General features: G+C 37.6%; 5 protein-coding genes across 11 annotated transcripts; 2 read left to right on the top strand and 3 right to left on the bottom strand.

Moving 5' to 3' along the window:
- The first annotated feature begins 81,720 nt into the window (after positions 1-81,720).
- KRR1 (KRR1 small subunit processome component homolog) lies at positions 81,721-96,208 on the top strand. Its single transcript, XM_059186362.1, has 10 exons — positions 81,721-81,874; positions 84,799-84,971; positions 87,012-87,146; positions 87,323-87,448; positions 87,535-87,618; positions 88,742-88,798; positions 90,359-90,529; positions 92,722-92,799; positions 92,899-92,992; positions 95,092-96,208. The coding sequence occupies exons 1-10, from the start codon at positions 81,790-81,792 to the stop codon at positions 95,232-95,234; spliced, it is 1,146 nt and encodes a 381-aa protein (XP_059042345.1). The 5' UTR covers positions 81,721-81,789; the 3' UTR covers positions 95,235-96,208.
- Positions 96,209-96,220: 12 nt separating this feature from the next.
- Positions 96,221-137,791, bottom strand: GLIPR1 (GLI pathogenesis related 1). 2 transcript variants are annotated; one of them, XM_059186366.1, is made up of 8 exons: positions 137,657-137,784; positions 116,777-116,920; positions 115,084-115,350; positions 113,624-113,866; positions 103,359-103,471; positions 98,731-98,813; positions 96,494-96,520; positions 96,221-96,396 (listed from the first exon to the last, which is right to left on the bottom strand). In XM_059186366.1, exons 3-8 carry the CDS (start codon positions 115,255-115,257, stop codon positions 96,242-96,244), a joined length of 795 nt encoding a protein of 264 aa, XP_059042349.1. In that variant the 5' UTR covers positions 115,258-115,350; positions 116,777-116,920; positions 137,657-137,784; the 3' UTR covers positions 96,221-96,241. The 2 variants fall into 2 exon arrangements, with proteins under 2 accessions (XP_059042349.1, XP_059042348.1); XM_059186365.1 differs by lacking the exon at positions 116,777-116,920 and having other exon boundaries at positions 137,657-137,791.
- A 14,636-nt stretch (positions 137,792-152,427) lies between these two features.
- On the bottom strand, positions 152,428-183,269 carry GLIPR1L2 (GLIPR1 like 2). The gene is made up of 6 exons (XM_059186364.1): positions 183,045-183,269; positions 180,709-180,954; positions 178,444-178,547; positions 162,945-163,030; positions 153,709-153,735; positions 152,428-153,624 (listed from the first exon to the last, which is right to left on the bottom strand). Exons 1-6 carry the CDS (start codon positions 183,258-183,260, stop codon positions 153,227-153,229), a joined length of 1,077 nt encoding a protein of 358 aa, XP_059042347.1. The 5' UTR covers positions 183,261-183,269; the 3' UTR covers positions 152,428-153,226.
- A 12,545-nt stretch (positions 183,270-195,814) lies between these two features.
- On the bottom strand, positions 195,815-228,620 carry GLIPR1L1 (GLIPR1 like 1). The gene is made up of 6 exons (XM_059183633.1): positions 228,296-228,620; positions 212,307-212,552; positions 209,055-209,155; positions 200,238-200,326; positions 196,048-196,074; positions 195,815-195,959 (listed from the first exon to the last, which is right to left on the bottom strand). Exons 1-6 carry the CDS (start codon positions 228,470-228,472, stop codon positions 195,850-195,852), a joined length of 750 nt encoding a protein of 249 aa, XP_059039616.1. The 5' UTR covers positions 228,473-228,620; the 3' UTR covers positions 195,815-195,849.
- A 6,484-nt stretch (positions 228,621-235,104) lies between these two features.
- Positions 235,105-285,082, top strand: CAPS2 (calcyphosine 2). 6 transcript variants are annotated; one of them, XM_059186357.1, is made up of 18 exons: positions 235,105-235,187; positions 239,056-239,153; positions 241,656-241,705; positions 243,654-243,699; positions 243,792-243,917; positions 246,141-246,314; positions 251,648-251,770; positions 254,593-254,660; positions 257,860-257,979; positions 262,059-262,133; positions 262,998-263,093; positions 263,182-263,275; positions 266,948-267,066; positions 268,735-268,811; positions 270,632-270,786; positions 274,023-274,142; positions 276,866-276,962; positions 283,451-285,082. In XM_059186357.1, the coding sequence occupies exons 2-18, from the start codon at positions 239,073-239,075 to the stop codon at positions 283,624-283,626; spliced, it is 1,797 nt and encodes a 598-aa protein (XP_059042340.1). In that variant the 5' UTR covers positions 235,105-235,187; positions 239,056-239,072; the 3' UTR covers positions 283,627-285,082. The 6 variants fall into 6 exon arrangements, with proteins under 6 accessions (XP_059042340.1, XP_059042344.1, XP_059042339.1 ...); XM_059186356.1 differs by lacking the exon at positions 235,105-235,187 and adding an exon at positions 235,196-235,527; XM_059186359.1 differs by lacking the exons at positions 235,105-235,187; positions 243,792-243,917 and adding an exon at positions 235,196-235,527.
- The last annotated feature ends 3,276 nt before the right edge of the window (positions 285,083-288,358 follow it).

Below are 288,358 nucleotides of genomic sequence, written 5' to 3'. Positions count from 1 at the left end.
AAGATTTATTATCATTAAAAGGTTTAGTTTGGGATTTGCTAAGTTTGGAAATTAAAGTACCATATTTGTATTACTCATAGGAAACCATCTCTTAATATTTGAATAAAAATAATTTTATCAATCCTACTTTCATTAGCTTAATTAAAGATGCTGAAATATGACAGCTCAGAAACCAATTATATTTCGTTTAAAATATAGCTATATTAGAAAGCACCAAAACATGTATCTGTAGTGGTAAGAGAGTGTACTACATTACATATTACACTGCTAATTCATAAAGTTTCTTCATAAAACTGCAAGCAAAGCCATCCCAAACATCTTGCTAATGAACCTTACTCTACCTCCTCTGGGAATGCAGGCAGGGTTTTGCTTCCAGCCCTTCTGGAGGCAAATAAAGAAATGGGACTGACTGGGCTATAAATCCAGATGAAACCCTCATATGAAGAGATTCTCATTTGTGCCATCTGTTCAGGCTGAACTGGAGATGAAATATAAGGTGTCATTGGCACAATCCCTGGAGGATAGTCACCAAATGATCTTCCTCCAAATTTGCCTTCAACTAATCACAAGCTGCTTTAATTCCTTTCTACTGTGTTCATCATCCTGTCATCTGCCTTAGGTTTTCCCATCACTGACACAGCTGACCAGCCCTTTCCTTGAAATATGATTCTCTGAGATGCAACTTTCTGGACATACTTTCAGAATTCTGTCTGTCTTCTCAAGATGCCTCTTTTCCATCTCCTATGTGCTGAATGTGAGTATTTTGGAACCTCTTATCCTAAGCCACCTGTTCATTAGTCCCTATATTTTGTCCCGGGAGTTTCCACTGACATCTTTGTGCAAATTCCTGAATCTTCCCTTGAGTTTTATTTCTATTCCTTCATTAGCTAACTGGACACTTCCAACTACACTGGCCCTTCAAATTTAATAAATCAAAAACTTCTCACATCTTTGAGCTCCCAGATGTTTATCCTCCTGACTTTCCTAGTGCTATTAATGCCATTGCTCTATTCATAGTCTCCCAGGCTTAAAAAAGCAAAGCACTTTTGTTCTGTTTTGTTTTGTTCTTTGCCTTTTCTTTCCTTTCCCATTTTAAAAATTGACAAGTCCTGGCTAGCCTTTCTTAGCAATTTTGTCCCCATTTTTTCCCTCCTCCTTATTCTAGTTTTTACCGCCATCCTTTTGGCCCTTGTTAGCTGTATGTAGACTGTGGGGACTGGGAGGGGCTGCTCACTGCCACTGTAGGTTGTGCCTGAGATTTCACCTCCATTGTGGGGGCTCTCAGCTCTGACTTAGCTTCTACAGATGGACCAAGGTTTTCCAAGTCCAAGAAATAAATCTCAGGACCTCTGGACTTGACAAAAACCCACGCTCACTTTACCATAACACATTAGAGGCCAGACTCTACAGAAAAACAGGAGAGACGACTTCTTGGTGTTGATGGTATTCTTCAAGGCAGAGGTTCTACCACCTTCTTGTAATCTGGCCAGATCAGAAGACATGTTTTCCAACTTAGACGGGCACTCCTAAGGAAACTAAGATACCAATTACCTAGTTACCTTCAGAGATACTTCATTTGTGTCCTTTTAGTCTGTTACTCTTAGCTTTCTTGTCTACCTGTGTTTTCTGCTAATACTCATCAGAGAGCTTGTGTGGATGAATAATGATGGTTTATAAGATGAACAGCCCAGAGTAAGGAAACATGTGCACTTTCTTCTGCCTCCCTGATTTGTACTGTCTTTGGAGTAAAAGCAAGTTGTCAGATGGTTCTGAACCTACTGAATAAAATAAGCACTGGCACATATTATGGATAGAAACAGTCAGTTTGGGGACATATTCTTGGGGTATCAGTGTGGCACACGCCTTTCTGAAATCAGACACAATCCATCAATTTCTGGTATTTACTTTGTTTACAGACTTAGTCCTGTAGCTTTCTGTTTCTGTATCTTCTGGCTGATTCTTCAGTTTGTCTGGAAAAAGGAATTATTGAATTAGCTTATGCTTTTTTTAATTAGAATAAAAGCACACTAAGAATATGCTGATTATTTTTTTTTCCATTTCTTTTTTTTTTTTTTAAATTTTTTATTTTTTATAAACATATATTTTTATCCCCAGGGGTACAGGTCTGTGAATCACCAGGTTTACACACTTCACAGCACTCACCAAATCACATACCCTCCCCAATGTCCATAATCCCACCCCCTTCTCCCAAACCCCCTCCCCTCGGCAACCCTCAGTTTGTTTCGTGAGATTAAGAGTCACTTATGGTTTATCTCCCTCCCAATCCCATCTTGTTTCATTTATTCTTCTTCTACCCACTTAAGCCTCCATGTTGCATCACCACTTCCTCATATCAGGGAGATCATATGATAGTTGTCTTTCTCTGCTTGACTTATTTCGCTAAGCATGATACGCTCTAGTTCCATCCATGTTGTCGCAAATGGCAAGATTTCATTTCTCTTGATGGCTGCATAGTATTCCATTGTGTATATATACCACATCTTCTTGATCCATTCATCTGTTGATGGACATCTAGGTTCTTTCCATAGTTTGGCTATTGTGGACATTGCTCCTATAAACATTCGGGTGCATGTGTCCCTTTGGATCACTACATTTGTATCTTTAGGGTAAATACCCAATAGTGCAATTGCTGGGTCATAGGGCAGTTCTATTTTCAACATTTTGAGGAACCTCCATGCTGTTTTCCAGAGTGGCTGCACCAGCTTGCATTCCCACCAACAGTGTAGGAGGGTTCCCCTTTCTCCGCATCCTCGCCAGCATCTGTCATTTCCTGACTTGTTGATTTTAGCCATTCTGACTGGTGTGAGGTGATATCTCATTGTGGTTTTGATTTGTATTTCCCTGATGCCGAGTGATATGGAGCACTTTTTCATGTGTCTGTTGGCCATCTGGATGTCTTCTTTGCAGAAATGTCTGTTCATGTCTTCTGCCCATTTCTTGATTGGATTATTTGTTCTTTGGGTGTTGAGTTTGCTAAGTTCTTTATAGATTCTGGACACTAGTCCTTTATCTGATATGTCGTTTGCAAATATCTTCTCCCATTCTGTCAGTTGTCTTTTGATTTTGTTAACTGTTTCCTTTGCTGTGCAAAAGCTTTTGATCTTGATGAAATCCCAGTAGTTCATTTTTTCCCTTGCTTCCCTGCCTTTTGCGTTGTTCCTAGGAAGATGTTGCTGCGGCAGAGGTCGAAGAGGTTGCTGCCCGTGTTCTCCTCAAGGATTTTGATGGATTCCTTTCGTACATTGAGATCCTTCATCCATTTTGAGTCTATTTTTGTGTGTGGTGTAAGGAAATGGTCCAATTTCATTTTTCTGCATGTGGCTGTCCAATTTTCCCAGCACCATTTATTGAAAAGGCTGTCTTTTTTCCATTGGACATTCTTTCCTGCTTTGTCGAAGATTAGTTGACCATAGATTTGAGGGTCTATTTCTGGGCTCTCTATTCTGTTCCATTGATCTATGTGTGCTGATTATTTATATATACTAATTTGTGTGATAGAAATAGAAGCTTCATTAACTCAGAAATTTTACTATTTCTTTTATGCAAAAGTAAAATTTCTTGTTTTAAAAAAAATTCTGTAAGAGGCACAATTCCCCTGTTCAGATGATGCTGTCTAATCATTTTAATATTCTCAAAGAGTATACTGATCAGAAGTGTAAAACTTAGACTTAAAATCCTAATCATAAGAACTGCTTTTTATGGTAAAATACCTTTTATCACCTTTGATTACATATAAAATCTAGATGCATCTTATAATTAATATCAAATGAAATTTTCAGCCACCAGGGAGAAAGCAAGTTGATAAGTAGTTGTCAGTGACTAGACACATGTATATGAGCTATTGATCAATCAGTTGTCACCTCAATAAGTGTTTTACATTGGTAACATCACAGTCTGGTGAATTTTAAGTTAAACTCAAATCCCTGTCATATAAGATTTCTTTTAAAATTGGTATTATTATGCAGTCTTAAAATGAAAATTATTTTATATCCAGAAGATCATCTGCTTTGCCCCAGGTGATAAATTGAAAGACAATAGAAAGTGCCAAAGTAGGGAGAATAGAGAATAGAGATAGCAAAGACTGGTCTAGCCAATACAAGCATCACGGAAGTCTAGCACCACAGCCTCAAACATTCATCTGTTGAAAAGTCCCAGTGGGCTTATAAAATAAGCTATTTAACTCCCAGTGGTACATAATTTAATTACTAGAAGCAAACTACAAATTTAGCTAAATAGAAAGTTCAAATGAATCCCTGGTACTATTTAGGGTGTCTCAAGATCATGATCAAGACTATGAAAAGCAGTGTGTTATTGGTATGGTAAACATGGATGGTCTACGCGGCTGCTGAGGGCAAGAGTGATTTAGAAAAATCTTTATATTTTAAATGTGAAGAAGAATTAGACCAATCTTTCTAAACGTATGTTGATGGACTACTTGCTTCAGGATTCACTGAGATGCTTATCTAGAATTATCTGTATCCCTGGGCTCTACTGCTTATCCTCGAAGTTATAAAGACACTGGCCAGGAATATACATTTTCATAATCTTCCACAATGATTCTGATGTATTTTCACATTTGAAAACTACTCTTGGATTTATGAGTAGTTTTTATTTATGAGTAGTATTTATTTCTCAGTGCAACCCTGAGAAATAAGGTGGAATGCAAATATATGTACTATTTATGGTTAATTAAGCTGAAAAGATTATGAACATTCAATACAATGTTTTTCAAGCAAAAAGAGAGTTAAGGTGAGTCCTACAATCAATGGTATTTTACAGTGAAAGAGTTATGATATTTTAATGACAGTGAGCTTACAAGTTGTATATGAAAAGGATACATTTGTGTTGCTATATGAAAGTTCTTAATAGAACTATATGGGCATTAAAAAAAAAAAGAACTATGTGGGTATGATCCATATATACACTCTAAGCTAAGTCACTCTTGCCACCAAAGCATGAGGTCTGAGATATAGCCTATGGTTAGGTGTGGAAAAAGTTAGTTCATTTGTTCAAGGAAGTGATCCAAGTCACCGAAGTTGGGACAAAGCATTTGAATGCTGTTTAGAAAAAAGTGTCATGGTGAACATAAGTGTAGCATAGATATAAATCAAGTCCCTGGTGGTTGCTCTCCACCAGATTGCTTTTAGCTCCCAAGAAACATTTTTGGTTGTGACACTGGGGTAGGGAAAAGGAGAGATGCTGGCAACCATAAATGGTGCTAGATTCTTTCAATGCACAAGATCCCAAACAAAGAACTCCCCAGCCCACAATGTCAGTAGTGCTAACATTGAAAAACTCTGTTCTAGTGAATAGTCCTCTGCAACCCCTGGGCTTTTAAGCTGATTCTGGACTTAGAAAAGAAAAACAAGAGTAAAATAACTATTTGGTTTCAATAACAAAACAAAGCCATAATTTTAAAATATGGCAGAGAAGAACCAAAGCCCTGATACTTCTGCCTGAAACATTCTTTTCCCTCATAAAATCAAGGAAATTCTCAAATTGGCTAGTGATATTTATAAAATACCAATATGTAATTCTGAAAATTGTGATTTCCTACAGAAAATGAGATAGGAGAGGGCACCTGGGTGGCTCAGTGGGTTAAGCCTCTGCTTTTGGCTCAGGTCATGATCTCAGGGTCCTGAGATTGAGTCCTGCATGGAGCTCTCTACCCAGCAGGGACCCTGCTTCCTCCTCTCTCTCTGCCTACTTGAGATCTCTTTCTGTCAAATAAAGAAATAAAAAATCTTAAAAAAAAAAAAAAAGAAAAAGAAAATGAGACAGGAGACAGAACAGAAAATAAAGGAGTAAAAAAGTGATAAATTGGCAAAATGGGACAGAATGGAAGCCTGTGATGGACAGCAACAATTAGAATCAGAATAAAGTCACAAGTGGTAACTTTGGTTATCCCAAAGAACAAGTGTCCTGAGGGCTCAATTAGAAATGAAAACAACACAAACAACAGCTATTGTGAGACTCTGTATTATCTAATTTAATCCTGACAGTAGCACTGTGAGATGGTTACCAGTGTACCCAATTTCAAGATGAGAATACTGAGGTGTTAGCATATGGAGTTAGACTTGATCAACTGGATTCCTTGGTCTTTCTTTCTTTCTCCCATTCTTTCTCTCTCTTTCTTTCTTTCTTTCTTTCTTTCTTCCTTTCTTTCTCATATTATTGGTTTCAGACGTACAGGTCTGTGCTTCATCAGTCTTATATAATATCCAATGCTCATCACATCATGTGCCCTCCTTAATGTCCATCAGCCAGTTACCTCATCCCTCCACCCTCTTCCCCACCAGCAACCCTCAGTTTGTTTCCTATGATTTAGAGTCTCATGGTTTGTCTCCCTCTCTTATTTTATACCATTTAAATTTTTTCTCTCTTTCCCCATGATCCTGTTTTGTTTCTTAAATTCCACATATCAGTGAGATCATATGATAATTGTCATTCTCTGATTGACTTATTTTGCTTAGCATAATACCCTCTAGTTCCATCCATGTTGCTGCAAATGGCAAAATTTTGGTTTTTTGATGGCTGAGTAGCATTCCATTGTATACGTACATGTTTGTGTGTGTGTGTGTGTGTGTGTTTGTATGCTACATATTCTTTATCCATTGATCTGTTGATGGACATTTGGGCTCTTCCATAGTTTGACTATTATGGATATTGCTGCTATAAAATTGGGGTGTAGCTGTGCCTTTGGATCACTGCATTTGTATCTTTGGGTTAAATACCCAGTAGTGCTATTGATTCCTTGGAATCTGGAGGGAGGGATGCAAAGACGTAAGGACATTGAGAGATTATTCTTGGGAGCAGTGGTGGTGGAGTGAGTCGGGATCCAGAATCTGGCAGGCAGCAGCCACTGACAGGAGTGACAGAAGTGGGGATCGTGGATAGCAGTGCCCAGCTCTGGGTCCTAAGCAAGTGCTGCTGTCAGGGATTTAGCTATGTGGGTCTGGCTGGGTCCCCTTGTTTCTTGTCAGTTTTTAAAGCTGACTCTTCAGCATTTTGATCAGATGAATGAAATCCCTATTACCTTCTGGTAATCTATTTTCATCTTAAATTAGCCAGGGTCAGTTTCAGGGGTTTACAAGCGAGAAACCTAACTGGCTCAGGGCTGGGAGAAGAACAAAGAGGAGCTCTTTGGAATTATTTAAATAGGAAGTAGGGAAGGAAAGAAAAATAAAAACTTCTGTATCACCTCCCCTGTTTCAAGGACTTGCTCCTCTCATTATGAGATGTTGATTCTGGGGGGAGAAAGGGAGGGAGGCAGGGAAGGAGGATCTCCGTGGAAGCCTAGATGATACCTAATTACTGGTACTTCTTTTTCTTTTTTTATTTTTAAGAATTTATTTATTTACTTCACAGATAGAGATCACAAGTAGGCAGAGAGGCAGGCAGAGAGAGAGAGAGCGGGAAAGCAGGCTCCCCACCGAGCAGAGAGCCCAGCCCGATGCAGGGCTCGATCCCAGGACCCTGGGATCATGACCTGAGCGGAAGGCCAGAGGCTTTAACCCACTGAGCCACCCAGGTGCCCCCTAATTACTGGTACTTCTTGAAGTGAAATGTCTGAACACTGTCTTTTAAAATTTTATATTACCGACCCCAGCACATTCTTCCCCAGTTCTTCATGTTCCCGATTCCTTTTTGGCATCTGTTTCTTAAATGCCCTTTTCTCAGAGGTGCTTCTCAGACCACCTAAAGTTAAGTCATCTCGTGTTCCTATCTCTTACCACAAACTCCATTTTATTTTCTCGATAGTACTTACCCCATCTCCAAATGTTTTGGATTATTTGTTTACATGTTTATCTCCCCTCCCCCACCCCTATAAGATCTTTTCTGTCCTGTTTCCAACTGTATCTCCAATGCCTGGAATGATTCTGGCGTGAAGAGAATATTTGTTGAATGGATGGATTGGTGGATGATGCCCAAGTTCCTTGGCTTGTCATATACTCACTATACATTAAAAAACAAAACAAAACAAAACAAAAAAAAGAACAGAAACTTGTACATTTTTAAAAATTCTTTCTATATTGGAGATTAGTGGCAGGCAGGCTAGAAATGACTTATTTATTTAATTGGATATCAACCCCAAAGTTCTAAAAGCAGAGTTTAAAAACCTAAAGAGATATGTAATCTTACTAACTGTGATTTCTCCTTTTTGAACATCAAGGCACTTTTGAAAGAAGCTATATTATACAGGAAAACCTGATATATGTCTCAGGTGCCCCTTTCTCACAAAACATATTTTAATTGAATTTGATATAGCAAAATATCGACATAAGCACTGTTTACTGAACCTTTACTAGGTATCACGTACTGTGTTAATCCCTGGAGAATTTGTTGTGTACAAGGTAAGTGCAGCCTTTCCCCTTAGGGGGGCTACAATTTTCAGGGGAACCAAATAAAAGAACTGTTCAAAACATACATGATAAGTGTGATCGCAGATCTGCCCAGAGGTCGATAAGGACATTTCATTTGAAGTAATGCTCATCTGAGCCTGGGATGGAGATGGAGAGTAGGTGATGGGCAGTGAAGCTCAAGCTGACATCTGAAAGTGAGTTAACTGAGCAAATCGGGGTGGGGTTGGAGGGAGAATGAGGCAAAGGAAGAGGTAGGTATGTGAAGGAGTCCCACAAAGAGGTCAGGGCAGAGCGACATACGCTGACCATACTACACGGGACGGGGATCAGTTAATGGACTTGGGCCACTGATGTCAGAAGCAGCCCGTTTCCTTTGGCTGAATGCTTCTCACCATCATTCCAGCATGTGTGTAACTAAATCCTTTCCATCACACACAACTTGAACACCTCCTCTTCCAGGATGCCTTTCCTGATCTTCCACGTGCAAGAAACTTCTCTCTCCTTTGCACTCCTATTGTCCATCCCTTTATTTACAGGCTGACTAGATGACCATGCAGGTTTTTCCTCACAACTTACCCAACCATATGTGGCAGGTCTGCCCACACAGATGTATTTATGAACATACCATGTATTTCCTGCTAGTCTTTAAGAAACTAGAGGACACAGTTCTCATTGGCTTTGTCTGTGTATTTCCTTTCATGACAAAAACATTTCACTGGATTAGTAATCCAGTTGTCTGTATCAGTATGAATTTGGAATTTTAATGATCTACTAAGTCAGTGAGGAAACATGACAAAAGCCTGTATATGTTTTAGAAAATGAGAGAAAACTTGTTTAAGGTGTGTTCATAGCAGTGTTCAGATGCAGTGGGAGTGAGCAGTTGATTGTTCCAATTGCCATGAAGCTCCATTCTTTCAACTCATTTTCTTCTTAAAATTTTTAAAATTCATGGGTGCCTCTTGATTTTGGCTCAGGTCATGGTCTCGAGGGCATGGGATGGAGCCCTGAGTCAGACTCTGTGCCCAGCAGGGAGTCTGCTTGAGATTCTTTCCCTCTACCCCTCCCCCAGGACTCACACTCTCTTAAATAGATTAATTAATTAAAAAAAATTTTAATTCACTTTATGTTGTCTGCTATTTCATGACTTCAAAGGATTCATAAGACCCCCATCTGTTGAAATCACCTTTGAACCTATTATTTCTGATAATTTCTCAAGTATGTTGTACCTTGCTATTATGAACTTGTTCTAGAAATGTGTATTTAAGACATTAAATTATCAGTACTATTTACATGGAGAGATTCTATATCACAGGAGGACCTCCATTGTTCTCTTCTCTTTCCCCTTTTCTTTTCAATAGCTTAACAGTCATTTGAATGGTACATCTGTTAACCAGAAGGCCAGCCTGACTTCAACTCTTAACTGCTTTCCTGATGGCTATATTGAAGAACTTCCTCATCTCACCACCATCTGGTGTCATTAACCTCTGCAATCTTTCTAGGTAACATGTGTGTTGGTTGTGTGTATGTTAAAAAACATTTTCAAGGAATGTTTTTCTTGAGATTACTTTTAGTAACTCAGAAAAATTTAATTCACCTCCCCCCATCTTCATTCTATTAAATTTCAGTTAGAATGTCAAGGCTAGAACTGTTTTGGAGGGTGTCTGTATTACATAAAATTCTACTTTATTCCCATGGCTTTTTTTTTTTTTTTAATACACTTATAGCTTGTTTGTCCAAAAAACAAAGCCTCTTCTAGCTCCATTCATCAGTCTTGCCAGATTTGAGAGGCTCCAGGAAACACTTCCCTGCGTGAGTTTTTGTGCTGCTGATTCCCTCTCCTAGTTAATCTTTGAGGTTCCAGTATTGTAGACAACTGTTACAACACAGATGTCATCTAGAAGCAGTATCATGTTAAGCTCTGAGACCTTAAATTATTTCATTAAGGTGTCACATGGCTGAGGAAGTGGGAAACAGCACAATCTGTTGTGATGAAACACAATCACATTCTGCTGCTGAAAAAAAGGAGAGGAAATAAGTGTTGCCTGATGGTCTTAATGAAAGCCCTAGAAAATACAATTAAAATATGTCTAAAAATATACATATATATGATATTGGAATCTTGACAATAGTCTACACTATATATTACACTTTGCAACAGATTACATAACATCTATCAACTTAATTTTTTTTTCCCAAGCAGGTAAATGGACAATTTTTTAAAAGCATATTCTATTGCTCTTTTATATGAAAAATGGATCTGAGATGGGCAAAGCTAGAAATAGGGAGATACGTTTCAGTCATTAATGAAAAGCCTATTTGGATGGTTGAGTTAGGAGTGCTGGTACCTTGAACTAGGAGGGTACCAGAGGAAGTAGAGTGAAGTAGACAAATTTTGGCTGTATTTTGAAGGCAGGTCTGCTAGGACTTGATCATCAAAGACAGGAGGGACAGGAGGGAAATGACTCCTAGGTTTTGGTTTAAGCAATGGAGCCGTGATGGAGAGCACTGGGGATGATGAGCAGATATTAAGAGGAGTCCAGATTTCTTCAAGTGATGGGGAGCCATTTAAGTTTTTAATCTTGTTTTTGAGCAGGAAAATGACGTGAGTAGAGTCATCCTTCAGGGAAACATTAGATATCTTTGACATTGTGTGTGGAAGAATCAGGATGTAGGCTCTCCATCACAGTTCTAACATTAGCCATTCATATGACAGTAAGAAGCACTTCTGCTCTCTTTGGATTTCTGTCATTTATAATTGTTTATTAAGGCTTCCCAAGTACCAGCAACTAAGCCAGAAACTGTGAAAACCAAGATGGGTAAGACACCTTTGCAAGTGGAGGAGCCTGCCTGGTACCTGGGGTCCTAGCAAGAGCACATCTAATTCTAATACTGAGTTTTCATTTTCACAGTGTGTTTCTGGTATAAGACCAAAGTGCTCTGGGAGTTCCAAAACTGGGATGATTATGTCTGCCTGGGTTAATGCAGTGGGCTAGGGAAGTTGTTTGGCGAAGTTCTTAGGCTTTAATGGATTGGTAGGAAAAGAGGTATTTGGTCACTCATTGTTCCAAAGTCATCCCAAAGTCCCTCTGCATACTAATTAGATGTGGTGTATATGTGCCCCACCATTTCTGTGTACATTTTATATTTTTCCATCTTCTTTTTCATAGTGACTGCTAGCTTTCTGTTTGGGGTTTTTTGTTTGTTTTGTTTTTGTTGGATCTTCAGCTGTTATTAGGGGGAATATTGTTAAGCAATAATCAACAGATGACACACTCTTATGTTGAGCCACTTTGTGGACAGAGGAAATATTCCTAATATGGCTATAGGGCCCAATGAGAAACTGAGAGCATCAGATTTGGAAACTGTTTCCAGTAAAGCCAACTTCCTTTATTTCTGTGACTCACCAGTTCTCATTTTAAAAGGCCCGAGGCTTTCCCTTCAAAGATTCTAAGGTATTCTTCTCTAGTCCAAGGTCTAGCACTATAAAGAATGGGCACTTGAGAAAGTTTACTCTTCGTTTTTTGGGTTCGGCCAAAAAACGTTTATTGTTAAATGTTATTCAATCATGCCACTGAAGCTAAGACTACTTGATAGAAAGCAAAAACTGGGGATGGGTGGGGGCAAGCAATCAATCTTGGGCTTTTCTTATATTGGGAACATCTGTTGGGTGGTTTTCTTTACTTTTCCACACTTCAAATTATTGCTCCTTTTGATGGCGATGGATTCCTCAGGGCATAGTCCAAAGTTGGCAGATGTCGATATTCTTTGGATAGATGAGAAGGAGCAAGGAGGAAGGCAGCAGGGCTCATGTTCCAGGCAGAAGAGCTGCTATAAGCAAAGGCAAAGAGATGCCTGTGGGTCATACTGCTCAGCGGAAGATGGCTTTTTTTTTTTTTTTTTAAGATTATTTATTTATTTATTTGACAGAGAGACATCACAAGTAGGCAGAGAGGCAGGCAGAGAGAGAGGGAGGAGGAAGCAGGCTCCCTGCTGAGCAGAGAGCCCGATGCGGGACTCGATTCCAGGACCCTGAGATCACGACCTGAGCCGAAGGCAGTGGCTTAACCCACTGAGCCACCCAGCCGCCTGGAAGATGGCATTTTTAAAGGGACCATTCCCACCTAAGCTAGACAGAAAGCTGTATATTATTCATTATGCGACTCCACTGTCCATCATATTCACTTTCTTCCCCTCCAGAAAACCTTTATTTTCTGCTTAAATGGGAATCACAAATAGGTGAGATATGAGTGTTCACCAGTAGAAAAGAGCACAGGAAATAGGAACTGTACATTTGTGTTGTCTTGCTCGCTCATTGGGTCTCTGTTTTTATAAGTGACCCTGTCGTCTTATCCCTTTTCCTCTCCATTTCTTAAGTTAGCACACTGAAAAAAACATAATTTGTTTTTCCTTTCTATCATTCTTCCCACAAAAAGTATGCCTTTAAAACTCTTAAAATATTTATAAGCAAAGGGATTCCTTGTTCGATGGGGAAAAATTAGACATACAGAAAAACACTAATTATGCAGCACCATTGAACTCATGGATTAGTGTGTTTGTGTGTGGTCTACAGTGAGAACTGTACCATATTGGATAGGAATTGTGTTTTCCTTGTATGCTCAATAAACATGAGCTGTAGTGTAAATATATTAAAGATTCGTTATGATTGCTCAGTGATTTTCCACTTAGTAAAATAAAAAAAAGCAAAGCACCTTTTTAAGATTTTATTTATTTGAGAGAAGGAGAGGGTGAGAGAGAGCATGAGCTGGGGGAAGGGCAGAGGGAGAGGCAGACTCCCCACTGAGCAGGGATCCTGATGTGGGACTCTATCCCAGAATTCTGGGATCATGACCTGAGCCGAAGGCAGACACTTAACCAACTGAGCTACCCAAGCACCCTAAAGCACTTTTTAAAATATTTTATTTTATTTTAATTTATTATTATCAAGATTTCATTTATTTGTCAGAGAGAGAGAGACAAGCAGGGGGAGTGGCAGGCGGGGTGTGGGGAGCAGGTTCCCTGCTGAGCAAGGAACCAATGCAGGACTGGTCCCAGGACCCTGGGATTATGATCTGAGCTGAAGGTAGGTGCTTAACGGACTGAGCCATGCAGGTATTCTGCACTTTTTTTTTTTAAGATTTATTTATTTGAGAACATGCATGCACAGGTGTGGGGGGAGGGGAAAAGGGAGAGGGAGGGAACCTCAAGCAGACTCCTTGCTGAACACAGAGCCTGATGTGGGGCTCCATCTCTCGACCCTGAGATCATGACCTAAGCAGAAATGAAGTCATATGCTTAACCAACTGAGCCACTCAGGCACCCCCAAAGTACTTTTTTCAAAAAAAAAAAAGTACAGGTAGACAAGATAAATACAATCACTGATAACTTCACTTCTTGAAATAACTACAATGAATATATTATAAATTTCTTATACATGCTCATAGAAGCATTAAATTATACATGCTCACTTATAAACTGCTTTTCTATTTTAGCAACCTACCAGTTAATTGTTTTTAAGTGTGATTACAACTGGGTGTTGTACATAAAGAATGAATCTTGGAACACTACATCAAAGACTAATGTAGTTTATAACACTATATATATATATATATATATATATATATATATATCACAATAAAAATATTAAGACTTTTCCATGTAAAGATTATTGCAAAAAAAATTAAAACAAATTCCAATTAGTAACTTAAAAAAAATCTCAAAACAAATTTGTAAGTGTAATTTTTGAGCTTTTCTCAAAATTTCCCAAATAATTCTGAGAGTTTCCTGGAGTATCTTGTGTGAATTCTAAGAATAATCTCGTTGGCCATTTTTTTACCTTTCTTCCAAGCACTGAGCTCTTTTCTCCTTTACTGCTTTCTCTTACTGCTGTTAAGAGCACATGTGTAGCTGTGTTCTCTTCCCCTCCCCTTTCCTAGTGGCAGCATCTTTGGTGCTGTTGGTGGCATCCAATATCTGTGAGAAAGTTCTGGAGGCTTGTTGTCTGACATGCACTAATGGGGTGTGTCCTACCTTAATGAATGTAACTGAAACTAAAGGAGATGTTGATTTTTTTTCTCAGTAAACTCAATTATTTGGTTTTTATTCTTTTTATCGTCCCCCACCCCCTTTTCCCTGATATTCATACATTCTTTGGTTCATTCATTCAACAGGTGCATAAGCTGGGTGGTAGGAAGACTGTGGGAAACAAAACAGGCATGATGCCTGGGCTCGAGAGCCACTGGTCAAGGAGAAGAAACAGGCATTCAGCTGGTAAACACATCAACAAATACATAATTTTACTAGGAAGACTGCAGGTGCTATGGGGAAGACTAGCAGAGGGAACATGGTTGATGTTGTAGACTCAAGGAGGCTGCTCTCAGGAAGTGAGTCCGTGCTGCTAGGACATGATAACTGGAATAGCCAGTACCTTCTTGCCTCAGAATCATTTTACCCTGATGCTCTGGCCCATTTTCCCACATGCCACCTTCTAGACCCTGCCTTTCTTCTTAGCTCTTCCTCCAAGACTCTGCTGTCCTTTGATAAAAAGATTCTGCCAGACTGTCTCCCAGATCTCTAAATTTCTAGATTGCCTGCAATAAATATAGTTTATAAATACAGTTTCAAATCTATCCATTTTCATACCTTCCTATACAATGATGGTTAGAAAAGGCTTCTTAATTAAAGGGATCTGATTACCCAATCTAGATGATTTTTATAATTGAAGCAACTGCTTGATAAAGTATCTATTAGAGTCATGGTACTGCTCAGTGGTATTCTGCAGTACAAGAATCATATAATAGCTTTCACAACTGTAGAAGAACAATAGATTGGAAGAAAAGGGAAGCTTCATTATTTTTCTTCAAACAGGTTTGCTTTTGTCATTTGAATAATAGTTTTCACTTGAGGGATAGAGTCAGACTGAGAGCTGGAGGAATGGGATGGGGGCTGGAGAGGGAAAAGGAAAGGTATAGAAAGACAGAGAGATAACACATGACTGTAGCACTAAAAGTACCATGGTTCTCAGTGCTCCCCAGCTTTTTCTGGCATAATGACCTAATATGAATGAGGTACAGTTATACTCCAAGGACCTTGAATTTGTAGAGCTAGGCTCATGTCTCTTGCTCCACCTTTTTGAACAATTTCATTTCCCTTTAATGTCATTTCTCTGTGCTCTCCATCTCTGTGCATAGACTGGGTGATGGGGGCTGTTAATAGGTAATGGGTTTTTCATAACAGAAGTTTATTATAACTTGGCTTCATAAAGTTCCATACATAGGAGCCATTTATGGAAATATATGAAGAAATCATAGACCTATTATTGTGTCTTAGAACTTTAGCTAGAAGGCTGACATTTTAAAACAGCTTGTGTGCTTCTGAGTATGATTTCTGTGCGGAAATGAAAAGATATCACATACACAGTTCAGTGAGCTGTCAGTGGAAATGTTGTGAATTAAAGCAGAGCTCAAGAGGGTCATAAAAATTAGAGGTCATTTCTCTGCTCATCACTAAACCTGGGATTGTTTTTTACCTTGGCACTTTGCAATCTTAAATCATCAACTTTATCTACCCCCCCCCAAAAAAAAATCTTAAAAAAAATTTTGTCTCAATCTGCTCAAGTTCTAATCCCCTCTTTTTCAAGAGATACCCCATATAGTTTAAGTTGCCTGAAAGCTTATTGTATTATCACTGAATTCTGCTATGCTCTTGGATTTTTCATATGCTTTCCCTAACTTGTAGAAAGGGAAATGTAGATGCATATGCTGACTTTGAAGTACCCCTCCACTCCAGATGCTGTTGGTGGAGGTGCTGTCAGGGTTTATGCCCTTTGCCAGGCAAGACACTGGACATCCTCTTGTCTTAGGAACACTCCCATATCCTCGCAATAATATCTCATTCTTCTTCTTGCTCAGAAAGGATAACTGTTTAAATCTAGGGCAGCAATTCTGTGGACTGTCAGCTTTTCAGCAATGAGAAAGATAATAGTGAGATTTGTTGTGACATCGCAATCCCAGGATATATAAACCTTGTTACAAAGACTATCCACTGCTCAAACAAAAATTTGCCTGTCTTAAAAAAAAAAAAAAAAAAAAAAAAATTCTTGAGATTGTTCAATCAGCCGGTATTGTAGAAACCTGGAACCTCTTTATGAAATGCAGTATACCTAAGTGGATTTAAAATTTGCCAGCCTATTGATATAACTTCAGGTATAATTCACCAGAAATAATAATGGCTATCCCATGTATTGATCAGTTATTGTCTCTCACACACTCTGCTCAGTACCTTCTTTGTGATCTTAATTAATCCTTACAATAATCTTTCGAGTGAGGATGTTGTTATTATTCTTATATCACAGATGGAGAAGCTGATGTTTAAAAGATGTAATAACATGTTCAGTTTTTTGTGGCTAGGAAGTGGTAAAGCCAGAAGGCAAATCACTGTCTTTGCCCTCTCATCATATGACAGATTTAAGAAAATCATGTGGTTGTTTCCAAGAGGAAGATTTTTTTTTTCAAGAGGAAGATATTTTTAAAGAATATTCTAGAATGTGCTTTCTGAAGCATTCTTACTCATTAATTTTCTGCCTGATGTGCCTACATTAAGAAGATAAGTACAGTGTGCAGTTCATGTTATGCCAGTTTTTTGACAAGCAAGGATTGTAGGGTTCTTAAACTAGAAAAATAAACTGGCTTGGGATGAGTAAGAATCCAGGTCACTTTTAAAATACCTCCATGCTTTTTAGCTATTTTTAAGTTAAGATTTTTTTTTTCTTGATGTAAGTAGAACATACTCGATTGTCATAAGATCTAAAGAAAAGTCTCACAGTGCTCTCAGGAGAAAGCTTTCGTTTTTACTCCTATTTGTGTCCTAAGGATAGACATATTAAAATATGTCAGTACTGATTATAAAATAACTGTGAACATTCATTGAACACTTAATATGGTCCAGGCACTCATTTAATTCTCACAGTTATTCTAGGAATTAGATCCCCTAATAATACAGAAGATAAAGCTGAGACACAGTGACATAACTTTCCCAAGGTCACACAGATGAAAGCCAGGCAGCCATCAGTGAACTCCAGATCACTCTGTAGCATGGCTTCTCCTTCTATACATGCCAGTACATCTACATAAGCAACATGCTGTCTGTTGCTATTAGAGTTAAACATTGATTTTCTGGAGTAGCTTTCCATGGTGACCAAAATTCATAACCCTAGCTTAAATTTCTTTAATTATACAATTAGTTTAGTAGCATTTTGGGTTTTTATTTCTTTCGGCATGGAATGATCATGATACTATACTTTTTCAGTCAGTTTGCTCACTCATTTACTCAGTCAATAAATTCAGCAGGTACTGTGCATACCATCTATAACCTTCTCTGCTAGTCATGTGGGTGGGGAGGAGTCACAAGGACGCCATTAGTGCATTCAGGAACCCATAACTTAAGGGAGGGTCAGTGTCATGGAGTAAGGCTAACATGAATACCACAGCTAACTTGACTACAGTTCAGGATAAGGCATTACTGTAAGATAGTTGAGAATTAAACACTGTAGGAATTGAAATAAGGGCTTCCTTTTTTACAGTGATAGAGGTCAGGAAAGATTGGTGAAGGAAATGGAGCTGAAATGGAATTAGGACTGTCATAAAGGATGAATATTTGCTGCCAGCGATGTTACATTCAGAAGGGACCTTAGAGACACTGGACCTAATTCTCTCATCTTAAAGGAGAAAACACTAAAAACCAGAAAGGTTAATTGATTTCCCAAGGTCACACTCTCCCATCTGTAATGCTGGTTCTAATTTCAAACCTGAATGCTTGCTTAGTACTTTTTTCCCAAGTGGTTTTGACATATCGTCCTGAATTCAGTATTGGTTACCTTGCTCACATCTTAGATACTCTCAAGAGGCAAATAGAATCAAACGGACCTTTAGTAATTAGTAAAAATCGTTAAGGCAAAGTAATGCTGACTAGACAAATCTGAGGTAGCGTCTGACAGATTTAGTGCCAAGTCAGGTTGGAAGAGAAGAGGAAGTAGCAGATGGAGTTTTAGGTTGGTATTGACAGTAGGTGGGAAACAGGTAATAGCAAACAGATGGGCCCCATAATGTAGAAAGACCACCAGCACACATTTTCCACAGCTTTGTTCCCAAATGGCAACAAGATTCAATATAGCTCATTTTAAGAAACTTACTAAGCACAAATTCTTAGAAAGGTATAATGGTTGGTATCCTAAGTATAAAGAGTATAAAAATAAGACTGGAAGAGTGTGAAAATAAGACTGTTTCTGTACTCACACTCTCTACTGAAGCTCAAGAAAAGTAGGAAATCCAAAACAAGTACAAAAGAGAGTAATACAATGCAAAAATATAATGCAAAAAAAGGAGGACAAATACATGTGATAAAAGAAATACAAATAAAGCATTCGTGGAGAAGGTGGTACTCTAGTTGAATGTAGTCTGTGGCGGTGTAGGGGCTAGAAAGGCAGAAGGAAGTGTTCAAGATGAATAAAAGCTCAGAGGCAGGTAAATGCCAGAGAGGATTTGTTTAATTGCAAATGGCACAGTTACAGACACGTAAATACATGTCATGAGAGCCATTTAATAAGGTGGTAGAGACCCCAAATTGTCATTATATGGCTGGAAATAAGTTACTTAAACCTCTCTCAACTTCTGTATCTTTATTTCTGCAAATGAGCTAGTTTCTGCAATCCCTTCCAGGTTTAGGACTTAGTGACATCTAATCTAAAATTTTATTAAATGTCTTAGACTAATATTTTCCGAAGTATACGACAGTGTTTGCCACCAGTGGCCTGCGGGTTTTAAGTGGTATATTTATGCTATTTATGTTAATAATCACATCTTTGTAGAGTTTCCTTCTATTTCAAACATGTGATACAGATTTCCATTTTTTTGTAGTGTCAAAAGTTTTCCTTTAAAAATTTTTAAGTGAAAAATATGTACCAAGTTACAAAGAACACTTAAGTATTTTCATTGATATGTTATGCTTTAATTCATGCACACCAAAATATAGCTATGCTTGTTTTGCTACAAAATCCATTCATGGATTCATTCATTCACTGAACAAATATTTACACGACTGCCAACTGTGTGACCTACCCTGGATCCGGTGGTGATAATTTGGTAAATGAAACAAAAATATTTGCCCTTGTGAAGCTGACATTCTTGAGAGGTGAGGCTGACAGTAACAATAAACATGATAAAGAAGTAAATTATATAGGGTGTTATTAGATGTTACATGCTAGAGGAAAACAAGAGAGCAGGATAAATGAAAGGGGAAGAGCAACAGAGTATATGTTACATGAGGCAGCTGGTCAGGACCATTGGAAAGGTGACATTGTATCAAAAATGTTAAAAGGCAGGGCACCTGGGTGGCTCAGTGGGTTAAGCCTCTGCCTTTGGCTCAGGTCGTGACCTCATGGTCCTGGGATCAAGCCCCACATCAGGTTGTCTGCTCAGCGGGGACCCTGCTTCCCTCTCTCTCTGCCTGCCTCTCTGCCTACTTGTGACCTCACTCTCTCTCTCTCTCTGTCAAATAAAATAAATAAAAATTTTTTAAAAATGTTAAAAGGCAAGATAATAAGCCCTCCAAGTATCTAGAGGGAGGAATAATGTTGTGCTTTACTTCCCAGTGGATAAAATTAATGTTCCAAGAAAGTGTGTCCTCATGCTCTCCTGTATTTCTGCACCCTGGGCTTACGTACACTATGGTGACCTGGCCAACACCAGGAAACACAGAAACTTGAGTATCTTTCCAGGGGCAGAGTGGGGCAAAAGGGTGGGGAGAAAGGAGAAGATGGTGGAGGTACCTTTTATTTTGGAACACAGCTTGAAATGCCTGAGAGCTATCCCACGAAGAAACCTAATATTTTGTTGGAAATGCAGGTCTGGAATTTAGAGGTGAATTTGGGTTTGAAAAAGTAGATGTTGAAGTCATTTCTCTAGCTGTAATATTTAAAAATGTAACATTGCCTAGAGATAAAAGGTAAGTAAAACCCTATTACCCCTTTCTGTGAGGGACTGGCAGAAAGGGGGAAGGGGGCAGAAGGGGGAGACAGAGAACTAACACACGAGGGCTCTCATGAGTCAGTCCCCAAGATAACAAGGTGGTTTGCATACATGACATACTGGTTGCAAAGAAGATAAACACTGAATATGAAGTAAACATTTATCTTTCAAGGAGTTTTCTGAAATAAATGACAGGGCATAGCACTGGGTAAATGATAGAGCATAAAAAAGTGAGAAACACTCGAGGTCAAATCTCTATAGTGTGGCTTTAGGCAACCCACTGGGCTCTCTCCCTTGTTTGGAGCAGGAGGCCAGTCACATCCACATAAAGGCGTTGCCATGAGGCTTCAAAGAGACGCTGTAGTCAGAGGAGCCTGCTGCATAGTAAGCCTGCAGTGAAGCTATAGCGTTAGTAAAATAGAGAAAGTAGAATCTTAAAGTAATGACAAACAAATTTTATGGCTGTTATTAAAAATGTGGGAAATCTGAGCATTTTATTAGCAATGAGAGGAGAAAATTCAGCTAAATAACAACTTCTGAGATTACACAGGTTTTCTTATTTTCCCAACTATTGCATAATTTGAATAAGATCAATTACCTTCTGCTCTTTTAGTTCAGTGGTTCTTACTCTCTTTTAAAAAATATTACAAATCCCTCTAATGTAGAAAATGGCTGTTCTCTGCAGAAAAATATATGTAAACATGCAAAAAGATTTGTCCAAAGGTACCAGGATGGTTCCGTCGGTTAATTGTCCAACTCTTGGTTTTTGCTCAGGTCATGAGATCAAGCCCCACCAGCGGCTATGCTCTCAGTGTGGAGTCTGTTTCAGATTCTCTCTCCCTCTCCCCTCTGCTTACTCTCTTTCTCTCATAAATAAATTAATTAAATCTAAAAAAAATGATCCAAAGTGGAAATAAAGCAAAAGGACAACTATGCCACTTCAAAGCTTGCTAGAACAGCATCTTACAAGCTTGTCTCTGGGGGATAGAATTTGTCTGCTTTACTATTTATTATTGATTAGGGCCCACTTGTTTTAAAGTTACATTTTAACTTGTAGAAAATTGATAAGGCACAAATGATTTTTTGTCCAGTTGAAGTGCAGATGGTTTTCCCCAAAAGAAGATGATCCTAAAGGTTATACTCTGATTGTCATGTGTACACTAACCAGTTTTTAATCTAATTAATGAATCATATTCTAGCATTCTTTCTCTTACTGACAATTTCTTGCATCTTTTGTTCGAACAGTCTTTGCCACCTTGCTCTTTTCCTCATCAATAAAGTAAGTAAGTTTGTTATGCTCACAATGTAACTGTATGAGTGTTAAATTTCTAGCTTTTTAAAAATTATTCTTTGGCATACAGTGTATGAGGATTTAAGCAAAACCATATGTATATTTATGTGTACTTCTTAATTACAAATATGTAAATAATCAATAATTAAATTAAATTAAAATTCATTATAGGTATTTGACTTCGCTGTACTGTGGGAGCTGGTTAGGAGGTCTTAGTCAGGGTGAAAAGTTATTTCTTTGTCTAGTGCTGGCACCTGAAGTCCACAGGCAGTTGGGAAAAGAAGATGGATGTGAAGTAGAGCAAGCAAAGACAAGTTGGATAAAAGGGAAGGTGGTGCCTTCCATCACAGAGCTAAATACGCATCTGGTCCAAGAGTCAGGGAAGCTGATCCAGCAGGAGGATCTGGCAGAGGCCCAGCTGCTGCCCCAGGCCCTCAAGGTGAGCCTGCAGATAAGTAATAACATGCCTGAGTTCCAACAGTGCATCTTTCAAGCATTAAAAAGTAAAAAAAAAAAAAAAGTGGCTACAGCTCTGCTTCTGCATTCTCAATCTTGTATAGAATTTCTCTTGAGGCTCATACTATCCTAGAAATCCATAGAGAAGGGAATTCTGGAGAACATCGTTCCAACTTAGCTGAGTTGAGACAATACAAATGCATCATATATTATTTATCATAAAATTTGGTGGGGTGGGGGGCTCACAGACCCCTGAAAGCCTGTGGATGGAGAAGCTATGGGTTGTGAACCCTGGGTTATTACAACTCTCTTACTTAACTGTGCACAATAACAGGAATGGTATCAATGACTCAATTAAGAAAACATGCCTTCTAAATTTAAGCTTATCAGTGTCAGTGAGCTATAACAGCTGGAAGAATCTACATGGTATCTATTGCCTTCCTAATTTTCTCTCACTCCAGAGCAAGCATTTTGAGAAGCTTGTCAGTCTTTTCTAGGTACTAAGGAGTCACCTTCTTGACAATGTTTTATTTCTTTATTTTTTTTTTAGTGTTAAGTTTTATTTTCCAATTTTTCAAGCAAATGCATCCCTTATTAGAGATTTATCATATATGTTACTATGGTCATAACTAATTGAAGAAAATAAATGAATATTTTTTCCTTTGACATCTATTTTTCAGATATACTTAAATCATAAAATTGTGTTGAAGAGATTGCTATTCATTTTGGAGTTTTAGACTTCTTGAACACTGGGTGGCCCTTCATTCCTACCCTGGCTTCTTGGTTTTGAGTCAATAGGAAACGTTTCAATTCGATTGTCTCTTGATCTTTTGACCAATCTTCATCTCCACAGAAAGGAGGCAGCTCCAGCCCATCTGTTCTCTGCCACAGTGGAAAGGCTTTCTCTTATGGAGCTAGATAGTAACAGCCAAGATATTGGGGATTTTTATGCAGTGCTGCTTTATTGCTATGGGAACTTGGACCACTCTCTTTTCTGAGAACTCTTTTCACAAGGAAATTTTTTTTGTGGGATTTCATTGAACATTTTATTTTCTTTTTGTAATGTGGGTCTGAAAATCTTACATCTTACAGCGGACTATGATGATACAGTTTACATGTACATAAATAGAAAAAAAAGAAGTCTTTATCTTTTTAACCCATTTTCAAACTTTTACCTGAGGTTTCTGCACATCCTGATACTATTAAAAAAAAAAAAAAAACTTTCATAGGGGCCAAAAATAGCAAGTGATGGAAATATGACATCAGAGCAAGAGGTTATTTTTTTTTTTAAAGTTAGTTTTTTAAACTTATTTATTCAAAGACTATGTCCATTGAGAAAACTTTTTTTTTTTTTTTTTCCCTTTAAGAGAGAGAGAAAGAGAGGAGAGCCTGTGTGTGAGCAGGGGGAAGGGCAGAGGAAGAGACAAAGAATCTTAAGGGGCTCCATGCCCAGCATGGAATCCAAGGCAGGGCTTGGTCTTACGACCCTGAGATCATGACCTGAACCAAAATCAGGAGTCGGACGCATAACTTACTGAGCCACCAGGTGCCCCAAGAAAATAATTCTTATGCTAGAAATCTAACAAACAAGAGTGCATAGTTCTGGCCTTAATGATATAAACAGCAAGTTCCTTTTATGTACCTTATCTGTAAAATTATACATTACTTGTAATTTCTTTGTTACTATATAAGATGACCCAATTGGGGTTGTTAGTCTTGTAAACTGATTCATAGGATAAGTGTGACCAACAATAGTGGCCACACACTAATACTGAATAAACACTTGCCAAATGAGAAAGGAACAAACCAATGGATGAACACAGACCTTCACAATGCCATATTATCTATTTATCAGCCCCCACATTTCTAACATCTATTAGCACATCTACTCCTAAAGCTCCTTCTCTAAACTGAGAAAGAGCCTTGTTTGTACCCCAAGGCAGCACACAGTGGGGATGCTGAGAGAGGCAAGTCCATCATTCCAGGAGTGATCTCAAGTCCAGAAGCTGTTGTCTATCTTTTTTTTTTTTTTTTAAAGATTTTATCTATCCATTCAACAGAGAAAGAGAGAGATCACAAGTAGGCAGAGAAGCAGGCAGAGAGAGAGGGGGAAGCAGGCTCCCTGCTGTGCAGAGAGCCCGATGTGGGGCTCGATCCCAGGACCCCGAGATCACGACCCGAGCCGAAGGCAGAGGCTTAACCCACCGAGCCACCCAGGCACCCTATCTTTTTTTTTTTTTTTTTTTTTTTTTTTTTAAGATTTTATTTATTTACTTGACAGACAGAGATCACAAGTAGTGAGAGAGGCAGGCAGAGAGAGGAGGAAGCAGGCCCCGTGCTGAACAGAGAGCCCGACTCAGGGCTCGATCCCAAGGACCCTGGGATCATGACCTGAGCGAAGGCCTCTGCCTTAAAGCAGAGGCTTTAACCCACTGAGCCACCCAGAAGCTGTTGTCTATCTTCAAGTGACTTGACTAACTTTGGAAACCTGGAAAACCTATTATTGCCACTGATGATGCCAAGCTCCCATGAGGCCTGCTCCTCATTGCCTCTCCCTGAAGAACTTTTATAAACCTCTGTATTGAGCACCAGTTAGGCCTCTTATCTTAAAAAAACATGAAATGTCTGCTATTCCACTCTTCTGCTTTCCCATATTAAGAGAATTTACCACATTACACTCAAGCCCACATGATTACTCAGCATCAGTTTCTCCTTTAGCTCACTCTGAAATATCCTCATTCATTATGATGATCTGAGGCTTCTATATATGAATATCTAGCAGATACAGACAAAATTAGCCCTATAAAAAAATGGGAAGGAGGCAGCATTTGTCTTGTGTGCATTTAACCCATCCTTCATCTCATTTTTTACCACATCTGACTTTCAAGGTATAAAAACTCACTCTTGGTGCACCTGGTTGGCTCAGTCGATAGAGCATACAACCCTTGATCTCAGGGTTGTGAGTTCGAGCCCCATGTTAGGTATAGAGATTACTTAAAAAATTTTTTTAAAATCTTAGAAAAATAAATTTTAAAAATCGACTCTACCATAAGTGACTCTTAATCTCACAAAACAAACTGAGGGTTGCTGGGGGGAGGGGGTTTGGGAGAAGGGGGTGGTATTATGGACATGGGGGAGGGTATGTGCTTTGGTGAGTGCTGTGAAGTGTGTAAACCTGGTGATTCACAGACCTGTACCCCTGGGGATAAAAATATATGTTTATAAAAAATAAAAAATTATATTAAAAATGTAAAAAAAAAAAAAAAAAACTCAATAAAGGACAAATCCAAAGTAAAAAAAAAAAAAAATCGACTCTATTAGATATATGATTATCTTTTCAGAGTACATATGGGATAACATCCCCCACCACTCCTGAACTTTCAGTGGCTTCCCACTGCTCTTAATATAAAGGCCAAAACTCTAACATGGTCTCTATGCCTTTGCAGCTCTTGTCCCGGCCTAGCTCTCCAGTCTCTGTCTCTCTTCTGCTGCTCCTGCCATTTGCCCACACCGGCTCTGAGTCTCTGTCATCCACCCACACTGCCTTCCACATGTTACCATCTGTCCGCATTGGCCATCTTTTAGTTTCTGGAAGGGAGCATGCTCACCCCTGATAGGAGGGCCTTTGGACAGAATGCTTTTTTCTTTTTTAATTGTGGTAAAATATACATAACCAACAATTTGCTATTTTAACCATGTTAAAGTAGATAACGCAGGGGCATTTTAGTACATCTACAATGTTGTATAACCATCACCGCTACTGAGTTTCAGAACATTTTAATCATCCCAAAAGGAAACTCCGTACCTACTAAACTGTCACTCTGCATTCTCCCCTATCCACAGACCCTGGAAACCACTAATCTGTTTTTATGAATTTGCTTATTAGACAGGGGCACCTGGGTGGCTCAGTCAGTTAAGCATCCAACTTTTGATCTCAGCTCAGGCCTTGATCTCAGGGTCATGGGTTCAAGCCCCAACTTAAGTTCCATGCTTGATACAGACCCTACTTAAGAAAAAAATTCCCTTGCAATCCAGTGAATTTGCCTATTTGGTACATTTCATCTAAATGGAGTCGTACCATATGTAGCCTTTTGTGCTTGTTTTGTTTCACTTCGCATAATGTTTTCAAGGTTCATTCATGTTGGAGGATGTATTGGTCCTCTGTTCTTTTTTTGGCTGAATAATGTTCCTTTTTAATGGATACTGAACATACTGTTATTTTGTCCAGAATGATTTTCCATCTTTCCCATCACCTAGTTGTCTCCTGTTCCATCTTTAGCAGTCAGCTCAGTGATCACTTCCTAGAGAACTTCCCTAAGACTCCAGCTTCGATGAGGTCATATGCATTTTTAGGCCAGCTTTCTCTTCTGCACAGCTCTTATCTCTCGCTGCAACGAAACATTCTTTAGGGACTATTTGATTAATGTCTGTCTCCCCAACTAGACTCTAACTCATGAGACAAGGAATCATATCTGTATTAATTCCATATTGTATCCTCTGTGCCTATGCCAGGGCCTGGTATATAAATAAACTTTTGTGAAATAATGTTGTGAAATAATTTCCCACTGAAAAGTAAATAATTGGCAGCTGCTTAATGTTCTTTCTTTCTGAATGGCATTTTGAATCTGAATAGAAATAGCACTGTCATGGAGAAATTCCAGGGAGGAATTTCCCTGGCAGCGAATAAGGGGCAGAGTTGTTCTGGGAAAGGGTCTCTTTCCTGTTCCTTGATTGCAACACCCTGAGCTTACTCTACCTGCAATTTGGGCTCTCTGAGGCACCATTCCATTCATACTAAAGTTGTCCTGCTTCTATTGCACTGGAACAGAACAACAGGCATTTGGGGTTCCGTTAACATCATTACCTCATCCACTAGAAAAGTAGTGATCTGTTCTCAGTAATTTCCTCTTATCCATCCTTCCTCCCTAATATTTATAAGTCTGATTGAGATTTGATGAGTTTCTGTGATGTCTGCTACTGAAAGATACAGTTCTCTGTAAGTGGAATTGTAATTATATGTTGAAATGTGACCCTCATCAACTCAATGGCACTATCTTTTCCTAATCTTTTCCTGATATTTGTAATGGTTTTAAAAGTAATATTTCCTCTTCCATGCCTTTCCTTTACTTCACACATAAACCATATCCTTTGTGAACGGGTTTGCAGCCTTCATTGTGCTGTCCTGTCTTTGAGTAATTACAACTGGAAAACTGCTAGCCATTAAAGTGATGGCATATTCTTCTCCAGTATTTATAGACAGATGACAATTAAATTGAAGCCCTGAAACAGTCAGAGTACAATTTAACAAATTCACTTGGTGGCAGCATTTTTAATTCTTGTATGACTACTCATGAGAAAATTTTTCTTTAGAATGATAATTTTATGCTACAAATGAGCTGCTTGAAATTTTACTTATTGGGGCATCAGATTAAGGGACAGTTGTGTCAAATAAACCATCATTTACATATAGAATCACTATTATTTTAGTTTTCATTTATTATGTCAATCTAATGACAATTGTATTTTGGTATTTTCTCAGATACAGTTAAGGCCTCCAAAAGGTTCCTTTCTCCCCTAGATGGGAGGTGGAAAGGTAGATTTGGATAAAGTTTGGACTATTCTCTGAAGGTTGTGATGTAAATATATAATGACTAAATATAAATGTCTTTGAAGAAACATTAAAAAGGCGGCTCCTGGGTGGCTCAGTCAGTTGAGCATCTGCATTGGACACAAGTCATAATCCTAGGGTCCTGGGATGAAGTCCTGCATTGGGCTCCCTGCTCAGTGGGGTGTCTGCTTCTCCCTCTGTGTCTCTCTCTACTCCTGCACATGCTCACTTTCTGTTTTTTGCAAATGAATAAACAAATAAAATCTTTTAAAAAACACACACACACAAAACCTTAAAAAGATTGACTCAAGGATTGTCAAGGATTGTCAATGGTCTAATTAATTGTGCTAGTATAGAGATTTAAGGAGGAATTATTTAGCCACAGAGTCACTGGGAAAGGAGAAAACCAGAGGCAAACATTGGCAGCGTAGATCCAAATGGTAAAGACTAACTGAATCTTGGTCCATTAGTCAAAAAACAACTGATTATTCAGCCTAAGTAATGGATTCCTAATTGGTTGGGTGGCTATCAGAGTCTAATGTGGTATATTTTTGAATAATATATAAAATCTTGGTTACCCTGACCATAATTTTTCATCTCATAAAGCTAATCTATGGGAAGAGAATGTGTTGGTCAGTGAATGTGATTGTCCATCCATTCCACTGGGGTGTTATAGTTCTCCTTTTATAAATTTAAAGATTGTTTTGATTTTATACACATCTTTATGATGTTTGAAAGAGTGAAAAGAATATACTTTGGAATATAGACCCTATTAAATTTTAGAGCTTGTAAGACTGAGACCCAGGCCCAGAGTAGTGGTGACTTCACCAAGGGAAAGCCAACCCATGAACCCTTTCTTGCTCCTAATGGTGATCAGCTCACTCTCCCAACATGGCATCCCTTCCTCTTGCTGTAGGTCTTCTTTTAATTTGTTCATCTTCTTTTCGGGCTTTCTTTGACAAGATGGAGAGAACTTATAGGAGGGAAAAATGTCTGTTGAGTTAAAGAATCCCAAGTTGGGATATTCTTCCTACCAGCATTAAATGACATGTATTAGGCAAATGAAAAATTTTAAATTTCAATTTTATCATATGTTTAAACTGGAAATACTATGTCAGGATTTCTTTTGAATATTAAAACTGTTTTAACATGCTATCCCAATGTGGTGCTGACATACAGTAGCCATCGGTAGTTCATCTGAGTGGCTTGTTGCTTACTCTTTGTAAAAAATAAGTTGACAATTACATCCAGTTCTTTGGTTTGGAAAGGTATCTTATAGAATTGCATTCATGGAGTAGCCAATTCCCTCCACTCCCCCCAGAGAAAGGCATTAAATGGGCACATTTACCTGGTCACTAGCTATGCCCTCATATGTAGACTTAGAAAATTAGGGGCTCTTTGATGTGTGTGCCATGGCAGCCTAGATGAGTACAGAAAAAGCCTTGGAGTGTGGGTGTACACCAGGAATTTTTGAGACTCTAAGCATGTTAAAAAAGAGAAAAAAAATACAGAAAAACAAGGATGAGGGCATTCAATCCCAGAATATGGCTTTTGGATAAACTTGTACTATTTCATATCCTGGTCTCTTCTTCTAACATCCAGCTTTTCTCATTTTGTTCCCTATAACCAGTTACCAGTTCAACAGGACCACATCCTCCTAAGATGTCTGTGCTTTGGGACTTGGCCAGCACACTGTGGTTTTTAAGTCTGCTCTTAACATATAACCCCATGACTGGGAAAGAATCACTCATCTTCATCTCCTGTAATAGGATAATCCATGAAAAGATCTATTTAAAGCTTCACATCAGAAAAGACACTTTCATTTACTCAAAGTGTCCTTTCATGAAGGCACTTTTTTTTTTCTTGAAGGTGGGGTGTTCTCTAATTGTCAATGTTGGAAGACTTCGTCACTGAGGTCTGTGGCTTTTATTATTATGAAGGATTTCAGCATAAACCAGTAGGCACTTCCTTAGCTAAATCTGCCTCACAGAAAACTCTCCAGCCAAAAACCCAATGTAAAGGTCAATGTAAATGCTAACATGATTAAGTAACAGGAGTTGAAGTAAGACGTTCGGCTACAATGGAAGACTGTCGGAGGGGAAAACTTGTTTATGTACTGTTCTTCTACTTTTTCCCAGAAAAACTTTCTTGGCCTTCCTCCTTTTCCAGACTAGGATTTTATTGTCTCACAATGTCTGGGGAAGAAAAAAGAAAAAAAAAAAAAAAACACCCAAAACTGGGGTTTTTCAATGTCGACACATCCTGGGAATTGGGGGTTTTAAATTCCATAATTGGGGCTCTAGGGAACTTGCAAGGAAGAACACCAGACTCTCTCATTATCTTAATGGCTTCCCCGAGCTGCTGGGTATGGGCCTCATTATATTGGATTCTCTCTAGGGACTGTGCAGGTGTCTTTTTGAAGTTCAGGTGGACAGTGAGGAAGTGATGTCTAGAAGATGTCCCCAAGGAGAGCACAGGGTGATCCACTGAGCTCCCTCTGCACACACTTATAGAAACTTCCACTAATAAAAGCAAAGGAGTGCATTCATCAGATCAGACCCTGACAGCATGGACTATATGTACTGAATGTGAGGAAATATGGCATCCATTCCCTATGTGATGATGATTCTTTAGCTAACAAATATATTATCTTTCATTCAAACCCTAGCACATGCTTAAGAAGTTTCTAGGATCTCCCCTTCACTTTGTATTGCTACTATTTGGATCTTTAGTTTCAGTACTTCCCCATATCTGTATGATGTGACTGTGTGTATATGTGTGTGTGAGTGTATGTGAGTATGTGCTGCATATCTGATACAGACATATATATCTTCATGTCTTCATATATCTCTTTCAGGCATGTTCTCCTGGATCTCCTAAACCGAACTCAACACTGTTTCCTCTCAAGTCTTCCTTTTCTCTTGCGCTCCAGTTCTCAATGTAGTACACTGTCACTCACCCATCATGTTGGCCTTCATTCCCCACTCACGCTGCGAATCCCTGTTCCGATCACCTTATCTGCTCCCCAAGGCAACATCCCATTGCCCAGTTCATTTTCTAAAGGGAATTTAACATTTATTTATTTACATGATTAAGTAAACTTCTTGTTTACTTGTTTTGTTCTTTTTTTTTTTCCACTAGAGTATACGCCTTAGAAGGCAGAGATCTTTTCCATGTTACTCCCTACTATAAACCTGGAACAATGCCTGAAACATGGTTCACTCCATAAATGTTTATTAAATGAATTAATCAATACTTATGCCACTGCTTCTATCTCCAGAATGTCTTGCAAATCACTTTTTGCATCCCTGCAGCTACTGCGCTGGTTAGTGCCAATATAATTTTGCATGTTGGTGGCTACAAGAGCCTCCTTGCTGCTCGCCTTGCTTCCACTTTCTCTTCTGCCGCCATTCTCTGGTTATCTTCTTGGTGGCCTGGAGTCTTTCTGACTGCCGATTGGCTCCTGTCATTGGTCTGCTTAAAACCCTTTAGTAACTCCTTGAAGTGTGCTTTGCAACCATTTCCACAAGGGCTCCCTAATGGTAGAGAACAGGGTGGGCCTAAACGTACAACCTCAAGTAACCCACCACAAGCAAAATGTCCCAGGAATTCATATTTATCTTAAAACTGTGCACAGATTTTGCATTCTACTCCTTTAGTAACAAGTATTTTAGATTACTCACCACTAATTGGAACCAGTGCTTCAGGAAGACGTTTCTTGTTTATCCTGTGGTTCTGGGATATGGGCCACACCAGGATATCAATGTCTTGAGAAACACAATGGCAGATGAAGGTCAGATAAATTAATTTGGTGTACAAGGCCCTTTAAAATCTGGTGCTGCTTATCTCCCCTACCTTCGCTCTCGCCACCCTCTCATACACTCCTCCCAAAGCCCAGCTCAGCTTAGTGCCACCCTCACATCCAAGGCTGTGTTAGGTCCCCCTTGGACCTTGTGCATCTTCTGCCTGTACACTACCAGTCCTCATTGTTTACTTCTGTGTCTGTAGCTCTAACCTATAAACCATTCGGGAAAGAAGGGTTTATTGCAACCCAAACTTGGCAGATTGCGTACTCTATCTCAGGTACCCACTCAACGTCTACAGAATGTACTGGTAAATGAGTGAATGGATCACCAGTTATTCCAAGCAAATGCTTATATAAAGCTGTATGAGCCCTTATAGATCTAATAAATGATAAGTACATTCCTGGTTGATGTGATTGCCCAAGGGCTGGAAACTACTGTATTGCCCAGGGCCAATGCACCAATCCAAATTTACTGAGAGACCTGTAAGTTTCAAAGAACTAGCCTCTCTCGGGAACTTGAAGGGACTTTTGAAAGACTCCCTACCTTGAAGCAGCAGTCGAAGAATGGGGTTTTGATGACATTGTTTTCCTGGTCTAGAAGGCACCTACCTAGCCATCAGATGTAATCTGCAAAGACTTCAGAAGGAAGTTGAGCCTGTGTTTAGGAAAACACTGGACCTGGCAGTTCCATTGTCACACAGAATCGTAACTTTTCTACCCACCTGTCTCATTCATATCTCATATTCACTATAAAATAGTCAGTGGGATGTAATAAAGTTTGGCAGTTTGAATGATCTGATGAGCTAAACCCTAGGACTCAATGTTTAGTTTAAAAAAAAAAAAACACTTTGTCAGTAAAATACAACCACTGGGGCTCCTACACCTTCAAAGTTTCTCAGAATTATTTGCTGAGAGCCATATATCAACAGCATTTGATGGAGTTTTCAGTCCTGCATGACAGATGCTCAAGAGGAAAGTTCTGCAGATGCAGTCTTTTTACCAAGGGAAGTGCTTTGCTCTTTTAAAAAAATCTGATCCGGTATCGGAAGGAGCACAAGGAGGAACAGGAAGCAACAGAAAAGGATGTAACTCCAAAGTCATCCCTAGGTGCCTAATACATACAGCAGTTGGCCAAGAATTGAAGTCAAGCAGCTGTGAGTCCTATTTTCCGAGAACTCATAGTCCTAGACCAACATTGACTCAAATACATGATTAAACACCACTTGATCAGCTATACAAATATCCAACAACAGCCCAAATAGGTATTTTTTATAGACTGAAATTAAAATACAAGCAAATACATTAAAAGTAGTCCACTCCCACTGCAGTGTAGAATATAAATTGAGATATCTTCTTTGTAAATAGCTAATAATGGATTCTTTCTGAACTACTCTACTTTTCACTGGCTTAGAAGATGTCCTTTTTTTTATGCATGAACTATGATTTGGCAATGTTTAACACATAAGATATATTATTTAGAGTGTTTGCTAATTTTGTTTTCTTAAACAGTGTTTGTAAATAGTGTTTCCAGTCAGTACAGATTAAAAAGGGGGATTGTATATTTTAATTAGTTAATGATAGTGAATTATTTATCTCTGGTTTGGCAAAGGCTGAAGCAGCCTATTTGCTGACTTTTACACAGACAGGTTTGCAGCCATTTCCTCTTGGGATCGCCTGAAGCAGCCACCATGGGATCACAAGCCATTCCTTCAGTCACCACTAACCCTTTTCTAAATACAAGGTGGAGCGGTGGAGGGGTGGAGTGGGGGGTGGAGTGGAGAGGCAGAGCCCGCCTGGCTGTGGGCCTTTCCCCGGCACTTAACAGAGGGCCTTTGTTTTTATGTTACATTTTCAAATGTAACCTTTTTAAAAGACTCTATAGCTGAGAGAGTTTTGAAGACTACTCTTTTTTTTTTTTTTTAAGATTTTATTTATTTATTTGACAGAGAGAGATCACAAGTCGGCAGAGAGGCAGGCAGAGAGAGAGAGGAGGAAGCAGGCTCCCCGCTGAGCAGAGAGCCCGATGCGGGACTCGATCCCAGGACCCTGAGATCATGACCTGAGCGGAAGGCAGTGGCTTAACCCACTGAGCCAACCAGGCGCCCCGAAGACTACTCTTAATAGATAAAAAGATGGGTAGATAAAGAGATATACAGTATAAATAGAACATTGTAGTTCTACATAAAAACTACTGCTTTGAGCCACAGGGCTTTGTGAACTTAAACTCCTTTTGCACCACACCCAGAGATACATTCAAAATTTTGCTTTCTACTAAAGTAAAAACAACGGAAGTGTAATGGCCCCCAAATACTAACTGTCTGTTTCTCTAAATTAGGGGCTGTGATTAAATTTACTATATGTGTATGTGTATTTCAGGTGAATATGTGTTCATTTCAGATGAATTAGGCTGAAAACCTTTGTATCAGTACAAGTGATTTTCACTAATTTATTTTGCGGAGGAAGTTAAACCTGTGACTGTGACATGTAGAAATTAAATGCCAGTGGATCTAGCCTCAACACAGGCTGTTTCAAGACTGAGGTTATTGAGTAACACCCAACTCTGAGAATCCATTTGCCCGACATTCTGACTGACAGGTGAGAAAACAACAGCGGTGAGCTGGCTGGCCGTGTAACAGCAATGCTCCAAACACACATCCAAGTGGATAGAATTGAGCATTCTATTTTTCTGTTTTCTGGAGAGAAGATAATCCCCTGCTTTCTGTTGCAGCATATTTATTTTAAATCACATTGAAAAGAAGTTCTCACCATATAAGATGCCCCCAAACTGCAGTTACTGACAGGGTTATACAGGAATCGAAGTCCGGCTTTCAGAGTGACGTCTGAGGTCCTCTCTGCCTCGTCCCCCAGTGTCCTCCCAGCCACACACAAACCTGCCAGGGATCCTGGAGGCAAGGTCATCTTTTTCGTGTGGAAAAATTCTAGCAAAGGCAATATAATGGTTTATTCCTTTAATTTTAAATGGCAGTTTACATATATACTTATTCTGCAGCATCTCCTTGCTTTTAAAATGAGAGCATCCTTTCCAGGAAATATTTCAAATTACAAATAGGAAATCCTTCATGAATAAGGATTTCATATTTCATTCCCTCAGCTTTCCTTTATTCTGACTTTCTTCCTTCCTCCATTTCTTTTCCTTTTTAGCTAAACCATCAAATGACTCTCTTGGTATTTTACATTTTGCTGATAAGCAGTTCCTGTAATTAATAACCTTATCTTTCTGTGTAGGAGAAAAACAAATTCAATGCATTTTTAATAAGGAGATTGGAAGGACATGGAGGCATTCTACTGACATGATGATTTTGGTAAGACTAGAAATAACCTGGTGGGCTGGTGACTGCCTGTAATAAATGGTATTTGTGCACACATTCTTTGTTACTCTTCGTATTGGTGCTCCAATATTTCTTATAAATATATTTCTGAATAGTCATAGAAGATAGAACTGGGAGCAACTCTCATGGATCATATGATGGTTTTAGAGTCACTTTATCTTTACATCTGATTGTAATCTTGTGTGTCTAGTTCTAGTTTCTAGTTCTCAGTTGACTGACCTATAGGACAGAATCCAGCTTTTTAAAAAATCTGCTCTTGACTCCTTATCTGTAAATTGGGAGGCATGAGTGTATATGCCTAAAAGATCTCTAAAATCTCTTCCAGATCCAGCATTCCACAATTACAGCTAATTCATTGGGGGAGGGGGGGAGCCTATTTAAAAAAAAAAAAAAAAGTCCTGCTTGAAAGCTTTTTAAAGTTGGATCCTTTGAAATGTGAATAATCAGGTCTCCATTTATCTGGAGCTAAATTTTTGTACTTCCAAAATGAAGGCTGAATAAAGCCTGTTCCTTTGAAATTAGTGACGTCTGTGAGATCATGGTGGGTCCCTAACAGAAAGAGCTCTGTCAGGGGCTCAGAGTGGTTTCTGTCCTTATTTCCTGTCCATCCACACACTAAATCCTGTGACGTGGGTGTATTTGCAATTTCATTCCACAAAGACGAAAACTGTGTTGGTGTTGCAGAGACTGGTTTGTTGCCCTGGGCAGAGCCATACAGAGTCTCACGGCTAGTGAGGGTTGAACAAAAATCCTGATCGTCTAGATTACAGTGAGTTTTGTTACTAATCTTGCTTTGTGGGTGTCTGGAACTATTCCCAAGCCAAGTGCAGAAAGTGAATGAAAGTATTTACTGAGTGGATACTCCTCAGACTGAGTTACCCTCTGAGTAGGAAAGTGAAGGGTTAATTGAGGGAGGGGAAGGTACCCTGTTTTATGGAAGGGAAGGAAGAGGGAAAGTACCCTGTTTTATGGAATTGAGATAGGAGCAGTGCCCTCCATTCCCTCATCCTTATGTCTGACTCCTTTCCACTTTCCCAGTATCCCTTGTCTTCCATTTGTATTGATGAGTTTACTTATTTCTCCTTCAAGGCAGGGAAAAGGTTGATAATTTTTATAAACTCTTAACAGTTCCCAGAACTGTGCCAGGTTTTCCAATATTCTCCAATTCTATGACTCTGTAGGCACTCAATAACTCCTTGCTGATTGGTGAATCATCTGGGCTGACTCCAGGAAAAAAGAGAGGTTGGCTTTGGTACATTTGATAAACTACTTTATTCTCTCGATCTATTATTCTTCCCTTTCCCCCACCCCCACAAGCCCCTTTTGAAAAGTAGGCAGTCCTCAATTAATCCCTCAGAGTCCCTGTCATTCTTATGAAAGCAGAGATCAAGCCCTGGGGGATGTGAGCTTTAATTATGGTTTAAGGAAACAATGCCTCCAAGTTGGCAGTGTATCTAATTAGTGACACTCTTACTTTAAGATTTGAGCAGGTAACCAGAAGGGGGTCCTTGGCTAGGTTCAACAGTCTTTAAATCCATCTTCAGATAGCTTTAATCACTGGACTTCAACACTCATCTCTTCCTTCAAAGGGCATAGCTTAACCATTACATAACATTATACATCTTTTGAGCTTGTATTTTGACCCCTACACAATGTGTGGCTATTATACTGGTAAAGGGAAAAAAAGATATTTATTGAAGTAAGTTATTCACAGTAAATTCAATGATCAAACCAAAACAACAGAGATGATTTTTCTGAGCCTGTGGTCAGGGCTTCAACAAATATCCTCTCTTTAAGAATTTATTGTCAAAGGATTTCACCTACACTTATAAGGATGTCTTCTTTGATTTCTGCTTTGGCAATTCGGAATATTACATTTTCCTGGCATTTCTTTTGCTCCCTGCTCAGCAAGTTAAAACAGCATCATCATTGATTTCTGCATCATGTTAGAGCAAACATATTTATTTCTCCTTTTTCCTCCAAAGAAATAAATTCTTTATGTGCTGGGCACGTGGGTTAGGGGAAGTAACAATGAGGGGATTGTTGCAGTCCTCAGTACTGCCCAACCTCGGAGGTAAGGACTATTATTCTTTCAAGCACTGTCCTCTAGTGGAGAAAATAAATTTTTAGAATAAGCATTGAGTCTCTAGCACTGCGAGCCTTTTGGGAAGTGCCTTCTCCTAACCCACTGAGTGCTTTTCCTGGGCAAAATTGACCCTTTTAACAATGTGAATTGAAGAAATTGAAGGAAAGACTCTGATGGGATATCTGTCTTTATCTGACAGCATCAGGTCGTCACACACTGCTGAACAGAAGGGGAAAGAGGCCTTGCCTGTGGAATGGCATAGGTCCCATAAGCACCCAGGTGAAAGGCAAAACAAGAAAAAGGGCGCATAGCCTGTACTCTTGAAAATCAGTACTTTAAAGGAAGGAGTTTCATACTAATAAACTTGTTACTCCGAAATTAACCGCTATGTGGGACAGACATGTAAATTTCTTCAACTTCATATACAACTCAAGTCTAGACGGCTATCTAATGGGATAATTCAGGATTTGCCTTTCTAAACTCCCTTTGGGGTCCAGTGACAATTCACATTTTCCAGATCATTGTGCCTTAATTTTGTTTGGTGTCATGCCTGACTTTGAAATTACGAGTGAGTGTTGAACAAGGTCTGTCAGTTAAGGTTTGGGGACATTCAACGGAATCAGACCTGGGTAAACCATTCTTTGGTTAGTTGGCCCTTCTAAACCTCAGTTCTGTGAGCTGTAAAATGGGGATCCTAAGAAAGCCTTCCTCAAAAAATTTAATCAGGAACCTATGAGATGATGCTTGAAAAATATTTAACATAGTCTCTGGTCCTTCACACACACTTAAGTAAACGTTTGATTTTTTTTTTTTTTTTAAGATTTTATTTATTTATTTGACTGAGATCACAACTAGGCAGAGAGACAGACAGAGAGAGGGAGGAAGCAGGCTCCCCGCTGAGCAGAAAGCCTGATGCAGGGCTCCATCCCAGGACCCTGGGATCATGACCTGAGCTGAAGGAAGAGGCTTTAACCCACTGAGCCACCCAGGTACCCCACATTTGATATTTTTAAAAAATACCTTTAAAAAAATTTTTTTACATGGTCTCCAGAGAGCTCTTTATTCCCTAACCAAGATTCAAACCAATCTCTCAGTAGAACATGTGGGAAACTAAAAATCATGATAGTGCTCACTTTTACCAGTTTCAGTCGTTGCTCGGTGTGATTGCTCAGCTGGACTGTGCTTCTTCTCCTCTGTTGAATTTTTATGTTTGACACCTCCTTAGGGGAACCATTCCGTATCAGGTGTTATTTCACATCAAGAAGCCAAATTTTGTGACTGCTTATATACACTCAAGAGCATGAACACAGCCAAGCTGACTGTTCCTGCTGTCATTTCCCAAAATAGTGATCCGACCTCCATGCCCAAAGGAGTGTAAACCACAGACTCGTACAAGGGGAACTCCTGGGAAGCTAAGCTTGGGAGATAATCTGTGAAATAGTCATACTTTTCATTGCTTCATAGATTATATCTAACACCCTACAAGTTTAGAAAATGATTTGCAGAGGATCTCTACCATAAACTGTTCCATCCTTCCATAAACCAGGTCAGCTGCACAGCTGGGAATGTTTCTGCAACACAACAGTGCCCAATGGGGGCTTCAGCACAGCCAATATAATCCTCACCTCTGCTTTCTGTGAAAGGTGCCCTGGAGTCTTCATTCTTGCTCAGTGTCCTGTGAAAGACGCTGAAGCTGCCACCACCTGATCCCAGTGTTTCATGACCGCCTGACCCTGACCCGTCAGTTGACTCTTGCCAGCTCTTTTGCTCATAAACAAAGCTCAGATCTCCCTTGGGCTAGAGAAGGGGTGATGGGTGAGGTTAGAACAGGGGTCAAAAAATCAATGGAGAATCCAATTACTTCTTTGCAGAGGCAAACCCAATACAAATCTCTAAAAACAAATGTACTGTCTTGTGCCCAAGGTGGGGGAGAATCCTGAATGGAGAACAAAAAGAAGGCCACAATGAGGTAAACAACTCCCAAATTGGTTTCTCATAAATAACATCCTGGCAGAATTTAATTAAATGGCAAAGTGTACACCTGTACTTATTAGAGCCTAGGAACACCAAAGAGAGTAGGAACGTGGAGATTCCCAATACTGAACTATTATTGAATGAATTCTGATGAAAAACTAAGGGCTTCATGTCTTCTGGCTGGGATGCAGCACCTCCATGGACACTGAACTTGTATCATGCTGCTGCATGTGTTTCTATTTTTAAAAACAAGTGAAAATAGTCTTACTACTTCAGGCTTTCCTCAAGCAAATTGTTGGACTAGTTTAGACCATTCCCCAGAGAGTAGTAATTTTCCTCCTTGGGCATACATTTTAGGCATGACAATTATAGCACAAAAATCCACCTTAAGACATGTATTTGGTATTGGTTTCTGTAGAGTAAAAGTAGTTACGAAGATTAGCAAAGAACTAATTATAAAGAATCAAAATGTATCCTTCATTAGAAACCCTTAAAAAGGGAGCACTTGGGTGGCTCAGACGGTTATGCATCTGCTTCTGGCTCAGGTTGTGATTCCAGAATCCTGGGATTGGTCCCTGCATCAGGTCCTTGCTCAGTGGGGAGTCTGCTTCTCTCTCTCCCTCTGCTGCTTGCTGTCCCTCTCTCTGTCAAATAAATTTTTTAAAAAATCTAAAAAAGAAGAGGAAGAAGGAGGAGGAGGAGAAAGAAGAAGAGGAAGAAGAAACACTTAAAAAGGAAGAACAGTAGTAGATAGTAGATGGTTTTCAGAGGGTGACATATTTATTGTGCACTGTGAACTCCATCCCTACTTATTTCCGCATCGGCCTGTTATACCAGCATCATTGTGCTCACGCTGACAGCTGAGAATTAATTACGTGTGAGACAGGTATTTTTTTACAGCTATGTGGAGTGCTGAAAACAAAGCAAGACGTTTTTGTTAGAGTCTATCGATAGGAGCAAGAATTCACCCAAATGTCACTCAGTGCTTCTGGTCTATTCGGAGATATCAGATGTGGAAGAGAACAAAACACCTGTATAGGTGTACATGAAGCCTAAGTTGGACAACTAGCATTTCTCTGCCTCCTGAACTTCCATCATCTCCCTGATGATAAAATGTGGACAGGAGGCAATAAACTGCAAATTTTATGACCGCATTTTGGTGCTTGGAGCCAGCCTTCTCATTAGATCACATCCTGCCTGAGAGAGAGTGTGAGGGATGAGGGCACATGGAGTTAGGCAGCCAGGGAGCCCAGATAAAATATGTGACATGGTTCTTTATTTAGAGCTGAGAGTTCAGGTCCCTTTTCCATATCCTTTTACTCTGGCCTTTGTGATATCACAATAAAGTGAGCATTGAATGTCACCAAATGTAGAGGACTCCTGTGATTTATTTCTCTGACTTCTTCTGAGGCTGCATGAAACTTTGCTTCAAGACGTTCCAACTTAGTGGCTTAGTCAGTTTTCAGAGAGCCACTGCGGTATACAGCTGAAAATGAATCTTGCAGAAGTGAATCAAGGACACGCAATTCCGGAGGCAGCTCCTTGGATGGTTATGTTATCCATCTAGTCAGCAGACACGGATTGAATGCCTACTATGTGCCAGTCACTTCCAAGTTCTGGAGTTTCCACAGTGAATAAAGCAAAATCAAACAAACATCCCTGCCTCCTAGACTCTGAATGAATGAATGAATGGATGAATGGCCTGAAGGTGCAATTTGAGGTGCAAAAGATTTTCAGAAACGATACGGACAATCATTTTGGCTATTTGACTCTTTCTGTTGCTTATTTCAGGGACAATTAATAATACGCCGGAATCTGACCTTAATTGTCAAAGTTAACATGCTTTAAAAAATTCCATTCCCCAGTCACTTATCAAAAAATGGCCAAGCACAGTACTCAGTCAGGGAGATGCGAGGCAAGATAAGATTCCTCTGCTGAAGGAACAAATGATCAGGAAAGAGAAAAAGAAAAGCAGAGTGTTGTTGTATAGGTTAATGAAGTGCGTCACCTAACTGCCTAGGGGAACCACAGTTTTCAAGAAGACTTGGGTATGTGGTTTTTCCATGGTACATGGAGAAGAGGGATGAAAAGAACAAGGAAGAGAGAAGGTGCAGATGGAGGTTTTCAGGAAAAGGGAGCAGCCCCGGGGAAGTCACAAAGTCATCACATTAAGTAAGGCACATTTTGACATGGCCATGTGGCATCAGGAAAAGTTAATGGGTGTTGGAGTCAAGCATACCTGAGTTTGAATCCCAATTCAGGTTCTTCCTGAACACCCCAGTCGTCTCATCTCTAAAATAGGAATAAAAATGCCCCCATGATAGAGAATTTAAAAGATGTAGTGTGCTAATATTTGGACCAACGGAATGGGGAACAGGTGATGTTGTACGAGGAGCTGAGGCCTTAGACAGCATTTCTGGGTTTTGCTTTTCCTCTCTTGGAATCCAGAGATGCTGATCTTCTCTCAGGAGAAGAGTCCCGCCAGCCTGCTGGAGCGCCCACCTAAGAAAGAACTAAGTCCATGTGGAGGAACACTAAGGCACCCCAGCTGAAAGCTCTGGGCAACAGTCATCTGGGGCCTGCCAGTCCCTGGTTTATCTGTCACCTGACACAAACATGTGACATTGCCCCATAAGTACCACAGGGAGAAGGGACAAGCTGTGGAACCCAGAATTGTGAGCAGATATATGGTGGCAGTTTTAAGCTGCTGAGTTTTGGGGTGGTTTGTTATGTAGCAACAGATAACTGAAAGAGATGGCCTACTTTATCCAGGAGATGATGAGGTATCATTGGAAGACTTTAAACAAAGCAAGAACCTCAATAGATTTTTAGTTTGGAAATTTCACCCTAATGCCAACATAGAGGATATTCTGAATAAGATGTTGCTGAAGCAGGCGGGAAGATGGGAGCAACAGTTACCTAACACTTCAGGAGGATTTGTAAAGTAACAGAAGAACAGCAAAGATAAAGTGACTTTCATTAGTGTGCAACTCCAGGAGGATTTAGTTCTTTGCAGAATCCTTCTTGAAATTCTTGATTTTTGAACAAGGAGCCTGCATTTTTACTTTGCTCTGAGTGCTGCAAATTATGTAGCCAGTCCTAGGGAAGGAACCAACAGTGATAGCTCCAGGCCCTCCATATCAGGGTGAAACTGATCTGACACAGTATGTTCTCGATTGTGGCAGCTTTGAATGGTACAAGGGCTGAGGGTCAGTATCCAAGTGAATGTCTGAGTCTCTCACTAGCAGTCAAGCTTTGATTACTCCAGTGCTAACACTGGCGACAGTTCCATACAACGGAAACACTAAGAATAAGAAAAGCAGTTCTATTTTTCTCCTCCTAAAAGCTACCTCAGTGGCCTTAAATGAGTCAAGCTTCTCCAGCTTCCTCATTCATGAAATAAGGCAATAATAGTATCTGTACACAGCTCACAGGATTGTGGCAATTACACAGACATGTGAATGAAGCACTTTAAATTCCCCACAAGGAATGCATTCAACTAAACAGAAGTACTAAAAATAATTCTAGCATCAACAATAACTCTTATGCAGTGTCCTCAACCCTGGTCCTTCTGAGGTGGCATGACTTTGTACTCTTCAGAACACCCAGAATCAAAATGCCTGATGCTTTTCTGAGATAAAGAGAAGACAGTAAGCAGATAAGTACTTGGTCAGGCTGGAAGTGTGTTAAGATGATATAAACTCATTTTTGTTTATTTATATTGTCTCATGACTTAGTTTTTTTTGCATCCATCCATTCATTCACTAAGTATTTATTGAACATACTTTATTATGTACCAGGCACCATGCTAGGTGCTAGGAAAGAGAAACCAGGAAACCAGTAAGAAACCTTAAGAAGCTCCCAACATGTAAACTAGAGATTGATATAAATCAGTCAGTCAATCACACACACAAAACAATAAAATAGAAGATAATGTGCTAATGTTAGAATAGTATCATAAACCAAGTGCTACTGGCAGCACAGAAAGAGACTGTTCATAGTGGACGGAGGAGAGAATGAGGGCTTCTCTGAGGAAGAAACATTGAGTAGCCAGGAATTAATTTTGGCATGTTGAGAGAAAATAGAATCAATATAAGGTTAATTTTCAAGATTGGAAGATAAATCTAAAATCTGAAAATAATGTCACACCGATAAAGCCATATACCTACGGGCCTCATATTTTTTTTACCACCACATTGTTTCTGTTTTCTAAAAAGCCATTTGCTAGCCAAAGGAATGTTGAAAAAGAAAACCAAAGCTGGTGGCATCACAATCCTGGACTTCCAGCTCTATTACAAAGTTGTACTGGCACAAAAACAGATACATGGATCAATGGAACAGAATAGAGAACAGAGAAATGGACCCTCGACTCTATGGTCAACTAATCTTCGACAAAGCAGGAAAGAATATCCAATGGAAAAAAGGCAGTCTCTTCAACAGATGGTGTTGGGAAAATTAGACAGCCACAGGCAGAAGAATGAAACTGGACCATTTCCTTACACCATACACAAAATAGATTCAAAATAGATGAAAGACCTAAATGTGAGACAGGAATCCATTAAAATCCTAGAGGATAACACAGGCAGCAACCTCTGTGACCTCTGTGACCTCTGTGACCTCTGTGACCTTGGCTGCCCCAGTTTCTTGCTAGGTAATTTCTTGCTAGACCTGTCTCCAAAGGCAAGGGAAACAAAGGCCAAATGAACTATTGGGACTTCATCAAAATAAAAAGCTTTTGCACAGCCAAGGAAACAGTCAACAAAACCAAAAGATAACCGACAGAGTGGGAGAAGATATTTGCAAATGTCTTATCAGATAAATGGCTAGTATCCAAAATCTTTAAAAGATTTTATTTATTTATTTGTCAGAAAGAGAGAGAGAGAAAGCACACAAGCAGGCAGAGAGGCAGGCAGAGGCAGAGAGAGAGGCAGGCTCCCCGCTGAGCAAGGAGCCCGGTGCGGGACTCAATCCCAGGACCCCCAGATCACGCTTGGGTGGCTCAGTGGGTTGGGCCGCTGCCTTCGGCTCTGGTCCTGATCCCGGGGTCCTGGGATTGAGTTCCAAAATCTTAAAAGAACTTATCAAACTCAACATCCAAGGAACAAATAATCCAATCAAGAAATGGCCAGAAGACACGAACAGACATTTCTCCAAAGAAGACATCCATCTCACACCAGTCAAAATGGTTAAAATTAACAATCAGGAAATGACAGATATTGGCAAAGATGAGGGGAAAGGGAAACTGTTTTACACTGTTGGTGAGAATGCAAGTTGGTGCAGCCACTCTGGAAAACAGTAAGAGGTCCCTCAAAAATTTGAAAATAGAGCTACCCTATGACCCAGCAATTGCACTACTGCATATTTACCCCAGAGACACAAATATAATGATCCAATAAGGTTATGTGAAATTGTTACCAGAAAATATAAATATCTTCCTTGGAGGGTGAGCATAATTTCATATCTGAGCCAAAAGTCATTTAGAGTTAATGTCAGGTAAACAAAACAAAACAAAACAAACAAAACAACAACAACAACGAAAAACAGAGACTATTTTGGGTCATATATGAGCAGTGATTTTTTTGGGACTGACTTTTTCTTCAATTTGTACACAGGCTCTGAAAGTAGCTCAGTGAGATGACTTTATAGAAAGTATAAACACTTCCTTGTTAGTCTGAAGGGATAGTACCTCAAGATGACTTCTTTTAAACATTACCAATTTAAGACCAACTGTAGGGGTGCCTGGGTGGTACAGTTGGTTAAGTGTCTGACTCTTGGTTTCAGCTCAGGTCCTATCTCAGGGTTGTGAGATCAAGCCCTGGGGAGGGGTGTGTGCTCAGCGCAGAGGCAGCTTAAGAATCTCTCCCCCCGTCCCTACCCCTCGGGCTTGTGTGTTTGCTCTCTCTCTGTGTGTGTAAAATTAGTATGTAAATCTTTAATTAAGAAGATAATAAAATTTTCTTTAAAAATAAAAAATAAAAACAACTATAGTACCAATACTAGAGTCGTGCCTTACAGAGTGTGTTTTCTACATGATTTCTAAATAGGACTGATGATGGTTAGTGCTGTAACTCATTTTTACAAAGAAGCAAGCACAATGATCATTGTAATGGATTTTAGCATTTAAAAATGCTTTGCGTAAATGATCTCATTTGAGCCTAACAACACTGCAAGGGATATTTTAATTTTATTCTCAGTTTACAGATAAGGAAATTGAGGATTATCTGTAAAATGATACCAGGCCAGTTGTTAACCTTCAGGAGCCTTAAATTAGTCACAGGGCAGAGTTTCAGTCCCACAAGTCCCAAATCTGAAGTCCTCCCATGTTCACACGCATATTTAGACTACTAGACATCTTCATTGCACTGATGAACTTATTAAAGCTATGTCAAGCTTGTCTGGGTGTCTGGAACTTTCTGAACAGCCGTGTTTTCTTGTCCCCTTGAGATGCCAATGATCTGGTTTCACGACATGTTTTAATTCACTGGGAAGGGTCTGCTTCCTATCCTAAAGCACACCTGGTGGCTGTGTGGCATATTGACTAATGGATCCTTTTGGGGTCTCTATGGCACGGCTAGAAACAGAGGTCCAACTTGCCAATTCCTAACCTTTTTCTTCAATTGTGCTAAGCTCTGGCCTTGAAACTAGGCACCCATCGTTAATGCTCACACCACATACTGAAAAAGTCAGTGAGGCGGAGTTCCTAACGGACTTCCGGGCCCCAGCTGCTCTTCATCCTTCTCTGGTCTGCTAGCTTCACCTATAAACCCTTGTCTTCCATTCCACTCTCATTCACTTCCTCCTTTTGTCACACACTCTAAGTGTTCACAGATGTCAAGTGTAGAAAAAGACACGTGGTGTTAATGCTTTAGTGCTGGCACGAAGGTACTTCCTGAAGAAGATACGGCCCCTCGCAGAGCTGTTTTGTAGGCTGCCCATCTATATTTATCACTGCCCGGTGCTGATTCTTGATTCAAATAGCCTCACAACTTTGGATCTGGCACGATGCCGCCCAGGATATCAGTCAACGGGCCATCTAGCCGTATCAAGTGCGGCTGTTAAGGGCAGGAATCCTAGCCAGGAATTTCTAAACTGCTGTCTGTGAAGAGGTTCTATGCATTTTGGCTGGGGAAAACTTCCAAAAATAAAAACTAGATACCGTGGCCATTTGTTTCGACTTTGTGGAAGAATTATTAGTCATCAGGGAAAGGGACAGGACGGCGGAGAAGACAGCATGAAATTAAATCTAATTAATCACTCTGACAGGCAGACATGAACTGAGCCCACTCTTTGCAGAGTAGTCAGAAATCTAGCAAATTGGGGCGGGGTGGGGGACATTTAGCCTTACCAAATTGCATTTATTTCTTTGGGAATTGGAAAGCCCCAGAGAAAATCAGTGCATGGAAAAGAAAGAACATAGTAATCGGGGGAGTGTGTACACTCTTAGAATGTAGATGGAAGAGTGAAATTTGTTTCAATCTTTGTAATTTATTTATTCCACATGATGTTTACTAATTAAGGCCCTCCTGACAGAGGAGCAAATTCACTACTCCTTTAAGTTGGAGTTTTGAGTGGCTTAGCAGGTTGTAATCCTTGGAGGGTCTCTCATGAGGTTGGGGAGGGAGGGCTCTTTTTTAAGAGCAGGAGCATTTGAGCTAAACAAAACTGGAGTTAATCCCGACTTTCCTAATGGAAAGGTTTTCACTCTCTATGCCTGCTTCTCATCTGTTAAAAAGTGATGCCAGTAATATCACTTTGGAAGATTATTGTGAAGAATAAATAAAAAATTAAACATAAAGAGCTGCCTGGCTGTTTGTAAATTCTCAGTAAATACTAATGAAAATCTAATTGACCCACTCTACATAGGACTCTCACAGGTTAGGAGTTGTTGATTTTGCCTAGATAAATACTCTTGTGACATTTCATGCCTGCTTTCTTTTTCTTGGTCTTCCATTGGTGTGGTAAAGCCAATTTGTACTAGCTCACAAGAGCCAATTAAATTTTTAGGAATTTTGAGATCTGGTTGTCAAATGCTGCCAATATTAAAAAATGGATTAAAAAATGACTAAAATTTATATTTAAAAAACAAAGTTGATAAATACTCAAAACTCATCGCTTACTCATTATTTTACGTATTTTACTATTACCTGTATTCTGGATGGCATTTATGTGTATTTTATCTGCATGGGAAAAAGATGGCATTATGGGGAGCTACTGTGCATCTCTTCCCTACTTATATTCAATGACATCCTTCTAGTGGCTTGAAAAGGGCCAAGTGGCTAGAAAAATCAACATCCCTCTTGTGGCTTCTGTAGGCCACGGCCTACAGAAATAGGCAAATACTATAATTCAAGACTTTGTTTCCAAAGAGCCAATCATAAAACACTTACCAGCACATAACTGTCTCTGGTCATCCAAATATGCAAGCCAGTTTAAAAAAAAATATTAACCACTGTCTTCAAAGGTTACTTTGAAATTTAGTTTTTTCAAAGGAGGAGGTGTTTATATACATATAATCTAAATTGAATCACTTCCTAATGTATTATATAAAGTCTGTTTCATTTCTTTTTCTTACTTGTCTGAGTCCTAGATGAATTTGAGGGGTTATATTTTTGGTTGCTGTCTGTCAAACCATCTCCAAATTCGTAAAATCTGTTTTTTCTCAGAGCCCAGTACCACATCTGTCTTTCACATATTAGGCATTTCATAAATATTTGTTGAAAGAATCAGATATATCCCTTAATTTTATCTGTATTAATGCTACACATTCAAAACTTGGATTAATGTGAGGACATATAAGAACTGATTGTGAAAAAGATTATGCTCTGTAGGATCCACCTCTTAAGAATGAGTCAAATGTACTACCTATTCTAACCTAATTCTTTCATGAAGTAAAAAATTGTTTCAAACAATAAAACTTCCATTTTTAATGAAAATTTATTTTTATAAACATGCCAGTTAATAAACTTTTAAATAGGTATTTATTTATCAAACATTTGATTTCTTACTGGCTGTTTCTTAAGTATCTGAAAGTCTGCCTACTTTTGATTTGAGAGAATTACTAAAAATCCTAAAATTATTACATGTTTGTCTCCAATTATGCAGAGCTAAGTTTTTAAATAAAAACATTAGCATATATGGTGCATCACTGATGCTTTGTTTTTTATGTAAATATTAAACTCAGTGCCTGAAATAAAACAGCAGAAAGAGAATGAGATTTAGATTTGCAAGACTTGAGTTCAAGTTCTGCTCATCACTTAAGTTCTGTGACCTTGGACCAGCAGTAAGTTAACCATCTGTAAAGTTAACACACAGGTGTATATTAACATACCATGACATATTGTGAGGATGATTTAAGGGAGTCTGGCATACAGTCGATTTTTTTCAACACATACTAATATACCATGAAACCTCCTTTACATTTATTTATTTATTTATAAAGATTTTATTTATTTATTTGACAGGGAGAGAGATCATAGGTAGGCAGAGAGGCAGGCAGAGAGAGAGGGAGGGAAGCAGGCTCCCCACCTAGCAGAAAGCCTACTGCAGGGCTTGATCCCAGGCCCCTGAGATCACAATCCGAGCCGAAGGCAGAGGCTTAACCCACTGAGCCATGCAGGCACCCCTCATTATTTATTAAGTAAATCCACATCAGCTGATTCTTAAAGAGCCTTAGTATATGCAAGTGAAGAAATCCAGAAGACCAGATTTCTTTGGAATAATTCACTTCCTTAATTTTGTCTGACTAAAATCATTTGTCCCTTAATTCAGTAATCTGGTATCTCCATGCTGCTTTTTTTTTTTTTCTTCTCAGCAATTGCCCACTACCTACAAAAACAAATTTTAGATTCTATTCTGCCTCAACTCCTTCTCATGACCTCCAGTCCTCCCAAATCCCTCCTCACTCTTTTGTCTACTCTGGAGATCCAGCCCAAATGCTCTACTCTGGCCAACTCTGGTCCTTATTACTCTTTGATTCAGCCATGATCTTGATTTTCTCTTTTCTGTACCCCAAATGTCATCCTGTCTACTCTTCCAGATAGGAAAATAATGATAATCATTTCAAGAACATTCATTCTGGGCGCCTGGGTGGCTCAGTGGGTTAAGCCGCTGCCTTCGGCTCAGGTCATGATCTCAGGGTCCTGGGATCAAGTCCCACATCGGGCTTTCTGCTCAGCGGGGAGCCTGCTTCCCTCTCTCTCTCTCTGCCTGCCTCTCTGTCTACTTGTGATTTCTTTCTGTCAAATAAATAAATAAAATCTTTAAAAAAAAAAAAAAAAAAAAAAAAAAAAAAAAGAACATTCATTCTTCCTTTGTTTTCAAGATTTCTTGATCGTCTTTTTATACCCATCAGGGTTCAATCTTGATTTCCTCAACCTTTGAATTCTAAAGTTCTACTTAACAACACATCTCGTTGGTGCAATTTTCCACCCAACTGATCTGAGTATATATATATATATATTTTTTTTTAATATCTTTTTTTTTTAACTTTTTATTTATTTATTTGACAGTCAGAGATCAGAAGTAGGCAGAGAAGCAGGCAGAGAGAGACAGGAAGGAGGAAGGAAGGAAGGAAGCAGGCTCCCTCCTGAGCAGAGAGCCCGATTCGGGGCTCGATCCCAGGATCCCGAGATCATGACCTGAGCTGAAGGCAGAGGCTTAACCCACTGAGCCACCCAGGTGCCCCTGATCTGAGTATATTGATCTCATCACCTAGACAGTGAATTTAATAGTCTTAGTTTTTAGTAGCTCCCTCCTTATCACACAGTATCTAACACTGTGTTAGCAAACAATGTACATGAAATGTTTACTGGTGTCCGAAAGTAGTGTTTATTGGGGGTTTTTTTCTCCCCAACTATTTTTTTCCCCCAATCCTTAGCTTTTTATAGAGTTGGGAAGAAAACTGTAGGCTGAGAATCAAATATTCCAGAAATACAACAAACCTCTGGCTGTTTACTAGATAAAAATGATATAAGGTCCCTAAATACTTGATGAAAGTACATGAAGCAAGGTATTTTTCCTACTAATGAGTAAAGGGTATTTTTTGCTTATACAAAGTTTTCAGACAGAATGAATCTAAGACCAAGATTGGTAAGTCAACTGTAATTTTTTATCTACAGAATTGACACTCTTTATAAATAATTGGACATATTTTTAATTTACTCAAAAACTTTTTGTTTTGTTTTCTTTCTTTTTTTTTTTTTTTTTAAAGTTTGCTCCATGCCCAGCGTGGAGCCTGACACAAGCCCCCAACTCATGACCCCATCAGAAACTTTGAAATTGAGGCTTGCCTCAGTTTTCATTTAAATGAATAAAGGAATAGATCTTTAGAAGCAGAGGAAACTCTAAATTCCAGATTTTTTTCCGACTCAGTTCCTCATAATAAATTACAGAGTTCTAGGATAGAATTGTTAGAGCTAATTAATGCACATTGACTTATATTTCATTATCTCTATTCTCTATATATATCTATCTATATCTCTATTACTGTTCAAGCCCCACAGATTCTTTTCAGTTTAGGCTGCTTAGAATTCTTTCCCCTTTCATTCCATCCCCTCCCCACAATCCAAAGAGAGCCAGGAGTAAGAGTTAGAAAAAAGGAAAACAAAGAAATATAATTAGCGGGGCAGCTGGATGGCATAATCAGTTAAGCATCTGACTCTTGATTTCCACTCAGGTCATGATCACAGGGTCCTGGGATCAAGCACTAGGTCAGGCTCCACGCTCAGCATGGAATCTGCTTGAGATTCTCTCTATCTCCCTCTGCCCCTCACACTCATTGTTTCTCTCTCTCAAATAAATAAATATTTTTTAAAAATTTAGAACAAAGAAATAACTAACCATCTGTTTCTACCTGACCTCTTATTTCTTTCTTCTCTTTCTACTAAGCCTAAAATAATTCTTACAGAAGTGCTATGACTACCTTTTTTGAAGTATAGCTTGCATATTCAAAAGCAGTGCAATTAAAGGATAAAAGCAATAGAGCTAAAGTAGACACAAAGTCATACAGATACAAGTGGGCTTAAAAAAGTGTAAAAAGATGGGGGAAAAACTGGCCTTTAGTGTCGTACAACTCTGTTGTGATAACAGGAGATGAATATCATATGGGTTCAACTACATCCTTTTTTGCTCCAAGGACTATGGTTTACTTATAACTTCATGAACCAAGATGTGTATCATGTTCAAAGAAGTTTATCCAAGACTGAGAAACAGTTTGTAGAAGAGAGTGTTAGGAAACAGGGAGTTTGGAATAATAAAAATTCAGCAGGCTTCCAACATGTGAATGTTTTCATAGCAGATGGAGAGGGCATCTTTAATTGATAATCCCCCTGGTGTTTACAGAATTAGAGCAGGGATAACCACTTGCACTTTGCACACATTAATTATTCTGTCTTGATCCGATCAGAGAATCATAAGCTTGTCCATTTATAAACATGAGGATTACACAGAAGCCAGTAAGTAGTCTCATTGGGGATGTCCAGTGAAACTTAACAGAATGAAGAGTTCTGTTATTATCATTTCTGCTTGTTGTTAACTCAAGTCTCATATTTGTATTTTTTGCTTTGCCCTAAAAATAAGCAAAGTCAAATTGCTTCAAACCAGTCAGTTATTCTAAGCATATACATGAAATAACAAGGATGTCTGGGTGGCTTAGTTGCTTAAGCGTCTGCTGGAGGGCTCAAGGTCATGATCTTGGTTTCCAGGGACTGAGCCCCGCATCCAACGCCCTGCTTATGGGGAGCCTGATTTGCCATCTCTCTCTGCCCCTCCCCTCCACTAATGTTCTATCTCCCAAATAAATAAATAAAATCTTTAAAATAACGAAAGTATCCCACTATTAAAAGTTCTCCTCTGTCTTATTCTTAATTTTGTTTTACCACTTTCCTCTTTAAAAAAAAAAAAAATCAAATGCTCTTCTCCTTTTTAAATTGCTCTGGCTTCATTCCTATTTCCTACCATTTCTCCTCTATTTTAAAATGAAGTTTCTGGCCCATTTAGAAGTAAATTTGGCTTACTGACTATTTCTATGCCTGCACATGTAAATTTAGTACAGCAACTCAGATGGAGGCGCTCAATGTTTTCGAAGAAAATTAGAACAGGAAGAGCCCTTTAAAGTCATCTAGAGCCCCTTCATTTTCTTGTAAATAGAAAATGAATCAAATTTCATTCCTCTCCCATCAGATAAAGACAGATAAGGAGAAAGATCCTTGGCTGCACATTTAGTCAGATTTTTGCAACTGATCCCCTAAAAGCTTGAGCTGGGTCTCTGTGTGGGTGTTAGAGTGGCCATAAGAAAACTGTGGTCAGACTCAGGTTGCTTGGTTTCCAGTCTCCTGCTTCTGGCTTGCTCTCTTTGGTCCTCAGAATCTGTTTTATTTTGTTCAGAAAGGATTACTCATACGTAAGAAGCACTTAGAAAACTACCTTAAAACATCCTTCTTTGTTTTCTTTTTTGGCCAAAAGGAACATGTCAGGGGCATCTGGGTGGCTCAGTTGGGTAAGTGCCTGCCTTCAGGTCAGGTCATATTTGTGCTTTCTCTCTCCAGCTCTCTCTCTGATAAATCAATCAGTCAGTCAATCAAGCAAGCAAGCAAATGTGTCAGTCAGAAAAAAAAGATTTGTTTTTGTGTCCTTCTTTTTAATAATTCAATACATGTTTCAGGTAAAAAAAAAAGTTTAATTTATAAGACATTTGTGTTTTACAAGGGATTAAGTTGACCTTTGGTGAGTAGCTAAATTCCATACATGATAGTTTCTAATAAGTGGAAGCTGGGGATATATTTTACAAAGGAGTATATACCAAAGGCATCCTGAACACAGAAAAACATGAGCTGTCCCTTTGACAGTATCTTTGATCTGCTTAAGAAAACAAAGTTTCAATTCTGCTACTGCTGTCTCCTGACAGTTGGAATAGGAATTCTGTTAGAATCTGCTAATATTTTATAGATTTTTTTTTTTTTTTTGCTTATCCGGTATATTTTTCTTGAGAAAACATTTTTTCCTTCTGTTATTAAATCATACTAATCAAGTCTGTTTTAATCTCCATGAGTATATAGCAGGGCAAGGTCACCTTCACCCAAGCTCTGAGCAGCCTGTTCTACTATGCGTCCTTTTCTAATGAGGCATCACTTTTTCTTCTGTTAATGGGGGTCAACAATTTGCTAAAGTCTTTATCATAATGTGAGTTGATGGTCTAAACAACTGTAGTTCATTTCATTGCATTCTCTGACTTTTCTGTTTTCCACTAAGTAGAACAGAATGTCTTACTAGACACAAAAATGCTGGCCAAGTTAGTAAACAAAACAAGCCAACAAACAGCTTTGATTAGCCCCTGGACTCAGAGGTATTTTGCATTGATGAGGGAGATTGCTAATATTTCTAAGGACACAATCTTTTAAGAAACACCAGAAATACTGCATCAAATTCATCCTTGATACACTCATTCGTGTTTCCCAACCGCACTTCCTGTTATGTTTAATATGTTCTGAGATGTTCTTACAGTGTTCAATGAGCAGATCAGGAAATGCATGTAAATGTTTTAGTCTTTCAGAAGATGGAGACACTTTTAAGGTCTTAGGAATCTTTTTCTTACTTAAAGAAACAAAACTACTTTAAACAATGGTCCATCAAATCTTAGTGTGGTTCTCCTAAAAAACATTCATATTAAAGACTCCTTTAACAGTTACTGCATATCACATGGGTGCTAATAAAATGGACCTTGCCTAATGAACAGCTGTTATTATTGGTAAAGCTGATTGAAATAAGAGAGAATTACAGCCAGCTGCAAAACACATTCATGAGTGGTGAGAGAAACTAGCAGCTGGTATTCCATTGCTATAAATATTTTTAATTAAAATTTGCCTCCTGGTTTTCAATTTACGTAATAGTAGGGATTTTTAGTTACTTACTTTACTGGTATAGTGATGGCTTTCTCCTCAAGAGAGCTTTCTAACTTTTCTATTAACAATAACTATTAACAATAATGGTGGCATCCTGCTGGCTGATGGGAAAATGAGATCCATGATGAAATTCTCATTCTTTGCTGAAACTATCTGCCTAAGAATTTCAAATTTTTGTTTGTTTGCTGTTAATGTCTATTTCTAGCAGAGTCCCAGCTACCCATCAGCCCTTACGAAGAGTGAAGATAGCGAACTGATATATCTAAGTATTCAAGTGGGGCCTGCATTACCACTGCGCGCGCGCGCACACACACACACACACACACACACACACACACACCCTTATTGAAATTCTGTGTTCTGACTTCTAGGACTCTCCTCTTAATACTTCCCTTTTATCTCATCATTTGTTCTCAAACACTGATGCTTTCTAGGTTCTAGATCCCAGGTCACTTCTACACTGCATGCTGTCCTCAGATATACTTGGCTCCCCTGTGGTTTGACATATCTATATATTAATGATGCAAAAATCACATTCTCTAGCCCTTCTCCTGGGCATTAAGGTTGTACATATGGATTCTCTAGGCATTTAAAACTCATTAGTTTCCCCACATCTGCTCTCCTCCTAATCCCAATTAATAATACCACTATCCCAAAGATGTGGAATAGATATATGCCACATAATATTATTCAGCCATAAAAAAGAATGAAATCTTGCCATTTGCAATGACCTGGATAGTGCTAGAGAGTACAGTGCTGAGAGAAATAAGGCTGTTAGAGAAAGGCAAATACTGTATGACTTTCACTCATATGTGGAATTTAAGAAACAAACAAGCAGAGAGAAAATAATGAGAGCGCATAAGAAAGGCAAACCATGAAACAGACTCTTAACTATAGAGAACAAACTGATGGTTACCAGAAGGGAGGTGGTTGGGTGGGGTGGGTTAAAGAAGTGATGGGGCTTAAGCAGTGCACTTGTGATGAGCATTAGGTGATGTATGGAGTGCTGCATTACTATATGGTACTCCTGAAACTGTTAACACTGTATGTTAACTAACTGGAATTAGAAGAAAACTTAAACAAAATAAAATACAAATAATAATAATAATAATAATAATAATAACAACAACAACACTGTCCCCTACATCACTGAAGCCAAAAGCCTTGGAGTCACTTAAGAATTCTTTAACCTCAAGTTCTTGACTACATATTATCAATCTCCAAGCTCTGAAGATTTTACTTCCTAAATGTTTCTCAGCTCTTTTGCTTCTACCTTCATCCACATTGCTATAGTCCTTTATCTGGACTGGGAATATTCTTGCCTAGAATGGTAGAATAGCTTCCTAATTTATCTTTTTCTTAGATTTGACCCTTCAAATTCATCATTTATCTAAAATGAAATCTGACCACATCACTCCCCTGCCTAATATTTTCCAATGGCTTTCCACCATCTCCAGGATAAATTTTGAAGTTTTTAGCATCGCATTCAAGGTCTTCCCTGATCTGGCCATTCCTCACTTCTGGTTTCAGCTCAGACTGCGATCTCAGGACCAGGAGATTAAGCCCCCCATCAGGCTCCACACTCAGTGAGGAATCCAGATGAGATTCTCTTTCTCTCCCTCTGGCTCTCCCCCTACTCATGTGCTCACTCTCTCTCAAATAAATAAATAAAATTTAAAAAAAGAATGGATTTTAAATAATGACATTAGATCAATATTCTTCAGGGTCTCTACATTAAGTAGACAAGTTTGGAAATTTGAATTTTTTAAAAATACCCATTACTTTTATTTTAATAAGGTGGGCACTTTAGGGGCACGTGGGTGACTCAGTGGGTTAATAAGCCTGTGCCTTCAGCTCAGGTCATGGTCTCAGGGTCCTGGAATCAAGCCCCATATCAGGCTTTGCTCAGCAAGGAGCCTGCTTCCCCCACCCCGCCACTGCCTGACTCTCTGCCTACTTATAATCTCTCTGTCAAATGAATAAATAAAATCTTTTAAAAAAAGGTATTTAAGATGGGCACTTTATTGGTAAAAGCAGGATATCTTATCTGTCTCTTATTTACAAATGATATTCAATCAGAGGCATCTGGGTGGCTCAGTGGGTTAAGCCTCTGCCTTCAGTTCAGGTCATGATCTTAGGGTCCTGGGAAAGAGCCCTGCATCGGGCTCTCTGTTCAGTGGGGATCCTGCTTCCCTCTCTCTCTCTGCCTGCTTTATTGGCTACTTGTGATCTCTCTCTTTCTGTCAAATAAATAAATAAAATATTTAGCCACCCCCCAAAAAAAACAAACAAATGATATTCAACCAAAACCATTCATTCTCCTGGAAAATAATGATATGTTTCAAGAACTCCTTATTGATGTACTTAATTTGCCTCCAGTGACCCAAGACTTATGATTCAAATATCTTCAGAAGAGGAATAGCTTTTCAGAGTCCATAGTCTCTCATGATAAACAATCTGAGGGGTTTGAAGTGGCAGGGGGCGGTGGGAGGTTGGAGTACCAGGTGGTGGGTATTATAGAGGGCACGGATTGCATGGAGTACTGGGTGTGGTGAAAACATAATAAATACTGTTATGCTGAAAATAAATTAATTAAAAAAAGAAGAAGAATAGCTATTATAATGTATGAGCAATGAATCTACAACTATAGTATAAACTTTTGAACATTTATTTATGAAAAACTTCATTTGAGCCCTTTTTTTTAGCTAAGAAATCAGGATTTAGAAATGCATCTGTGGGTCTAAACAGTCATTAGTAAGCACATGGCTGAGAACCTTGCTTATTTGTCTTAGCACTGGGGGCTAAATGCAACAAGTTGCATGAAAAAGAATGTTTTGTATAATCTAAGTTTCTCTGTATTCAAGAAGTAATCAAACCTCCCAGTTTCTGTCAATAATGCAGACCAACCTAGTGAAAAATAGTTGGAAATGCTAGAAAAAATACAACACAATATACAGACAAGTCTGTGCACATGCACACACACAAACACAAATGTATGGCTGATTTTTTTTTTTTTTTAATTGGAAGGGAATCCTAAATCAGTGGAAAGAAAGAGAAAACTTACAGTCATTCTGACAGTTTTATAATCTGATATCTTAAAGGATCCTAGCTGGCAGGGGCTGCCTGGGTGGCTCAGTGGGTTAAGCCTCTGCCTTCAGCTCAAGTCATGATCTCAGAGTCCTGGGATCAAGTCCTGCATCGGGCTCTCTACTGGACAGGGAGCCTGCTTCCTCCTCTCTCAATCTCTCTCTCTGCTTGCCTCTCTGCCTACTTGTGATCTCTCTCTGTCAAATAAATAAAATCTTAAAAAAAAAAAAAAAGGATCCTTGCTGGCAGCATAGTATTATTGATGTCCCTGTTAGGACAGCAAATTTGGTCTTTGATTTTGAGTTCAGATACTGCATTACTGAGATGACTTTACATGTATATGGTATCTAGATGAGTGACATAGTCTGTCTTGGCCTAAAGCTGAGTGGAAACAAAGTTCTACCAGAAAATCTAAACACCTCTGTCATATATTGGTGGGAAATCCAGTTGTATATTGCTAGCTATGTGCAGGATTCTTTAGGTTGAAAATAATAACAAGGTAACTCTGAATAAATGAACACCTTGAGGCAACTAGCAGAAGCTTTGTACAAATAGTTCAAAACACAGAATGTTCAGAAATCTTACAGCAGAAAAAAAAAATCCTCAGTTGAAAATGAGATCACAGTAGGAAAAATTACTATACAGATAATTTGTATATCTGTATGCAATTATGTGGGAGAGATACAATTAACAGATACAATTATTAGGAGAATTAACACTCTATAAGAACTCGAGCTAGTAGAACAGTCTAAAAAAGAATGTAAAATAAATGCTAAATGCATTCACAAGATAAAAGGACTAGAAACTAGGACACCTGGGTGGCTCAGGTGGTTAAGCATCTGCCTTCAGCTCAGGTCATGATCCCAAGGTCCTGGAATCAAGCTCCTGCATCAGGCTCCTTGCTCAACAGGGAGTCTGCTTCTCCCTCTCCTTCTGTTCCCTTCTCCCTCCCCCATCCCCTGCTCATGCACACTCTTTCTCAAATAAATAAATAAGTAAAATCTTAAAAAAAAAAAAGGTCTAGAAACCAAGAATAAAGGATACTTAGAAGGAAAAAAAAAACAAATAAAATGTACAGAAATTATATAGCTACCAGAGAAACAATGAATTGGAAGGCAATTCTAAGGAAATAGATTAGAATGAAGCACAGAGATGTACAGAGATACCAATTATCAAAGAATGGTTAAGAGGGGAAAAAAAGGGGGGTACCTGGGTGGCTCAGACAGATAAGTGTCCACCTCTTCATTTTGGCTCAGGTCATGATCTCAGCATTGTTAGATTGAGCCCTCGTGCTTGACTGGGCTCATGCTCAGCATGGAGTCTGCTTGAAATTGTCTCTCTCCCTCTCTCTGCCCTTCCCCACTCCCTGTGACGTGCAAATATGCACACCCACACATGCTCTCTAAAAAATGTTTTTAATTAACAAAAAGAGAGAAAAGAAAGACAGTGAGATCAACAAAGCTTTAAGTGGAGTTGCAAAAATGAAAAGAAAGACTGGGGAATACTTAGGGAGAAAACAGATTAAGATGTTCAGTGTTAATGAAAACACGAATTTATAGACAGAAAACATTTGGATTTGAAAGAAAATCCATTGATAGATACTTTGATAATTGTTGTAAACTACAAAATTCCAAAGACACTAAGAAAAAATGTTCATAGCAACAAGAGGGAAAAGCACAGATTACCTACAGAGGAATAATTATTAAATTGATAGTAGTATTGCTATCAGCAACAGTAAAGGCAGAAAGACAATTAAATGATATTCATAAGATGCTGATAAAATGTGAACCTAGAATTCTATATCCAAGGGAATTTCTTCACGAGTAAGAATGAAATAAAGATATTACATAAAGAAGGCTAGGGGATTTAGCACTCACACACCCACACTGAAAAAATTATTCAAAGATATATTTCAGTGAGAAAGGAATTCAATCCATAGAGTGAGAGGGGCAGTGTGAGCAAAGAAATGTAGAAACATATAATTCAATCTAAATAGGTATTGACTTAATATAAACAAATATATATGTATGCATGTGTGTTATATTTGATTAATTGAAAGATATTTAAAAACAATGTGCAATACTTCTATGCAACATTATATTGAATGTCCAAACCATCATGGGAAGAAAAAGAAATAAAATCTTAGGATTAAAAAGAAAGAAACAAAACCACCATTATACAGAGACTACATTTTGATTATGCTAAAATCCCATGAGAATCCACAACTAAAATTATAAATTAATGAGTATCCTGAATGCTTGCTACATACAATATTAACATATAACAGTCAATTATAATTTTAATTATAATACAGAAAATGTAATTTTAAAATATATCATTTTTTTAAAAGGAACACAATTGCTAGGTACTTCAGAATACCTATACAAATGTTCAAAAATGGGTGGTCACAAAGTGCATGCACTTTACCACCTTGGCCATCGCCTGGCCTATGGACTTTGTACACATGGTCTAAATTTATTGGTTCACTGGCTTCTCAGTCTATGACAGATGAGAATGAACTGTCTCAAAGAGCAGGAAGGAACTGTGGGGAGTTTGAATGCCCCTGAGAACCTGCCTTAGTGCTGGGAATTCTCTTGTGTAAGAGAAAAATGAGGTTAGTACTTTCAGTTTCTATTTTACAGAGGTTAGACTATAGTGTTAGGGAACAGCCAAAAAAGAATAAGAGAAGTGACAGCCAGATGTTAAGAGGAGCCAGAGAATCATAAAAGCAGGCATAGATCTGTCACCTCTTTATAACATGATGGATGCTATCACAACCCTGGATCAAAAAGATTAAGTTTGGTTGGGGTGCCTGGGTGGCTCAGTGGGTTAAAGCCTCTGCCTTTGGCTCAGGTCATGATCCCAGGGTCCTGGGATTGAGTCCCGCATCAGGCCTCTGCTCGGCAGGGAGCCTGCTTCCTCCTCTCTCTATGCCTGCCTCTCTGCCTACTTGTGATCTCTGTCTGTCAAATAAATAAATAAAATCTTAAAAAAAAGATTAAATTTGGTTTATAATGTTTAATTAATGTTTTTAATGCTAAGAGAGCAGGATGGTGGGTAAATAAAAATTTCAATGCCTAAAAGAAGTTCAGACATGTAAGCAATGTTATGGAAAGTCATCAAATAAGACAAATGAATGGGGGAGATTATACCATGTTTAAGGATAGAAAAACTCAATGTCCTATAGATGTCAGTTCCTGCCAGATTAATTTTAAATCAGATCCCAATCCCAATAGCTGTGTGTTTGTGTATGTATGAGAATGTGTATAATTAGACAACAGATTTTAAACATTTAATTAACACAGGGACAAGAGTAACCCAAACAATTTTTTAAAAGGACAAGATGCACAACATCTCCTACTGGATTACTAACTATAAAAAAAAGCATGGTGTTAGTACAGGGATAGGCTAAAAACAACAACAACAACAACAACAACAACAACAACAAAAACCCGATGAAACAGACTAGAAAGCCCATGTATGCAAAGTTTAAAAGTCAATTTCTGTTTACATTTTGTTTAATCATGACACATTTTTAGGGTGCCTGGGTGGCTCAGTGGGTTAAAGCCTCTGCCTTCAGCTCCGGTCATGATCCCAGGCTCCTGGGATTGAGCCCTGCATCAGGCTCTCTGTTCAGCAAGAAGCCTGCTTCCCCCTCTCTCTTTGCCTGCCTCTCTGCCTACTTGTGATCTCTGTCAAATAAATAAATAAAATATTTTTTAAAAATTATGACACATTTTAGTCATACAAAAAGATACAGAATAAATGTAATAGTCACCTAGGACCCACTAACTAATATATGATAGCAGCAGCATTACAGAGCCACCAGAAAGAACAGTTTAGTCAGTATTCCTGGGACAACTGGTTTTCTACTTAGAAATAATACAATTTGATTCCCACCTTATAACACACATGAAAAACAATTGAGGGGAATTAAGGCAAAAATGTAAAAATAAAACCCTGAAAGCCTTTGGGGAAAAAAAATGAGAATATTTTATAATCACATTTTATGAAGAAGGAAAAAAAATTGAAACAAGACATAAAAATCATAAATCATAAAGAGTTCTACAACTTATATTAAAAATTAAAAAGTTAAAGGACACCATTTAAAAAGCAAAAAGAAAATCTATATACAGCAAAAAGTTATTTGTAACACAACATGATACCATTTTGTGACTATTCTATTGATAAAATTTAAAGGATGAGCGTCAGTTTTGGTGAGGATGTGAAGAAACGGGAGTTTTTATGCATGGCAATTTGGTAGTATTTATGAAAGTTGAAATTGAACTTTCATCTATGACTTTATGCTTCATTTCTAAGTATTATTTCCAGAGAAATTCCTGTACATTGAGAAAGACGATATTATATAGGAAAGTCCATTGTTTCAATTATAGTGGCAATAATAACAGCTAGAAATGTCTATTGAGTGAAAAAAATATATCAGAGTATGTTCATATAGTGTTAGAAGTTAAACTAAATGAATGACAGGTGTACATACCAACATGGATAAGTTGCAGAAACAATAAAGATATTAAGTAAAAAGGGGGTGTTGTAAAATATGTTCCATATAATACTTACATAAATTAAACTCATACAAAACTATACTGTATGGTATTATGTGTGTTTGTGTATGTTATAAAAATATAGATATATATGAGAAAGACAAGCACCAACCTTAGAACAGTGATACTCATTGGATGTGAAGGGTGAGGAATTTTGAAAACCAACATGGCAAACTGTTCTTTAGGTAATGGGTACTAGGTGACTATTATATTTATTCTATACCTTTTATTCAGGCTCTCTAGGTTCCCTCCTCTGCAGCCCTCATCTTTCTCACAGTATTTGGCAAAGAAAGCTGTAAACCCCTCTGGATTCGCCTACTCACAGCCCTATGTCTCCTTCTGGGATAGCTCTTACCACTTGGAACATAGTGTGTGCTTTTGGCATTTTCTGTGGATTTAGGGCCTCCTTAGGGCAAGAATGACTTCTTAAGAATATGCAAATGACTTGTTCATTGTAGATCCTACAATGTTTTGGGAAAATATACCTGTTAAATGGATACTATCAAAAAGAAATTAGAGGGGCACCTGGGTAGCTCAGGTGGTTTAAAGTCTACCTCTTGCTTTTGGCTCAGGTTGTGATCTCAGGGTCATGAGATGGAGCCCTGTGTCGGGCTCTGTGCTAGGCCTGGGGCCTGCTTAAGATTCTCTCTCTCCCTCTGCCTCTACCTCCATGCTCATGGGCTCTCTCTCTCAAAAAAAAAAAAAAAAAAAAAGGTAAAGAACCTTAAAAAAGAGAAATTACAGGAAATTAGAGAAATTAGAGGATTATATATGAAAAGTTTTTATCTATTCAAATTTAGTGATCCTGGGAGATACACATGCACAAACATACACGCAGTGTGTGTTGGACATATTTTGAAAATGTTCTTTTATACTGATGTCTCTGTTACGTTCTTTCCTAAATCAATTCCAGATTTCTTTTTTAATATATTCTAAATTGTGACAAGGCTTTGTTATTTAAGGGTGAAAGTGAACTTTGGAATTAGCTGAGAGCCACATAGTTTATTTTAATCAAAACATAAAAGAGAAATCACATAGTTGATCAAAACATAGCATAGATAAAATGCTATGAAAAAAACGAAATTTTTTTTTTTTTTTTTTTTTTTTAAGTAGGCTCCACACCCAACATGGGGCTTGAACTCACAACCTTGAGATTTCGAGTTGTGTGCTTTACCAACTGAGCCAGGCAGGTGCCCCAAATACAAGGCAACTCTAAAGTTTCTATGTATGAAACTTTTATATATGATCAGCATTATTATTAGAAGTTGAGCAGTAGGATGACATTCAACTCTGAGAAACAAAAACCCAATAAAGATTTAAAATACCAAGTTTACTGTAGATGGCGCAAGGCTGAGGCAGCATCTCTAGGATGCCACCAAAGAATTAATTTTGTTTTTTTCTCCTGCTCCTTCAATTTTAGTGATAACTTTCGTGCTCATTATGAGGGAGCAAAAAATAAGCTGAGGGCAAAGCTAACACGTAGTGACACCCCCCACCCACCCCGCACCCCCAGGTAGGATATGTGTGATCATTCCTCAGGCACCCCTGGCTGCTCAAGAACAAGGGAAGGGGAATAAATGGTTAACTGATAGAGGTCACAGTCACGCAGGACAGGAGTCTCCATCAGTTTGCAACTGTCTTAATGATTTACAAGAAAAAAGCAATCTCCAGAAACCAGTAGACTCAATTTCCTGGAGCCCTAACAATACTCTCCACTCCATAGGATAGAAAATCTTATATAATCAGCCACTCCTCACAACCCCACTGCAGCATCTTATGCCCACAGGTCTTAGCCCTGTGCTTTAATCAAAACACCCTTTATGCACCAAAAATTTCTCAGGAATTCTTTCTTGGTGGTTGGCTCTGAATCTTACTTCAAACGACATCAGTTTCATGAAAGCTGCTGTACTTCAAGTCATCAAAGGCATGTTCCAAGCAGCAAGAAGCCCTTAGTCTCAAGGGCCTTCCATCTACATGTGATAGGCCAGAATTGAGCTATACAGCTAATCTGAGAGGAGAGAAAGGCTGGGAGTTGAACATATTCATTGCCTAGCCTCAATAGTATAAGAGAGAAGGGTTAGAAGCGGTATTGAAAGAGACATACTACAGCATCAACTATGGAAATCTTTTGCATATTTACCTTGGAAACTATGGAAAGGATAAGGATGTTTCTACATGTCTAATTACACACACACACACACATACACACACACTCATCCCTCATTTTGGCTCTGAAGCTTCTAAGAAGAATAATTCGGGATTCATGCTAATGCACTTGGCTAGCTGAGATGGCACGTTTGGGACATGTGACAGCTTGCTGTGAACCAGAAGATAGTAGTATTCACCCAGCTTGGTGCACACACAAGAAAGGGGGTCTTTGGGAAACTCAAAGGAAGACCATGTGCTGTACCACAGGGACCTAATTACAGGGTATTTCCCATAGAGATGAGTGAGCGTCTCAGGATTCTGAACTAGAGCTTCATGGCTGCCACTTTAGCAACAGCCAAAGATGTAATCATTGTTTGCACTTAGATCCCAAGGAATCCTCAAATTATTCTTTCTGAGAAAGTTATTGAAAATGCCATTTGGGATTAGGGAGGTTTGAGTAAAATTTTAGCACCTTACTAATGGAAGGTGTGGTGACTTCCCAATCAGATGGAGATGGGCAATGACTGGAAGGGAGCCGGGTGCTGCAGGTGTGTGTGCGTGTGTATATGTGTGTGAGAGAAAGGATTCACTTGAGGCAGAACAAAGGAGGCAGAAGTTTCCGGCAGGACAGCAGAGGTGAGAGGAGTATGGGGACATATGGAATTCTCCTTTTTTTGGTAACTAACTGTGCTTGGTTGTAAGTAGCTCATTGGTCACTGAGGGCCTCTGGATATTCTGAGGTGGGTCATCTGATGGACCTGTCTGTATTCAGTCAGGGGGCACTGTGGGCCCCTTTCTATATTCCACCACTCATGCCTGTTTGCCTAAAAGCAGCCTTCAGAAGGGATCTTTAGAATTAATTTAGCCTAAGCTTTCTTATCTCATCTGTGGAGACTGAAGACCAGGAAATCAGGTCCTATGTACTAGGACATCCAGATGAGGACTGCTTTGGTATCCTTTACTATTTTACTAGTTGGAAGAATTAGCAACACTCCTACTGTGTACTCCCATACAACTGTGTTTCCCATACTTTACCGTAAGCGTTTGTTTAGTGTCTTTCATGCCTACACTGTAAGCTCTCAAGCAGGTAGGGACTATGTCTCCTTCAGTGCATATTTCTAGGGCTCTGTACAATTTTGGGGCTAGTATAGGTACTCTGTGTATTTTTATGGAATTATTAAAAAAAAATGACAAACTCCAAATGGAGTTATTGTGGCCACCCTATCTCAGTAAATCAAGATGTGATTATAGTTTCAACCTATCCCAGGAATGTGACCTTTATTTTATTTTTTTTAAGATTTTATCTATTTATTTGACAGAGATCACAAGTAGGCGGAGAGGCAGGCAGAGAGAGAGAGAGAGAGAGGAAGGGAAGCAGGCTCCTTGCTAAGCAGAGAGCCTGATGCGAGGCTCCATCCCAGGACCTGGACACCATGACCTGAGCCAAAGGCAGAGGCTTTAACCCACTGAGCCACTGGGGGAACCCCACGGAGTGTGACCTTTAAACAATCAATCTGGAATTTTCTGATCAGACTAGTGAGGTAATCTGCATGATAAAAACCCTGTTATTCCCTTCCCAGCAATGCTTTGGCCTGAAAGGATTCTTTCTTTTCTTTTGCTGGTACTTCCTTGCCTCACCCTCCTTCCATTTTTGTACAATCCCTTGGAGTATCTCTGTCCTTAGTAGATCTGAGGTACCCAATCCGTGAATTGCTTTAACAAGTCAATTAGATCTTAAAACTTGCTCGGTTTAATTTTTTTTGTAAGATTTTGTTAGGGTAAGAGAGCAGAAGTCTCCACGCTGAGCAAGGAGCCTGATGGGGGACTCGATCCCAGGAAGCTGGGATCATGACCTGAGCTGAAGGCAGATGTCCAACCAACTGAGCCACGTAGGTGTCCCTGAATTTTTTTTTTTTTTTTTTTTAACAGAATGGATAAACTAAAGCCTAGATGGTCTAAAAGATGCTAGGTGACACTTGACAGAGATTGTGATTTTTTCCCTGGTCACCAGCATTTTCAAGGCCCTTGTGATTCTGGTCATCAGCAGAAACTGAGTAAAGGGCCAATACAGTATTAGACTGAGGAAGATTTTACTACCTATTCTGTTCCTGACCCTCTCATAACCCACTTTTCTGGAACCAAGGAGAATTTAAGTCCCTCCTATTTGTGAATCTGTGAACGAATGGAAACAGAGATGTATTTTCAGTCAATTGTTCCACTCTGAGATGTTGTTTACCTGACAACAATACAGACCCAGAAATTCTTTTTTTTTTTTTTTTTAAGATTTTATTTATTCACATGACAGAGATCACAAGTAGGCAGAGGCAGGCAGAGAGAGAGGGGAAAGCAGGCTCCCCGCTGAGCAGAAAGCCCAATGCGGGGCTCAATCCCAGGACCTGGAGACCATGACCCGAGCTGAAGGCAGAGGCTCAACCCACTGAGCCAACCAGGTGCCCCAAGACCCAGAAATTCTGGGTGGACATTTAAAAGCAGAGCTAATAAGATGACACTGGTATCTGTCATGGTAAGTCCTGAGGACTCTTCATTGAGCCATCTGGGGTGGTATATGGTATGATTTGAAATGGGGTCTGTGAGCCAATGGTCGAAGAATTCTTGAGACTTTTTCTTGGTGCATAAAGGGTGGTTTTATTAAAGCACAGGGACAGGACCCATGGGCAGAAAGAGCTGCACTGGGATTGTGAGCAGTGATTGATTATATACTTTAAAGTTGGGAAGGCGGTGAGAAAGTAAGTTTCCAAAAGGATTTTGATATAGTAAAGAAGACTTTAGGGATGCTGGAGGCCTGGCTATTATCAAGCTAAGGATGTTTTGTCCTTTACAAAGGCATTAACATGGAGACAGTCAGGAGTTCATGGAAGAATGTCATCATTCTCTGCCTGTCTCAAGTATTTGCCAATGGGATGCAGGTTATAAGGACATTTAATTCTATGTACACTCCTTTTGTCTTTGTTCTCCACCATCAGTAAGGAATGTATAGCCAGTTTACATAGTCTCCTACCTTATTGCTTATACCCAGCTAGTGCCCGGTGATAAAAACACCTTTGTGACTTTGGCCATATCCTTGGGGGTCTGCTGGTTACCTGGTTTTTAATGGCTTACTCTTGGGAGATGGTCTCAGTGTTTTAAAAGTTACAGAGAAAATTGTTCTGCTCGATTTTATTCCATACAGAGATGCTGTCTGGTGTGGAGAACAAAGGGCGCCTGCGTGGCTCAGTCGTTAGGTGTCTGCCTTCAGCTCAGGTTGTGATCCTGGGGTCCTGGGTTCGACATCGGGCTCCCTGCTCAGTAGGGAACCTGCTTTTCTTTCTCCTACTTCCCCTGCTTGTGTTCCCACTCTCACGGTGTCTCTCTCTGTCAAATAAATCAATAAAATTTTAAGAAGAAAAAAGGAAGGAAGGAAGGGAGGAAGGAAGATAAAATAAAATTTCCTTATAACCTGCCCTCCATTGACAAATACTCAGGCAGGCGGAGTAGGACATTCCGCTAAGGACTCCCGACTATCTCAGTGTTAATGCCTTCCTAGAAGAAAAAAAAAAACACTATTAGCTTGACAATAGCCAGGATCCCAAGAATCTTCTGTAGCATATGAAAATCCTTTTGGAAAATTTCTTTGTCTTCATCTCCAATCCGGTGCAGCTCTTTCTGTCCACATGTCCTGAAAACAAAACAAAATGAAAACAAAAAAGCCTTTTTGCACTGAAGACGTCTCAAGAATTCTATTACTGTTGGCTCCAAACCCCAACATTTCCACATCACTGTCTAGATTGCTGGGGACTAGAGAACATCTCAGACTGCAGACTGGCTGGTCAGCCAAGTGTGTGAGTTGGGAATCTGTCCTTTGTTATCCAAGGTAAGAATACAGTCCAGAAAGAGTTATCACTTGTTGTTTCTATTTTTTGTTGTTGCTATTTCTAAATCTTTTTATAAACCCTTATGTTTACTGCAGAATGAGGCACCATAGAATTAGAAATGATATAGATTTTGAAAGCTCAGAAAGGTTATTTCAGCAACTCCTGGCCCAGATAAAGCTCTCCCTAGTGGTTAGAGAAGAAAAGGTTTGAATCCTCTTAAAGGCTCTGTTTTCTAACCACTTACAGAGATTATCCTTTATTGAATATTATTTCCTGTTAAGTTATTGTCTAAAACAAGTGGCTCTCAGTGTTAAAGTGACTCTTCTAACCATAATTTTATTTCACTATCAATTGTTCAAAATACTAGTAAATGAGCCATTATGGGTTCTCATCTTAAGAAATAAAGCTCATGGGACGCCTGGGTGGCTCAGTTGGTTAAGCAGCTGCCTTCGGCTCAGATCATGATCCCAGCATCCTGGGATCGAGTCCCACATCCGGCTCCTTGCTCCGCAGGAGCTTCTTCCTCTGCCTCTGCCTGCCTCTCTGTCTGCCTGTGCTCGCTCGCTCTCTCTCCCTCTGTCTCTGACAAATAAATAAATAAAATCTTAAAAAAAAAAAAAAAAAGAAAAGAAAGAAAGCTCATGCTCTAAAAATTGTAATTCTCTTATTCGAGTTTTTCAAAGCTCTGTATCAGTAGTTAGTCACGCACTTATTCCACAGATACATACTAAACATAAAAAGACAAAAAAAATTGTCATATTTTTTCTCTCTACGATTACCTTTCATTGACAATATATATATTTTTTCAGTTTCCAACTGGGCCCCTTTTAAGCAAGTGTTGCAGGATTTTTGCAACATCAGTGCCCTTGATTCTTAGGCCACTCCGAAGAAGGCAGAGGTAGACCAGACGTAGTGGGCAGCAAAGCAACGCCTTCCTTTGGGGTCCTCAGCTGGTGACACTGCTTCAGAGATAGAAGAGGTGGACCAGATGAGGAGGTGGACGGCAAAACAAAGTTTAATAAGCAACAGTACAAATGTCCCATAGAGGGAGAGTACCTGGGTTGCTACCAGAGTGTTTACGTTGGGGGGTTTTATAGGCTTGTTGATGAATGCACCTGTCACCCAATCAGATCTTTGTCACCTATCTAACACATGGGAAAGGATGGAGGGCTCCTTCCTGGGTGTAGTAAAATCCTTTTAGGGTGGTTTCCTCTTGGTGGGGGGAGCGGGGAATCGTTGTCCCTGCCTGCCTGCCTGCCTTCCAAATATCCTTCATCACAAAGCTGTATCACTTACCCCTCAACCACATGGGACTTATTTTATTTTATTCTTTATTTGAGAGAGAGAGACAGAGATATCAAAGAGCAGGAGTTGGGAGGAGAGGGAGAAGCAGGCTCCCCACTGAGCAGGGAGCTTGATGCAGGGCTGGATCCCAAGACCCCTGGATCAGGACCTGAGCCGAAGGTAGACGCCTAACCAGCTGAGCCACCCAGGCACCATTACCTTGCAGGACTTCATAATGAGTTTCCACAGCATGACCACAGGCCCAAGGGTGCAAGAGCACCTGGCCCTGGGGGTCCCAAACAGCGGAGCTTCTGCCTGTTGTCACTGACAAAATCCAGAGGCAGAGAGGCAAGTGGTGGTGAAACAGGAGAGGGATTTATTTCAGTGAGACCAGCACCAGGAAGACAGCAGACTAACATCCCCAAGACTGTCTCTAGCGCACTGAAAATTCTTCTAGGTTATGTAAAGAAAATGGACAAAGATGGTGGGTAGGTACAGGTAGGCAGTAAAAGGCAGGCTGATCTTTGTCTGGAGTCAGTCACTTAGGGTCTTGCTGGCCTCATGGCATTCCTTATTGCTTGAGGGGATAGTTTCAGTTCCCATCACGGGATGCTTTGCCTGCCTGGATTTTTGCTTTGGTTAAAAGATAAGCTGGAGGGGCGCCTGGGTGGCCCAGTGGGTAAAAACCTCTGCCTTCAGCTCAGGTCATGACCCCGGGGTCCTGGGATCGAGCCCCACATCGGGCTCTCTGCTCAGCAGGGAGCCTGCTTCCCCATCCTCCTCCGCCAAGCCCACACCCCGCCTCCCCTGCCTCTCTGCCTACTTGTGATCTCTCTCTTTTAAATAAATAAATAAATCTTAAAAAAAAAAAAAAAAAGATAAGCTGGAAAGAACTTAGAAAGCATAGACAGAGGTCAAAATGGAAGTAGGTCGTTGAAGTCCTCTTTCAGACATTTTGAGATTAGCCATTCTGGCATCAGACCTATATTTTGTAAAAGGAGTCGAGTTTGTTGCACCTTTTCTGTCCCTCTGACTGTTTTGCTCCAGCAAATTTTCATCACTACATCATCAACCCACAAATAATAAGTTTCCAAAATAGTGACTCTTGAAAAATGATAATAGATACTCAGCTGTTACCAGTTAATACTGGTCAAATAAGAAATTTATCTTAGATGAAAGCAGAGTTTGAAAAGTCACAATTTAAATAAAAAGTACATTTAAATGGAATTATAGCAATAGTGATTATTATAGTCTGTTCAGACTTCTATAATAATACCAAAGACTGGGTAGTTTATGAACAACAGTAATTGATTTCTCACAATTCTGGATTCTGGAGGTTGGGAAGTCCAATATCAAAGCACCTGTAAATTCAGTGTCTGGTGAGGGTCACTTTTCTGATTCATAGGCAGCTATCTTTACCCTGTGTCCTCACCAGATGGAAGGGGGCAGGGAAGCTTTCTCTGGCCTTTTCTGGAAGGGTGCTAATCCCATTCACCTGGGTAGTTCTAATCATCTCCCCAAAGCTTCACCTTCTAATATCATCCCCATCTAATAATATCTAATATCTAATTTCACCTTCGAATATCATCTAATATTATCACCTGTTGTTAGGATTCAACATAAGATTTTGGGGTGGGTGGTGGGAGGGATGGGAGATACAAACATTCAGGTTATAGTGATCCTCACAATTCTATCTAAAGGCAAATAACTACTTTGGGAAAGAACTACATTTAATTAACTTCAAACACATGTAGGCTCTGTGTTAATTGCACTGTGTATTCATGTGTGTGTGTGTGTGTGTATGTATGTATGTGTGTGTGTGTATATATAGTAAGAATTTATGTATGTGTGTTGTTGTTTAATTTTTTAACAAACAACCATGTAAAATGTTGTTTTTCCTAATGTACAATTGAGAGCCATGGAAATGCAGAAAAATTAAGTAACTTGACCAGAGACTCATTGCCAGTAGGTAGCTGGGCTGGGATTCAAATCCAGATCCTTGTCTTTTAATCCAATATCTGCTCATTCAACAAATATTTATGAAGCATGTACTAGGGGCAGAATTTTAGGTGAGAGGATGAAGAAGCAAAAAAAAAAAAAAAAAAGTCAGAGTCCCTACCTTCAAAAGAAGTCACCACTAATTTTAAAAGAATATGCTAGTACCTCAGCAGTAGACTCATAGCATAGCACAGAGAACCATGCTATTTATGAAAGAAGAGTGGTTTTCCATTTAGAATGTTCTTATGAAAAATGCCCTTTCTTCAAAAGAAAAACGGTAACTGAAACTTCCAGATACTTTGGACTATAAAATATACATTTCCTTGTTTCTTTCCTAATTAAAACATTTTCTTTGAGTGGGGCAATGGTCCTGTCTCAGGGACTGTGTCTGTAGGCAGCGCGCAGAACAGCACGACTTGTCCTCCAATGCTAGTACCTCCCGTCTTTACCTTCCCTGAAGCTAATAAAGTAGGAGGAAGAACACCTCTCTTATTAGATTTGTTTCAGGGTTAGAAAAGCTACAGACATTAAGTCCCAAATGGTGAGGTGCTCCCCAAATCATGAATTGTGAGTATATACTAACAATTAGTATAGTAGTATAGTATATACTCCTATCAAGAAGCCGCTCATTAAGTTGCAGATAATTAAACTGAATTTCAAGCAGCTCAGGGGCAACATTTTCTTTCTTCCTCTCTCTTTTGTTTGCCTCATCCTTTTCCTTGTTGTCTATTAGTTTATTGCTGATGCATCAGAAAAGCAACCTTAGAAAAACAATGATGATGCTATCCACATTACCCACCTCCCAATTATATTATCATTAGCTGCAATAATCTTTTTGTTACGGTTGCTGTTATTTGTCTTCTCTAGTTTGGATGTAAGCACCATGAGATCAGGGACATTATTACTGTGTAACAAACATCCCGAAAACATAGTGACTTAACACCACCAGATATTTTTATTACCTTTTCTGTTTCTGTAATTGGGAGGGACAGTTCTTTTGCTCCAAATGGTGTCTACTGAAGCTGAAATGTCTAAGATTGCTTCTTCATTCATTTCATGTCCAGAACACAAGCAGTGATGACTGGAACATCCGAGAGCTGGCCAGGCACATCCCTGTCTCTTTTTCTTCACATAGCTAGCTTGGGTTTCCTCGCAGTGAAGTGGTCTCAGGGAGGTTGAATTCTTACCCTGCGGCTCTCTTCCAAGTAAGAGAAAGCAGAAACTGCCACTTCTCCGAAGGCTCAACTTGGAATTAGCAAAGTCCTACCCACAGCCTCCTCTTGGTCTCAGTAAGTCACAGGGCCAGACCAGAGTCAAGGGGAGGAGGACTAGGCTCAGTCTCTTGGTGTGAGTGGCATGCATGTATGAGGAGAGGAGCATCAGAGGTGGCTCTCCTTGGACACTATAAATCACGGCAATGAGGTGGTTCTCCTAAGGTTGCCTGCCTAACTGCATTGGAAATGCTGTGACGACATGCCAGTGTGCGCCAGGCAGGGATGATGAACAAAGCCGTGTGTGGGTTAAGAAGATATTATGCCCTCCTTTCACCTAACTCGATGCTGCTGACATGTTGACTTTACTTCATTGCTTTGGTGTGGCAACAGCTCCAGCCAAGTCAGTACTGCCAAATACCTGCCCATATGTCCTAAAATATGACTAATTGCCATTAAAATGATTCCTCAGCTTTATTAAACACCTGTCTTCTGCAAAATCAAATGAGATTCAGAAAGACTTCCTCATTAATCATCACAGCATCCCTTTGAGAGCTTGAAGGATTTAGGTGTATTCTCATTTTAGAAATGAAGAAAGTGCAACAAAGTCAAGCTCTAGGACAGTTCTCCAACATCACACAGCCGTTTCGCTAAAATGAAGGGGAGGGGCAATCTGTGTGTATTAGACAGAGACAGAGACAGGAACAGAGAGACAGAATGAGAGGGAAAAAACCCCTCTCCGGGAAGAATAGAAGTGAGTCATCATTCCTCCTAGGAACATTGCCAAAGGCAAGGGAAGCAAGGGCAAAAATGAACTACTGGTACTTCATCAAGATCAAAAGCTTTTGCACAGCTAAGGAAATAGTTAACAAAACTAAAAGACAACTGACAGAATGGGGGAAGATATTTGCAAACGATATATCAGATAAAGGGCTAGTATCCAAAATCTATAAAGAGTTTAGCAAACTCAACGCCAAAAGAACAAATAATCCAATCAAGAAATGGGCAGAGGACATGAACAGACATTTCTGCACAGAAGACATCCAGATGAAAAAGTGCTCCACATCACTCGGCATTAGGGAAATACAAATCAAAACCACAATGAGATATCACTTCACACCAGTCAGAATGGCTCAAATTAACAAGTCAGAAAATGACAGACGCTGGCGAGGATGCAGAGAAAGGGGAACCCTCCTACACTGTTGGTAGGAATACCAACTGGTGCAACTTGGAATACCAAGCTGGTGCAACCACTCTGGAAAACAGCATGGAGATTCCTCAAAAAGTTGAAATTAGAGCTACCTTATGACTCAGCAATTGCACTACTGGGTATTTGCCCTAAAGATACAAATGTAGTGATCCAAAGGGGCACGTGCACCCGAATGTTTATAGCAGCAATGTCCACAATAGCCAAACCATGGAAAGAACCTAGATGTCCATCAATAGATGAATGGATAAAGAAGATGTGGTATATATACATATATAATGGAATACTATACAGCCATCAAAAGAAATGAAATCTTGCCATTTGCGATGACGTGGATGGAACTAGAGGGTATTATGCTTAGCAAAATAAGTCAATCAGAGAAAGACAACTGTCACATGATCTCCTTGATATGAGGAAGTGGAGATGCAACGTGGGGAGTTTGGGGGGTAGGAAAAGAATAAATGAAACAAGATGGGATCGGGAGGGAGACAAACCATAAGAGATTCTTAATGTCACAAAACAAACTGAGGGGGGCTGAGGGGAGAAGGGTAGGGAGAGGGTGGTGGGGTTATGGACATTGGGGAGGGTATGTGCTACGGTGAGTGCTGTGAAGTGTATAAACCTGGCGATTCACAGACCTGTACCCCTGGGGCTGATAATACATTATATGTTTATTAAAAATAAACTAATTAATTTTTAAAAAGTGAGTCATCAAAATCATTTTTTCTTTTCCATTGTTATGAGGCAGCCACTCACAGGTATCAACATACTCAGTGATTTCCAGAAACAACAAACTTCTGTTATAATCAGACACTATGACTTGTGCCCCCCAAAATTATTGTAATGAGATTTAACCTGTGTCAGATTCATATTTGTTTTGGTTTTTTTTTAGCTCTATGTCCTTGGACCAGATACTGCATTGATGAGTATATGTTTCAAAGTTTTGTTGTACAAATGAAATGAAAAGACATAGCACATAATGTACGGTAAGTGGCTTATAATTGGCACCCAATGAATGGAAATGGTTATTATCACAAGTCTTTTGATCTTGGGAATACTAATATGTTAGTTGAAATAGAGGGTTTTTAAAAAGGCTTTTCTCTTTATTCTACACCTAGTGATTTTAAAAAACAACAGGGTTGATTAGTAGTTACTGGGGCTGCATATTTAAATGCAGCTGAGTTTTGTACATTTAGATCCAAGTCTGGGTGACATTGCACTAGTCAGTTAAAGTCTCTGGGTGTTAGAATCCTCATCTGTAAATTAATGGAGTTGGACCAGCTAATCTTTAAGGTCCCCCCCCCCCCCCCCACTCAGACGGTCTGTGGTTCCATGGAAATAGAAAAAGCCTTTTAATTCTTTATCCAAGCCATGCTTTATGAACATTTTGCCCTCTAGTGGCAAGAACCAAAGAAAAATATTCCTCCTGAGAAAGTTTCATGTACATATCCCTAATCAAAATCTCATAAATATTTTGTTGAACACTTAGGCTTGCTTCAATATTGTTCCAGTTATGTCTGTGTAAAAATTACCCCCGAAATTGGCAGGTTTCAACAACAAGCATTTATGAAGTTCCCAAGGGTCAGGAACTTGTGAGCAGCTTAGCCTCAGGACGCAGCAGTCAAGGAATCAGCCATGCTCTGGTTATCTGACAGCTTGACCAGCCAGGAGAATGTGCTTCCAAGCTCTCTCACAAGGCTGGTGGCAGGAGGCTTCAGTTCCTCGCTCTTTGGATCTCCCCATAGGGCCGTTCAAGACATGGCAGCTGGGTCCTCCCAGAGCAAGCTGTCGGGGAGAGAGAGCAAGAGAAAGGAAGAAACCAAGACTGAAGCTGCCATGTCTTTTACATACGAATTCAAAGGTTTTATGTATATGTATATACATATATGTATGTATATGTATATACATATATATACATATACATACATACATACATACATACCATGGATGAATGAACTAGAAGCACACAGATTCAACATGAGTAAACCTCAAAACAAACTATTCCATGAGAAAGCAGGTTGTTGCAGGGGTGCCTGGGTGGCTCGGTGGGTTAAGTCTCAGAATCTTGATTTCGGCTCAGGTCATGATCTCAGGGTCCCGAGATGAAGCCCCGTGACAGAATTTGCTGGACATGGAGGCTGCTTAAGATTCTTTCTCTCCCTCTCCATCTGCCCCCACCTCCTGCTTCTGCTCCCCACTCGCACACACACTCTCTCTCCAAATAAATAAATAGCAAGTTATATGAGTACATACAGCATTTATCTGTACATAATTAATATAAAATATTTATATGATATATTTTATATACAAGTTTATTAATGTTTAATGTATAAATGTGCCACATGTAAAATATCTAAAGCCCAGTTTATCTTTTTAAGAGATTACATGTGTGTATAGCAGCCATATAAACAAAAATATACATGGAAATTATAGGCACCTATTTTGGCATAGTGATCACCTCTGGTAGGGGGGATGAGATTAGGGAGGTGTGGACAGGGGATTTAACTGAAAACATTTTATGCCTTAAGTTTAATTATGACCACAAAAGCATTTGTTATATTAGTCTACTGCTTCCTTCTAAGTCGGAAATAGTTCTTAAAAATCAAAACATCTAGTTATTGCTTCTAGAAAAGAGAGAAACAAGACTATGGAGTGACTTCATTTTGCATATATGTGAAATTTTATGATAGAAATATTAGTGTAAATCTGAGACCAAAATGATAAATGAAATTTGTATTTATTAAACCTAGGTAGAGGGATTCTTGAATGATGTATTTATATATTGTTGTTCCTTGAATTTTCTTTTTTTATTCTTTTCGAAATTAAAAGAAAAAACATGTAGCTATTTCCTGTAGGGAAATATGCTCCATGAGAGAATAATTATAAAAAAGGGTTACACCAAGTCGTCACAATTATAGCAGATCACCTTTTCAGTATCACCGCAAATGCCTGGAGAAATAGAAATCAGCCTAGTAGATCAATTAATACATTTTAAAATCCTCACAGCAAATATGGAGTTACTACACTCTCACACACACACACACACACACACACACACACACACTAAAATTTTAGTACATAATTCCTCTATCTTGTGACAGGGGCTAAGTAATTCTTTAAGTATGTGACTTATTTTAAAGAAATGGTGGCATGGGAATGAGAGATGGTGATGGGTAAAACCTGAAAAACTATTAATCCCCTGCATAATTTGCTATACTTACTGTAGTACACATTGTGTGTTTTTGTGGCAGCACAGAAAAAAGAGCCAACAGATGGACACAGAGAGAGATTATTATAGAGTAAGAGCATGAATGTATCTATGATATTATTGAGGTCTTAGGTCCAGTTCCAAGGTATGTAGGACAATAAATCCTCTTTTTTACTTGTGAGATTAATTTTCTATTACTTGCAGTGGAAGGAATCTTGAGAAGTACACTTATATGCAAGTACTAAAGCATACTAAAACTCTAATTCTGCCTCTTCTGGAGAATTCTTAGAGCAGGGGACTTGAGTGCTCATAGGATCAGATCTGGGCTTCTGAGACATTCTTCCTGTGTTGCTTTAAGGCAAGGGTCCTTAACCTAACCTGATGGCTTGATCCTCTAGAGGTTTTATGAAAGCATGTGACAGAAAAGTGAGCATCCCATCAAACTATAGGTAAAATGATATGTTTACCCCAATACATGTGCTTTTCTGGGGAAAGAGTCCCTTAATTACATCAAATTAGTAAAGGGACTCGTAAACCAAAAGAAATTAAAGTCACTAATAGACGATCAAAAGCAAAAATGTAGTGTTAAACTCTAATTTCCAGTCTCTAAGTGTATCAGATAGCTACACTTTTTAATTCGAGATTTTGAAACAATGGAGAAGCCATGTTGCCCTCTTATAAACATCATGAAATGACTTGTTTAAATATAGATCCATTAAATGTTTGAAATAAATAATCTAAAAGTTCATTTCATAAAAAAAAAATTCATTTCATCAAGGGCCATCTGTGGTTACCACTGTCTAAAGGATGGGAGAAGCATATAGATTTAACAAATGACTAGAAATCTGCTTAGAGAAGTTCAGATATTCTCCTGGTGTCATGTAAACAAATAAAAAACTGTAGTTTGCTTGTTCTATTTGCATAAAATAATAATTCTCAGCAGTATCAATACATTTCACATGCCACTGATTAAATCTTGAATATTCATGCATGCATTAAAAAGCCTTCTGTTGCTTTGGTGGAACCTAATATCATGAAATGTGTTCCAGCTTTCCTTTAGGGAGAAGAATATTTTAATTGAAAATTAAATCAAAGCTGTTGCTTATCAATAAGAACAATCAAGAAGAGAAAGATGGGAGATTACCTTGGAAATAGTAGGAGAGGCCCAATGAAATATTAATGTTCTGTAGGCCTAGGGCCCAGAGGGACTAATATTCAAGCAGTAATGAGTGTCTCTAGGCCTCAAGCATCCACTGTATGTACCAGTATCATCGTTTGGGTAATGAGACCACAGGATTCCAGAATAACAGGCAAAGTTGAGGAAAATGGAGCAGGATTGTCCACCAAGGAGCCCAGCATAAATAATGAACAGCCATCTGGAAACTTTGGCTTTGATACTAGGCAAATTCTGCCCTAGGTAGGTAAAAAGTGGGAAAAAACTTTGCTTTCATTGCATGCCTGGTTTAGAATAAAGTCCTTACTAGCCTTTTAAAGTAGAATCACAGAAATTAAGAACATCTGTAGATACAAGTTTCTCAACTTTGGCACTATTGACATTTTGGGGTTGGATAACTCCTTGTTTTCCAGGCTGTAAATTCTTGGGCACTCTCTCAGACTTACTGAACTATAAACTAGGAATGGGGTCACCCTCCATGTGAGTCTGAGGTTGGCTAAAGTTAAAGAAGCAATAATCTAACTCAACTCTCTCATTTTACATCTGAAGAAAAAGAGGTTGGTTAAGTATTTACACACATCATTTTCCATGTCTACAGAGTTTACTAAATGGGGCCTTGAAGGAAGCAGTTGATATCCTGCAAGCATATTTTATTCCAACACCATGACACATGAAACATTTTGTTGCACAGCAAACATTCCAAGACTGGCTGAATATGTTTCTCAAATTTGGTCTTTCCTAGATTCCCAGGTTTTCTAGGCTTTCATGCAGACTCCTTTACTTTTGTTGACATTATTCTTCTAAAGATTATTATTTTTTTACCTATTTTTAAAGTCTAGTTTTAATGTCTACTTCCTTTTTCTTTTCTACCTTCATCCCTATGATAGCCAGACTTGTAACCTTGATGTGTAGACTTCCAAATCTTTTGTTATATAATCACATACGTATATTCACATACATATATTCACATACATATAGTTATTATATCTAGCACATAGAACCAAGTATTTAGAACAGAACCTGAAATGCTCAAAAATATTTATTGAATGGCTTTATAAAAACGGGAATTTTTTTTTTTTTTTTTTTTTTTTTTGAGAGGGAGAGCGAGCATGCAAGTTGGATGGGGAAGGGGCAGAAGGAGAGGGAGAGTAAAAATCTTATGCAGGCTCCATGCCTAGCATGGAGCTGAACTCGGGGCTCGATCTCATGACCTGAGCCAAAACTAAGAGTTCGACGCTTAATTGACTAAGCCACTAGGTGCCCCCCAAATGGGGTAATTATTTTTAAAATGGGATAATTATATAAATAATAACATATAACAATTTATATATGTACTGTATCTGGCTCAATGCCTTTAAGTAATATCTTCATTAGATTTAATTAATTCTTATGAATGGTTGCATAATATCTCACCACTGTGAAATAATATCAGTTTATTTAACTATATCTCTAATTTATAGTCAAGATGCTTTTTTTTTCCGCCACCATAAATAAATAATAGCTAACACCTACTGGGTATGTACCACATGTGAAGCTTTTTTTTTTTTTTTTTAAGATTTTATTTATTTATTTGACAGAGAGAGAGATCACAAGTAGGCAGAGAGGCAGGCAGAGAGAGAGAGAGAGGAGGAAGCAGGTTCCCCGCTGAGCAGGGAACCCGATGAGGGGCTCGATCCCAGGACCCTGAGATCATGACCTGAGCCAAAGGCAGAGTCTTTAACCCACTGAGCCACCCAGGCGCCTGGAAGATTTTTTTTTTTTTTTTTTTTTTAGGCATTTTCCATGTGTAGAGTCAGAGTTAAGATTATTTTTCCTGTTATAGGAAACCAAACAGGGATGGGTGGGAAACTTGGCAACAGACTAGTGGGTGTGGCTCCACAGTTCCTTCAGGGAACTACTTCTACATAGGCAGTAATTGACAGTTATACATCCATTCAATGGAATGGTGCTTTACTTCTAGTTGACAGTTTTCCAGGAGTGGAATTACTGTGGAAAAATATGTCCATATTTTATATTGCTAAGATTGTTTTTCGAAAAGGCAATGACAGTTTGCATTTTCACCAGCAGTGTATGGGAGTACACTTTCTTCCATCAGATTATCATTTAAAAATATATGTATTTATTATTTCTTTTTCCCAGTCTAGTGGGTGAGAAGTGATATTTCACTGTTATGTTTACATGCTTTTCATACAGTAGTGAAGTTAAGCATCATATGCTTATCAGATATTTGGATTAACTCTACTACTACAAACCCAAAGACTGCAGAGTAGGCCTGCTGGAGACCACTGAGGAACTAATACCCTCAACTTCAAAAGCTGTGAGGCTGAAAACTCAGTCCTTCTTCCAGCACATTTGTAACAACTAATCCTTTTAGTAGCCTTTCTGAAGCTGCTAATGATCAGACTGCCTGTGCTTGATGTCCTGCTCACCAGGTACCTTAAAAGTACTTTAAAATAACAGTAATAAAAACCTGCTTCATAGGATTCCTGAAAACACTGAAGAAATTGCTTCTCAATTTATAACTTTCCCCAGTTGTTATTTGGTCTGTTATAGGAATTTGTCATTGATTCTTTTTTAAAAATTTTTTAAAAGTAATCTATACATGCAGCCTGGGGCTTGAACTCACAACACCAAGATCAAGAGTCACATGCTCTACTGACCGAGCCAGCCAGGAGCCCCAGGATTTGTTGTTGCTTTTTGAGTAAACTGCAACAATATAGGGATGAGATCATGGCCTGCTGTTTATAAGACATACCTCTTTTGGGGGCACCTGAATGGCTCAGTGGGTTAAAGCCTCTGCCTTCGGCTCAGGTCATGATCCCAGGGATCGAGCCCCACATCGGGCTCTCTGCTTTGCGGGGAGCCTGCTTCCTCCCGTCTCTCTCTGTCTGCCTCTCTGCCTACCTGTGATCTCTGTCTGTTAAATAAATAAATAAAATCTTAAAAAAAAAAAAAAAAAAGACATACCTCTTTTTTTGTTGTTGTTTTAAGATTTTATTTTTTTATTTTAAGAGAGAGTGTGTGCGAGCAGGGGAAGAGCAGGGTGACAATCAGATCCGGTGCTGAGTGCAGTGCCTGACATGAGACTTTATCTCAGGACCCATAATCTGAGCTGAAACCAAGAGTCAGACAGTTGACTGGCTGAACCAACCAGGCGCCCCAGGGGGAAAAAAAATCTTAACATAATCCATAATTAGGGACCTTCTGTCCCTAATTAAGTCTGTTTTATATATGTACCTTATGTACATCTAAGTTTTTATAGAAGACACACAAGGGTGGATTTCACATAAACATTTCTAGTTTCACTAACCCAAGATATAAAACTTATCAAAGACTTTCCTTAAATGTGCTGTAGAAAATTTTAGAAATGGCAAATAGTAAGATCGGTCATCAAAAGAAGTCTCATCTTCAGTCTAACCACTTTTAGATTTTTTAGAAGTGTGAAAATTTGTAGTAGTGATGAACTTCACGTCTTGAGGTGTTTGGGAAATCTTAGGTGAGGCGAACCACCCCGAAGTGTCAGTTATTATCCTTCTGGCTTAGAACGACTTTAGGGAATTACCATCAGAAACAAAGACTTTTAAAACTTATCTTACAAAAAATTATCAAGTTTAGAGAATTTTGTTTGTTTGTGTTATTTTAAGAATTAGAAATGCAAATAAACTGCCGACACAAAGTAGTCTCACAATAAATGGTAGCTCTTTCACTCCCTGCCGTGAACGATCATATGTTTTCGACCTATCACTTACTTGACAGTCATATAAATATTATCAATGAATGAGTGAGTGACTTCAAGGTTAGACCGCTTGCACTCTGTAGCCAAACCCTGGAGTTCGGGATCCTAAGTAAGATATCGGGACGAGAGAAAACTACGGTAATAAGGTTTCCAACTTGCCTATAGTCTTGGACTACAATTCCCAGCATGCAACTAAACTCCGTGTTGCTATGTATCCTGGGAAAGAAGTCTCCAGCTGTCCATTGGCTATGTAGGAGAAGCGCTTGTAGTTTGTGCAAATAACGCGGACTTTAGCGTACGCACGCACGGAGATTCCGCGGATCTCGTCTAAATTATACGGAACTCGTTTTTAGTAGACAGATTTTCAGTACCCAAATCCGGTAGGATTTAAGAACAGTTCTACTTCCGGTAACACCGGAAGCAATTCGAAGATGGCGTCCTCCTCGGTAAACGGACAAGCTATCGCGGACGGGAAAAGTGAGTTTCGTAAGAAAAAGCCGAAGCCGGAGAACCGAGGTAAGTTTGAGCGAGAACTGAAACCTGATTTTTGGATACTGAGTTACAGTTGTTTTCTTTCGCTGGCTGGGGGCTTGCAGTGCTGCCTGAGTGTGTTCTGTGAAGTTGAGTAGCTATCATTGCTGAGGATTGGGGATGATGGCCAGGCCCGCGGGGCCGACTGGCAGGTACGGTGCCAGCCACGTGTTCCTAGCCGCTTTCGCTGGAGGCCTTTCATGGTAAAGATGCTGCAGAGTTTGTCTTACGTAAAAGGAAGAGCATTAAGAAATTGTGGAGGACACCGCCGGACCTTACTCTCGCGGCGGTGGCGGCAAGTCGTTGACAAAATGAGAGATGGAACGGGCTTATTACCGTAGTTTTCTCTCGTCCCGATATCTTACTTAGGACCCCGACCTCCAGGGTTTGGCCACAGAGTGCAAGCGGTCTAACCTTGAAGTCACTCCCTCATTCATTGATAATATTTATATGACGGTCAAGTAAGTGATAGGCTATACCTATGAGTGAGCGCTGATGATAAAGGAGTGGGACAGATAAGGAGAAGGAGCTGTCTGGCGTGTTCTTCACGCTAGTTTGTCCGTTAGTGAAATTTTGGAGTATTTATCATTATGCCTTTTCGTCAAACGGCTAATATATTAGACGGCACGACTCATTCTCTAATGTTCGACTGCCTTACTTTGAAGTTGCCGTCTTTGTAGTGTGGTTTTATACGTTTTCTTCGGTATGAACGACAGGAAGAGAGGATAACGAACTCGCCCAAGACCCGAGTAGTCTTACTGGAAGCGTTGAAAACCTTGGGAAGTATTAAAGGAGTTAGGGAAGTATTAAAGGGGTTCTGTTATTTTTAATTGTGTAGCATAGCAGAGTACAGTCCATGTACAGCTTGAAGAATAAACCCCGCCTGTGAGAAAGGAGCACTTAATACCGTTAGGCAGAAAAAACCCCATACTCCAGACCCTCCTAGGAGCACGTCTCAGATCATAGTCTTTTCCTTGACAATACATGAGGTAACCATCCTGAATCATTTCGATCTTCTCTTCTCTGCGTCATCTTTACTACCAATCCACAAAGTGGCTTGATTTTGTCAGTTTTTTACTTGTATATGAATGTAAGAGGACTGTAGACGTTGTTCTTGCTTCTTAGGCTAACCTGTTTTTGTTTTTTTTTTTTTTTCTTCTTCTTGAGTCAATGATACTTGTAGCTGTAGTTTATTCTTTTCATTTGATATTGATGAGATTTCCTTTTATGAATATACACTTATTTATATTCTCATTCTACTGTTGGTGGACATTTGGATTGCTCCCATTGTTTGCTATTATAAACAAGTGCTCCTATAAACATCTTTGTGTGTATCTCCTGGTTTGCATGTTAAGAGTTCTCTCCAGATTATGTAAATGGGATTAGATCCATGAAAGTTAGGTTATGTGCAGGTAGTGCTAAATCTCTCCCAAATGGGGTTGTGTCAGTTTATATTTTCACTAGTGGGAATGAGTGAATGAGAATTCTCATTGCTCTACATCCACACCAGCCCTTGATAAAATCTGCATTTTGAATTTCTTTGATTTTGGTAGGTATGAAATGGTGTCTGGTGGGGGTTTTAATTGGAACTTTCTTCATTACTAACGCGTAATTAGCTCATTTTGAGCTATTTGCACTTTATTGTGAAACTCCTGTATATTTCTTTTGCTAGGTTTTTTTTTTTTTTAATTTGTAGCTATTGAAGTGTTTAAATTGGTAGAGACTTGGTAAGATATGCATTTTAAGTAATTACAGTTGTAGAATTGGAGGTTTTTTGTTTTCTAAAGGATTTTGAGAAGTGAGTGATGTATGAAGAGTACCTAATTCTCTGTGATTTGAACCAGAAATAACAAAGTAGAAATGTGAGAATAAGACAGAGAAGCAAGTTTACCCGTGGTGGATAACATGAACTACAAAGGCCCTTTTCTCAGACTTAGTGTGCATAAGAATTTCCTGAGAGATTATTAAAACACAGATTCTTGGGGCTCATCCCAGAGATTCAGATTTGATAGGTCTGAGTTGGAGCCCAAGAATTGCATTTTTGCCTAATTCCTACTCTATGCTGATCAGTGCAGGCCTCTGGGTCATATCTTTGAGGAGTACTCAATTAAAGCATAGCTGTTAGATTTAATCTAAAATCTGGGACCAGGAGTTTTAATAAATGATGTGGGAGATCAATTTATGACCTTGGGAGACATTTTGTTTCACTGAAAGGAGACCTAGACTGAATCACCTTTGTGTCTCCTTAGACAAGTCAGTAATCTTTTTGGACTGAATGTCTTTTATAAAATGGGGAAAATAATACTGGTTCTTCCTACTTCCTTTCACAATTGTCATGATGAAGGTGTATACAGAAATAAGGCATATGAAAACTTTTTGGAAAGTCTAAAACTCTATACCAGTGATTGGTAACTGAAAATATACAGCAGAATATCAGTTTTTAAGCTTTATGTATGTGTGTGTGCACACAAACACAATTATCTATGCATATACACACACGTACACACACACACACAGACTGCAGTTTAGCAAAGTCCAAAATGTTATATTGAAAATACTCATGTAAACAAAATGGTGTTTGGATCTCTAATTCTGATAGTGTAGTGCAATAGAAGTTTTTGGAGTACCCCACTCTCTGTCAGGCATATGTGAATTACTGTGAATCCAAGGAGGGTTCCTGCCCTTAAGGAACTTTGTTTTAGGAGGTGGAAATATATACAGTTAATTTTAATACAGTGTGTTGGTAATAATGACAGAGGCATGTTCTTTGTTGAATAGTCTAAAGAGCATGGGAATTGGAATTACAAGGAACGTTCTGGAAAACATGTAAATGTATGCATATAAGTGTTCAAAAAAGTGTCTGAAAGAAGGATAAAATCTTAACTTGTTAAGTTTCTTCCCCTCTTTAGATGAATCAGAACTCCTCACTGTTCCTGATGGTTGGAAGGAACCAGCTTTTTCCAAAGAAGACAATCCCAGAGGACTCTTGGAGGAGAGTAGTTTTGCAACTTTGTTCCCAAAATATAGGGAAGCTTACTTGAAAGAGTGTTGGCCATTGGTTCAGAAAGCCTTGAATGAACATGTATGCACATTTTATATATTTCTTTGAGATTTTGCTCTTATATCTTTATTTTTAAATAAGTATGCTCATTTTTTTAAAGTGTTAACATAACTGGCTAATTTGGTTTCTTTGTTTTTGTTTTTAAGAAAAATCTAATTTAGAGAGAGCGCAGGAGTTCCCATGCACATGTGTGATTGGGGAGAGTGGCAGAGGGGGAGGGAGAGAGTGAATCCCAAGCGGACTCTGCGCCGAACTTCAGGTGCTATATGGCACTCTATCTCACAACCCTGAGATCCTGACCTGAGTTGAAATCAGGAGCTGGATGCTTAATCCAGCTGGTTTCCTCGGTATTTTAAACAGCCAGATATAAGCTTTATTCTTTTTTTTTTTAAGCTTTTATTTATTTATTCAACAGAATAAGCACAGGTGGCTGTGGGGGGGGGGGCAGGAGGGGCAGCAAGAGGGACATGGAGAAGCATGAGCATGCTCCCACTGAGCAGGGAGCCGGATGTGGGGCTTGATCCCAGAACCCTGGGATCATGACTTGAGCCAAAGGCAGACACTTAACCCACTGAGCCACCCAGGCGCCCCTGGAGTTTATTTGTATATTCCACTTATTTTTAATTTCTTGAGTAATAGATAACTTTGAAAAATTCACATACTTTTAGAATTTTAGGGATCTCATGGACTTTCTGAAACTCACCTGTGAACTCCAGGTTTCAGGATGCCTATTCTATTCTGTACTGTGATATTGCCATGTTTCTGTGTAGTTTGAGTTGAAGCATGTTCCTCTATGATTTCTTAATTGTCATCATTTTTTTTAAAGATGTTATTTATTTATTTGACAGAGACACAGTGAGAGAGGGAACGCATGCAGGGGGAGTGGGAGAGGGAGAAGCAGGCTACCTGCTGAGCAGAGAGCCTGATGTGGGGCTTGATCCTATGACCCTGGGATCATGAACTGAGCCGAAGGCAGATGCCTAACACTGAGCCACTCAGGCACCCTCTTAATTTTCATTTTAAATGGAAGATGGGGATGTGGTCAATTTTCCCCTGTATGTTGCTGCTGCCATTTTCCCTAGACGACATATTTGTTTTTGTTTTTCAAACTGTGGATTGAAACTTGTTAGTGGAGTAGGAAGTCCGTTTAGTGGATATAATAAGCCTTTAAAAAAAAATGTGCCCCCAAAATAAATAAGTAGAAAGAAAGAAATAATATATTACATATGGTAAGGATAAGTTTCATTTTTATGAAACTTTTGATTCATTTATATGTGTGTATGTAGGCACTGTGCACACACTAGTAGTGATACAAAGTGTATTCCTCAACTATGCGACTGCTCTGGAGTTGTTTGTGCCTGTTAGGTATTAGGACGGTTCAGCAAACCACAAGCTGTTTTACCTGTGTATTTTTAGACTGGACTCTTGTAAACTCATAGAGATCCATCCTTATGTTGATTTGTTCATTACTCAATACATTGAAATAGTCTTCAGAGTATGCTTTTAGTCAGAAAATGACATTTTAGTTTGCTTTGTTGAAATCTGGTTCTTCCTATTAAGAGTTAATATGTAACTTTCCAGTTATTGCTTCTTTCTGAACATGTGAGCATTTGTTTTTACTTTGTATTTAGCTAATACCAATGAGAAGAAAGTTTGAAAAAGAAAGTCCATCCCTAGGGAGCAGATGGCAGATCAGAGCTGCATCCAGTATAGGTGAACTATATGTAGCTTTACGTTCTTACCCTAGGTCTTAACTGTGGCCTCATTTGTGTTGATAGAGATTTTTTTAAACTGGAAATAATCTTTATTCCAATAAGTACAAAGTATTCTAAAGCCAAGTAAGTATAAATGGTTTCAGTTGCCTGCGTTTCTTAGATTCTTCCAAATATGAAAGTAATCAGGTGTTCATTATTTACATCAACTACTCAGCTTCAAGGAGAAAGTTGATCGAATTACAGCTTAATTTACAGTAATTAATAGTTTGATTAAGTTAAGCTCTATAATTATGTAAAATTGAATTGATTTTTAGACAGTTACGTATTTGCTCTTTCCTTTTCGCAGCATATTAATGCAACCCTGGATCTGATCGAGGGCAGTATGACTGTTTGTACAACAAAGAAGACTTTTGATCCATATATCATCATTAGAGCCAGAGACCTAATAAAACTTTTAGCAAGGAGTGTTTCATTTGAACAGGTAACTTTAGAATTAGGAAAACTTCACTTTATTTGCATCATTAGAAATAACATATATAACACTGCATCCCTCCTTAGAGTTTTCATTTTTCTGCTTTGATTTCATTAACCTGGGCCTTCAAAATAAATGTATTTGTAGAGCATATTAATGAAATATTTTCTTCATTTCTCTAAAAGGCCGTACGAATTCTTCAGGATGATGTTGCGTGTGACATCATTAAAATAGGTTCTTTAGTGAGAAATAAAGAAAGATTTGTAAAAAGAAGACAACGCCTCATTGGTCCCAAAGGATCTACATTGAAGGTACGTTTTATCAGTGGAAAACTTGTGTCTTCCTCTGTCATTTAGTTTTTCAGTGTACTGAATTCCAATTTATTCTTCTGACACAGGCTTTGGAACTCTTAACAAACTGTTATATTATGGTTCAGGGAAACACGGTTTCAGTCATTGGACCTTTTAGTGGCTTAAAAGAGGTGAGAACTATTTACTGTCTTCCATTAATTTTCAGCAGAGAACAAATTAAGTAATTTGGTTATAATAGTTCATTGGATAATACACTGTTTTAACAATTACTGTTTTTTAGAATGTGCTTTGTTTGATTTCCCATTGGTAAAAACTTTGTGCTTTTATTTGAGGGAATCATCACTCCTAGATCCTAACATATTATGGCCAACCTTTGGCAACTGAAGAGGTATCCATTTCCATATTAGAAGGTCTGCACATCATCCTTCTTTCCACTACAGATTTTAAATGGTTATTTAAGATTTTAGTCTGTAGTACATGTGGGAAATACGTAGTTACATGTGCACAAGTGATGAGAGAATTAAATGGTGATTTGCAGTAACCTATATAAACCAGTAGAGGTCAGATTCTGAAAATGTCTTTCGTTTAAAATAGTTTTTGTTGTTTTTTTTTTTTTTTTGGTCTGAATTTTAATAGAATGTTTATTTAATGTATTGATGAACTTTTTTTTAACTCTGAGATTTAATGTTATGAGAAAATCTGTGTAACAGTTACAGTTTCTGTTAACTGCTTTGGTTGTCTGGATCTGGCTGCAAGGTCTTATTTCATTTCCAGGACCTATAATAGCAGTTCTCTTGGACCTCTTTCTCATAAGTTATCTGCCCTTTTCTCCTGTGGCAATAATAACATATATATAGAATACCCTACAGTTTTGTAAAGTCTAAATATATTATTTAATTTTCACAGGAGAGCCTTGAAGTAGTTTTATTTCCATACTACAGATGAGAAGGCTGGAACAGGACATTAGGTGACTTTCCCCTATCAAGTGGCATTCCCATTATTTGAGCACTTATTTTCTGACCTTAAATCTAGCTGCCTTCTCCCTAAATTCCACACTTCCAAAACGTTTTTATTTTAGTTCTGTATGTTATATTTTAGCAGTAAAGTTGAGAAACTTCATTGCATCCAAGAGAGATTGACTATTAACAAAAGATCTAAAAGTCACTCAAAGCAATTGAAGTAACTACTATATTCATTTGGGTAGTCCTTGCCCGGTTCGTTTATTAATCCCCTTCCACTTAGTTCATTAAAATCTTTGTAAGTGACTAATTCATTTTTCTTTGCAAATTTCAGGTTCGAAAAGTAGTTCTAGATACTATGAAGAATATTCATCCAATTTATAACATTAAAGTGAGTTAATTATATATTACTATAACAGTGGTTGTCAGACTTCTTTCAGCTACAGAAATATTTCCTTTCTTGAAATTAAATCTTTTACGGAAGCCAAATGCACCAAACAGATAAAGCAGAAGTATTTAGGGTAAATTAGAGGTAGAGTTCAGCCCACTGAACTCTACCCTAGTCCTGTAGTTACATCCTTGGAGATGTAAGTCTCTGTGGTGTGCAGTCTGAAAACTATTGAAAGGGGATCTTAGAATGTATGACATAGTTCTAATACAAAGGAAATAAGCTTTATAGAGTTGGTCGTAGAAGGCAATGATCGAGTTTTCTTGGATGATAGGCCTATTACTATATTTAAAGATGTGATCTTTCAGAATTGGGCTTTTTTATGTTAAATTGATTGAATATATCAGATTGTATTAAAACTTTTTTAATTTAATGCTCAAATTATAAACTTTTTGAGAGATCTGTTATATCACTGTGTGCATGGCATTCATGATTACACTTAGAAATGTAATCATGCTGTGATGAGCTATTTTGTGAGGGGTATTTTTTAAGCAGTCCCCTTAAATTGGATGAAGTTACAGAGTCACTCATAGATTGGGGTGAAAGAGTGGTTTTGAGTTGCTGTGAGACATTAGAAATAAAGAGAGCTTGTCTTATAGCTGATGTTTGGTTTGCATCCTTTGATGTTCCATTGTGTGCAAAACTCAAATGGAGTGGGAGAGTTGTGAGAATATTGGTTTTATCTGATAGAAGAATGTGTGTTTGTTTTCTTTCCCTGTGATAAAGTACTATGAAAAACTTCCTGCTTTCAGGGAACATTGCTAATTAAGAACTCTCCTGCTCCTATTAAGTTGAGTTTTAATAGTTTTAATGAACTAATGGATGAAAAGCTGAATTAGTCTCATCTCAATTCTCATTTCAATTTATTTGAACAGTTCTGCATTTCTTTTTTTTTTTAAATTAATTTATTTGTTTTTATTTTGAGAGAGAGAGAGCGTGTGCGCATGGGAGCAGGGGGAAAAAGAAGCAAACTTCCTGCTGAGCAGGGACATTCCCCCCCACCCCACTCTGGGGCTCCATCCTAGAGTCCTGGGATCATGATCTGAGCTGAAGGCAGATACTTAACTGACTGAGCTCCCAGAAGTTCTGCATTTAATCTAAATTTCTAATGGTTTTCTGGTGCTTAATTTGAGATTACTATTTTTTTATGGAACTGTTTTGCTCCTACTGAGGAGATTAAGAACTACTCGAGGTTTTTTTGTTTTTGTTTTTGTTTTTCAATATTTAATTTATTTATTTGACAGCACAAGTAAGGAGAGCAGTAGGCAGAGGGAGAAGCAAGCTCACTGCTAAGCAAGGAGCCCACTGTGGGGCTCGATCCCAGGACACTAGGATCATGACCTGAGCTGAAGGCAGATGCTTAACTGACTAAGCCAGCCAGGTGCCCCAAGAAATACTCATCATTTTAACTTAATTATATATAGGAACAATATTTATCTTAAAAATTCTTACTTTGTTCATATTAAAAATTCTTACTTTGTTCATATATACCCATGACTAAAGACCTTAATGATCAAACGAGAGTTGGCAAAAGATTCTGAATTAAGATCACAAAGTTGGGAAAGATTTTTGCCACAGTTCAAGCACAAGAATGTGAATAAACGCAAGGAACCAAAGAAAAAAACTGTCAAGAAAGAGTACACACCATTCCCACCACCACAACCAGAAAGTCAGGTCAGTTTTTAATGTTGAATTTCTTTATATGAGGGGGAAACCATTTTAATCTGTTTTGTCAGAAACTTTATGGAGAGTAATTTAGGTAGACTCTGTGTGTGTGTACAGGTATGACATTTAACTAAAGTTAAATGTAAATAGGCTTATTTTGAGCTAAGTTTGTGGGCGTGGAGAGTGGGGGCTTCATTGTAGGAGTGTAAACTATGTCTAGGTGGTTGCTGTCAGTTGTGCCCTTGCAGCCACAGTACCTGTTCTGTAGATAAAAAAGATTTAACATTTTAACCCTTAATGGTCTCACTCTGCTTTAGCATCTTTCCTGTGACTGTGTGCCATGTGACTGCTCTAGTTTTGAAATCTTAAATTCTTACGTCCGTCCTTTTTCTAAATTACGATGCTCTCATTTTATTACCTGTTTTCTGGCTTCATTCTTTTCCCCCTGCCCCAATTTCCTTTTCTCTCTTGTCCATCACTGTTTTCTTTTATGCTGCCTTTTCCTTCTTTTCGTACTTGTCCAGCAAAATTGTCAAACTTGATCAGTCCTAAAATTTGACTTCTTTCCCAGAATGTGGTAAACATAGCTGGAGAAAGTCTTATCTTTGGACTAAATCCACTGTTTCATGTTTCCAACTTCAGATAATTCTCTGTGTCTTCTTAGTTGTCTTTTTTTTTTTTTTTTTTTTTTTTAAGATTTTATTTATTTGATGGTGGGAGCACACAAGCAGGGGAACAGCAGGCAGAGGGAGAAGCAAGCTCCCCGCTACTCAGCGGGAGCCCAACATGGGGCTCATTCCCAGGACCCTAGGATCATAACCTGAGCGGAAGGCAGACCCTTAAGCCACTCAGCCACCCAGGCGCCCCTATTCTCTTAATTCTTAAAGCACCCTCTCACTCCTAGCAGATGACATTGCTTTTTATTTTACGGAAATATTTAAGACCATCAAGTGAGAATTTCTTCAGCTTCCTTTTCTCTCACCTATAATTTTTTATTCCCACCTGAACCAATTTTTTCTTTACCTGTTCTTTGAGTTCTGTCTTTGCCTGTCTCCTGAGGGGTCTTACTTTATGATTCCCTCCCTTGGCTGTATCTTAAAGTCTTTCCTTTCTACTGATGCTTTGTTGTCAGCATGTAAACACATCCCTTTCAGTGTACTGTCTTCTCCACAGCCCTGTATTTGGAGTTTGAATTTCAGAGGTTTGATGAAGGGTCAGAGGGGAAAAAGAAATAATGATCATGGTGATAAAACAATGGAAATGTTTGTTCATGAGGTCTGTTCTGTAAAGGGAAGCAAACAGAGGAACTGCTGTTGGGGGAAAGTAGGTTTTATTTACGCAGCTGTCATGTCATTTCATAACACTTGCTATACATCTTATGGCCTGTCCTGTAGTTAGGAATTATCATGTCTTTCTTCCCTATGACTAAGCTTTTTTAAATAGTGATGTCTCAGTTGACTTACTCTGCCACTTACTTGCTTCGTGACTGGCAATTTATTTAGCCTATCCATGCCTCAGTTTCCCTCTACATAAAATGGAGATGATAAAAACATCTGAGGACTGTTAATGAGGATTAAGTGATTAGCAATTGTAAAGAGCTTAGTAACTATTAAGAGTAACTATTAAGAGTTTAACTGCCTTAGATACAATAATGTGTTAATGTAAGATAAATCAATTCTATCTTGATGAAAAAGCTAGTGCTTTCTCTAATTAGCTTTGAATTAGTCACCAAATCCAAACAATTCTTTTCAGTTTGCATGCCATTACTTTATTCCAAGCATTTATCTCTTCTTTCTTCTGTACCTTTTAGACGCTGCTTTGGTCTCCTCATTTCTCTCAGAAACCTGCAGTCATTTCTAAATCATAGCCCACCCTCTTCATGTGGCATCCAAGTTTCTTCAAGCTTACCCCAGATAATCTTTCCAGTTTCCTCACACCTTTGTGAATCATTGATCTTCTGTCCCATCTAGAACCGCCTGCTGTGTATTTCATGAACACATCACCTTCTTTCCTACCTCCATGCTTTTTTGCTTGTATTCTCTTCAGCTTAGAGCACATCTTCTTTTTATGTCACTACCTTTATGAATTGACCATAGATTTTTGATCTCACTCTCTTTACCTCAAGGACATTGTGCCTTTCTCAGGGAATGACTTCTCATTTACCTTGTTTCTGATATAATTGTAAATTCTGATTTTAACAGATTGATAAAGAATTGGCTAGTGGTGAATATTTTCTGAAGGCAAGTCAAAAGAAGCGACAGAAAATGGAAGCCATAAAGGTAAGACTGTAGTTCACAACATTGATAACACAATTCATAGAAACTTGAATTCCTACTTAACGATAAATTGTATTAACGTATTTCTTATTAATAATCCAGGCTAAACAAGCAGAAGCTCTTAGTAAGAGACAAGAGGAAAGAAACAAAGCTTTTATTCCACCTAAAGAAAAACCTGTTGTGAAACCAAAGGAAGGTAAATGCTTGTTCTCCATTTATTGGATTAGTATTAAAGTCTTGCTGAAAAGTAAACCCAATAGGGAATTTTTCTGAATCTCTTTGAGTGTTAACTAAAGACATAACCGTATCTTTCATCAGTTCTGTTGACATACCATTGATCACAATCCTAGGGACGAGACCACTGAGGTGTTATATAATTTATTAGCAGCTAAGGACTAAGAGTGTCCTGGATTGACAGTCCTCTCCTGACCTCTGATTGTACTGGAGTAGGACTCTGTTGTGAGAGCTATAAACTAGAGCAGTGAATCTTCTGTAGATTTAGAAGTAACTAAAGCAGTGAGATGCTGAGCTCTGTTGTCATACCTCTCAGAAAGAGCTTATCAGAGGTTATGCTTTTCTTCTCTTATGTGATCTGTGGCTTAAAGTTTGATTCCTGTATTGTTATGATGGATTTCTGATCACCTTGGGCTAAAAGGACACTATCAAAATAACAAGGTCTTAGGACCTATTAAAAAGGTAGTGTGTAGCAGCTGGGTGAGCTCAGCTGGTTAAGTGGCCAATTCTTGGTTTTGGCTCAGGTCATGATCTCGGGGTCCTGGGATTGAGCCCTGTGGCAGGCTTTGTCTTCAGCCAGGAGTCCTGTATTCAGCCAGGAGTCCACTAGAGGATTTTCTCTCTCCCTCTGCCTCTCGCTCCTCGAGTGCTCCAAGATTTAAAAAAAAAAAAAAAAAAAAAAAAGTTTTGTGTCTTTCCTTTTCTATTCCTAGCCTCATTTGATTCACCCTTTCCTCTTTTTCTTTCCCACTAGTAACACTTGTACTCTTCCTGAAACAATTCTCCAGAGTAGCCAGTGACACAGTGAGGGGAGGGAAGTCACTGGCATCATTGTATCTGACTTACTGGTTAAAACCAGATATAACATTGCTATTTTAATATCCTATATTAATTATATCAGTGTTAGTAGCTCTAAAAATAGTCTGTGTTTCAGTGTAGATCATTGCTTATGTAAAAATTAAAAATGTCATAAGCATTATAATTTCCAGTTTACTCAGCCTGTGAGTTTTACTTAGGTCATTTAGTAGCCATTTTAATCTCTCTTTATAATGATTAAAAATGTAGCTATTTCATGATAGTAAAAGCTTTGCATCTCTACTCAAGTTGCTGGGAAGTTTGATGTCTTATCTTGGGATTCTCCTATGCTCTGAATACTGCTTTTTAAATTATGAGAAAAACCTACATTTTTTTCTCCTTTTTTCTTTGTTGTTCAAGGTTTTGGCATTGATTCCATGGTTGGATTCTGTTAGGAGGATCTCCAAATACTCTCAGATCATTGTCTTTATTACCAAAACCTTGTTAAATAAAAGTACTACTAGCCATTCATTGAACTAATAATTAGAAAACTTCATTTTTAAGGTTTTTTTTTTTTTAAAGATTTTATTCGAGAGAGAGAGAGCATGAACAGTGGGGGAAGGATGGGGGTGAGGGAGAAGCAGACTTGCTGCTGAGCAGGGAGCCTGATGTGGGGCTCCATCCCAGAACCCTGAGATCATGACCCAACCCAAAGGCAGACACCTAACTGATTGAGCCACCCAGGTGCCTCTATTTTTAAGTTTTTATGTGTGGTGTTAGATGAAGTAGAGTTTGACCTAAAGCTTAATGACTAGTTAATTAAAATTATGGAAGCTAGAAGGGCTACATTTTAATATTATTCATGAAATTTTAAGTTATTTTAATGGGCAGAATGGAAAATTGGCATATTAATGAGTACTGTTAAGTTCTAAAATATGGATAAGAATATAAGCAAAACTAATCTCAAGTGCAATTTAAAGGAAGAAATTAAGTTTTAATATTGTTGAATTCAGTAATTAGTTTAAAAGCTAAATTATAATGCCATTTTCATGTGTACTTTCACTAATATATTTTTAAAGTACTTTATCATTTGTTTTCTCTTAAATGTCTAACTTTAGACAGTTGTTTTATATTTTAGGCATGTGTTTTATATCTTAAAACATGACCTTTCACCTGTACTCTGAAATTATTGTACCAAATACATACTCTCTATGTTTTATATGGTAAAACCTAAAGAATTACATATATCATTTTTAATTTGTCTAGCTTCTACTGAAAATAAAATTGATGTGGCCGCCATCAAGGAAAAGGTTAAGAAAGCAAAGAATAAGAAACTGGGAGCTCTTTCAGCTGAAGAAGTTAAGCTTAAAATGGAAGCAGATGAAAAAAAAAAGAAGAAAAAAAAGTAACATTAAAAAAAAACCCTGGATGAGAACTCTTTAAGCTGTCTCCTTTTGTAAAGGATTTTGAGATACTAGGGCATTAGTAGCCTATGTGTGAGAAGGAATACTCTGATCACATTTTTCTGAGTTTGTGTCATTCATCAAAACTGTTTATATAAATATTCTTTATAAATATAAATTATTGTATTTTCTGTGTGTTTTTTAAAAGCTTTGTGCTAGAAAGTAGTATATATGCACCTTGTATATATTGTACCTAATCTGTTTTGGCATGTTTGGCCTAAACATGACTTTGGTGTAATTTTTAGGTTGTTTTATATAAAGATTTTCCAGATGTGACTATTGTAATTATCCATCAAATCCAGTGCTTGATGCCACTGGTTAGTCTTTAGATAGAATCATGTCCCATCGTTCGGTTTTGAGTAAAATAAATGCAGACTTTGCAGTGCTCTTTCTAATGCTAACAAGTAAACATTTGGGCTTATTTCTTTTTATAATCTCATTTTACATTATGTTTAAACAACCCATAAGCAAAAAAAGCAAGGCCTCTTAAATCCCTTAATCACTCTTCTGAGTCTGGGAAAATGGTAAACCAAAGACCTCAGATTGCAAGAGAGTGGGGAAAGCCAGATGTTTAGAATTTAAGCAGCATGCACAAGTTATGTAGAAATGTTTTTACTAATGAGGGCCAGTGGAGTACTTCGAATTACCTGAATCGAGCACATTCATTTTGTAGTTTTAGAAGCTAAGACACACGGAGGCTGGGTACCTTACAGAAGGTCACAGCTGTGGTAGCCTGAAAACAAAGGTTATTCATAGAAAAGTGGAAAGTAAAAATGAGTTTATTCTAGAGGTAGGAAGTTGAACAGTTTTTTTTCTTTTTATAAAGGGTTTAGTGCAACAATGTATTTTTTTCTGAAATGTTTTAAAATTAGAAATAAGAACTATATACCCAACTGTTAATTAAAAAAAAACAACAACAACATGTGAATGAATTGTGTTTTTTGTGGATTTTATTAGTTCGGAAGAATTAAGTGAGGGTATTTGTGCTTGACCCAAAGGATCATTATAGCACTCAGTATTAGGATTGGTGGACTAACAATGAGAAAGAGAGATAGGTATCTGTTCCGTAAAGATATTGGCCAATCAGGATGCACAATCGAGTAGTAATCTGTGAAACAAACATAAAATATCCTTAATTGTTGTTTCTCAGAATGCAGTAACATAATTCACATAGATCTTAATGGAGCAATGATTTACGTACATACCTGTGACTTTGTCTCGCTTTAGGTTAGCTGTAAAGTAGGAAGAAAGAAAAAAATTTGTACTGGTGAGGCTTTATTTTATTTTGCTTAAAAAAGCTAAGTCTCTAATTATGACCATTAACTTGATTTTAGTTTCTTATAATGTCTTTCAAACATTGGTTATTAAATATTTTTTGTACTATATTAATGTGGCATTTTTAAATTGACCTTCTATATAAGCTTTTTGCATACTATTACTGTAAGTGGAAAATAATTTCATATGCCTTAACTAGCAGATAATAAATACAATTAAAATAACAAACTATTAGAATTTAAAAATAAAAATAATTGTTAGTAACAATCAACGTGAGCAATATATTAACATATTTTCCTGGAAATAAGTTCCTCTCTGTGAAGAGCAATACTGTTAATGATCAGTCAGTAATAAAGAGACCATGACCTCTCTCTTAAAGGGATTTGGTTTGCATCATGTCATCATTCCTCTCTTTTCACTGAGATTTATTCAGATTTTGACATTCAGAACAGTAGGTAGGAAATTCTACATCTTCCTTAGCCTTCTTGATACTTTTTTAATCAAATAGATACCCTTTCTACATCAGTGCTTGGCGAGCTGCTGCTGAGTTCTGTAGTGGAGTCCAGCAAGGACATGGCCGGGGTGTTTGTGAGCAGCACTGATCATCAAACCTGTGACTAGGCTTTGCAGTGAATTACCAGGAAGCTGCTGATACTTTAACTTTTTTGCAGTTATACCATGAAATCAAGAATGTGCTGTGCTTGTTACACTTTTTCTTACATAGACATTTTTTTCAATGATAAGTATTCAGTTCTTGAATATTTAAATAAATGTACATTCTTGCACTAGCTAAAGTCATCCCATGTATCATTAACATATCCAGCACATTATGCAAAACCATCCTGACTTGACCTCCATGGGTATTTACTGAACATGCCAACAGTACCTAAAGCACCAGAAGGGAAGTTTTTCCTCCAATATTTGAGAGATGGAATCTGTTAAAAGCTCTTTACCCTCATGCACACTAGTGTGTTTGCCTACATTTTTCTTAAGGGCCCAGGGGCTTTTCATTACTGATTCACGGCCTTCATTTTCTCAGTTTTTAGGCCATTTAAAGCTCGTTTCCAAGATTAAAAGCTAAAACTCGAGGAACTTTCTTCTGTCATTGTGAAGTTGTTATTACCATCTAGATTTCTAAAGAAGAGTATTTTTTAAGGAAACAGTGCTTCAAACTAGTGCTTTTTTTGCCAGCCAGACTAGGGTATAAGAAAATTAGGCATAATTCCTACCTGTTTGGAATTCAGAATCCAGTGGGAAAGATATCTAACCAGTGGCAATAATTACATGTTAAATAATTAAAAATAATTGTCTCAGTTTTCACCATGGGTTTTAAAGAAGCATGAGGTTTGTTCACGGGCATAAAAACGTGACAAAGTTTGGGCATAAAACACTCAACATTTGGAGTACAGGAAGGATGAATTTGTGGATAATAGTTAATATTTATTGAGTGCTACTGTATGCCAGTTTCTTGTTCTAAATAGAAGTATTTTCCTTTTTTCTTGATCTGTTTCATCAAACCTGTGAAGAGATAACTGCCATCTACACTTTATTATTGAGGAAATCAATTCAAACAGTTGCCCAAGGTCACAGTGGTGGAACCCGGTCATACTCTTTCAAAAATGTGTGGTTTTCACTCCTATATTATACTTCCTAACTTGGGAAAAATAATACGCTTTATAGTATTGTAGCAACATAAAAAAATTCAGTTAATATGTTGAAACTCTGGGAAGGGATTCATTGCATAGTGGCTACACATTAACAAAGCTGAGGTGAATGATTGAACCAGCGGAGAAATGACCACTCAAAGAGCGGATCAAAAAAGTGGCTATACCTGGAGTGAAGATGAGAAATCAGTGTTCACAAATCAGGAGTTCTTTTGATCTTGCTGAAATTAACAAATCCTGGGTCTACAGTTTGAATTCTCACAGTCATTTTTTGTTGTACTGATTAGAGCTAAATAAGAAGGATATTATTTGCTTCCTTAAATTTACCTTAAATATATGTTCATTCCCAGGACAGTAAGACATCAGTTTGATTGCTACCTGATGCCAGCTTCCCTGAAAATAGCTAGTAGGTTAAAGCAAACATTTACATTCTTAACTCTGCAGGGAAAGTTTTATAGTTTTAAACACATTGTGTTATTGGTAGATTTTTTCCTTTTACTCACTGCAGAGGTTATCCAAACATTTGTCATCTCTGGGGCACGCGCTGCAAGTAGATCCTTTTCTATATGGCCTTTGGTAGCTTTGTCTATAAAGTAGAAAAAAGCTGTCCATTAGGAGAGGTTTTTTTTTGTTTGTTTTTTTGCAATGAAATTCACTGTGATTCTGACTAAATCTGTAGGGTAGAAGTCCACAGATGCCCAGGGTTGAGGAAAGTGGAAGCCTGTTAATATTTACAGAGTTTTATTCTATGCGTCTGTCTATGAACCTATGTCTTCACCTGTATCATCTCATTTCACTCTTTAAGACAACTATGGAAGTTATTTTTATTTTTATTTTACAGGTAGGGAAACTAAAGCTCTCAGAAGTTAACTCATCAAAAATCACAATGTGTACATGACAGAGTCACAGCGAAACTCAAATTGGTCTGACTCCAGGGCAATGCTTGCTCTGCTTAACTGTCTGGCCTGTGTGATCACTACCATCCAAAAACTGCTCATCCTAAGGTCTTATGACTCACATTTACTCTTCTCAGTTTAGCAAGCCTCCATAGTTTTTATTGGACATGAGTCCTTTAGCTGGGTTAAATGCCTTCCAAAAGAAAAGAACGAGAGATAGGGGGAATTTCTAGTGTGCAGTTTGTTTTCACATAAAAGATGTGATATGAATAATAAATAAAAAGCATCATTGAATGAATGAATTTTCACAGTAGTCTGTGGGGAAGATACTGTTATTATTTATCCCCAATATAGCTAGAGTTGAGGCACAGAGTATAAGTAATTGACCAAGCTCAGATACTAGAAAGTGAAATAATACACAGACATTTTATATCCCCATGAATATCTTCAGAGTAGTAATGATGAGACCGGTACATACATTGCAGTAAATCTGCCATTATACTCACATTTTTTGGAAAGGAGTTTTTAACTTTTTTGTGTCATGGTACCTTTGGCAGTTCTGGTGGAGCCTATGGACTCTCAAAATAGTTTGGTTTTCCTTTTTTTCCTTTTTAAATCAATTCAGTGCAGGGCTTGAACTCCTAACCCTGAGATAGAGACCTGAGCCAAGATCAAGAGTTGGGCACTTAACTGACTGAGTGACCTAGGTGCCCCAAAACTGATTTTAAGTGCATAAAATAAAGTTTGTAAGATTATAAAGGAAACTGAGTAAGCTCAAACAGTTATCAAAATGTTAAAAATATTTTTGATATAGCAATCTGTGCTTCTCAAGATCTAACAAGAAGTCTAATGATGATAGTACATTTAATGATAGGTTACAACCATATTTTGAGATCTCTGCAACAAGTGGAATATGCTATGAGAAGAACTGATACTTACAAAGATAGTACTAACACAGAGTCACATCATTGCCTACGTGACTACAGTGCCTACGTGACTGAAGTGTTGTCTTCATACATAGTGAAATGTTATTTTCAGTAGAGATTAGTGAAAATAAAGATTTAATTTTTTTCTTAATCTAGGTTCATGGACTCGACACCCTTCCTCTAACTATAGTTTTACTTCTGAAGTTAAGAAAGTTAAGGAGACATTACTTTTTTTTTTTTTTTTTTCAATCCCTATCAGTTGACTTGAAGTAGGGGCGATTTTTTTTTTTCTTTTTAAGATTTTATTTGACAGAGAGAGAGACAGTGAGAGAGGGAACACTAGTGGGGGAGTGGGAGAGGGAAAAGCAGGCTTCCTGCTGAACTGGGAGCCCAATGCCGGACTCGATCCCAGGACCCTGGGATCATGACTTGAGCTGAAGGCAGCCGATTAACTGACTGAGACAGCCAGGCGCCCGAGACATTACTTTTTATTAACAACTTGTTTCCAACACCAAATATATGTTCTAATTTTGTTTGGCTCCAAATTAATCTAGGTTGTTTCAGAAACCATTCATCCTCATGCCTACTTTACACTGTGGAAAATAGTCAAAGGAATATTCTGATAACAATTATAAAAAAACCTCCAAAATACACATTAATCATGGGGATAGCTTTCATTGTTAGAAAGCACAGTACTTATTGAGTGGTCAAGTTCTACAATGTTTTAAATAAAATTGTTTGTGCTATGTCATTCTTCTTGTTGAATTGTGTATTCCAAACTGCAAAGTAAAAGAAGAAATTACTACTTCAAAACCGGGCTAAAGACAAGGCAGTTGTGGAATTCTAGGGAAGTGGCAGAATTCGTCCCAGGAGAAATAATGCTACTGGAAAGGCCTCATTTGTCTGGATAGGAACAGTTGAGACCAAGGGCCCTAAAGTATTCTGGCCCTAAAGAAGCAGGAAATGTCAGTGTTTCCCCAGGTAGCCTGAGAGAGAGAGGGCCCTGGGACTGAAGAAGAGAAAAGACTGATTTTTTTTTTTTTTTTTAAGTAATCTCTGAGCCCTACATGGGGCTCAGACTCACAACCCTGAGAACAAGAGTCGCAGACTTGACTGACTGAGCCAGCTAAGCGCCCCGGGAAAAGATAGATCTTTAAAGAAAAAGACAAACATGAGTAAGGGTCCTTAAGACAGGGCACACTAGGTCCTGTAGCACCTGATGGTCTGGGTTGTCATCGCCTCTACCGTGCTGTAATCCTCTCTTCCGCGAATCACAAGACAGCCTCGCTCAGACGGGGCAGGGGACTGAAGGGAAAGTGGTGTCCATGTTTGAAATATGCAGATCAGAAAGACCTGAAGCAGCCAGGAGGGAGTCAAAACTCTCCTGGGCAACGACCGACTCAGAGCTTGAGTTACAGGTGACAGGGGAATTAAGCAGCCTGCATCCCACTCTTAGAAAATCCCAGAAATATGAGGAGGATATTGGACCGCTTAAAAATATGTGGAATGGGTGCCTATGAGGAGAAGACCCAGCTCAGAAGGCAGAAAATGAGGACCTCCCTAACTGGTCTCTGTTAGAGAGACCCCATGACCTCCCCACCCCACCCCTTACCCTCCAATCCATTTTCCACATCTCAAACAGAATGATCTCCCATTTTAAAGCAAGTCTTGTCACTCCCTTGCTTAAAAGACTTGGAGATTGTGATGTGAATTCAGTTAAATTTGCCGTGGCCCTACACGGCCCTGCAAGGGCTGAGCTGCCTCCTTCCCCCCGTCACATCTCATTCAGTGGTCCACGCCCTCTGCTCTCTGTCCGTTCTCGAATCCTCTCCACAGAAGCTTCAGCAGGTGATTTCTGTGGCAGACAACGGTTCGTGAAGTTCTTCACACGTCTGGTTCCTTTCTACTCTTCATGCCTACGCTCAAGTAAATTATTTTATCTATTGCTAGTGTCAATTAGAGCGTTACTGGTGTTTCTTTCACTGCTCCTATCATCATGCAGTTATTTGATTTGTATTTTTTGTTGTCTCTCTGCCCCATAAATATGAATTCCATGAGAGTGGGGACTATGTCTGGCTGGTTCTCCTTTGAAGCTCAGGAAACAAATATTGTTGAATACTTGAATGTGTGAATTATTTGTATGAATAAATTAATGTTACTCTATAGAAGCATTATAACTGGTTATAAGTTTTACAGCTTATTGTTTAGAACTCTAAAGGCAAGTAAAGTGAGTCTAAGCCAGGAGACTTCACATTTGTGCCCCATAACAAGAACTGTGAATACTTCTCAAATAATCACCATTGCCGGGTAGTGTTTCCCCAGGTAGCCTGAGAGAGAGAGGGCCCTGGGACTGAGGAAGAGAAAAGACCAATTTTAAAATACCTGGTATTTTACCTAGCTTTCTCATGGAATTTTCACAGCTACTTGGTAAGAGTTGCTTTTATTATCCTGATCTTTTGGAAAGGAAACTGAGGTTCAGAGAGATCAAGTAACTTGTCCAAGATCACACAGTAAGTGAACCAAGGTACTGAGTCTCAAGACCCCGTATCTTAACTATTAAGCTATATAAATGTCATGAAAAGTAATCACTGATTGACTTAATGGCTTTGGCTGGGTTTTCCACATTTTCTGACTCTGGGATTTTAGGTCAAAGTTGTTCTCTTCCATGACACCGGATTTTAGTCCTTTCACTCTTATCTACACTCAGTCAAACTATCAAACATTTCTTCTGAACATTACTTCAGGGAAAGAGAGAGAAGCTTCTAACAAATCTTTTGGAATCCCAAAGACTGGAAAAATCCAGATTTTAAGGGCAACAAATTAAAGAAAAAAAGTGTTGGGTGCCTACGTGACTCAGTCAGTTGGGCTTCTGCGTTTGGCTCAGGTCATAATCCCGGGGTCCTGGGATCGAGCCCCACATCAGGCTCCCTGCTTGGCAGGAAGCCTGCTTCTCCCTCTCCCTCTGCCTGCTGCTCTTCCTACTTGTGCCCTCTATCTCTCCATCAAACAAACCTTTAAAAAACCTTTAAAAAAAAAACTTAAAAAAATACTCATTGTATGTGTGTGTGTGTGTGTGTGTGTGTGTGTGTGTGTTTATGTAACACTTGTAAAGGGTGCACACAGAGAAACACATACACTGAAAAAAATGTACCAGGTGTTAGTGGGGTAGATCTCTGGGTGGAAGAATTAATGGTGATACTAATTTTCTTTTTTACACTTTCTTTATCATCCCAATATTCCATAAGGAAAATAAATACTTCTAAAGTAGATTTTTAAAAAATTTAGAAAGAGGTTGATGTGGGTACTTACCCGGGTCCGTAGTTGCATATGAAATGTGCTAAGTTGGTTACATGTCTAAAGCCATCGACTGTGTGGCAATGCTGTACTGCACATCCAACTTTGTAACTGTCTGCCCACACGACCTGAAAGAAAATAAGGATTTGTAGCAAGAGAGAGACAATAAAGTGAACATCTGAGTATGATTAGGCCTTCCTCAACATAGTGAGGTGTGTTCACTCTGGCAGGTAGAGCCATTGCTACCGGGGAGCATGCAGGTGCTTGAAATTCAGCAGGAAATAAGAATTGGAATTATTATTACTGGGGTGTGACTGTGTGAAATGATACTAAGATAATTTCTGGCACTTGAAATAAAATAGCGAGTGCTGGGGAGGTGGGGCTGAGCCTGGGGGTCCAGAGAAGGTGTCCTGGAGGAGGGGACATACTGGGGATGAACGAGCAGAGACCGAAATGTGGGAGGAAGAGCCTTCCGTGCCGAGGGAGCAGAGGTGCAAAGGCCCCGCGGTGGAACTGGCTTGGCTGTGAGAGTGGCAGACAGAAGGCCCGCAGAGCTGGGATCCAGGCAATAGGGAGACTCATTGGTGTTGAGGTAAGAGGCAGGAGGCCAGGTTGTGGGAAATCTGGTAGGCAAGTGAGCATAGACTCTTTTTCCCATCTTAGGAGGATCTCTTGTTGTTATGAAGTCAGTGGACTGAGAAGAACAAAGGAAGAAAGAGGGAGGGCGTTTGAGAGGCTGTTTTAGTGGTACAACAAAGACAAGATGGCCGACAAGATGGTGGCCCACACGGGGGTGGTGGTAGTGGCACATTCCTGGGAATCCATCAGGTTCATGGTTCAGCTTCTAGCTAAAGCTGAAAGGATTTACTTTTGCTTTGAGTGTGGAGGAAGTGGGAATATTTGGGGCCTGAGTAACACTTCCCGAGATTAGGAAAACTAGGGAAGGAAGAGGATTAGGGGGAAGAGCATGGACAAGGGTTCTGTTCAGGTCCTGTGACCTCTGAGATGCCTATGAGACGTGCAAGTGCAGAGTGATTTTGGAACTGAAAAGTGGCCATCTACAGTTCAGGGGACAGAGCGAAGCTAGAGATAGGAATCTGGAAGACATGGGAATAGATCAGATCGGAGGCAAAGATAATAGATAAACAAGTAAATGAGAGCATGGGATAAAGAGAAAAAGAAAATCAACCAGCAAAGCCGATTGGAAAGGAGCGCTGAGTGACGTAGGAGGGAAACCCAGGACAGAGGCAGCCTCAGGGAGAGAGGCCTGGCTACCACGCTGGACCCCAGGGTCCGAATTTTCCCCCACTTTTTGAACAAGGGACTTTACATTTTCATTTTGCATGAAGCACCACAAATTATATAGTTCGTCTTAACCAGGAGTGTTTCATGTCACAGAAGCCTATAAGAAAAAATAAATTTTTTTTTTTTTTGAAGAGCTAGTGTCTGAAGATAAACCAGCAATTAAATGCATTCCTTTTTACAGTGATACCAAATTATTTTTACTCATTTTTTTTCAAGAGCAATTTTGTGACAAGAATTATGCCAATTATGGGAGATACAGAGGTGAATGAGTTGGAGCCGGGGGGGGGGGTGCCTTTACAAAATGTAGAGAAACGCTGCCACGGGGCCTTTATGCAAGGGTTTGACTGTGGTGTGGGTGGGGACAGAGGGGGCTCGGCACCAGCCAGCGTGGGCACCTGCTCTGACTTAGTGAGATCGGACCGAAGCCCAGTGAGCTGGTCTAAGAGCCAGGAGAATTCTTCCAGAGAGGGCAACACATGCTAACCCAAGAGGAGAAAGACTCACCGAACTGAAGCAAGGCTGGTTGTGGCTGCAGGAAAAAGTTCAAGTTTACTTTAAAAAAAAAAAAAAAAATCAGTGAAAAACCTCAGGGAGAGAGAATTGAGTGAGGATAGATGTGGATCTGAGTCTGCGCGCTTCTCCGAGGCTTAGAGATGGGGCTGTGGGTGAGGGAGAGGCGAGGCAGGCTGAGCGGGCAGGAGGGAGGGAAGGTAGGGCCTCAGCTCTCTGCATGCGGTCCTCTTTGGTTTGGCAACTGGGCAGACCCTTGCTGCAGTCCTGCTAGAGGAGGAGAAGCGCTCTCCTGCAGCAGGGACCGGCTCCCTTCCTGATCAGCCTTTCATCTCCCACAGGAATCCCCTGCCTGAACGGAGGCCTCTAGCTCAGGTTGAGAGCCTCTCGTTATGGCGATGAATCCTTGGACCTGATCCTTGCACTTACACTTTCCAATTGTTTTTGCATTTATTTAAAAAGTTTTAAATTTCTATTCATTGTATCTCAGTGCAAGTCCACCTGTTTAAAATACAGGTTTCTGGGCCCCTCTCAGTCCTGCTGAAGGAGAGTCACTGAATTGTCCTTGAAATCTGTATTTTTTTAAATTGAGAATCATTTATATATAACATTATGAGTTTCAGGTGTACAACATAATGATTCAGTATCTTTATACACTGTGAAATGATCATCATAATAGATCTAGTTAACTTGTGTCAGAAAGAAAATCACAGGCCTGAAGGGGTGTCACTATGCAAGGCCATGTCACCCAACTGGGGCCTAAGACCTAACCTAATTGCACTTTCAACCTTGCCCCACCTTTTCTTTTTTTTAAGATTTTATTTCTTTATCTGAGAGAGAGAGGGAGAAGCAGGCTCCCCGCTGAGCAGGGAGCCCAGTGTGGGGTTCGATCCCAGGACACTGGGATCATGACCTGAGTCAAAGGCAGATGCTTAATGACTGAGCCACCCAAGCAACCCCAGAAATGCAGTCTCCAACAGATCAGTCAGGAACTTTCTGGTCAGCACCAATAAGCCAATCTGTCCCAGGGACCTCTTCATCCCCCAAAGGAAGATGAGGTAAACCACCTTATAAGACCCTTTTCTCCCCAAAGGAAGATGACCGCACTTGAAATAATCCTTTTTCCTGTGTCTGACTTTTTGTCCTGCCTTTAAAAACCTTTCCTTTTCCATAGCCCTTTGGAGTTCCCCTCTGCTTGCTGGTGGGATGCTGCCTGATTCGCGAATTAGGTAATAAAGCCGATTAGATCTTTAACACTGATTCGTGAATTAGGTAATAAAGCCGATTAGATCTTTAACATTACTTAGATGAATTGTTGTTATTTAACATGCCCGTCACCATATAGTTACCGATTTTTTTTTTTTTTCTTGTGATGAGAACTTCTAAGATTTACTCTCAGCACCTTTCAAATATATACTACAATATTGCTAGCCATGATCAGTCAGCATGCGGCACGTTACAACCCCGGACTTGTTATTTTACAACTCTAAGTTTGAGCCTGTGACCACATTCACCTATTTTGCACCCCTTCCCTGCAACCCAAGCAACCACCAGTCTATTCTCTAAGAGTTTGTTTTTAATTTAGATTCCACATTTAAGATGGTATTTGTCTTTCTTGGCCTGACTTCATTCACTTAGCAAAGTGCCCTCCAGGTCCATCCACATTTTTGCAAACAGCAGGATTTCTTCTTCAGGAAAATGTGTTACATATGTAAGAATATTACTTAGCCATAAAAAAAAGAGTAAAATCTATATTTTAATAGGTTCTGTAAGTGATTACTTACATGTTAACTGGGTGCAGTGTCATCTGTGTTTTCCTCTTGCTATCACCTTAGTACTTCATTTTATATTTTTTATTCTTTGGTCTCTGAATACTTTCTTCAGGTGTTGTTTTATCTCAAATATTCTTAATCTTTGGGCTTCCCACACACACATCTTTAGCATTTTACACTGTTTCTTTTGTTTTACTGTCTTACTTTTTTTGGTCTGGCCTCTTTGTTTCCAAGGGTGTGTAATGTCAATTACCATTCACTTTGTTTTAATTGGTCTGTCTTTTTTTAAAGTCAGCTTGTAATTAACACCCAGTAAAACCCATCCTTTTTAGGTGTCCAATTCCATGAATTTTGGCAAAACCTAGTGTGTGGCCACCACCATATTCACGACCTCGAGCACTTCCATCACCCCCCGAAAGTTCTCTTGTGTTCCTTTGTGGTCGTCTCTTCCCCGATCTCTCGGCCCCTGACAATCAGTGATCTGTTTTCCGTCCCTATCATTTTGCTTTTTCCAGAATGTTACAGAAATGGGATCAGTTTAAATGTGGTTTTTCCGGTCTGGCTTCTTGCACTAAGCATCAGCATTTGAGATGCGTTCGTACTGTCAGGCTCACTTCTTTATTGCACGGCTGTCCTACAGTTTATCCTCCATTCAGGTTGGTCTCTTTTTAGAAGCTTTATGGGCACTTAGATTCTGGCAGGCGAGAATTCTACCACTGAACCACCAATGCGGCATTTAGATTCTGGGTTCAACTTGTGGGGTCCAGGGCTACAAGACGGAGTTCATATTCCAGCTCGGCCATTCACTCCGTGACCATGACCTTAGCTTCCTTCACTATTTAGTGAGAATAACACTATCGACTCCACGGACCTCTTTTGACATTTTCAATGGGCTCGTAAGAACGTACTCAGCAAATGTTCATGTTTTATTCTCTAATTACGAATTTTCTTCTGTTTTAAACTTTTTGAAAACTATCTTTGTATCAGGCAGATTCCTGTTGTATGTTTTCATTTATTTTATTTTATCTTTTAAAATGGTAAGGAAGAAATGCTAATTATTAAAAAAACAAAGAGAACTATTGATTACTGGGAGTTCAACTGGTGCCAAGGTAGTGTTAAGCGCTTTCCATGCAACATCATGTTTAATTTTGTAATAAATCACAAAAGAGGTATGGCTCCTATTTTTATAGATGAAAGTTGGAACCTACCTCTGCCTGACCACAAAGTACTGTGAGGGCGGTCCATGCCCTGAGCAAGAGGCTTCAGAGTGCTTTCCCTTTTAGCGGAACTAGGAACGACTTTTTATTCCTTTCTAACAAAAACATTGCATCTGGGGAACTTATAGGGGGCAGGTATGTCTCTCATTTGGAGCTACTGCTCTCTTCCTACCATCTTTCAAGTCTCAGTATAAGTCCTTTTGACTCATTACCAGGCACTATTATCACGGGTATGGTGACACTGCAACATCTATAAAACCAGATAGAGAAACTGGGAAACACGTCCCACTTTCATTGGTTCCATTAGAGTAACGATTTCCAGAGGGCGGCAGTGCGGCAGGGATTAAAGCCACAAATGAGATCTCTGATGCCATCTAGTGGGCATTCTCAGCACTACCAAACTGAAGCGCTGCCCCGCCCGTATATTGAAGTCAAACTATTCCCAAGTTTTATAAAGGCGAATTTCAGGCAAGAAAATATCCAATCTGCCATATTAATATGCCAAAATTATTACACAGTGCAAATCTATCTCTAGTGAAGACTGAGCTAAAGTGTTGACCTAACATGTCAAGAAATACCCCATCTTTATGAGTTAGTAATTGGATCTAAATCTATTGTCTTCACTCTGTACAACCAAACTGCACCAGCCAAAATCTGAAAATAGCTTGCTTTTTATTAGTAGAAGATAAGGATAATTGAGGGGTTATAATATCCACTTGAGGTAATTTCCAGCAAGAATTTAAAATGGCAACTGAGTGGTCTTGAACCTACCAATAACATTTCTTGCAAGGATGAAAACATTATATTCTAACCTAAAGTCATGTTTACCAGGCTGTCAAAATCTTCCTCCAATATAACTGGCAAAAAGACCAGCTCATGAAAGAGATCTAAACTTTGTTTAATGGCTACTAAGTACCAGTACTTTACTAGATAATTTACATAATTATCTAGTAAATTTATATAAATCCTATATAAATTTATATAATTTATATAAATCCTATTATATAATCCTCATCACATACCTGACATCTGGAGCCCAGCTCTTCCTCTTACTAGCTATGTGACACTGGGAAGACAACTTCTACCTTTTTTTTTTTAACTAGGCAAAACTTTATTAACCTTGTTTCAAACTTTATTCTGAGGTTTCTTCAGCTTAATTAGCCGCTAAGAATGAATTGTGTCTAAGCAAAAACTGAAAAGAGCATAGTGTCCAAGAAGTTTGGGCTTAAAAAATTAAGTTAGAGATCTAGATTTCATCAGATCCGTGGACAAAATTGTTAAAAGCAGTCATCATATAAAATAGCAGCTTCCCGTAACTTAAGTCTGTCTTCCTCAGAAGATGACTCAGGTCAGTTTGCTTCATTCTTGGAAGCCTCATCAGAATTCCACAAGATCCAGGGGCACCTGGGTGGCTCATGGGTAAGCATCTGCCTTCAGCTCAGGTCATGATCTCTGGGTCCCAGGATCCAGTCCACACATAGGGCCCCCAGCTTGTGCCCTCTCTTTCCCTCTCTGTCAAATGAATAAATAAAATCTTTAAAAAGAAATTCTGCAAGATCTGGAACTTCATCCTCCTCCTCCTCCTCTGTGGTAGCAAATGGTGCTTTTCTGTCCAGAGACTGTGTGGGCAGAGCTTCAGCCAGTCTTCCTGAAGTGGGCGGCCTGTCTGCACCAGGTTGCTTGAAGACGCTGGGCAGCCCTTCTGTCAGCTGCTCTGTCTCGGCACTGCCTGTGGTGGCCGAAGTGTTCACTGCCAGGGATGCTAGAACTTTTCGGCTTGTGAAGGGAGATGGTTGTTTCCTGGTTTGTGAACATAGTCGTTTCTTCAATCCAGAGATAGTGTTAACCCCTAACTTCTTTAAGGAGACCTGAAGTTTTTTTTTTTTTATCATCGGCTGTAGCCGTTCTAATGCACCACTGATAGAGGAAACAGAGGCCGAAGAAAAATTATGAAATTTCCTTACCCACTGACAAGCCCTTAAAACAGGCAGAGTGGCATTCCTCTAGAAACTCAACTGCCTCCACTTGAACACTTTGCTAAGGGCAAAGGGCAATCCTAGCCTGACAGACCCCTACGCCCAACCAGAATCCTGTAAGTCTACTTTAACAATTCCTCTGGAATCTTTATCTCTAAACCCTCCAAGATAGTGTTGACAATCATTCCCAAGCATATGGCCCACTGATATACATCTAAAGGGTCTCACGAAAAGGTTTTATTACTGGTAATGGATAACTTTTTTTTCCCCAACAACAGCTAGCTCCTCAAGGTCCTGGAAACCTTGCTTCCAAAATTCCTTAGAGACTAACACCATCCCTGACCCCCTCCCAACTTGCAAGCATGTAATGGACCACCCCTCACAACTCCAGGACAGCTCTTGCTGCCCACGGGTCCTGTCCCCATGCTTTAATAAACCACCATTTTGCACGAAAGACGTCTCAAGAGTTCTTTCTTGTCCGTGGGCTCCAAACTCCATGTCACTGAACCTTATCTATATTCTAAGACTTCATCACCACCTTCTCTGGGCGAGCGGTTCCTTTCCCCCCCGCGATGCACACGTGTGCTTGTAGTTTGGCGAGTTTCTCCTGGTTCCTGATTGTTTCTTTCAATGCATGGCAGAGGAAATGGACTGGGGTTGGTGCTCAGGGGGTCTCCCGCAGACCAGCTGAGATTGCATGCACACAGGCGAGGACGTGAGATCTGGGAAAACAACTTCTTCCCCTCTCTGAGTCTGGTGACTGGGATGTCTTTTGGGATGACTGCGGCTTCTGACAGGTTTGTGGTGAGATTCGAAGGAGATCTGAAACTACTGAAATGAGTACCAGTACCACACTCTGTTAAAAGTAGTTGCTGCGGCTGCTTTATCCCAGACCCAAAGTGTCCCTGGACTTCCCTGTCCAGGATAAGGCTTGCTTTTCAGAAGTGGGGGTAGGAAGTAGTTGTCTCTAATCCTGAGAACAGGTTAGGATCACTCAGCATGGGCTCTAAAACCTGTATGCAAGGAAATGAGTTTTCTCATGTCCGAAATGTGAGCCCTTCTTTGTCCTAGATGTTAAGGGGAAATTTTACAAGTAAGCTCTGCTAATTTGGAGAGGGCCGTCTCTGAAATCTCAGGTCTATATGATGTAAAATCAAATTTCCTCCTCTTGCTTTTAGTCCCTAGAATGATGGACACGGAGTGTGTTAACTTGCATGGGTTAGGAGTCTGTGGCGGCTCAGACGGTTAAGCATCTGCCTTCAGCTCAGGTCAAAATCTCCAGGTCCTGGGATCCAGCCCCACATTGGGCTCCTGGCTGACTCAGCGAGGAGTCAGTCTGCTTCTCCCTCCCCCTCTGCCACTCCCTCTACTTGTGTGCTCTTTCTCTCTCAAACAAATAAATGAAATCTTTATAAAAAAAAAAAAAGTCTGTGGTCAGTTTTTGAGAAGATCAGTCCTTTGATCTTCTCATACTTGGTGTGGTGAGCTATCAGCCATTCTTCTGAAGTACAAGGCTCATTTGTACCCACTGTACATCTGTTAGTTTTGCCTGGAGATCTCTTCCTTTTCTGTTCCATCTGATAAACTCTCACTTAGTTTTCAAGAACCAACTGGTACGGCTCCTGCTATTTAAACAAGGCCTATGTCTCCAGACCTCCCTTTGGCCAGATACGTTGCTGCGTCCTCTTAGCCCACACAGCACCTAGTCAGTTTCCTCACAACTTACCACTTAGCACCATATTACATCCACTTACACGCATGTCTCTCCCTAAAGAAGGTCACCTCCTAAGGGTCAGGGGCCACTGCCATCTGTGTCCCTCATTCCCTGCCCCACCCCGCATTTCTCTTCACTTTGACTTCTTGGCTATTGCACTCCTCAGTAACGTGGTAGGACATAAGCGAGCGTCCCAGGCTCTGGTTGGCAGGGAGGCCTTACAACAGTGCCTCGTGCAGGGTAGAAGCTTAAATACAACTGAATGGGAGTCGGTACCGGCAAACTGACAATTATTTTTGGAAATTTAAACAGCCCTACGTTTAATGGTACCAGGTACCCCTTGTAGACAACCTGGAATTAGCTTTCTGGCCCTTGAGGACTTGCGGGATTCTGATGGAATCAATTTTCTGGCTACAGTATTTTTGTGAACATAAGCCAAGATGAATGGTTCATGGGATAAGTCTAGGGGAAACCTTACTTTTATTTTCCAGAAAGGGACGAATGCTACTGGTGGTTTGATAACTCTTCCTTGCTTACAATAATCTTGAGGTGAAAAGGTCACTGAAATATGCCCTTCCCTTCACATCATAATAATAAATAGCGATGCCAACATCGTTTTGCCTGGAACCACACCACTGAGACCAGAGGCTCTATAAGGCTGAACTACATTGAGAGTTTTTCCAACAATATTTTGCTCTTTAAAAACACCTATTATTCCAAGTTAACTACCTTGTTAGAAATGTTTTTGGCGTTGCCTGGATGGTTTAGTTGGTTAAGCCCCTGTCTTTGGGTCAGGTCATGATCTCAGGATCCTGGGATCTAGCCCTGCATTGGTCTCTCTGCTCAGCAGGGAGCCTGCTTCCCCCTTTCTCTCTGCCTGCCTCTCTGCCTACTTGTGATCTCTGTCTGTCAAGTAAATAAATAAAATCTTTTTAAAAAATGTTTCCGCCCTCAGACCTCATTCCATCACATTTTTGTACATTAGAACCAGTCAGGCATGGGTTCAGCCCCTTTAGTTATTGGCTTGACAAAGACTGCCAGGAAATGAAAGTAAATAAATGAAATGTGGTGGGGATAGGGAGGCAGCAGAGTAAGAAGACCACAGAAGTTGCTACCAGAGGGATATGTTTCCATGTTGCAAACATGCCTTAGGGGGTTAAGAAACCGAAACCAGCTTGAGTTAAACAAATAAACAAACAAACAAAACTCAATGGGCACCTCTGAATGTGGCCACTGGGACTAAATACTGTAGATTTGGTGGGCAGAATAGCCACAGGATGGTTTACTTAACATGGTGGCCTCTCACTGTTGTTTTTCTCGTCGTCTGGGACAGATCACGGGCTCTCCGCCCACACTCACAGGAACGGGAGGATATGAAATTGAAGCCTCAGTCAGACATTCTTATTTCTCCCAATTTTGGAACCCCAAATCAAGTCTCCAATTTCATAGAGGACCCATCCCTGAAAATGCATTCAGTGTCATGTCCTCTGATGACTCAGGAATGGAATAAAATCCCCCAGGGGGGTTGCTGTTATTAAAACACTGGAAGTCTGTCCAGACTGGTGAGCCTCATCATTAGGTTTACACCCATAACTGAACTCTTCAAGCTCTACCTCCCGGCTACGGAAGTTTGCTCCACTTACTTATTTTTAAAGGAATCTTGCAACCTCTACTCTTACCTATTCACAGGTGCAGCAGCTTACTAGATATTTTCTTAACACCAGATTCCAGTTTTCTCCTTACCCTTGAAGAGACCATTTCAAGAGAATACAGGGCAGATGCTTACCTGAGTGTAATGGCCACAGACCTTGGTGCATCTCTGAGTCTCGAAGTCATAGTCCTGAACTTCACTGTGCCAACTTGTGATGGCTGAAGATGCAGAGAATAGGGATAGAGAGCCAGTCCAGATGTTTTCTCCCACTGAAGAGAAATTGGGGTGCAGCCTGTTGGAATGCAGCTGTCCATTGTGTGCAAACTTACAGTTTCTTGCCCACGCTTTTGCAATTAGGGCTAGTGCTGGGTCCCATGTCTGCCAAAAGGAACATTAAACAATGGGAAGGTCAAGAATGAAAATTGGGGTTTTTGAAGATCTTTCAACTACAGTGAGGAAAAAGAGTTGAAGAGGGATCAGTGTAGACACTGAGTCATGAGAATGCTGGTGATGACAGGGTGACTCAGCCTCCTACAGTTGAGAGAACAGAAAGCCCTCACATGTCACAGAATAGGAATTAATCTCTTGCACAACCCTCAAGCCCCGTAGGCTGTAGGCAGACACCACTAAATCTGTGGGGGAATCGGGAAACATTACAGGCCACTGCACTCCCCTCACTGTCCCTTTAAAACAGTCTGGGCGAGGCAGAAAGCCTGGTGTTGGATTTTGGACCAGAGTCTGCCTCCAGCCCAGGTGGCCGGCCTCCTGAATTAAGCAAGCTGCCATCCCTTTCCATTCAAAAAGAATGAAAACTGTCACCAGACAACATACTAGGAGTGAGCAGAGTGAGAATCTGAAAGGGGAATGAAGCGTAATGAGGGTGATGACTGGAAAAGAGAAGGAGCAGCTGCCCTCGGGTCCTCCAGCTGAGTAGGTTTGACTTAGAGGGCCAGTGGAAAACCTGATGATTGAGTTGTGCAGAATTCAGAATCTAAATGAGGGACACAGATCAGCATTTCACTGTGGACCCATTACGTACAGAATATGCTGTGTTTGACATTGTTTATATAATTTAATATACAAAATGTGGCCCTACCCTAAGGAACCCAGACACGTTAAAAACCTGCTCACAGCCACAGAGCTGGGACTCAAACCCAAACCAGTTTCAAAATCGTATCCTTTCCTGAGACGCCATGCTACCCTCTTGAGAAGGTCAATTGCCTGCTAGCAGCAAAAAAAAAAAAAAAAAAAAAGCAAGTTTCGAGACAAAATAAACCAACAACAAAACCTTCAAAAATTAACTGGGAAGAAAGTGGCAAAAAAAAAAAAAACAAAAACAAAAAAACAAAAAAAGGTAAAATCTATCTATAGCCAGAGGAAAGGAAATATCTCAAAAGAGAAGTGAAAGGTACTTCCTGAGCTCGCTTATGAGAGCTGAACTGGATTCCTTTTGATCAGATTATGAATTCACCACACCCATGAATCAAGATGAAAACAAAAAAAACCATTCCAGATTAGCAAGGATTTACCTCCCAAGTCAGTACACATTAGTTGTTTTTTACTTACTTTTGCCACGACACTGCTCTTTTCCTTACCATGTATAGCATAGCACTGGCTGTTGGTTTCACCTCTGATCGGAACTTGTTATGAATTCGAACACAGTCTTTGATGAAATCTTCATTTTTGATGTCGGGCAAACTGTTCGCTCCATATTCGTGACTGAGAACTACGGAAACCAGCCAAGCTGTCATCACAAGGGCGACTTGCATGCTCAGTGTGCCTGGCACGGCGTCCCCGGAGGCGGGACCCCAGAGCCACCGCGGGTCCTGGCCGGCTGCCTCTCTCACCGGTACGGACTTCAGCTTTCAGAAAAAAACAAAAAGCAGAACATGAGTTCATCACAAGTTTAAAAAAATGGGTTTCTCCTTACATGGTTTGCGGCCACTTTGGGGCTGTTAATCCCCGCCTTCTCAGTGGCTCTCAGTAACACAGCACCTACTCGAACTTAGATTTTTATGAAGCTGCATCAGATTTTCTTTTAGTTAGGGGATATTTCCAAAGGAAATTCTAGAATCTCCAGAAATAACAGTCTCAATTTTTACGGAGGTTCTGGTGGTTAAATAGAAACATGTTTCTTACTTCTATAAACGTCTGGCAACATGCTTTTCAGAAACTATTTTTAAGACTCCTTAACAGTTGGAATATCTGGCTAACATCGTAACTTGACAGAATTCATTCTCGATGCGGTGTGTGTGTGTGTGTGTGTGTGTTGAACCAAGGGAAAGAGAGGGAGAAGTGGTAGAGAGAGCACTTGTTTCAATTCCACATTTTAGTTTAAGTTCTGTTCCTCACTAGCTGTAAGACCTTGGACAAGTTACCAAACTATAATCCTCAGCAGCTGCCTATTTACTGAATGAGGCAAATAAAACTTTTTCTAGCCCCTTAATCAGAGAGGATTTGGGAGGATCCCATGAACCGGCGAATATATCAACTCAACACATATTAAATTTCTGCTCTGGGTAATGAGTTTCGTAATAGGAGATAAACACTGAGATCTAGTGTTACGGAACCTGGACTGGCATGCCCTGCAGAAGGACCAAGTGGCTCTCAGAGATCTGGGAAGATAGAAGTTTATCTGACAGCGACAGGCTCAGAGAAGAGTGAGCTCCAGAAGTCTGAGCCCAGACTACAAGCGACGGGGGCAATTGATACACTTCTACTTCTGTTCACGTGGTGCACTTTGGGCGCACGCACAAAGTGGGGCAGGAAGAAGAACCCAGAAGGGCCCTGGGGCAGGGGCTGGGATTCCCCTGCTGGCTTGGTCGGCCATCTTAGAACACAGATTTTCTTTATCACTGGGAGTTCAGAGACGTATGGGCTGTGAGATGGTGGTGACAGGGTCACAGACAGTTGAAGGTCTAGGTAGAAGACGGCACCTGGGGCTAAGGACTTACAGAGGATGCTTAAGCCATTCTGGGAAGGGTCAGAATGGTTTCCTACAACAGCAGCGATGTCTTTGCTGAGCTGGAATCAGACTGGTGTTGATCAAGCAAAGAAAGGGTAAGGAGGGGAAGAGAACTGGAGGGGATAGGGACCACATACCTGATGCAGGCAGACCCCGTCCAGTTACCCAGCGAGGGTCCCACAAGACCAAACAAGAGGGTCTTTGGCTTAGCGAAGGATGGAAATCAGACCTGAGCCAGCAGGAGGTGAAAGCAGAGTTTACTGAACACACACACACACACACACACACACACACACACCCCTGAGACAAAGGCAGGCTCCTACCCAACTGAGCCACCCAGGGGTCCCTCTCTCTTCATCCCTTACAAGGAGGACATATGTAGAAGGGCTGACCGGCTCAGTCTGTAGCTATGCCAACTCTTAATCTCAAGATTATGAATTCAAACCCCACACTGGGCATTGCACCTACTTTAAAAAAGTAATAATAAAGGAGAACATATGTTATTTGCATTACAAGGCATGTGTAGAATGGGGAGGGGGTGTAGGTCCTAGTAAGACCAGAAACTGGAAAAGAAGCAAAGGAAAAAAAGAGCCCCCTTCCTCCTCATGGGATCCCTTCAGTTTCCCTGTCTTGTATCCAGCTATGAAGGTGAAAATACGAAGTTTTGGCAAGAACCGGGAAAGCCACAGCATGTTGCCTCTCTCGGTAGAGATGGTCTTCAAGGAGGGCTGGTAAGAAACATGGTACTAGATCTCATGGAATTTAGAATCCAAATGGGCAGAGAGGTAAGAGTCACATTGATGAGGGAGCAGGAGGCTGGCTGAGGACAAAGCAAAAGCTGGTGCCTTGCACCCCCCCTTCCATCCGCTCCCCTCCATAGGTGTAGCATTCCTCAGGCACCCCTGACTGCCATAAAATAAATAGTTAACTTGCTGAGATCACAATCCTACAAGACAGGAGTCTCCCTTGGTTTGCAAATGTCCTTGAGATTACAACAAAGAAGTTACCTTATCAATAGCCCAATTTCCAAAGACACAGAACTCAGTTCCTCAAGCCCTAATGTCACCCTCCCCTCCATAAAAAAGAAGGAGGCTGAGGTAGAAGGAAAAGTAAATAAAGTTAAATTTCTTCTAAACCTAAATCTCATTAACAAGGATGCTTGATAGCAGGAATGTAACATTCCACCAGGAGACTCTCAATTGTCTTTACTTGATAGTAACTAAGCCTTCAATATCCTGATAGTATTCTTTGCCCCAATAGCCCTTCTGAATACCCCTTTGTCCTCACCTACCCAACTCCTGCGTATATAACCAACCACTCCTAACAACCCGGGGCGGCAGCCGCATCTCTGCCTGCCCACGGGCCCTGTCCCCGTGCTCTAATAAATCACCTTTTGCACCAACGACGTCTTAAGAATTCTTTCTTTAGTCGTCGGCTCCGAACCTCCTCACCCCACCGAACCTGACTTAGGTTCTGGGACTTCATCAACATCAAGGAAAACTTCTGGATTCTGCCAGTGGTTTGGATTTTATCAGAAATCGAATAGGAAGTTACAGAAGGGTTTTTTAGCTGTAGTTGGGGTGGGATCTGGTTTTAGAAAACACCAGTATTTTAGAAAATCAAGAGATATGGTGAACAGAATAGGCTTGGGGGATTATTTTTAATGGAAATTCTCTCTCTCTCTCTTTTTTTTTAAGTTTAATTTATCTATTTGTCAGAGAGAGAAAGAGCACAAGCAGGGGAGCAGTAGGCAGAGGGAGAAGCAGGCTCACCTCTGAGCAAAGAGCCCAGTGTGGGACTCAATTTCAGGACCCTGGGATCATGACCTGAGCTGAAGGCAGATGCTTAACCAACTGAGCCACCCAGGTGTCCCTTTAATGGAAATTCTTTTTTTTTTTTTTAAAGATTTTATTTATTGTTTCTTTGACAGACAGAGATCTCAAGGAGGCAGAGATACAGGCAGAGAGAGGAAGGGAAGCATGCTCCCTGCTGAGCAGAGAGCCCGGATGCGATGCGGGGCTGGATCCCAGGACCCTGGGACCATGACCTGAGCCGAAAGCAGAGGCTTTAACCCACTGAGCCACTCAGGTGCCCTGATGGAAATTCTTAAAAGAAGCATTCCAGAACTCTAAACTGAAATTATTGCTGCCGCCCCCCCCCCCCCCAACAACCTCACAAAATACTCAATTACTTATTTGTGTAATACTCAATCTCAATTGTGTCCAGGCTGCCTAAAATTGTACTAGCATTCCTTTCCATTTTACTGACCTGAGACTCCTAGTGTAAGGCTCAGAGGCAACCTTTTTTTTTTTTTTTTTTTTTTAAAGATTTTATTTATTTATTTGTCAGAGAGAGAGAGAGAGAGAGAGAGCACAGGCAGAGTGGCAGGCAGAGTGGCAGGCAGAGTCAGAGGGAGAGACAGGCTCCCTGCGGGGCAAGGAGCCCGACGTGGGACTTGATCCCAGGACGCTGGGATCATGACCTGAGCCGAAGGCAGCCGCTCAACCAACTGAGCCACCCAGGCGTCCCCAGAGGCAACCTTTTGATCAACGTAGTGATAGTCAACAGTGAGACCTTCTGAGGTAAGAGGCAGGCCTCCTTCTTCTGAGTCTGTGAGCTAGACTGAATTTTGAGCACCAGAACAAGAAAAATAAAACCTTGCAAACAAGGAAATTCAGTGACATTTTGTGATCCCTTCAACAATCCCCCAAACCCTTGAAGTTCCTAATTTCCACAACAAAAACATTTCCACAACAAAAGCCCACAGAAGTAATTTACTCAGAACAGGAACTTTCAGCTAGGTTGCAAATACGCGCCTCCATTTCTTTTCAGGAAGGCTTACAACTTTACTGAGTCTGTCCTCTCTTGACCCTGGGTCGTTGCCACGCTCTCCTTGAAAAGTATGTATGTGTGTTAAGAAAGATTTGTTTTCAGTGTTTATCTCTGAATAGTGGCAGTTTAGATTTTTTTTTAACTTTCCTTATTCTTTTCTGTATTATGGACATTTTTTCACAGTGAGCATATATCTTTTTTAGTCAGGAAAAAAAAAAACTAAGACATTTTTATTTTGGAGAACCGTGGGATCTTTCTAATTACACACAAATTAACACATATGCACTGCTGATCAAACCGTGCACTGGTAAAAGACTAAAGGGCTTGTGGATGAATGATGAGGTAGGGCTCTCTATCTCTGCATGTTTTACTTAAGAACCTTCTAAAAAAATAATACAAAAAACAACAGTTCCAATAGCTGGAGATAGTTGTATGCATTACGGGAAAAATCTTACCCTTGCTGTGTTGTTCTAGACCCCCCCCCCCTTTTTTTTAGATCCACAATGGACTTTCTTATTTCTTGGGGAGAAGTGATGTAGACTATATCCCTAATAGATTCTGTAGATGTTTTGTTTCAAAGAGGCGCTAGTCACCTTCTACATTGAGGATGCGGGTGGGTGGGGACGGATGGAAGGAAAGGGTCCAGAAAGGGGGAAGGACTGTAACGTTTATCAACCTAACACCAACAGGACACGGTTGTATTGTCTGTGTGGTAATACCTCACACAATAATAACTTGGTACAAGCCAGTGGTCTGGATGCTTGTGGGTCCAAGTTAACTCTAATCCTTATCCTAGGAGCCATTAGTCAGCACTGAAGAACTCTACTCAGGAATCCACACTCCAGAGGTGCTTGGAGCACTTCACATACAGTTAGGAAAACGGACACCAGAGAGCTTGTTAATTAGGGTAAGGATGTTAACAGTTTCCATTGGCAACTTGAATGCTGTTCAAAGTGGATGGTGTGTGGGAAGATGGAACATATCCCCCTGCCATGGCATGAAGGAGGTTTAAGAGAGATAGCCAAGCACACTCTCTAACAGAGTCCCTGGTGTCAGTCCTCACCTGAAGAGGGGATCCCCGACTTGAGAAGGGGTGTTGGGCGAGCCTCGCATACGAGTGAATGGTTGGAGCGGAACTGTTTTTGTAACTGCTTGCTCACGAATGTTTAGACACTTAGCAGAATTTGTCTAGGACTTGCTTTCATAGTAGCATAACATCAAAAATGGAAGCTGGGATGAGGAAACAAGTCTTTGCCTAGCCTGGGTCCCACGGCATGAGGTTACACACATTTAGGAAAGAACCTGACCTTTGAAACCACGTGAGTTAGGCCACGTGGCAGCAGGGACGGCAACCACCAGGCTGAGCTGGTTCATATCCGTTCTCTCACTGCGCTTGCACAGTAGCTGCGGGAGATACATTATTATCCTTATCTTACACATCCCAATCTTAAGACTTTTTTTTTGAAGAACTTAAACACCTGGACCAAGAGCATGGCACTACTGAGATGGCAACATCGGGTCTGCCTGACTGCAAATCCTGTTTGGAGTTTTTTCTCCTTTAATTTATTTATTTGTCAGAGAGAGAGAAGGGCAGGAAGAGGGAGAAGCAGACTCCCTGCTGAGCAAGAAACTCCATTCTCGATTCTTGGGACTTAATCCCAGGACCCTGGGATCCTGACCTGACCTGAAGACAGACACTTAACTGACTGAGCCACCCAGCTGTCCAAGAGCAACAGGTTCTTTAGACTGTCTAGGTTCAAAGGTGGTCCTATGTACTGGCTGTAGAACTGAGCCTTCTACTTCTCTGGTCCTTAGTTTCCCTATCTTTAAAAAAGAAATTATTTATAAAATAAGAAGTTCAGTTCATGCAAGACACATAAATACTACTTCTATTAACTATTATTATTTCTTCCCTTTAATAACATAGGTATGCATATGTGTGTCCCACAGGTACAAAAAAAAAAAAAAAACCCTAGAACATTTTCATACTTTATGGAATTACTTTTAAATAAGTTAATTATTAGAAAAAAAATATCTTGACAATATAAAAATCATTGTGATAGATTGACAATGGATTTTGATGCATATTATTCAGAATGGTGTTAGATTTGTTTCTTAATAAATTCCTTATGTCTTGATTTTTTTATGCCACTGCATTTGATATTCATTTGAATAATGTAAATTATTTATTTTCTTAATTTTAGAAATGGATGGACTCAATTACCCATAATGATATTTTATAATTAGTTTTTAAGCATCTTTGGAGATCAAATGGAAAATGGTAGGCAAATGTCAGTTTTTATTCAAAGGTCCTTCTCACATAAACACATTGGACTAGAGACATGCTCCTACTAATGAATAAATTCATTTCTTCTAAGATAATATACAAAGCAGAAATACTGACAGTTTCATTTGTTAAACTGAAATACTTTTCTGGTTTTTATGTTTTGAGGTCTTCAGCTGCATTATACATTTCTTTTCTCTCTTTTTAAATATATTTCTTTTCTCTACTCAACAATTGAAGATATGCTTTCAAAAAACAATTGCCTTGTTAAGACTAGTAACTTTATAAAGGTTCATGTCTTGTCTAATTTGGATAACTGGGAGCTTGGGGTTATATGTAGTTCTCAGGATGAGGTTAATTATATTTGTGTATTCAAGCATAACTGTAACTATCTTGAATCTTTTCTTGTAACTGTGGAGGAAGAAAAATTATTTCCCTAGTACCCTTCTAGATTCTTGGCTGAGCCACCTTCTATAATAAAAAGACAGATTAGCACTGGAAAATAAGCACAAGTTTAATAACATGTGTACCTCCTGTATGCATGAAAGATACCCATAAAAACTGAGTAACTTCCTGAAATGGCCCAAGCCACTGCCTTAAATACAGAAAGAATTTGTTGGAGGGAGGGGAAAGGCTGTTACAGGAGGTTATCAGGAAAAGCACCGTAAACAAGGGTATGTATGGTCCTTACGCTGATTTAAATCATTGCTTTCTCCATTTATAAGAGTTTCTATAAATTCTAGAAAGATAGCATCCCTCTCTTCTTATGCGGGGTAGGGGGGCACAGAAAAGGGGAGAGGCTGACAAATGGAGATTTTCCTTGCAAATGTAAATGTTTCCTACAAAAGGGTAATATCTACTCAGTTTTCAGAGCTTTCCTATTCTGCAATTTCTTAAATATAACCAGCTCAAGATAATCCTTATCCCAAAGAGATGTAATTTGGGGTGGCAAATTTTGCTCCCCTTCATTACTAAGGATTCTGTCATGTGGTATCTTTTCAATTATTTTGACCTAAGGAAGAAATAATCCAGTCTTTTGTATTCCTACTACTTTCCTTTTGTTGGAGAGGAAAAATTTTCCTCTATTCTTTAAAAGTTCCTCTGGCTGGTGTAAGAATTAAACTAACAGGAGATGGAGTAACAGGAGAAAATAAAATTTAAATTCATGTGTATGGGAACCAGAACGTACATAGGGGTTCAAAGACCAAGAGGTAAAATGAGGTATATGTGTCATCCTGAACTAAAGAATAGGGTAAAAGTTAATGGCTTCAAAGAAGAGGAAGGCAATTTTCAGGGCCATAAGATTAGGAGCTGTTTGATAACTAGATGTTTGTCCTGCCATACACATGAGTCACTCAGATAAAATTTATCTCTGGTAATAATTTTTCTTCTTCTTCTTCTTTATTTTTTTTTCAAAGATTTTATTTATTTATTTGACAGAAATCACAAATAGGCAGCGAGGCAGGGAGAGAGAGAAGGAAGCAGGCTCCCTGCTGAGCAGAGAGCCCATCTGGGGCTGGATCCCAGGACCTTGAAATCATGACCTGAGCTGAAGGCAGAGGCTTTAACCCACTGAGCCACATAGGTGCCCCTCTTCTTCTTTTTTTAAATGATTTTATTTTATTATTATCATTCTTTTTAACGTTGTTAATTTTGTTGTTGTTGTTGTTGTTGTTGTTAACATATAATGTATTATTTGCCCCAGGGGTACAGGTCTGTGAATCATTAGGCTTACACATTTCACAGCACTCACCATAGCACATACCCTCCCCAATGTCCATAACCCAACAACCCTATCCCTACCTCCTTACCCCCAGCAACCCTCAGTTTGTTTCGTGAGATTATGAGCCTCTTATGGTTTGTCTCCCTCCTGATCCCAGCTTGTCTCATTTTTTTCCCTCCCTAACCCCTATGACCCTTGCCCTGCCTCTCAAATTCTTCATATCAGAGAGATCATATGATAATTATCTTTCTCTGATTGACTCATTTTATTTAGCATAATACCCTATAGTTCTGTCCACATCATTGCAAACAGAAAGATTTCGTTTCTCTTGATGGCTGCATTACATATATATGTGTATATATATACATATATATCACATCTTCTTTATCCATTCATCTGTTGATGGACATGTAGGTTCTTTTCATAGTGTGGCTATTGTGGACGTTGCTGCTACAAACATTCAGGTGCTTGTGTCCCTTCAGATCACTACATTTGTATCCTTGTGGTAAATACCCAGTAGTGCAATTGCTGGGTCATAGGGTAGCTCTATTTTCAAATTTTTGAGGAACCTCCATACTGTTTTCCAGAGTGGCTGCACTGGCTTGCATTCCCAACAACAGTGTAGGAGGGTTCCTCCTTATCCTGGCCAACATCTGTCCTTTCCAGACTCATTAATTTTAGCCATTTTGACTGGTGTGGTTTTGATTTGTATTTCCCTAATGCCAAGTGATGTGGAGCACATTTTTATATGTCTGTTGGCCATTTGGATGGCATAAATGTCTGTTCATGTCTTCTGCCCATTTCTTGATTGGATTATTTGCTCTTTGGGTATTGAGTTTGGTAAGTTCTTTATAGATTTTGGATTCTAGCCCTTTATCTGATATGTCATTTGCAAATATCTTCTCCCATTCTGTCAGTTGTCTTTTGGTTTTGTTGACTGTTTCCTATGCCCTGCAAAGCTTTTTATTTTGATGAAGTCCCAATAGTTCATTTTTGCCCTAGCTTCCCTTGCCTTTGATGATGTTTTTAGGAAGAAGTTGCTGTGGCTGAGGTTGAAGAGGTTGCTGCCTGTGTTCTCCTCAAAAATTTTGATGGATTTCTATCTCACACTGAGGTCTTTCATCCATTTTGAGTCTACTTTTGTGTGTGGTGTAAGGAAATGGTCCAGTTTCATTCTTCTGCATGTGGCTGTCCAATTTTCCCAACATCATTTGTGAAGAGACTGTCTTTTTTCCACTGGACATTCTTTTCTGCATTGTCAAAGATTAGTTGGCCATAGAGTTGACGGTCCATTTCTGGGCTCTCTATTCTGTTCCATCAATCTATGTGTTTGTTTTTGTGCCAGTACCATGCTATCTGGGTGATTATAGGTTTGTAATAGAGCTTGAAGTCTGGAATTGTGATGCCACCAACTTTGGTTTTCTTTTTTCAACTTCCTCTGGATATTTGGGATCTTTTCTGGTTCCATATAAATTTTAAGATTATTTGTTCCCTTTTGTTGAAAAAAAAAATTGATGTTTTTTTTTTTTTAAGATTTTATTTGTTTATTTGACAGACAGAGATTGCAAGTACGCAGAAAGGCAGGCAGAGTGAGAGTTGGGGAAACAGGCTCCCTGCTGGGGCTTGATCCCAGGACTCTGGGATCATGACCTAAGCTGAAGGCAGAGGCTTTAACCCACTGAGCCACCCAGGCATCCCCAATTGATGGTATTTTGATAGGGATTGCATTAAATGTGTAGATTGCTTTAGGTAGCATAGACATTTCCACAATATTTGTTCTTCCAATCCATAAGCACGGACTATTTTTCCATTTCTTTGTGTCTTCCTCAATTTCTTTCATGAGTCCTTTATAGTTTTCTGAGTACAGATTCTTTGCCTCTTTGGTTAGGTTTATTCCTAGGTATCTTATCATTTTGGAGCAATTGTAAATGGGATCGACTCCTTAATTTCTAGTTCTTCTGTCTTGCTTTTGGTGTATAGAAATGCAAGTGATTTCTGTGCATTGATTTTATATCCTGACACTCCACTGAATTCCTGTATGAGTTCTAGCAGATTTGGAGTGGAGTCTTTTGGGTTTTCCACATAAAATATCATATCATATGCAAAGAGTGAGAGTTTGACTTCTTCCTTGCTAATTCCAATGCTTTTAATTTTTATTTTTTGTTGTCTAATTACTGAGGCTAGGACTTCTAGTACTATGTTGGATAGCAGTGGAGATAGTGGACATCCCTGCTGTGTTCCTGACCTTAGGGAAAAGCTCTCAGTCTTTTCCCCATTGAGAAGGATATTCACTGTGGGTTTTTCATAGATGGTTTTGATGATATTGAGGTATGTACCCTCTATCTCTACACTGTGAGGAGTTTTGATCAAAAAAGGATGCTGTATGGGGCACCTGGGTGGCTCAGTGGGTTAAGCCGCTGCCTTCGGCTCAGGTCACGATCTCAGGGTCCTGGGATCAAGCCCCACATTGGGCTCTCTGCTCAGCAGGGAGCCTGCTTCCCTTTCTCTTTCTCTGCCTGCCTCTCTGCCTACTTGTGATCTCTCTCTCTGTCAAATAAATAAATAAATAAAATCTTAAAAAAAAAAAAAGGATGCTGTACTTTGTCAAATGTTTTTTTCAACATCTATTGAGAGTATCATATAGTTCTTGTTCTTTCTTTTATTAATATTTTGTATTGCATTGATTGATTTGCAGATGTTGAACCAACCTTGTGACCCAGAAATAAATCCCACTTGGTTGTGGTGAATAATCCTTTTAATATACTGTTGGGTCCTATTGGCTAGTATTTTGGTGAGAATTTTTGCATCTGCGTTCATCAAGGGTATTGGTCTCTAATTCTCCTTTTTGATGAGGTCCTTGTCTGGTTTTGGGATCAAGGTAATGCCGGCCTCATAAAATGAGTTTGGAAGTTTTCCTTCCATTTCTATTTTTTGGAACAGATTCAGGAGAATAGGTCTTAATTCTTCTTTAAATGTTTGGTAGCGTTCCTCTGGAAAGTTGTCTGGCCCTGGGCTCTTGTTTTCTGGGAGATTTTTGATGACTGCTTCAATCTCTTTACTGGTTATGGGTCTGTTCAGGTTTTCTATTTCTTACTGGTTCAGTTTTGGTAGTTTATATGTCTCTAGGAATGTATCCATTTCTTTCAGATTGTCAAATTTGCTGGCGTATTGTTGCTCATAATATGTTCTTATAATTGTTTGTATTTCTTTGGTATTGGTTATGATCTCTCCTTTTTCATTCATGATGTTATTAATTTGGATCCTTTCTCTTTTCTTCTGGATAAGTCTGGCCAGGGGCTTATCAATCTTATTAATTCTTTCAAAGAACCAGCTCTTAGTTTCATTGATTTTTTTTCTACTGGTCTTTTGGTTTCTATGTTATTGATTTCTGCTCTGGTCTTTATTATTATTATTATTATTATTATTATTATTTTTAATCTAATCTGATACCCCCTGTCTTTTGATTGGGGCATTTATCCCATTTACATTCAGGATGACTATTGAAAGATGTGAATTTAGTTTCACTGTATTGCCTGTAAGGAGACCGTTATTGTATATTGTCTCTGTTCCTTTTTGGTCTATGGCACTTATAGGCTCTCTCTTTGCTTACAGGACCCCTTTTAATATTTTATGTAGGGCTGATTGATGTTTACAAATTCTTTTAGTTTTTGTTTTCCCTGGTCTTTCTGTGACCCTGAGGGATCTGAAACCATACTGTCCCTGGGAGGGCTTCACCCCCTACTTTGCCTCTGGAGTGATGTCCGTCAGTGGAGCAGACTTATCAAAGTTCTGATTTTGTGCTCCACTGCTCTCTCACTTGACAGAAACCTCCCTCCCCCCGCCCCAGCCTGCGGTCTATCTTCCCATATGTTGCCGCGGATTCACCTTTTCGCAAGTCCTACCTTCTGCAAAGTGGTCTATTTTCTGTTCCTAGAGTTGCTCCTCTTCTCTTTGATCTCTTGTTGAGTTTGTAGGTGTTTAGGATGATTTGATAACTATCTAGCTGAACTCCTGGGACCTGATGATATTTTGGTCTCTTGCTCCTCTACATCTTACCCCTCTTCCTTAAAGGATTCTATTTTTAAATAATCTCTATACCCAACTTGGGGCTGGAACTTACAACCTTGAGGTCAAGAGTTGCATGCTCTACAGACCGAGCCAGCTGGGTGCCCCTTTAATAATAACTTTATTCTAATAAAGACTCCTAGTTTAGATTCTTCTAGGCAGTTAGGGAGGGGGAATGATTCCCCTGAGCCCACAGGGTCTTTATTGCTTTCAGTTCAAAATAGTCCACATTTCAAAGTGGCATATTTTGGGGAGATTTGTTCTGAATCCCTTCATTTTCAACTCTTTATTAGAAAAAATACATACTCTAACCAGAGTTTTCTTCCCCAAGCAGAGCCAACCACATCAAGTTAGGATAGTAATGTACACTCCACTGTTTCTTGCTCTCACTGACTAACATAGGACCACAAAGCCTTGCAAAACCATCCATAAGAGGGTGTCCAAGGATTTGTTTTCCATTAGTTGGTGAATAAATCCATTTCCACCAATAGTCTATGCTACTTTTCTAGGCACAATGCTACTTTTTGGGTCATTTTTCTTGTGGGGTCACTATTCCATAAAGGAGCCAGGCCATAAGGATGGGTCTTAAAGCAAGGTTCCATGTCCAGGTCCTTTTTAGTTTTTATTTACACCTCCTCTCTGTGTTCTTATGGGATATAGATTAAGAGGTAAATCCAAGAGATAGTCCCCATGCTGTTCAGAATCTTTTCTTACTGTCAAGGTTAAAGAACTTTCTTTTGGTTCAAACTCAGCCAGAGTTCCCTCTGGGAGACTCCTTAGTCTTCATGAAAATAGGATTTTGACCAAAGAAGGCAAGGTATGCCCAGAGCTGTACTTAGACCCAACAGGAAATCCCAATCCACCATCTTAGCCACTATGCAAAATATTTTCTTTATTTCTATATTTGTTGAGCTCCTGTCATGTATTCAGCTTCTACTTGTCATCTCCATATACCATCCTTCCCTTTTTAAAGCAGAAGAGTTAGGTTCTTGTCTCATGGAGTTGAAGAATGAATCTCACAGACAAAGAAGAGTGAGCAAAGGGTTAGAAGTTTATTAAACAAGGATACAGAAAAAGCTCTCTGGAGTGAAAAGGGTCTGGACAGGGTTGCCAATGAGGACCTCCATTGTCAGTCTTTTATTTAGAGCTGACTAGGGAGATTTTGGTCATATCATGCTTGTGATGTCTTGGCTTGAGTAAGGACTGGACTGGTGATAACATCTTTAATAGATTACTTCTTTTTTTTTTTAGGGTCTGGTCATTCTTTGTTGGTCACAGATGACTATCATAAAAAGGACAACTCTCCCCACATGTCTAGGGCAGGGGTCTGGTTTGTTCCCTTATCTCTGGTTTCCTTACACCTCCACATTTTTGTGAGCCTGATCCCATAGCCCCCTACCTATCTCTACCTAGCCTTGCCTATTCCTTACTCATTTTTAGTATAATATGACCCAGTCTTCCAAATTCTCAGGCCCAAATATTGGAGTCTCCCTTGATTTTTGTTTCACACATTTCATGTAATCCATTAGCAAATCTGATTGAAATATATCTGGAATCCACCCACTTCTCCCCACTCCCTTTTCAATCAACCTATCTTCACCTCCAACCTGGATTATTGCGTTACCTTCCTAAGTAGACTCCTCACTTCCTTCCCTGTCCCTACTCTATATTCTCCTGCCAGCAGCCAGAAGCATCCCTTCCATAATAGAAGTCAGTTATATCACTCCTTTGCTCAAAACCCTCCAAGACTTTGATTTGGAAATGAGAAACATGAAGAAATAGCCCCCACACTGTTTCCATTACCTGATGAGTGGCAACAGGTATGTACAGCGTCTGGGGGTTGCAGTTTAAAAGGTGGAAGCTTTCTAGAGTTGCTGGTTGCCAGCAGTTGTAGAAAAATCCTTCTGGTGCTTGACAGCAACAGAAGTGATGGTTTTCTTATTGGCCAGACCTGGGCATTGCTCTAAGAAGGGTAGACTGTAGTCTGTGTTTCCAGCGCCCTCAGTCACCTGGTCAGCTAATTTCTTTTAATAAGGGCCTTTTCTGCTTAATTTTGCCAGAATGACTTGTTTGCAACTAAGAATCCCAACTTTTTGAGGAGGGGGGAAAAATCCTACTAAAAGATTCCATTTTTTAACATTCTGGTGCACTTTTCAACGTTTCATAGACATACATGTGTTTTTAATATATACATATATAATAGACATGCAGAGATTTATTTGTTAAATGAGGACATGATTTTATGCAATTTTGTATCTTGCTAATTTTTCTCTACTTATCTTCATTTTATAAGTATGTTTTTGGCTATTTTAAGTTTTCATTAACATTTTGAGGGCTGTACAATGTTTCCTCAAATTAATGCATTATACTTTAGGTAACAAATTATTGTCGGATATTTAGATTGTCTTCAGTTTTTCTTTATCTTCTTCATATATGATGCTGCTATGATTATATTATATATAAAGCCTATTCCAAGTTTAGTAGGATTGATTCCTTAAAATTGAATGACTGGGTAACAAAGTATGGATGTTTGTAAGATTCCAAATATATAGTGTCCAATTACCCTCTCAGAACTTGTATTAGTTTATACTTCCAACACCATCATGTGGATATTGAGCTCATATATTATCCTAAATGTTGGAATAATGTATAAATATGAACCTGGTTATACATATTGTCTTAAAGAACCTGAGCTAGACACCAGCTGAAGCAGTAAACATAGATTTTATTTAGAAACTATTGCAATAGGGGTAAAGAGTCCCCAGGATAGAACTGGGCTCAATTCTGAATGCAGTAAAGACAACTCAGGATTTACAGCCAAGAAAACAAGAGTTGAGGAAGGGGTTGGGGAATGGAAAATTATAAAGAGCAGGCCAGACTGATTGGATATCATGAGGAATTTGATTAGATATTAAAGATAGTCATATATCAAGGGTGAGGGAGATTTTCTCTTACAGGGGCCAAGGAAAGGCTATCTCAAGATGGGCCCCTCTGGAGGCTTATGCAGAGATTATTTTGAAGTTGAAGATTATTTTGAGCTGAAGGTAAGCAAGACCCTGTGAACTCAAGAGAAATTTTTGCCCCTCCCTTAACTAGATAGAATAATCTAAACTGGGGGTCTTTCCCAGAACAGGGATTATTAGCAGAGATAAGTTTTATCTGAGTGAACTATCTATATGTCAGGGGAAGCATCTAATTACCAAACATCTGCTCTTCTTATCACCCCCCTGTGAAGTACATTCCTTTCCTCCGAAGTCCTAGACCTCTATTCCCTTCTTAATATATACCTCGTTTTGCTTGACTGCCTTTGGAATTTCCTAGTCTACATGGATTCCCTGTACATACATTATTAAATTTTATTTTCTCCTGTATGTCTCATGTCACTCTGATTCTTAATCCAGCCGGAAAGACCTTGCAGGGATGGAAATTCTTGCTCCCTGATACTCTCAGCTGATAGGATTGTTGATAAAGTTGGGCTATACAGGTCTGGCAAGGATGGGAGTGGCGGACAACGTTGAGGCCCAGTCAAGAACAGGACTTTGGAGGAGTCTGATTGAAGTCCCATCAAGGAGAGCATTTGGTTGACATACATATTAAGTACTTCTTTTCTATCCTTTTGCATGCTGAGTTTTAGTTTATCACTTCAGCCACACAGACCTCAAGGAACAGTTTTTTTCAAAAAGGAAGTCACTTGGAACTTCTAAATTTTGCCTTCCACTTAACAAGAGAGATGGCATCCAAATGAAATTTATAAGCAGTGGGATCAATTCTGCTCAATCTCAAAGAGAGTAGTCACTTTTAAAAAAAAGAACTCAAAGATGATGTTAGCATGAGACTTGAGTAACATATATTTCTGAACTCTTAAACATTGCCACACTTGTCTTCCTATATATATATATATATATATATATATATATACACAAGAATTATGTATACACATTTCTAAAAACTTCCCCTAGCTTGATCTGTTTCAGAGGAAAACATTTACTGAAGCATCACATCCTCTGGTTGCATTTCTTAGTTTGGTAAGAGTCCAAATATGACTTAACTCAGTTTTAGCATAAAATCTGCCTGATCCTCCTTTTTCTGTTTCTCTGTGGAGCGATGCTGTTCTGATTTGAAGGTAGCAAGAGAGAAGTTCTTATTGTGCCCTCCCTCAAGTGCCTTCATGGCAACCTCAGAGCCTGTTTTTCGTGCTACCACGGTTACACTACCAGCCTCACAGTAGCTCAGCAAAGAGCTTGATACCAACTGCACATTGTGTGCAGGAAGAGGAACTCTCTTGTGGAGAGGCTGAGAGCTGGTATGTAGTTACCATAGCAACAAGCCTTCACCTTCCGCCATTTTGCTTTTACCCTGCCCCTCACTGAAAAGACAAATAAGCCTATCTGGACTATTCCGCTTACACCAAGAGGGTGGCGCTCTTCTGCCAGTTCATCCTGGTGCTTTCACAAGACAGAGATCCATGATCTTATACTTTCCATTATAGTATGGCCCACCATGTTCTCAGTTAATGTTCACCCTCATTAGTATCCTGGAAAGTGTGTACTATATAGCTAAATATTTGATGAGGAAATTAAGTGTTAAGTAATTTCCTCGAGTTTACAGCAAATGAAAGAAGCTTATCATATTTTTTATTAAAGATTTTATTTATTTATTTGAGAGAGAGAGAAAGAAAGGCAGAGCATACATGGAGGGGGTGGGGCAAAGGAAGAGGGAGAATCAGGTTCCCCCCTGTGTGGGGAGCCCCATGTGGGACTTGATCCCAGGACCCTGGGATTATGACCTGAGCTGAAGGCAGACTCTTAACTGACTGAGCCACCCAGACACCCCTCATCTCTCTTCTTTATACCAATGACTCCTATCCATATCCTGTGCATTTGACAGTTCACATCACCACAATTTGTCATTGTTTTAAATCAGCTCTCCCCAGTATTTCTGGGTTATGGCCATTTGAGAACCACCACGTGATTTCTCTTTGCCATAATGACAACTTTTCTCTGGCAAAGAACATAGGTTGAAGGCACTTATTCATTCTCATTCTCTGTATCTTAGGATGTCAGGACCAAAATTCTCCCAGGTTTCTACTGCTGCTTCCATTGTTGCACAAGCTTTCTTCAGTAAGACTTCGTGAGTACATGACATCCATTTGCACTGAATTCCATTCTTACCCTCATCCTCCTCAGACCTCCCCTAAAGTCCTCAAGGACTTGGGCCATAGCCTATAACTGTTGTCTCTATTTAGATATCTAACATCCTGCACAAACTTTTTAGCCCATTCAACTTAAATGATTTTAAGAAATCATTCACATGGATTATCAACTAGGGTTGCTGCACTTCCAAACTCTAACTGGCATTACTCTACCTCTAAATTCCTACAATCTTCTGCCTCCCACCTCCCAGTCCCTGTTACTAAATCAGCTGCCTGTGCTTTTGGTGACTCAAAAGTTTCTCATCTTATTCCTTCATTCATCCTCTCCCTTGACTCTGGCCTGCTTGTTCCTTTTCTATCTAGCCTAGATACCAATGATCAGGAATCACAAGCATGTTCACACCAGTGTCTTCCAAATTCTTATTTTGGAATCTCTCTGTGAGCTTGGTCAGCCAATCCTTGATCAAAGAATGTGTGTTGGTTTAATTTTTACTAAGTAGAATTATAGAAAGTAGAAAAACTATGTTGATGGTCATCATCACCATGGTTTTTTTTTGTTTGTTTGTTTTGTTTTGTTCCTCAGCATTTTAAATGAGATACATTTTTTATTTTGAGCAGTGGTGTATCCAAGCCTTTTGCAATCCTTAAGCCACTGACCCACCCTGAGGAACTGGTCTCCTGTAATTCAGCTTCCTTAAGCTTCTCGGCAGGCACAAAATGCCAAGTTCTTCTCTGAATCAGTGATTCTGTTCCTTTTGACACAAGTCTCATTTTCTTACTTCTTTCTTTGTCCAACTCCTACTCATCCCATAAGGCTCAACTCAAATGTTTCTCATTCTCTGTTGCATTTTCTGACTCTCCTTTCCTTTGTGTTCTCTTTTTCCCTTTACACACCTGTTCTCCTTTTCCACTAAATTATGACACAGAAGCAGTTTGTCTTCATTACATTACCTCTTACCATCTTTGCTTCTGCCTTAGTCCTTTCAAGTTTTACAACAAAATACAGACTGGGTGGCTTATACAACAGACCTCTATTTCTCACAGTTCTGGAGACTGAGACATCCCACATCTGTGGGCAGGCAGATTCAGTTGGTTGTCAGAGGCTTCTTTCTGGCTTGTAGAGGGCTGCCTTCTCACTCTGTCATCACATAGTAGAGAAAATGAGAGAAAGAGAGAAATCTGGCTTCTTCCTCTTCTTCTTCTTCTTCTTTTTTTTTTTTTTTTTTAAGATTTTATTTATTTATTTGACAGAGAGACAGATCACAAGTAGAGAGAGAGGGGGAAGCAGGCTCCATGCTGAGCAGAAAGCCCAATGTGGGGCTCCATCCCAGGACCCTGGGATCATGACCTGAGCTGAAGGCAAAGGTTTTAACCCACTGAGCCACCCAGGCGCCCCGTCTTCCTCTTCTTATAAGGACACTAATCCCTTCATAGGGGCTCCACCTTCACAACCTCATCTAGACTTAATTACTCCCTAAAGACCCTGTCTCCTAATACCATCACACTGAGGGTTAGGGCTTCAACATATGAATCTGGAGGGGATGCAAACCGTAAGTCAATATACCCTCTAATTCAGAATCCCAACCTCAAATTATATTAAGTAATCAGAAGCCTTGTGTTTATGAAGTATTTGCATAATGTAAGATGCTGCTAGATTTAATCATTCATGAGATAAGCTTGTCATGTATCTGAACGTGAGTACCTCGTTAGGTATCTGAACATAACCCAAGTGTTTCCAGGTAGGAATACGGGATATAAACGGTCAAAGAGATAATGTAGCCAATATAATCATAACATCGAGACTTACCCAGTTAACATCTATATTATTCAAGTAGCTCCACACTTTTAGCCTAATAAATTTCTCACTTGGGAGAAGGAAATGGTTTTGAACTTGATCAACTCAAAGGAAGTGGTGGTTTCAACAAGATGTTGCTGTTTCCTTTCAACGTTCTAGTTCTTTTTTTTCCCCCTTTGTTTTCTTTTGGCAGTTTCTCTGCTAAAACATCTTTAGTATGTTATGCCAGTTGTGGTTCCATGGGCAACTGTATTTTTATTACAGGCCATAAAAGACTGTTTGCTTTCTTAAATATAAATATAATTTAAGAAACAAAAATGTTTTGGGGAGTGCTTGGGTGGCTCAGTCAGTTGAATGTCTGCCTTCAGCTCAGCTCGGAGTCCTGGGATCAAGCCCCAGGTTGGGCTCCCTGCTCAGCAGAGAGCTTGCTTCTCTCTCTGCCTGTGCTCTCTCTCTCTCTCTCACTCTATCTCAAATAAATAAAAGGAAAAAAGAGAAAAAATGTTTTTAAAAATCTTTAATTCATTACCATTGCTATAAAATACTGTCCTTCGTCTCTGACCCAGAAGTCCTGTATTTTCTCTAGTATCCTTGAAACTGTGTTTGACTAACTTGTTAGTTTGCAAGCAACATACAGTCTTGGACCTTTCATAGTTATCTTTTTTTAATTATTATTTTTTTTAATGGGAGGCTACTTAGATTTTTTCTTTATTCTCACGTTGGTTTTGAAGGTGGACTCATTCAAGAATTTGCTCATTCCAACTAAATCATTTAATCTATTGACAAAAAGGTATTTGTTAGTTTCATTTATTATTCTTCTAATTTCTCCTCCAGGATCTCTAGTAGTGTTCCTTGTTTTATTTCTGATGTTGATAATTTTTGTTTCCTCTTTTTTTTTTCATAACCAGTCTTGCTAGGGAGTTACCATTTTTATTAACCCAATATAGGTAGGTTCAGCCAGGTTTCCATTGGGCTACCTACTGTAAGGAGGGCTAAGAGCTTAGGAGAGGCTAACCCAGCAGAAAGGATTGAGAGATTGGAAGCCAGATCAAAAACCAAATGGGAACCCTACCAATGGACAGTGTCTGAGTTCATACGATAGCTAAGATTGAAGTCAGCAGAGACAAAACAAAATAAAATCACACACATGAAAAAGCAAGTTTGTTCTGATAGCTGTTGGGTTCGTTATCAAAGGAACGAGACTGAGACAAAGTTACGCAAAGCCTTATTCTATGCCAAGCATTAGACGTTAGACTGACTGTCCAGGGAAATGAGGCTGAGACAAAGTGAAAGTAATGTAAAGCTTTATTTTATGCCAAGCATTAGAAGTCAGACTGACTGGCCAGGGCCACCTCCCAAGAGAGCAATGCCCCTTAGTCTTACAGGCTAGTTTTTATTGGGCACATTCGCAGACATCTACATATGTGGCTTTGGCTGATTGGATGTCTCCTACCTGTATGTTTTAGTAATGGTTACCTGGAACCAATACTAGTAACTGCTGAGGCATTTATTAGACAATAAAATGGCCTTGTTTTAGGTATGTGTTTTAGCAACAGTTACTTGGAACTGATATCAATAACTGTTGAGGCATTATTAAACAGCAAAATATCTACCTAGGCAACATGGAGTCACTATGGCTAAGTAGGCCCAGGCAGGCCCTAGGGGGTTAACATGTTTTAATGTGGAATCGACCCCAACATCCCCTCTTTTCTTTGGAGATTAGTCAATTCTTTGACTTTTTAAAGAATCAGTTAGTGCTAGAATTAGGATGGGAACCGCAGGTTTTGTCCGTTTTATTCCTGCAGTAAGATGTTGGAATCCCTCGGGTCCTCTATAGGATGACAGTAAACAATCCCTTCCAGTGAGACTTTAAGTTTTTCACTCGGTGGCGGTGTATCCAAACCAAGTCTTTGGGTTGGTAAGGCTGTAGTTTTACCTCCGTTTCCATCTCAGTGTAGGCAGTTCAGATCCCTGTGTGGGCTCTTTTCAAGACAGACTGTAATGCCTGCAGTGACTGGAATACAGACTGATTAGTCATTTCCACTAGGGCAACCTCTTGTAGTCGTGGGCAGAGTGGAGGGGGTCTCCCGAACATTATTTTAAATGGGGTAACCTTGTGTAAGTAGGGTGTACATCGTGCCCTAAGGAGGACCAAGGGAAGGAGATCTACCCATCCACCGCCAGTTTTCAGAATTATCTTTGTCAAGGTTTTTTTTATGAGTCCTGTTCATTTTCTCTACTTCTCTGGAACTCTGGGGCCGGTAGGCACAATGTAGTTTTCAATTAGTGCCCATGGCCTTGGCCAATGCCCGTGAGACTGAACTCACAATTGCAGGGCCATTGTTTGACCCAATCACGAGAGGCAGCCCAAACCTAGGAATTATTTTTTAGTAGTTTTTGGCTACTATTCCTGCTATTTTATGTTTGGCAGAAAAAGTTTTTACTCAGTCTGAAAAAGTATCTATAAAAACTTACATTTTAAATTTTATTTTTGTAAAATCCACTTCCCAATAAACTCCTGGTTTTTACTTCTTTTTTTTTTCCATCCTACTTTTCCCGCTTCTACTGCCTGACATTGAGCACCTCTATCAACTATATCCTGAGCCATACGCCCTAATTTAGATACCTGAAATTGCTTGCCAGTGAGTTCCTTAAGTTTGTGTGTCCCTAAATGAGTGCCCTGATGTATTCAGTTTACTATTTTTTTTTTTTTTTTAGTCTGCGAGGAAGAATTAACTTTTTTGTCCTGGTCTTAGCTCAGTCCCCTTTATAGTTTAATTTAGTCCATTTCTTTTTTTTTTAAATAGAGGTTTGACCTATAGCCTCTTTTTTTTTTTTTTTTAAAGATTTTATTTATTTATTTGACAGAGAGAGACCACAAGTAGACAGAGAGGCAGACATAGAGAGAGAAAGGGAAGCAGGCTCCCTGCCAAGCAGAGAGCCCAATGCATGACTCAATCCCAGGACCCTGAGATCATGACTGAGCCAAAGGAAACAGCTTAACCCACTGAGCCACCCAGGCACCCCAATTTAGTCCATTTTTGTAAATATTTTAAATCTTCCTCTGAACAATCTGGTTTTTCTGGTAGGGCTGGAGCCAGGAGTGTAACCAGTTCTTGAGCTATTTTCCTGGTTGTTTGCTTTGCCCTTTGATCTGCTAATTGGTTTTCTTTTAAAACCAGATCAGTCCACTTTTGGTGTCCTGGGCAATGCATAATGGCCACCTCTTTCCGGTCCCAAATAGTCTGAAGGAGAGCCAGTATTTTTTGTTTTTAATTTCTTTTCCTTCTGCTATTAATAGGCCCCTTTCTTATAAATAGCCCCATGTATATGGAGAGTAGCAAAGACATACCTGTTGTTCCTATAGATGTGCGGCAGGGCCGCTTTTCAGAGTTCCTGCTCAGGAGAAACCATCACAGCACCCGCACACCTCTTTCATCCGCCCCGTCTGTGAACAGAGTCCGGGAGGGAGTGTCTCTGAGATCTGGCCTTATTCCTGTGACCTGGGTTAGGACCTCCCCGCAGTTGTGTGGGTGGGGTGGGGTATCAGTTGGTTCGTTACCTGTTTCCTGGACTCAGTGAACACACTCCTTCTTGGAGATCAAAGTCTAAATAAGTGGCTTGTCCCCTGCAAGCGTGACTCATAGTCCTCAGCGACTATTAGCAAGTACTGTGGTCAGTCAGCTCCTCTGGCAGCAACGTGATTTAGCACTGCCAGGGACCAGAAAGTCACTTTCGGTTCGTTGAGGAGGAGGGCCTGATACTCTGTCACTCGGGCATTTGTTCTTGTCCAGCTGAGCTGGCCTTGGAACACTTTCTGTGGGTTGGACCACTCAAAAGCAAAGAGGGGCTGAGACTCTCTTGTATTCTTGACATCTAAGACAGTATATATGGTTCTCTTGGGGCTCAGGAGGGAGAGTAGGGTATAGGAGTTAGGCACCATTGGGTGGATATCTTCAATCCATTTGTTAACTTCCTGCAAGTCTTGAATGGGTCGGTATTCCCCAGTTTCGGCCTTTTGACAGGAAGCAAAGGTGTGTTCTATGGAGTTCCCTTTCTTTGCTTCCCAGGGGAGGGAGTACTGCCAGCCGCGAACAGCCGTGGGCCAAATTTAAAGTCCTTTTTGTTATTTATTTATGTCTCTTTATGCCATTTGCCCCTTGTACCCAGTCTTCCTCCTCAGATAGTTTTCCCATAGGCTCTAGCAATGATGAAAATTGGGCTCCCGTATCCATCAAAAAATCAGTTGATTTCCCCTCCACCTCCATTTTTATACCCGAGGTTCGGGGAGGGGCTCTGAACCATGGCCCCTTCAGTCTCTGGTGGCCAGCATTGCCATCTTTTTTTGGGACACTCCTTGGCCCAGTGTCCTGGTTTTTGCAGTAAGCACACTGATCTGAAGTTAAGGCTTCCCACCAGCTTTCTTTGTACTTAGGCTTTTCTTTCCATTGACCTCTTCTACCTGCCTTTCTCCTGGTCATTGACCTCTTTTCCTTTGTTTCCTCCCCGCCTCATATAATGCCAAAACTTGAACCATTTTTCTAGTCTATTTTTCATCTTCTTGTGTATCTCTGTTTTTAAACACCTTTTCTGATATTCTCACTAACTCAGTCAAATTCTTCCCTTCAAATCCTTCAATTTTCTGAAGTTTTCTCTTTATATCTGGGGCTGACCGACCGGCAAAGGCAAGATTTATTGCCCTCTGATTTTCGGGCACCTCAGGGTCCATTGGACTATACATTTTATAGGTTTCCATAAGCCTTTTTAGAAAAGCCCCTGGAGACTCATCCTTATCTTGAGTTACCGTACTAACTTTAGATAAATTTATGGGTGTCCTTGCAGTCGCATGGAGGTCTCCCAGCAGAGCCTGGCAGTAGAAACGTAGACTCTCCTTACTTTTATCAGAGTTTGGGTTCCAGTCAGGGGGTTCCTTTGGGCAATAGTTCTTCATTCACTGGGGATTGAGGTCCAATGTTACTAATTCTGGTTTAGTTTGAATGTAGTTTTAGTTAGTTCTGGAAATTTTTATTCATTTCAGTTTCAGGATTTCAAGATATCAAAGATATTTGTCCTGGAAGTCTCCCATATGAATTTTCTTTAAGGCAGAATTTATTTTATAAGAGAATTAAAATAATTATAAATGACAAAAATTCAGAATAGATATGGTTTTACAGTTTAACTCGCAAGAAAATCAGGTTACTTCTGTGACACATAACATTTTAATAATTACAATATCACGTGATGACCTTATCAAAAGGTTAAAACTTTAGGAAATGCATAGAATTTCTATAATAGTTATAGCATCTACCCATATGTAACCCAAGGTTTATCACTGGTTTAGCAGTACTTTTTGAGTAATTAGCATACCAAGGAAAAGGCTTATGAGTCTAAGAGATCTCATTTATAATTTAAATCTTGTTGACAATTGCTAAAATTTAAGTTTTAAAGCACTGCTTAAATAGGATTACGGATAAAACAAAATACAGAAACTGGTTTCTCTGGGCAGGCAAAGAGAAAACCATATATTCTCTCCTTAACAGCAGATCAATTAATCTAAGAAAACTTTGTTTTTTGAACAGAAAGAAAGCAGATTTTTTATACAAGTGTTTTCTTAGTTTACATAATAGTCAATATATACTTGAGTGGATCACCAATATAGATTTGTCATGACACAGGGCTTTAGTCTTTTTTTTTTTTTTAAGAACAGAAACATTTTATAGGAAAAGTTTTATTTGTCCTTTTTTTTTTTCCTTCCTGTGAATGCATCCAGCAAAACTGATCTAATATGGTTAAATTTCCAACGTATTTCATTGTTCTCTTTCAAACCTATAAACAAAGGCAAATAAAGGTCACTTTCCCCAAGCCTTTAATGACTTACTAAATACCCTCAAGTTTAGTTTTTATTATTTTATTTCATGTTCTGGTGCAACCAGATATTTTAAAGATAAAACTACTTACTCTCTTAGGCCCTCTTTTTTGTGTGTGCAGTTATTCTAAACTTACTATCAGTCATCAGTCAACTGCCTTTCCTCTGGTTTTTTAGACAGCATTAAAACTTTTAATAAAAACCTTAATGGCGTTTTTCTTTTGGTATTCTAGAATACATGGAGTCATTTCATGTGATTTATTATTCTGATGTGCTACATTTTAAAATTCATTTTAATTTTCATCTGTTCTGACCATACCTAAAATTTCTTTTTTTGAAGATTTTTCTTCATAAAACTTTTACAACTTTTTTGCATCTAGGTTTTGTCCCAAGCCATTTTTTTTTCAAACAATTATTTCATTTAGGAAAAAATTACCTTTTATCTTTAACAAAATGTATTTCTATTTCTTATTTTTTTATCTCCTACTTTTTACATATAGTGTTGTTTTCTCTTACTTTCATCAGTCTTAGTTATAGTTAGCAGAATTTTTTATTCTCAGAAATACTTTAGTCTCTAGTGATGGCTAAGTATTAACCAATTGTGAATGATTACAACAGAATTCTGTAGATGGCAAATTTATGAATCAGTCAAGCACAAAACATGTTTACCAAGAGATTTAAATTTTTTGCAGTAAGAAGTCAAAAGCACAAACTTGGTTCCATTAATTAATGCTGTAGTATTTTATCCTATTTGGTTAAGACCTAGATGTCCAGCAAATTTAATTCCACTTGTCATCCAAACAAACCTTTAAAGTTTCAGGTTATGAAAGACTTTGAAAGTTACTTTAACAATTACCCATTAAAACTTTGAGACAGACAGTAAAACATCAGTTTAGTTATTTCTTTGCTAATAGATTTTAACAAATAACATGAGCTTATTTGACCTTTAGGAAACTTTGATTGAAGTTTTGCATTTACTGCTGTAACTTTAAAGACATGTCTGCCTTGATTAAACCAACAAACATTACTTAGTTTAAATACTGATTTACATTTCACGTGGAACCACTCCACTTTTAATGTTTACCGGAGACATGGGTGGGAAGATCTGGGGTGGGGGGTGTTAGGTCCAGAAGGTGCTCTTTTTTTTCCTTGACAGTGAAGAGAGAAGGAGCCATGGTGCAGGAAGCACCAAGGATGGTCTAGAGGCCAGTTATGCAAGCCACACCCAAGTTGGTGCAGAAACAGAAGGGGGAGACAGAAGAGCTGCCAGAAGGCTCCACCAGCAAAGGGGAGGGGCTAGGTAGTCCAGGTCGGGCCAGAGAAGGCAAGGAACTTCCCAGAAACAAAAGGAGTTTTGGCAGCTGCTTGGGAATATTCCTTAAAGTCTCTGTCTCGAGTTAGACCAACCACAGTTGGCTCCAGTTATAGCCATTAACACAAGAAATAAGCAAGGGAGAAGTCCCACATCTATTAGGAGGAATGGAGAGATGAAAGTCAGAGTCCCCTTACTCTCTGCTTGTCCCATTTCTTCAAACACAACAAACAACACAACAGACAACAAAAAGACAAGACACAGACAACCACAGACCCAGCGGCCCTTACCCAGAACCTGCTGCTGGTGGGGATTTTCTCCGTCCCCTACAAACATTCGCCGGTGGGGATTTTCTTGCTCCCCTAGAAACTAGCAACAACAGACAACAAAAAGACAAGACAAAGACACACAGACCCAGCGGCCCTCACCCACTGGTGGGGGTTTTCCTGGCCCCCTACAGACCCAGATGACCGCCTGGGGGGGGGCTTGGACCCCCAGACGATCTACCAGAAGAAGGATGAGGTGTCCCTTGCATCCACTCCAACCCTGGGGAGCATGGCTGCATCAAGCTTCTCCCCAGTGGGCCATACCCTGGAGTTCCACAGCCAGACAGACCAGATCTCACAGAATATGGAGATCTTACCTCTGGAGGTTTTTCCCAGAAATTCTGATGCTGGCTCAGTTGTCGTCGTTTGATCCTGGATGAGCCCCCATATGTTGGGTCCGTTACCAAAGGAACAAGACTGAGACAAAGTTATGCAAAGCCTTATTCTATGCCAAGCATTAGAAGTTAGACTGACCGGCCAGGGAAATGAGGCTGAGATAAAGTGAAAGTTATGTAAAGCTTTATTTTATGCCAAGCATTAGAAGTCAGACTGACTGGCCAGGGTCGCCTCCCAAGAGAGCGACGCCCCTTGGTCTTACAGGCTAGTTTTTATAGGGCACAATCGCAGACATCTACATATGTGGCTTTGGCTGATTGGATGTCTCCTACCTGTATGTTTTAGTAACGGTTACCTGGAACCGATACTAGTAACTGCTGAGGCGTTTATTAAACAACAAAATGACCTTGTTTTAGGTATGTGTTTTAGTAATAGTTACCTAGAACCCATATAAACAAAATGGCCTTGTTTTAGGTGTGTGTTTTAGCAATAGTTACCTGGAACTGATATCAATAACTGTTGAGGCATTTATTAAACAACAAAATGTCTACCTAGGTAACATGAAGTCACTATGGCTAAGTAGGCCCAGGGAGGCCTTAGGGGCTTAACATGTTTTAATGTGGAATGGACCCCAACAATAACCCTTTTGTGGGTTTTGAGGAGAACAGCTGTCATCAATGAGACAGCAAATTGCAACTTCCCTAATAGTTGAGAGAATGTAGGTCACACTTTCGTTTAAAACAAAAAGAATAGGATGGGCACCTGGGTGGCTCAGTGGGTTAAAGCCTCTGCCTTCGGCTCAGGTCATGAACCCAGAGTCCTGGGATTGAGCCCTGCATCAGGCTCTCTGCTCAGCAGGGATCCTGCTTCCCCCACCCCCTGCCCCCTGGCTGGCCTCTCTGCCTACTAGTAATCTCTGTCTGTCAAATAAATAAATAAAAATTAAAAAACAAAACAAAACAAAAAAAACAAAAATAACATAAAACTTAGAACTAAATATATATATTATTTGTTATTTTTATGAAAGACATTATCTGCTCATGTTGAGCTGGAAGATATGCAGGTATGAAATCATGGGTTTGCATGAGCAGGGAGCTCCAAGCAAGCAGTCCATTTCACACAGTCTTCTGCGTTTCAAATTTCACTCTTTTCAGTTTTTTGGTTTTTTTTTTTTTAAAGAGAGAGTGTGGGAGCTCAAGTACAAGTGTGGGGTGGGGGGGTGGACACAGGGAGAGGGAGAATCCCAAGCAGGCTCCACACTCAGCACAGAACCCCATGCAGGGCTCGATCTTACAGCCCTGAGATCAGGACCTGAAACCAAAATTAGGAGTCGGAGGTTTAACTGACTGATTCACAGAGGAGCTCCCTGAGGTGGTGTTTTGAAGGGAGAGATAGCTGCACAACAACTCATCCACAGTGACTTAACTACAATGGGGTATGATTTTTCTAAAATAGCAAGAAGTCCAAAGGCAGAGAGTGCAGGGCTGCTGCAGTAGCAAAACGATGCCCTTATTTCCAGCACTTTCTGTTTTCCTATCCCACCATCCTTAGCATGTGGCTTTTGTACTCATGCTTATTTCATGGTCACAGGGCTACGGCTCCATCCATGGCTTCATGTCCACACTCCAAGTACAAAGAACAAAGAGGAGGAGGGGGCGGATGGTTTCTATTTCAGACTGGGGACACAATGGAGATAGCCAGATGCTGCTTTGTGTAGGGGGCATGAAAATAAGTTGCCTCTGGAGAAGTTATTCAGAAAGCTGCATCATTCATGTCTCCCCCCTCATTGCCAACTCCCTTTCTTTGATACGATTCAGCTAGTGATCTACCTTTATCACCTGCAACGTGAGTTGAAACACATTCTTTTAACCTGGAATATTCCTCCTTAGTGCTCCATCACAACTCCCCTGCCATGTTTTGCCTAGTAATTTTGTTGCTGAAACCCACTTTCCCTTCTCTTCCATTGTTCAATACTCCAGAGACCAGTATTGATTGAAAAGGACTAGGAGCTTTATTCAGGAGGCTGGCCACCTGCGGAGGAGGAAGACTATGGTTCCAAAGCCAACTCCAGGCTTTCTGCCTCCCCAAGAGGGTTTTAAAGGGATAAGGTGTGATTTATCAGTGGGGGGAGAGGTGCAGTGGCCTGTGACATTTCCTTATTCATGGAGATTTCATGGTGCCCATTTACAGCTTTCCATGAGACAGGCTTTCTGTGTTGTACAATTCCTGTTCTGTGATGGGCAAGGGCTTTCAGTGCTTCTTCCGGAAAGAAAAATAAGATTTGTAGCTACGAAAGGAAGGTTAGTAATTCAATCATGTAAAATGAATACCTGCTAAAGGTCACCATACCAGTTATGAAGATCAAGGAGGCTACAATTACTTAAAGTGCCTGTTTTAATTTTCATTTATTCCTCTGCTTAGTGGTTGAGATGGATTATTGAGGGCACCACTTCATATTACATTTCTTGCTCCTTTGTGTCTGTCTTATACCGTATGTCTATAAAATGCTATTATTCCTTGGTCTTTTGGTATCTAAGTTTGGCTTTGTATATATGGATAGTCTTGTCTTTTAGCCTTTTTTTGCATTTGTCAAGGCCTCAGTCATGAAATCAAATGTCCCAAAATTGTCAGTAGCAGAGAAAACCTAGTTATAACTTCTTACTCCCACAGACGCTGAGCCATGTAACTTTGGGATAGGTTAATGGACTAAAATGTAAGCATGTCTTTAGTAAAATATAAGCTGGACACGAAACAACAGCAATTTCAGGGACCTAACCCTGTCACAGCTTGCACAAATAAAACATATCTTGTTTTCTCAGTCACTAGCACTTCTCTCCTCTGAATGTGACTGATGGGTGTCAACATGACTCATCCATACATTTTTCTGACTGATCCATATTTTAAGATGAAAAGCTCATGGCTTTTCTTTAAGTCCAGCATCTAAATGATAGTATTTTAAAGTCTGGTTCCCTGTGTCCTACTTGCCAAGACAAATGGTTAGACCACTGGTCATTGACTGAATCCTTATCAATCTATCTATCTATCTATCTATCTATCCATCCCATCTGCTTATCCCAGCAAGGGTTTGTGTTAGATATACTGTATATAACTGTCCATATTGCTGATTACGCACCCCCCCTATTTTTTTCCCCAAATTTTTATTTATTTCATAGAGAGAAGTAAGAGGAGAGAGCACAAGCAGGGGACGTGGCAGGCAGAGGGAGAAGGAGAAGCAGGTACCCCTCTGAGCAAGGAGCCCAATGCAGGCTTTATCCCAGGACCTCAGGATCAAGACCTGAGTCGAAGGCAGATGCTTAACCGACTGAGCCACCTGGGCACCCCACTTTTCTTTTACTAGAAATTTTCTGTTAGCTGGCATTCTTTCAGAAAAATAATCTTCATCAATCAAGCATTGCCATCCGCAAATGAAGCGCTATCTTGTTTTTTCTTTCTGCACATAGAGACTCATATAGTGGGGAACACACCTTCAATGTCAGAAGTAAATCATCTAGCCCCAGGGAGATGGCTTCTCCTTATTTACAAACAGATATCTGAATTTATCATTCCCATTTAATTGGGTTATTTTGATGAGCTGCACGTTTTTTATTTAAATGCTTTTCTGACAATGCCCAGGTTCTTACTGGCATCTTTGATCTTAAAACTGATGGGGTCCTTTATTAGTAAAGTCTCAACCAAGGCATTCAGCCCAGTAGAATGTCTATAATTGCCTTTCAAAGGGAAAATGGCAAGTAACTGGATCAAGTATCCTTAATTCAAAAAGTACAACGTTCTTTCCTGCAGCCCTCCTTCCGTCTTCTGCTGGAAGAACAGTTTTCTGTTATGTCCCTCAGGGTCCAAGTCATTAAATTCACCCATGCCTTTCAGCTTTGATTACTCCAAGGCTCCCATGTAAAGAACCCATCCTTACTTGCTTAGTGACAGCAGCAGGTTTTCCTACTCACTCACACCATTCTCACCATAGATGCGCTCTGCTCTTCATAGCAGAATGGGCTATCCTACCATCTTTCACTCTTAGTGCTATATCCTTTTCTCCCCTCGGTATTGACATATGTTTCATGTCCTACAATCTGAGTTACATTGGCATTGAGCCAGGTATATAGAAACCCAGGAAAAGTTCTGTCATTGATCCTCTCGGGACATTATAATGTGACCTCATCACACAGCTTCAGACCTTTCTAGCCTGCCTGTCCATTGAAATTTTCATATCATAGTCCAGGAATTATTTTCCTTATGGAGGAGAGTTTAATCTCACAGTCTTTAATCAGAATTGCTGCCCACTTTTTTTTTTTTTTTTAACAATTAATTCCCCTTTATCTCCTCCTCGGAATCTTAAAAGCTGCGAGTTATGTTGCAAATCTGCTTTGACCCATGTGAGGTGTTAGCTACTGTAGGGGAATACCCACTTGGGCAACACGGAGGCTTGTCCCTCAGATCTCTCATCAAGATAGAGCCTGTCACAAGGCGTGTAGTTAGCTGATGGCCTCCAGCCACAGCACTTTGGAATTTGCTACAGCACCTCAGCCAAGGCTCTACTTCTCCTGGGTGAGTATAGTCAGTGACTGAGAATGACAGTTGCACTAATCCATAGCTGCTATCAACCTAGATAAAGAGGTAATTCGAGGCAGACTCAAAACTGCCAGAAAGACTGGTTTATTTGGGAATTAGCAAAGGACTTGCAATTCAGAACATGCAAACTGTGGCAAGCCACAGGGGAGTCTGTTGAGGGTCTGTATTTATGGGCAGGGAATGTAAAGAGTTTAGAAAGTTCACTTAGAGTCTGTTAAAATAAAAAACAGAGACCAGTTTTGAAAATTCCCTGAGCAGATAAAACCCATCCAGTCATACGAACAAAGCTCAATTCAGCTTATTTTGCAAGACCAACCAAATGGGGACATTTTTCCTCCGGGAACTATAAGCAAAATTTCCCAAGGTCAATATGAGGCAAACCCTGACCAACTCCATACATTTAAAAAATTTTCAGTGAATAAGTTTTCTATAAATCAGCCATTTATGGGAAACCAGTCTCTCAGTCCTTAAGTTTTGTGATCCTGAAGGGACATGAGATTTTCCATTTTGTGTCTTCTAGTTTGATTTTATTTATTTGTTTTCCCCCCTCTGGTTTGATTTTAGGTTGAAATTCTGACAACACTGCCCAACACATACTTCTCCCAACACGAAAGATCTCTATAAGGGGTTTTTGCACCACAGCTTCCTGCCTTGTGTGGGATGACATTTTTCTGAGTTGCACTGTGTGGTCTGAGCCTTTTTCTGACTGAATTTTACAGGTGTCAGATCTGCATTATAGTCTGAAGTCTTTCCCTATCTACTAATGTTCTCTTCCAACCCTTTGTGTGCATTTTTGTATTCCAATAAAACTTCATTTATGGACACTGGAATTTGAATTTTATGTAATTTTCATGTCCCATAATTTTTTAATTTTCTTAAAAACCATATTTTAGAACAATTTTAGATTTATAGAAAAATTATGAATATGGTACAGTGTTCCCACATACCTCCCACCCACTTTCCCCTATTATTAACAACTTACAGCAGATTTGTCACAATTAATGAACTAATATTGATGCATGTTTGTTAGCTTAAGCACATACTTATTAAGATTTTCTTAGTTTCCACCTAATGCCCTTCTTACGTCTCAGGATCCTGGTCCAAGATACCATCTTATGTTCAGTAGTCTTATGTCTAGGTTTAGACTCCTTTTGGTACTGATGGTGTCTCAGGTTTTTCCTTATTTTGATGAATTAAGGGAAGTTTGTTGTTGTTGTTGTTTGTTTTTTAAAATAACGAAGGTTTTGAAGGTTTTTAGAAGTACTGGTGTTTTATAGACTGTCCCCTAATTGGGATGTCTAATTTTTTTCTCATGATTTGACTGGATTTTTGAGAAGACGACCACAGAGGTAAAATGCCATTTTCATCATATCATATCAAGGATACATGCTGTTAGCATGACTTACCACTGTTGATCTTGATCTTGATCTTGATCACCTGGCTGCCAGAGTGTTTATCAGGTTTCTCCACTATAAAGTTACTCTTTTTTTCCCCTCTTTCCCGTACTATATAGTTTGGTACCTCAAGTTTTATAGGCATCAACTAATAAATCTCTTATACTTCTAATTCTGTCTTGACATTGGCTTCAGGAGGACATGAACAGGCACAGTTGGTTTCACTAGTGATCCAATGAAGCAAGTGGCAAGAAATCATGATCTCTTGCTTAGTTACTGGAACTGAGCCAGTTTTTACACAGGAAACCACTGAAGAGGTGACTGAGTTCCTAGGAGGCCACTAGTATGCACTTTAAAGATTTTCTGAGCATTTTCCAAAAGGAACCCATGGACATTTACTTGAATGAATATCTATTTGAAGGGAGGAATATCCACACATTTGGGAGCTATTGGACACATGATCTGAGTTGATATTGAACCAAAGCATCATTATGGGATCAAATCCAAGTGGAACCAAAGGGCAAGAGTATGCTACATGAGCAGATAACCTAGACCTCCATCTCACCCACCAATGTTTTACCAGAACTCAGTTCACACTTGTGACTATTATGGGGGGGTGGGGAAGTCTTGAACCTCTAGGTAAAGGTAATTTTTGAAAGCCAAATGTTAATTTATCAATCAGTTGGTCCAAAATGTGGGTGCAAGCAGAAAATGGACAATAACTGCATTATAGCCTCGACAGGCAGCAGTAAGAGAAAATCTTCAGGGTGGAGCTTTGAATGGTACCTGTATCCACTTTGTATGTAAGTACAAGTGGTTTGACATGAGAATCAATATGATCACATGGACCATAGCAAATATCTAGTCTTAGGTTGGGAGTTTGGAAGGAAAAGGATTGAAAGGTAAGAAATAAGAAGATCTGGGGCAGAGGCATATGAATGGAAATAAGAAGTGGGAATGGTAGGCGGAATTTTTTTTTTTAACAGATTATTGCCCACCATATGCATCAAATGACAAGGTAGACAAAATAATTCATCAATTTACATTTGTTAGCCTTTGTCTTTTGCCCACCTAGAATTAGTTTGATGGGCAGACAAATGGAATGCATGGATGCCACATACAGATCCAGTTGCATAGACTTTCATGTATCAGTGTTGTTCCAGGTACCTCTGTATATAGAATCTACCAACAATGGAGATGAATTCTGGGTCTCTAACATAGCATTATTGTTTGAGGAGACCAACTGGCACTTGGTGGCAAGTTGACTACATTGGGCTCCTTTCATTCTGGAAAAGCCAGTGGTTCATTCTCACTGAAATAGACACCTATTCTGACATCTTTTCTAGGTATAGGTGTGACTTTACTGCCCCAAGAGTCTTAGCCAACACCACCATGTATGGGTTTCCTGAGGGCCTGATCCTCAGGAATAGAACATTACACAAGCTAGCATTCCATCAGATGTCTTACTGCAATGTTGAAGTCTATCAGATCTGTTTAATAACAGGAGTATCAATAGTATTTCTCAGATTTAAATATTTTTAGATATCTTGTCTAATACTGCTCATAATCAAGTTCCCTCACTCAGGTGGTACTTTGAAATTGAGTGGGCATATGTTTTTGGCAATTCCTTTTGCTATGGAATGGTAAGAAAATGTCCGATGTCCTCCACTCTGCCCCAGCCCATCACTTTTGGCCAACCTGGTTTCCCATCAACATTATGTTGAATGTTGTGGACGGGGTTCATGGCTATGCTAAATAATTGCAAATCCTCCTACTCCCTCTAGAGTCACCAGATCCTTATGACTCTATCTAGTTCCTTTGCTATTGCTGTGCTGTTCCTTGTGAACATTCTGTATTCATTTTGTTCTTCCCCAGCCTCCCTTTGTGTATTTATTACCATCCAGTTCTACAGTTCATTGCTGTGGGGAGTTGAGGAACCAATAGAAAGCCCAATAATCTTACCTTTACCCAGTTTTAAGAAATAACGTACTTGATCCTTGACCATTTAATATCCAGTTTTAAGAAATAACGTACTTGATCCTTGACCATTTAAATCAAGGGCTCAGGATAGCATTGGATCACCTAATATTTTGTTAGTATTTATTGACTAAGTTTACTGACTCTTTGACACTTTCTCGAACCCTTAGTCAAACCAAGGGCAAGTATATACTACACATAATGTAGCTGGAAATTACTTTACTAGGGCCAAGAATATTTTAACAGTCTTACAGTTTTATAATGCAGAATAGAATATATGGTACTTTAAGTACTCTTTCTCCACTCAAGACCATTTGGGTCAGAAAATCCTGGTCAAAGTATATTCCTGAAACGCAGTGCCATGGAAACTGAGTAAGGGTAATTTTCCCTGATACCTCTGAGATTCATACGAATGATCCCTTATGTAGGGAGTCAACCTATAACTTGTGTAATAAAGTAAGCATTCTAAGCACATAGGGTGTATGGTTCTGGGAGAGAGATATGGTATGATACCAAGAACCAAGACTTAGGAAATAAAACTTTAAAAGACATCCTATTCTTTGACCACTTGATGCTATAAAGAATCTCTACATATTCAGTTTTAGTGCCATTATTGCTAATGCTGTTTCAGAATAATGGACATATTATTTATTTATTTATTTATTTACTTATTTATTTATTTATAAGATTTTTATTTATTTATTTGACAGAGAGAGAGAGCACACATAAGCAGGGGGAGTGACAAGTAGAAACAGAGGAAGAAGTAGGCTCCTTGCTAGCAGGAAGCCTGATGTGGGGCTGCATCTCAGGACCCTGGGGTCATGACCTGAACCAAAAGCAGATGCTTAATCAGCTGAGCCATCCAGGTGCCCAATAAAGGACATTTTAACGAAAATATCTTTATACTATGAATGTCCTATCAGTTGAGTCAGTTACAGAATCCTATTCAAAATAACCTAAGGAAAACTTACTGGATGGAAATAGGATATACTCTGGAAAAATAATACGTGTGAAAGGTTGGGATAAAACTAAGCATCAAAGACAACAACCTTTCACTGTTTCTCTGTTGGTATTCATTCTTTCTTTCCATGCAGTCTGCTAAACAGCCTCAGAGCTTTACATATTACAACTTGTGCCATCAAGGAGAACCTCATTTGAAAGTCTGTCTGGATCTCCCAGCCAAAAACTATGATTGCGCCCATCTGTGCTTAGTAGACCATCTTCAAAGTAAGAAGACAGAAGCTCAACAGCAAAATGATGGTTCCCATGGTAACTTATGGATATAAAAAGGTGAAGCAAGAAGGGTAGGAAAGAAAATGAGAGAACGATTTTTAGAAAAATGAGAAATTAGGGAAGTACAATAACATCTACAATACATTCATTATTTACACATATCTGGGGGTGGAGATAAGCCAACAGGGGAATTTTTCAAACTTGGCACTGGTAATATTTTGGACAGGATAATTCTTTGCTGTGGGGGTTGTCCTAGGCATTATAAGATTGTTACCAGCATTCCTGGCCTCTTCCCACTAAATACCAGTAGCACCTTCCTGGTCACAGCTTCATTGTTTCCAGATTTTGCCAAATGTCCCTGGAAGGGAGGTGACAAAATTGCCCCCAGAGAAGAACCACTGGCTTATAGCAGTTATATTCCATGAAATTACCTGGAGAATATGTTGAAGAGTAAAGTTAGATGGGTAGAAGTTAGATATACAAATATATAAGTTAATCATAGTGGGAACTGAACACGGGATCATGAAGAATTTATACTTGTAAATGCATCAGAATGTCCAGACATTAACTTGTTTTGAGTCCTAGGTTGTAGGACCTTCACAAATCCAAGGTCAGTCTTCTCATTTTAAAAATGGAAGCAATATCAACTCTACAGAGTGGTTTTGGAAATTAAAAAATTATGTGAAACCACCTTGGAAGCTGTGAAATAGTATAAAAATATCAGAAAATACTAATAAATAAAATCATTGTAGAGAACCAGCCCTTTTCACTACCTAAGGCTTTTTCTTAGGAAGCTGGTTAGAAAAGAGGCCGACTACATAGAAATTACATAAGTGTAGGGCGTTTTTGTATAATTCTCATCTTGCCCCATTTAAGAATCGGCTTTTAATATAATAAAGTTAAAAATATGGAGTTTATACAATTTGATGTGTGCTATGTTAGGTATTTTTATTCAGATCACTTACTAGTACTACAAATAGTAAGTAGTTAATTTATATTACTAATTTGTGAACTTTTACTGAACATATTAAATAACTGTAAGCAAATAACTTTTTAAATTTTTATTTTATTTTACCACATAAATTTGGAAGCAGCCAAATTGCTCAATCACAAATAATTAAACTTTTGACATTTATTTGTCCTTGGTGGCAATAAATTATATAGCCTAATAAAGAATTACAACAAGGCTTTAATGAAATAGCAAACATGAAGTAGAAATAAAAATTTGTCTCCTAACAACATGTACAGTACCACTTAAACTATTTCCCAAACACACACAATACAAATATACATAATGATATTCAATGCCTTGATATCACATGGTCAATATTATCACCACCATCATCACCACTATCAATAACAACTACAATAGTAATTAATCGATTTTAAATAAAATAAAAAAATAACAACTGTAAGCGTAATGATAAAAATAACAAAACCAAAAGTTATTAAATGGTGATCTTGAGTCAGAATGATCCTAAGCACAGTAACATGTATAATCTTAATACTTGAGAAACTTATTAACCCATTTAGGAAATATTTAAAACACAGAGATAGACATATTTAGAAAATGGGAATTCCTTCCTTTATAAGGATAACACAGTAAAATCTTAAAAAGTAATTAGACTGGTCAAATCTTTTTTAGTATTTCTGTCATCAGGTCTTTACCTTCTCTCAGTGTCCGAGAACTTGTCTTACAATACTTACTATAAAATACATGTTTTTGTTAGTTTGTTTCTGTGTTTTTCAAATTTACATTTGTTGAGTAAATATATGAAAAAGAAGAGAATAAAAGGTATTGCAGTAATGGTTTGTACATATTCGTTTTTATTAAAGCTCAGTGTTTTACTTTTTGTATTTATTTATTTATTTTTTGTATTACACTTTTGTCTTATTGTGGTGGTAAATCTTCATCCTCCACTGACTCCTTCTCTTTCTTTTCCTGTTCGTCATCCTCTCCCTCCCCTTCCTCCTTTTCATCCCCTTCCGTTTCCTCCTCCTTTTCTTTATATTCTTCCTCTTCCTCCACTTCTTCCTCCACCTTTCCCCTGTCTTCTTCCTCCATCTCCTCTTCCTTCTCCTGTAACTGTTCTGGCCCTACCTCAGTTAGATCAGAGGCAAGCATCATTTCTTCTTCCAATAATATATTTGGAAACCGAGACTGTATTATCAAAACAACTACGATACATATTGAAAAACACAACATTCTCAGAAAGAAAATAAATAAGCACAGTGGATCACACACAATTGGCCGGGGAACTTCCCATCTGGGATACCAAAATCGGTAATCTGTAAATAAAGAAACAAAATTGAAAGCTGGATTTCGTATAAAGTAGTTAAATTGTCCAAGAAATAAAGGATGACAATACATACATACGGATTGGTCACGTTCTGCATTACCTAAAAAAGAAAAAGAAAGTCCATAAAGAATTATATAAAAATCCTTCTTTCTCTAGAAATAAAATAATTTTTCTAAAAATAATGACATTATTCTCCTAGTCCTCAGGTATCATGCTGCCATCTTTGATGTGCTTCCTCCAACCAGTAGCCCATCACAAAATGTACTACATTCTCTTCTAGTAAAAGTCAGCTGAGTCTGCTAGGGGGAACATAGAGGTATGGGAATGAGGACATGTGGATTCTATTACTAATTCTGTCTCTAAATCATTGTCACTTTGTATGAATCATTTCACTTCTGTCCTGTAAAGATTTTTCCAGCTTCAACATTCTAGGATTTTATAATATCTCTTACATGCATCTCTCTTTTTCCCCCAGATCATTCCAAATTAATCTTCTGAATATACTCACTTTCCTCATCTAATTCTTATTTTCAGGAGTTTTTCATTGCTCTTCATTTCATCCCAAAGTAAACTATGCAGCCTGGTATAGAGTTTATTATTTCTGCTATCTAGCCTAAAGCTATCATAATACTTCTCAGGAAATAAATCTCTTCCCTCTGCTGACTGGGGCAGAGAAGATCAAAAAATCATTCCTGGATTCCATTAGGAAGAGTTAAGAGGATAAATGAGTTCTCACACAGAGAGCCCAATGGGAATCAGAGGCTTTGTCTTGTAATTGGCACTAACCTTATAAGAAAATTTAGAAATCACTCTTCAGAAAATCCTAGGGATGAACTGACCAATCAGATCTTTGATGTTATTTCAGCCTTTTGTGCTTATTTTACTTCATATTTTATACAATGATTTCTATTTGGCACTCCTTTAAAAAATTTTTTTTACCACAAAGTCTATATTTTCTCTACTTCATTCTGTGTATGTGTAGCTGTTGATCACTTAGTTTGAGCTATGATGTAATTAGCATAATTCTTACTTGGATTTTCCTTCATTTGTCATCACTATTTTCCATTCTACATTTTCCATTCTTCTTTTACTTTTGCACTTGATTGAATATATTAAATACATTTAAATCTATTTACATCTCTATTGTTTGATTTATCAGCTTTAAATAATAGCTTTTGGCCCCTTGCTATGAAAGATGGGGAAATTAAGCACATTTTTCTATCTCTCTCTTCTTCTGCCAAGTTTTATTAATTATATCGTTTTATATTGTCAACATTTATTATATTTACATTTGTTTTGTAATTATAGCCTTAAGAATTCAATCTTTGTCTATTGATTAAACTATGCTTCTAGATAGTTTTTCCAGTGTAGCTTTTCATTTTCCATTCATCTCTTCTTTTTGGTGAAAGCCATCTTCTAGGGGTTTATTGAGAAAGTGCTTGTGAGAACTATGTACCACAAATTTCTTTGTGTTTCCACAAGATTTGTTTATCTGCTTGTATTTGAATAATAGGTTTGGTTGAATTTATGTACAGCATTAAGAACAATATAGGAATTATTCCACTGTCTCTTGGCATTAATTCTTATTACAGAAAAGTTTGATACCAGCCAAAATATGCAGGATTGTCAATTGCCAATGCAGCATTCTATCACACTGGTGTCAAGTTGATCCTGTGTTGCAGACCTGAAATCAGGAACTAATTACCTTTCTGTGAATTCCTTCCTCTGTATAGCTCCAAGTTAGAGTTTGCCAATGACAGGATGTATGTGAAATTTGGAAGATTAAAGAGAAGAAGAAACCATTATTATTCTCCATGGGTGGTTTTTCGCCAGATACCTGAACAGATGTGAGATTCCCAGTGGCTGCTTGGTCGAATAGGAAACTACCTGCTTTGCTGTCAAATACTGAGACTGTTTGGTGGGAGCTTTTTCAAAGATTCTTGAGAATTGCAGCAATTTTCTTGTAAGTTTTTGAGAACCACCTATTTTGGTGCTTCAAGCTAAGAGGTTTTCTGTTTCTGCTTCTTTGACCTTCTAACTATAGTTTCTCCGCCTTTTCATAGCAACTTCTGTGATCTTTGCTCCCTTAGAGTTTACACCATTCATGTGAGCTCTATTTTCTATGTTCAACACTGTATTATCAGAATATTTAAAGTGGCTGTTTTCCTGACTCAACCCAGACTATTAAACTCCAATGAATTATTTTACGTTTTGGTTTGGATACGTGAAGGATTCTTTACTTTCCTCTAATTTGCATCACTTTTTCCTGGCACATATTATTATCCATTTTCTTTCTTTCTTTTTTTTTTTTTTTTTTGAATCTTTAAATGGTTGTTTTTATTTTATTTATTTATTACTTATTTATTTTCAATGGAGTTATAATTGACATATAACATTATATTAGTTTTGGGTATACAACAAAATGATTTGGTATTTGTATTTACTGAAATGATCACCACAGTAAATCTAGTGAACATCTGTCATCATATATAGTAATAAAAGTTTCTTCTTGTGATAAGAATTTTTAAGTTCTACTCTCTTAGTAACTTTCAAATATGCAATACATTATTATTAACTATAGTTGCTATGCTGTACATTACATCCTCATGAATTATTTATTTTATAATTAGAAGTTGAAGTTTTTACCTTTGACTGTCTTTACCCATTTTGCCCACTGCCCACCTCGACCCCTGGCAACAATCAATCTATCCTCTGTATCTATAAGCTTGGTTTTTGGTTTTACATTTAAGTAAGATCATATGGTATCTTTCTTTCTCTGACATTTCACTTAGCAAAATGCCCTCAGGGGCCATCCATTTTGTCACAAATGGCAAGATTTCATTTTTTTTAATATGGCTGAATTCTATTCATTTTGTGTGTGTAATGATAGATACAGATATAACACATTTTCTTTGCCCATTCACCCATTAATGGATACTTAGGTTCTTGCCACACCTTGGCTATTGTAAATAATGTTGCAATGAACATGTGGGTGCATATATGTTTTTGAGTTAGTGTTTTCATTTTCTTCAAATAAACACCCAGAAGTGAAATTACTGGATCATGTGGTTCATTTTTAATTTTTTAAGGAACCTCTTACTTTTTCCAGCTTACATTCCATAGTAGGTATTCAATGTCTGGATTCAAGAATTTCTATTTCTGGTTTTTAAAAAAAATTATTTCTTTGAATACCTATATATCTATCTATCGCTTTGTTTTCTGCTGTATTATTTTTGTTCTGGTCATCAGGGGCTCCAATTATTCACATAAGGAATCAGATTTATCAGTGCTTTCTTATAATTTTCTCTTTAGTCTTTTAAATTTCTTAGACTTGACCTCCCTATCCCTTACTGTATTTTCCAGTATTTTTGGTTCCTTGTGTTGTTTTCAATGTGGCTTTTCAGTTCTTCATAAGTATATTTGAGATATACTAAAAATATTTTTGTTTACCTGAATTTCAAATTTAATTGAGCACCCTGTATTTGATCTGGCAACTGACAGGCTGCTCCTCCACTTGGATCCCTCCCACGTGGCTCAGATTTTGAAACCCAGATTCAATGTTCTCCCATATTGCCAAGTCAGTAAGAACACTTTAATGAAAGGGAACACTGGGGTATCCTCTTCTCCTTATCCCTCTTCCACTGTTTCCACCATTCTCTTTCAGTATTTCTCATTTTTTTTCCCCACCCCTAGGATCCTATTCTTAGTATACTACTTTTCTTTCTCTCTGTGTTGTACCTGGATAAGTTATTCCTTTTTTATATTTTTAGACTTGTCTATATGCTTTTGATTCTGAAACAGAGCCTTGAAATATACCCTAAGCTTATGAGTCTTACCTACTCAGGTATCAAATAGTATTTAAAGCTAATAATGATCAAAACCCATCATCTATTTTCCATAGCTTTCTCTCTTCATATAATTCATATCTCAATCCATTGCACCAAATCTGGTATTTATATTAGACTTTTTTTCTCATCACTATGTCAAATTATTCTTTAAGATTTGCTAATTTTGCCCCATAAATATTAATCAAATTTATCTCATCACCTTCATTTCTCTTACAAATAGTCCAGTATGAACCTTATCTCCTTCCTGACTATATCAAAAAATTTCAAATTGATTTGCTTTCCTTAGGTTTTGCATTAACAATTTTTTTTTAATTTAAAAGAATCCCTCCTTCTGTGTGGGGTTGGCTTTACTTGTTGTTGATTCTCCAGTTCTTTAAGGTATAAAGATCTATTACTGAGAGTGATGTGTTAAGATCCTCTTCTATTAATGTATTCATATCAGTATGACTCTTTATCTTGATTAACAGTTGTCTTATGTAATTGGCTGCTCCCATATTGGAGACATAAATATTTACTATTGTTAGATCTTCTTGGTGGATATGCCTTTTAGAATGATGTAGCATCCGGGCACCTGGGTGGCTCAGTGGGTTAAGCTGTTGCCTTCAGCTCAGGTCATGATCTCAGGGTCCTGGGATCGAGTCCCGAATCTGGCTCTCTGCTCAGCAGGGAGCCTGCTTCTCTCTCTCTCTCTCTCTCTCTCTCTGCCTGCCTCTTTGCCTACTTGTGATCTCTCTCTGTCAAATAAATAAATAAAATCTTAAAAAAAAAAGAATGATGTAGTATCCTTCTTTATCTCTGCTTACAGTCTTTAGTTTAAAGTCTAATTTATCTGATATGAGAATTGCTATGCCAGCTTTCTTTCTTTCTTTATTTTTTTAAAGGAATGTCTCTCTCTCTTTTTTTTAAAGATTTTATTTATTTATTTGACAGACAGAAATCACAAGTAGACAGAGACAGCCAGAGAGAGAGGAGAAAGCAGGCTCCCCACCGAGCAGAGAGCCAGATGTGGGGCTTGATCTCAGGACCCTGAGATCATGACCTGAGCTGAAGGCAAAGGCTTTAACCCACTGAGCTACCCAGGCGCCCCTCCCAACTTTCTTTTGAGGCCCGTTGGCATGAAAGTTGCTTCTCTATCCCTTCACTTTCAGTCTGGATGTATCCTTAAGCTCCAAAATGGGTATCTCGTAGACAGCATGTGGACAGGTCCTCTCATTTTATCCAATCTGCAACCCTGTGCCATTTTATGGGAGCATTTAGGTCGTTCACATTGAAAGTGATTGTTGAAAGATATATTTTTATTGACATCATGTTGCCTATGAAGTTCTTGTTTCTATAGATTGTCTCTGTAAATTTCTGTTCTATGACACTCCTGGGTTCTTTCTTCTTTTATAGAACCCCCCTTAATATTTCTTGTAGTGCTGGCTTGGTGATCACATACTCTTTTAAAACTTGATGGTCTTGGAAGTTCTTTATCTCTCCATCCATTTTGAGTGTCAGCCTTGCTGGATAAAGTATTCTTGGCTGCATGTTCTTCTCATTTAGTGCCCTGAGTATGTATAACTACTAGTATGTATAGCCAGCCCTTTCTGGCTTGCCAGGTTTCTGTGGACAGATCTGACGTTATTCTGATGGACTGTCCTCTGTATGTAAGGAATCTCTTCCCCCTAGCTGCTCTCAAGAGCGCCTGTCTAAAGTTATTATTCATCAGTTTTACAGCAATGTTGTGGAGCATAAGGAATAACATGGAGGACATTGGGAGATGGAGTGGAGAAGGGCATTGGGGGAAATTGGAGGGGGAGGCAAACCACGAGAGACTGTGGACCCTGAGAAACAAACTGAGGGTTTTGGAGGGGAGAGAGGGATTGGGTGAGCCTGGTGGTGGGTATTATGGAGGGCACGTATTGCAGGGAGCACTGGGTGTGGTGCATAAACAATGAATGCTGGAACACTGAGAAGAAAAGAAATAAATAAAATGGGGGGGAAATCCCTCATTTAGAAAAAGGCTGAAATAAAGTGCAAATAACTTATTTTGAACCATTTTAATGCAAGTGGCCATTCTGATATATCTGAGAGTATTTATTTCCTACAAATAAGGATATTTTTCTACATGACAGTAATACAACTAACAAAATCAGGAATTAACATTATTACATTACTATCTTCTAATCTTTGGACCTCATTCCATTTTTTTTGCCAGCTGTGCTAATAGTGTCTTTGAAACAAAAGATCATATTCAGATTCATGCATTACATTTAGTTTTCACGTCTCTTTATTGTCTTCTGTCTGGGACAGTGATTCAGTCTTTATTTGACATTAATGATCTTGGCATATTTTGAAAATAACACATTAGTTATCTTGTAGACAGATCTTTAATTTTTTTTAAACAAACCTGAAATTTGGACTTATTTGAGCTTCCTTGTGATTGGACCTAGTTATGTATCTTTGCAGGAGTATCACAGAAGAGATGCTGTGTTATTCTCATTGCAGGTGGTGCAGGGTTTTGGTCTTGATTTTTCCAATTACTGTTGATGTTCACATGGATCACTTTATTAGGATGGTGTCCGGCTGGGCTGCTCCATTGTGAAATTACTCTTTTCCCACTAGTAATGAAATATTTTTATAGGGAGTTACTGTGGAACTATGTAATATATTGTTCCTCATCAAACTTCTAATTTATTAATTTATTAATTTACATTAGTATGAATCAGAGTTTCCTGTTATATGCAAGGAGTTATAATTTTTATTTTTATTTTGGTACTCAAATTGTCCTAGGTTTGATCACTAAGAGCCCTTTAAGATGTTTTTTGTGTCCTGTGTGTCCATTTTGCTACATGTCCCCATCACTCTTTGAGCACTTCTTTGCTTTTAGATATGAAAAGATGGTCTGGATTTAACTTCTATTTTCCCTGCCCCAGCCCTGGGACCTTTCTCCAAATGAGCCCTCATTTCTTTTACTGTAGGCTCAAATTTGGAAACCAAGATGTGGGTGCTAGTTTTGCTCATTCCTTTGGGGGTGGAAGGTCACTGCTCCAAAACCATCTCTGAGCTAGGGAGTATATGTGTATAGATACATACATATACAAACATTTACATCTATGTTATTTATATTTATTGAAACCCCTAAGTTTCAATACCTCTAATTTCAATTCCTCACAAGAATCATCTTTATTTTCTTCTTTTACATTTTTAATACTCCATTCTCTGACAGTGAGAAAGCTGGCTTCCATTATCCTTAATCTACTTGTTTATTTGATCAATTCCTAGTAGGTTTCCAATTTCATTGTTGCCTCTACTCTCTTCCCTACATGGGTGTCCTCCTCATTCTGCTTGAGCTCTTATACCCCACACCAGGCTATAGAGTTGCCAGATTTAGCAAATAAAAATATAGGGTGTTGCCATTTGCAATGATGTGGATAGAGTGACAGTATTATGCTAAGTGAAATAAGTCAGAGGAAGACAAATACCATATGATTTCACTCATATGTGGAATTTAAGAAACAAAACAGATGAACAAAGGGGAAAAAAGAAAAAGAGAAGCAAAGCAAGAAACAGACTCCTAGCTATAGAGAAAAAACTGATGGTTACCAGAAGGGAAGTGTGTAGGGAATGGTTTAAATAGGTGATGGGGATTAAAGAGAGTACTGGTTGTAATGAGCACTGGGTGTTAAGTGAAGTACTGAATCACTATATTGTATGCCTGAAACCAATATTACACTATATGTTAACTAACTGTAATTTTAATAAAAACTTAAAAATATTTATAGGATGCCTAGTTGAATTCAAATCACAGATGACTACAGAGAATTTCTTGGACAAGTATATCTCTTGGACAAGTATATCTCATGCAATATTCAGAATATACTTATACTAAATATATATATATACTTATACTAAATATATATATTATATACTTATACTAAATATATATATATATATATATATATATATATATATATTTTTTTTTTTTTTTTTTTTTTTCTTTTAACCTGAAGTCCAAATTTAACTGGGCATCCTGTATTTACTCTGGCAACCCATAGGCTGATCCTCCACTTGGATCCCCTCCCACCCCGCTCAGACTTGTAAAACCCAGTTTTGGGCTTCTCCAATGTGTAGATTCCTCTGTTTCTCCACTAGGGCTCTGACCCTTCCAGATGCCAGGCCACCTTCCTCCCACATTAAAGCTTCCCTCACCTAGTTTGAATTTTGATACATCATGTGAAATTGCCTCTAAACATAGATGCTCTCTTATCTACATAGATTTTAATACCTCTTACCAGGGCATCCCTATATGTGAATCCTTTTCACATTCCGCTTGGGTTCAAACAACCAGTGCCAAACTGTCCCTCCATGGATGTAGTCCTTACATGTCCAGCCTATTATATGCCAAGCTTCTCAATCCTACCCCATGTTGATGCCCTCCTCCACTTACTGGGGCTCAGATACCACATACTGAACCCTCTTGGTATGGAGATCTCTTCGTTCTGGTATGTTTCTGATACCCTAAGTCTGACCTCATTCATGGACATCCATTTCACTCCATAGACACTCTAACCTTCTATATAAGACTATACCCCCATGTGGTCACTGTCCTCCCCTGTTTAAGGCTGTCTTCTCATGTTCACTGTGTATGAATCCCTTATCATTCTGCTTAAGCTCTAATATGTCACATCCTCTGGTCCTCTGTGTAGATGCCTACCTTGTTCTGACCTACTTAATGGTTTTAGGATTGAATTCTTTTAGGAGGAGAAAGAAAAGGGGAAGAGGAAGAGCAAGATTTTGCATCTTGATTCAAGAGAAGCAAGGGCAAGAATGTTGGAGTGGATTCATGTCAGCAGTGATATTATGATGAAATTGTCCATTCGTTTCTTTATCACAAAATTACAATGTGCCCCCTTACTGTCTCAGTTTAGCCCCCAACACATTCTTGTAAGCATCCTATATTTCAGGTGTGGCTGTACTTTTGCATTACATGCTCTTATGTTTGGAAAAATTAAGGAAAAGTTTACCCAAATATATTTTCTACTTCTATCTTTTGAATATTTTGGAGGAAATAAAAACTAAAAGAAAAGGCTACTAAATGTGTGGTATTTTACTTCTTTTCTCTTTATAAATATTTTAGACTATCCTGTCCTTTAGAGCAGTCATTCTCAAACAGGCTGCTATTTCAGGAATTAACTAGCAAGCTTCTTTAGGAGATAACTATTCTTTCTCATTCCTTCTTTCAGACATTGTGGTAGGTCGCTAGGGGAAGAAACAGGGGTAATAGAGGGCAAAAAAGGTGGTCTAGAAAATTCCAGAGATGATACAGTTTCAACCCTCCTTTGTTAATATAATAACAACACTCTGATCAAAAGAACAATATTAACATGACAAAGAACAAACTAGTGTTCAATACTTCATTTTTCTTGTCATCAAATGTGTTATGGATTTTTTTATGTTTAAGTTATTTTCTTTATCTTACTGCATAGAAAATCTGTGCATCTGTCATCTCTGCTACATTGAGCACAAATTTTTCCTGGTCTATAAGGCCTTCTCGACAGAGATCCTCTACAAAAAAGCAGAAAACATTTAGTTAGAAAAAAGTCTCAAATTTCATCATTTAAATAATATGGTTACCAATTTTTAGTTAGGTTATTAAGGTGATTTAACTAAGAAAAGGGACTTAAGGAAGTACTGAAGTTGGAGATGTAATCTTCTCCTTTTCCCCCCAAGAAAATAATCTTTTCTGAAATGAATCCCCATGTCCTTAAAACAAAGTACTGTAATTTAAGTGTGAATGAGTTTTAAAGCTGCTTTAGGGGTGCCTGGGTGGCTCAGTGAACGGTTAAGCCGCTGCCTTCAGCTCAGGTCATGTTCTTAGGGTCCTGGGATCGACTCCCTCATCGGGCTCTCTGCTCAGCAGGGAACCTGCTTCTCCTCCTCTCTCTCTCTCTCTGCCTGCTTCTCTGCCTACTTGTGATCTCTGCTTGTCAAATAAATAAATAAAATCTTAAAAAAAAAAAGCTGCTTTAATTTAAGTTTGTAGCAAAAATTTACTTTCAAAATGATGTTATAGAATGTTTTATAATTAATTGCTTTCTGCTTAGTACAAATATATAAAAATTTCTATAGAAATGATATATTAATTTTCTGAAAAGTTTGTAAAATTCTGAAATGCCTATTGTCCTAAAGAACCAGCTGCATGATTTACTCAAAGTCTGCCTTAAAAATAAGTAAATATATAAACAAGCAAATAAATTTAAATGGGATTTTACAAATTTGGTTTAATTCATTGTTTAGAACAGAGGGAAGAATTGAGAAATTATTACATCAGTTGCCCAGGGCTAGGTAAGAAAGAGAGGCCACACAATAGATACAAATTGGGAAGTTTATATGAAGGATTTAGGTTGAGCAAGAGGGAAGATAGGCAGAGAAATAATATTTAACAAGAATACTTATTTACTCAGTGTATAGGTGAAAATTTTAAAAACAAATATTAGGCACAGAAGACCCTGGTTAGGTCACTCTGGGCCATCCAGAAGAAGGGTGAAAACTTAGAGATATATATACCAAAATAAATTTACATCATGGTATAATACAATGGGTCTTCTTTTCCAAAGATTTGAATTTCATATCACTATTTATATTATATAGCCAGAAATGTCAGACTAATACTCTCCCATGCCAATATTTTTCTTGTTCTGAATCTGTAAGAAGTTTAACGTAAATCAAGTTAAGTCCGAATCTACAGTACAATTCCACAATTGCAATTGGAATTATTGGCCTGGATTAGGAGAAAAGAAAATTAAATACCTATTACCAGCAAGTTCCATTGAAATTTCAAAGCTTCCCTGGAAGTACTTGAAGAAACAGACAAATTTCTATTTTTAGACATTTGCTTTTTCCAAGAATCAGCCTAGAGGTTTGCTGAGATCAAGTCAAAACAATCCTCTGGAACACTATTTAGACTCATATTTGGCCATACGTTTAGGATATTACTACTCTAGGACATGTGTCCAGGCCCTAGATAAGGCTGTGTTGCCTGGGTGGCCTAATGAGTAACTATACACATGTCTAAGCCTAAGTCCACTAGAAGATCATTATTTAAATTCTATGATATGGATATTATTTAGTTGCACTATCTTTTAATCCTCCCCAAGATACCATCTTCCTTCTGATCTAGTGCCTCATTCATTTTGGTACCTTGGTCACCATCTCCCTTTTCAGGCAAAATTGTTCTTGTCCCTAAATTTGGGACATAGATGATTACAATGTGCTTATGGATGATTCATCCAAAGGCTTGGCCTGTTACTGGATGTCTTTACCATCTCAAATAATACTCCATAATTGTTGGAGCCACTTCTGGATCTTGTTATCCCCTAAAACTATACCTCTGAACTCGCAATTCACTGACTGTAGCCTCCTATCCTTGCAGCTTGCTCACTCATTTACTCCTGTCATATTTCTTCATTAAGTTCATTGGTACTGCAAGTCTAATTTATCCCTATCTATCCTATTGTCTCTTCTCAATAAAGCCTAGGTCTATTGCTTTGCATATTATCTGGCTAAAACCCTATAACTCCATTATTCTTTTCCTTTATGTCTACCTGACAAAACCCCAGTGCTGGAAAAAATGACAGAACCTTAACAGTCTGCATGCTCCATGTCTGCTTCAAGGCTGCTGGGTGTTGCTGGGAAAAAATCATTTTAGGAGGTAGAGAATCTTTCTATTTCTCTCTAATCAGCTTCCTCCCTCATTTTCCATCATAACTCTTTCAAACCTTCCCAAACCTCAAAATTCTAGCTTTACTGTCTCCTTTATTCTCAGGACATTATCTGTCCTACTTCACAGTGAAATATAATAGCCTTTTAGATTGAAACATGGGAATTTTTTTTTCACTAAACATGACAAATATTCCTTCTTCCTTCCTTTTTTTTTTTTTAAATAAAAAAGATTTTATTTATTCATTTGAGAGAGAGTGAGAGAGAGCATGAGAGGGGAGAGGGTCAGAGGGAGAAGTGGACTCCTGGCTGAGTTGGGATGGCGATGTGGGGCTCTGTCTTGGGACTCCGGGATCATGACCTGAGCCAAAGTTGCTTAACCAACTGAGCCACCCAGGTACCCTCTTCCTTCCTTTTTAATACAACTGGAGAACTGCCCCTCCTTCCTTCTAAGGCTAATTTCTTTAATAACATTCCTTTTCTCAGGAACTTGTACCTTTGGATATTTATATACACACACACTCACACTCACACTCTGCCTTTGTTCTTTACAAAGAATTGGTTTTATCTGTATTTGACCTTTCATATCAATATTTAAATAGGCTTACATCTTTCCCACTTTAAAAACAAAACAAAGCAAAATAAAAGCAACAATAAAAGAGCCCAGAATTCATTCATTTTCCTCTATTTCACAGAAATGGCTCTTCTTATGCTTATCAATGAACTTCTCTTTAATCTGATATTTTAATGTCCTTACTTTGCTTGACCTCTTAGAAATTTTGGACTACTACTTCCTTCTAAAAACATGCTTTCCCCTATGCCTCCTATGATACTCTTCTTTCTTTTCTCCTACCTGTGTGATCATTCTTAGGTTCCTCTCCATACTTCATCTTCCTTTAACTGCCCTTAAATGTTGGCATAAGATTCTGGAGGTCCTGTTCTCTTTTTACTTTATACCTCTCACTAGGCAATCCCATTTACTCACATGATTTCAATTACCCTATGTAGTCTTGCACTCCAAATATTTGTTCTATGCCATGCCTTACTCATGAGCTTCTGACCTATATAACCAACTGCTTATTGAACATCTCAATGCAGGTAAATCACAGCCAACTTAAATTAATTATGTTCAAGATGGATTTCATGATCTTCCCATTGCAGTTAATGGCAATACCAGTCATGCCTGAATTATAATTCTGAGAATCTTCTTTGACTGTTACCTCTTTTATTTACTTCCTTTTTTACAGATTTAATTAATTAACTAGTTAATTAATTAATTTCAGAGAGAGGGCATACATGCAAGTGAGGGGAGGGGCAGAGGGAGAGAATCTTTAAGCAGACTCCTTGCTGAGCATGGAAGCCATCTAATGTGAGGCTCAATCCCATGAGATTATGGCCCCAGCCAAAACCAAGAGTCTGATGCTTAACTGACTGGACACTGTCCCTCCTCTTTCTCATTACTTAGTATAATGATCTACAAATCCTGTTATTATTGTCTTCTAAAAATTTCTTAAATAATTCTCTGATCTCAATCCAGATATCCTTCATTGATGTTAAAGTAAATAAATAAGTAAAGGTAATACATGTATAATACTTGTAAGTATATGGTGGAAAGGAAGAAGCAGAAAAGGCAACCTTATTTTTATTTTTTTTTAAATGATTTTATGTATCATTTGAGAGAAAGAGAAGGGAGAGCATGAGAGGGAGAAGCTGACTCTCTATCAAGCAGGGAGAAGGGCAACTTAAAGGGGAAAATGTCTCCTTCCTCTACTTTTCTTTCTATCTTCCCAGAGATAACTTCTGTTTAATGTCTTCTTATGATTCCTACCAGAAACAAGTGTTTTTTTTCCCCATAAAAATTCTCAGTACTTATATATTGTGATAGACTACTAGCTATCAATCTAAATATCTCTTAAAATACAGAAATAACAATATTTTAGCTTGTCACATTATTGGCTAACCATGTTATGTTTCCCAATTTCCCTTGCAACTTAGATGTGGCCATGTGATCAGTTTTATATCCAATGGAATGCAAACGGCAGTGATGTGCATCACTTCCCACTTGTGCTATAGGAGATGGTCACGCAGACAACACGTTTCTTTTGCCTTACTATGAGATTAAGCAAACCCTTATCTGTGACTTGGGCTTGATCTGTAGACATAGATTCTGCCTCCAGGGAGTGGTGAAGAAACAAGATGGGAGCAAGCTGGGTCTCTGAATGACTAGTAGAGCAGACTTACACACCTAACTGAAATTTCCCATTTCTCTCTTCTGAATCAGTGTATTTTCTGATAATGCTAGCTGCTATAACAAGAGACCCAGTCTTACTTATTATTGTTCTGAATCTTACTTTTTCATCTAACAAGTGAGATTGGTACATAAAGACACCAGTATTTTCAATAGTTATACAATAATGCATGGTAAATTAATTGTTCAGTCTGCTCTTACTTGAGTCATTATTTTTTAAATTTCAGTTTCATGCTATTAAAACATACTGAAATGGGTATCCTTGTGTATATATACCCATTTCAGTATGTTTTAATATATATATATATATATATATATATGTTTTAATATATATATATACACACACACATATATATATATAGGCTTATTTTCATGAAGATATTAAAATGATAAAATTCTAATAAGGATATTACAAGAATAAAAAGTAAGTATATTTTAAATTTTATTATTCTGCCAAATCCAGGAAGATTATACCAATTTACTGTCCCATCATATGTGCAGAATATCAAGCTTTTCTATCATCTCAGATGGATGAGTGAAAAGTAGTAACTTGTATTTGTTTTTATTTGAATTACTTCAGTGAGGAATAAAATTGAATATCTCCTCATATGATTAATTTTTTCTTTTTAGTAAATGACCTTTTTCATATCTTCTTTAAATTATTCTTCTGTGTTTTCTCTTTTTCTTCATTATTTGTATGAATTTTTTGCAAATTAATGAGACTAATTCTGCCATATATTCCACAAATATATTTTCACAGTATATTGTTTTTTCTTTGGCTATAGCTACAGTATTTCTTTAGCTATAAATTAATTTTAAATTTTTATGTAATCAAATGTATTCATATTTTCTGGATTTTTATGTTCTGCTTGGTAAGTCCCCAGGCTGATCTCTCCATTTTGGCTGAGCCCAGACTGCAACTGTGTCTTCTCAGTGCTGTGCAGCTTCTGAAATTTCTGTGTGGATTTTCAGCTTCTGAGCAACTGCTCCTATTTAATCTTTCCAGAATCTTGTCTTAGAATGGGTAGCTTAGGAGTTGACCAAGGACCCATAAAGAATTTTTATAGGTTTTTGGGTGTCCTTCTTTGCAATTCTCTCCTCTTCGGAATCCTAATCCTGAATATAAGGTATCTTAACATCAATAACCACTGATATTTCCTATGTTCAGCAAATAACACATTTGTTGCTTGGATTCTGTTTCTCTGGCTCTGGTTTCGAGAATTCTCTCAGAGAAAGCCAAGGCAAATATAGGGTTCCCACTGAGTTCTTTTCTATTTGCAAAGATTATGACCTGAGCCCAAACTGAGAGCCAGACACTTAACTGGCTGTGCCAACCAGGCACCCTGAAAGCATTGTGTAAATGAACTTTTGCACACTCATTGAAAAACAGAATACCGTAAAGACCTTAAAAAGAATCTGGAAACTCTTTGTGTACTCAAATGGAAAGACTTTCAGTTTATATCACTAAGTAAACAAAAAATTGAAGAACACCACAGGAAGTGTAGTAGACTTCTGTTTGAATTGTGGAAACGCGCACACGCACGCACACACACACACACACACACACTCACAAAGACAGATATACTTTGGTATATGCATAGAATATATCTTTTAAGATAAAATATTGGGGAGGGTAACTGGAAGATAGAAATGGGAACATTAATTTCTTTTCAATTTTCTATCATGATTTTTCTATTATGACTATTAAGTAGTAAACATGTTTTATTAAAATGACCTAGAATTACAGTCCATAGAAAGTAATGAGAAAGAGGTTTTACTACACAAAATCCTAAGGGCCAGCAGAAGTTGCAATCAGAAGAAACTATATAACTGTAAATATCTTCAATATTGAGTAGGATTAAAGATAAAGGAATGTTGTATACCTTAACAAAAACAACCTCTGTTCCTAAAAGATACTTGGAAGATTGAATACCTCAAAATTACAAAATAGAAAGTAAACAAAGAAATTAGAAAGTATGAATCAATCTGGAATCTTTTCTTTTTGAAAGATCAATGAAATAGATTAAATCCTCATGAGCTTCATTAAACAAGAAAAGAAGAAAAATATTCATTATTAAGCTTTCTCTACATTTACTTGCAGACACAAGTAAATGTGTAGAACTTGCACTTCAATACCTCCCCCTTCCCTCATATGTTCTAATATAGTCTACCTCTCTCTCTTTTATTGATGGCTTTCTTTAGCTTATAAAAATGCATTAGTAACCAAGGTTATAAAAAACAGCTTTCATGTAACTCTACACAGTGACCTCTTTTTCTTCTCTCTGCTGCCAATCATCTAATCAGAGTAGTATTCTAAATTGGCATTATTTTTCAAACTGCAAGTCATGAGCCTTAATAGTTCATAAAATCAAATTTAGTGCTTCATAGCCAACATTTTAAAATATGAAATAGTTGTATTAAATTGCAAGCAAAATATTATTTCATATAACATGTTTTTATTTTAAGGATACATATTGTTTTATAGATATTTCCTTTTAGTTATATACTGTATTTCATAATTCTAAGATGCAGATCTTTTCATATTTTAACATCTCTGTAAATGGGATACATGTTACCATTGATGATGTCTTAAAATCATAGCCAAGCAGTGAATGCGACATGGTTGTCACTGAACATTTGTGAACTTGTCATAGCTCTTCATATTATCATTGCTTCAAATGGTTATATGCATTGTTTATCCTTAATGTATTTAAACTGTTATTCAGAATGTCTGAAATGATTACAATATGATATATCATCGAATCATAAATTATTATGTATGCAGAAAAACATGAAAAAGAACAATCTCATATAGAATTAAAAAATGGTGGGAAAATAAGTCTAAATGTTATTTTTTAAAAATGCTAGCACAGTTCTAGTTTCTCTCTTACCTCACTAGACTCTCTTTATACTCCTGATAACTCTTTGCCTGAAGTTAAAATACTGTAGTGATGAAGGGCTTCGTCCTTAAGTTTCTTCTGTTCTATTTTCTATACTTAACTTTCTCACAAGGTGATCTCAGGAAGGACCAACTCATTTCTGCCCCAGAGTCTTTACCTGCAGTTCTTACTACTTTGGAACCTATCCTATACCTTCATGTCTCATGATTCATTTACATTTCCCATAGTTGTCTGCCTACCCAATGTGTCTGAAACAGAACACTTTCTATTCCCCCAAGGTTTACTCATTTATGAGCCTTCCCTACCTAATTTAATGGTATCACCACTCATCTAGTTGCTCAAATTAGGCAGATATATCATCCTTGATTATTCTATTACATTCACTCCTCAAGTTAAATCAATCAGCATATATTATTAGCTCCATCTTCAAACTACATCCTGATCTGACCTTCCGTCACCATTTCCATGCAATGGTAGGCAGAATTCATGTCATAGAAGTATAGGTATTGACAGTGGTAGAGCAGAACTTTCCTCTGAACAGTCATCCTGGGGCACTGGCTCACTTTAAGCCATGGCTGTGCCACCTTCTAGGACAACTGAATCTACCACCAGATCCTCTGTGTCCAGCCAACAGATGAAAAAAGATCAGAGTGTGAAGGAACATGGGGAAAGTTTTTAAAGGGTAGGCCTGAAAGTGGCCTATATTCTACTGGCTAAAGTTTGTCACAGGACCCCACCAAATTTCTAGGGAGGCTGGGAAAAATATATTCTAGCTATCTGTTTATGAAATAAAGAAAATGGCACCACCTGCCAAACTCTATTTCCTTAACTATTAAATAAAGAAAATTTTCTTTATTAAATACTTTTGGATACTATCATTTACTTCTTTTGGCATTAGAGTCAAGTCGTTTTCATCAACCCCAGATCCCTTACTTTACCTTTAGACCTATATTCAGGTAAATGTTTCTATGATTTCATACCTGCTTTTACAACAACTCTATTCTATTTAAAGTATACGTATGTGTGCATTTTGTTAATGTTGCCTTTTAATTTATTTACTTACTTATACATTTGTTTATTTTTACACATTTCCTTCCCAACAGAGTACAAGCATTTTTAGGATAGACACCGTATTAAAAAATATGGAATTCTCTTGCCTATTCAGTGTTTGGTGCACCTCCCACAAATATATATTTAATTAAACAAAAGGCTCTGCAGTCACCTACAGATACAACATGTCCAAAAATAAACAAATGCTTTTTCTCCACACTATATCTTTTCCTAGCTTAGTTAATAAAATAACCTATCACTGAAACTTAATTTTTCATGGTCATATTTGATTGTAGCAGTTCCAATGTCTAAGTTCAAGGCTAGTCTAATTAATACTTTTAAAATTTTACTTTATTTTGTTTAGAAATATTTGAGTCTTTGAAACTGAATAATAATCACTAGAAAATGATATATATAAATATTATTTCAGTTCATTTTTTTCTGATCCTTACGAGTGATCTTAATCTTTATATGAGTATTTTATAGACTAGGAACGTTCTCTCTTCTTTGATTATTATTTACACTCCATTTATTCTTCTCTGTTCCTTAGGAGTGCCAGTTTATAGATTTATCTGCCCTATATAGTTCCTTTCTTTCTTTAAACATATTTTGATTTCCATTATTCATCTTTGTGTTCTAAGAGGTTCAAGATTGTCATTGATTTATATTTTCTCTATGGCAAATCTGTCTTATTCTTCCATTCTGTATTACTTTCCTGTGGCTACTTTAACAGATTAGTATAAATTCAGTGATTAAAGTAACAAAAATTTATTCTCCTAGTTCTGGGGGCCTGTAGTCCAAAATCAAGTTGTTGGCAGGACTGCATTCCCTCCAAAGGCTCATGGGGGGATTTCCTTGATTCTTCCAGGTTCTGGTGGCTCCAGAAGTTCCTTGGTTTATTAATATATCACTCCAACCTCTTCTATGATCTCTTTGCTTCTTCCTCTTCTGTGTAACTAAGTGCCAAATTTCCCTTTCCCTCTCTTACATGAATATATGTGATTGCATTTAGGGCCACTTAAATATTCTAGGCTAAGCAATTCCTCTTAAGATCCTTATCTTGATCACATCTTTTGCCATATAAGACAATACTCATTCTTGTCATATAGGTTAATATTGACAGTTCTGTTAATTAGGACCTGGTTATATCTTTGTTGGGGGTGTGGTACCATCCAGTTCCCTACACATTCCAATTTTCAGTTTGTCTCTCTTATATTAATTTTTACTCAGTATTTCATAATACTATGATGGATTGATTTTTCTGCTAACTATTCTTATGAAAGATAGCTATTACTGTCTACTTTGAGTACATATAAAATAAAACTTGGACTGAGTTGACTAATGTATGTTCTAATCTAGATCCTTCATGGGGCAAACTTGCCAATATTTGTATCAAAAGAAAAATGGTTGATAGAAATTTCAAGAAAAGCTTATGGGACAGGTGGGTGGAAAGTATAATAATCCTACCTTGTAGCTTCATCTTATCACTATACTTATAGCGTAGTCTTGCACTCATTACTGTAATTAAGGTCACCAAATACCTTCATCTTATCAAATGAAAATGTCATCTCTCTTTCCTCATGCTTTTCATTTTTTTAGAGGCATCTCATACAGTTAGCCACTTTGAGCATATTGACTCATGTTTTTTACTTGGCTTCCAAGTACCCCTTACCAGCACCATTTAGATTTTCCTCTTATCTTCTTTGTCTAAATTTGAAATATGGTAGTGTTCCAGGACTTGACCCTTAAAATAAATCTCTATACTCTCACATAAGGTGATTTCATTCAAGACTGTAATTTATTTCTATCTCAGGGCTTTTATGCCAGTAGTGTCCTCTGCTTAGAAACCTATCCCAGATCTTTGCAGAACTTTTTACTTCTCATGATTCATTTCATTTCCCATATTTATATTTCCACCTAATATGTCCAAACCAAAACACATTTCCTGTTCTTCTCTATTGAATTGATGGCATCATTATTCATCCAGTTTATCAAACTAAAGACATAGGTATCATCTTGGATTATTGATCCCATGTATCCCTCAATCAAATCCATAAACTAATATTATTAGCTCCAGATTAACTCCATGATATATGCAGAAACTGACCTTTCCTCTCAATTCCCATTCTATGATAGGCAAAATTCTAGGATGGACCATAAGATCCCTTCCCCTGGTATCTACATGTCTTGCTTAATTCCCAGGACAGTGAGTATGATGAACTTTACTTCTATTAATAATGGCTTATGTTATATGGCACAGTTGACCTTAAAATAAGAAAAACTATCCAGGTGGGCCTGACTCAATTATTTGGCACTCTAAAAGCAAAGAGTTTTCTCTAGCTGGTCACAGAAAAGAAGTCAGAGACTTGAAGCATGAGAAGGTTTTACTGACTTAAAGATGGGGGCAGTTTTGTGTTAAGGAATGTGGGCAGCCTCTAGAAGCTGAGAGGAACCTCTGGCTGAGAGCCAGCAGCTAAATGTGGTCCAAGTCCTATAATTACATTGAACTGAATTCTCCTAACAATTGTAATGTACTTGGAAGCAGATTCTTCCCTAGAGTCTTAAGAGATAAGAACTCAGTCAAGTTCTTGATACTGGCCTTTGAGACTCTGAGCAGAGAATCCAGCCACAGCTGTGCATGAACTTACAGCCTATAGAACAATTTGATAACAAAATGTACTGTTTTAAGTCACTAAATTTGTGGTAACTTATTATGTAACAAAAGAAAACCAATGCACATTCTAAAACCCTAATCCAAAATAGACTAGGGGCACCTGGCTGGCTCATTCAGTATAGCATGCTACTCTTGATCTCAGGGTCATGAGTGTAGGCCCCACAATGTTTGTAGGGCTTACTTAAAGAAAAAGAATACCATAGTCTATAGCCTGTAATATAGAAAAAATCCAATTGTGTTTACTTCTTCTTTGTACCCATATTTTCCTATACTCAGTGCTCAGTATATAATAGCAAGGATAATGTTTTGGTTTTTTTAAGGGTTCTTTTCAAAACATAAAAAAGATCATTTCACTCACTTGTTTAAGACTTTCCATTGCCTTGGCCACTACGTAGGATAAGTTCCAAAATCCTTAACATGCTATTTGGTAGCTGTCACCTAATTTTCCACTTGAACTCCTATCTCTTACCAGTTATGCATTTCTCAGACATGCTAAACTCATTCGAAGCTCAAAGGTTTTGTATATGCTCTTATTTCTATCTGAAATATTTAGTCATCTTCAGGCCAAATGCCACTTTCTCTTACAACTACCTTGCCTATATTCCATCTGCTTATTTTGCCTTGTGTTTTATGGCATATTTCATTATCTAATTAAATGTTATTTATTTATGTGTTTATTTATATATTGTTTGTCTCCCATCCAAGACTACAAACTAAATATGGTCAGCCTTTTTTGGTCTTGTTGGTAGACAAATCTGTGCCTTGTATAGAGGTGTTGAGTGCATTAATGAAGACTAGTGCCTCAGAGGAAACCTCTTTCCTCCCTTAAATCTGTACCTAGTTCCCTAAATTTTCAATACCAATTAGCAGTTAACTTTCAAAAGTTTCTCCCTATAACAGTTATCATCCCAATGCTTTCATTCTGTAGTAATGAAAGGAAGCCTAAGAGGTTTTAAAATGACGCTATGTCTTGACTTGTTTTGTATGACTGTGTTCAGGGTCACAAAACAGGGTCAGGAAGGGGATTTCTGAGTGTGATTTGATTTATATCATAGTTCTCTTATTTTCCCTAACCAGAGGAATACAATCAGTAATCAGTAACTGATGTGTTTTTTTGTTTGTTTGTTTGTGTTTTCTTTTTGGCTAGTATCAGAGCATTTTATTTGGCAGAAATTTTTTCTTTTTTTTTTTAAAGATTTTATTTATTTATTTGACAGACAGAGATCACAAGTAGGCAGAGAGGCAGGCAGAGAGAGAGGAAGAAGCAGGGTCCCTGCTGAGCAGAGAGCCCAATGCAGGGCTCAATCCCAGAACCCTGAGATCATGACCTGAGCCGAAGGCAGAGGCTTAACCCACTGAGCCACCCAGACGCCCTGGCAGAAATTCTTTCTTAATCCTAGCATGTAGTCATTCTTTTTACTGTTTTCTTAACATGTTGATTAGGATATTTTCTCACTTGATTGGACATTTTAATAGTATTACTTATAATGTAATCTTGACCTATAACAAAACTTCAGATTTTCCCACAAAATTCTCTAGCGATGGAGGCTATTTTGCAAGGTAGTTATTTCCCATAATAGGAAGGTATTCAGGTGTAGAGTAAACAATCACATGGTAAGTAAGGAGAAAGAATTCAAATTTAAATTTCTTTTCAGTGTACCAGAATTCATTGTTTATGCACCACACCTAGTGCTCCAAGCAATTTGTGCCCTCCTTAATACCCACCACCAGGCTTACCCAACCACCATCCCTCTCCCCTCCAAAACCCTTGGTTTATTTCTCAGAGTCCATAATCTCTCATGCTTCATCTCCCCCTTCAATTTACCCCAATTCAATTTTCCTTTCCTTCTCCTACTGTCCTCCAGGTTATTCTTTATGCTCTACAAGTAAGTGAAACCATATTATAATTGACTTTCTCTGCTTGATTTATTTCATGCAGCATAATCTCTTCCCGTCCATGTTGATACAAAAATTGGGTATTCATCCTTTCTGATGGAGGCATTATATTCCATTGTATATATGGACCATATCTTCTTTATTCATTTGTCCATTGAAGGGCATCTAGGTTCTTTCTATGGTTTGGTGACTGTGGCCATTGCGGCTATGAACATTGGGGTACATATGGCCCTTCTTTTCACTACATCTGTATCTTTGGGGTAAATACCAGTAGTGCAATTGCAGGGTCATAGGGTAGCTCTATTTTTAATTTCTTATGGAATCTCCACACTGTTTTGCAAAGTGGCTGCACCAACTTGCATGTAAGAGACTTCCCACCAACAGTGTAAGAGACTTCCCCTTTCTCCACATCCTTTCCAACACTTGCTGTTTACTGTCTTGTTAATTTTGGCCATTCTAACTGGCGTAATGTGGTATCTCAATGAGGTTTTAATTTGAATTTCCCTGATGACTAATGATGATGAACATTTTTTCATGTGTCTGTTAGCCATTTGTATATCTTCTTTGGAGAAGTGTCTGTTCATATCTTCTGCCCATTTTTTCACGTGATTATCTATTATTTGGGTGTTGTATTTGAGGAGTTCTTTATAGATCTTGGATATAAGCCCTTTGTCTGTAGTGTCCTTTGTGAATATCTTCTCCCATTCCCTGGGTTGCCTCTTTGTTTTGTTGACTGTTCCCTTTGTTGTGCAGAAGCTTTCTATTTTGATCAAGTCCCCAAAGTTTATTTTTGCTTTTGTTTCCTTTGCTTTTAGAGACAAGTCTTGAAAGAGGTTGCTGTACCTCGTGTCAAAAAGATTACTACCTATATTCTCTCCTCTAAGATTTTGATAGATTCCTGACTCATGTTGAGGTCTTTCATCCATTTTGGGTTCAACTGATTAAAAAAAAAAAAAAACATTTAACAAAATATAGCATCTGTTCCTGATTAAAATTCTTCCAAGTATGGACAGAGGGAACATTCCTTAACTTCATAAAATCTATCTATGAAAACCCACAGATAATATAATTTTCAATGGGGAAAAGCTGACAGCCTCCCCTTTGAGATCAGGAACACGAAAAGAATGCCCACCCTTGCCACTGTTGTTTAATATAGTACTAGAAGTCCTAGCAACAGCAATCAGACAATGAAGAGAAATACAAGGTTGGCAAATACAAATTGGCAAAGAAATACAAATTGGCAAAGAAGTCAAACTCTCTCTCTTCACCAATGGCATGAAACATTTTATGAAAAACACAAATACTTCACCCCCAAACTACTGGAACTCGTATAGCAATTCAATAATGTGGCAGGATACAGAATCAATATACAGAAATCAGTTACTTTCTTATACACTAGCAATGATAATATAGAAAGGGAAATTAGAGAATCTATTCCATTTACTATAACACCAAGAACCATAAGATACCTTGGAATAAACCTAACCAAAGAGGTAAAGGATCTGTACTCGAGGAACTACAGAACACTCATGAAAGAAATTGAAGAAGACACAAAAAGATGGAAGACCATTCCATGCTCATGGATAGGAAGAATAAACATTGTTAAAATGTCTATACTGCCCAGAGCAATCTATACTTTCAATGCCATCCCGACCAAAATTCCACCAGCATTTTTCAAACTGCTGGAACAAATAATCCCAAAATTTGTATGGAACTAGAAAAGACCTCAAATCACTAAGGAAATGTTGAAAAAGAAAAACAAAGCTGGGGGCATCACATTGCCTAATTTCAAGCTTTACTACAAAGCTGTGATCATCAAGACAGCATGGTACTGGCACAAAAACAGATACACAGACTGGTGGAACAGAGTAGAGAGCCCAGATATGGACCCTCGACTCTATGGTCAAATAATCTTTGACAGGGCAGGAAAAAAAATATACAGTGGAAAAAAGACAGTCTCTTCAATAAATGGTGCTGGGAAAATTGGACAGCTATGTATAGAAGAATGAAACTCGACCATTCACTTGCACCATTCACAAAGTTAAAATTCTTTAAGGAAGTAATCCTTGGCTAATTTGTATGTTAAATCAATATGCCCAAAATATGACTTTTTTCAATATAGAATTGAAACTATTTCAATTTAAAATCTTTAGAATCTTTCTTTTTTTTAAAGATTTTATTTATTTATTTGACAGACAGAGATCACAAGTAGGCAGAGAGACAGGCAGAGAGAGGAGGAAGCAGGCTCCCTGCTGAGCAGAGAGCCCGATGTGGGGCTCGAACCCAGGACCCTGGGATCATGACCTGAGCCGAAGACAGAGGCCCTAACCCACTGAGCCACCCAGGCGCCCTAAAATCTTTAGAATCTTACATTTAATTCTTTTATAGTGCACAAAGACATTTAGAAGAATATTTTGAAAGTTAGGAAAATTTAACCTTGAAAAATTCCCGATTTATTTTTATATTCTTTTTAAAATTTAAAACAACTTACCCTGGTGCATAGTTGCATATGAAAATTACTCCATATCTAATATGTCCAACTCTTGTACATGAAGTAGCAGCACAACCAACTTTGTAAGATGTGTCCCAAACAAGCTAAAATAAAATTTTCAAAGGAAACAAAATTTGATTCTAAACATTTACTGTCATGTTATAAACAATAATATGGTCAATTCACAAGGAACTGTTAACCAAGCAATTTAAGGAATATGAAGTATTCTCTATTTGGATGCAGGTAGAGAATTCTCATAAATTTAGGGAAGCATTTCCCAAACTCTATTTAGGAAACCTTTAGCAGGTTCTGCCTTAGGATAAAGAGTTTGAGAAACACTGATCCAGAGAGTTTTACACCTTGAATCAATTTTCAAACTCCTGTTGAATCTGAGAGTTCTAGGTTATTCACAGAGAGGAACAAGGAAAAGAGAAGTTTTGGAATACTGGAAGTTGTGACTGGAAAGGAGAAAAATGACATCAAGATTATAGAAAGGATGGAAAAGCAATATAAGAGTAGAGGGTAATTGAATGCAGTCAGCATTTCTCTTCTTTTGTTGAGGAAATTCCATTATAAAATAAAATAGAGTCTGGACCTGCAATTTAAAAAAATGTATAAAAGAGCTGGTTTATATAAAAAGAAAAACATGTCTTGAATTGGAGTGACAATATGAGAATGATTGAAGATATTCCAGAAATTCTCTGTAGGACTTTAGTATTTCAAATACTTCCATGTAACAAAAAAAGTACTTGTTTTGTCTGTTAACATCTGTGGAAGAGAGAAACAGTTTCTGGTATCCTTTTCTCCTTATCCTAAGCTTTAGTGGTTTTAAAAAATGAGAATTAAAAAATAAAGAAAAAATAAAAGAATAAAGAATAAAAAAACGAGAATTTTTAAAAAAAGAATTAAAAAAATTCTTATGGTTTCACTTACTTGTGGAGCATAAGGAATAACGTGGAGGACATTGGGAGTTGGAGAGGAGAAGTGAGTTGGGGGAAATTGGAGAGGGCGATGAACCATGAGAGACTGTGGACTCTGAGAAACAAACCCAGGGTTTTGGAGGGGAGGGGGATGGGGGCTTGAGTGAGCCTGGTGGTGGGTATTAAGGAGGGCACATATTGCATGGAGCACTGGGTGTGGTGCATAAACAATGAATCTTGGAGCACTGAAAAAAAATTAAATTTAAAAAAACAATTCTTAAAGAAACAGAGTGATATATTAAAAGAATAGAGAAGAGAATGTCAGCAGTAGTTGAAATGGAATTAAGCAGGTAAAAAACAGGAAACAAAAATCTCTAGGATATCAGAATTAAAGAGGAAAAAATAACAGGACAAGATCATGGAGTAGACTTGGTTAATTTACTGGGATTATTAAAATCGTATTAAGGAGTCTGACTTTGATATGAGCAAAACAATGGAGAACCATTCTAACTTTCTGGAAGAAAGAATGGATCAAACAGCTTTGAAACACGATTCATTCGATGGAACTTAGATACGAATTTAACATGACAAAATCATAGAATTTTAAGTTCTGCATAAAACATGACATCATAGTCTATTGATTGAAAAATAATCATCTCTTTTTTTTTTTTTTAAATAATCATCCCTTAAACCACCTTGGAAATTAATCCAATTATTTCTTGATTCCTGATATAAATATTTATGGAAAACCAAAATAATGTTATGTTCTTGTTGTGTTGAGAATGTATGCGTAAGATAACTCTCTGTACTCAGCACAGTATATAGATTATAAATAATGTGACAGTGAAATAACAAGTGTATATAGAGGAAATAACAAGTGGTTCAGTATTGCTGGAGTATAAAGTGTAAAGGTGGATTGTTAGATGAGACAGGAAAACAACATCATTAATTTGCACTTAAAATGTTTTAATCAATCAGCTATATAGTAGTATGTGTACAGATCTGTGCAAAAAATAAGAAGTTCTTTACTTATGTCTATAGTCAATAATTTAAAAATAATTTTTGTTAGTTTCTTCCTTTTCCAGTGTGTATTACTTTTAGAAAAGCACCTTTCATTTTTGGGTATGGAAATGAGATTTACTACATTTAAAGGAATGTTTTAACTGTATGGTTCACATAATAGATGCAATCACAGACATTTTGAAGATCTAGGACTGATTAGAATTTTGATTCTATGAGAAGTAGTAACTTTACCATTTGAGGTTATTTATAAAATTGAAACATAATCAAAAACTTCGTAGAACGCAATTAAGGAGTCTATTGAATTAATATAAAAATTAGATACCTGTTTATAATTAGAACAGTCACTAGAGCAACTGTCATTTTCAAAATTGTACCTTTTCCTCTCTTCATACCAACTTCTGATAGCAATACTTGCAGTGAATTCATTTTCAGGTCCGACCCATATATTTTCACCAATACCATTAAATACAGGATGGGCCATGTTTAGTTCTTCTAAATGATTATTATGGTCAAGGATACATTTTTTCCCCCATGCTCTAGCAGTCCGTGACAAAGCTGTATCCCAAGTCTGAAAAAATGCAAAAAGCAAAGAAAAAATAATAATAATGAGCATTTTTTTTCTTGTTCTCTAAATTATTTTCCTTGAGTTCTCATATTCTGTTTAAGGAAAACAATTCAAAACTGTGCTTATGAGCTTGTTGGTAGAATTTCTATGGGGGAAAATGTTCTTGAGTTAATCATAAATGAAATAAGTATTTCCTGAGGCAAAGGACTATCTATCTAATTGTAATTTAAAAATCATATTGTTAGATGATGCAAATGGTTATACACTCTAACATGTATTCTGTTCAGAATATATACTTTTAATCTCATTCCTTTTCTACATAATAATACAATAATTTAAAGTATTCATCCAAGAACTATTTATTGAATACTGAGTATATGCAAACTATTGTAATGTGGGGAATAAAATACAAAGTCAGGCATAAATTTTGTCTTCTATATTTTATAAATATAAAATTTTAACACATAGTTGTACTTGCTGAATATTATAAAAGATGCACATGTAAAGTTTTGTGGATAGTCTCAGAAATATAAGAAAATATCACAAGATACTGTTCCCTTGTTACCTATCTAGAAATATTCAGAATTGTGTAATTTTTTCACTATTATGAGACTCATTAAGTTCACTGTACATTTAGATAAATCAACAAAAAAGTTGTAAAATCAAAATGGTTTGTACATGCTCCAATATATCTGAAAATAAACGTTTCTAAAAACGAATACCAAGATTTCCTTTGAATTTTCTTAATTTCATAGATTATACATATAGAAAATATAGAAAACAAATATTTCTTTAGAATATCCCTCGTACTTTCCTCCCCAAAGGTAAAAATTGTTAAAAAATATTGCTTATGTATACATTTCTCTATCTCTGTATATATACATATACAAACATATTCAAATATAAGATATAAGCAGGGATGTGGTAGGTAGGTATTGGGTGATTTTTTTTCTATACTATTGTAATCATGCCATACACAATATAACTGGCCTTCAACTTCGCAGTTTTCACTTAAGAGAGATTGTTCCATTTTAGCATAACTAGATCTACCCAAGTTTTATAAAGTCAGCACAGTATTATTCCCCAATATGGATATTTTATAACACCTGTTACCATTCCCCTATTAATGACCTTTTAGACAGCTTTCCATCTGCAAACAATGCTCCAAGGACTATCCTTCTATTGCTTTGTTTTGCATATTGTTTATATATCACATGCTACTATGTACTAGTCCCTATTCTAAGTGTTTTCTAAGCATTATCTCACTCAGTGTTCACAATAATCCCATGACTTATGCATAATTATTGCTTTTATCACACAAAGGAAGTAACTGAAACACAAAAAAGTTAAGTAGTTTACTTATAGCTACTTAGAGTCAGTAAACTGTGGAGCCTGGATTTAAATCCAGGAAGTCCAACTCTCAAGTCCAAGTTTGTAAGCATTTAGTCATTGCTTCCCATGGCTGTGTTATGGGAAAATACTTTTTAATACACTGCTGGTATTTGCTTAATTTGGCATAGTCCTTTAGAAGAGCAATTGCTATATATCATATAAATTTAAAATACCATACCCTTAATTTATTTATCCTATTTCTCGAATTTGTCTAAGGAACTAATCCAGAGGGAAGAAAAAACTTATGTCTATGGAAACAGTCCTTGTAATATCATTTAATAATATAAATTGGAAGCTCCTAATTGCCTGGTAAGAGAATATTTATTTAAATGACAGTCACAAAGACTAGTAGCAAGAGAACAGTTGATGAGGTGTAAAATGGAAATAGGAGGGGAAAATGGAGGAAAAAGGAAGAACAACATTGTAAGGGAATGCAAAATCAAGGCCAGGGCTGGGATGGGTGACTGAGACAATCCCTCAGCTGAGTACTTCTACAAATCCCAGTACTGTGCAAAATCTTGGCAATAACCGTGTGTGAAGAGTGACATGTTTTTTATCTGAGGGTATTTTTTAAACCCAAACTAAAAGTGCTGTTCCCCGCGATCCGTCAACCTCAGTGAAACCGTGCCCGGGTTCTGAGGTTGAGGGGTGGCATTGTGACAAGGAGGTTGTTGGTTTGGGTAACCGCCTTAGAGCCTCACCATGAAGCGCAAGTTAGACCCTCGGGGGAGGACGTTGCCCCGGAGCTCATTGTGGAGGTTCACGTACTCATTGATAAAGTGTACATCCTCTTCGTGAGGAAGTGTCGCGTTCAAACCGAAATCCAGCAGTAGAAGCCACAGCCTCAAAATGCCTCCTCGCATCAGGGGAAGTGATTGGGCGCACCATTCCCGCGCAAAGGGCCTTGGACCCTCCATGGCCCACCCGTCGCAGACAGGCCAGTGCGCACGCGCCAGCCCGCCCCTTCCAAGCCACACCCCGACCTACGCAAGCTGGGCCTGCTTTTGGAGGTGCTTAGGGAGAAGCGGTAACAAAGTCCTAGGTTTAGGGGCAGAGAGTCATAGCAATCTGCAGAACTAACCGAAGAAAGGCTTGAGTCAAAGGAGTACAGGCTTTTCACTAAACTAAGCTAACTAAATATGGGGCACCTGGGTGGCTCAGTGGGTTAAAGCCTCTGCCTTTGGCTCGGGTCATGATCCCAGGGTCCTGGGATCTAGCCCCACATCGAGCCCCACATCGAGTCCCACATCCACCCTCCGCTCAGCGGGGAGCCTGTTTCCTTCTCTCTCTCTTTGCCTGCCGCTCTGCCTCCTTGTGATCTCTCTGTCAAATAAAAAATAAAATCTTTTAAAAAACAAAAACTAAAACTAAATATTATCCAAAGTTGATTTCTGATATCACATGATGTGTCATCGTTTATTAATGAGCCATCTGTACTGAATGCCAGTTGCTGAATAATGAACGTGTTTGAGGAACTTTCTAATTATGCAAGGGGAAATGAGCATTCTTCTTTGATACTGTTGAAAATTCAGTAGATCATTTTCTTCCATTCTTGCCTCTTGAGTTGAAAATTTAGTGCGGGATGCACCCTTTCTTATCCTCATGGACAAAGGCATTTCCTCTTTAATTCAGACTTCCTCACTGAGATTTTTCTGTTAGTGTTTTAATAATCTTTTGTGAGGAACCACAGAATAAATGGAAGACTGGAAAGCTTAGCTTGTAGGGGGTAGAGTAGAAAACATCAAGTTCTCCTAAGGTTAAAGTATTTTCATTTCATCTCACCAGATCTGTATAGACAGCCTATAATATCAGAGTTCATCATCTCTGACAAATTGTCTTGTTCACAGTTGGTAAGAACTCATTTTTTGTTTTCATTTCTTTCTTTCAGGCAAAATGGCTAGTGTCTTAGCAGATTTTGGCTTGGTCTCTTTGCGTTCAAACATTTTGCTGAAGAAAACTTGCTTTGAGGAATATAAGTTCTAGGCACAAAATAAAAGCACATATTTGGCTTGGGATACACATTTGCATATAACCAACCGTGCTCCATAGCATTGAAGAGGTATTTGAAATCAGGGACACTGGGACAGAAGTTTGCCACAAAGAAAGCATTGGCATCTGGCTGGTCAAAATATATTTTAAAATGTGCTTTAAAAATTACAGTGTACAGGGGCACCTGGGTGGGTCAGTGGGTTAAGCCTCTGACTCTTGGTTTCTGCTCAGGTCATGATCTGGGATGGTGGGATCAAGTCTCAACTTGGGCTCCCCTCTCAGTGGGGAGTCAGCTTGAGATTCTCTTCCTCTCCCCCTCCTGTCATGGTCTTGCTCTGTGTCTCTTTTTCTCTAAAATAAATAATCTTTTAAAAAATGATGATGTATACAATTGAAAGCAGTAGACCTCACAAGATGGTTTCATTCATGCTGTTATACTTCTAATAAGTGTTTATTACCAGGCAATGTGTTAGATAATTGAGAAAGACCCAGACTCTGCTGCCAAATAGCCTATAGTTTAGAGAACTAGCAAATTGGTAACTCTATTAACATGTGATAAAAATAAAACCAAAATGTTGTTGCAGCATGTATGGGACAATTAACACCCTTTATGAGGACCATGGAAGCCTTTCTAGAGAACGTAACTGCAAGAATATGAAGCATACACGTGACAGAGCACATTCTAAGCAAAGGGAAAAGAGCATGTAATTATACCAGGAGATCTGAAAAGACTACAACTGTTTTAGTACGAGCAGGTACTAAAACAGGGATGGAGGTGGCATGTGGTGAAAGATGGAATTCCTTTATTATGTTGGTACTGTTGTTAGATTATGAAAATTGCTGTATCAAGGCACAAGATAAGTAGTATAATGCAATCTTAGATTAGGAAGAAATTTTAGACAATTTTACTAGTCCTATGTATTGGTCAGACGCTCTGACACATCACTAATAGGAGATCATTATACTTCTCCTTAAATAATTATACTAAGAAGGAAGTTACTGTCTCTTAGGCAACCTATTGCTGGACACCACATTCAGTCATAGGTATTTCTTTAGGACCTCCTATATGTCTGAGTCCCTTATAGGTGTTAGAGTTACAAACTAAATATGTAGTCTGAACAAACTAAATATGTAGTCTATCCATATGAATCTTTTAGTTATGGGTGATTCAAATAAACTAATAATTATGATGCAGAGTAGTAAATGCTATTTTTGAAAAAGATTTTACTTATTTTAGAAAGAGAGAGAGAGAGAACATGAGCAGGGGAAGGGGCAAAGGGAGAGGGAGATGAATAAGTAGATTCCCCATTGAGTTTGGAGCCTGATGCTGGCTCCATCTCAGGACCCAGAGATCATGACTCCAGCTGATATCAGATGCTCAATCAACTAAGCCACCTAGGTGCCCCAGTAAATGCTACTTTTAGTTTATTTTAAAAATTCTTATTTTGTTACAGGCACTATTTTATTTTTTAAATTTTTTTATTGTGGTAAAATACACATTACCATAAAATTTACCATTTTAACCATTTTTAGTGTAAAATTCAGTGGCAGCTACATTCACAGTATTGTATAATTGTCATTAGTGTTTCCAGAACTATCTGGGGCTATTTAAAATGCTTGGAAAATATCAATTCATTTAAATCATAAATGTTTGAGAAACAGACACTATGATTATCTGATTAACAGATGGAAAACTCAGAAAAAGAGGTCACGTAATTGGTCTAAAGTCACCAGCCAGTATATGGTAGAGCTAGTTTTTAAACCCAAGTGACTAAAATGGAAGTACAGAGGAAGGGCCCATAAATCCAGGTAGTTTTTTTTGTGTGCAGAAAGAGGTTGGGTTTGCTGAGAATGTTTTGCAAAATATTCAGTCTTTCAGTGAATTGGTCCACATTATGTACTTCATACAAGAAACACTTCAAATATATTAGATTCTAAAATACATTTTTCAAAAAATTTAAAGGGGTATGTTATATTTGAGGATTATTTAACCACTGTTTAACATTTTATGTATTAAAATCACAGAGTCTATATCAGAGGACTTGGGCAGGGCATCCCAAGATGGGACACTTTGGCATGAAGACTAGTTTGAGTTCAAGAACAATCAAAACCCATCAGATTCAGGAAAAGCTCTTTATCTCCCTGCAACTGTGAGGTCTCTATGAAGAATTTAGATAGAGGACTGCTCCAGGAAGAGAGTTATTGCCATAGATTACTACATTATACTATGACCTAGTTTTGATAGACAGGGAGGAACCTAGCAGGGTCTGTTTGATCAAAGTCTTCTATGTCCCCTTGTTTTTTTTTTTTTTTTTTTTTTTTTTTTGTCCCCTTGTTTCTGAAAGGTCCAGCAAACATTTATTATACATTTACTTTTTGATCTTCCTGTGAATTGCACTTTTTCTCTTTGAGATCCAGATTGCTGTTCCCTTCTCCCGAGTTCAGAATGATATATATACCTTATTTTGCCTGTCTTTGGAATTTCTGTGTCTGTTTGGATTCCCCATACATACAAAATCAAGTTTGATTTTCTTTTGTTAATCTGTCTCATGACAATTTGATTCTTAGTCAAGCCAGAAGGACCATGAATAGGAAAGGAAATTCTTCTCCCCAGTGGTACTAAAAGATGTTCATTTTCTCATAAGTTCTTATAGCTTGTGACTTTTTGAATTTTGAAATTTTAGCCTATTCATCTAGCCCTCAAAGAGTTTTAACTTGTTTAATCTTGAAAGTGGTGATATAATTTAACTCATTAAATTTCTTGAAGGCATTGGAATTGTTAAAGTGTATTGACAGAATAATCTATTTCTTTACAAGCAATGTGAAAAATAAATTATCACTAAATTATTTATTTTACTAAAGTTCTGCTGCAGATGTTCTTTTTGAATACTGATTTACTTTTCTGTTGTGTCTACAGAGATATTGTCTTCACTTGAAAAGTATGGGTAATTTTAGAATACAGACTTTAAGTCTCTTGCTTATCTCAGATGTCTTTAGGATTGTTTTCAGTTTCTGTACATTGTGATTGAAATTTTAGGGAAAAATACTCTAATTCACACTCTGATTTTGATAAAAACTAACAAGTTTAAAAATACATTTTTTATGTACACTTAAGAAGAATGATCATGCAATAGGCCAAAGATTATTTTGTTGTCCGTAGAGATATCATTGAGGAGACATGCTGTTTTTACTCTACTCTTATTCTTTCACTTTTATGTCAGTCTTCACTTGATTGATCTGTTCTATAATTCCAAAAATTCAAATTATAATAATGGTGCATGAGAACCATTATAAGAGAAAAACCAAAATGATGCACAAATAAGATGAACATTCCCAAATGGAAAGATGGATGTTAGTTCATTAAAATGTAAATAGAAAACAACTGAGTTGATATTTATCAGCTAGATAAATATCAAAGGATTAAAATCATGGATGTGCCATCAAGATACATTTAAGAATCATTTAAAATTCCTAAGAAAATGAACAACACAATTAGAAAAATAAAGGAGATAAGTAGGCAATTGATTAAAAAAAAAAAGGCAAGAAACTGTGGAAATTTCATGTTGCACCTATCATTCTCACATATAGATAAAATTTTACTGTATATAACCAGCTTCCAGGAAGAGTTTAGACCTCAGGAAATAAAATATAGTATACCTCTATCTAAAAGTCAAAAGCATAAAATTGAATATAAATCTGGGAATATTTATATGAAATTTTGACTCCTAAATTTATATTATGTTTGTATTCTTGAGGTCAGTATTTATTTAGAGTGGTTGTATATATGCAATGACTCCTAGGACTCCTTGACCAAAGGAAAGTCTTCCCTCACACCATCTTAACGCTCAAAAAATATATCTGTAAATCTGAATGAAGTTTATAAAAATATGTTTAAACCTATTAGTAGTTCAAGAAATGGAAAGTAATAGCATCTACCTCACAGGATTAAGAGGACTATATAATTATTATATGTGAAGCACTTAGTACTTGGCACGTTGTAAACCTTACTTAGTGTTAGGTATTACTATTATTAAATTAATACTATTAATAAACAGTACCTCATTTTTGCTTATATTGACAAGAACTAAAATAAATTTTTAACCAATAGTATGGTGTCAGACATGTTATGCATTTTTAATACATATTTATTGAATTATTTTGATAAGGAGCAAATCCAGTGTGTACAGGTGAGTCCTTGGCATTTTTTGACAGAGAGCAATGGCAAATGGTATATAGCTTTCCTGAGGGAAAATGGGAGTTCTACAGGGAGTGATGATTTGGGGATTTTTTTTATTTCTTTTGTGCAGTATATCAACCTGCGTAGATTTAATTACAGAGTATATTACCTGGTTTTAACTAAGCCAACCATTAGCAGATGATCACATGTCTTGCTGAAAGGAAATTACAGGTTAATTATAGTTGTAAAGACACAAGTGCAAACAAACAGTATCAGTTGATTCTTTTTTTAAAAAAATTATTTGTCAGAGAGACAGGAAAAAAAGAGAGAACAAGCAGGGGGAGTGGCAGGCAGAGGGAGAAGCAGGCTATAGGCTAAGCAAGGAGCCTGATGAGGGACTCAATCCCAGGACCCTGGGCTCATGACCTGAGCCTATGACAGATGCTTAACTGACTGAAGCACCCAGGTATCCCGAGTATCAGTTGATTCTTATCATCGTCCTGGCACAAACCTCTCTTTAGCACCTATTTTTAAATTCATTATTATGTGATCCCTTTCAGGTTCAGTTTTTGAGTATTTAAAATGTATATTGCTCTATTATAAAACTACACATAATACATGTAATTAAATGATATATGTATACGTTTTTAAAAAAGATTTTATTTATTTGACAGAGAGAGAGATCACAAGTAGGCAGAGAGGCAGGTAGAGAGAGAGGGAAGCAGGCTCCCCGGCGAGCAGAGAGCCCGATGCGGGGCTCAATACCAGGACCCTGAGACCAGGACCCAAGCCAAAGGCTGAGGCCCAGCCCACCGAGCCACCAGTATAGAGTCACCAACTCCCTGACTTGTTAGGGAATGCCCTGGGTTTGGTCTGTTTTTTTGTGTCCTTGAAAACTCCTCAGTCCCAGGCAAAGCAGGACTGTTGACCAGTCTATCTATCGGTCTATCTGTCTATTTTACTGATAAGGATACATAATCAAAAAACTATAGAGACTGCTGTTTAAAGCCATCTGTTTATGATCCTTCCCAAGGGGTAGGAATGTGATAAACCTGGCCCAGCTACGACTGATGAGTCTGATGAGTTTACCGCCAAGTGATTAGTCAAATTTGTGGGAATTTCAAAGATACCCTAGTAGGAGAAGAGGATCCCCCGAAAAGAATGCACTGTTTAGATTCCGAGTTAAGTGCCTTCAGGAAATTGAAAAGGCCAAACCCAGAGCAGTTTGTATAGTAATGGCAAACTGAGTGAAATAGGAGGGTTAATTACTTAAGGTCACTATTAAGAACAAGATTTTCTCAGAGTAAAAGAATGGCTAATGATGTTAGCCCTCCCAACATGTCCTTTGAAAAGCCTATGGATATGATCATAAGGAATAGAAAAGACAACTCTTTGACCCAGAATTTTTCTTCTTGGCAATGAGAGGAAGCCCCACTCAGAAAGGCAGAGGCACTCCAGCTACCAAGCTTCTGTTCACACTTCAGCGTAGAGAACTCTGCAAATAGAGACCCCCTTTTCTAAGAAATACCACTACTTGCAAGTTTCCATAGCAGTGCCAATTTAATATTCTGAGAAATATTTCTTCAAAATCAGAGAATATAATCTATCTTATTAATTCTTTCAAAGAACCAGCTCCTAGTTTCGTTGATTTGTTCTATTGTTTTTTTTTTTTGGTTTCTATTTCATTGATTTCTGCTCTGATCTTTATGATTTCTCTTCTCCTGCTGGGTTTAGGCTTTCTTTCTTGTTCTTTCTCCAGCTCCTTTAAGAGTAGGGTTAGGTTGTGTACCTGAGACCTTTCTTGTTTCTTGAGAAAGGCTTGTACTGCTATATATTTTCTTCTCAGGACTGCCTTTGTTGTGTCCCACAGATTTTGAACCATTGAGTTTTCATTATCATTTGTTTCCATGAAATTTTTCAATTCTTTAATTTCCTGGTTGACCCATTCATTCTTTAGAAGAATGCTGTTTAGTCTCCATGTGTTTGGGTTCTTTCCAAATTTACTCTTGTGATTGAGTTCTAGCTTCAGAGCATTGTGGTCTGAAAATATGCAGGGAATGATCCCAATCTTTTGATACCGGTTGAGACCTGATTTAGGACCCAGGATGGGATCTATTCTGGAGAATGTTCCATGTGCACTAGAGAAGAATGTGTATTCTGTTGCTTTGGGATGAAATGTTCTGAATATATCTGTGATGTCCATCTGGTCCAGTGTGTCATTTAAGGTCTTTATTTCCTTATTGATCTTTTGCTTGGATGATCTGTCCATTTCAGTGAGGGAAGTATTAAAGTCCTCTACTATTATTGTATTATTGTTGATGTGTTTCTTTGATTTTGTTATTAATTGGTTTATATAGTTGGCTGCTCCCACGTTGGGGGCATAGATATTTAAAATTGTTAGATCTTCTTGTTGGACAGATCCTTTGAGTATGATATAGTGTCCTTCCTCATCTCTTATTATAGTCTTTGGCTTAAAATCTAATTGATCTGATATAAGGATTGCCACTCCTGCTTTCTTCTGATGTCCATTAGCATGGTAAATTCTTTTCCACCCCCTCACTTTAAATCTGGAGGTGTCTTCAGGCTTAAAATGAGTTTCTTGGAGGCAACATATAGATGGGTTTTGTTTTTTTATCCATTATGATACCCTGTGTCTTTTGATTGGAGCATTTAGCCCATTAACATTCAGGGTAACTATTGAGAGATATGAATTTAGTGCCATTGTATTGCCTATAAGGTGACTGTTACTGTATATTGTCTCTGTTCCTTTCTGATCTACTACTTTTAGGCTCTCTCTTTGCTTAGAGGACCCCTTTCAATATTTCCTGTAGAGCTGGTTTGGTGTTTGCAAATTCTTTCAGTTTTTGTGTGTCCTGGAAGCTTTTAATCTCTCCTTCTATTTTCAATGATAGCCTAGCTGGATATAGTATTCTTGGCTGCATGTTCTTCTCGTTTAGTGCTCTGAATATATCATGCCAGTTCTTTCTGGCCTACCAGGTCTCTGTGGATAAGTCTGCTGCCAATCTAATATTTTTACCATTGTATGTTACAGACTTCTTTTCCCGGGCTGCTTTCAGGATTTTCTCTTTGTCACTAAGTCTTGTAAATTTTACTATTAGGTAACAGTGTGTGGACCTATTATTGATTATGAGGGGGGTTCTCTGCACCTCCTGGATTTTGATGCTTGTTCCCTTTGCCATATTGGGGAAATTCTTTCCAATAATTCTCTCCAGTATACCTTCTGCTCCCCTCTCTCTTTCTTCTTCTTCTGGAATCCCAGTTATTCTAATGTTGTTTCATCTTATGGTGTCACTTATCTCTCGAATTCTTTCTTCGTGATCCAGTAGCTGTTTGTCCCTCTTTTGCTCAGCTTCTTTATTCTCAGTCATTTGGTCTTCTATATCACTAATTCTTTCTTCTGCCTCATTTATCCTAGCAGTGAGAGCCTCCATTTTTGATTGCACCTCATTAATAGCTTTCTTGATTTCAACTTGGTTAGATTTTAGTTCTTTTATTTCTCCTGAAAGGGCTCTTATATCTCCTGAGAGAGTTTCTCTAATATCTTCCATGCCTTTTTCGAGGCTGGCTAGAACCTTGAGAATCGTCATTCTGAACTCTAGATCTGACATATTACCAATGTCTGTATTGCTTAGCTCCATAGCCTTTGGTACTGCCTCTTGTTCTTTTTTTTTGTGGTGAATTTTTCCTCCTTGTCATTTTGTCCAGATAAGAGTATATGAAGGAGCAAGTAAAATACTCAAAGGGTGGCAACAACCCCCGGAAAATATGCTTTAACCAAATCAGAAGAGATCCCAAATCATGAGGGGGGGAAGGGGATAAAAAGAGGTTCAGAAGGAAAGAAAAAAAAAAAAAAGCAAAGAAAAGAAACAATTAAAAAAAGAAAACAAAGAAAAAGTATAAAAAAGAAAAATATATATATAGTAGATAAACTAGTTAAAAAACGTTAAAAAAGAAAAGCATAAAAGTTAAAAAAATTTAGCAGAAGAGGAGAAAAAAATTGCAAAAGAAAAAAAATTAAATTAACTGCAAGACTAAAGAATCATGGGGAGAAAGCCATGAGTTCTGTGCTTTGCTTTCTCCTCCTCTGGAATTCTGCTGCTCTCCTTGGTATTAAAACTGCACTCCTTGGTAGGTGAACTTGGTCCTGGATGGATTTCTTGTTGATCTTCTGGGGGAGGAGCCTGTTGTAGTGATTCTCAAGCGTCTTTGCCCCAGGTGAATTGCACCGCCCTTACCAGGGGCTGGGCTGAGTAATCCACTCGGGTTTGCTTTTGGGAGCTTTTGTTCCCTGAGCATTTTCTGTAGAGTTTCGTAGGATGGGAATACAAATGGCGGCCTCCTGGTCTCCGGCCTGGAGGAGCTGAGAGCCCGGGGCCCCACTCCTCAGTGCGCCCTCAGAGAACCGCGCCCAATTACTCCTGTTTCCGTGGCCTCCGGCTGCGCTCCAAGCTCACCGAGCCTGCGACCCATTCAAGGTAACCCCTAGCTGGGAGCTCACTCCTTGTCTCTGTCTCTGTAGCTGGCTTCCCCGTTCTAATACCTGTAAGCTCTGTGACACTCAGACACCCCTGATCCTTCTGTGACCCTGCGGGACCTGAGGCCACGCTGACCCCGTGTGGGCTTCACCCGGTTTAGCCTCTGGAGCAATGTCCCTCAGTGGAACAGACTTTTAAAAGTCCTGATTTTGTGCTCCGTTGCTCCACCGCTTGCAGGGAGCCGGCCCCTCCACTCAGGGTCTATCTTCCCGTTGCTTTGGATTCACTTCTCCGCCAGTCCTACCTTTCAGAAAGTGGTTGATTTTCTGTTCTAGAATTGCTGTTCTTCTCTTCGATCTGCCGTTGGATTTGTAGGTGTTTTCAATCTTTAGATAAGCTATCTAGCTGATCTCCTGCTAGCTGAAGTAGTCTCAGCCTGCTACTTCTCTGCCATCTTGACTCCTCCCCCAGAGAATATAATCTATAAAAATTAATTTTTTATGTGTTCTGTAGAACTTAAGTTAATCTGATTTAAGGAAATATGCTTTTGGATGAATAAGGTATCTGGAGAAGATAAGGAGATGATTATATTAAAAATCAGAGGATATTTTAATTATTCATGAAAAAATTTAATTCAAAATATCCAGGAAGACAACACAAAATATATGTATATGTGTCAGCTTAACTTTCACTTATTTCAAACTGCAAGTTAAGGAGTAATTGTGGATCTGAATTTTAACAATGCAATAGTTAAACAAATAGCAGTAGTTTACCGAAAAGATAATGATTCTATAAAGATGATGACAAATAGCAGTGTGATAGTTAATTTTAAGTGTATCAGTATGGCTAGACTGTGGTGACACTCTATGTGTCAGTGTGGCTAGACTATGATGGCAAGTATTTGGTGAAGCACTACTCTAGCTATCGTTGTAAAGTTATTTTTTAGATATGATTAACTTTACAATCAGTTGACTTAAGTAAAACAGATTACCCTCCATGTGAGGGTGGGCTGCATCCAATCAGTTGAGGGAATTTAGAGCAAAGAGATTTCCTGAAGAAAGAATTCTGCTTTCAGATTGCATGATAGAAATTCTGCCTGATTTCCAAGACCTCAGACACAAAACTGCAACAGCAACTCTTACTTGAATTTCCACCCTGCCAACTTGCCTTACAGATTTCAGACTTGTTAGCTTATGGTCATATAAGACAATTCTATTGAATCTTTCCCCTCTCTTTGTCTCTGTCTCTCTCTGTTGGTTCTGTTTTTCTGGAGAACCTTGACTAATAGAAACATATTTGAAATATAAAATCATTTGGCCTTTTTTTTTTTTTTTAAAGAATAGCAATAATCATCCACATAGGTGGAGATACTTAGGTATTTAGCAATATAAACAAAATAACTCTCAATCATGTTAAAAATACATTTGGGGGTGCCTCGATGGCTTAGTGAGTTAGCATATAATTCTTAATTTCCTCTCAGACCATTATTTCAGGGTCATGAAATCAAGTCCTATGTTAGACCCCATGCTGAGCAAGGAGTCTGCTTAACATTCTCTCTCTTCTCCTCTCCTCCTTGCTCTCTCTATCTCTCTTTCTAAAAACTGTCTGTTTAAAAATAAATTTTAAAATGATTTTTAATATTTATATCTGAGGAGGTTGGTGATTGCTTTAGTTGAGAAGAAAAAGATCTAGATAGTTTAGCCCATAGAAGTCAACAATTCAACATAACTGATTTTTGAAACTGAATTAATTGAATAGTTTCTTTTGTTTTTTGTTTTTGTTTTTTGTCTTCAGACAAAAGAAATGGCAGAATTGACTGATTCTTTGGTTTGTAGAGGTGGTGTTAACTCTACTACAGTTGTGTAGGTTTTAAAAGTTATACTGTCTGTATCCTGTTATTTTATAAGGTCACATTTTAAAATAAAATCTCCTAAAAGAACATACATTTACTTTTCAGAGGTTTAAAATTTAATTGATTTCCCTTTAATCAATTAAATTAATTAAATCAATTAAACTAATCAATTTAATCTTTTCCCATCCATTTCTCCAACTATTTTATGACATTACATGCTATCTGAAACTTTCCTTAATAACATTTTGTTTCTGAATAATATTAATGGTATTCTTAAAGGAAATTACTGGAATATAAGGAAAATGCCTGATATCCGAAATGTTCTTTAAGTGTCCTATAATTAAAATGACAATCTAGGGGGCGCCTGGGTGGCTCAGTGGGTTAAGCCGCTGCCTTTGGCTCAGGTCATGATCTCAGGGTCCTGGGATCGAGGCCCGCATCGGGCTCTCTGCTCAGCAGGGAGCCTGCTTCCCTCTCTTTCTCTCTCTCTGCCTGCCTCTCCATGTACTTGTGATTTCTCTCTGTCAAGTATATAAATAAAATCTTTAAAAAAAAAAATGACAATCTAGGGTGCCTGGGTGACTCAGTGGGTTAAGCCGCTGCCTTAGGCTCAGGTCATGATCTCAGGGTCCTGGGATTGAGTCCCCGCATCGGGCTCTCTGCTCAGCAGGGAGCCTACTTCCTCCTCTCTCTCTCTGCCTGCCTCTCTGCCTACTTGTGATCTCTCTCTGTCAAATAAAGAAATAAAATCTTTAAAAAAAATTAAAAAATTAAAATGAAAATCTAGAAAACTAGAGAGTGGGACTCTTGATGCAATGTAGAATTTTAAAAAAGAGAAAACAATTAAAAAAATTTTTTTTTCTTTTTTTACTGCTACCCTTCTATACTCAATACATCTTTTGTTAAAAGAGTGTAGAAGTTTTAAAGAATTAAACTGATGAGAGTTTTATGTTCAGCCATAAACTATTTATTGTCACATTTGAGAACTTTTCTTATATATAAATGACCATTAAAATAGTCTCAAGAAGAACAGAAACTAGGCACAATGGGTTACATGATATCTGTTGAGGTGCTGTCCCTTGTGGATTCCAATCTGAATAGTCTGTCAATAAAACACAACAGTTGAAAGCTCCATTTAGTTTCAAGGGGAGGAAGTAATTGAATCAATATTGAAATAGTTTGATACGTACTTTCAGATTCATCAAGCTCTTTATTACCTAAGGTAGACAAAAAAAATTATAGAATTAAGGGCATTCACTTGCTTTTCTGGTTTTTTAAATAAGATAAACTTAGGAAACTTAGTTTGGCTTTAAACTTAGTTTAACTTAAGAAAATGAAAGTTTCCTCCCCCCAATTCTGCAGTGTTTAAAAATCTATATGATGCCCTCTGCCAGAAAGTCATGTCAACAGATATTTCTAGAGAAGCTTTCATGTTGAAGGGAAAAAAACCACTAAAATTGACAAAACTAAATAAAGTAGTTGACTTTACTTGTAGAATTCTGCCATGTCCATTTAAATTCTGTGAAAAAGAATGTAATTCCCTCATGTTGACTTTTTGGTACCCATAGCCCTCCATTAAATATCTCATTTGTTTCTGGTGTGGCTCCTGCTCCAAATTTTACTCTGTGTCTTTTTGTCATTAAAATTTTTTCCTCTATTTAACAAGATCCTATAGTTTATTAAGAATTCATTTAATTTAATTCATTTATTCACTTTTTGAGTTTGTACTCTGTATTGAACATAATTCTAGGCTTTAGATATAATAGTTATCAGGAAAAAATAAAGTTTCCTTACAGAAAAGTAAGGGGAGAAAGTCTCTTGTTAATCTGCTCCCATCATTCAAAAAGGAAGTCAACAAAACTAAAAATTGGCTTTATATTTTTGTATTGGATATATATATATATATATATATATATATATATATGATGAGAGTCATATATATATATATATATATAGCCAATATATTTTTATATAGCCAATATATTTTTATATAGCCAATATATTTTTATATATTGGCTATATATTCTTTGTACAAAAAAGAGGAAAAAGCACAAATCAACAGTCATAGGACTTAGATAAGTGGAACCGTACCACAGCAAAGATATTAATATTGATTTATTTATGTACTTATTTATTTACTGGAGAGAGACAGAGACAGAGACAGAGATAATGAGAAAGAACAGGAACAGGGAGAAGAAGAAGATGCAGACTTACTACTGAGCAGGAAACCTGATGCGGGGCTTGATTCCAGGACCCTGAGATCATGACCTAAGCTGAAGGCAGATACCTAACTGACTGAGCCACCCAGGCATCCCCAAGGTGTTAATTCTTTACAAATATATTTATATGTAATTCCAACCAAAATTTCAAGGTCCTCTGTAGAACTAATAAACTTATCTCGTGGTTAATTGCAAGAGCGAAGGTTGAAGAAGAGCTGCGTGATTTCTGAACAATTAGAAGAGAAACAAGTTGGGATAACACCTCCTACCGGGTAGCAAAGCTTATTGTAACCTTTGCAGCTTGTGTGGTGCTGTCGTGGAGATTCATTGTCGATAACTGCTTGAATCTTGGGATGAAGAACCTCATGACAGAAAAAGTCCTCAAGTAAAAGTAGAATATCCAAATAAAGTACAACAAAATGATGTTTAAGAACCCAGAGATTTCCTAAAGCGACAAAAACTAGAGGGTCAAGATTTCAGCGCTGGAGATCCACAGACAATGGACTGACATTATGAAAGCTGATTCCCACCCCAGGAGCCATTTCATTTCATCTTGGGCCCAGGTCTAGGGCTGAAAATCTGGGCTTTGCCCGGGCAGAGGCTGATTTTGGATAAACAGAAACCATTGGAGCTTTTGCTGGGCTTCTAAGACTAAATAGAGAATATTGGAGAATCGAGTTCAAGATCCTGGTGAAAGGGACACCTGGATGGCTCAGTGGGTTAAAGCCTCTGCCTTCGGCTCAGGTCATGGTCCCAGGGTCCTGGGATCGAGCCCTGCATCAGGCTCTCTGCTTAGCGGGGAGCCTACTTCCCTTCCTCTCTATCTGCCTGCTTGTGATCTCCATTTCTCAAATAAATAAATAAAATCTTTAAAAAAAAAAAAAGATCCTGGTGAAAGGTAAAGGTGGAAGAATGAGTCCAAGATGGTCATTTTGCCCTTAAATTGTTTAATTTTGAAGCTATGAGCAACAGGACTAAAATCCTAGGCTGAAAGCCTCTGGAAAGCAAAGCAGATTTTTCAGTAATCTCAGAATGCTAAAGTAAGGCAGATTAGAATTCAGAACCTCTTAGGGAAAGGCAACAGTGAACACATCAGTCTCTCAGTGGAAAGCTCTGGAAATATATGCCCTTGGAACAGAGACAGAGGTAGACCAAGCCTTGCATGAATTCTAACCCAGGGTTGACTAATCTGTGTTTGGATTAAGGTGAACAACCTTGACTCTGTTCAGCAGAGGAAAAGGTAGAACTCCCTACATTTTGTTTTACACATATTGTTAGTTGCTTAATAGGCACTTATTAGGCATATACCAAGTGTTTTTGCAGTATACTGCTGTGACACAAACTTCCAGAACAATGGCTTAAAACAATAAAGATTTATTATTATTTATTACAATTATCTGGATTGGCTGGCTCTACAAGACAATTACTCTGCTCTATGTAGTGTCTTCAGGACTCAATGACATAATTGCATTTAGCTAGAGCTCAGATGGGGGTTGAAATAGAAAATTGACCTCTCCTGTTCCAAGGCCTTTCTCCGTGAGACCTCTCCAGTAGGAAAGTGTGGAACTGAAATTCTGGGAGGATTCCAACAGAGCAAAAGCAGAAGCTGCAAGTATCTTCTAAAGGGTAGGGCCAGAACTGGCAATAATATTAGGACCTCTTTCAGGAGGAGGAGGAGGAGAAATATTCTCCACTTTCTTGGGAGGAGTGGCATATATGTAAAGGAAGGGAGGAATCATTAGTCGCCATCTTTAAAGATAATTCTCCACACCAAGAAACAGAGCATGTTACCAAAACGAAGAGAAAACCAAACAATCTTGATACTAGAAACAGACCAGGTGATCAAGATGCTGGAGATTGCAGAAAGAGTTTGGAGTGTTTGAAGCTGGTAATCATGGAACTTAGTGTGTCAAAGGGAGGATACCAACAACAGCAACAAAAGTAGTAGAGGAGAAAAGCAAGAGCCAGAGTGATCATAACTGGACTTACTGGCCTTGGAATAGAATCATATTTTTCTTTAACTGGAGTAAGAAGCAACTGAGGAATTTTAAGAAAACAATTTGACCTGGATTTTCTTTCTGTAGAAACCGTTTGGAGAAGGAAGAGAAGTGGGAGATTACTAACTCAGGCAAGAAATGACAGTGGCTTGGATACTGGGCAGGAAGGGGAAGGTAAAAAAAAAAAAAAAGTGTATCATTGTTATCTTTATGTCCCTTTAACTAAAAAACATTAGTTTGCAAATAGGAGATATACAATGAATTTATTTCTTAAACTGCTTTGAATGAAATTTAAAATTATTCTAATACTTCTAATTCATTGTTTAACTGAAGTAAATATCAATATGAAAGTATACATGCCTCATAAATGGAAATTATTACAAAGTGAACACATGTAGGTAAACATAGCATAGTTATAGAAAGACCTTCTTGTAACCTATTCTATTTAATTAACTCCTTTTTGGTCGCTAAAGATAACCACTATCCTGACTCCAAATGTAGATTAGTTTTGCCCAATATTTGAACTTTATATAAATGAAATCATTTAATATGCATTATTTTTGTGTCTATTTTCTCTCATGGCACCAAATCATCATCATCATCTTCTTCTTCTTCTTCTTTTTTTTTTTTAGTTTTCAGATGATCTCCTCTCTTTGCTGTTTCACTGAAAATTTTTTCAATCAAGAATTTATGCACTTATCTTTAAAAAAAAATCTTTGTTCTGAGAACCAAAAGATTGAAAATGGAGGAGAAACATATTAGCTTTAAATCACAATTAATTTGCACATTGATTAATGTATTATTTCTACGTGAGTCACTATTTTGATAATAACTAATAAACGGAAGTGATTGAGAGCAATTACAAATAAGAAACATTTCGATGAACAGATATTTTTAGTATCGTAGCAAACTGGATCACAGTTATACCTTACTCCTGTGTGTCCTTAAGCTTGAGAGGAAAAATAATCAGTGAAGTAGGGAGGGATCATCTGAGTTTAAATATGGTAATTTATGACCAATGATTTCTATCACCATATAGCAGCAAAGAGGAATATAGTCAGTAATTCCTTATATACTTGAGGATCCAAACTTTAAAATACAATTAATTTATGGAAACTGGTCTCCAAATAGAATGTTATGATTATTTTTTTCCTTTTTGCTTACCGCAGAGGTTCTTTATACAAGTTTCTTCTTCTGCACACAAAGAGCAGGATATTCCTTTAGTGTAAGGAGGTTGATTTTGATAATTTCCTCTGTAAAAAGAGAATAATTGATTAGCCAAATGGATATTAATTTCTCTAATGTTGTGCATGAATTTATGCAAGTTGTTTTGGTCACTCACTCATGAATGTTTGAAAGGAAAAATAACTTTGGTCCCAATTTTAGGCTCCTTTTTTTTGGTAAAAGGAAACAATTAAAACTGTTTACAGGATGTCCCTAATCCATGTGGCAGTTATATACTTGAATATTCTGTAAAATACAAATTAGATGTGAACCCCGTGTAATTATGCATGTTGACAGTTACAAAATTCTTATTGTAAACACTGATTATCACTTGATTTTGTAAATACAATAAAAATTTAAATTGCAAGGAGAAACATATGCTTTATGTTCAGTACCATAGTTCTTATCTAGTTCTCTTGGTGATGTATCAATAAGACTTGGTAGCTATTATGCCTGCTTTTCAAGAAAATAAGTGGCTACATTTTAACAAACTGCTTTCCTCCCCATCTCTGTATCTGTGGAAGGCTTTAAAAAGTGTTAATTACCCAGAGTACACAAAGAAAAACATTAATAACACCAGTAGTATTCCATTAAAAATATGTGGCAATTTATCCATTTGTAGATGGACATTTGGTTTATTCCAAATACAGTTACTATGCACATTTTGAATTTTCATATATAAGTCTTTACATGGACCTAACATGGACCTACATTTCCTTGGATAAAAGGAATGAATAGATCATATGGTAGATGCATATTTTACTTCTTAAGTAACTTCCACACAGGTTATACAAAGTTACTGTAACACTTTATATTTCTACCAGAGTGTTGAAAATTCTGGTTGCTTCACTTCCTTGTCAGGACTTGGATTGGCCAGTCTTTAACCATTCTAATTGTGTAATGACATTCATTGTGGTTTTAATTTGTGTTTTCCTAATGATTAATGATGTTTAGCATTTTTTCATGTGCTTATTTGCCATCTGCATGTCTTCTTTGTTAATCTTTTGTCCATTAAAAAAAAACTGAGTTTTAAGTTTTTCTAATATTGAATTGTCAGGGTTCATCCTATATTCTTGATATAAGCCATTTTTTAGATAAGCTTTACAAAGACTTTCTTCTAGTCTACAGTAGGTTGTTTTCTTATTCTCTTACCAGTGTCTTTGAATAGCATTAATTTTAAATTTTAATGAAATCCAAATTATTTCTTTTATGGGTCATGGTTTTGATGTGATAGCTAAAAAAATCTGGCTATTTTAAGGTCACAAAGATTTCATCTGTGTTTTCTTCTAATAGTTTTACAATTTTGGGTTTTACATTTAGGTTTATGATCCATTTTGAGTTAATTATTATAGGTTGTATGTTGTATAGACCTGAGTTTGCTTTTGTTTCTTATATATGAATGACAAACAGTACCAGTACCATTTATTAAAAAAATGTTTTCCCACTACATTGCCTTTGCGCATTTTGGGAAAAATTAGTTGACCACCATGTATAGGTTTATTTCTGGACTCCACATTCTGTTCCACTGATCTATTTGTTTAACTGTATATCAGTTGTTGTGATTACTCTAGCATTAGTAATTCTTGAAAACAATAGTGTTAGCCTTTCTACGGCATCTGGGTGGGTCAGTTAGTTAAGCATCTGTCTTCAGCTCATGTCATGATCTCAGGGTATTGGGATGGAGCCTGGCGTTGGGCTCCCTGCTCAGTAGGGAGTCTGCTTCTTCCTCTCCCTATGCTTCTTCTCTCTTCTCTCAAAAAATAAAAAATTAAAAATTAAAAAAAAATAGTGTTAGCCCTTCAAAAAAATTTTTTTCAGAGTTGATTTGGGTTTAAAAGTCCTTTTCACTTCCATATGAAATTTGTGATCAGTTTGTCAATTTCTTCCATAAAAATCTGGAATTTTTATTGAATTATATTGAGTCTATAGATCAATTCATAAAAATTATGTCTTGACAATATTGAGTCTTAATTCATTAACAGCATATAATATCTCCAATTATTTGTATCTTTGTTAATTTCTGTCATGAATATTGTATAGTTTTCAGTGTAGAAGTCTTTCATGTTTTTTGCCAGGTTTATTCCTAGATAATTTTTATTTTTTTGATGCTGTTATAAATGGTATTGTTTTTTTGATTTATGATTATTTATTGCTAGTGTACAGACATGTAACTGAGTTTTATATATTGATCTTGTATCCTGAAATTACTAAGTTCACTTACTAGTTTTGGAAAAATTTTCAGTTTTTTTTTTTTTTAATATAGACTTACAAACTAGAAGTCAGCAAATTATGACCCATAGGCCAAGTCTGGCCTGCTTCTGTGCAGTCTGAAAGCAAATTAATTTTTTTAATATTTTTATTGGGTTATTTAAAACAAAATGAAAGCAAAGATGAAGGTAACAATATATATGGCATGCAAAGCTTAATATATTTACTTCCTGGTACTTCAGAGAAATTTTTTATTATTATTGGTGTAATATTACATATAGATTTTTCACAGCTGTCCTTTATTAGGTTTAAGAAGTTACCTTCTATTCCCAGTTTTCTAAGACCTTATATCAGGAATGAATGTTTAGCTTTTTCTCAATCTATTGAGATGATCATGTGATCTTTATTTTTGTGTTGATTAATGCAGTAAATTACATTGATTGATGTATTTAGAATGTTAAGCCACCGCTATATTCCTGGAATAAATTCCATTTAAAAAGGTCTCTTAGCCTTTTACCATATTGATGGATTCAAATGCTAAATTTTGTTTAGGATTTTTATACATATATTCACAGCTCTATGGTTTTTCTTATTTCACTTATCCTTTGCAATTTGTGTCCTTGGAGGAATTTTTCCATTTCACCAGATTGCCTCTTGATTGATTAACCCTATTGTCTTTTTTTTTTTTTTTTTGTAAGAGAAAAGAGAGAACACACATGAGACTGCATGTATGAGTATTGGAGGAAGGGCAGAGAGAGAGGGTGAGAGAACCTTAAGCAGATTTCATGCTCAGTGTGGAACGTGATGCAGGTCTCTCTCACAACCCTGAGATCATGACATGAGACAAAATCAAGAGTCAGTATTGGAATAATTGGATCATATGGTAATTCCATTTTTAATTTTTTGAGGAACCTCCATGCTGTTTTCCACAGTGACTATACAAGTTTATATTCCCTCCAGTAGCATATGAGGGTTCTTTTTTTCTCCACATCCTAAGCAACACTATTTGTTTCATGAGTACTTTTTAAGATTTTTATTTATTTATTTGATGGACAGAGATCACAAGTAGGCAGAGAGGCAGGCAGAGAGAGAGGAGGAAGCAGGCTCCCTGCTGAGCAGAGAGCCCGATGTGGGGCTCGATCCTAGGATCCTGGGATCATGACCTGAGCCAAAGGCAGAGGCTTTAACATGCTGAGCCACCCAGGTGCCCCATGTTTCATGAGTTTTTGATTTTAGCCATTCTGACAAGTGTGAGGTGATATCTCATTATGGTTTTGATTTTCATTTTCCTGGTTATAAGTGATGTTAAGCATCTTTTCATGGGTCTGTTGGCCACATGTCTGTCTTCTTTGGAGAAATGCCTGTTCCTATCTTTGACCCATTTTTTTTTCTTTGACCCATTTTTGGTTTTGTGTGTGTGTTGCATTGTGTAAGTTCTTTATACATTTTGGATATTAACCCTTTATTAGATACATCATTTGCAAATACCTTCTCTCATTCATTAGGTTGTCTTTTAGTTTTATTGTTTCCTTGACTGTGCTGAAGCTGTTTATTTTAATACAGTCCCCCAATAGTTTTTTACTTTTGTTTCTCTTGCCTTAGGAGACATATCTAGAAAAATGTTGCTATGGCCGAGGTCAGAAAAATTATTACCTGTGCTCCCTTCTACAATTTTTGTTTTTGGGTCTCATGTTTATGTACCTAATCCATTTTGAGTTTATTTTTGTGTATGGTGTAAGAAAGTGGTCCAGTTTCATTCATCTACATGTAGCTGTCCAGTTTTTCCAACACCATTTATTGAAGACACTTTTCCCATTGCATATTCTTGCTTTGTTGTCAAAGATTAACTATATAATTTTGGGTTTACTTTTGGGCTCCCTCTTCTTTGTCTTTTTATGCCAGTACCATACTGTTTTTATTACTATAGCTTTGTAGTAGATCTTAAAATCTGGGATTGTGATACTTCCAGTTTTGGTCTTCTTTTTCAAGATTACTTTGGCCACTTGAGGTCTTCTGTAATTCTGTACAAACTTTAGGGTTATTTGTTCTAGCTCTGTAAAAAATGCTGTTGGTATTGGATAATGACTACATCAGATCTGTAGATTGATTTGGGTAGCATAATCATTTTAACAATATTTGTTCTTCCAATCCATGAAATGGAATGTCTTTCCATTTCTTTGTGTCCTCTGTTTCTTTAATCAATGTTTTATAGTCTTTCATCTCCTTGGTTAAGTTCCTGGATGCTTTCATTATTATTGTATTATTTTTAAGCTCAACATGGTGTTGAACATACCTGAGAATAAGTCCAGAGCTGAGATCAAGAGTTAGATGTTTAACCAACTGAGCCACCTAGGTTCCCCTTATTATTTTTGGTGTTTCTGTAAATAAGATTTTTGTCAATGTTGATTCCTTTTTCTGCTACTTCATTATTAGTGTATAGAAATGCAACAGATTTTTGTACATTGGTTTGGTATCCTGCAACCTTACTGAATTCATTTATCAGTTCTAGTAGTTTTTTGGTGGAGTTTAGGGTTTTCTATGTATTGTGTCATATCTGAAAATAGTGAAAGTTTTACTTTTTCCTCACCTATTTGAAAGCCTTTTATTTCTTTTTCTTATCTGATTGCTGTGTCTAGGACTTCCAGTATTATGTTGAATAAAGTGCTGAGAGGGGATATCCTTGTCTTATTCCTGATTTTAGGAGAAAAACTCACAGTTTTCTTTTTACCATCGAGTATGATGTTTGCTGTGAGTTTTTCATATATGGCCTTTATTATGTTGAGGTATGTTCCCTCTGAACCAACTTTGTTGAGGGGTCTTTTTTTAAAATTATGAATAGATGTTGTACTTTGTCAAGTACTTTTTCTGCATCTATTGATACAACCTTTTTTTTAATCTTTTCTCTTACTCATGTGACACAAGTATATTGATCTGTGAATACCAAATCACCTTTGTATCTCAGGAATAAATCCCACTTGATTGTGATGAATGATTTTTTAAATGTATTGTTAGATTCCGTTTCCTAATATTTTGTTGAGAATTTTTTAATCTATGTTCATCAGAGTTATTGGTTCATGGTTCTCTTTTTTTTTTGGTTTTGTTATTTGGTTTTGATATCAAGGTAATAGTCTCATAGAATGCATTTGGAAGTTTTCCTTCTTTTTGGGGGGAATAGTTTGAGAAGACTAGGTATTAACTCTTCTTTGAATGTTTGGTAGAATTTGCCTGTGAAGCTATCTGGTTCTGAACTTTTGTTGGTTGGGAGTTTTTGATTATTGGTTGAATTTCATGACTGGCAATCAGTCTGTTAAAATTTTCTATTTTTTTCTGCTTCAGTTTTGGTGGGTTATGTGTTTCTAGGAATTTATCCATTTCTTCTAGGTTGTCTAATTTGTTGGCATATGATTCTCATAATATTGTCTTATAATCCTTTGTATTTTGGTGGTATCAGTTATTTCTCCTCTTTCATTTATGATTTTATTTATTTGAGTCTTCCTTTCTTTCTTTCTTTTTTTTTTGTGAGTCTGGTTAAAGGTCTATCAACTTTGTTTATCTTTTCAAAGAACAAGCTTCTGGTTTCATTGATTTGTTCTATTGGTTCTTTTTGTTTTGGTTTGGTTTTTAGTTTCTATCTCATTAATTTCTGCTCTAATCTTTATTATTTCCTTTCTTTTGCTGGTTTTGAGTTGTGTTTTCCTTTTTGAGCTTTTTTAGGTGTTAGGTTAATTTGTTAGGTGTTAGGTTAAGTTGTTTATTTGAGATTTTTCTTGCTTCTCAAAGTAGGCTTGTCTTGCTATAAACTTCCTTCTTAGAATAGCTTTTGCTGTATCCCAAAGATTTGGGACTATTGTGTTTTCATTTTCCATTTGTCTTCATGTATTTTTTATATTTCTTCTTTTATTTCTTGGTTGACCAATTCATTGTTTAATAGCATGTTATTTAACCTCCATGTACTTATGTTCTTTACATATTTTTTCTTGGGTTGATTTTTCATTACTTCTGTCTTTATATTTAAACTGTGTTTGTGTAGTGGCATGTAGCTGGCTCAGTCAGTGGAGTTTGTGACTCTTGATCTCAGGGTTGTGAGTTTGAGCCCCACATTGGGTATGAAGATTACTTAAAAATAAAATCACACAAAAAAATAAAGTGTGCTTTTGTAGACAGCATGTAATTGGTACTTGATTTCTTATCTAATCTTGGAATCTGTGCCTTTTCTATTGATGTTTGTATCATTTAAATTTGATGTGATTATTTTTAAAAAATATTTTATTTATTTATTTTGAAAGAGAGAGAGAGAGAGATAGTGAACATGTGTGGGGCCGGAGGAGCAAAGGGAGAGGGAGAGAGAGAATCTCAAGCAGACTCCATGCTGAATGTGGAGTCCAACATGGGTCTTGATCTCATGAATGTGATATCATGATCTGAGCTGAAAGTGTCTGGAAAAGTCAGCAGGCACCCCTCATGTGATTATTGATATAGTTAGGTTTGAGGTTATCATCTTATTTATTTTAGTCATCTCCTCGGTTCTTGTCCATTCCCTTTTTTCTTTTTTCTGCCTTTCTTTAGATTAAGTGAATATTTTTTTAAATCTAATTTTACCTGCTTTGTTGATGCCTTTGCTATAACTAATTTTATTATTTAAGTAGTTGGAGCCTATAGTATGCATCTTTTACTTATCACAGTCAACTTAAATTACTGCACTTAACAGAGTAAAAGAACCTTAATATACTTAGATTTTTCTCTTTTGGCCTTTATCCTATAGTTATCACATATTTTAATTTTATGTAGTTGTGACTCTCACAATGCATTGCTATTATCTTTGATTAAACAATTATCCTTGGAAGAGAATTAAATAATAAGAAAAACATCCTATATATTCCTCATGTAGTTAATATTTCCAATGGTTTGAAAAAATCTATTCTTTTAATTTTAAAATATATTTTCAAAACATAGAATTCTCAGTGGACAGTTTATTTTTTCTTTCAGTATTTAAAGATATTGCTGTTTTCTCTCTGACATTACTTCCACTGAGAAATCTGCTGTCATCCTTATCTTTGTCCCTCTGTATGTAATGTGTCTTAGTTCTCCAGCAGCTTTTAAGATTTTCTCATTATTACTTTTTTTGAAAAAAATTTTTAAAAGATTTTATTTATTTGAGAGAGATAGCATGAGAGGGGCAAGGGTCAGAGGGAGAAGCAGAGTCCCCCGCTGAGCAGGCAGTCTGATGCAGAACTCAATCCCAGGACTCCAGGATCATGACCTGAGCCAAAGGCAGTTGCTTAACCAACTGAGCCACCCGGGTGTCCCCTGAAATATTTTATTATAAGGTGAGTTGGTGCAGTTTTCTTGATGTTTCTTGTGTCTTGGGATTTGTTAGCCTTCTTGTTCTGTGAGTTTATAATTTTCCTTAAGCTTGGAAAGTTTTGGGCCATATTTCTTAAAATATTTTTCTGGCCTGCCTCTTCCAGGAAATCAATTCTGCCTAAATTATCTCACAGATAACAGTGTCTTTTTATCTTTTTAGGATTCTTTTTCCTTATATATTCTATTTTGGATGGTAATAAGTAAGTATTCAGTAGTTCTGCAATTTCTATGGTATTTATAAAAACTGAACTTTGCCTGACATTTTAAAGTATGCATTTGTCATTTTTGTTTTTGTTACTGATTGAGAGGCAACCAAAGAAAACACAGAGATATACACATTTGTACTTCTCCATAGCCATTTCGGCATATCTCAGATCCTTTTTGCAAATTATGTATATTTTATTCTTTTCCTGTGTTTTTAACTTTTGTACTTAAAAAAAAATTTTCGGTTCTTAAAAGAGTTGGACTATTAACTGATTTTTATTTTCTTCCTTGTATAGATCTATTGGGCTTAGAGTTCCAGATTTTCATTTTTGGGGACTCCCATTAGGCTCATGTTGTATTTCCATTTAGATATGCAATTATTAAAAATTATGATATTCTTTTCTTAGAAGAATGTGCATTTCACTGTCATTCTCAATCATTTACTCATCTCAATTATGTCATATTAGAGAAGCATCTGCCAACCTCTTCTGTGTTCCAAGTATTTAGATATTACTGGGGCAATGTATTTTATATTCTCTTATTTTAAGTTAAACATTTTCCATAATTTTCATTCTCAAATTTAAGTATTTCATAATAGGAATAATTTTTTATATAAGGTAATGTTCTCTCACCACCTTCTATTTTAATGTATTTTTTTAGTTGCGCTACAGAGAGAGACTTCAAATTTATTAAAAATATACTTGTCCCCAGGATGCCTGGGTGGCTCAGTTGGTTAAGCAGCTGCCTTCGGCTCAGGTCAAGATCCCAACATCCTTGAATCGAGTCCCACATCGCGCTCCTTGCTCAGCAGAGAGCCTGTTTCTCCCTCTGCCTCTGCCTGTTCTCACTCTCTCTGACAAATAAATAAATAAAATCTTAAAAAAAATACTTGTCACTTTAGTGTAAGGTTCTAATCTATTTTGGGAACAATTCTTAACATGTATTTTAAGTTAAAATATTTTTAATAGCAAAATAACTTACGCAGGTGCATAGTTGCATATGAACATTACAGTTTCATATCCCTCAAATCCAGGACATACTGTTACCGCACAACCAACTTTATATGAATCGGCCCAAACTACCTACAAAGGAAAGAATTTTAAAATAAAATATGCCAAACAACTTTATACAAACAATGCATTATGGGAGCAGGTATAGTCTTTGTCATGCTACCAAAAATGAATGCACATAACTATTTACTCTCTATTTATTTTCTTAATTTTTAATATTAATTTTAAAACAATTATTTTGTTAAGGCTATTTTCCTGAGGTCTATTTAAGTAGGTTTTCCTCACTGTTAATTTGCATAAATTGAAAGGAGGATATAACATAAAAACAAAATTATGTTTTTTTCTAGATGACTTATGAAATGTATTTTAATTTCCTCCATGGGCATATTATATAAATGATATTAAAGTCAGACTATAAATGAAAATAATAAAAACTTCTTTTTCTCAGAAAAATTTTACTTCATTTATGATCATGTTTTAAATTTTGTGGTCTTAACCATATTCTTACCTTTGTTAAGTAAACAAGAGACAGATAAGGATAGAGATTAAGAATGTAATGAGTCTTCTGCAAAACATACTTGTCACAGAGATGGCGTATCTTTATTTTTGTCTAGTTGGAAAGAATAGCAAAGTTATCAAAAGGAAGATGACTCCTATGGAAAACTAGACAGGGGAGAGAGAGAAAAGAGTGAAGAAGGCTACTGTTTCTTTAATAATGGTAACAGATGAGAGAAGAGTAAGAGAGAAGAGATGAGTTTTGCTTCTAACCATGTGTGTAGCTTAAGAGATTGACATCAGTTGTGCTTGATTCTTAAAAGATCCTTTTCCTTTAGGATGTTTCAAAAAGTTAATATGCCATACAACCGCAAGTATATATATTTTCCAAGAAATCTTGTTTTAAAATTTGGTTCATGAGTATATGGCTACTCCATGAAATTCTATTTGCTTAATATAACAAAGTTATTATTCTATTATTCTATTTTATAATGTATTACTTTCATTAAAGGGACTAGATGTGACAACATGAACACTGATTGTAACTTCAATATGAATGTCAGCAAACAGTAAATGCAGGAAATTTTTAACTCATTTTGTTTAGAACATAAAGCAAGATGTAGTTGCTGAACAAGTAGAAAGAAGGAACGCATTTCTAATTATTTAAGCATATGTGTAAATTAGTCAGTGTGAAGTGAGCTTACAATTTTGATGTTGCAATGATAGCAGAGAAGGAGTATTTGGAAACAAGTTCCTTTTGACTTGAAGCAAAAGAGAGACGAAGGATTATATAAAGGCTCTTGAATTAGTCTTGATGGCATATTAGGGGTATTACATTCTGCTTGTTATCAGTACACCTAACATTTGGATTCCATTCTTTTGATTTTCCTAGCAGTAGCCAAACCATATTCTTTGCAGACATCTGTCCTGAGAAGGGTTTCCAGATTTATAGTGTCCTGTTGTTGGGCAAGGAATGAATAGAAGGGGAGCATGGAAGTTGCTAATCTCTTTGGTCAGAGCTCCTCTGATAAAAAGGACTTGCTTTAAGTCACGATATACTAATACGTCTTATACAGATGAGTAAGTTTGGAGAAGAAAGTCCTTTTTTATTGCTTAAATTGAGCTTCCAAGAGTTCAGTGACATTTTTAAGACTGGTTTAGCTTAAAAACAACTTTGACTTCTCAGCAAAAATTCCCACCAAAATAATGAGAATAATTGGGAAAATAATGTGAAATAAAGTTACTGAACACTGGTATCTTGAAAAGGATAATGCCTTTTGTGAGTTCAGGGGAGAGGATCCAGCTGTACAATTGTCCCAGATTATTGCTTTGAGAAAGTTTTCATGCCATGGCTGGGCGGGGCGGGGGTGGGATGGGAGGAAGCATCTGGGAAAACCAGCAGATGCTTGATGGATTCTCACAATTGAGAGGCATAGCTGAGAGTTTGGGGAGACCAAGGAGGCAGGAGTTTAGAGAATACAGTAGTGGGGAGGTGAAAATTTCACCATGATACAACTGTAGAGATCTACAGAAAGTCATCATCATCAATTCAGCAGAGCATTAATCAGAATGTATGTGAAGAAATTACCCGACGCCTGGGAAAGAACCACCTATAAAAACTAGAGGAAGGATGTGAAGACTTAAACAGGCCCAGGATTCGAGGCTGTTCCTACTAGCCACACTGGAAAATACCAATTTCTGGGGCATTGGTAGAGTATGCACAGGAGTCTTGCTTTATAAGAACCAAAAAAAAAATTAAAAAAAATTTAGGTAATATAACTGTATCCCAGAAGACAGTTCAAGAATATTTAGAGATATATAAATAAATCCTGCATTCAACAAAGCAAAATTTATAAATTTGGGAATATATTAAATTTACCCAGCAGCATGATAAGAAGCAAGAAAATATGGACCATAATGAAGAGGGAAAATCAGTCCATTGAAACTAACCCACAACTAACCTAGATGCTAGAATTGGGAAGGAAAAAATCAAAATAATGATTATAACTGTATTCTATATGATTAAAATCCTAGATGAAAGATTAGATATACAGGGTACAATTATTTATTAATTAATGAACTTAAAAATAAAGCATTTATTTTAAATGAATGTGAATTTAGTCACAGAAGAAAAAAATCAGGAAAAGAGAGAAGAGAACATCAGTCAACTATGGAAAACTTCAAGTGGCTTTCTGCATGAGTAACAACTCTGGGAAGAGGGTAGCAAGTGAGAATGACAGAAATATTTGAAGAAATAATGGCAAACGTTTCTCAACATTTGATTTAAACTGTAGACCCACAGTCCCAAGAAGCTCAGTAAACTTCAACAGAGAAAACATGAAGAAAACTTCAGTGCATTATTATAAAATTGCTCACGACTTGTAATAAAGGAAGAATTGTAAAAGAGCAAAGACACATAAAGTACAAAGGAATAAAGAAAAGATTATAGTAGGTTTCTTGTTGGAAACAATGCAGATGAGATGAGACTTTAAAAATCTTACTCCACTGTGACATGACTGTGGAGTAAGATTTTTAAAGTCCAGAAAAACAAGACAAACAAACAAACCAAAATTCTAGTATATAGAAATCTATTCCCAGTATAATTATCTTCCAAATGAAAGTGCTTTTTTAGATACTTAAAGGAAGCTCGAAAGAAAATGCTTAAAAATTTGTCTTTTGTTAAAAGGTGCATAAATAAGAACTAATCAACAAAATGTTAAATATTTACCTGTGTATAATGGCCACAAACTTTGGAACATGATAGGTTATCATAATCATAGAACTCAGTTTCATTAAACCAAGCAGTAATAGCAGATTTTGGTGAAAATATGCGTAATCCACCGAACCAGATATTTTCTCCAACAAATTTATAATTTGAATAGCATCCATATGGTATTGATAAACAGGAGTTGTGTTCAAATTTGCACTTGTTTGCCCATGCTTTAGCAACCTTTGCTAAACCATCATCCCAACTCTGAAAGATAAAACAGTTTAAATTGAATTATGCATATTTGCTTGGATTAAAGCTATTCTAATGATTGCTATCCGATTTTGTTTAAATTTGTTTTAATAAGATATATATATATATATATATATATATATATATATATATATATTTGGTATTATGTTTACAGTTAGTCATTTTTTTTAGTCTACTTCAGAACCATTTAGTACCCACTCTATGACAGTTTATCTGAATTTCCAATACCTTGCAGATGACCTAGCACATTAGAGGCACTCAACAAATATATTCAAATGTGATTTAAATTAAGTCAAGGGTTCACAGTCTAGTAATTCAGGTCATGCAAATATACCATAAGTGCAAGATAAGTACCCATTTGTAAGTAAAAAGGGAAAATGCCTCTTGGCACACAGGAATAGAATTTCCTTAATTTGATTGAGAATATCTACCCAAACCAGAACACAAATAAAAAATGCTATTAACAGGCACCAATATAATGATGAAATATTGAAAGCTTTCCCCCAAGATTGGGAAACAGGATGTCTCATTATTTCTATTTAAAATAATACAGAAGTTAGGTGGTGTAATAAAATATGTGAGCTATAAATACATAAGAAAAAGACATAAAATGCAAAATGACGAATCTAGCATTATTCATAGATAACAAGACTAGGTATGTAGAAAATTCAAACGAACACACAAATAAAACTACAGGAAAAAAGCGAAATTATCAGTTTCCAGATATCAGAAAAATATACAAAATTGTGTTTCCATATATATTTCAGAAACAAATAATTTCAAAGTTAACAAATATATAAGGATAAGTCCAATAAATTATATAAAAAATCTCTACCCTAAAAAGGTACAAAATATCACTAAGATTGATTTGTAAAGACTTAAATGGCTAGATGTAAAATATTTATGAACTAGAAGATTTAATATAGGTAAAGGATTGGATATTGATAATTTAATTCAGTTCTAAAAAAATATCTAAGTAGCTTTTTTGGGGGGTGGAAGTTGATTTCAAAATTTATATGGAAGTTCAAAGAATCATCAATACCTAAGACAATCTATTAAAAGTAAAGCAAGGCTAGAGGACTTACTGTACCAGATATCAAGACATCACAAATCTACATAAAGACATTGTGGTATTGGCACAATATATGGATAGACAAATATCCCAGTGAAACAGAATAGAGTCCAGAATCAGTTTTTTACAAGAGTGGCAATGTCTTAATGTAGGTATTATTGGCAAGATAATTTTTCAAATTTAAGTAAGCTCTATGCCCAATGTGGTGCTTAAACTTACAACTCTAGGATCAGGGCCAGCCTCTCACAAGATGAATTTTTAAATACTTTTTTTTTCCAAATTAATTTTAGATACACAAGAGTTTACAAAAATAGTACACAGAGGTCCTGTGCAAACTTTGTCTGGTTTTTCCACTGATAGTGTTCTAAGTAACTATAAAACGATATCAAAGTGAAGAAACTAGGGCGCCTGGGCGGCTCATTGGGTTAAGCCTTTGCCTTTGGCTCAGGTCATGATCACAGGGTCCTGGGATCAAGCCCTGCATTGGGCTCTCTGCTCAGCAGGGGGCCTGCTTCCCCACCCTCCAACCCCCATCTGCCTCTCTGCCTACTTGTGGTCTCTCTCTCTTTGTCAAATAAATAAATAAAATCTTTTAAAAAATGAAGAAATTCACATTGGTACAATCAACAGACCTTAGCATTTCGGTAGTTTTACATGCATTCATGTGTGTGTGTGTGTGTGTAGTTTTATGCAGTTTTATCACATGTGTAAATTGAAGTAATCACTGTGAAGTATCACAGTCAAGATACAGAATAAACTGTTCTATCACCACGATGATCCTTCTTACTAATGTTTTAAAGTCATACTCACTCCCCCATCTTATCCCTAATTACTGGCAATCACTAATGTGTTCATCATCTCTATAATTTTGTCATTTCAAGAATGTTGTATAAACAGTCACGATATGACCTGACCATTTTGAGATTGGCTTTTTTTCACTCAGCATAATTCCATTGAGATCTGTCCATAATGTTCCATGTTTTTGTAGTTTTATTCCTTCTTATTGCTGAGTGGTATTTCACAGTATGGATATACCACAATTTGTTTAACCTTCACCTATTGACGGAAATTTTGATGTTTACCAGTTTAGGTTATTACAAATAAAGCTGCAATGAACATGTGTGAACAGGTTTTTGTGTAGCAGTTAAGTTTTCCTTTTTCTGGGAAAAAAGGAAAAAGAAAAAGTGCTATAAGAAGATAATTGTTGTGTCATATGGTAAGTGTACATGTGGTTTTTTAGAATAAAAGGACCAAATTAGAGTGGCTGCAACATTTTACATTCCCACCAGCAAAGTATGACAGATATAGTTTTTCTACATCCTCTTGAGTATATATTGTATTTTCAGTATATATTTTGAAATTTTCCTTGAGATTTCCTCTTTGACCCATGGATTATTTATAAGTGTGTTTAATTTTCAAGTGTTTAAAGAATTTATTTTTGCTGTGCTACAGATTTCTGGTTTGATTGAGTATGAGTTTGATAAAGTATGAGTTGTCTTAAATTTGTTGTTTTCATTTTATAGTTCAAGATATGGTCAATCTTGGTTAATATTTCACAGGCGCTTCATAAAAATGTGTATTACTTAGTTGCTGAGTGGAGTGTTCCATAAATGTAGGTAGATTCTAGTTGGTCAATGGTATTAAGTTCTTCTTGCTGATTTTCTGTCTGCTTCTTGAGCAGACTGTTGAAATATCCCTTTGTAATTGAATACTTACTTATTTCTTCTTTCAGTTCTACTGGTTTTCCTTCCTATATTCTAAAGGTCTGTTGTTTGGGGCATATGATCTTTTTATTAAAATTTCTTTGATGGGTTGATTGTTGTATCATTATGTAATATTGTTCTGTTTTTCTTTGCTCTGAAATCTACTGTATCTGATATTAATAAAGCCACTCCTGCTTTCTTTTGATTGACTTTTGTATGACATGTTAGAAAGCTCTAACCTTTTGCTTTCAATCTACCTGTATCATTATATTTGAAGTGAGTTTCTTGGTTATAGCATATTGTTTGCTCCCCCCCCCCTTTTTTTTTCTTTTAAATTCATTCTGATTTTTTTTTTAAGATTTTATTTATTTGACAGACAGATCACAAGTAGGCAGAGAAGTAGGCAGAGAGAGAGGGGAAAGCAGGCTCCCTGCTGAAGAGAGAGCCTGGTGTGGGGCTCAATCCCAGGACCCTGGGATCATGACCTGAGCTGAAGGCAGAGGCTTTAACCCACTGAGCCACACTGGAGCATCTATTCTGATATTGTTTTTAAATTGATGTGATTTATACCATTTACGTTTAATGTACTTATTGATAGGTTAAAGCAAAATCCTACCATTTTATTGCTTATTTTTATTATCCCTTTTTTCTTTTTTTTTAAAGATTTTATTTATTCATTTGAGAGAGAGAGAGAGAGAGAATTGGAGAGAGAGAGAGCATGAGAGGAGAGAGGTCAGCAGGAGAAACAGACTCCCTGCTGAGCAGGGAGCCTGATGTAGGACTCTATCCTGGACTCCAGCAGCATGCCCCGAGCTGAAGGCAGTTGCTTAACCAACTGAGCCACCCAGGCCCCCTCTCTCTCTGTTTTTCATTCCTATTTCACTTTTCCTGCCTTCCTGCGAACTTCTTGAACACTATTTAGGATTTTACTTTGATTTATCCATAGTGTTTTGTGTGTGTGTGTGTGTGTGTTTTAGTGGTTGCTATACATAGTACATAATTTATGTAACTTGTTGCAAACTACTGGTGTCAGCATTTTACCAGTTTGACTAAAGTATAGAAATATTACTTCCATCTATGTTCCTTTACCACTCACGCCACCAACATTAATTACTCTAAATATTTCTTATACATATATTAAGAACCATGTCAAACAATATTATAAAATAAAAAATTTGACATAATTTAGAAAACATAATGGAAGAACATTTTGTTATATTTACCCATATATTTTTTAAAAAAGATTTTAGTTATTTATTTGACAGAGAGAGGGAGAGAGATCACAAGTAGGCAGAGAAGCAGGCAGAGAGAGAGGGGGAAGCAGGCTTCCCCTGAGCAGAGCACCTGATGTGGGGCTTGATCCCAGGATCCTGAGATCATGACCTGAGCTGAAAGCAGAAGCTTAAACCACTGGCCCACCCAGGTGCCCCTGTATTTACCCATATTTTTACCTTTTGCCTTGTTCTTTCTTCATCCCTGATATTCTGAGAGTCTTGTTCCATCATTGCCTTAGTGTTTGAAGAACTTTTCTTAGCTATCTTTTAGAGTAGGCCTGCTTATGACAACTTATTTTATTTTTTAAAAGATTTTATTTATTTACAGACCAAGATCACAAGTAGGCAGAGAGGCAGGCAGAGAGGGGGGGGGGGAAGCAGATTCCCTGATGAGCAGAGAACCCAATATGGGGCTCAATCCCAGGACCCTGAGATTATGACCCAAGCCGAAGGCAGAGGCTTTAACCCACTGAGCCACCCAGGCGCCCCATGACAACTTATTTTAGTTGAATTTAAAGATTCAACTAAAATTTAATTTCATCATAATCCCTGAAGTATATTTTCTTTGAGTAGGATTTTTGGTTGATTATTCTTTGAAATTAAAATTGAAAATGTGCTACTTCTGTTGGGCTTCTGTGGATTTAGATGAAAAATTTGATGACATTGAACTTGTTGTTTTTTTCCCAACTCCCCTTAATACCTGTAAGAATCCTAGTCTTTCATCTGAATCATTGGAAGGTTTCTTCGTTTTAAAAGAAAAAAAAAAAAAAACAGCTTAAATCTCAAAGTGGGGGGCAGGCAGAGGGGGAGAGAGTCTCAAGCTGACTCCATGCTCAGAGTGAAGCCCAATGCAAGGCTCCATCACATGACCTGAGATCATGACTTGAGCTGAAACCAAAAGTCAGACACTTAAACAACTGAGCACCCAGGCACCCTTAAATCTGATATATATTAAAAATATGTATATTAGTTAAAACATAGTTCTAATTGGGAGGAGGATGAGGGAATGTATTAGCCCAGTGATAGGTATTAAGGAGGGCACGTGTTGTAATGAGCACAGGGTGTTATATGCAAATAATGAGTCATGGAACACAACATCAAAAACTAATAAGGTACTGTATTGTGACTAATATCATAAAACAAAACAAAACATAGTTTTCATGTAGAATAGCTTGTACCAAATCAACCCTTCTCCAAAGTATGGTACAAGAGAAAATTACTCTCATTCTAATTAAGACTTAGTCTTAATATTACAAATGGTAAACAGAGTGGCTTTAAAATAGTAGGAATTAATACCTGATGGCTAAGGAATTATATGCATTTAAAACATGTATTTCAAGCCAGTTCAAACACACATGATATGTACAATTATCTAGGTGTATGTATAATTTAAAAAATCTATTTGCATTTTAGAATGCGAGGGACTATATAAAGCTCATTTTCCCCCTAATTGAATAACAAAATTAAACATCTTTCTAGAAAAAAGTATTCTAATATCCCCTTAGATCTGGCAATACGTTCACCTAACACTTAATTGCTATTAAGTCTTTAGCAGTTCAGGAAAAATTTTATTGAGTAATATTCTGCCTTAACTTGTTAATAGAAGAATTTGATATTCTTATAGACTTAACTTTTAAAGAACCCAATCACTTGTCTTCTGCCTGACCTAACCTCCAGTACACTCTGCAAATATTTTTTTAAAAAGATTTTGTTTATTTATTTGACAGACAGAGATCACAAGTAGGCAGAGAGGCAGGCAGAGAGAGAGGAGGAAGAGGATCCCTGTTGAGCAGAGAGCCCAATGTGGGGCTCTATCCCAGGACCCTGGGGTCATGACCTGAATCGAAGGCAGAGACTTTAACCCACTGAGCCACCCAGGTGCCCCTATGCAAGCATTTCTGATAAAAAAATCCTTATATTATGAATTACACCCATATCACCAAAGCTCCTCTATATGAGGAGGAATAAGAAAACCTACTAAGAAATTCTTCAAAATATAAACTAAAAACAAGGAGAATTGTAATGGTTTCATGTGATTGAGAGTTTTTGCACTATCTTAAAAAAAAATCCTTATATAATCATGATGCTTCTACGTGCTATGTAAGGCAAGAAGCAGTATATTGTGCATAAGGTTGAGGGCAGGAGGATGCTGGGATATGTCAGTATGCTACTGCAGAATTTATGCTCTATAAGGATAATATAAAAAGAATGATGGTGAGTAATAAAAATAGTATAACTGTCCATGTTCAAAATTCCTGAAAGGATTATAAGAAATGATGCGAATAACAAAAATAATACTGAAATCAGATTTATTGAGGTTATCATTGATATAGAAAGAACTTTACATATTTAATGTGTACAGTTTGATGAGTTTGGACATATGCAAACACCCATGATACCATCACCATAATCCAGGTAATAGATATGACCAACACCTCCTCGAATTTCCTTATGTCCACTTGGTGTTGTTTTTGTGTTAAGAGTATTTAACATGAGATCTACCTTCTTGACAGATTTTAAGTGCCCCATACCATATTGTAAACTATAGGCACTATTCTATAAAGCAGATCTCTAGAACTTAATTCATCTTACATAACTGAAACTTTATACCCTTTGAGTAACAATTCCTCATTCCCCAATACCCCTACCGTATCACCTCCCAGCCCCTGACAAGCACTATTGAATTTTCTGCTTCTGTGAATTTGACTATTTTAGATATCTCAAATGTGGAATCATGCAGCAGCATCTGTCCTTCTGTGACTGACTTATTTCACAGATGGCAAAATTTCCTTTTCTTAAGGCTAAATAATATCCCATTGCACGTATATGCCACATTTTCCTTCCCCAGTCATTTGTTGATGGATCCTTGGATTGTTTCTGTATCTAGTGCTGCACTGAACATCAAAGTGTAGATATCTCTTCAAGATGCTGATTTCAGTTTTTTGGGGTATATAGCTAGAAGTGGAATTTCTGGATTTTATGGTAGTTCTAATATAATTTCTTGGGTAATCTCCATATTGCTTCCCATAGCTGCAGCACAATTTTACATACCCACCATCAGTGAACAGTGTTTCCAGTTTCTCTACAACCACACCAACACTTGCTACATTAAAATTTATTTGTGTTATTATTAGTCACAGCTAGCATAACAAACATTTGCAATTAAGAACAGCAATCTGGGGGCGCCTGGGTGGCTTAGTGGGTTAAAGCCTCTGCCTTTGGCTCAGGTCATGATCCCGGGTCCTGGGATTGAGCCCCACATCCTGCTCTCAGCTCAGCATGGAGCCTGCTTCCTCCTCTCTCTGCCTGCCTCTCTGCTACTTGTGATCTCTGTCTGTCAAAATAAATAAATAAAATCTTAAAAAAAAAAAAACAAAATCCAGCAATCTGAATATAAAAGTCATATTAATTCAATAAAAATATGGGGAAGAAATGAGAAGAAAATAAGATGATGCTAAACCTCTTACTTTAGAATAGCGAAGAGAATCAGTAGATATTTTTTCTTCAAATTGGTGAAGCAATTATCCTTTTTGGGGAACTCTTGTCATACCGCCTGTCAATGATCTAGCTGGGGTAGGGAGCTCCCCCTTTGTACTTCCAAAAGAGGTGGAATCCTAATTCACCTTTTCTACAACCTGTGCCAGTAAAGAATTAAACTTTGTTAAGCCACTGACATTTCAGGATTTATTTTATACCACAGCCTAGCCTAACCTAGCCTCATAAAACTTAGTGCTAGAAGTAGAGTGAAGCCATAATAAAAATCTAAACTCAAACCACCCTGAGACCTAGGTAAGAAGGATCCCTGCTCTGGGCCCAGATTTTATAGGACATCACATATTACCCTACTTCCCCCCTACACACATGATGTATTATAAAATGATCACTAGATGGACATGAACACCAGAATGGTAAATAATGTTTTACTTATGAAAATATACAAGAAGACTTAAACTAAAAAATATTTTTAAAAATACTTAAAATTGTAATTCACCCATTATAACTTTGCCTTTTAATTTTAATAGAGTTTTAATTATTTCAGAAGAAATGAAAATTTGGTTACTGCTAACATCAGTGAAAATGATCAAAATTATTCTGATCAAATCCAGATGTGAACAAGTTAGGTGAAATCCCTGAAACCACACAATCTTTTACTAAGTAAAGATTTAATTATTGAGCAAACAATGAGACTGTAGGCTTCCATTTTTATTCTTCCTTTTGCCCACAAATGATGGTAAGCTTGTCTGAATCATATGGGGAATTTAATAGTTAGCTGGCAAACACTGACACAGCTTATGTCATGGGCAGGAATCCATCTGATTCAGGGCCAAAAGATCTGAAAAAATGTGATCTATAACTCAGGAGGGAGACCATGAGTCCATTGAACTTGAAGCTCAAAGCAGAGAGTGGAAACAAAGCAATCATGTTTGTTGGTTGTAGTGTGTGTTCAACAAAATTATTTTATGAGTAAAATAATACCAGTTTGGAAGCAGAAATAAAACCCAGAATCAAGAAATGTGGGGCTTTTGTGGCACCTGGGTAGCTCAGTTAAGTGTCTGCCTTCAGTTCAGGTCATGTTCCCAGGGTTCTGGAATTGAGCCCCTCATCAGGCTCCCTGCTCAGCAAGGAGTCTCATCTCCCTCTTCCTCTGCCTGCTGCTCCCCTGCTTGTGCTCTCTCCTTATCTCTCAAATAAATAAATAAAGTCTTAAAAAAAAAAAAAAAGAAATGTGGGGCTTTTGAGACTTGGAAAAGAAACTGCTTCTATGTAGTATATAATAAGATATGATATATTAAAAAGTCTTTGAGACACATGTCCTAAATCTTTCATGTGATTAGAAAAGCTCTGGACAAAGAGATGAAGTATAGGACTCCAAGGAAATCTTCTTAATTGATTAAAAAGTGGACAGCAAAAGAACAGATTAGTGTGTCCATTTCCCCAAAACTCATGTTTCAAGAAAACTGGCATTAAGCTGAGCAAGAAAAGCACCACGTTAAGGAAAACTAAGAAAAGACTTGAAAATTTCTCTAACTGGTCTCTAAGTGTGGGTATTGGTATTTGGAACTGGCTGGAGACATACAGATGAAAGACCTTGAGAGGTTTGTTTTTCTTTTAAGATTTTATTTATTTATTTGACAGACAGAGATCACAAGCAGGCAGAGAGAGAGGAGAAAGCAGGCTTCCCACGGAGCAGAGAGCCCGATGCGGGGCTCGATCCCCGGACCCTGGGATCATGACCTGAGCTGAAGGCAGAGGCCTTAACCCACTGAGCCACCCAGGCACCCCAGACCTTCAGAGTTTTTGAGACAGATATATTTCCAAAGATACTGGAAACCTGTTATAAAAAAAAAAAAAAACCTGTGAATATTGGGTACTTTAAATGACCATGGGCAGAAAGCAACATGAAAAGGCTCTGGCTCAAAGATGGCATATTTTCCCATGCCCAATTCAAGTTGGCCAAGGAGGATGACAGATGAAGAACAATTTAGAGGGAGAAGCTAGGTACCACAGAAAATAACGAACAAGGGAACTCCTGCCTCCTCCAATCAAAAAAAAAAAAAAAAAAAAAAATCTGGACCCCAGTATAGTAGGTCTTCATACCCTCTTCTATCTAAAGATTGCAGAATCATTCTGAACCAATGATTACTGTGTGGCTCCCATTCTCCCACATTCTGAATAGATGTGTTTGGTGCAGTGGTCTTGTCTTGTGTTGCTATTGAATATTCTTTGTGTGGAGGACAGACATAGTCACTAGGCCAAGAGTATCCACAACCAACCTTGTTGGGTTTTGCCTACCATTCAGAGATATTAAGGCTTTGCTTTAGTAACTGAACAAGATATTGGACTTTATCCTTTAGCGAAGGCCTAGAATTGTTCTGTTTCTGGGAGCGAAGGATAAATAAATAAATAAATAAGTATCTGATGACCATAAAAGCAATCTGTGCTTGAGACATTTAATGCAACCATGTTAGGGTTATCAGACTAATTCTGGCCAGAGGGGTAGGAGTGGAACGACATGTATCACCTTCAGGTCTGATATACAAATACCTACATAATTTTCTAGCTTTCTCAATGGTGACTCTGAAAAACATGTGTTGGCATGATGGAACCAAGATATAAACAGCTTATGGCACTGCATGAAGAAGAGGGGGAGTGAAGAATGGTCCAACCAGTATTGGACTTTATGTGAGGGATATACTAAACCTGTATTCTTTAAAGATTAATGCTAAGTGAAATGAGTCAGATAGTGAAAGACAAATACTATATGACCTCAGTTATATGTGGAATCTAAATAAAAAAACCTCATAGATACACAGAACATATTGGTGGTTGGTGGAGATGGGGTTGGGTGAAGTTGGTGAAGGAGGTCAAAACGTGCGAACTTCAAGGTTTAAGGCAAGTAGGTTCTGGAGATGTATGTTAAAGCATAATGATGTGACTATACCTAACCACACTGTATTATATATTTGAAAAATGCTAAGAAATTATATCTTAAACATTCTGATCATAAGAAAAAGAAATTGTAATGTGAGGTAATGGACGTTAACTAAACTTGTAATCATTTCACCATATATTCATATATCAAATCATGTTGTACACTTTAATACAATGTTATATATCAATAAGAAAGTAAAAAAAAAAAAAAGGCCTGCAAACTTTCAGGGTTTATTTGTTAGCATAACATCATATCTACTATTTTCTGATAAATATAGAAAAAAAATTTTTTTTAAGTTTAAGTAATAATCTCTGTATCCAATGTGGGGCTTGAACTAATAACCCCAAGATTAACAGCCACATGTTCTACCAACTGAGCCAGCCAGGTGTCCCCTGATAAATATAGAAATTGACATGAGAAATGAAGTGCTTAATTTTTCTGGGTAATCAGTAGTAGAAGACAGGAGAATCTCCTGTTGAAGATTTAGTCCACAGTTAATACTTCTGTTTCTGCAGGATAGAGTCGCCAATACCAGATTTACCTTCCCACTTGAAAAAAACTATGTGCAAAAGCAGATGTCAGCAGGCATAACACCAGGCAAAAAAAGCCAGTGCTCCCTGAGAGTAGGGAAACTAAAAAAATAATCCTCATGTTAGTGCTGTGAGAGAATTTTCAGGCCATAAAGAATTACCAGGAAAGAGAGACCTGCATGGGAGAGAGAATTCCAAAGATGTTCAGAGGGTCCTGCTTGAGTATTTAGCAGAGAACTGATAAGCCCATATATTTGAGGAACCTATCCATGGTCAGGGAAATTGCTCAAAAAGGCAAGAGAAATATTACCTAATGCTCACTCAATCTTGGGAATAGTGCCTCTTTTCAATAGCCAGACGGGAAACCTCATAATTTTGGGAATTGTGTAGAGCACTCAGAAAGAACTTGGCTTCAGTGTGGGAGATATTTATTCGTACCCTAAACGATTGATTTTTTCCTGCCCAACAAATGTTAAAAAAAAGACTTGAATGGATCAAAATGCCAGGTAACATGAATATATGACAGGAAAAAAGTCCAGAGTATTTACAGAAAAAGAAAAATAACCATCACTAAACAAAGTAAAATTAGCAGTATCTGGCATCTGATGAGAAATTATCTGCAGGAGCACCTGCACCTGCGTGGCTTAGTGGGTTAAGCCTCTGCCTTTGGCTCAGGTTATGATCCCAGGGTCCTGGGATCCAGTCCCTGCAGCGGGCTCTCTGCTCAGCAGGGAGCCTGCTCCCCCGCACCTGTCTCTCTGCCTACTTATGATCTCTGTCTGTCAAATAAATAAATAAAATCTTAAAAAAAAAAGAAAAGAAGAAATTATCTGCATACAGAGATGCAAGAAAATACAACCAACTTCAAATGAGAAGAAAAATCAATTAATGAAAATCAAACCAGGACTGACACAGATGTTAAAATTAGTGGGGAACAGAGAAAGACAACTATCATATGATCTCCCTGATATGAGGAAGTGGTGATGCAACATGGGGGTTTAAGTGGGTAGGAGAAGAATAAATGAAACAAGATGGGATTGGGAGGGAGACAAACCATAAGTGACTCTTGATCTCACAAAACAAACTGAGGGTTGCTGCGGGGAGGGGGTTTGGGAGAAGGGGGTGGGATTATGGACATTGGGGAGAGTATGTGCTTTGGTGAGTGCTGTGAAGTGTGTAAACCTGGTGTTTCACAGACCTGTACCCCTGGGGATAAAAATAGATGTTTATAAAAAATAAAAAAAAAATTAGTGGGGAAAGCAAGACTGAGAAAAAAAAATAATGAAAAGAGCATCCGTGAACTGTGGAAAACTTCAAACGGTATAATGTACATGTCTCTAATATTTTAGTAGAAAACAGCTCAAATTTTTCTCTTTTGGTTAAAATCTGCAGATTCTAAAAAATTCAGTGGACCCCAGGAAACATGAACAATGTGATACCGGGGCACATCATATTGCTCCAAATCAAGGATAAAGAGAAATTCTTAAAAGCCACCAAAGGAAAAATGCATATGATATACATAGGAACCAAGAAAATGGTCCAGCAGATTTCTCATCACAAATAATGTATGAGAAGATAGAAGACCCTGTGGTAACATTTTTAAAGTTCAGTTTAGAATTCTACACATAATGATAATATCTAGCAAAAATTAAGGAGATTGAAAGGTATCTAAAGATACAAATTTCCAGTTATAAATTAAGTGCTATCCATATAATGTACAACATGGTTGATGAGAATGAACACCAAAGAAATGCAGATAAAATTAAATTTCCATACAATCTGCAGCCCATTGATGAATATTTGAGACAGAGTATGACACTCCTCAAAAAAACTCTCAACTGTTTTATGTTTATTGTTTTTTAAAGATTTTATTTATTTGAGAGAGAGAGAGAGAGAGAGCACACAAGCTGGGGGAGGAACAGAGGCAGAGGCAGAAGCAGGCTCCCTGAAGATCAAGGAGCTGCTACCTGGGGCTCAATCCCATGACCCTGAGATCACGACTTGAAGAGAAGGCAGAAGACTGAGCCACTCAGGTGCCCCACTCACAACAGTTTGTTTTTTTTTTTTTTTAAGATTTTATTTATTTATCAGAGAGAGAGGGGGAGAGAGCAAGCACAGGCAGACAGAATGGCAGGCAGAGGCAGAGGGAGAAGCAGGCTCCCCGCCGAGCAAGGAGCCAGATGTGGGACTCAATCCCAGGACGCTGGGATCATGACCTGAGCGAAGGCAGCTGCTTAACCAACTGAGCCACCCAGGCGTCCCTCACTCACAACAGTTTTAATGGTCATGCTTTGAGGGAGGCAAAAAGTAACTTTAACTTGGCAATAGCCAGACCTCCAGGATCCTGTAAATCCTCTTTAACATATGCAAACCCTAGTGGAAACTTCTGTTGTCTTTAGCCCTCCCCCTGCCCTTTAGAAATATATAATTTATTGCTCCTCACAATCCCAGTGCAGCTTCTTCTGTCCATGGGTCTGGCCTGCTCTTTAATAAAAATTCCTTTTTGCACTGAAAATATTTCAAGATTTCTTTCTTGATCATTCCTTCTTGACCCACATCACATCAATGATGATTATGACTAACCCTGCTATATGGTATATAGTAAAGTTGTTAATGGAGTAAATTCTAGAAGTTCTCATCACAAGGAGAATTTTTTTTTAAATATTTAATTTATTTATTTGACAGACAGAGCTCACAAGTAGGCAGAGAGGCAGACAGAGAGAGAGGAGGAAGCAGGCTCCCCGCTGAGCAGAGCCTCCATCCCAGGACCCTGGGATCATGACCCGAGCGGAAGGCAGAGGCTTTAACCCACTGAGCCACCCAGGCGCCCCCACAAGGAGAAATTTTTATTCTTTTTTCATTCTTTTCTTTTGGTAGCTGTTTATATGAGAAGATGGACGTTACCTGAACCTACTGTGACAATCATTTCACAATGTAGGTAAAGCAAACCCTCATGCTGTATGCCTTAAATTTATACCATGATGTATGTCAATTATTTTTCAGTTCAACTGGAAAAAATATACAGTTAATAAAATTACATGATAGAGAAAAGAATAAGGAGAAACAAAGATTTTTATAATATACAAAATTGCTAGGATTAAAACCAACAGACTAAAGTATAAGTTAGTCATTTAGGCAGAAGGAAAATGATACCAGGTGGAAATATGGATATGCACAAAGAAATGAGGAGCACCAGAAAATTTAAAGGACAAAAATAACAAAAGCTTCTACACATTTACAAACATAAAACAAGGTAAATGCAAACAAGGATTGTTTCCATTCATGTCTTCTCCACCCTGGTCTTTTCTTCACTCTCCTTCAGCTAGTTATTTAAATTTAAATTAGTATTATGTATATCCTTTTATTGCTTCCTTTGAAGAACATAGCATCTATAGGTGTTTACACAGAATGTGTATATGTATTTACACACATATATGCATATGTACATGTGTGAATATTTACATACATATATAGGATGTATATATTTACATATACACACAAATATATGGGTACATATATTTAAATAGCATTTTAATGACATAAGATAGTCCTTAAAAAAGATATTCAAATAAATATAGAGAAACTGTTGTATAGCAAATCCATGTCAATGACCACGTTGACCTATTGGAGTTTAAAGTACATATTACATATTAAAATATTTTAACAATTCTGCATTAAAGAGATTAGTTTATTTTTGTTTAATCCAGTGTTTCCCAAACATTGTTGAAATCTCTTTCCCCTCAAAATATGCTTTCCCATGTAGCAGAAGAGTGGAGTTTTGAACTTTAGTGCCGGGGTTGTGATTTTATAATACTTCCATTTTATTTTCTGTTGGATAGAGAGGAAGAAAGCTGAAATAGATATGTTTTACAATGTAGCAACATCTGCATAGGACATAAACAAAACTATGCTATCAACATTTATGTTCATAATTTCATAATGATATATCTACAAGCCAGAAAAAATGCATGGGAAATTTCTTGTGATAAAATTTATAGTCAAGCATTTATTTAAAAATTATGAATTCTATGGATTATTTTAATAGTCCAGTGTTTTCATGGTCATACTTCAGTAGAGTACTCTTTTTGGCTTAATGTCTATATGATGGAAGTCTGCAAAAGACACCATCAGTTCAATGTTTTTGGAATTGAACTTCACATATTTATTATTTTTCATGGAAATGACAATCTGATATTATTCAAGTGTTGATTTCATTATTTACATCCTTGCAGAATATTTCTTAAAAATGAATACTATACATGTAGTACTGTTTCAACAACCTAGAGTTTATAAAATGTAAAAACAGGTAAGTGGACAAGAGAATCTCCATCACTGTGCTATTTCTTTTATACGAAGTATCTTGGTTTTGTGGCTTGGGAAGTGCTAGCCAAAATATGGGGGCGAGTTCTGGAAAGTTGTGAGAAATTGCAAAGTACATTTATTAAGCCTTAGTGATGAAATCCAAGCAGCTCCCAGACACCACCCTTCCCGGACCATTCCCCCACCTCCATCCTTCTCCCCCCACCCCCGGCCCCAAAGGAGGCTAAGCTTTGGCAATAGACAGCTTCAGGTTTTCCTTTCTCGTCCACTCCTATCACTATCCGGGAGGATAGCCCAGCTAATGAATTCATTTATAATTCATATAAATGAATCCATCAGATTTATCGCCCAGAGATACCTTACGATGAACCAGAGAAAAAAAATCCCAGACCCGTTCTTTCTCACCATGTGTTTCATGTCAGCCGCGGGGGGCCACACTTTGCCTCGCAGCTCGTTATGAGAGTCCACGCACTGGTCTTGGAAATGCTGGTCTGTGATAGCAGGGACTTTAGCAGACGATTTGCTGGCTACCAGACAGAGACCTAAAGTCCACAAGCAACTCAGTTTTTCTCTCAGAACCATGGTGAGATGCAAAGGATGCTCTGAATGTGTGGACAGTAACCGCCAGGCCAGCCGTCATCCCTGGCCCCTGGGGACCACGCTCTCTACAGGCTCCATCCTCCTGCACAAGCTCAAGCTCAGCAAGCTCAGGGCGCTGATGCTCTGCAGGTTGCCCCGAGAGGGCGGGGCCAGAACCTAGGCAATACAAAGAGTAGGATTATCCCATCACAAAGCCCTGGGCTTCAGAAAAACGTGAGTCGCCCTCTGGTGCAGTTTTAACCATCCAGGGCGCTTTCTGCCGACCCAATCCAGAATCACTGCGGTGGGCTCCTAAATTGCTATCCAAATCAGACGCAGGGCACAGTGTTACGTAAAAAAGCAACATATCTTAGATGCTGAAAACGGACCAGGCCTGTACAAAACTCTATATATTAGTTACACAGACTGAATATATAGTTTTATTGTTTTAAATAAACTACAGCATCATACTGCCCATATCTCCAGAAACTGGTAATAAAGCAAGAGCAGGCATTTTGTATATTCCACATAGTGTGATTATTACTTTGCCGAACAATAATTTAATAGTTTGTGTTTGTTTTCTCATTTGGAGACAGATTGCCTAGAAAGATAAAAATAGAGAGGGTAGCCAAGTAGCTCCTCTGGACAAAATTTCATAGTTGATATATGAACTTGGAACAAACCTAAGGTTTGGTTATAACCAAGTAAACTTCTGAGAAAGGATCAGTTTAGTGTACATTCTAAAGACTAAAGCAGAGTACATTTGATCTTATTTTACCTACATTGCAATACAAACCAACTTCATTTGGTTTAATATTTTATATCCATTATAACAGTTGTTATTTAATAATGTAAGGGCCTATTTTAGCCAGAGCGGCTTCATCTCTGGTTGAACAGCCATTTTGTTGTCTATACAGTAAAACATAAACTGACCCTGCCTCCCTCCCCCCCGCCCCAACAGGGTCCTCTTTCTGTAAGAGGTGGCCCCGAATGGTCAGTTTGATTCTCGATGCTTGGCGTGAAATAAAGCTTTGCTTGACCTAAGCTTTGCGTCAGTCTCGCTCCTTTGATTATGGACCTAACAATAATAAACCAGCATTTTTTGTGGGACATTAAATGATATTTTCCAGTATTTCTGTGTTTCAAATAAATACTTTTATTTGACGATTTAAGGTTGTTTACAATGCCATTTAATTTAAGTAAAAATACTTATTTATATCAACTGAATAGCCTAGTCAATAAATCTTGCTACTAAAAATCAACTTTGGTGCAACTAGGTACCATTTTTAAATAGAAAGTGGAAAATTAGGGGGTGCATCACTGTCTCAGTCAGTAGAACATGTGCCTCTTGATCTTGGGCTGGTGAGTTCAAGCCCAATGTTGGGTGTAAAGATTACTGAAAAACAAAATCTTAAAAAAAAAAAAAAAAGAAAGCAGAAAATTAAATTACAAAATGGGGGGAAAATACAAGGATCCTAATGGAAATTCTATTGAGTAGTGGAGAAAATATTTGTCTGCCTCTGCTGATGGAGAATTATAATATATGCTACTTTAACATTACTTACACAGTCCAAACTGAGGTTTTCATGTCCCACACCCCGATCTGGATCCTTCCACAATTTCCCTATCTCAGTTAATGACAGCTTCATCCTTTTGATTGCTCAATCCTTGAACTTTGGAGACTTTGGTCCCTTTGCAAATTCTGTTGTCTTTGTCTTTACATTTTCAGAACATGACCACTGTTCAGCATTTGAAATGGCACTCCTTGATTTCATGGCTAATTGCAATAGCTTCCTGGTGAGTTTCCTGCTCCTGCTCCTAACCTCCTATAATTTATTCTCAAGACAGCAGTCAGAGTGACTGTACATAATCTTTAGCACACTTAAATACTTTGAGTGTCTGGTATGTTTTAGGCATTTTTCCTGATGCTTGGGATTACTACCATAAGAAATAAAACAAAGCAATCTGCCTTTCTGGGATTCTAGTGAAAGGAGAGAGAGGAAAAATGGTAAACACGATAAATAAATTCTATAGCATGATAAACTGATAATATTTATGGGAAAAATAAATCAGGCTAAGGAGTTTGGGAGCCCTGGCGTGGGTGTGGAGGTGAGGGTGGCAGACTGTGATTTCAAATAGGGTGATCAGTGTGGGTGTCTTTGAGAAGGTGATTTTTTAGCAAATACTTGAAGGGGATGCAAGAAGGAAGTATGTGGCTACTGGAGAAAGAGTGTTCAAGGAAGAAGGGGTTTAAATACAGGTTGGAACTATAATACTTGGCAAAATCATGTGGAAGATGGGAGAGCTTAGTGATTATAGTTGAACTATTCTAAGGTCCTTGGATTTCCGGGGAAGAGTAGAAATATGGAATAATTTTGACTTTGGTTGTTGTTTTTTTTTTCCTTTCTTAAAGATTTTATTTGACACAGAGAGAGATCTCAAGTAGACAGAGAGGCAGGTAGAGAGAGAGAGGAGGAAGCAGGCTCCCCAGCAAGCAGAGAGCCTGATGTGGGGCTCAATCCCCGGACTCTGGGATCATGGCCTGAGCTGAACGCAGAGGCTTTAACCCACCGAGCCACGCAGGTGCCCCTAATTTTGACTTTGTTAAGTGATGCATACATTTAAGAATAATTATTAAGAAATATTTTTTAAAATATCTTTTTGAGCATTGAGAATTTTTTTTTGAGCATTTCCACGACTTCATTCTATTGTCTCTATGTATATTTATCTTCATATTCAAATATTTGAATACTAATTCTCAATATAGTGTCCAAAATGATCCTATTTAATATAAATCAGATCACTCCTCTGCTCAAAACCTTCCAACTGATGGCTTCTCATGGCAGTCAAAACAAAATCCCAAGGCTGTCCTCACTGTTAACTTCAAGACCCTAACCAAGGAGACCCTTTTCTGATCTCATCTACTTTCCTTCCCTTCCTTTTCTCTCCTCCAGATACTCTGGCCCCTTTATTGTTCTTTTAAAAAGTGAAGGTCCTGGGCTCCTGGGTAGCTCAGTGGGTTAAGCCTCTGCCTTCGGCTCAGGTCATGATCTCCGGGTCCTGGGATCTGGCCCGCATTGGGCTCTCTGATCGCTGGGGAGTGTGCTTCATCCTCTCTCTCTGTCTGCCTCTGCCTACTTGTGATCTCTCTCACTCTCTGTCAAATAAATAAATAAAATCTTTAAAAAAAAAAAAATGACAGTGCTGCTACCTCAGGGCATTGCTCATTTCTTTTGCCTAGAACTCTTTTCCCCAGAAAACTACATTGTTAGTTTCTCATCTCTTTCAAATATTTGCTCAAAAGTCATCTTCTCAAAATACCTCAGAGTGGTATTTTACATTACCCATCCTACACCTATCACTTCCTATTGTCCTTTTTTTTTTTGCCCTATATTTTCCCATAGCCCTTATCCTCCTATCAGATATAATTTATTTACATTTTCATTTCTCCCTTCATTTGAACGTAAGCCCCATGAGGCAGGGATTGCTTATTATTATTATTTTTACTCCTGTATACCCAGAATTTCAAAAGAGTTCAATATTTGATGAACAAATTAATGAATCTTTTCAGACTCCAATCATTAGTTCCTTTTGAGAAGTCCTCTAATTAGAAGGAATCTTTTGTCATTAAGTCACCTCATGATCCTATATCTTATTACTTTCTTTCTCTTATCCCCTCTGTATTAGAGTTATCCAGAGAAACAGAACGAATAGACATAAATTCCCACCCCACTCCCTTTTACACACACAGGTACATACACACAGATTTTCAAGAAATTGACTCCTACAATTGTAGGAGCTGGCAAGCCTAAAATCTGTATGGCAAGCTGACAGGTTGAAGATTGAGATAAGAGTTGATGTTGTAGTCTTGAGTCTGAAGGCTAGAAACTCGGGCAAAATTTCTATGTTGCTCTCTGGAAGCAGAGTGCTCTGGGAACCTTGTCCTTTGGAGGTACTTTTGGAGACATCACCAAAAAGTCATGTCTGAGTAACTCCTTGGCCATGATGGATTAATTCAGCCTCTGGTCCCTCTTCACCTCCTGGGAGGCCTGAGGGTGGGACTGAAATTTATAACTGGAATCACAGGCTTGGCTACACTGGCGACCAGCCTCCATCCTTCCATTCTTTCTAAGAGTCACCTCATTAAAATAACAAAAGAAGGTTCATTGCTGGTAGCATTTAGGAAAATTCCAAGGGTTTTAGGAGTTCTGTGCCAGAAACAGGGAGGAAGATCAAATATATATTTCTTATGATAAATCACAATATCGCAGCCTTCCCTCTTTTTAAAACCCTCTGATGACTTCCTGTCATACTTATAAAATCCAAAATCCTAGGTTTGGCCCACAAGGCAAAACTGACGATGGCTAATCTCTGTCTCCTAGTCCACATTCTCCAATGGCTTACTGGCCTCAACCACATCCATCTGCCTGACAAGGATGCTCTATCCCCAAGTTTTTTGCGCTTGCTATTCCCTGTGTCTGCAGAATTCCCTTCAGCAAACCCATAGGTGATCCTACAACGTTATCTTTTTCTGTCAATGTCTATCCAGTAACCCATTGTATTTTCCTTTACATTAATTGCTACCCAAAATGATATTTTATTTAATGTTTGTCACCTCAGATTTTAACCTTTACTGAAACAATGGTTTTTATTTGCTTTATTGCTATGCCTATAGCTCCTAGGACAGCTACTGAACATGTATGCCTTCAGTATATATTTATTAATGAGGAAATGAGCCCTCTTTAACTTTCTAATAATATTGTATACAATTGTAAGCTTTTTTAGAAATTATCTTATTAGAAATTATCTTATTCATCATATATACACTAGACGATCCATAACTATTTTAGACTCAATTTTAAAGGCAATAAATACTAGGTTGGCATATATACTTTACTTTTTCTAACCCTGGATGTTTGCAGATAATAGGTGTTCAACGGATGTTTGATGATCTTCACACGCAAATCATTTTAGATCTACAAATAACATAGGTTAACACATGGATAATTTAGTATCGTTTTATGTATGAAGAAATTAATTAGCTGTAAGAGCAACAGAACTTTTGCGACTGTTTTGAAAATGGGCAAAAAAGTACAATTTATATGTAGGGGCCAAAGGCAGGCCACTCCAAATGTGCCACTTTGTTATACTGATTATTTTAAATAAAAGTTACTTAAGAAATGGCCAATGCAAAAAGAACACTCTGGCCTGCTGAAAGATAACCTCTTATTCCCTATCACCAGTGAGGAAATTTAGAGCCCAGGAGGCTTCATAAACAACACTTGTTACTATATACTAATATATATTAGTTACTATTCACTAATATAATATCCCAGCCCAAATTCTGTTTAGAATAATTTACTAAAGTTCCAAAGTTTTCTTTGTTTTGTCAACTCCTCACAGATATATTGTCTCTTTGTCTGAAAAGTATAAAAACTGCCTGCTTTGGTCATTTCTTTAAGTCTCAATTTCATTATTGGGCCTCTGTGTGCACATGCCTTGTCTCTTTCCCTGTAGTCTGTCTTGTGTCAGTTTCATTCTTAAACCAGCAGGAAGACCACAAAGGGTAGAAGGAAAACGTTTTTCTCCTCTTTCTATATAGTCAATAATAACCCAACATTACTGCTTTTGTAATAGCTGTTTTAAGACAATGTTTTTTTTAAAAAAAAGTATTCCTAAAGGCTTAGAGGCTTAGAGAACTGAAGCAATTTAGGTGTGCTAAGCTTAAGTGCCAGAAACAGACAAGAAAATGTCCTCATGTTATTTGCCTGAATAGTTATCTGTGGAATGGGCAAGGTAGGATGTGCATTAGAATTGTTTCAGTTCTTTAAAAACTTTTGAAAAGTTGAAGTTGAGTTTCTTGTTTCATTTTTACTTCATTTTTCCAGTTCAATATTGTTTTTCTTTCTGTGTGGGGAGAACGGGTCGATGAATTTTATATAGGGAAGAAATAGGAGTGATTACCTTATGCTCACTGCAAATGTATTTGTGTTTTTACTCCAAAACTGACTCCAACCTGCAGATTTAGATATATACATTTTGAGGGGAGCTAACTTTGAAAAGACACTCTAGATTAGAAAAACAACTAGATTTTGTGGTTGGAGAACTGCATTAGGCGTTAGAGGGTCTTGGTTTTCTTTTGAGTATTACAGTTGGCTGTGCAATTCAGAAAGGTTACAGGCATATTACCGTGGAGTGGAACCCAAGAAATATCTCAAACCAGACCTTTCCTTTCATTGATTTGGAGTTGATGACCAAAGACATTGCATGGAGAGCAAGGAATAAAATGGAAATTTCCTAATTACTGGGCTTATTCCTTTTCCGTTGTATTGGTATTTTAATTTTTTTCTCTATATATCTGTATATCTATGTATCTATATTATATATCTCTCTATAATATTGTAAATCAGTCTTGTCTTTTTAAATAATTGCAGGTTCCTTGAGAGTGAACATTACAGCACAATTGTTCCCCTCATAACATCTCTCTGGAATCTGAACTCTTGGTAGATGCTCTATAAAATATATTAAATAGAACACAGTTAAATGAAGCATTATACAACAGCTGTCTAAATCCGGGCCGGGTATTGGCTCTCTCTCTGAGCAGAAGCCCAGATGAATGAGTCCTCTTCCAGATCCCCGCCGGGATTTAGAGGCGCCGCAGAACTTGTCCAGGGTTAAGGCTCAGAGGCCGCTGCAAGGATTTCAGCACCGCCCTGCGGTGAGTAAACCTGCAGGGTAGCCCTCCGGTGCTGGGCCCCTTTGGCAGAGGAACGACCCTACGGAGCATGGGGCAGGAGGTGGTGTGGAAGGAACGAAAGATTTGGGCCAAGAATCTTCTCTTCCCTGGAACCGGGAGAGAGTTTGGCGGCCCAGCGTGGCGACGCCTGTTCCTAGGCAACCTGCAGCCGCCGGCCTGGGCTTTCTGGAGTCTACCGGGAACTGTGTCTTTCCAGCTTGTCCTGTCTGGAGCTGTCTCAGGAGTTTCTCGGTAGAATTGCCCCAGTTGGTACCCTTTTCATCTTTCCCACTGTGGAACTGCTCTTTACCCAGCTTATTGGGTGAGTCAGGTTGGCTGTCCCCGTGTGTCCCACTCCAGTCCACGAATCTAAGATAGGAAGAGGGTGGAGCATCACTTGTACTTTGCAGGTGCCTTGATGTATAATCTTAACTTCGTGGGGAGTGATGTACAGACAATTACTATGGGATTAAGAATGATATCATGTTCATTCGGATACTTGGGTCTGTTATCACCCGGGGCCCAAGATAAACTTGGTCCTCTCCTTGATTATGGGATGGATTGGATCAGTTTATTCTTCGCTTTCCTTTATGTTCTGATTTGGTATAACCATATTATAGCCGCTAATATCACTAACCAAGAGAGAAGTGGTGATAATTGCAATCGGAAGTAATCATCCTTAAAAAATGAGGGAAGTGGGTGATGAGTTCAGTTCTTTTTGGTAGCATCAAAGATAATACGGTAAGATTTGAATCTGTTTGTCAACAATATTCATACATGCTAAATGTAAAATCTCACCACTTGGCATCAGTTTGGGTGGAGACAGCCATTCAGAAGAGCTTTTCCCTGCTGCTACCACCTTCATTCCCAATATACCCCAACTGTATATTCTGTGCTATAAGGACAGACTTTGGTATGCATTCCAAAGATCCGCTCACATGCCATTTATTTGAAATTCTGATTCTTTTGCCACTATGTTTAGGTTTCTGGTGTTCTTGAGTCTCTGCATCTAATTCCTCTCTTATGATCTGTGCAAGCAAGGGTATAGTATTAGAAAGAGGTCTGAAACTGGTGTAAATTCATGCTCAATAATAATGGTAAATAATTTGGGAAAGTAAATGTCCCCATTTTGGGGTCTCAGATTCCTTAGTTTGAAAGTCAGAAGTTTGAGCTGTTTTTGTCTCTGCAGTTGTGGCCTAATTCTTTGACATAAGGTGTCAGTCACCTCACAGCTCTAATTCTATAGATCCTGGAGTGTTCCTCATGTGACAGTTGCCTTTTGATACTCCTGTTATATTGGAGTGAACCATTTGTATGCTACATAGTTCTGAAATAACTCACATTTGAGTTGACTGAATTTACTTACTTAACAAATATTTATTAAGTTTCTACTGTTTTCTATTCCTACTGGCTTTCTGTTAAGTGCTGAGATACAAGATAAGTAAAACCATAGTCCTTGCCTTTATGAGGCTTACAGTATAGTATGAAGGGTACTAGCTACCAGTCATTCTTTGAATGCCTTATCTATTGTTTGAGGACAGAATTTATATGTGGCTGTGGTCCTTTCATATTTAGGTTCAGAGGAAGGAAACGAAGAATATGTTTAAAATGTGTACAGGTGGGGTGCCTGGGTGGCTCAGTGGGTTAAGCCTCTGCCTTCGGCTCAGGTCATGATCCCACATCAGGCTCTCTGCTCTGCAGGGAGCCTGCTTCCTCCTCTCTCTCTCTCTCTGCCCGCCTCTCTGCCTGCTTGTGATCTCTGTCTGTCAAATAAATAAATAAAATCTTTAAAAAAAAATCACTTTCTTTAAAACGCATACAGGTATTTGACTATGCATTAATTTCTTTATTGGCTAAAATATTTATTAAGTATCTACTATATTAAGGACATGAGATACCAACCTTCGTGGACTTGATAGTTTATTAGGGACATGAAAAGAGTTAATTACAAGTGAAAAGTAATGACTGTCAAGCTTGGGGAAGTACAGGGACTAGGGGGTCCTGGAAAGAGGATTTAAATTTTGCTGTTTTGTTATTTGCAAATGAGTCATGGTTGTATAAAGTGACCTATAGTGATTTGAAATGGCTATTGTACTTTCTAAGGTGTAAATAATTGTGTGGTTGATGTGTGGAGACAATCACTTAGCTGATTGTTCAGTGTCCCTGTTTCAACTTGGGTTTGTTGGCTGCTAACCATCATGGCAAATACAACAGCTTTTGTGATGTGATTAAAGCAAACGACAACTTTCTCTCCCCCCAACCAAAGCAATAACAACTTCAAAAAGTTGCTTCTTTGTGAAAGATAACTCAGAAAAAAAGTCAAATTATTCTTAAATCCAGTAATTTGTGATGTTTTCAGAATAGTCTACTGTTGGTTGGTAAGTCTTCCTGACATTACTCTTGGAGTAGAAATCTAATCTTGGGGTATGAGGTTTAGGGGAGGGGGCTATGGAAATGGGGTAGAGGGAGCCATACAGATACATTAGTGAAGAACTAGGATATCTTTCAGGATTTCATTGGGCCTGCAGTAAAACTACATTTTAATAGTAACAGTGATGGCTACCAGGTATTGAATAATCATGTTCTACTTAATACAGGAAGATGAGAAAGGTGCTAACATTAAACTCATTTAACATATTAGAAATATTGGCTCTGAAAGACTAAGTTTTTAACCAAGCGTACATTACAGGGAATGTCAAAAATTAGGATTTTAATGTCAGTCTATCTAACTCTATGCTGACACTGGGCCATGTTATCTTTCCTTAAAAATTAAGAAAAAAAAGTTTACTATTAAAATAAATCCAAGTCTAATAATAGAAAAAGAAAGTATGAATTGTTAAACAACATATCCTCAGTAATATAAGGTTGAAGTGTAAAATAAAATCTTCAAAATTTGTATCACTGAGATATTCACCTGATTTTTGTCTTGTACATTTTGGTTCAAGTTGATTATTTTCAGCATTCTTTTACATGCATTTTTACCAGTTGCCTCATCATTTCTAATTGGACCATCCACTCTATTTTATTCTTTGTATCAGAGAATACTGCTTGCATAACACATTTTTACATTTGCTTACCCCGGCAAAATCAAAACTCATAAAGATTTAAGAAAAGAGTAATGAAAATAAGTTTACATCACTTTGTGGTAGGGAAGTACAGGCACTTGTTTCCTGTTACTGCTGTAAAAAATCACTACAAAGACAGTGGTCTGAAACAACATAAACTCATTATTTTACAGTTCTGGAGGCCAGAAGCACAAATGGCCAGGCTACAAATCAGGGGCTAAAATCAAGATGTCAGCAAGGCTGGTTCCTTCAGGAGGCTCCAGGGGAAAATTCATCCTTGGCCTCTTCTTACTTGCAGAAACCGCTCATGACGTCTTCCTCTCTTTTCAAAGCCAGCTTTCTCGTATCTTCATTCCTCTCTGACCTGCGCTTTCCTTCTTACATCTTCTCTTTCTTACTCTGATCGTCTTGTTCCTCCTTTTATAAGAACCCAGGTAATGACACTGGGCCTTCTAGATAATCCAGGATAATTTCCACACCTCAAAATCCTTTACGGAAATCACTTCTGAAGAATCCTCTTTGTCATGTAATGTAAACATATTCACAGGGTCCAGTGATTAGGACATGGACAGCTTCAGAGAAATCTATTCGGACTCGCATTTGCCTCCTAAGTGTTGTCCCACATAATGTAATTGCCCCACAAAAAGTTGATTTTGGTGAAAGAAGCAACAATGATTAACCACATGATTTCTTTCCATGAAGTAGTGTTATGGAGTTTGTATGACTTATTTAAAATTAGAGTAAGAGTTATCATTTTGTATGTTTTTACCTTTTTCCAAGTATAGTGCAGACGTAAACTTGAATGGATTTCGAGGTTAAAGGAATTGCTGCTTCTCTTACAAATCAAACTCAGCCATTCTCTGGAAGAAAGAAGCTGCTGCAAGTATGTGTGCTATATAATTTTCCTCTCATAGGATGATTAATTAAATAATTTTTTGACTCTTTTCTTCATGTTTTTATGACAACTTATACTCACAAATATTTAGGATCCATATTTTCTGGATTTGAAGATTTGAGTGGCCAAAACTGAAGATAATCATTATTGGAAAGTGGGTCATTACTTGAATTAGTTTTATTTTAAATAATCAAGCATGTTATTATTGTTTTCATATTCTTATTTAAAAAATTATCTATGTATATCTGCAGAAAAGAAAAGACATAAGGATAGTAGAAAGAAGAGAATATTAGTATATATTTTGTATTAGCTAGGTAGAAAGAGAATTAGAGCTTCTATCATTAAGACTTTTATTCTTCATAACCTTCATAATATCACCACTGTGTGTATATATATCATTGATTAAGTACAAAGTTATAGCTGCTTTGTCCCTGTTCCCACCACAGAATTGGGTATATATAAATTTTAGTTTAGAAATACATAAAAGTGATAAGTATTTCCTTGCCATTTAAAAAAATATATATTATTTATTTATTTATTAGAAGGAGAGAGAGAGAGAGAGAATGGGTATGAGCAGAGGGGAGGAGTAGCAGAAGAGAGAGAAGCAGATGCTCCAGTGAGCAGGGAGCCTGATGTGGGGCTTGATCCCAGGACCCTGAGATCATGACCTGAGCAGCAGGTAGACACTTAGCTGTCTCAGCCACCCAGGTGCCCCATACTCAGCTTTTTAAATAAAGGGGCAGCTAGTAGATATTTTTGGCTTTATGGGCTGTTGTTTCTGTTGCAACCACTTAACTCAGCTGTTGTAATGAGAACACATAGACATTTCATAAATAAATAAATAAATAGTTGTGTTCCAATAAAACTTTATTTACAAAAACAGAACTAAGCCTTAGTTTGCTGACCTCTGGCCCAGGGATTTATAAGCTATAATTTATTTTTCTTCTGAATTGGCTAGTGTAGTTTTGTTGGAATTAGCTAAGAAAGGTAACTGTCATTCTGAAATAAGTAGGTCTGTGACTTCAAGACTGTCTTTTAGTCTGTTAAAACATTTTCTGGGAGATGATCATGGTGATGACCATGACTATGACAACTATAGTTATATTCTATTTAGGTTTTCTTCCTAATCTACCCTGATGTTTCCCAAATACAATTAAGAAAATCTTTGGGGCACCTTGGTGCCCCAAACAACTCAGGTTTGAACTACACAGGTCCACTTATATGTAGATTTTTTAAAATAAATACAGTATAGTACTGCAAACGTCTTTTCTCTTCCTTATGATTTTCTTAACATTTACTTTCTCTAGCGTACTGTACTGTAAGAACGCAGTGTATAGTACATATAACATACAAAATATGTGTCAATTGACTGTTTATGTTACCAGTCAACAGTAGACTAATAGTAGTTAAAGTTTTGGGGGAGCTAAAATTTATAAGTGGATTTTTGACTATATGGAGGAGGTAGCTGGCACCCTTAACCTCAGCATTGCTCAAGGGTCAAATTAATATATATATTCCAATTAACTGATCATTTCATGATTTTACATTTCTACATTTTTAACTTTTTATTGGGATAATATTTAAACTAATGCCATATATTAAAGCTCATACTGAATTGAATTTGTTTTCTCTTTTATGATCAGTTAGAATGATGAAGCTCAATCTTGAACGTAATTTCTGTACTTGCTATCAGTACAACAGAAATGGCCAGTTAGACAACATTTCAGAAGTAAGGCAGAAGTGTTGATGCATGAATTGTTTAGTGGCCTTATTAACTTGAAGTTTTTCTATGACTTATATATATATTTATTGTATGGTATCTGAGCTCACTATAATTTTCCTATCTTTGCACAATTTTTTGGAAGTGAGACTGAACATCTACAAATGTATATGTATATATATGTCACTTCTTTGCTTAAATCCTACAGTTCTCTCATTACCTTTAGGACACGGTCCAAGGTCTTTGACTTGTATTCTGTAACAGCTCTGACCACCATTACTTTCTCACACTCCCCATTTCAGCCCTTTCTAGCTGCTAACTCCTGGGTGTGGGCCAGTGCAGGATGAGTTGTTCCTCCGGGCTAAAGCAATTTTCTTCCCTCTGTCTTAATCTGGCTAACTCCTACTCATCCTTCGGAGTTCCATTTAAAGGTTACTTTTTTGTTGTTTTTGAAAATGCTTCCTCAATTTCCTAGACTTGTTGGGTAAAATGCTATATGTAGTTACTCTGGCATAACACATTTTTTTTTTTCCACATTATTGTTTGAGTGAAAGTCTTCCCTAGCCGACAGCACCCTGAGGATAAAGATGATCTGTGTTGCTTATCATCCTATGTCTCAAGCACAGTAGTGAGAGGCTTAATAAATATTTCTTACGTGGCATTTACTGAGAAAATGGTAGTCAGCTTTCTTGCATTGACTCATTGCTTATCTTTTAAAGTATAAATAAAGGGTATATATGTACTGATCTTTTTTTTTTTTTTAATTAAAGCAAGGACAGACTCCAAGATCATGGGCAATCCAGAATCCTAGTCTACCTGTGTAAGTCACAGTTCTTCACATTTGAGCTGTTAAATGGGCAAATATTTATACTATATTAACAAGTAAAAAAAGAAAGCAAATTCTCAGATACCATACATTGATATGTAGTTATGATTGTGAACCATAGAAAACTGATGTGGATATGGATAGCCTGAAAATTGCCATGCCAAAATTAAAGTAGGTTAATAGGATTGAGGGTAATAAAATACTTCTCTGTTTTGTATTTTATTTAATATTCTTACATTTTCCTGAAAAAGTTTAACTCCTGTTGTATTTGGAAAATTCAGTTAAATGAATTTATTAAATTTATTAAGCAATGTGTGAAATTTTGAATTTGATAACTGGGATAGCCAAAATGAATTTAATGGGAAATATCTGTGGCTTTGATCTTATCTTGATGGATATGACAATTTTACCAGTCTTCTTTTAAATGACTTTATATGCAGACTAGACTACATTAATTCATGTTTTATATTTTACATTTTTGACTTTTACGATTTGAAAGGCTATGACTTTTATATCCTTTCAAGTATTTGATACTATAGCGCTTATTAGAAAATAGAAGGTAAAATCCTAGTTCTTTGTTAGGCTTGGCCATCTGAAATTAGCATTTTTATCGATGAAAAATGGGCAAGTATCAGCCATTTCATGTGGTTCTACATAACAGATACCTGTGTGCTCATCTAGCCAAAGAATCAGGGTATGAGGTACGTGCAAGTTCTTGATGCAAGATACTCAGTATGTATTGACAATCAATTATGTGCTGGTAGATATTTAACAGCTGGTTTCCTGAAAGTGTGTTATAAGTTTATTTTAAATTTTACTTGTTAATTATGAATAAACAAATATATTTTAAGTTGGTTATAAATTTACTGATACAGAGGACATATGGTAAGCAATTTACAAATACTAACAAAATGTATAAACTCTTTTTTATAAATTCCACATAGCCAATTGATCCTCACAGAATGCTTTCTTTGTTTCTTGCTGAATTCTGGTATCTGTAGCCATCTGACGGTTTCAGTCTGTGAACTAGTGTAATTCCAATGTGAAAGTTGGTTGATTTTTTTAATTTATTGTAAAGTGATGTGAGTGATCTATTTGTTGACTTCTGTAATAGTTTAGGATCCTGGGACAATATTTCCTCAGTTTTTTGTTACCCACCATGTGACAGTTACAGATCCGATACAGTTTTAAGTCTAATCTGAATGATTAATGTTTTCTCCATGACTGTTTTAAGTCTAAGAGAGCAAAAAATAATAAATCAACTCCTAATTCATAGCATATGCTAGTTTTTGAGTAAATGACCCACTGTGGCTGATTTCAAGCTATGTGTATAGTATCACTGAGCATGACTTGGAAAGAGAGACATACCATTATATTACCATACAAATACCATACATGTACATAACCTCTAGAACATAGACAATAGTGAAATATGGTAGAGTCATTAGGAAGTGATGAATTTGAGTATTTATTACCTTTGTTTTTAATATAACTTATTTATTTTTAATTTTTTTATAATTTTATTTTTAATAATGCTTTGTTAACAAACAGCACAAAAACTGCTGCGTATTTAACAAAAGCCTTTCACAGCTTGTAGGTGCAGCACACCTTTGGCTTTAGTGTACCTTTTTATTTATTTTAAGATTTTATTTATTTATTTGTCAGAGAGAGAGAGAGAGAGAAAGAGCATGCACAAGCAGGCAGAGGGGCAAGCAAAGGGAGACAGGGAATCTGCAGGCTCCCCACTCAGCAAGGAGCCTGATCTGGGACTCGATTCCAGGATCCTGGAATCATGACCTGAACGCAAGGCAGATGCTTAACCGACTAAGCCACCCAGGCATCCTTAGTGTACCTTTTTATATGAGCTGTAGCATATACGATTTGCAACTATTAAAGCCTCATTTTAAAAAGTTATGGGATGCATATAGATTATTTCTTTCAGGGTTCCACGACTTGATTTGGGAAGCCTCGTTGACTCTGATGAAGAGGTAATTTTTACTTGGTATTTATTTACTATAATAAACATTTGAACACACTATTGCATGTAGTGTGTAATAAGTATTCTTTAATTTTATTTTAGGATGATTTTTCACATATTCCACTTAGTACTGCGCATATTCATTTTAACCCACCAAATTCATCTTCTGCTCTTAGTTGGGTCACACCATGTCAGATATCACATACCCAGAATCATCTAAATGAACTGGTTAGTATTTATTTCTTACTACCAACTTTCAGATTTATAATGGGCATTTAAGCACTGTATTTAGTCCAGAAATTTCATTATGTTCAGTCCATGTTTTGTCCAGTTTAAGTATTTTATATATTAAGATCCCAAACAATCATGTTGGTGAAATAATTCTACTTCGTTTTACATTTTTTTCACATAGGAATAGTATTTTAAAAATGTCTTATACAATTAGTAAAGTACAGGTTTATCCTAATAGGAAATCCAGGAATTTAAAAAATATGGTAGATTATTAGACCAGATCTTGCTTGATTTTGTCTTTTGATTTTTGCTATTATTGATGTAGTTGTTTTGAACTCTTTTTGCTTCACAGTCTAAATTTTAAAGTAGAAAAGTGATTTCAGATGTTTCAATGACCCTGTTTTATTCCAAAACTGTCATCACTCTGTGATTGTCTTCTGGCTTTTGTTGAGAGATTTTTTTTAACATCATGAATTGCTGAAGTTATGCTTTTATTTAATGCTAATTAGGTATAAATTCATCATGAATATAGGAACAAACTCACCATAATAAATTTAATGGTTTTTCATAAGATTTGTCTCTGGAAATTAACTTATACTTTGAGCTACTGGTATGCTATGGAGTAACTATAAGTAACTATACTTATTCCAAACTATATCCTTGGGACAATATTTACACTTCAAAAAATATTTAGTGTTTTATTCTGTGTTATGAACACAAGTTCTGATCAGTATTATATGAGGAGGGCTTGCTTTTCTGTCTTTGTTAGTCTTTCTTCTATAGCTGGTTCTATTTTTTAAAATGTGTGTGTGTGTGTTTGTGTGTGTGTGTGTGTGTTTGAGAGACAGAAAGTGTGTGTGCACGGGGTGCAAGGGAGGGGCAGAGGGAGAGGGAGAGAGACTCCTAAGCAGGCTTCACGCCTAGCACAGAGCCTGATGCAGGGCTTAATCTCAAGACCCTGAGATCATGACCTGAGTGGAAATCAAGACTCAGAGGCTTAACCAATTGAACTACCCAGGCACCCTTAGCTGGTTCTATTCATGCTCTCCTTGGTCTAATTTTGGATAAATTGCACCCTAGTCTGTATCATGCTACAGTTTTCACCCTGAAACTTCATTTTCTCCTCTAGGTTATGCTTAGATATTATCAACAGTTTTCAAGGGGCTGGCTTCATCCTCCTTTGGTGTGACTATCCCCCTTTGGGCCAATATATATGTCATTGCGTTTGTTTAGTACTCTTTTCAGATTTCACTTATCCATTGGCTTTGTTATCTTACTCCCATGGGAATGTGGTAGGGAACCAAATACTACCAGAATGTGATATATCTGAAATTCTACAAATGACAACCAGCACTTAGTGTTCTTGATCTCTAATTCCTTAAGTATTCTGGAAGAAATGTTTTTCTGGGGCAGGAATAGAAGGCTTATCTAAAACTCCCTAGAAAGAAAAGTTAATTTTTGTCTTCCCAAATTATTTTAGAACGAGGACTGATCTTTAGTAGGGAAACCAGGTGCAGGCTTCCTGCTTTTTAAGGCCACTGCCCATTCTGAGCAATTCCATCTGCTTTGATTGCTCAGTGACGCTATACCAGCTAAATGTTTTAAATATCACCTCTGGGGGTGTCTGGGTGACTCAGTCAGTTAAGCATTTGCCTTGGGTTTAAGTCAAGATCCTGGGGTCCTGGGATTGAGCCCTGCATAGTGCTTCCTGCTGAGCAGGAAGCCTATTTTCCCTCTCCCTTTACCCCTCCCCCGGACTCGTGAGCATGCTCACTCTTGTCTCAAATCAATAAAATCTTTTTTTTTTTTTTTAAAGCCACATATCTTTGTATCCTGTCTTTCTTTCTTTCTTTCTTTCTTTCTTTCTTTCTTTCTTTCTTTCTTTCTTTCTTTCTTTCTTTTTAAAATGAACTACTTTTTAGAATGGTTTTAGGTTCATAGCAAAATTGAATGGAAAGTACAGATATATTCCTGCTCAGTGGAGAGCCTGTTTCTCCCTCTCACTCTGCTGTTCCCCCTGCTTATGCTCTCTCTCTCAGTCAAATAAATTAAAAAGAAAATAAATAAATATCAGTTCTGTTTAGCACATAGATCATAATGATCTATTTCTTAGGCATACATGTTAAGATAAATGATAAACCTATTAAATGTTAATAAGGAAAATTAATAATTATTTTGATTTTTCTGAGATATAACATACTTTTTTATTTTTATATCTAGGAGCAAGACATAATACCTGAAAACTTGCCAGAACCAACAAGCAAATATAAACTAAAATATCAGCAATATGAAACTGAAATGAAAGAGGGATATAAACAGTATAGTCAGAGAAATGCAGAAAAGACAAAATCAAAGATCACACAACAATCTCCAAGAAAAAAGATAGATGACAAGGTAATGTATGAGACTTTATAAAGTTCTGATGACATTTTATTTTTTTTTTAAGATTTTTTAATTTATTTATTTGACAGACAGAGATCACAAGTGGGCAGAGAGGCAGGCAGAGAGAGAGAGGAGGAAGCAGTCACCCTGCCAAGCAGAGAGCCCCATGTGGGGCTTGATCCCAGGACCCTGGGATCATGACCTGAGCTGAAGGCAGAGGCTTTAACCCACTGAGCCACCCAGGTGCCCCACGTTCTGATGAAATTTTAAAAAATTATATGTATTATAGAAATCTTTTTGTCTTGTATGTTTTGCTGTTAGTCATAGTAAGTATAGTAGCTATCATTTATTTCTGTGTGCTTGGGACTGTTATTTTAAATATTCTGCTTGCATTAACTAGTTTCTTCTTCTTTTTTTTTTTTTTTTAAAGATTTTATTTATTTATTTGTCAGAAAGAGAGAAAGTGAGACAGAGCACAAGCTGGGGGAGCAACAGATAGAGGGAGAAACAGGCTCCCTGCTGAGCGAGGAGCCTGGATTCTCTGGACTAGATCCTAGGACTCTGGGATCATGACCTGAACCAAAGGCAGACACTTAAATGGTTGAGCCACCCAGGCACCCTAACTAGTTTATTGTTAACAGCAACTCTAAAAGTTTATTATTATCATTTTCAAATGTGAAAACTCTAGCCGTATGACCTAGTTATCTTCTCTGTGTAAGGAGTTTTCCATTTGACTTGGGATTGAAAATAAGGCAGTATTAAAAAGCTGTTTTTCATGTAGCTATCTTGAACTCTGTTTGTCTCACAGTCTAAATTTTAAAGTAGAAAAGTGATTTCAGATGTTTCAGTGACCCTGTTTTATTCCAAAACTATTGTCACTCCATGATTGTCTTCTGGCTCTTGTTGAGAGATATTTTTTAACATGAATTTCTAAAATTATGCTTTTACTTAATGTTAATTAGGTATAAATTCATCATGAATGTAAGAGCAAACTCACTATAATAAATTTAATGGCTTTTCATAAGCATATAGGAAAGATCACCCTTGAATTATAGAGTGAAAGGTTTAGAAACATATTTGTGATACCACTGGTCATAAAGGGGGAAAATAGTTCAATATAATTATTTAATGAATTTTTTTGTAAGAATAATGTATTTTCAGGGAAGTTTGCTGGTTGTATTTACTTAACTTTTTTTTTAATAGGTAAAAAGAACTGATTAACTTATAAGTAGTTATGGCATATAAGCTGTTTTATTTAATCTATGTATGAACCATCCTGAACTAATTCTATTACATGGTGTTCAGTGGAAGGAGTAACAAAGGTTATGGGATTATTTGGTCTCTTTTATGTTAAGACAGATTTCCCAGATCCAAACAGATGCACACAAGTATAATAATCTGATGTCTGTAATACCAGGCAGGATAATAATTTCATAGCCCTTTAGCATTTGGCCAGATAGCTGTAGGATCTATCATGTGATATTTAAGTCACTGTAATAATGTTGGAAAAAATAGAATGAAGATTTCTATAAGCTCATATTTTATTTGCTTCTGCAAAATGGTTTAAAGTATTTTTCTTTAAGTGAGAGTGTGCATGTATGCACACACAGGTGAGGGGCGGGGAGTGGGGAGAGATTCGTGGGCAGATGGTGGGGCAGAGATAGAGACAGAGAGAGAATCTGAAGTATTTTCCACATTCAGTGAGGAACAAGATGAGAGGCTTGATCTCACAATCCTGAGCTCATGACCCAGCTGGGAATCAAGAGTTGGATGATTAACTGACTGAGCCACCCAGGCACTTTAGTTTTTAAAAGTAAAACTGGTTTCCTTGGACATAGTTTCAAATGAAGGTATTTGTTTGTTTTTGGTTAAGGGAGGAACAAATATTGCTTGTGAAGCTTGCTATGTGATTGGTGACTATTTTATTGTATGAATAAAGGGTTTTATAGAAGCCAGCAGATTCACGTTTTCTTCTGAAAAAATTATGTTTTACTTGGTTTTTAAACATCTACATATGTAGATTTTAAAATGTATGTAATTATTACTTCATATGTCTTGATAGCTTTACAAAAAGGCCCTGGTTTCCATACATAATAATTTTGTACTTAACGGGTTCAAACAACTTATTTGATGTCTTTTTAGATATATACCATATGAAAATCAAAACTGCTGGGCGCCTGGGTGGCTCAGTGGGTTAAGCCGCTGCATTTGGCTCAGGTCATGATCTCAGGGTCCTGGGATCGAGTCCCGCATCGGGCTCTCTGCTCAGCAGGGAGCCTGCTTTCTCCCCTCTCTCTCTCTGCCTGCCTCTCTGCCTACTTGTGATCTGTGTCAAATAAATAAATAAAATCTTTTCTTTAAAAAAAAAAAAAAAAAAAAAAAAAAAAAGAGAGAAAATCAAAACTGCTGTATAAATGGGCTATTAGTAAATCCTATTACAATTACATTAGTTAATACTGGAATAGTAATCTTTGGAAATAGAATTGCTCCCTTATATAAGAAATTTAAGACCCTCTACAAAGCAGGGAACAACATGAAAATTGATTCTTTTTAGTAATTAAAAAGCTAAAGTTAAAAATATTTAGGATCTAGGACAATAACCAAAGGCTGTAACCCCCAACTAGTCAAGCTGATATATCACTCAACAGATAATCAATCAAACTGTAAAGTAAAAGTTCCTCACACTTGTCTGAATGGCAAATTTCCTTTGTTGAGTTTTCCATCCATTTAGTATAAAAAGCCAATGAATCTCTTATTGTCAAATTCTTACCTAAAATGTAAATTTATATTTTAAATAATGAAACATCTTTAAATAAAGCATGAAAGTCATGAAACTTTAATTTTGTAGAAAATACTAAGTCAGTGAATAAAACAGGCAAATATTTTTGCCCTCACAGAGTATATGTCATAATGGAAGGGCTTAGCGAGAAAAAAAATGAATGAATGAATGAATGAATCAGTCACATAAACCATTTAGTCTGACGGGTGGTGATAAATGCTATGGATGGAAGGGCACTGGGAAGACCAGGGCCCAAGTTGGGATTGCAATTTGTACAGGTTCCCCAGGAAAGATCTTTACCATTAGGTAGCATTTCAGCTCACATCTGAAAAGGGTAATGCACAAGCCACTCAGGATAAACTCTAAAGTGTCATGAAGTAGAAGGGGGCATGGAGTATTTAAGAAATACCAAGGAAGACAGTGTGGTCAGAGGAGGAAGAGCAAGGGAGAGATGGAGAGAGAGTTAAGAGTGGTGCTGGGAGGCGGATCTGCAAGATCTACATGTAGACTACATTGTAGACTACATGAGCACCTTGCCTTTTCCTCTGAGTCAGAAAGCTCCTTTGCTACATTGAGGATGGGTTTTACAGAGAAAAGGATGAAGTTGGAAGCAGAAAGATATTTGAGGAGGCTGTCACAATAATCCACATGAAGAATGAAGATGATGGCTTGGACCCCAGCATCAGACTTGGATAAGAAGTGGTCATGATGAGAAGCCAGACTTTGGAAAGGTTTTGAATATTTGAGAGTATTTGCTGAGAATATTTGCTGATGGATTGGTTGTAGGCTTAGGAGAAAGGGATGATGGAAGAGGACTCAAAGGTTTTTGGCCTGAGAAATTGGAAATGTTGGGAAGACCACAAGGAAGTCTGAGTTGGGAAGATTAAATCTGACATACTGAGTGGAAATGTCATTGTTTAACCTGAAACAAAATAAAAATCTTTTGAAAGCGTCTTCCAACCAGAACATAGTGCAGACCTTTGCTTGTACTTAAACATATCTGTTAATAATAATGTAATAATATAATATAATAATTATAATTATTAATTATATTAATATAATTAATTATATTAATTATAATATAATAATAATCACAATAATCCACATGAATAATGAATATGATGGCTTGGACCCAGGCAGCAGACTTGGATAAGAAGTGGTCATGATGAGAAGCCAGACTCTGGAAAGGTTTTGAATATCTGAGAGTATTTGCTGAGAATATTTGCTGATGGATTGGTTGTAGGCTTAGGAGAAAGGGATGATGGAGGAGGACTCAAAGGTTTTAATTAATCTAAGGATTAATTAATCTGCTTAATTTACCTCATATAATGCTAAACATTTTTTGGTGACTGTTAAAATAAAAAAATATTTAGGAAAAAATATATTAGGAGGTAGATAAATAAAATTATAAAGTATCTTCATAAATTGATTTCCCAATAGTTAATACGTTTTTTAAAAAAAGATTTTATTTCTTATTTGACAGAGAGAGAGAGAGCACAAGCAGAGTGAGCGGGACAGAGAGAAGCAGGCTCCCTGTTGGGCAGGGTGCCCGAAGTGGGGCTCGATCCCAGGACTCTGGGATCATAACCTGAGTCAAAGGCAGACTCTTAACCAACTGAGCTACGCAAGTGCCCCTCAATAGTTAAAACTTATACAAGATGCATTATTTGCTTGTTGAATGAGTATTTATCTAGTGCTCACTATGTGTGGTCCTGTTCTGGGATCAGTTATTTTGTAATAAAAATGACAGACAAGGTTCCTTCCCTCAAGGAGCTTATAGCAGTAGAGGCAGGCAACAATTCATAAACAAATGTATAATAAGATTTCATGTAGCAATCAAAGGTCACGAAGACAGAGTAGAGTATGAATATGGAATGTGACCTTTTAAAAAAGCTCTAAAGTAAGAATAAACCCTGGAGGAAAAACTCTTGAAATCCATTAAGTTTTTAGCAGTTGCTATCCTGCCAGGGCATTTTTGTTGTTGTTAAAAGAATGTAAGTACACCTTATATTCAGAGAAAATTTTTGTGTTTATCTTTAGGATCTCAAAGGATCCTTTACCTCAAAGGATACATCCATCTCTTAGTACCTCTGAATTTCATTTTACAAAGGAGTGAACATGCCTATTTTTATTATCTTTACAAAGACTCAAATGGGCAATAATAGTTATGATTGTTGCTACCTTTTTATCTAATGCTTATTATATGTCAGATACTTTTATAAGTGTTGGGCATTTCATCTGTGTGTGTGTGTGTGTGTGTGTGTGAAGTAGTTACTATTATTAATTCCCCTTTTAATTCCCATTATCATGGGTAAGCTGAGGCTTAGTACAGTCATCTAGCTAGAAGGTGGAAGAACTGCCTTCAAATAGACAATCTGATTATCAGAGCCTGTACTGTTATACACAAATAACTTGTTAGGTGTTATGTATTTTTTATGTATACATTGTTGTACACTATTGAAGTGTTCAGAGGTTATTTAATACACTATTTTGTTAAAAACAAATATGCTAAATATGTGAACTAAGTATAAACTCTCAAGAATTCATTTGTTGCTTTCACTTACAGTGTATTCAAGGTGAAGAATCCATCGTGGGTGCTCTTACCACTCTGGATAAGAAAGCCCTCTTACAACATGGCTATGCAGACATCCCTTACAATGCACAAAGTAGTATGAAAAAATCTGATGCTGTAAGTTAACCGGATCTTTACTTACTTGTTAAGCCATTAGGATAATTTACCCTCAAAGATTCTGTAGACTTAAATTGAATAAATAATTGCAACAATTGAATTTGGACTGTGGTGGATGTTCACTAATGTGTAAATTGAGTCCTCATTTTTCCAAAGGTTGATGTTTGGTATATTTACTGTGGAGAAATAGTCTTGAATCTTTGAGAGTTTATAAAAATTTAGTTTATACTATTAAATGTTAATTGGCTGCTATTTTTGTCAGTGGTTTATTTAACATCACCCCTACCCCTAAAGTAACAGTTATTTTTTGAAAGTGATAAGCTAATAAAACTAGGGAAGCTTTAGCAAATTAAGGGAAAGAGGAAGAATTTTTTTTTCTTAGAAAAAGGAAAGCAATACTCTAGATTCTTAATATTAGCTTTAAATTGTGTATTTTACAAAATCAACTAGATTTTTGGATGAGTATCACTTAGGCCAGATCTGGTACAAATAGAAAATTACATTTCTATAGCATCCTGGAGCAATCAGACCAAACTGCTTCAAGTTGGAGTCCACTGCTCACCCCAGACATCCCCAGATGATTAAGATCTTAGACATATTTGTAATGGATTGTTGAAATGCCAGTGTGTAGTGGTTCAAAAGTTGGGAAACCTTGGTTTAGATAGCCAATAATAATAAAGCATTATGGTTTTAGATGGCTATATTATCAATATCACCGAGAGGAAAGTCAATATATATTTTATTTGGATTACAGTCATCCAGAATTAATATGTTCTCAGTTGACAGCAATGTGTAGTCAGTATCTGGATCATGGACTGGTTTTCTGTGGATAACTCAAGTTGCTAATTTGTTCTAGTTTTTGTACTGCAACAACATAAACATTGTTTTCTATGTCTATTATTATTTAGATATTTAAGTTTAATAGAATAAGGAATATTACCAGGATTACACTAAAATTTTAAAAGCTACTTTATAAGGCAAAATAGTCTCCCAAATAAAGCTTATTTTGATATGTCCCTGAAGATATACTTGAAATGGATGTTATTGATACTTAAGGCCCATTGGGTAATGTTCTTGGTGTCATCCAAAGCCAGATGGGTGTTAGTGGAGTTTTTGTACTTACGATTACTTTCATTCACTAAATTCAGCATCAAGTATTTCCCTTTATTGTGGTAGCACATATTTATCTTTTTTTTTTCCCTCAAGGACATGTTTATGTGAGTAAACTTTCCATGCATTTGAAATTAGTCCTGATTAATTTTTTAAATCTAGGTGGAAACTTTTTACTTTAATTTTTAACTACTTAATTGAATACCAGAAGTAGTCAAACTTTGGTTTTCATATCTATCTCTTCTAGTTTGTTGTCATTTTTCAACATTATTAGATTCTTTGTGTTAGTGTGACTTCTGTTTCTAATCTGCTTTATGTTTACACAGACCTCAAAATCAATGTTCCTGAGGGTGGTTCTAACCTTTCCTGCAGTAAGCCACCATAAATGTCAACCCTTAAGGTGGGCTTTCTGCATGGGCTCTCTATTCATTAATCTCACCTCTTCTGCTAGCTTCTGGGTTTTACATCTATGTTCTGGCTGAACTTTTCTGTATATAATTTCATATTTTAGTCAGTGTTCACCTTCATCACCCTTAGACATAAAACACACTTTGCTGTGCCTATAAGTTACCATGTGCTTTTTAACTTTTTAATTGCTGTTTTAAATTTATTACTAAACAAAAAATGTTATAAATTGTCATGAGCTTAGACAACATCAGATGGAGTTATATGTTAAATGACGTGAACTATATTTATATGGGGCATGTTTGGATGTGTAAACTGTATCTTAATTTCTGCTAACCACCCCCACCTCCAGAAAAGCCAAATTCAATTACAGACTAGCCTTTAAATAATTGCACCCAAATTTCCAGGTTTCTTAGGAGTTTCTATGATACGCCTTTAGTCATTCTTACTTGAATGTTGTGTCCATTTTGAAGAGTGCGGTCCTTAAGATTACAAAGCCTCTATCATTCGCTACATTATTGTACTTGATTTCATTTACTGGAGTGATCAATGGAGATGACAGTAATTTACAATGTAAAAACAGAGCAAGCTTTATTTTGACCATTTAATTTTTTAACATCTTTTATTTACTATTCAAAAGAAACATTTGAGTAAATATAGTTACATTACGATCTAATTGGAATTAAATGATTACTAATATTTCAATTTGATGTAACCTAAAATGTATTAAGATTATTTTCAAATGAGTTGGAAAAGCAAAAACCAGTGTGAAGATAATTTAATCAAACCAGTAATTGAGAAAAGTTGATCAATGGATATTATGCATAGAAAATATTATCCTTTTAATGATGGGAGGCTTTTGAAAGATTTTTATTTTTAGTTTTTGATAAAGGGTTGAAGGATTCCAATTCAATTTTTGCTTCATCTCCTATGAACAATTTTAGAACAAACTCTTTTTTTGTCACTGTTGGTATTCTTCTTGGAGCACGTAAAAATGCCTCTTACAAGGCATCTGTCAGGGAGGGGATATCACGGTCTCCTCCTCCTCTGTTCTGGCTTCATGAAATTCAGAGGCAGTGCATGGAAATCTCTGATGATTTCTACTGAAATTGAAGTGCATTATTTTTAGGAAATAAATCATTGTATTTTCTGATTAAATAATTGGAATTTGTTTTTATTAATGATGATATAGTAATATCTATTTAAGAAGAAAGTTGGAAATTTAAGTATATTTTAGGGTCCTTGTGTTAACTACAGTGTTGTTCTGTTTTATGGATAATGAAATTTTTAAAATTTTCTCTTCTCAGGAAATGGTGGCTGCACAGAGGAAGAAACAGACTGTGGCAGAACAAGTGATGATAGATCACTTATCTAGGTGAGAGTTAGTAGTAATGAGTGAAAGAAACCATTCAGAAAGTTTTCATTACATTTTTTTTTTAAAATCTTTAGTCAATCAACAGGTGGCTAACTCCAAGGTTCCCACACGTTCTCCGTTCACTACACTCACAATATTGTAGAGATGGGTTTTTACAGCATTCCTTGGCCAGTGGAAAGACCCAATGCTTATCTTTGTTAAGTATTTTTCTCTAAATAACTTAAGAATTTACTTCATGACAACTTAATGGCCATTTCAAAAAAATAATATGCCTAGATTAAAAGAAAAATATTTTTACTTCATTCTTAAATAGCCACAGTTGCTTGTATGCACCTTCTGGGGCATGGCACAATCTCTCCAACCTTAGAATTGTTGAGGATGCTGTCACTTCACTTTCAGTTCCACATGGCACTTGCTGTTCATCATGGCAACTGTAGAAGAATCGGTCCAGCAAACATTTAACCTCACTGAAAGAGTGTAGCATGATATCTTGGTGAAACTGTGAATTACTTTAAGCTAATAGTTATGTAGTCTCCAACAAATATCAGGTCTCACTGTATTGCCCTCAAAAATTAAAAATATCCCACATAGTCCCTGTGAGTTCCCTGTGGCATCCTGGAGTGACGTGGTGCACAGTTTGGGAACTGTGGGACTGTTAAAAATTTAAAACTTAATCTGAAGTCTCATAACTCTTAGGAAACTGGGAAAAGGATAATTACCTGCTGTGCTAAAAATTGCGTAATAATATGTAAATATTGTAGGATTTCAGAGAAAGGCTGGAATAGTCTAGAAAGTCTTTAAGGAAGAAGTAAGACTTATGGTTAGCTGTGAAAAAAATTATTTAGGTGGCAGAAAGGTATTCTACATGCATGTTTTTCAGCAACTGTCTTGAAATAATTAATTATACTTACAATCTTTAATGTTCCTCTTCTGTTATCCCTTGAACTCATTTTTTTTTTTTAAAGATTTTATTTATTTATTTGACAGAGAGAGATCACAAGTAGGCAGAGAGGCAGGCAGAGAGAGAGAGGAGGAAGCAGGCTCCCTGCTGAGCAGAGAGCCCGATGCGGGACTCGATCCCAGGACCCTGAGATCATGACCTGAGCCGAAGGCAGCGGCTTAACCCACTGAGCCACCCAGGCGCCCCATCCCTTGAACTCATTTTGTTGATATTTTTACCCTCACTGTGCCACTGCAGTATGTCCTAATAAGATAACTCATCATGGCATCCACATTGCCCAACTAAAGGTGATTTCTCCGTTCTCATTTACTTGACCCATCAGCAGTATCTCTCTCTTTTATTGAAAACTTTCTCCTCTTTGAAGTACTTTCTTTTTTCCCATTGGCTTCCTACACACAACACTTAGCTGCTTTTCCTCCTTCTGCTCCTTCTCAATCTCTATTCCTGGTTCCTTTCATTACGTGGGAGTACACTGGGCTCCATTCTTAGACTTTTCTACACTGACTTTCTAAGTGATCTCATCTGGTATCATGCCTTTAAAAAGCATTCAGGGACACCTGGGTGGCTCAGTGGGTTAAAGCCTCTGCCTTTGGCTCAGGTCATGATCCCAGGGTCCTGGGATCCAGCCCCTGCAGCGGGCTCTCTGCTCAGCAGGGAGCCTGCTTCCCTCTCTCTCTCTCTGCCTGCCTCTCTGCCTACTTGTGATCTCTCTCTGTCAAATAAATAAATAAAATCTTTAAAAAAAAAAAAGCATTCATACATTGATGCTTCCTTGATTTGAGGTACCAACATCACGCTTGCCAATCTGGGCTCCTGGAAGTTCTTTCACTCCTTGCCCCATGACCAAATCCTCTTTGATTTTCCTCCAACGTAGTTCCATTCTTTAGGTTTTTCAGACCTAAAATCTTGGTGATGCTTTTGATGCCTCTCTTTTTCTCAAATCCCGTATTCAGTTTTTAGCAGTCACTCTCAGTTCTACCATCAAAACAAATTTACTCCTTCTGCTGCCATCATCCCTGTTCACAACATCATCTTCTTTCTCCTGGATTATTTCAGTCACTTTCTAACTGGACTCATTGTGTTTGCACTTGCCCTTCATTGCTCTATTCTTAACCCAGTGGCCAGAGTACGTCTATTAAAAAGTGAGGCAGATCAAACCCTCCAGTAATTTCCTATCTTAGAGTAAAATCTGTGTATTGGTTATGTATTATGACAAAACCTAGTAGCTTAAAACTACAGTGAATAAACAGAACTTGTGTATCTTCAGATCAACTGTCCAGGCTAGGCTTAGCCAATTGGCTCTTGCTTTTTAATTTGGCCAGTTATATATGAACAAAACAGTGGTCTCCATTCTGAGCTTAGGCCTTAAGAAGCCTTATATGTTTCCACTTACCTTTTGAGCTTTTGCAATATTTGTGAGAAGAACACAGCCTGGTTATCCCACTGACCTAAAGAAGAACATGACTCTGCAACTGTAGCTGGGCCACTTAGTCAAGATTGTGCTAGATGAGCAGATCCCCAGCCAACCCACACTTACATGAGTTAGTCTAGTTACCATCAGTAGAGCCATCCAGCTATATACAATTGGGCAAAGCAAGTCAAATGGCTAAGCTCAAAACGAGAGCATGGGAAGTTGGTACTGCACACCTATAATGAGGCCATGGCAAGGATGTAGATCAGGAGTGCTAAAAATTATGGTCAATAATATAGCTTGCCCAAGCCCTACATCATCTGTCCACCATTAGAACTCCCTACTTCTCTCTTTGGCTGTTCTGCTCCAGCCATTCAGCTTCCTTCCTGTTCTATAACATACCAGGTTCACTCCTGTGTTAGGTGCTCTGCATATGTTTTCCCCACTGCTTGGAATGCTCTCCCCCGCCAGAAATCCATATGGTTGCTTACCTACTTTGTTTCATGTCTTCATTCAGGAGTCACCAGCACAGTGTCTATTTGTTTAAAGAATAAGAGAGAGACTTGGAGCTCAGAGTTCCCTCAAAAATTTCGATCTATCTTTAGATAACACTTACAGAAAAAGAGTTTGATAGGAATATTCACTTTTTTGTGGCCAGTATTTTTTATTTGTTAAATGTATTCATTCAGTATCTGGAAAATGTGTAATTCTGACAGTAGTGTGAATTCGTATTTGTGGATGAGCTTTTCCAGTTGCCTATAAATATGTGAATGCTAGAGTAGTGCATTATCATACTGAGTTCTCAGATTTTGTGTTCTCCTATATAGGGCTGTAATCAGTGATCCAGAACAAAACCTACCCACTGAGAGACCAGAAAGCACTCCTGTCTTTCCAGATTCAAAGACTGCGCCTCTTCGGCTTAGGAAAAGAACACTACATGAAACTAAGTAAGTAAGAAAGTTTTACTTATATCAAATGAAGATACACTATGTTATACATGAATTTTTAAAAAATGTACTTTTATGTCTAACTGAAAAGAGATTTTTGGCTCGTTTTTGTTTTTGTTTTTCTATATAAAGGAAAGTGGAGTTTTTGGAGTTCAGATTCCAGTTTTGCCACTTGAAGTCATAGGGTAAACTTTACCCTCCAGCTTTTTTGTTAGTAATTTAGGAATAATAGTTATGACCTAGGAGATAATGTATGTGAAAATACAGATATAGTAACTGAGACAATTATACATACTGAATCCAATCATGTATTCAAAATTATTATTGCCTACAAGTTATTTTATTATTATTTTGCCTTTTACTTTGTAACTTATAAAATCTTTGGACTTTCACAGTTTTGGGGTGCAGTTCCCCTAAATTTCTCAACAACTTTACTGGCAGTTGATGGCTAGCCTCAGCATTAAAAGACATAGACAATCGACCAGTTTCTGCAGCAATTCTTTCATATTTTCAGACTGCCGTAAATGCCAAAAAGTTCTTAGAACTGTTATTTTTTTGGTCTCATTCTTGTTTTCCGGAAAACTATTTCCATATCTTTAAATATTCAAAGATATCATGTATCAATTTCCTATGGTTGCTGCAACAAATTACCACAAACAATATTTAAAACAACACAAATTTATTCTCTTACAGTTCTGGAGGTCAGATGCCTAAAATCAAGGTGTTCACAAGGCTGCATTCCTTCTGGAGGCCTCAGGGGAGAATCTATTTCCTTGCCTCTTTCAACTTCTAAAGGCTTTTTTTATTCCTTGGCTCATGGCCCCTCCCTGCGTGTTCAAACCCAGCAACAGCTGTGTTTTATCACTCTGATCCTTTTTTTTTTTTTTTTAAAGATTTTATTTATTTATTTGAGAGGGAGTGGGAGAGCGAAAGCATGAGCAGAGGGAGAATCAGGGGTATTTCAGAGATGATGGGACTTTAAAGGTCATTGGAGTCAAATTTCTACCAAAATCTTGAATCACTTCTATAACATATTTGATTACTGGTTGTCCAACTTCTTCAACTTTCTCAGTGAATGGAAACCTACTCTCACTAAGCCCCTCATTTTTTTTTTTTTTTTGTTAAAGATTTTATTTATTTATTAGTCAGACAGAGTGAGAGAGAAGAGAGAGAGCATAAGCAGGGGGAACGGCAGGCAGAGGGAGAAGCAAACCCTCCACTGAGCAGGGAGCCCATCACAGGGCTCTATCCTAGGATCTTGTGATCATGACCTGAGCCAAAGCCAGACACTTAACTACTGAACCACCCAGGCACCGCTCTGATGTTCTTCTTCTATAGTCAACATATCCCTCTGCTTTCTTCTCATAAAGACCCTCGCAATTGCTTTGAATCCAGCTGGATAATTCCAGATAATCTCCTCATCTCAAGGTCTTGAATTACGTATGCAAAGTTCCTTTTACTGTACCATGTAATTGTAACATATTTACATGTCCTGAGGTGTAGGATATGAACAACTCTAGACTGTTATCATTTAGCTAACGCATCTAAATGTCTCTTTTTAAAGTAAGCTTTTACTGAAATAAAATATATGTTCACAAAGTGTAAACATTTTAAGTGTACAGCATAGGTATGTCCACAAACTGAATGATACTCACATACCTAGTCCCTGGATCAAGAAATAGAGCATTACTAGTACCTCAACGACTTCCCTGTGCTGCCTTCCACTTACTGTCCACTTCCTCTACCACACCAGCTTAGCCCTTCTGTCCTGATAGCATGGATGGTAACTGCCTTGTTATAAACTTACTGAAATCACATCACAAAATTTGGACGCTAGGTATCTGACTTCTTTCAACATGTTTATGAGTTTATCCCTATCATTTGTCTTTGTCTTTTATCCTCATTTCGTACAGTATTTCATGGTATAAATATAGAAGTTTATTCACAGAAGTTGATGAACATTTGGCCTTTTAAGAATGATGCTTCCATGAGGGGCGCCTGGGTGGCTGTGGATTAAAGCTTCTGCCTTCGGCTCAGGTCACGATCCTGGGGTCCTGAGATCGAGCCCTGCATCAGGCTCTCTGCTCTCTCTGCTTGGCAGGGAGCCTGCTTCCTCCTCTCTCTCTCTCTGCCTGCCCCTCTACCTACTTGTGATCTCTGTCTGTCAAATAAATAAATAAATAAAATCTTAAGGGGAAAAAAAAAAGAATGATGCTTCCATGAACTTTGGTGCATGTTTTTTGGTGAACACATGTACTCATTTCTGCTCAGGACATACTTAGAAGTAGAATCGCTGAACCATTTAGTATGCATATGTTCAGCTTTAAAAAATACTGCCAAATGGCTTTTCAAAGTGGTTGCTGCAAATTAGCATTCCCACCAGGAGCAGTAAAATTCATATTTTGGTCTTTATCTTGTCTGATTCTTATTCTCGTATTGGTTGAAAGCTGCAGTAGAGAGAAGTGTTTGATACTACTTACTGGATACCCAAAACACTCACACAGAGCTTTCCATTTATAATATAAATGTCTTCTTTACTTCTTTTATCTTTTCAAGGAGACTGTAGGCTCCTTGAAGCTATTACTTCAACCTATCACTGGTAAATTGAATTCTATTCACCTTTGAGAAGCAATATAACGTAATGGTTATGAGCAAAATTGGGCTCTGTCATGCTCTAATTATATGACTCTGTAAAATTTATTTGTAAGATGGGATAATAGTACTTACTTCATGGAGTTACTGCAAGCATTGTGTGAACCAACATGCATTTAAGTGATTTTAATAATGACTAGTGTCTAGGGAGTTCTTAATAAATGGTAGCTGTTATTATTGCTGTTATTTTCTTGGCATTTAAAGTTTTCTCAGGCATTTAGTGAGCATTCAATAAATACATTAATACTAATGGATTAAATTGAGTTGAGAAGACAAGTCTCTCATGGCTCCCCTCTGTGTTCACAGACTCCTTTGGTCCACAGGCTCTCGTTGTCTGTATCTTGCTTATTTTTCAGAGACCTTGATTTTAGAGGTATTGCTTTTCAAGATCCCAATGACCCACACACTTACTATTTACGTTATTACAGTTTCATTATACCTGCAGCTTTATTGAAGTGCCATAAAATTATTTGGGAAGGAACGTAAAGATACATCGGCAATTCTTCAGATTTCTTACTATAAAGGAGTTTCCTAGTAATAGGATGTTGAAGTGTGGACATTTGGGTTTTACTTCATATTATTAAACAGAATTTTAGGACTGGCAATCTCTGTGAGATCATTCAGTGCCATCTGAAGGCCATAAAGATTGCACAGCTGATTTGAGGTCTTTATAGCTAGACTTATTCGAGGCTAGAACCTCATCTAGTGCCTTTTACACTGTTCTGTTATATTGGTAAGGCGTGTTTTCAGCTACCCATGACTGAAAACTTGAGTGATAGTGACTTAAACAAGTCGGGATTTGTTTTCCTGTAAAACCAGCTGCCTGGAGGTAGCATTGGTTTTAGTTCAGTGGTTCAGTGATGACACAGCTCTGAGCTGTCTTCCTCAAGATCTTATTGGCCTTTCTGACATGGGTTGCCTGATGGCCACAGTGGCTCTGAGCATCATATCCCTGCCATGTTCACAGTCAAGAACTATTCCCGTGCCACTCTTTTATCAGGACAAAAGAAAGTCTTCCCTTGAAGACTATTGGCAGAACTTTGTCCCTTAGTCACCTCTAATGGAAAGAGGCTAGAAAAGCAAATTAGATGATTGGAGGAGGGCAAAGGAGAAGAGGGTTAGAAATGGCTGCCTGGTAGCACTGTAACAGGACCCGCTACAAGTGTGCTGTTTACTTGTGTAGCACTTTGATACCATACATTCCAACACAAAAGTTATGTGGGTATTATACACGGTATCTCAGGGTTTTTTCCCCTCTGATTCTGCTTCAGTTAGCTAGCACTCTAAAAAAGAAAGAGGTTTATAACTTCATCTTCATTCTGTATATTTCAACATATCCACATAACCTCTTTTGTACTTTCTCATTTACGTCAATATCCAGTATGGGAAACTTTAAACTCATTATTGACAAATGTATTTCTTAACAGGATAAGAACCCATTCTACATTAACTGAAAACATGCTTTCTCATAAAGTACAGTTTGATGGTAGGATCATATCAAGGTAATTGTGATTTTATTAAACTTTTAATCCTAGGATTATAAAACAGTATTCTCTTCAAATAGAAGTAACAATAATGAGATTGGTTAAGTTTGTCGCATTTAAATGCAAAATGTGAATTTAGAATGAATATTTTTAGAAATATATACTAATATGTTACAACAATTATAGGAACTATGAACCCATAAATAAGACATTTTAATTCAAAGTTATCTAAAAAGTGATTTTAAAATGGCTTTCAAAAAGAAACTTAGAAATGACTTTTTTAAAGATATGTAGTATTTACTAGAAGACGGTAAAGGATTTAAAAATTAACCTTTATGTAAGGTGCTTTCTTTGATTTTCTTTTAAGGGCTTAAATTAATAGATTATTAATAGGTGCAGGACAATGAAAAGGAAGATGATTCTCAAATCTGTTATCTCTGTGTTACAAACTTCCAATCATACACAATACTGATGTTCTTTATGTATATTAAAGGTGATGTATGTTTTTAGAAGTTATCAAGTTTGTTCAGTGATTTTAAACTCTCTTTGACAAAGATAAGTATCTATCCTTCAGTGGCTTTTTGCAAGGTCAGCATTTTTAAAGGTCTTTCACTCTATCTTAAAAGTCTATGCCAAAATATTAATCTATTGTAATATATCTGTATCCTATCACTGTAAGGTAAGCCATTTCCTCCATCCAGATCTTACTTAAACTGACACTTCAGCAAGCCATGCCCTGTTTCCCTGTAGCTTCCCATAACCCCCGCTCATTGCCACATCGAAGGGAGTTGTGCTGTTCTTTGGCATACACAATGCTGGTTTATTATTTAATTTGAAAATGACCCTTATTTGAAAATTTTTAATATCACTCTGTTTTTCTAGAAATGGACATGATGCCTGCAGAGAGCTGGTTGGGTTCTTTTTTGCTCATGACCAGTCCCTAACAATTTATGAATATCGGCAATTTGGGAAAAATAGGTATGCCCTAAAACATTGCTACAACTCTCAAGATGATTACTTCTGGGAGAAGCTGAATAACTTGACATTTTTGTCATTTAACTTCTAGAACAAGTGTGCTTCCTTTTATTCAAAAAAACACTTACAGCCATCAGTGTGGACGAAGAAAAGGAACACAATACCAACTTGGCGATTTTTATATTGTAAGTGAAGTGTGTATGTATGAAAAGGGTTTAATGCCAGATGCTGAATTTTGTGGGGTGGTTTTGGGGGGGTAGAAAGAACAGGGTTTCTAGTTTTCAATTTATGATCTCTACTCCTTATAGAGCAGGGCTAATGGTTGATCTTTCCCCAGGAGGTTCTGCCTCCCAGGTCCAGATTTCAGTGGTCTGAATGTAAGCATATGACATTAATTCCTTGCAACACTCTACCCCTCCCTCACAATTCTGCAGTATAAGTTAGGGAGGGCTTGTCTCTTGGTACTTTTGAAGGCCTGACAAGGCCGTACCACTGGGTAATTGGCTATTTCAATAGTACTGGGAGTAATGGTCCACATCATGCAGGCTTATCTCCTGTAGATGCATGTTCTTCTCTATATGGAGGGATACTTGGCCTCTGGAGCTGTCACATATCTGATAGTTAGTGTCTCCGCCTTGTGATTTCCACACCTCACACAACTCCTGACTTGTGATGTAAAACAAGGATTCCCTCGAAGGGGTTGATCATAGGTAATATTACAATTCATGTAGTGCTCTTAAATTATTATGTTCACATTATCTCATCAATAAAATTTAGCACTATCCACAGTGACCATCCATGTAACAAATATCTACTCATAGGCCAAGCATTGGAGATAGAACAGTGAATAAGTTAAATCAATTCCCTCTTGCAGGGAGCTTACCGTCCAATGGGAAATATATAGGAGGGCCAGACCAAAGGGGGCAATGACTCAGTTTTGTTGGGTTGAAGAAAGTTTCCTGGAGACAGTGCCACCTAATACTGATCTAGAAAAGGCGTAGGCGTAGGCTGGGATAGGTAGGCAAGAGAATAGGAAAAGACTTCCAGAGGGAGGAGATAGCTCACTGAAAGAACAGAAGCGTGGAAGAGCTCGGCTTAGTTGGAGACTTGGAAGTCGTTCAGTCTGGCCTAACTTTAGTTCAAGGTCAGAGTTGGCAAGAAATGAGTCAGAGTTTGGACGCCTGGGTGGCTCAGTTGGTTAAATGTCTGCCTTCTGCTCAGGTCATGATTCCACAGTCCTGGGATTGAGTTCCATATGGGGTTTCCTGCTCAGCAGGGAGCCTGCTTCTCCCTCTGCCTCTGCCCACCCCCTGCCTGTGCTCTCTCTATCTCTCTCTCTCTCTGATGAATAAATAAAATCTTAAAAAAAAAAAAAAAAAGAGACGAGTCAGAGCTTATTAAGAGTAGCCTTATATTAAAGAGTCATCTAAAACGTATTGGGAAGTTATTGAAAGATGAGAGGTGGATGGACTGAGGGAAGCTGACATTATCAGGTTTGTGATTTAGAAAGAAGGATCTCTCTGGTTACAAGATGGGGAGTGGGTTGAGGACTAAAAGAAAGAACCAGATTGGATTGAATTCTATTAATTAGGAAGGAGGTTATAGCAACCTAAATTAGGCAAGTGGCTGTGGCTATGAAGCTAATTAGAAAAAAATTTTAAAGTCTTCAGGAGGGGGTTGCCTGCGTGGCTCAGTGGTTTAGAGCCCTTGCCTTCAGCTCAGGTCATGATCCCAGGGTCTTGCAATTGAGCCCCACATCAGGCTCTCTGCTCAGCAGGGAGCCTGCTTCCCTTCCTCTCTCTCTGCCTGCTTCTTTGCCTACTTGTGATCTCTGTCTGTCAAATAAATAATAAATAACATCTTTAAAAAAAGTAAATAAATTCTTCAGGAGGGAGAACCAAGATATGTTGTGACTGGCTACATGAGGAGTGGGGGTGAGTTAGAACTTTACATCTTAAACTTGGATTAAGTATACCAGACAGATGTCGCTCTGGCCTGCCCCTTGAGAGCTAGAGAAAATCAGCTCCAAATCCCATTTCACATACCTGTACACAGAATGTTTAGTGTCCATCCCAACTTCAAAGTTACCTCCAGCTCTGAACTGCTGCTCGAAAATTTTAGTTCAGTTTATGACTTATTCTTAACTAACCTGTTCTATGTTACTTGAACCCAGTGTAGAACTCTGCTTCCTTTTATGATTTCCAAGAAAGAATGAGGTGGAGGGGTGAGGGGAGGAGGGATAGAGAATGGAATGGGAGGATGAAGGAAGAAAAATAGGGAAGAAGGAGGGAGGGACCCCTGCCCTCCAACACCATACATATGAGCCTTTGTGTGGCAGACATTTTGAAGGGAATATAGAGGGAGGTTTATACTGCAGCAGAGTAAGCAGCTTATAATTTATTATTAGACATTCTTATTTTAAAAAATATGTCCCTTAAACATTTCCGGTGGTATAGGTCCTCCTCTCCTATTTTCTGACACCTCCTATCTCTTGGTTTTCCCACAATCTTCCATTTCTTTATGCAGAAATACTTGGCTTATTTTTCTTTTTTGTGGAGGTGGGGGGCAGTACTTGTCGGCCTTCCAGCTGTTACTCTGGAACTTCTCTTTTCACTTCTGTATGCCCCACCACGGTGTTTCTCCGATACTCCCTGCAAGAAATTTTAGTGCTAGCTATTAACATAAAACTGCTCTACACATGCGCGTGAGCCCACAGACGCTCATGCGTAAAACTGCACCCACAGGTTCACTCCCAAGCGTGCACCTGTTGCTTTGGACCGACTCAGAGCTCTTCGATGCAGCTAAAACACACGGCGGTGCACACGTACATACGCTCCCAGGCAGTACCCTGCTACACCTCTCACATAGTCTCCTTAATCACGTAATGTAGTCATTTCAAGAGAATTGACACACATTTTAAAGAATGGAGAGAGTACTGTTATTACAATTTTTTAAAGTAAATGCTCCAGGAAAAAAGGAGAGGAAGGAAATCTCTTCCCTTATTTTCAAGAGAGGTAATTCAGCCCCTTATTTAGAGTTTACGTTTGTCCCTATTTGACCGCACTTATTTGAGCAGCTCAGAAATTAAAATAATAACTTTCTAACTTTGGATTAGGGATTTTTTGATAGGAATGTGTTCACTAAAACCTTGCTGTTCCAACTAGGTTATAGTTAGTTAGTTTTACATTTATAGTTAGTTTTACATTTCTGTGATGGTTGTTGTCAAAAGATCAGGTGTAAGAGGGTGATGAATCTATTAGGTCATCGATTTGCTCTGCATCTTTCTGTGAATCAGGAGTTTTATTTCTGAACTTAGAGGTGTCATGATTTCTTTTCTTTTTTTCCCCCCCAAGATTTTATTTATTTGAGAGAGAGAGTGAGCAAGAGAGAGCATGAACAGGCAGAGGGAGAAGGAGAAGCAGGCTCCCCACTGAGCAGGGAGCCTCATGCAGGGCTCAACCCCAGGACCCTGGGATCATGATCCCAGCGGAAGGCAGAAGCTTAACTGACTGAGCCGCCCAGGTGCCCCAGGGATGTCATAATTTCAATTAAAATAACTTGTCCTTTCTTCCTCTGACTCATAAAAAATTGGGGTTCTTATTTTTTTCACATCAATTATTAAATCTAAGATCATTCTAATAGAGAGATTGATTGGGAAATTATTTCCTTTATTTTTCAATATTATTAGCTGAAGCCTGTGTGGTTTCTAAATATTCTCTAAATATACTTTTTTTTTATCAGTATGAAAGTATACCATATCAAATATAATCAGAATCGAATTTTTAAAATTAGTGTTAGTTGTATTTTACTCTTTATATACTTTCTAGTTTAAAGAATTCATCTGTTAATTTCTTTAGGGTGCAAACTTGACATTTTTGAGTTCTGATCATTCCAGTCTTCCAGAGAGCATAAAAGAGAACACATTATTTATACTTCGGATCACTAATATTGATCAGATAGCTTTGGATTCTCTCAAGTAAGTCAAATATACATTTGTCATTTTGAAAGTAAGTGAAAACACTCTTTTTTATTATTGTAAGATGATATTCAATCCTAAAGCATTTTGACTTTAGTTAAGCTTTATGTTTCTGAAAAACAAAGCATAGCTATATTTGTCTAGTTCATGTTCTATAGTGTACTCAAATACATCTTATATGTAGGAATAGTTAAATAAAGATCAAAAGTGTTCCATCTATGTTAAAGGTTATTAATTTGTCTGTGCTATAAAACCTTTATTTTACCAAATGCCACCAAAGCAGTCAATTTTAAAAAGTAAGCTATAGTACAATATTGTAACATTTCCTACATTTTAGTGTAATGCCTTTTTTTTTTTGCACTAAAAAATATCTTGGGTCTCACATGATTATAGTATTCCTTAATTGATGATATGTATAATGAAAAATCAAAAGTGCTTTTATTTTTAAATTTTTATTAATTTATATTTTTTAGAGAGAGAAAGCAAGCTAGGGGTGAGGAAGAGAGGGTCAAAGGAAGAGGGAGAGAGCGTATCATGCTTAGCGAAATAAGTCAAGGAGAGAGAATCTTAAGCAGGTTCCTCACCCACCAGTCTGGAGCCTGTTGTGGAGCTTGATCTCAGGACCCTGAGGCCATGATCTGTGCCGAATCTGAGTTAGATGCTTTATCAACTGAGCCACCCAGGTTCCCCCTCAAAGATGCTTTTAAATGAATACCTATATTATAAAACACATTTAATTTATATATATTTTATTATATATAATATGTATGAACATTATCAGTTGCAATATATATTATTTGTATGTATTTTATAATATATGTACTCTGTGATTCAAAAAAATTCAAATTCATTTACAAATGCTTTGATTCACAGCAATAACAGCCTTACATAAAATATGTAACCATATATAATCACATATAATTAATAAAATATATATTTTTTAAAATCACAGAATATATGTGTATATATGCTGTTCTTGCTGAGTGTTTCTTGGTGCTGTATGCATTTCAAAATGACAATAATTGGTGTTCTATATTAGAGGCCACATCCTATAAATTGGCTAAAGGATGTCTGTTTCTTTTTTCTTTTTTTAAAAGATTTATTTATTTAACAGACAGAGATCACAAGTAGGCAGAGAGGCAGGCAGAGAGAGAGGGAAGTAGGCTCCCCGCTTGAGCAGAGAACCCAATGCTGGGCTCGATCCCAGGACCCTGAGATCCTGACCTGAGCCGAAGGCAGAGGCTTTAACTCACTGAGCCACCCAGGCAACCCAGGATGTCTGTTTCTTTGTCATTTACTGTAGTGCTCAAATGAATGCAGTTTTTTTTTTTCTGTCTTTTTAAAATAACATTTTTATATTTTGTACTTTCAAAGTTAAAACTGCTTTTAAATTTTATAGTTTTAATCATTCTAAAAGAACATTGAGATAGCTACAAAATGAATGTAATGTTTATAGGTAGTTCTTGGAAGGTTTAAAGATATTAGCTCTTGATTTAGTATATTTAAATTTTCTGGGAATTATAGCAGCGAAGCTGGGACTTGGGGAATCTCTAACACTCTTCCAACTCTGAGAGTTTCTTTGAGTCCACAATAGGGAAGAGTTTAGAGTTTCCATACTCAAGATTGCAAAAGAATACATTTTTATCACTGTGAACATATCAATTACAGAACTGATTCTGTGGAGCCTGAGGATAATTTAACCAGTCAAGAAGCTAACGATAGGCTTATTTTAAAGGCTGTTCAAGGTACGTATCATTACTATTGTCTCAAGTAGTTTTCATTTTCAATAATTTTCTTTGCAAGCAGTAAAGCAGTATTTTCCAGACATTTCTTAGTTTTACAACAAAGACACTTGACTTATATTTCTTTTCTTTATTTTTTTTTTTTAAGGTTTTAGTTCATTTGTTTGACAGACAGAGACACAGTGAGAGAGGGAACACTAGCAGGGGGAAGTGGGAGAGGGAGAAGCAGACTTCCTGCCGAGCAGGGATTTCCAGGCCGGGCTTGGGGCTCCATCCCAGGACTCTGGGATCATGACATGAGCCTAAGGCAGACGCCTAACGACTGAGCCACGCAGGTGCCCCACTGATTTATATTTCTTATTTGCTTCTTTTTATGAATTTACGCATTTAAAAATACTTTTATAAAGCGACTGGATTTGAAAAAAAAAATGAAAATAGTTTTAGGATGTCTTCCACTTTAGTGATCTTGTTTAACTAGTATTATATGACTTATGAATTTAAGAATTTTAGAAAGTACTAGATAGTATGCGTTTTCTCCATGAAATGAATAAAATTTAAGTGATTATGCATGAGGTGATGTCCCAAAGTGATTTATGGCAACCTCTTTTATTTTTTTTAATTTTTTAATTTTTTAAATTTTTTTATGGCAACCTCTTTTAAAAGAGAAAAATGCTAGCCTGGGAGCCAGGGTGATGTTTGGACTCTGCTGTTTCATAGACATATTACATTGTGCAAATCTCTCGCACTTCTTTTTCATCTTTATAATGGGGATAACCTATTTTATTAACTTTCCAGAGCTATTGTGGTAATAAATGATATACACACAGGCTTTGGATACGAAAATGTGTTACAGATTTTTGTTTCTAGAGTACAGTCTTGTAACCACTAAAGGATAGTAGGCTCAGACAGACAGTTCCTTTGATGACTCTCATGGTCAAGAGGGAGGCATACATTAAACAAACAATCATAGAAATCAACCTATCATTTATAAAGTTTGATAAATCCTGATTTTTTATATAAAAATGATATGAGAGTAAAAAGGCTAGAAACAGATTTAAAAGTTGTCTGGGATTGGAGTCTGAACTCTCCCAAAATATTCTTGATGTCATTGTTAGTAAATCGTTTTCTCATGGTCAGCCCAGTGTTTGTCACTGTTGAATCCACTGTTGACATTTGTTTATTATATTTAATAACTGCTTTAGTAGAGTTAACTATATTTTCTTAAGCAAAAATGGCATAAATTGTGTTAAGTGTAATTACTGACCTTCAAAGAGAATGCTAGAAGCTTGAGCATATAACTAAAAATTACAAAAAAAAAAAAGGGCTGCTTTAAGTGTGTAAGTATAAGATAGCACTGCAAAGCTTTGATGCTGTTCAATATGTAAGCTACAATTTGAAGATTTCAGATATTTTAGAAATTTTGAACTCGTTATTTTTGAGTGACTTGTCTGGCATCAATTTTATAATTATAGCAAATAGGAAAGAGATTAAAGATGTGAGGTCATTAGATGAAAAAGAAGTCTGGAAAATAAAAACTAAGATTTTATTTGTAACATGTAGATTATTTTCATGCTGATGAAGTGATCCCTTATTTTTCTATGTAACACTTTCACCACACGGTGGTGCTATAGTTCTAGTATATTTACATGCGATTTTGTATGTAACACTTGACTAAAAGCATTCTATTTTTCAAGGTCTTTTGTCAGTCCTACATACCATCTAGTTGCATATTTACATCCCTTATACCACTAATTTTCCTACCAGAGAACCAATACATTTGTGTATAGAAAAAACTGGTTTCCATTTCTCTTCTTCGTAAACAGATGCTCTAAAAGAACAGCTACACAAAAGAGGTGTTCGTATTTTGACTGGATTGGCAAAACATCTTCAACAATTGGACAAAGAAGGAACTGGACTTTTAGATAAGGCAGATTTTAAGCAAACTCTCCAAGTATTTCGCTTAGAAGTGTCTGAAAATGTAGGTACTGTGATGAATGACATAGTATTCTTAAATGGTATTATTTACTCTTCTAATAGGATTTTAGTAGTTCAGGTGTGTCTTTAAAAAAAAAAAATCTATTTATTTATTTATTTAATGAGTTGGGGGAACGGGCGGAGGGAGAGAATCTCATGCAGATTCCGCACAGGATGCTGAACCCCTGAGATCGTGACCTGAGCCCAAATCAAGAGCTGGATGCTTAACTGACTGAGCCACCCAGGTGCCCCCATGTGTCTCTTTCTTTATGCTTCATAATCAGTGTTAGTCATCAGGTGACAAGTCTTGTTAATTTTAATCTCACTATTCATTCTTCCTTCATATATTTAATAGAACCTAATAAGTAGGCATTGTTCTAAGCTCTGAGAGTGCATACTCTAGACTCTTACAGTCTTCATAATCAGAAGAAAAGAAAGATGAAGGATTATGAAAGACTATATGTATTAAATAGAGAATGCTTACAGAACACATGGGATTAATTCCAGGCCAGGTTAAAGGGAAGAAGAGAGATCATAGGATTTCTGGAGAAGGGCATAACTGACCTGAGTTCTGAAGGATGAGGAGGAGTTAAACAGGCAAGAGGGGAGGAAGAACGTGAGTCCGACAACGAATATTTCACACAAAGGGGAAGCACATGCAAAGGTGTGAAGAGGAGGAGGGGGTGTGTAGCCTGTTCTAAGAATTGCAAAAGGACAAAACCAACCCCCTGCTCCCCAACAAGCAACCAGAGCCTTTATACATCCTGTTCCCTGTACAGTGAGCAATCTTCCACTAGACCTTTGCAGGGCTGGATTTTCCATCATTTAGGCTTTCTCTATGGGGAGCTCTATACTGACTCTTCTGTCTAAAGCAGTGCCTATCTGATCCTTGGTCCTCTCTGTACCATTTGTCATATTATTTTCTTCATACCATTTCGCAAGTATTTTCTGGCTCTTCTGGCAAGTAGAGTGTTATATCCATCAGGATGGGGACAAAGGTACTTCTGGTTTCCTGCTGTGTCTAGCACCTCCAATGGAAACTTGCATATGGCAAGTGCTGAAGAAACAGCATACTTTACATGGGCAGACATATGGAAGGAAGGAAAAGAGAAGAATGGAGAGAAATAAGCCTGGTGGTGTCCATTATCTTAAAGCCTTGCATGCTATGCTAAGAAGTTTGGATTTCATTCTAAAAGTAAATTTGAAACACATCTACCTCGAGGGTTTCAGATCAGAGTTTCTCTTGCATTGTTCTCTCTTGCTTCAAATAGTCTTGTCACAAGATGTAGTTTATTTGTGGAAGGGACACTGGGAATTGAACTTAAGAGATAGAGATTCAAGTTCTGGACTTACTACTTCAGCTGTGTGATCTTGCATAGGTCTTTTTAAACTTTTCTGATTGACAGGCTTTGCCTGGGCAATCTACAGATAATACCTGTGGTCAGATTTACTTTGAACCTCAGATGAAAAAATTACATGGGAATAGGCCTTTTCAATTAAAATTCTGTGCCAGTGTGATGTTGTTTATCATTGTTGTCACATACCTGTCCTTTGTGTTTTTTACCAAGTTTAACCTTGTGGCCCCCTTAGTGATACATATTAGAGATCCTCTAACTTCATTTCTTCCTCTTAATAATAATAATAATAATAATAATATAGTAAAGACAGCAATAGAAAATTAAAAGCCTTGGTGTCTTTATCCACAGTCACACAGGTAATTAATAACTGAGTTAGAGCTAGTGCCCAGATAATCTAGGTCAGTCTTTTATTCTTTCTGCATCAACCAGTACTTCTTTTGTTCGTTGATTAGCTAAATTTTTGACCCTGGAGTCAGAAATAGAAACTAAACTAATTATGTAAGACTTCAAACATAGGGAGAACATATATTATGAGAATACGAGTAAGCTTCCCTTTTACCCATTTTAAAAATAATATTCCCTGCTTTTGCCCCTGATATATCACTAGAGACTGCCCATGAAATGATAAGCAGAAATAAGGACTCAAGAATCACCAATCTGGGTCTAATTGTGGAAGTAGTTTGGGGAAGGCATGGTCATTCTCTTTGATTTGAAATTTTAAAAATTGATATGCACCCTAAGTAGCTTAATTTTTTAGAGATACTATCAATAAATTTAAGCTCAGTTTTTTTCAACTGAATTATCATTTTCCAGTCTGTACCATATCTTAGAAAGACTTACATAAATTTGTTGCCCGTTTCGGTAAATTATTCCATTTTTGAAAATTATTTCTTTTAAGCTTCAAGCAGTATCTTTTAATTCTAGTATTCCATGAGTTGGGCGTGCAAATTCATCTTTTATCTGTATTATGTAAGATTTTAAAGGTCAAGCTCATTTTTAAATTTAAGAGCGCATTTTACAGACACTTAAAGTTAGTCATGTGCTAGGCATTATGACACAAATTAGGGGTTATTGAAAATAGGGGGAAGCAGGGCATCTTAAGATTGAGTTTTTCTTATTAGAATTTTAATTGAAAAAAGGAGGAGGAAGTAGAACTTTTTTGAGTCCCATTTTTTGTTAGTCACCTTGCTAGGTATCTTATTTACAATCTTGTTTAAAGCAAACAACTTGACTGAAACTTTGAAAATACATTTATTTACCTGAGTTTAAGAAAACCCCATCTGTATTTTGTTGTTGTTGCTATTAGGAACTCTGTGACTAGAACATTCTATTAAATTGTGCATTTGCAAAGAAGTAAGTGGCAATGGTAAAATCAACAAACTGGCATAAGGATTTATTCAAAATAACACCTTTCAGTGTGAATTGCGGGATAATATTGGAGCCATTTAGATCTTTTGCACTTTGAAACATGACGACTAGCAGAAATACCACTAGTGGCCCTAATGCCAATTGGAAGCACTGTAGAACCTGATGTGAATTTTTAATTGTCACATGTATAATACATTAAAAATAATTAAAAGTTCAAATTCAAGTAAGTGGTGAGCATTTTTGTATTGAAAGGAATCAAAATCAAAATAAGAATTTGTGACACTGACTCTCCTAAAAGACCCTGAATTTTACAGAACTGTCCACCACAGAGTTCCTTTAAGTGGTTTTCTTAGTGCCTTTGTTTGGGTTTATATGTAACTTTTTGGAATTGTCTTGTTAAATCTGCTTCTTTGCCTGGGGCTACAAAAGTAGTAACATAATAGTATTAAGATGAGTTTTGTTGTGGTCATATATAACTAAAAGGTGAAACGGTGGTCTCCTTGACTATGTCTAGGATTTTGAGTCTGCATGGCAAATTCTGAATGGCAATGACAGTGGCAAGGTTGATTATGGAGAATTCAAACGCGCCGTTATTGGTGAAATGAATGAATACAGGAAATCGTTTGTTCGAAAGGTAATTTTGTTAAATAATCTTTGAAATAGTTACTTTTTAAAGTTTTTTTTTTTTTTAAGTTTTGTAATTTATTTGAGAGGGAGGGCATGCACACAAGTAGGGGGTGGGGGGTGGGGGGGCGGGAAGAGGGAGAAGCAGATTTCCTGCTGAGCCGGGAACCTGGTCCGGGACTCCATCACAGGACTCCAGGATCATGACCTGAGCAGAAGGCAGATGCTTAACTGACTGAGCCATGCAAGCACCCCTGAAATAGTTACTTTTAGTAGAGTGTTGGGTTCATTATTTTACAACTTTATTGATTACTATTGAACATGTTTTAAATCCCTTCACCTGTAATATATTTTGGAATTAGTAAAATATAGGCAAACACATACATATACAAATCTACCAGCATGAAGCAAAATAATTTATGCATATGTTTTAGGAACAGACTTTACAAGACCAGTGCTCTAACCCCTGAACTATGGAGACTTTCCCTTGTTTTAGGAACAGATTTTATTTTTAGTTTTTAATTCTTTTAAAAAAAATATTTATTTATTTATTTGATAGACAGAGAGAGATCACAAGTAGGCAGAGAGGCAGGCAGAGAGAGAGGGGGAAGCAGGCTCCCCACTGAGCAGAGGACCCGATGTGGGGCTCGATCCCAGGACCCTGAGATCATGACCCGAGCCGAAGGCAGAGGCTTAAATCACTGAGCCACCCAGGCGCCCCAGGGAACAGATTTTAAAAGGAAAATAAAATCTGAAATCAAATTTTGTTTCACACATTACTAGTTCTTTAAATTTCTGGCTCCAAAATTGACTAGTTATATGATTATCTATTATTAAATGTATCTGGGCCTTAGTTTCTTGTCTCATAGAGTTGGTATAAAGACAGTTAAACTTGTAAAATTCTTAGCATTGTGGCTGTTCTAGTGTCAAGGCTCAATACATGTTATCTTAGGAGTATGATTAAGGGATGTTTCTCTGGTTTTTATAATATGCATGTTAGCTAGCTGTTCAAATGAAGGTTAAAATGACTACTAAATTGGAATTAAAAACAGGAGCCCTGATTTTTTTTCTTTTCTTTTCTTTTCTTTTCTTTTTAAGATTCACTTATTTATTTTAGAGGGCGAGAGAGAAGCATGCTTGGGCATGTGTGAGTGAGGGAAGGGGCAGAGGGAGAAGGAGAGAGAATCTCAAGCAGGCTCTACCCCCAGCGTGGAGCCCAATACAGGCTTGATCCGCAGCCCTGAGATCATGACCTGAGCCCAAATCAAGAATCGAGGCTTAACCAACTGAGCCATCCAGGCACCCCAGGAGGCCCTGATTTTTATAGGAAACTACATCTTACTCAGGTTCTGCTGGCCATTTTTAGAGCATACTTTCGAGCAATGTAGTTTCTTTCTCTTTCGAATATGTACCTGTGTGTCTGTATCTAATATTGAAACAAAGCTTTTGTGTATAGAAGAGTATAAACAATTACATGAGGTATAAATCTCAAATAGAAAATATCAAAATCTTTACTGGCCAAAAGACACAATAAAAACTTTATGTTAAATGAATTCATCACATAATAATTTATAAATTTGCTCTTATTTGTACTTTACATATCCAGATGACAGATGTATCAGGAGTAGAAGCTAGAGGGTTATCTCTTTCATAAATCTTGATACTAGGAAAAGAGGATAAAAGTAGAGTTATAAAGTACTGTATTAGTTCACCAGGGCTGCCATAACAAATACTAGACTGGGTGATTTAAATAACAGAAATGTATTGTCTCACAGTTCTGGAGGCTTGAAGTCCAAGATCAAGATGTTAGCAGGTTTGGTATGTTCTGGGGTTTCTCTCCCGCTTGTGATTGGCTGTCTTTCCCCTCTATGCTCACATGGTCATCCTTCAGTCTGTGATCTGTGTCCTAATCTCCTCTTGTAAGGACACTGGCCATATTGGATTACAGTCCACCCTAGCATATCTATTTTCACTTAAATTACCTCTTTAAAGGCCTTATCTCCACAATAACAATCGTATTCTGAGGCACTAGAGCAGAGGAGGAGTTAGGGCTTCGATGTATAATGGAGGGGGGGGTGGAAATTCAGCCCATTAGGTACCATATTTCTGTGAACACATTATTGTGAATAAGCAAACCTGATTATAGTTTTGACTCTTTTGCAAATGTGGGCTGTTGCTTTGGGTTGGTTGAGTGTTCTATACACCCATTCCTCTTGCCCGTAAAATATTTTTTTATTTTACAGTACTAAAAATTGCATTGAATTAGCAGAGTGGTAAAACAACTGGCGTATCAAAAAGTGGTCCTAAATTTCAGGAAATAGAGTAACATAAGCCATTTAAAAAATATGGTACTTCCTTATTGAATTTAGTGATGAATATTTGCACATTCACTTTTTGAATCAAAATGGTCCTGGCAATTTGTCTTGGCCATTTATCAGTTTTTTATAAATCCTAGAGGTGGAAGTTACCAGGAAGGTCTTTTACCCAGCTCTTCAGTATAAGAGGAGAAAAGCTAGGGCAACAGAGATTAGCTATCTCAAGGTCAGAGTGGCAGAGAGTGCAGTTTACCTATCTTGCTCCAGTATCTTTCTGTATTCATAATACTTCCTTCTTATAGCAGTTTAGTACTTTTCAACTGGCTTTTTAGAGCTTAAGGATAATCTACAGAATAGAGAATTGGGTTCTCACGTCTAATGATTTCATAGAAAAAAATAACATTTTTTCCTTATATAGGCCTTCATGAAATTGGATTTCAACAAAACTGGCTCTGTGCCTATTACAAACATACGAAAATGTTACTGTGCAAAGAAGCATCCTCAAGTAATTTCAGGTAATTATTATGAGTCAAAATGCATTAGATTTCTAAAATGTTAATAAAAGTAAAATCTTAAATTATATTAACTTACAGTGTAGACTTGAGGCCATTAAGGGAGGAAATAAACACTTATTTTTTAAACCAGAAACATAAGAGCCATTTGACCTTCTTCATTTAAATATTCTGAGGTCTATTGTTTATGCTTTTTTTATGTTTATGAACTGAGATTGAATTTTTATTTCTTACTGAGGAGATCATGCGGAATTTGCGTTAGGACAGAATGGATTCAGAGGATAGATAATTACATGTGCAAGTTCTCTGGGTTAGTTTTACTGTATCCTCATATACTTGAAGATTCAAGGCAGAAAGTGAATGTCTTTCTCTGGGAATGGTGATATATATGTAACAGGCATACATATGTGTATCAGAATTTGAGGATCTAGAAAATATCTCAGATACATACAGGAAATTTAGGATGGCTTGACTTAACAATTTTCTGATTTTACAATAGTACTAAAACAATGTACATTTAGTAGAAACTGCACTTCAGGTTTTGCTTTTTGAACTTCACCCTGGCTGGCATTCACAGTTTGATACTCTCTTGTGAAGCTGGGCAGTGGTAGCAAGCTCCCAGCCAGCCATGTGACCGGGAGAGTAACAACCTATACACTTATGTAATCATTCTGTACCCATACGGCTATTCTGTTTTTCACTTTCAGTACAGTATTCAATAAATTACATGAGATATTCAATACTATATTTTATATATATATATGTATGTGTACATATATATACACAGTATATATACATAGTATTCAATGAATTACAAGAGATACTCAATACTATATTATAAAATGGGCTTTGCCTTAGGTAATTTTGCCCAAGTGTAGGCTAATTGTAAGTGTTTTGGGCACAACTAAGGTGGGCTGGGCTAAACTATGGTATTTTAGGGGGCGCCTGGGTGGCTCAGTGGGTTAAGCTGCTGCCTTCGGCTCAGGTCATGATCTCAGGGTCCTGGGATCGAGTCCCACGTCGGGCTCTCTGCTCAGCAGGGAGCTTGCTTCCCTTCCTCTCTCTCTGCCTGCCTCTCTGTCTATTTGTGATCTCTCTATATCAAATAAATAAATAAAATCTTAAAAAAAAAAAAACTATGGTATTTTAGGTTAGATGAATTAAAAGCATTTTCAGCTTAAGACAGTTTCAGTTTACAATGGGTTTATCAGATAAAACTTTATTGTGAGTCAGGGAAGATCTATAATTTTAGAGATTCATTACCTACTGTATTTTTTCTGACTTTAATTTTTATATAGTTGATTTATTAATACATTCTTAGTATAAAGAAAGTATTTGGGGGCACCTGGGTGGCTCAGTGGGTTAAAGCCTCTGCCTTCAGCTCAGGTCATGATCCCAGGGTCCTCAGATCTAGTCCCGCATCGGGCTCTCTGCTCAGCAGGGAGCCTGCTTCCCTTCCTCTCTCTCTGCCTGCCTTTCTGCCTACTTGTGATCTCTGTCTGTCAAATAAATAAATAAAATCTTTAAAAAAAAAAAACCCAAAACAAAAAGAAAGTATTTGGCCACAGTGACTCTCCTCTTTTCATCACATGTTCCTCTATAGAGGTAACATTATCATTTAATATATATACATTTCTTATATGTCCTTACTCTATGAATTTTCATAGCTTTATAGGTGCTATAAATATCAAATACTTCTTGAATTTTTTTTTTTTTAGCATGACAGGTACACTAAATACACTAAATATGTAGTTTACTTTTTACACTCAAAAATGTTTTGGAGCTCTTGCCATATTAATCCATATTGAGCCACCTTATTATCTGCTGCATATTATTCTTTTTAAAAATCAATACACTACAATTTACCTAGTTAGGCTCCTACTGGAAGACTTTAAATTTCTGAACAATGAAGCAACAAATATGTTTATTTGTGACTCATCAGGCTCATTTTCTGCTGTTTCTTATGGGGTGGTAATTTCAATACCTAGAATATCTACATTTCAAATTTTAACTGATTCTTAAAATTGCATTATAAGATGGCTATACCAGATTATATTGCTGTTAGTTGGAGAATTCATTTCCCTGACTGTCCTCCCAACACCACAGAATTTTGCCAATCTGATAGACTAAAAAAATTTTTACTTGCATTTCCCTGGTTATTTGGAAGGTTAAACACATTTTTGTATTTTTTGACCATCTGTAATTTATATTTAATCTTTGTAATTTATATTTAATTTATATTTTATCTTTCTAATTTATGATTTTGATCATATACTGTTAAATACTATAGAATACTATTCCAGATTTTTAAAATATTTTTATTATTAAAAGAAGTTACCCTGTAATTACTTTTATCACCATTAACCCTTGTGAATGGTTTATTTATTACTTAAAATTATGAAGTGAAAAAGACAACAATTTGTTATAAAGATTAAAGCTAACTATCACTGGCTTCCTGATTTCTGATAGCCCAAGGTCAGAATAGTTTAATTTGCTTATCAATGACTTTAAATGAACTGCAGTTGCCCCTAAGAAAATTTCTAGCATTATTGAATTGGATTTAGCATATCTTTTTTTTTTTTTTTAAAGATTTTTATTTATTTATTTGATAGACAGAGATCACAAGTAGGCAGAGAAGCCAGGCAGAGAGAGATGAAGGGAAGCAGGCTCCCCACTGAGCAGAGAATCCGATGCGGGGCTTGATCCCAGGACCCTGGGATCATGACCTGAGCCTAAGGCCAGGGCTTGACCCACTGAGCCACGCAGGTGCCCCTGGATTTAGCATATCTTTTTCTTTAAACTTATGTCATTCCCTGTTCTTCTTCCTTAATTAGCTTGCTAAATATAAGAACAAGATAGTTTTCTTTTTTTCTTTTTTTTTTTTTTTTTTTAAGATTTTATTTATTTGTCAGAGAGAGAGCGAGCGAGAGCGAGTACAGGCAGACAAAGTGGAAGGCAGACTCAGAGGGAGAAGCAGGCTCCCTGCAGAGCAAGGACGCTGGGATCATGACCTGAGCCGAAGGCAGCTGCTTAACCAACTGAGCCACCCAGGCGTCCCCAAGATAGTTTTCTTATTTCAAAATTATGATTTCAACATCCTACATTGTTTTTCTTTGTTTTCTCCCTTCTAACAATCTTAATTAAGTTGCTAAAGCAGCTTGAGTTTTGTTAGATGTAATTGAATTGTTGGTGAGGGTTTTGTTCTTGTTGGATAAGCCTTCATTTGTTTAAGAAATTCCAACACCTCAAAAAAAAAAAAAAAAAAAACAAACCCAAACCCCAAATTCCATATCTCATCTTTGCATTCACATTAAGGAAAATAAGCTAGTAGGTACAAGCAGTCTTAAAAAGAAGAACAAACACCCATTGAAGTTTTTTAAAGTTTGAAGTTTAAAAATATTACCTATCAATACAAATTATAATCTAGTCACATGCTGTCTTTGGAATATAAATTATTTACAATTAAAAAATATTTATCTATTTGATAAAGAGAGAGAGAGTGAGCAAAGGGAGGGACAGAGTGAGAAGGAGAGAAGCAGACTTCCCACAGAATTTGGAGTCCAGCACGGGACTCCATCTCATGACCCCAGGATCATACCAGAGCCAAATCTAGAGTTGGACGTTCAACTGACTAAGCCACTCAGGTGCCCCTAGATTATTTACAATTTATAATTAATTTCAAATTAAAACTTTTGTAGCACATTTTTACTCTAGAAAATACTTTCTTTTTACTTAAATAATCTGTTAGAAAAAGATTATTTTCAGCTTTTATAGAAATGAAATGTCCCAAATGTATTTCTCTGTAAAGATATTATCACTGTTTATTAAAATACTTCATGGTGGGACACCTGGGTGGTTTAGTTGGTTAAGCATCTGCCTTCAGCTCAGGTCATGATCCCTTGGTCCTGGGATGGAGTCCCATGTCAGGCTCCCTGCTCAGTCAGGAGCTTTCTTCTCCCTCTGCCTGCTGCTCCCCCTGCTTGTGCTCTCTTCCTCTCTCTGTCTCTGACAAATAAATTAATAAAATCTTAAAAAAAAAATAAAATAAAATACTTCATAGTGTCCAAGTAGACAGAAAGAAAGGTTAGTTAAAAATGATAAAAGGTAAGTAGTTGGATGGTGATGCAGAGGAGGTATAAAAATCTTGAGTATTTGAAACAAAAATTTAAATAAAAAATGTTTTCATTAAGAAATAATATTAAAACTCATTTGTTCAAAAGTATGGGTGATAGAGGAGGAAATCTCTTTTGCCAACAGGTATATATTTTTATATATATTAGATCTTGGTTAATTTTAACCCTTGACTAACACTCAATCACAAATTCACTCTATTGTTTTATATTACCATTTCTGCAGAGCATAATTATGCAGTCCTTGTTCATTCAACCTTTTTTAAAAATAAAATAATCATTTTCTCTATTTTGCACATATTTTTAAAAGACAGCAAACATCTAAAGCATTTTTTTAATTTGAAAGGCCCTTAACAATGAATTATTATCTGTCCATTAGAGAACTTCTGCTTTTTGAAAAAGATCCAACTCTTATCCTAATTTTGCCCACTTCATTAGACAATTAAGGTGGTTTTCCCAATTTAAGTTTGTAATTTTAAAATGTAACATGGCTTCAGAGTGATTTAGAGGGTAATTTAGATTTCTCTGACATTTTTTTTGCCTTTGTATATGGGTCTCTATTTTCTTTGATTATCATCTGACCATATTTTGTAGCTTCCTTTCATCTTTTAATTTCTTTTATTAAAAGCTTAAAGAATGTTTTTTTTTTTTTTCCTCCTCCATGCTAGGATCCTGGGAATAGATATAAATCCATGTGAGTAGGGAGCACCTTGGATTGCTCCTTTGTTTTCACTGACCACAAAATAACCCAAGCTACTTAATTAAATAGCTTATTGTTCTCTTTCTGAATTTTTTAAAAAATCAAATGAATTAAAAGACTGAATCATATATTTTATGTTGCCTCTTTGGTTTTTTGTTTTGTTTTGTTTTGTTTTAAAGATTTTATTTATTTATTTGTCAGACAGAGAAAGAGAGCTAGTGCACAAGCAGGGGGAGCAGCAGAGGGAGAGGGAGAAGCAGGGTTCTTGCCGAGTAAGGAGCATGATGCTGGGAGATCCTGACCTGAGCTGAAGGCAGACCCTTAACCAACTGAGCCACCCAGGTGTCCGTGTGTGTGTGTGTGTGTGTTTTAAGAACTTTTACAGTATTTTAACTGAATTTAAATGGGTGTGAAAGGGTGATTCTAGAGATATAAAACCTCCAGGTTTAATATATTCCCCTGATTTGCTAAAATTGACCTGCTTCTTCCAAATTAAACTCAGTGGAATATTCTTTTTAGAAGTACTTTTCAGTCACAATCCTTGGGTGGAGACTATAACGTCTCAGTCATCTCAGTAATACTCAGCGTTAGGAATCTTAATGGATATAGCATGTTCAAATGAGTAATTTTCTTTCTTTTAGATTTTATTTATTTATTTATGTGAATTCAAGTTAGTTAACATACAGTGTATTGTTAGTTTCAGGATAGAGTTTAGTGACTCATCAGTTGCATACAACACCCAGTGCTCTTTACAACACATTCCCTCCTTAATGCCCACCACCCAGTTACCCCACCCCCCAGCCCCCTCTACAGCCCCCAGTTTGTTCCCTATAGCTAAGTCTCTTACGGTTTGCCTCCCTGTCTGTTTTTTCTTTTATTTCATTTTTCATTCCCTTCCCCTATGATCATCTGTTTTATTTCTTAAATTCCACGTATGAATGAAATCATATGGTATTTGTCTCTCTGACGGACTTATTTTACTTAGCAGTTATGTTCTCTCTTTACATAACAAATTGAAGCCTTATAATTTTTTTTTACATTTTTGATTCTCAGTAGCATCTTCCTATAGAATGAAATTAATCATATTTAGTATGATGTAGTGGAAATAGCCTACTTAATGTCAGAGATTAAAATAGAGTGATTTAATCTAGTGAAAATTCTTCCGGCAAAGATTTTCATAGGCCTTTGAATCTTACTTGTGGTAATATTTTCTAGCTGCAGTTATGAGTAACTGATTCATAAAATAACTAATGCCTGAATATAGGGATGTTTTTCACACATTGGGTTACTGTGTTAACAGCCTATAAATCTTTGAAATTATTTACTTGTTATCTTCTTTCCTCATTTCTAATGAGAATAAAACTGAGTCCTCTAAAACATTAAGATATAAAAGAATATCTACAGTAGTGACTCTTACTTTGTTTATACCTATAGGACACATCTGATCAGAGGCTTAAAAGTTGCCTTGAATGTGTATTGAAGTCATCACCATTAAATTCTGATTCATGCAAGAAACTGTTTAAATAAATTGGAGGGTAGTGTGACATAAGATTTGAAATTGTTGAAAAGATTTCATAAGGTGATTAAGTATTTCTTTATCGCCATCAGTCATTTTACTAGTGTTTTAAGGAGATTGTTTCACAGTCGGTACTATCTTACAGGCCATTCCACAGAGGAAGAAATCAAATTATCTTTTCTAGAAACATTAAAAGATGCCTGCAGCAAGTCTGATGAAGTGACTTATGGTGAATTTGAAGATTACTATGAAGGTCTAAGTATCGGGATAGTACATGATGAAGATTTTGTTAATATTGTATGTACTCCTTGGGGGATTTAGTTTTTTTAGAATGAGGGTGTCTTCAGCACTGAGCCTTCTAAAGGTGAGGTGAATTGAATGTAAAATGTGGTCAAACATTGGAATATAATTTTTCTAGGACTTCTTTTGTTTTTTGTTTTTCTCAAACAGGTTGAGTCTGGTAGGAGGAATCAGAAAAAGAGCTGAAGGGAGGTGTATGTCTGGTCATGTACATGTCTGAGTGTTTGCCTGACTCTAAGCATGAAAAGCTCTATCTTGCTCATTCATTACTTATCTTGGATATGTTTTAAAGGTCATTTTTAAAAAAATTTATTTTATTTTATTTGTGTGTGTGTTCCAAAATTCATTGTTTATGCACCACACCCAGTGCTCCATGCAATACGTGCCCTCCATAATACCCACCACCAGGCTCACCCAACCCCCCACCCCCCTCCCCTCCATAAAGGTCTTTGTTAAATTAGGTTTCATAGGAAAGTTACATCTGTATCAAACTATATGAGAGCTTCTATATAGTAACCAAGTTACTCATCCATTGTTTTTTGGCTACCCATTCCCCAAAATATGATAGCCACCATTCTCAATTTGATGAACTGGAATTGGGTCCAAAGCCTCTAAGACTTTAAATAGCTCAGCTTGTTTGAAACATTTGAAAACGTTAAAAGAATTAAAGGATATGTAAGAGAAATTTTCCACATGGTATAGATGTTTTGGGTAGCATAAATATTTAGAATGATGGAGGCTTACCTTCAAATGCTTATTTAAATACTGACTTGTCTTGTGGATTCTTCTAAATTATGTGCTGTTGTTTGTCCAGTAGAGCACAATGTAATTATTCAAGTGATCAGCTCTGTTTGTTCTTTTGTTCTATTTTTAACTGGAATCCTTATTACCTACACAGAATTACCGTTAGCTAGAAACAATACAAAATGGGAGGGAAAATATTTTCTTAGATTTTTAAATAAAGATCTCAAAAATGCATTATCCCATGTATGGACTCAGGGATAGTTTAGTAATTCTTAACAAAATATAAAAAGATGTTTTGTCCTAAAATGAATGTTTATTATTCTAAACATCTCTTTTTGTTATACTAAGCAACTAACATATTTTCTTCTCAATAGATATTATTTAATGGTTAGATGTATTATAATCGTCCTTTCCAGTCTGATGTTGTTAAGCATATTTTTTTGTGAATATAATCAGAAAATGTATAGACTGTCATATTGTGAAAAAAGGGAAGATTCTTCTGCGATTTAACATGTTAATGTCACAGCATACTTTTAAATAAGCCTCCACCTTCTTAATATAAATATTCATATGTGTTTGCAAAAAGTTTCTCTACTTAGGAGCTTAGGAATAGTTAATTTCTCATTATTTTATACTTTATTTCAGTGTAGAATTAGAAAATACATATTCAATATGTTATTTGTGTATTTTGTTAAATTTTAATTGGTGGCGCAATAAATCATTCTGCATTTGCTTTATTGTCTGCATTCTTTGATTTTGGTGTAATAAAATCTATTATTTAGTACCCAGTTTAATAGAGGGGCATTTAATTACATAGTTACATTTTCAAACACCCACAGCACAATAACTGACATTTGAAATTCTATGCTTAACTGTCTTTAGGAGTCTAAAATATCTCTTGATTAACATTAAAATATTAAATATGAAATTATATGTTGAAGTGATGTTACATGAATTTTATGGTTAAGTATATTTTATCATTCTCTAGATCTTCAAGAGGTCTTTGTGGTATAGTTGTTTTCCCAATAGTTCTACTGTCTATTGAATTCTACATATTAATTTTAATGTCTTTATTCTTATAAATAATGTTTTACAGAATTTTTAGGGCAACTCAAACTCTATTAGAAAACAAAAGATACTATTTAGGAATTTTAAGCTATATTTTAATTAGGAAAGAATATATATTTGAATGATGGAACAACTAGAGCATAATATAGATAAAAGTGTATGTTCCTCTTTTAAATTTTATAGTATATGACCATATTTATTTAATGAACCAGTGACTGTAGAGGCACATAGAGTCACTTAAAATAACACATAATTTTGATGCTATGAAACACATTTTATTAATTACTTTGGATTTCCAGTCAAATTTCTTGTGAATTACTTCAGGAGAGAACTGTGTTTAATAGGCTGTGCTTATTGCATGTTATTTAACATGCATATATATATGTGAGATTGGTTTATAATGCTTGAATAAACAAAATATGTACTGTGATAAAATATAGTCCCTACTAGGTTGGTCAGCAAGGGCAAACTTCTGCAGTTAAAGTGCTTAAAGAAGGAACTGAACCAAAATAACAAGCTGAGCATGAGAAGGGCAAAGAAAATTCAGTGGGTTGATAGGGAAGTGTTAGAATCTGATAATGAGGAAAAGGTCCTGTTATAGCCTTCCATTTTTACTTTATGGTTATATAAACTTCTTAGGAAAACACATTTTTTTAATGTCTTCATATATAAGTGCATCATAGTGCAGCTTCTGTTCATTTGGTCTTGATTTCATTTAGCCAGTCATGTAGATGGTTGACCATTAAGCAACGTGGAGGTAAGGTCACTGATCCCCTGTACAGTTGAAAATCTGCCTATAACTTTTGACTCCCCCAGAACTTAAGTACTAATAGCTCATTGTTGACCAGAACCCTCACCAATGACATATATAGTCAACTAACACATATTTTTATGTTACATTATATACAGCATTCTCGAAATAAAGTAAGCTAAAGAAAAGAAAATGTTATTAAAATCATTTTCAGTACTGTATTTATAAAAAAAATTCCGAGTGTAGGTAGACCTGCACAGATCAAATCCATATTGCTCAAGGGTCAACAGTATTTACTGTGTGACACTATTCCATGAAATTTCCAAGACTCTCGATAGTCTAGATTTTTCTCACACTCCGTATATCCACTTTGTCTCAAGTCCTGTGGTTTCTTACTTTTGAATCCGTCGCTTTCACTTCTCAATGCCTTACCACCTTTCATGTGTATTACCCCCACATCAACTCTGCCTCCTCCCCAATCCCACTTTAACTCATCCTACACATTGCTATTAGAATGATCTTTCTAAAATGTACTTCCATTACGTAAGTCCTTCCATGGTATCCCATACCTTTTAGAGAAGTTCAAACTCCTCACGTTAACACATAAAACCTAAATACTCTGGTCTCCCTAAGCTCATCTCCCTCTCCACACCCCCTCTCCTTGTCCCTCCCCCAGCCCCCCTCTTCAACCCCCCTCCCCAGCCATTCTGAGCTACTTCTTGTTTTTAGACTCGATTGTGAGGTGTCAAATCTCTGTGACTTCAGAACTGCTCTGCTGCTTTTGTCTAAAATGCTTTTCTCCATTAATACATCTAAGTTAACACCTACTGATTTTCTAACACTAGCTCAAGAACCATCTCTTCTAGAAAGCTAAAGCAGAGAAGCTCTTAAGAGTCTGATAAAGTTGTCCTTTGGATCTTGGCAGCCTGTGTGAGCCTTTCACCCAGCATTTATCACTTCATATTATAGTTATTACTTTGCTTATGTTTTCCCACGATTTGTAAGCTTTTCAAGGGTAAGGACCATATCTTATTTCACTTTATGAACCTGGTATCTAATGCAGGATGCCTGACACATAGTAGGTGTTCAGTCAAGATTTGCTAACTGGGTAAATATGATTTTGAGCAACAAGTGTTATGGTTCTTACAGTTTAACATTGTTGCTTTAAAACACTATAGCATAGACTATTGAACAGTATGAATGTGCACTTTAGTGCAAGCTTCAATTACGGGGGCAGTAAGTTTCCTAATAAAGAATGCACAGACTGGAGGTGTTTGAGTTAGCACTTTATCGACAAGACCTTACCACTCCAGGGGCCACCATATTCACTTCAGCTAGCTGGAACTCAGTCAGTATTTGATCCCTACAGAACAAGCCTCCTAAGCACAGTGGGTTTGATCCATAAAAACAGAGTGTATCATTGAATCCCTTAACGGTCTTGTGTACACCTGTGGATTAGAACTTCTGGTTACCCAACTATAACAGTACAGTAACCAGGTGCCTCCCCTTCTGGGGCTGCTGCTTCCGGGGAGCTTTTGTGCATTGTGATGGTTGGAGTTCCCAAGGGGACGAACTGCTGGGATTTCACTAAGTTTACAGATGAGGTTGTGTCATCTCCTCCTGCCTCCTTGCTAAGAAATGCTTGTTTGTTTGTTAAATATTTTATTTGAGAGAGAGAGAGATGGAGAGAGAGCATGTGTGCACGGGGATGTAAGCAGGGGGAAGGGGGGGGAGGGAGAGAGAGAATCCTAAGCAAACTCCGAGCTGAGCTTGGAGTTCAGAGTGGGACTGAATCCCATGACCCTGAGATCATGACCTGAGTGGAAATCAAGAGTTGGAGGCTTAAATGACAGCTACCCAGCCACCTCAGAAATGTTTGCTTAATAAATGTCTGTATGTGTGGCAGAATTTGGTCTGAAATTTATTTCATTATAGTTAGGAAGGTTAGGAAGTGTAGCTAATTCTCACTCACCTCAAAACTTTGGCTGGGAGGCTGTGGGGGGTACTCACAGTTAACTGCCATTAAAAAAAACAAACAAACCCTATTGTGCACAACTAAATTAGCTATTCCTAATACAGTTGTCAGTTTGCAGTTACAGTTCTCTGTCAGACACCACATCACAGACCCAAATATGGCATGGCACAATGCCTGAGGTAATAGACTAAAAATTTAAACACCCCTCCTTCATG

Source organism: Mustela lutreola, chromosome 8 (genome assembly GCF_030435805.1).
Source record: "Mustela lutreola isolate mMusLut2 chromosome 8, mMusLut2.pri, whole genome shotgun sequence".
Classification (NCBI taxonomy): domain Eukaryota; kingdom Metazoa; phylum Chordata; class Mammalia; order Carnivora; family Mustelidae; genus Mustela; species Mustela lutreola.
This window is presented reverse-complemented; position numbering and strand designations above follow the sequence as displayed.

Bases quoted from the DNA above. Each gene is read 5' to 3' on its own strand.
- KRR1 (XM_059186362.1), top strand. From the start codon at position 81,790: ATGGCGTCCTCCTCGGTAAACGGACAAGCTATCGCGGACGGGAAAAGT. The intron at 87,147-87,322 runs GTAACTTTAGAA...TTTCTCTAAAAG, and splicing joins GGAGTGTTTCATTTGAACAG to GCCGTACGAATTCTTCAGGA. The intron at 92,800-92,898 runs GTAAGACTGTAG...TTAATAATCCAG, and splicing joins AGAAAATGGAAGCCATAAAG to GCTAAACAAGCAGAAGCTCT.
- GLIPR1 (XM_059186365.1), bottom strand. From the start codon at position 115,257: ATGCAAGTCGCCCTTGTGATGACAGCTTGGCTGGTTTCCGTAGTTCTC. The intron at 113,867-115,083 runs GTAAGGAAAAGA...TCCTTTTGGCAG, and splicing joins CCAGTGCTATGCTATACATG to ACATGGGACCCAGCACTAGC. The intron at 98,814-103,358 runs GTAAGTACCCAC...TCTACTTTATAG, and splicing joins ATATGCAACTACGGACCCGG to ACAAAGCTACCAAAGGCCAT.
- GLIPR1L2 (XM_059186364.1), bottom strand. From the start codon at position 183,260: ATGGAGGGTCCAAGGCCCTTTGCGCGGGAATGGTGCGCCCAATCACTT. The intron at 178,548-180,708 runs GTATCTAATTTT...ATTTTATTTTAG, and splicing joins ACTGTTCTAATTATAAACAG to CTTGTTTGGGACACATCTTA. The intron at 153,625-153,708 runs GTATGTATTGTC...CTTTATTTACAG, and splicing joins AGAACGTGACCAATCCGTAT to ATTACCGATTTTGGTATCCC.
- GLIPR1L1 (XM_059183633.1), bottom strand. From the start codon at position 228,472: ATGGTTCTGAGAGAAAAACTGAGTTGCTTGTGGACTTTAGGTCTCTGT. The intron at 196,075-200,237 runs GTAAGCAAAAAG...TGTCTACCTTAG, and splicing joins TTGTATAAAGAACCTCTGCG to GTAATAAAGAGCTTGATGAA. The intron at 195,960-196,047 runs GTACGTATCAAA...TTTTATTGACAG, and splicing joins AGAGCTTGATGAATCTGAAA to ACTATTCAGATTGGAATCCA.
- CAPS2 (XM_059186357.1), top strand. From the start codon at position 239,073: ATGGATTTCGAGGTTAAAGGAATTGCTGCTTCTCTTACAAATCAAACT. The intron at 241,706-243,653 runs GTAAGTCACAGT...TATTTCTTTCAG, and splicing joins CAGAATCCTAGTCTACCTGT to GGTTCCACGACTTGATTTGG. The intron at 263,094-263,181 runs GTATGCCCTAAA...TTTAACTTCTAG, and splicing joins CGGCAATTTGGGAAAAATAG to AACAAGTGTGCTTCCTTTTA.